This window comes from Thunnus maccoyii, chromosome 11 (genome assembly GCF_910596095.1).
Source record: "Thunnus maccoyii chromosome 11, fThuMac1.1, whole genome shotgun sequence".
Classification (NCBI taxonomy): domain Eukaryota; kingdom Metazoa; phylum Chordata; class Actinopteri; order Scombriformes; family Scombridae; genus Thunnus; species Thunnus maccoyii.
This window is the reverse complement of record NC_056543.1, coordinates 25,338,316-25,595,310: the sequence shown is the minus strand read 5'-3', so window position 1 is coordinate 25,595,310 and position 256,995 is coordinate 25,338,316. Positions and strand designations below refer to the sequence as shown.

Below are 256,995 nucleotides of genomic sequence, written 5' to 3'. Positions count from 1 at the left end.
GATGGTTAAGTCATTTTAAATAGGGAAATTCTGAAGCTCAAAGTATTTACAAATTCAGTCAAGTCATTCTGTTTTAAGACATGAGCTGAGATTGGTAACAGAGAGGAGAAGTCCCCCCCCTTCTGATGGAACACCATGGGGCCATATTTCTGAAAAATAGTACGGAAAAAAGTGAACAAACTACTTAATTGGTGACTACAAATCTTTGAAATTAACTGAACAAAGTCATTTGAATAAGTAAAGTGAAATGTGATTTCCACCTCTAAGCTGAGCCAGGCTGGTAAGCAAAACTAATTGTTCCCTGCCGTGGATTCATATTTAATGGGCAATTATGACAGAAGTATCAATCTTCTCATCTAAGTCTTGACAAAAGAAATAAACATATTTCCCAAAATGCCAAACCATTCTTGAGAACGTCCGCCATCACCTCAATACAATAGAAGTAAACTGAATTTAATTTGTGGTGCACACAGCATTTAAAAATGACATTTGAAAAAATCAACAGCAATGTGTCTTCCCAGAAACAATGTATAATCCACAGACCTCACTGGGCAGTGTGCACTGGGACTATTTCTTCAGTAGAAAGTATTTCCAATGAAAATGTTGAAAATGTTCACAGTGAGGTCTGTGGACTATCCAGAGCAACCAAGACATTCTTTCTAGAAATAGATGTTCCTGTTAAGTTTTTCAATTGTAATTTTTCAACACATTGAACACCACAAACAGTTCCAGTCACCTCCGTTGTACTGAGGTGGTGACAGAAATCTCATACAGAGATATTTCAAAACTTTAGCACATACAGCCAAAAAATATCTGCATGGTTAAGATACCACAAGGGGTAAGTGAGAAAATATGTTTTGTGTGATTTCAGTTAACTGATCCTTTAAATTATTTCCATGATGTGACGCTTTAAGATTGTAGATGGCTGACTTTGGCCTAACATGCACACAGCATAAGACTATTTCCACACCGAGGGGACAAGTCCTACGCAATGCTGTCTGGGTGCGTTTTGGTTTTGATAGCACCCTGTGTCCTCCTCTTAGACTTTACATATTGGGCGTAGCAGTGTGATGTCTGTACCAACTGTCATAAAACATTTCCTACTGTGAGGAATGGGAGGTGCATTTCAAGACACCGGTAAACCTCAGCCTGACCTGAGAAGGCCTGCCAGTCCTGGGACGCAATGACCTAAAAATGCTTATACGCATACACACATTCAAATGGACATACACAAGAACGTAAGCATAAGAATTGCATTCACAGACACTCCTGCTTTTACTTTGTACCCCCACCCCCCTCGCTAGCTCTCTCTCTCACACACACACACACACACACACACACACACACACACACACACACACACACACACACACCACATGCACTCACAAACAATGTCAAACCACAACTGAGTCACTTTGCTTCCTGAGGGAAAATTGGCTCCACAAGGAGGGCAGTGAAGGCACTCCTCAAGAGTTGGCCGATAGCGCTGACAGCAGTGCTTTACACACTGTACGTTCTCACACACGCTCTGCTCACACTCGTTTGCTGGCATGCATTCACACACTCCAAAAAAAGAAAAAAAAATCCATAAATTGTCAGCGGAAGCAACATAACCAGGTAAACATTCACACACATGAGCCTGATAAGACAAAAAGAATCTAAATGAACTGTAAACACACCAAAAAAAAGATAAGGAGGTCATGTTTGGTGTTGGGACGGATACAGAGAGATCCTGATGCAAAGGTATGCAGAGTTTTTGGCTCCTCATCCTCAATAGTTTCCTGTGTGGTCCACATTTTGTATCTAGTATTACACAGGCCTTGTTTCATCCAGCATCAATTACATAGACAAAGCCAGGGTCAAAGCATAGATATTACCCTGTAATGATGATTTATGGGCTAATTCGTTATTGTGTGACATCCTAGAAAATGCAGAGCAGTAAGATAATATACGCTCATCTGTTTTAGCTGAATCCCCTGGCTTTTGGATGCACCTCTCTCACCCTCACTCCATCCAAGTCCATGACACAGTTTTACAGCTTGACTGCCTTTTCACTTCCACTACAAATCCATATGAAACAAAATGTGACCAAAGGGAATAAAACACGATCTTTGCTCTAATTGCAATGTAATCAAAGCCATAGAAATATCAATCAGAGTTACCAAAGTGCCCACAAACGGCAGATGACGGCTGCGCATGGATCAAGATAAATACAGCCTATGACAGGGGAGTTGGTCTGTCAACTGGTGTTTTTTAATCGTCAATGCCCTGACCTCAGACTGATCTGTACATCCATTCAGTTCTAATGAACATGACTCACCATGTTTATAATGGCAGACTCTAGCTAATCTTCAGTATTATAGCAGGTCACAAGTTCAGCTGTTTAAAAGATGCAGATACTGGGGTGAAGATGAGGTGAAAGGCTGCTGGGTTCAGAGCAGACACCAAGATGACATACCGAACACGCTGATATGCACACACAGACGTGCTGCAACAAAGTTTTGAACACACACACAGGTTGTAACGTTCTGCTGATATTGGAATGACACGTGTACGGGTAATTTACCCTCATGCAAAAAGCCAAAATAACAGCTTTACAGCTTAGCAACTGTCAACAATGTGACCAAAGGCAATGTCATCATCGGATTGGTTCTAAGTTTCCTCCGCCCACAGAACGGTTTGCCCGGTGCCTCATTTCTATTTTATTGCTTATACTCAGGCACAAACAAACACATATGCAGTGGGATGAAAATGACTCGAACCACTAATCATTTCAGGGCCACTGTGTCGATTCCCACTCATCTTTAGACCGAGAAAGACAAAGAGCTAAATAGAGAGAGAGTGTTGTTTGCTCTGTTTAACCAGGTTTCAGCTTTATATCTTTAGCACAGACCCCAGACCCAAACACAGGAGCAGTGGTCGTATTTGTCTCTTCGTATGTCATCAGCTTGTTGAGTAGGGTGTTAATCTGTGTTGTGGCTGCTTCTATACAGTATTCTGAGTGCAGGTTTGGGAATTGAGAGACACGTACACACACACACACACACACACACACACACAGAAGAGAGACAGACCGGGAGCGAGATGACTGCTTGTGGATGCGGACCTACAGTGCAGTGTGGCTGGTTAGCGCAGCGTACAGTATGTGGTCCAGTGGGAGTTGACTGGGAGTATAATTAGAGGCTTGATTCAAGTGGAACAGACCTTACAGTAACAAGGCTGTGATGGTGACAGATTGATGGCGTGTAATGGGAGGTTAGGACAACACTGGAGGTCCTCCACATGAATGGATGGGCATTTTACCTACTGTACTGCAGCATGTAATGTACACGAGCTGTCCCTGTGTCTGGGAAAGAACTTCGGGAAAATCCCACGGGGCCAGAAATGTGCACATGAAGCATACAGCTGGTTGTTGTACTGACACATTGTGTATTTATAAAGATAACAGCATTCAGCACTTGTTAGTCCAAATTATGTAATTTAACTCAAATATTACTAAAAAATGTAAGTAAAAAATTCAATTAAAACACAGGGAAATGACAAATAACCTTCCTGTCGTCTCCTGTGTTGATATGAAACAAATTTCTCCCTGTGTAACAGTGGTGTGGCACAGCAGAAACATTCCATATCAAGCTGCAAATTATGAAGGATTAATGGAATATGAAAAACCTCTGTGGGAAACAATTTGCCCAGTTTCTGTGGTAAAATCGAAATGATTCAGGAAGATTTAAAACTGTACAAACGCTCTTGTACAGAAGCCTGATAACATTTCCAAACATCCAAATTGCTCACGTTGAAATCAAAATGATTTGCGAGACTGCAGCAGTCCAGAAAAAAGCTTGATTCAGGAGCAACCGAAAGAATAACACAAACAACTTACAGTACACTGAACTCAAAAACACGGGTCAGCTCCTTTCCCTAAAAACATTCCCTGAAACAAACTCAGTGACTTAATATAGCCATTCCCTTCGGACCCTGCCCTGACCCAAGCTTGACCATGTCCTGACCAAACCTGTGGTCGCTTGCTGTCTCACTAGGATCCTCACTGATGACTCTGAACTCTCAGCAACGCTTTGGCTCAGTGGACCCACTTCATCAAGTCAGGGGATTGCAGAACAATACACACACACACGTGCACAGTCACGCATGCATGTACAGAAACACCCAAACACACACACATTTGCACACTATAATGCTTTCTCAGCATACTGTAGCAGGCTACATTTGCGCAAGGGCCAATTCAAAGCAATTATGGTCTTCCTACCAAAACAGGTCTCCTAAGACTCCGTCTGTCCAACTGCTCTGCACAAAGAGCTTTATTTCACTGGACCCATCTCATACAATAAATCACTGATGTTACAGCGTAATTATGATGTATATTTTCTTGTGGTCACAGCTCACCATAGTAGATTGGATACTTTATGCAAATATTTTCTGTCAAGAATGTTGATGAACTTTGAGATTGTGTTCACTGTCTGCCCTCCCTTGTGTCTCTTTGTTGTGTTTACGCTGTGGTTATTGTTTTCTACATCAGATATTTAGGATAACAGACTGTCGTCTCTGTGCGACTGTATTTGTGTGTGCACGCGAAGGAGAAAGGAAGACACTCGTGCAGACTGTATGAGTATATGGGTACAGAGCATTCTCTATAGTCTGTCAAACAAACAATCCCCTGTGGAGCAGTTTCTGGTTTTCAAGAGGGTCGCCCCAACAATCCCATTAGGTTATGAGAACTTTGAAATGTTCTGACAATGTTTTTTGTGTGGGGAGACTCTTGTTCTTTTCTGAGTTTTGAGAATGTTATTGTTGAATACTATGAAACAAGACTGTTCTGCTCCATAAAGAACATTATATCATCTGTGCTGGAGAGAAAGTCCTCAGAGACTTTTGAGTATATTACAGTCATAATATCTACCTCTATTAACACAACACTGCAGAGAAGAGGAGAAGGTGAAAATGGTTAGTGGGAACATGTGCTTTTACATGTGCTGTCCTGTAAATAGATAATGAATGCAAGTAATATTATATTTTCTTCACACAGGAAATTACTGGTAGTTGTTCATAAAGCAAGTGGAGTTGTATAAATATTATCCTACACAAGAAAACTGTAGGGAAAGTCCTTTGCAAGTCCCTCTGTGCATTTCTTGGCAGAGTTTGTAACAAGCCTTTGGAAATTTGGAAAGATGCACCTTAAAGTGTCTGTTTACATTGAGGAGATGTAAACTGCTGATTTCTAGCGAACCCTGAGTGGTATACAAAGTAGAAGCCAGAAGAACAAGGAGCAACTCAGTGTTTGTTTTAATTACTCTATGCTACTCAGAACTTATATGGTAAGGATTCTGGTGTTTAGAAAAATAACATAGTACATCTAACATTAAACCATCCTATCAAGCATTTAATTTGCTATCTGACTGTCCAAATTACTCTCCAAGTTCTAGTCACAGTTAATTTTGATCACAGGTTTAAATATAGTCTGGGCTATGCTTTTAAAAAGACATGAAAGTGACACACATCACTAGGTTTTACTCAATAATCTCATAAATGCATAATTAGCTACCATAATAGCTATATTAGCCTACTCTCACCATAAAAATGTTGTCACTAATTAAAATACTCAAAATATCAAATACTCAAAATTGCTTCATATTTTTGAACTAATATTACATCAAATTTGTGACTGAGTTTACTAACCAACAAGAAAAAAAAATCACTTCTTAGTGGAACACCTCTGGAGAAATCATCACCCTACATACCTCCTTCCTCTGTCGAAACACTATCTTTTGAAGTTTTCTGCTTTGTTCTGGAAGAACACTGGGTGCTCCAGGTGTCAAATCTATTTATTGCTTTTAAAGCTTTCAATACTCTCCACAAAAAACACACGTATCTTTTTTAAGTGCTGTGATAAAATTGAATTAAAGATATATGTCTTTATATTTTAAGTTTGGCATGAATTCAGTTTGGCAGGATTTGAAGCTGACTCACGCTGAGATTACACCAACATCCCTCACTTTACAGCCAGGTCGTGGATGGAAACATCAATCAGGCACCAAGAAGATTAACGGGCACATACTGCATGTAAAGGGGAAGAAAAACTAAGGAAAAATATCCTGGCACCAGACAATAAAGGCAGTATAAGCAGATGTTGTGAAAGGGAACCACTATAGCAGCATTTTGAAGTCTGTGAAACGAAAACAAAAACACCCATGGGGCCCACCCATAAAGGGTCCCACGACTGGGTTGGGACCCGTAGGTTGAGAAAGAAGAGGATCATCATTGTAACCACTGCAGCATGTATACATTCTATTTTTGGCGCGATTTAATTAAATGTCAATGGGGTTTATGAATCAGAGATGTTGAGGTGCTGTTTTGGCCACACCTTGGAAAAGTAGAGCTGTGAAATGTATCATGATGGATGCTTTTTTCCTGTCTCTCAACATCCCTCTATCTTTTTTCATTGTGTGTATGTGGATATAAATACATATCTGCGACAGAAACACAAAGGGAAAAAAGTAACACCCGCAAAGGAGATTATTGTCCAAAGTTGTTCTCAGAAGTGAGATCTATACCACAACCACACTGCCAAACCCTGTAACACACACACGCACACACAGACAGACAAATGACGGCTGTATGAGCGAGTGTTTCCTGGCCTTTTGCTCTTTTGTAAGGGAGTCTTACCAACAAAGTGTCTATCCAAGATCCACCAAATCTGTCTGAGGTTGGAGACGTAACACCTAGCTTGACTCCGCCATCATTTCCTACAGTAAATGTCTCGTCCTTCCTCAACTCTGTCCGCACTGCAGTCCCACGAGCAGTCAGCCATGACCAGAAATGGGTGGACAGGCTTAACTAATGCTGTGTAATTGTTGCAATTATTGGGAAGACAAATCAAATCATAAGGATTTAGCTTGTCTTGAAAAGCCAGATATGTGGGTACCAGTCCACTGCCTGTTGACATGTAGAGCTGTGACAACCACTTGCGCAAGGCTCGTCAGTGCCTTAGTTGAGAAATAGATTTTGACTCAGCGAGTTGATTTGCATTTGGGGTATTTGGGGTCATTATCCAGTTGCCTGTGCCGAGTGTAGCCAGTTTGTGAGAGCAGAAAAATGAAACATACTGTAGTTCTTGGACTGAGGATTAGCACAAAGACAGATTTCAAAACCATTTGTGTTTGAAAAGTGTCTTACTGTACATACTTTCTCCTGATTGTCCCTCTTATCTTGATGGAAAATCCATCCTTGGATACTCTTTGAATGTCAAGTTGTGATGTTGTTGCTTTCCAGGAAATATTCAGCTGTCAGGCCTTTTTTAATTTACTCCTCCTTTGGTGTACCCATTTTCACTTCTCCACTTCTTCAGTTAATGATTTCCTGTGTTCCAAAGGGTGATTTTCAACAAGTTCAAGACAGATGGAAACTTGTAGCATTCAGAAAGCGCGATGGTGGTGGTGACAGCTGAGAGATTCGATCTCCTGATTTAAAATGTTTTGCGGTTGTATTGCATTCTGGTCTGCTTAGGCAACTGTCAGTAGAAGATTTGGCCTCTTTGAGAATGAATTCCTCCATGTGTGATTATTGTAAGCACATAATAGTGGCAGTGGACACCAACACCACATCTGCTATTTTGCTATTGTTCTCTGCAAAGAACCCCTTTTTTCCTCCAGATTTATCTCAAAATCACGGCGCATTGTCTATGCTAAGTCTGTGATATAGATAAGAAGAAAAAGCAGACTTTACCTCACGTCACTGCAGACCTTATGCTCAAGACAAAATTAGTAGATAGTAGAAAATAAGAATCGTAGCATTAGTTCTTGCCACACAATCTGTTGTGTGTGGTGGAGTTTACATGACATTTTTAGGTCACTCAAATTTGCAGTAAATTTATGCAACAACTCTCTCGCTTTCACTTAGTGTCAAAACCACATGTAACACAGGAAGCAGGAGAGGAAATGCCAGGACACTACTTGGTTATTCGTGGGAGGTTTAAGCCTCATGACCTTTCTAAATGAGGCTGATCACAGCTGAGGTTTCACTTACAATGTTTTTCAGTTATGCCTGACACAGATTTTTATCACTCCTCTGTAATCTGCAGATACACTACATGCAAACAACTTTGCAGTCTTGAGGAACACTTCAGCTCTGACACACTGTCTCCACCTCAATAAGATTTAGGACAATAAATCTAGGGAAAATTGAATATTTTCTGGGTTTGGAGGTCATGGAGTCTGCACTTCATGCAACTTTTTGGTACCAAGTGAAGTGAAGTCACCTTGGAGAGCAGTGACGTCTGCAGCTACATTCCAGCTCAAGTGGTGCTCACTTATGAGCAGGGTAACAGAGGATCCTTGTGGCTGTTTGTTTGATTGAACGCAAACCTTCAATGGACTTTGTGGTTAATAATAAAACTAATGCACCATGCTCTGTGGGAATTGTCAACCCATTTTCAATAAACATCCAGCCAGTATAGATCGCTGTCTGGTCAGCGTCAACAGGCCGAGACAAGGAGGCTTAGCAATGGAAGTGACACAAACCATGGCCAGGACATCTGAACTTTTCCCCCTCTGGCAGTATTAATCTGCACATTGTTTAAACTAATTGAGATCGAGATAAATCTGTCAGTTTCCTCCTGCCTGCGGTTGGTGAAGCGAGGTAGGAGTGTTAATGTCTTTGGAACACGCCGGTAGAGGATTCCCTTAAATTCACAGTTAAGAGGAATAACAGTTGTGTGGTGCAAGGGTGTGCGTAAGGTTTAATATGGCACTGTATGTGTGTGTGCGTGTGTGTGTGTGTGTTGGCTGGAGGGAATACAGTGACTGTGAAACCAAAGAGAGCCCAGCCCACTCCCACAGTGGAAAGAATGATGTGTTATTCTGTAAATGACACTATTGACCAAACAGATGCTTGCCTGAGGTGAGACACTGGGCATTGTGTGTGTGTGTGTGCCTGTGTAGGAGAGAGACAGCAAATGAATACGTGTGTGAATCAACTTGCGTGCAGCAGTTAGCTATCAAAATATTTCCTCTAAATGCTTTAGCTATGTGTGTTTGTGTGTGTTCATGAATTAGTGCTCCTCCAGATAGCACTGGACACCATCAGTGCAGCCTCCTGTGGAGTGTTTGGACTGTAAAGACTCCATCGTCTGTTGTGGTTCCAGAGTGTGTGTGTGTGTGTATGTGTGTGTGTGTGTGTGTGTGTGTGTGTGTGTGTGCGTGCGTGCAGTATGGTGAGGGGGCCAGCCCCCTTGTTGTACTCTCTCAGGGTGCTTTCTAATCAAATTGACCGCAGAGGAAGTTGTTTATGATGTGTAGGTGTGTGTCCATGTGAGCAGCCGGTGGGTCCGTACCGTGAGATTGCAGGTGTGGATGCATGCTGTATTTTGGTTTATGAGCATGTAAGTGAGTGAGTAAGTATAGTGTGTGAGAGTGCCTGAGCGAGTGTTTTGCGTGAGAGTCTATCTCCCTTCATGTGGTCACTGGATCTTGCCACAGTTAGCATAATTGTGTTTACAGTAAAGCTACTGCCTACTTTTGACTGGCTGTGGAACAAACACTTACTGGATCAGAATCAAACCAGAGGCCAAGTTCAGGAGTGTGGGATTTAAGTACAGTGTGCTTTCAGGTATCAAGAAAACACAAAGGACCATTTCTACATTAATCCCTGTAATGCTGTCAAACTGAAATCTCATTTGTTTGTGTGAAATGAGTAAATCAGCCCCAACATGAGTAGCCGCAATGTTTTTCCACAGTATCAAGGCCCATGCTCTCACTAATGCATAGAAATGTGAAAAGGCACTTTTATCTCAATTTTGGCCTCTTCTCTACAACAAATATTTTTCCAAAAATGCTCTCCAAAGTGGATACATTATAAAGGTGCACGCACAAAGCTCTTTACTATGGTTTGTCCCAGTGGCTGCCCAAGCCTCTATCAAAGTGTTTGAGAAAACCTGCTGCTCTCTCTCTCTCTATGTTTACCAGATTAAGATTCCAGTCATCTGTTTTGCGAACCAAGATGGTTTACACTCCTTCGAGTTCATCATGAATATTTTTTTCCTTTCTTCGAGTTTCTGACCTATCATGCATACAGCACAACAGGAGAAATCAGGAAATAAACATGATAATTTCACTCAAATGAAATTAGCTTTGATCAAAAAAATTCTCACCCATTTTGGAGAGTAATGATTTACTGTGATTGGTTAACTGGCCTAAAAATGGAAACTTTCAACATATAACCTGCATTTTCAGGTGTATTTACAGTGGTTAGTGCATCTTCTTTTTTCAGTCTGAAAGTTAAAGGTTGGTTATGGGATCAGTGTAACTGCAGCAAGGGTCGTCTCAAGCCAATCATTCCAAAAGCAAACAAACAAGGTAGAGGGGGAGTGTAAATACTTTAATTTCTTATCAATAACTTTTTGTATCCAGAGTAACTGTGACTGATGAAATTGCTTAGAAACCACAATCACAGGTATCACCAGCTAACCCAGCTAACTATGTACAGTATGTAGGTTATGAATCAAACTTTACTCCTTGACTTATCCCCAACCTGCTCATCAGTTAAAAGTTCCTTTTGTATTTTAATATAAACAGTGATGTAGCCCTGAAACTCCCCCAATCGCTAACAAAATAACATGCAACATAAAGAACTTGCATAAAAGCCAATCTGTAAAGACTGTGCAGGTTCTATTGTTAGTTGGGGTCTTTGATCAACAACCTGTCTCACTGTTTTAAGCATGGTAAATGTCAGTTTCTCTGCCTGGTCATTCAATGCATCCATTCAGTCCTAATTTCCCCAAACTAAACATGCTCTCCTTCGGCCGCCTGCTGTTTCAAGTGACCATCACACAGTCACTGGGTGGGCCAATGGGCTGATGTCAGCTTTGCTGCCAGATGTGTCATTCTGAAGCATGTCTCAGGTTTTTCCATCATTCTCTCCAAAAGAATATGATGAGTGATGTCAGTCCATCCAATACAATGACTGGGGATGAGAGTGCCAAAGCAGTAGGTGTTGAGTTTGAGCAAAGTTTTACATTCAGGGATGTCGGAAAGCTCTGGTGGTGGATGGAACACTGACTGAGATTGATTGATACCCCAAACCACATTCCCTGCTGAGACTTAATCTTTCCTGTAAGTTGGTCTGATTTTGTTGATTTTGAAATTTGAAGATTGCCCCTAGGGGTGGATTTGGAGAAATAGATACCTGTTTGTTAGATTATGGTCTTAACAGTGCGCCAGCAGTCGACTCTCCACATGTAGACATCAAAGAGAGATTACAAGAAATCTATGAATATTATGTGTTTTCCCACGTCCTCATCTGTCTTTGAATGTTGCATGAGTCGCAGTACTGTCAGTGAGTTCATCACCCTGGCTATGTAATTCTAAACAGCTGTTTGTGTGTGTAGGTGCTTGTCGGTTTAAATGTGTCTATGCATGCATATAATCCTGTGTATATCTAAGTGTGTGTGTGTGTTTGTGTGTGATCTCCTCCCAGACTGACATTAGCCCCAGCGAGACAGATGGTTGTTGATTCCTGGATTCTTCTCTCTAATCTGCTACCGCTGCCGTGGTTTACAGCAGACAAACTGATGGATTGCTGCAGGGAAATGGCTCAACATGATATGTTTGTTTCCAATCAGTGGAAGTATTAACTGAGAATAAATAAGGTCTTCCTTCTCAGGTGATACATTTCTGGCATCATACATATTTCACCTCCAGATCATAAATACGGTCTTGCTGCTGGTTAATCCAGCAATAAGTAGGGTATTTAAGTTTGATCCCATCCCAAGGTCAGCTGGATTCTGGTAAAAGGATGTTTGGCAGAGGTGCGCAATCTCATGTCAATAACACTGTGGGTGGAAGTTTTTATTTGCTCTGTGTGCGTCCTGTTGTAGAAGTATGTGTGTGCATAATGCTTGTGTTTCCTTCTTTGAACATCTTGCTCTTTTGTTCAAATGTCATGACTGCTCTCACTAGAGAGTCGGGGCCATTTGTTTATCTGCACAGTTTCACAAACACTTAAATCATCAAGGGTCATCGTAGGATCAGAGTGTAAAAATCAGTGATTGTTGGAAGGAGGAGTTTGGAAGGAGAAACAAAGCTTGAGGAGAGAATGAAAGGAAGAACCGAAGAAACTTTGAATGAGAGGAGAAACAGAATCATAAAGAATTTCATAAGGAATGATGAAGGAGGTATTGTGGAGCATTCAGTGATAATCACATCATACCGCTGTGATCAAAGTGACATGCCACAAATGTCAACTTTATAATTTTAGACAGCTCTTAACTGCTGCACCTAATCACCTGTAATCAACTACAGACTTGCTTATGAATGCCATGCGTGACAGTGAATGTAATCAGATAACTATGATTCAAGGCAAAGGAAAACACACAGTAATGAAAATGACAGTCTCCATTCTGTCAATTTTGTGAAGGCAATGGATATACAATAGTGTTTTCATAGAAAGCAGAACAGAGTGTTATTCCATTGTTTATGACATACTGGAATAATCTGCCACTCAAGGACAAGTGTGGGTTGCGAGGCTGGCCTCTGCAAATGGATGACAGACACACACAGGATCTTTCCCATATCACAGGAAGTGAACAGGCTGGTCTGGGCTAATGAGGCTGCCCCAAACAAACCATTAAATGTACTCCACATCATTATGGAAGCTGTTGTTCCTGACAATTACTCTACAACAAGAAAAGCTTATTATCAGAATTTGGGTCAGTGAATCATTTTTTATAGCATGTAAGATGGCATTAAACAAGACGGTAAAACTTCTGAAATAAGAAATAATCATTTTTCTGTTACAAATGAAGAGTTGAATTCTTGAGGCAATGGTTTGATATTTTGGAAGATATACTTTCTTGCAGGGATTAAGATGAAAAGATTGACACCACTCGCACATTTGCACGGTAAGTACCAAGACTATATTGGCCCAAAAATAGTCCAGCATTTAAACGTTGTGTCATTTTACACTTTGTTTTTTGCACAGATTAAAGGATATAGCTGGCATTTTCTATGTTTTTCTTATTGTCAACAAATGACATGTGCAGCAGAGCCAGCCAACAATGAATTGATCCTGTTTACAAGTATTGTATGTGTATCCAAAGCTTGTTGCCCAAAAACTCAACAAGCTAAAAAAAACACATCAGTGAGTCACATGGTTGCACTGGGTGACATGGTCCTTCGCCACAAAGATTTATGGTCACGTTAGTTATTTATGTTATTTATGTTTGAATGTTATTCATGAATCTTTTGTGTGTACATTATATGTCTCCAAACAATCGTCACAGTTCTGATCTATTCTGTTATATTTAAATTATATTTAAACCAGTTCTATATTGTCCATTTATGAGTGTGAGTTTTGCATGTGTTTTTATCCTTTAGCCTTATCCTTTAAAGAGACCAGATATAACATGTTAATTAGTCAGATTAATAGGTGGTGGTAGGAGGACTGTGTTGCCTTTGGACAGAGCCAGGCTAGCTGTTTCCCTGTTTCCTGTCTTTACACTAAGCTAATCAATTGCTTGTAGTAGCTTCATGTTATAATACCTCCATGGTCCTGACTGGAGTGAGTGGAATGAGACCTCAAGAAGTATTCATGTGACCATGTGCAGGGTTTCTGTCAGAAAAGTGGGGTGGTTGAGGGGGGTGGGGGGTGCTGAGCAAAACATGTGCTGTGTGTAAAGGTGTTACCAGTGTTACACAGTGCTCGGGCATACATCGATTACATTACTTGCCCACTGCCTCCCCACGATTCATCAAATAAAAAACCTCTAATTTGTAAAATACTAAGCGTGTTATCAATACTTAGTCTGACGATGGAGCGGAGTGAGACATCTGCCCTCCCTCCTGCTCTCTGCTGTAAACACACGTAGCTGTTAGCGAGCAGCTGCTCTCATGTCTCCCCGGGTCTTGGTGCTTGTTTTTGGCAGAAACTTTCCCACTCTCTGCCTGCTCAACCTGCTCTCAGATGGTAGGCGGGTTACTCCGGTAGCTGCAGCCTCACCGTCACACACATGCTCTCTCTCTCTCTCTCTCTCTCTCTCTTTCACTCAACCACACATTTGCTACACACTGAGCCATGCCTTAAAGGAGCTACCCTACTTGTATAACACATTTTAGTTTAGAAAACATCTTAAAATACTTAAAAAAAAAAAAAGTAAAAGCAGAGGGTGAACTCAAGCCCGGTGGGCCGCTGGCTTGCAATATACTGGCGCAAACCCTGATGTGTGCGTTTACTACATGTCTTACTTTGGTGACCAGTTTTTTAAATCTGTGACATGTTAAAATAAATTGTGACTAGGGATGTCAGTTTCAATTAATTTTGCTCTCAACACACTGAAAAAAAAGAAGAAAAGTTGTGATGTTGTTTTCATTTGTGAGAGCTGTTCAGCTGTCGGTGGTCAGAGCTAGCTTGTCTGCCCTGGTTAGCTTGACATTTAGCACATCCTACTTCACCTCAAATTGTTTTCAATGTGTTTAGTCACAGTAGCTCTCGATGGCATAACATACACGGGCTTGCAGTACCAAACTAGCTCTTTCGGCACACCAACTGGGTGATGGCCTGGGTGAACACCTATGTTGTTATTACAGATAAACCATAGGATTAGCATGCTAGGCTAACAGTCTGTCAGCTGTGTGATTTTATATCTGCACTGTCACCACCAAGTCTTTCAGAGCACACAAACACCGTAAACACACCTGTCACCTGCCCAGCACAATGCTGTTAAACCGGAGACACGGCTACACGTTATTTTTATAAGTCTATGGGCTACACACAGCATGGCACGGCTATGCTAGCCATGTTAACTAGCTGCTGGCTGCTGCGCAGGTTGGTAAAATGGATCCGTCACATCTCTTTGTATCAGTGAGTTGGTGCTCCTGTCAGTGTCAGAGCCTCCGTGTGAGACGCTTCAGTCGGTAAATGTGTGTTTTTAAAACTTATTTCGGGGCTGCGCTCACTCTCAGTGCCGCAAGGTACTGAAATTTGGTACCGATTGATCTAAATTGAATAATAATTTCTTCAGTACGCAACCCTAGCATGCAAATTAACCTATAGTCCAACATGCGTAGCCAGTCAAAAATATATTGACATCCCTAAGCATACACAAGAATATCAAGCTATCGAGTTTGCTAAAATTAGTTTACATTGGCCAGCATAAGCTACTGGTCATACTAGAGTGTGTTGAACTGAGCTAGGACGTGTCTTATTGCTTAAAAGAATGGTTTAACATTTTGGGAAATAAGCTTATATGCACAGTTAGGTGCAGGTGTGCACTCTCATGGTCTGGGTGTGTAATGATGATGTTTTTAAAGCAACTAGAGAATCTTTGAAAATGAAGAGAAATTGTGACATGATCTAGTCGCCACTGGTGGCCACAGTGGCTGCTGTTCAATTAAAATTACATAGTTCCACTTTCAGTACTGATAAAATTGCACAATTAATGAGTCAGACAAGATTTCACTTACTGAATTGGTATGCATGAAATAAAATAATGTAGAACTAGTATATAGTATAGTATGGTTAAGCGTGTTCCCGGACTGCCTTGCATATGTTTTAAACATTAATTTTGTGGCATTTTAAAACAAGCCAGAAACCCACAATGATGCATTTACAGGCAGCCAGAAGTTGACCTTTAAGAGGATCTTGCCTCATAGTCTGCAGGAAACTGAGCATGGCATTCCTTTCCATGTATCTGAAGGGGACAAAAGGACTGAGAAGCAACACACGTGGGTTGTGTGCAGCTAAAGAGGTAAGATCCTAACTGCTCTGAGTTTCTCCTTGAAGTTTTACAGCTTAAGATTCAGCACAGTGCTATAGTGTATTTGTAACAGTCATCCCAAATCTCTTAAGTAATATTTACTTTCAGATGATAAAAATGTAAGATAGAGGTCATCTCCACTTATCACAGAAGTAAACAAATATCATTTGTAGATAATTCACCAATTTCAGTTTACGAAGTGCAGGTCTGTTTCCAGGAAAATGACCTGAAGTAACAGCATAGCAATGTGTAGCACACTATGCTTTTCATGCCTTTCTAGGCAGTTGAGTTCCCTTTAATTTACGCTTAAAGCTTATTTGATGACGTGAACTATTTGAACTCTGTATATATTGGTCTTCTCTGTACATTTAGCACTTCCTTTTTAGCACATCACTCTTAGCAGCAATATTTGTTCATTATTATTAGAACATGAACAGAGCTATTGATCTCTGTTATATTAATTGTCACAATAATTATTTGACTACTTTCTGTTTCTTCACTGATTGAATTTGATTTTATTTTTTATTTTAGTCTATTTTGAGAGGCCCTCACAATAATAAATGTTTTTGTTGTTAAAAAGATCATCACTTTAAAGAATTTCACCTCTCTGCATGCACTGCCAGGACTGAAAAAAGACTCTGTGACAGGTTTATCAGGTTTATTTCAGAACAAAATAATTATTAACAAGGACTTTAACATAAGGTACAACTGCGCCAAGACAAGCATTGCTTTAGTAGCTGAATGCAATGAATCTTGGCTTGTTTAGTTGGAGTTTGTGTAACAGTGCTGCAGTCTTTGCCGCCTAATGTTTCCTGATGGCTCATCATTCCTGATCTTGTTCCAAGACCATTTCCAACCGCAGGTTTCTCTTTTATAAACCTGATTAACCTGTTATGTTCCCTGCGCTTTCAAGAAAATGAAATTCTATGCCAAAGGTGACAACTCACATACAAGCTTTAAGTGTCTAACAAAAGTTTGACTTATATTTCTGGTCTCTTTCAACCTTAAGTATAATTATTGGACCTAAATGGTTTGTCAAGCTATTACCATACATTGCTCCACCATCACACCGTATTTGTGAGGAAGAGCCTACCACGCCACAGACAGATCTTTGGCTGAATGTCCCTTCTCATTGTCCACAATGTAATAAGAGAATTCATCTCCTGATGTGCCCAAACAGCCGACAGTCCAAATATTCGCTGACAGGCTATGAGTTCACAGTGCTGCACAGGGGGAAAACCAGTGGGAGCAGTTTTAATGACATGAGATTATAGATACAGTATAAAGCCATGTGGATCTGACAGACAGAGAATGTGGCTGAGGCTGAGGGCCTTCCTGGTAGTGCTACATCTCGGTGGTTAGGCTGTGCTGTGTGGTCGCATCAAGGCCATCCTGATACAAAACTGCTGCTCTAATCAGAATATGTGTTTTGTAGAATCGAGATAAAGATAAAGATCAAATCTTATGCAATGTAATGCAGCTGACATTGGCCTAGTTTGACAAAGAGTAAGAGAAAGATCACCAACCATGATATTGACTTCCATTTCAGTGTAAAGGGGAAATTTTGTCAGTTGTGTTATGGAAAGTGAAACATGTTGCTTAGTTGCCTGTGGTCACAATTTAAAACACTGTCTTCCACCTAACTTGTTTTGCTCCTCTGTGTTTACACTCGGTTTTAAAATGCATCTTGGGCAATCGGATCATAAGTGGACAGTGCTAAAGGATCACCAAGATGCATTATGATCCAATCATTCAAACCACTTGCCGAGGTGGTCTAGGAGGCATTTGACCACATATCTTTTGCAGTGCAAATGCTAATGCGTCCTGATGCATCCCTGACAAGTACGTAACAGGAAAATATGTCAACAATGCAGGACATGGTGGTTGTTTTGATGACAGCTACAATGCCAAATGACTTTGTCCTGCCAATCTCAACAGTTGGAATACCCTGTACATGTATATAGAGTTCTTGAAACATTTTTGTTTTCTTAGCTAGCCTGTGTGAAACAAATCTGGCACTTGTTTAGCGACAGACTGACGTAATAACTGTGTATAAGCTGTGAGGAAATCTGAACACAAGTGATCAGCTGGACACCTTGCAGACACATGTTCAGATCTCCGGAACGCATTTTTAAACCAAATATAAACAGCCTCTGAGATACTGTAGGAGATAATCCTCATTTACTGTTTGGCTCCAAGCGACTACTCACTCTTTTAAATACAGTCCTAAAGAAAGCATGACGCATGTAACTACTGAAATCTCCTTCATGAATTACAATCTTGTTGTCTCCATAGCCAGTTGGAGGATAGCCATGACCATTTCACCACAGCCCACTGGCCAATCAAGCAATCAGCCAACCAGTCACATAAACAATGATCCAAAGGACTAATCAGTGAACTGAAGCCAGTCAGTGAGCTAATGAGCCTATTATCAACAAATCAGTCAAACAAATTACTGACACACTGATGAAACTGCCAAAAGCCACGCTTCAACAATTACTTGAGGAATTCAAGTAATAGAAGTAATAAAAATTCTTGAATCAAAAGCCTGGAAGCTTTGTTTCATCATCGAATACAGTGGACCACTGCACAGAAAATATTTAGTGTAGCACTAAGAGCTGAGCCCTTTTCCCTGTATTTACTGCAGGAGTTAAAGGAATAAAATTAAAAGTAAACAGAAAACAGGGAAGAGTTCAAAGATGCTAGAAACTATCAAAGGTTTGGGCTCATTTAAATTTGGCCGTGCCACTAAATTAGCATTGGCTAGTATTTAGCTATGGCTAGCTTAGCTGTATTTGAGATCTCAACACAATTATGTTACTACATAATTCAGAATGGGCCCGTTGACCGTCATTTTTGCTTTGCTGTTTTGGTGGACTTGGTAATTTAGTTTTTTAAATCAATTATAAAACACTGAGTGAAAAGATTTTTTAAAAGTGCTTAATTTTATAATTAATGTAGTTTGATGTCAATGAGAAGGTTACAATATGCAGAATACATTGGATCTGTGTCCTGTTTAGAATTAGTGCCAGCAGGATTCACCATGAAACCAAATCCCTTAATTTTTTACCTTAAAATTCTGTTAATTTACCCATTACTAATTATGGAATTAATGTATTTTTAAAGAGATTTAAGAGGATAATTAATCAATAATTACACAGTTTAAAGGGCTTATAAGGGAGAGTGGGGGTGCTTAAAATGGACCAAAAACCATGTAAAAACCTCTTTTATTAAGGTGAAAATACAGAGATGGTTTTGGAGGTTCTAGGTCAGTTTTAAGTTTTTTTAGATAAGTTTTTTCTCCCTTTAGAAACCACTTAAACTGTGCAAATAATCCATTGAAAATTCCTTCATTTATTTCAGTCCAATTCATCTTTTAATTTTCCACATGTTTTTGGTGTGAATTCCTGAATTTGCACCTGCATTTAAAAAGTTAAGGTCCTTTTTAAGGTACAAATTAAGGGGTACATGTAATGTTATTTTCTATGTTTTTACCCCTTGAACTGTGCATTTAATCCATTAAAAATACCTTAATATAATGAAATCCATTTACCCATTAATTAATTTACCCATTAATATATCCCAAATTTGAGGCATAAATACATGAATATTGTTTGGAATACAAATCTCTTAAAATATCTTTCTGTTCCTACATTATAGTATGTAGGAATGTGGAAAAAAAATCATCACATACACAGGAAGATTAATGACACTAGAAAAATCAAATACACAAACAAGTCAAATTTATCATAACTCACTGATGATTGCTTGGAGCTTAATTCATCAAGCTGACACCTGTGCTGCTTTGCTTTGGATCCAATTTTCCTTTTAGTAAAAATCGATTTAAAAAAAACTTTCAATATGTCTAACTTAAGACAAATAGACAACCGCGCAACTAAAACATACCAGAAAGCTTACCTGTTTACTATTCTAACATTATCCACTTAGCTAACATAGCATTATCAACTTCGTCTTGGCTCAGTAACTCAGACCCAGTTGATGGTGTTAGCTAAGTTAGCATTATGGTTAATTGATGTGTCCATTATTTAGGATGAATCATGGATGTATTAAGGTACTAACACATGAATTTATACTTGTTGTTGGGAGCTGTAAATGTTTGTTATGCTAACTTAGGCATGCTAATTATACAATTTATAGCAATAGCTTACCTTAACTGCTATCTTTTAGTTACCATGAACTGTAAATCTGTACTTACCAGATTTCAATTTCACAGCAAACTCCCCCACAGTGGAAATTATTTCCACCATATACACATCTAGGTCAAGTTTCTATCACTTTGGTTTGTAGGATGTTGTATTTCCCCTTTGTAATTCCCCCACACCCTTTAGCAAATGAGAACTGGTGCATGCTTTCCTTGGTACTGAAGTGATGTTCATGCCGTTAGACAGATTACTATGTGGATTATTGCCTTGCATGGCCTCTAATTTCACAGTGGTAAACTAGTTGTAAAGGCCAGAAACACCAAGCTGGGTGTGGTGATCCCAATGTGGGTGTCCACAAAGAAAGCTCTGCCCCCCCCCCCCCCCCAAAATTCTGTCAGTGGGCCTGTCAGAGTGTTTAGGTCACAAATGGGTATCTCAGTTTGGCTAACACAAAGTTACTAGGTCAAGTTTCTATCACTTTGGTTTGTACGATGTTGTATTTCCCCTTGGTATTTCCACCACACCCTTTAGCAACTGAGAACTGGTGAGGAAACACAATGTGATGATATCTGACAATAGCTCACAAAGTCACTAGCAGCAGTCTGAAAGACGGGAGCTGCTATGGAGATACGATCTAGTCATTTATATAGCCGTTATCAATGAGAGAAGAAAACCAAAACCCCAGTCTATGATTGGTGTATCAACTTGTCTGCTCTCTTAAATTAAGGAAAAGTCATGTACCCCTTAAAAGCTACTTAATTTGATAATTAAGGGGTGTAGTTTTTGCCTTTTAAGAACCCCTTAATAACTACTTAAAATGATAACCCCTTAATACTTTTTAGTTAATTAAGGGCTTTTCAAATAATGAGTTTGGGTTTTCCTCCTTTTCAAGTTAATGGACAAATTAAGGGATCTCTGGCTACCATACTAAACACCTAAGATTAAGGAGTTTAGTAGGCTAAGTTTTGAGGGCTAAATTAATACGGGGGTCGGTTTTTCTGTCTAATTTTTCGGCATCACTGGCAGTTTTGCCAGTGATGCCGAAAACATCTACGACTGGACATTAAGTTGTAGTTTGTTGTTTGGAGTAAATTACCTTGGAGAACCATCACTGAGAAACACAAAGCTAGGTAAGTTAAAATGGATAAATTTGTGTAGATTTGTGGCTGCGAACTGTGACACTAATCTTACCTTTAAGGATAAACTGGCAATATTGCTGATGTTATTCATTCTGAAGTCCATTTGTTGACCATGAGGATATTTTTTGTAGCTGGTTGTACAAAGTAAAATCCTGTTTACTGATAAATTCAGTTACATGGTGCATGCTTTCCTTGGTACTGAATTGATATTCATGCCGTTAGACAGAACACTATGTTGTTGTAAAGTTGTAAAGGCCAGTAACACCAAGCTGGGTGTGGTGATCCCAATGTGAGTGTCCACAAAGAAAGCTCTGCCCCCCACCCCCCTCCAAATTCTGTCAGTGGGTGTTTAGATCACAAATGGGTATCTCAGTTTGGCTAACACAAAGTTAGTTATTACTCATAGTCTAAGTAACAGCTGCTTAAACAGCTGCATGCCAATACTTACAACAATATCCACATCTAGGTCAAGTTTTTAAGCTTGTGCAATTGTGAATGAATAAATTATGTTTCATACATTGCATTATTTTATTCTTATCAGATTACTCGATCAATCACTAGATAAATCGGTAAAATACTTGGTTATGAAAATATTTGACAGCTGCTGCCAATGACTTGTCAGAAAGTCAACTAACACTGACCATCTGACAAGCCAACGAGCCCCTGACAAGCAGCCCATCAACCAGCCATTGAGTCAACAAGTCAGCCAGCCAACCAACAACAACCAATCTATTTCATAGACATAGGATGGAAAAACTACTGGAGGAAGGGAGAGAGGGATGAAATGAGGACCATATGAATGACATTCCAGCTAGTCTCGATTCTGGGTGTGTTGCTTGTTGTTGCTGGTGGTTTGGGAAGTCTGGGAGCCTCTGCTGATTTAGTTCTCATATGTTGACATTGCCCTGGCACAAACCCTTTGTCTGAGTAATGCCCCTGCCGTCACTGCATTACAGATCAGACCCACTGACTGATAGACAGATAGAACATACACATACAATAGTTAGCAATATACTCATTTTAAGAATATCTAAAGAATATAGTCTGTTAACTCTACTGAGAGCTTTGAGTTGCAGGTGTCCTCATGGGGATTAGTGCATTAGTCAGTGTTACCTATGACTCTGTCCAGGTGTCACCACATCTTAAGGGGAGCTACGTGATCCATCTGGCATGCTTTATCCGAGGCTTACACTGAGGATTGCTGCTGCATGATCATGAATGACTCGGCTGGGGATTCCCTCTGTGCATGTGTGTGTGTGTGTGTGCATGAGGCACTGGACATGTACTTGAGTGCGGTTACACGGATGCATGCATCTGTATGTCTGCCTGTGCCTGTGTTGTCTGTGTCTATTAGCGTAGGTTTAACCACAGTCTTTCCTGTTTTTAACTTTATTAACAGTCCCTCCTCCTCTGGGTGTAAATCTTTGGGCTAACCAGAGTCCTAAATACTGCAGTTTTAGTGAAAGCATTGGGAATTTGTAGGCATACGATCAAAATTGAAAGAAAAACATTGTATTACATAAAACTTTGATAATCCCCATGAGGAAAATTAGTAAATGCAAAATGAGTGGAATGGAGAATATGTTTCAATTTTTAATACATAAATAAACAACAAAATCATCTGAATATACAAAGATCATACTGACAAATGCACATCTCTCTGCTTTTTCGTCTGTCTGTTTCTAATTTTCACTTACTTACCCACATATGCATACTCACACACACAATTGAGTATTGTGGGCTTTGGATGGTTTGGTTTATTGACAACCTATAATATATGAATTACAACATGCCAGACTTTGTCAGGGATAGAACAATAAAGTCCTGGACTTATTTCCATTATTGTCTCTTGGATTGCCGTGACATATTTATACAGACATTCATGGTCCCCAGATGATTTCTACTGACATTAGTGATTCCTTGACTTTTCCTCTGGTGCCATCAGCATGTCAAGGTTTTCACTTTTCCAGTGAAATGTCTCAACAACTATTGGATGGATCGCCATATAAATTGGTGCACACATTAATGTTCGCCCCGGGAAAAACTGTAATACATTTGGCAATCCCTTCACTTAGTAGTACTTTAATAGTTTGCTAAGATGTTAATTGGTGGATCCTAGGAATAACCTGCCTGAGAGTCGTCCACAGAAACAAAGTAAAACATTTGCATTTTAACAATTTGCAATTATTTGTTTTGTATACCAAAAAATGGTGATTTGGAACCATTCTTCAAAATTGACAATTGTTTGTTGGCCAAAATTACAAGATAGCACAAATAACCATTAGTTGATTTGTATTAATTGTGTTCATCAACAGATCCACAATTGACATTTTTTTAAATATTGGTTTGAGTCAATATGGGTCTGACAATAAAATCCCCATCAATTGATATTTTTGACATTAACATTGAATCTAATCACTGTAGCACTGAGAATTAACACCCATCTCTGCAGCTTTTAGTCAGTTTTAGCCTTTGGCAGGGCAGTGTTTTCTACAGACCACATATTTGCATGTCTATGCAAATACATGTATGGTTGCCTCCAAATGGGGGATTTTGTCTTCCAAAGCAGGGTCATGACAGAAAATGTTTGAAAACTACTGGTTTTAAGCAAATTTAAATAACATTATGATCAGCTATGGTATAATTTTCTTCACTTTCCTTGAAATATTCCTAAATCTTCCTGAAGAGACATATTTCTTTTGGTTTCAGCACTGATGGCCAGCTGTTGGCTCATCACTCAGCTGGCTTTCCTGGGTCATCTAGTGTGCCAAAAGTGGAGTGACTATTGTGTATTTCTTAACATTATGATGTGTTTGTTTATGAGAAGCAATGTAATAATGTGCTTTTTTCAGCACTTAAGGTTGATGAATGTTGCTGCTAATCACGGCTCATTATAACAACTAATATGGGGACACACATTTTTACAAATTCTTTTGACTGACCCTTCCAAACAGTTAGCAACAAATATTCCCAGCTGGAAGTTTTCCATTATGACCACAGTCTAATCTGTTGGCCACAGAGCAGCTCACTGGAACAGATGGGACAATCAGTGGACTGTGGAACCTAGTTCCAGTCCACATAAACCCGACAAAAATGTAAGCGTGCTACAGGGTATATTTGCTACAATGGTTGAAAATGTTCATTATTTCATTTTGAGCTGAAAAGTATCACATTCTCAGGCCATTTTGGGTGTATTTCAGAATGTTTTAATCTTGAATAACCGGTAACGTTCGAGATTGCCGTAAAATAAATTACCCTAAAAAAGATTGTGAAGTACTTCTCTTCTTCATCGTGAAATACTTTTTAGGCATTGAAAATCGCATTCGAGATGTGCTCTCCATGGTGCTGGAGGCAGGTCAAAAGGGGACAAGGTCAAAGGAGTCACTATGATGTTCAAAGCTGGATAAATCATTCATGTAAATCTTTATTTGTATTTTGCTTCACTGATATTTGATAGATGGGAGACAAAGAAAAGACGAGACAGAGAGATATGGGTTTGGTTACATTACATGTACCTACACCAACTGACCCTTTAGGATATCTTGAAGTTGACTTATTAATTTTCCAATGTGTTTGATTCAATAACCTCTTGATAGCTGACAACCTACACACTTTCACACAGACATAGACAGTCTGGCACACACTCTTTGCCGACAGCTCATGCATGAGATGACAAGGCCTGGTTACAGTAATAACCCTCCTGCTATCTCACGCCCATGTGTCTGCAGCGTAGCCTGTAAATCTCACTCTGTTATTGTTTTAATAACACTAATGTTAGCATTAGCCAAGTGGTAAAAACGTCAGACATCAAAAGCCTGAAACATCTGAGCTATATTGGGGTGAAGACAAAGGGCGAGGGCCCAGCTTGTGAAAATAGCTGGCCACGCTGACTCAGCACAGGAGTGTGTGTATGCACGTTGGCTAGGATGGTTGTGTATGCATGTGAGTTTGTTGGTGTGTGTGGGCACAAATTTATACATTGATAGCACGAGTGTGTAAGCGTGCGAAACACTAAGCAACCTGACTGCAAATAACAAAGCCCTCCAGCTGCTTGGTAAAACTGACTCCTCAGAGCTCCATTTCCTCCAAACCACAAAGCCTCATAAAGCTAAGCACCCACAGTTTGCTAATGGCATTAACTTCTATATTGATGCCTCTGGTGCTGCTTATTGGGGGAAAACACCCTGATATATTTTCCAACACATGACTTTTTGTTTCAATAGCGTCTTCGCTGAGCCACAGGGAGCGGACTCTGAAATAATGTCTGAATGAGATGCAGCACCATAAAACCAATCTTGAATAAGTAGAAGACATGAGTAAAGTTGCACATATGTTCCACTGGAGCTCGTCTGCAACAGATCATCATGGAACATCTGAGGACCTGTAGGCAGGAGTAAAAATACAAGTCAGCAATCTATTTTATATCCTGTAGTATAAAATCCATGCCTGCTTTGACGGACTGGACCACTGCTTTTCATTGCCATGGCCTTGTGTTTTTACATATGTGAGTAGTAAAATAAGTCAGTAAGTTCTCCACTTTTGCCAAATGGGCCTATTTTATGTACCACAGAGTGTAGCAAGCAAGTGAAACTTGATGAATGTGATTGTACTGTATGTGTTGAGTGTGTGTACGTTGTTCAGGGTGGGTGTACAGTGGATGCCAAGCTTTCCATAGTTTACTGACACAACACATTTTAATGGTTTCTGATCAGTGCCAAGAATTGAGAAATCAGGTCACTTCAAAAAGGGTGGCACACTACGGAAGTCCATTGTTTAATCTTATGGCTTCAGCTATTTATATCTGAAACACAGTGGCCCTATGGACACCACAGCTTGACTGTTCTGTAGTTTTGTTTGTGAGTTATGTTTATGTTTTGCATAAGTTGAGCTATAAAAAGCTTTCTTTTAGGCACCAGTGTTTTGTCAGAAGTGAACACTTCCCCTTTAAAAATGATGACTCTTCGGAAGACATTTCATTAAAGTCAATTACATATAAATTTTTGCAGTCGGCTCCATCAGTGCTGTACACTACAGAAAATCTGGCACAGGGAATCATGTCAAAACTCGAAAACTAATCCACACCAAATGCACCTCAGCCAAGTATTTCTTCTCAAACCCCAGATTTTATTTCAAACTCTCAGTAACGTTTAAACAATGAGCTGAAAGCCGTGTGAGGTCCCAGCGTACAGCACAAACGTGTGAACCCCAGCCATTCTCTGGCCATATGCTGGTGAACGCCCAAGTACAGACAATAGAGGAATTGTTTGGCTGCGGGTCTAACATTGAAACAGTTTCTCGCACACGCCGTGGGGCTTCATGGGAGACCCATCACCACAATGATCAAAATTTCTTACACACATAACAGTTAAGTAATGAAATTCTCGTCGTTATTCCCACCCCATGCAGTCTGTTTCTTGTTTATTCTGTAGGTCGCTCTGTGCTGTGGTCCAAGTATCTGCTGTGAGTTAGCAGCTCTGCAGCAACAGTGGGCGGTTTCTCTATACAACCTACAGTATCTCTGTAATAAGTTGGTGGGCTGTTCTGACGAGGGTTGCAGCGGGATAAAGAATGACGTGACTTCACTCTTTGGCCATAACGGTGTTGAATTTTACAAAGATTGTACAGATTATCAAATTGCACATCACAATAATATTACAGTCAGGGTGGCCTGCTCATCAGGTTACCATGCTAGGTGGCTGTGACCTAATCCTGTGAGGTTTAATGCTCCTCACTGCAATCAACAGTATCAGGTAATGTCAATACACATGAAACACTGTTACAAAAGTAGTTTTTTTTATTAAAACATACACAAACATAAATAAAAAAGAACACTGAATGGGAAAAAAATCTATCAGATGAAATCAGACGAAGATTTTACAGGTATGCTACAATCTTGAAGAAGAAACAATATATCCATATTGCTTTTGGCTAGGCAAGTGCACACAGAATTGTCAAAATCAAGATACATAAATATGGAATTTAAAATGAAGCCCCTGTGTTTTAATAACAAAAGCGTGTCTACTATTTCCTCTAAGTGCTGCATAATGAATGTCATACAGACATAAAATATAAATGATTTTTACAGTCGAAAGGTCACTTTAACAATGACCTGTCTCTGTACTTCTATAACTAATAAATAAATATTTAGTGCATATTCCCATTTACCTCACTGAAGAGCCAAATGAAAAACAAAGTTTAAGTTAAAGATGAACCAAACTCAATTTGGCTCCTCTAGTTAAAGAAGACAAGAGTCTTTTCATGTCATTAAAGGTCAGACAGTCCAGCTATCTGCACTGCATGTTGATTGTCATAAACATAACAAACAGATGTCATTTCCTCCTTAATTTAAAATGACATTGTCGTGTAAATGCCTTCAATGAAGCAGGCCACTCAAGACAGAAAACTGGATAACAAATGAGTTTTTGGAACATACACGTGACCTTCTTTTTTTAAACTGGCTATGTTGCTTGAAAAAACAATGTCAGAGTCAAAGTGAATCTTTCATATTAAGTTTCAATGGTCCCTTAGAGATTTTGAGGGTGAAATAAATCACAATTTAACTGCTTATTTCGAATTATACTGATGAGTTACTTACTGCTAGAATGCCTCATTGCCTGCCTTGTTCACACTTACAAAACCTTTCAAGAAAACATTTATGCATTCGCTGTCGTGGTTCAGAGGAAGGCCTGGGAGTCTTGTTATTTTTATGCTGTGATTATCTGCTAAGTACAATCAGATGCTCTATCAACTGCAATGTTCTTTGTGGACATTTACACAAATCTTTTCTCACTAAACTTTTTGCCAACAGACTTACCCCCTTAGTTGCTCCCTTGTGGTTAGTTTAATTAGTGCATACACACATTTCTATGCTTTAGTCTAAACTGTTGCAATCTGTATTCAATATTTCAAATATAAACCACAATACCTAAAAAGAAATCCAGTGCTATTTTGGATAAAGTTGAGAGCTGTGTGTGGTTTTGTTGGACTGAATGGCAAGACATGTTTTTCTCATAAATGACTCCAAGGCTATTTGGTGAAGAGCAATTAACAAAACAACACATGTACAATAAAAAAAAACCTTTGTTGACAAATAACAATTATAAATCACTATCAGTGGTTCTTTGGCATTAATGTTCAGTAGCATGTCCGCTCCCCACATATTAAAATTTCAGTTACCCAACTTTATGGCCCCAAAATACGTCCCTTCTCCCTCTGGGTCCAGCATCCAAGCATTGGACACATTGACAAACAAGTAGTCTCCATCATCCAGCCGCACCCCTCGGCCCTGCTGGGCGCAGTACATGTTATAGCTTGTGATGTTCCAGCGCATGGTGCTGCCCGTCTTCATCAGCACTGCAGCTTTGCTGTTCTGTTTGATGCTCTCATGGTAGACGTACTGGATGAGCTGGGTGTTGCTAACATCCACTGGTGGGACCCCGGTCTGACTGCTGTCCTCTGATACGTACTTGTAGTAGCGGAAGCAGGTCTTAGCATAAATATAGTAGAAACCAGACTCCATCACCTGCAGTTTTCCCTTCTGGTAGCGCAACTTGTGGAGGTATCCGTGCAACTCGTCCCAGTCAATGGTGATGGGTTTCGGCTCACCCTCTGCGTGGCGAAAAGAGCAGCATAAAATAGCAGAAGTTTTGGTTCATCCACTCATTTTCTTTGGTTTATAGTAAACCAAACCAAACTAAAAAAATGGAGTCCAGTATTGGATTGCATGAGCTATTCATTACTTTGTGCTTAAAGTACTTCCTAAGTTCTCAGTAACTACTATCTAGTTTAAAACCAGTGACTTACTAAATTGGATTGTGCCATTTAAAAGTAAGAAATATTTCTTAGACAGTAAAGACTTAAGTTATGTGCAAATTGGTTGCTAGGAAACATCTGTAGCGCTGTCCAATCAAAAGAATCAACAATGTAAACAGGAAATAACTGTAGCATCACAAGCTGTCGCATTTCCAAAAATGGTCAAATGATATATTACATTTGACTGCTAATCTTTTGTAAATGTTTTACTTTGTTTTGCTTGTAAGTACAAAAATGGAGAAATGTGTGTTTTTCAGAGTTAGTGTTTGTGCAGTTTAGAATAACTAGGAAATATCTGATTGGCTAGCAGATTGTTCGGTTAGGTTATTTTTGTGAAATGTAATTTCAAATCTTCCCAGTTTACATTATTATTATTAAACAGCATTTTATCAAATGTCAGCTCAGATATGTTGATCATATGACCTCAGGTCATATACTTTATTAGCAAGCTAACATTAGTTTTGTCTGATAGTTCAGTTAGCTGCGCATCAGTTACACCTGGCAGTTACTGGCTGTGAATATTAAGTGACAACTAAACTGCATGTATGAACTGGTTTATGTGATGCAACTAATTTTAATTTACTGATGTGTCACTCTACACTTAGTCAACACTTACATCATAACTAGTCTAAGTTTAAACATACAAAGAGCTGGTGCAACTGGCTCCTGATAATGTTAATACAATACAATACATATAGCTAAATAATAAATGTAATAAAGCCAGAATGACAGATCTGTTTTACTAGTGCAAAAATAATAGGACATTAATTCGACTGGACTCACTCTTATAGTACTCTTGATGCGCTCTGATTGGTAGATGAGCGGATGGCAGACTCTCTTTTGGAGTTTTGCATCGTCCTTTTTTCCTCGTGTCTCTCAGAGCGTTCAGCACCGGCTCCGTCTGCACCTCCTGTAGAGAACAGGAAAAGCTAATTTAGCAAGTACTGATTGATGATGAAAGCTTGTGTGTGTGTGTACGTGATATCCTACTCTGAGAAATTACTCAATTTTAAACTTGCACCCACATCAGTACCTCAGTATCAGTGCCCCCACAAACTTTTCCTTACAGCAACAATACCATTTTGACATATTTCGCCACAACTGTGTTCTGCTGTCTCTTTAAATAACTGTCTACTTGTATGAAATTGTGTGTGTGTGTGTGTATCTAAAGCTGTAAGTGTATGAGGTGAACAGACTGCATGTCTGTGTGTGTTATCCATCCTTTTTGGCTAGCCTTATAACTTCTTATTAAAGCTGCGGTTGTACTTGGGGCCAGAGGCTGTGACAGGGAGGCCTCCTGGTGAGTGTAACCTTTCAGACAGATTGCACTTCTCACGGATTTGGCACAAATAGTATTTGGACTGAATTCAACCCAGAGTGCTGATTCTATTTCAAGGTTGATGATGTCGCCATCCACAGTCTAAGATGGGCTGTCCTCTGTCAGGCAAGACAGAGCATATACACTGAAGGAAAACATGGTTTCCAAGCAAGTAAACAGTTACTGCACCGGAGATGCCAACTGTCTTACACATCTGGCACGAGATGAAAATATCTGCCTCTGCATCTACCTACAATCACACAATCATCACAATGTGGTATTTTAGCAAAGGCATAAATTTGGATGAAACTGTTTATGAAATTAGTACAACATGAGCCCGTGTTAAATTGTGCATTTATTCATTTGTGCAATAGATACATACAAATATGTCAGTGAATAAATCATATAGACTCAACTGATGAAGTGTCGTGTCCTGAAGGGGTTTTAACTTGTTTTATCATATCAGCGTAATTTCCTTTTATTCAGTAATCGGAGGTATGTTGGCAATATCATCTCATCCTACCTCCGAGCCAAAAACTAAAAAAAAAAAACGGGGAAATTGAAAGTGTTGTAATGGATAGAATTTTTAAACATACCAACTTAAAAACCACACACAGCGGCTCTTAGAGCAAACACTGCTGCACAATCCAAATAAACCGGTCCCACCAACACCATTAACACGATTTTGCAACACTGCACCTGTGCTGTATTAATATTACTGTGAAGTATTTATTCTCAACCCAAGTCCAGACAAATTTGCACAGCTCTTAAACTAAGATTAGCACTGTCTGTCCTCGGGAAAACAATTTGCTGCACAAACATGTTTTTAGCGCACTGTCTTGGAATGAGACAGGGGTAAACAATGTCTTGCCAAGGCTACAAAGTAATTGTGAACGCGCTCCCAATTGGCTCTACATTGTGGGATCTATCTTGATTTGTGGTGAGACCACGTCATACCTCTTTAACCAGAAAGTGGCAGCACTCTGGCAGCTTTCTGATCTGCCGTGTGATCTAGAATTAAAGTGCGGCACGGTGTCAACCACGCTGCACCAGGAGTTGCTACATGAAGGAGAAATGTCTGCCTTGAAATATCCAGCTAGGGCGGGCATGTTTGGCCCTGCAATACCACAGTGCATGCAGGCTTCACTTCAGGCTTTTAACTACGCACCGCATACTGTACATCATTCAACGTCTCTATTATGGTGATGAGTGGTTTCTGAGACACTACACTGAAACAAAAGTCCTCTCACTCAAAGCCCGGCCACCAAAGTAGATTGTCTTCTTGTGTTTCATACTGCATCGGTCAGATCTCCCTCTTACACAGTTGTACAGATCTCCACAGACTGTAAACATTCAAATCATGAACCGTGTCTGATTCATGTGTTCTCACCACACCCGTGATCGCACTGACCACAGCCCCATCCCGGTGTAGGCCAGGCCTGCACATCCTGTCTCACATCAAAGAGTACAAAGCAAAGTCGAAGCACGGAGCTGACAGCTGTCCACAGAGACTTGCTCTCGAATAAATCCCCTGGACTGTCAGCAGAGAGCACCAGCAGTATCAGGGCTGACCCTAACAAAACACAGCGTGGGCCAAGTGGACCTGTCACCCTGACACCTCATAAAGCTCCCAGCACGTCTCCCTGCACTCCATGGGAAACAGCCGACGGCTAACGACACAATGGGCTACTCAGTCCAAGACAGGCTGGGTGGTTTGTGTAAGTACTCCACCAGGGATACCCAGGGCAAACACAAATACATAATTTCAAAGGAAATTTAAGCATTATGGGAAACCAAACACTAGTGAAGCAAAGCAGCCCTTTTAGTCTGTGTTGTTTTACTTCCTGGATGGTTTTTGCTTTCACTCAGCGAAACCTGTGCCAAAAAACGGGCGGTGACTTCCAAAGAGGGATTAGAAAAAAAATATGACTTCAACAATTAAGAATTCCCATTTTATAACTCTCTCATGCTACTGCTGTTCATCAGAGGGACACTCTGCAACCACTGACGCCAATGAATGACTCACTAATAGCTTGTGTAGTAAACTAGTCCACTCCACTCTCTGTGCACAGAGTTAGTAAGTGATTAATCAAACTTGTGGAAAAATCCTACATGACAAGCTTTTTTGACCCTATATCAAGGGCAGAAAGGTCTTTTTCCCACTGTGGTCTGACCTCTCATCAGCCTCTGTGACCACCTATAGTACTGTATGGTTTGGTACTGGCTTTACAAAAGCTGTGGTATGCACTGAAAACACACCCATGGGGAAGTCGTGACTACTGTCAGTACAAAACTGTAGATAATTATCTTATTTATTTTTTGCCGCTTTTAAAAACATAACCACGTTATTACAAGTACAATACTCCCGCCTTGACACCATCAACAGAAAATACCTGATACGCTTTGAAACATTCTTAAAGACATTATCTTTAGCCCTGTTATCTCTGATTTTGTTTCCCCAGAATTTTCCTTTAGTGACAACATGTCAACATCTGATAAGAGCAACTTCATTTAAATCTTTAATCTGCAATCATCCCTGATGATTATTAATCAATAACAGGAGTAGTCTGGCTATGATGATACTAAAGACCACAGGGATGAATAGCAGGAAGGAAAGCTGTTATAATGCAATGTGTCTGAGTGGACTGTGCTCCAGGCAGAGGGTGTGTTGTGTTGTTGTCTTGTCTGAGGTCAGCCAGGGGTCAAACTCACCTCTATGGGCCGATGTGGGGCTGTGGACAAATCTACCTGGAGACAGAAACAGACAGAGGTGCAGAGGTTAGAGGGGTCATGAAAAAATAAATACATCGCACAGTTACGCCATCTCTGACAAGCACTATGTGTAATGATGCCCTGACAGGTGTGTGTGTGGGAGGAGTATTTTACAAAACTTACAGGAAGACAAGCAGCATTTCACTTTGGATGTTTTTATGAGTGTGTGTGTATGCGTGTGTGTGTGTGTGTGTGGGAGCGGTGGTTGAGTTATTTTCCGCATGTCATTGCATTCCACCGCAGCAGGCGAAAGTCAAAGTGATTTGGACACTGCAGGGCTGTTGTCTCCGCATGTGTTTATGCATTAAAAATTTGCCACAAGGCTTTCATGCATGCACGCAGCTCGGCACACAAAAAAACACAACAACAACAATAAAACCGTAGCCCTGATGTTTGAATCACAACAGCGTTTTTAAACCTGCACCCATCAGCACATTCCTACGTAGGCACGACACTGTGCAGATTCCAGCTCTCCTCTCCATCTCCAGGAAGTCATACAGGTGTTGAGGGCAGATGATGGTCCGTTGCCAGACTCCAGTCGGCACACAACCAATGACTCACGCTAAAAGTGTAACCGTATGCAGCTGTCATCCACTTCGGAATAGGCTGCGTGTTAATCCAAAAACCCACAGCTTTAATTCTGACCAACCAAAAGACATCTCATGGTGCTGGGCACTCGAGGAACGCTTTATTCACTTCTTAAGATCCGTCCCTGCATCCCTATCATCACATCATCAGCTCAACCCCAAATACACAAATATTATAACAGCCATGAAATCAAAAATTGTCTCTTTCTGGTCTGATCTTCTGTCTGGTGTTTTTACTCCTTTGCCTCCCTCCTTTTCATTTTCTTTTTTCTCCTGGCTCACATCCAGCACATAGCTACTACCGCACTGTGATGTGTTTATGCCAAAGACAAGCCAAAGAAATTTAACACACAAACACAGAGAAAAAGACGGAGGCAAAGAGAAAAAGAGCGAGACAGATGCTCTCCAGGTGAACTTAAAGCATCCTGACAGAGCGAAGATGTGGTCTGCTCTCTTGGCTTGTTGAAACATGACAATTATTCGACTCCAAAACCGCCACAAAGTAACAAAAACAATAGTGGCAGAGTGACATGTTATTTTACAAGAACACAGACAGGCAGGCTACAAGACGGCGAAGACGACGTGAGAAAAAGCAGTGGCCCATGTGAAGATATACAGTATGTATTTTGATAGTATCTCTGACTTGTCAATGTCTTATCTCAGACTGTCAGCCCAGCAGCAAGTTAGAACATCCAAAGTCTTCCTTGAACTTTACCAGACTTTCTCTCTCCTCCAATGTCCTTGAAAAACGTTCTGCTTATGCTCAAAAGTTTATAGCTCATGACACATATAAATTACAAATATAGCCCCCACATGGCATGTAAACAAGCGCATGAAAAATTGCAGCCACGGAGTCTCAAGTGAAAACATCTGTATTTTGCAAACAAGACATCTTGCAAAACTGACGTTTGTATTTGCAGCGGAGCCTCTACCATAAGATGTTATCACTTCAAAACGGATTCACGCTTTGAATCGAGCTGGAAAATATCTCGCTGAAACAACTGATCTCCGTGGAAAATTTAAGCAGGGGTTCTTGAGATGCTATCTATCAGTCAGACTGTTTTAACAGCGAGGGAAAGAAGTGTTTTAACTGCCTGCCGCCGAGGCGCAGCGCTTTCAAAGAGAAGCCAAGAGTGCCTTTGCGCGCAAAAACTGCAGAACTGGCTAAATGTTGAGGCTTTTTTCTCTTCTTTTTTTGTAACTTCTGAAGGTTACACCTACTTCACTTCTAAGAGCACAAAAGCTGCCAATTTTATATAGAGCTGGAAAACTTTTCTGGCATTTTATGGCATTATTAAATTACGCAAATACTGACGCTCTGTGTTAACTCGCTTGCCTAGTAGGGAATTGTCGACAATATTTGTAGATAAATATTTGCACAATGAACCAAGGCTTGAGTAAACCAACGTACATACTGACGGCGCTGAATGACTTTGCAAAGCGTTCTCACTGCGCACTGGCAATCAGAAACCACACCAAACCAGATCACGCAGTGTCGTATTGAGCCTACCTCTTGCAGGTAACCTGTGAGGTGTAATAAGATCGCCACGCTGGAAGCCACCTGAAGCAATCCCATAACAGCGAGGGTCCCGAATAGGAGCGGCCGGTAAGTGGGCTCCGAGTGCTGCACCTGGTGGAAGCGGTGCTGCCCTGCCTCCATGTCGACGGTGTTCCGCAGGTAGCCTCTGTAGTCGCTGTGGGTAGCTGCCATGATGCGCGCTCTGTGTGTGCCGTTCAGACCCGGGGCCAGGTCCCAGACTCAATGCAAGGAAGGAAACTGAGTCTGCAAGAGTCCCTATAATCAGCGGTGGGTGGGCTGACGGAGCTGGTTTCCCTCTGTAGCCAATCAGAGTGTTCGCCCGGCGCGCAAATAGATCGAAGGAAAAGACTTCGACAAGACTGGCAACCAGTTCGGCCTGAGCGCACGACAGGTAAAGCGAGCCCTTTATGGCTCCAGAGGCTCTTTAGAGAAACACATTAACACGTGATCCACCCCTTCTGCGCGTCCACACCCCCTCTCACACGCTGCACTGAGGCTGAATGTTCAACACAGCAGGGATGGAGTGAAGTATGGGAATAAAGTCAGTCATTAGTTTACACACCTATGAACACACACAAAAATTATTTAGGTCAGTAAAAAAAACACTTTATTATACAAAAAATTAGACAAAATAAATGATTTCATTCACTAAATTAGTTTAAAATCAGAATTTTAATGAATAAATTGGAAACAGTTATTTTCATGAACAAAATAAATTTCATATTAATGAAACTCATCTATGTTATTTATATGGCAATTTACATTCACATTTTACTTAATGAATGAATAATCAGGCACATAAAGACATAAAAATACTCTGCTTTTTGTTATAATTTGAAAATGTGATTTTTCCCACAAAAGTTCAATTTTTGTGTGAACCACATACAAATTATTAAAAGCACATCTACTCTTTCTCCCTCATTGGAAATAAATCCAGAGTCGATGAATATGCAAATATTCTTCGTTTCAAAAGTTCAACGACTGGACACAAGATGTCTCCTACTTCACTGAGGTAGGGGTGAACTAGAGGTTTCAAGTGCTCACATCACACTGGAGTCAGTTGCATATTGGTTCATTGATTTTGACTGACTTCTGATACGTTTTGTGACATCAAAACTAACCGTGATGTCTCAAAATCTTATGTACATGTCTTAAACTCTGATTTAGGGTAAATACTTTTAGGTAGAAACTTCCCTTTCAACAGATTAATGTGAAAACAGCCTTTTAGTGTCAAACTCTGTACACACATCAGTGTGCACAATGAAATATTAACAGTAAGCAAGACACATTTTTGAGTGCAGGGAGACTTTAAACCTTTGTGATGTGAAGTCATGCATATTACAGTATGTAATAAGACTATAGGTCAATATGCTGACAATTTGAAATATAATTATTTACTCCTTTTGTTTACCACTAATAACTCAATATTCCTGGTGGCAGCTTAGGCACATTAGAACTCCATAGTCAATGGAACTTTGAGTCCTGTTTGGACATTAGTCTGTAATTCACTAATTATAGGCCAACTTGATGCATTAGTCTGTAATATCGTCATGCAATGTAGCAATGTCGTGTTGCTGAAGTTGCACCCAGGACCTGCGTGACTGATGACCTCTAATTTCTTTCAACGCATGAAATCCGTTACATGGAAGCGTTTATTCATGCATTTATCACATCCCTTTGTAATGTTGTGGATATGACAAAAAGTCCCTGGCAGTCCTCCAGTTCGTTGAGACTGCAACAGCTGGACGGTTAACTGATGAAGAAAAGAAGAAGTATATCAACCCACCCTTGCATTCACTTCTTGTGAAGTTTAGTATGGCATTTTCTAGAGTATTTGGTGGTTTTGTGGCACATCTGAGTTTGGCTCATGGATAAACATTGTTACATTGTCTTTACAAGCCATCATGCCACCAAAATTGTGCCACCATCCTTAAATGATGCAATCAATGGTTGTTGCTGACTGGAAGTTAGGGACTAATTTCAAGTCATGTTTATTTCAACCCTGTTTCCTATGAAAGGATCAAAAAATCCTGCACACTGTCAATTACTTGTACTCACTTTTGGTCCTCAAACTTTCATCAGGAGCAAAACAAAGCACCGGTGCATATTTCCCAAAATATTAAATGTTCCTTTAATATATATAATTCAAATTCATACTCATCTAGAATATTCATTTCAACCCATTGTTTTGTTATTAACCTCACTTAAATATCACCCAGATAGAGATAGTATGACTTGTAGGGAAAATTACTCAATTAAAAATATAAATATAAAATCTGATATAAAAAAAACACCTTTGAGGTTTTTCCCCTGAAACCATCTGTTTACCTACAGTTACCATCACAGGGCCAATCTGACATTTTGTAATAAGAGCACATCCTTCCAGCCAGTCTATTTGGACATCAGTGGTGCTCTCCAAAGAGGAAATCATCTCTCTCAGTGATTTGCTCACAACAAAGAAGACATTCTTTCAAACAGGTATTCCTTTGTTTTTTCCAAAAGTCTATGCAGTTAGAAAAGAATTGCTACATTTACTGTGTTAATCTTCAGCAAAAAAAACCCACATGTAACCTGGATTTCCACTATTACAGCAAGCAAAGAAACCAATGCAAAACTGAAAAAACATCATTATGAGTCATATAACGTGTGTGTTTGTCTAGCCACAAACTTAATTAACAGGCCTTCCTACAAGAACAGACAGATGTCATTTCCTCTCATCTTCATTTAAGGTTATTTTCATGAGTCAGAGTCAAGAAGCCAAATCTCACCACAGTCTTACGAAGGGATGAAATATCAGCCCATTGTTTTGCAAAGTTACACCTTTTAGTTGAGTTATTAATAACCAAGATTACCTGAAGTGTTGAACAATAAACAAAAACTTTCTTCTAGCGTGATGAGACATCTCGGCGTTGTGATGACGTAGATTAAGCGAAGTATTGTGTTTTTTCGCTGTAAATGAAAAGTCATAACAGTGAATTCTGTGTTCACCCACGTACATGATGAAGTCCTTGAGTATACACACACATACACACGCTAGCTGCCAGGTTTACAGTATAATTTATGTAACTTTTTATTTCTTCTATCTCCCTTTTGTTCTCAACCTTTCTTTCTCTTTTTTTTCTTTAAAGCAGTACTAATTAATTTTTTTCTACTTAGGGGCAGCGGAACAAACTGTAAACACAACATTGACACATACTCAGTCACCACATAAAGATGATGGCAAATGTGTTGGCAATCAGTTGCTAGTTGACACATCCATAAATCTGTCAGCAGCCAGAGAACAACATTCTCACTCATTTGGAGACATGGTTTTGGCAACCAAACAAATATTCTTTCTCCTTCAAGCTCTGTTTTGGTCTCCGCTAATTTCTGAGGGAAACAACTGGTTCGGTTCTTTAACTGTTTGCCATCTAGTTCTAACTTTTTCTACCTGTAGTTTGGTAGTGGGCTGACACAGTATGTCATTCTAACTGAGCTTTTTCGCTAAAAACGGCTGCCTGCTGCAGCTAGAAACGAGAAACTTTATAAGAGCGGTGAGAAAGAACCAAAAAAGTAAAGTTGAAAGCCGTAAAATCAAAACAATGAGCTGAAAGATGCTAAAGCGCTCTGTGGAACTGAGGGGAACTGCAGAGTCAGGTGATAATTATATGTGGGTTTGTCACCTTTCACATTACACGCAGTCATTTGATCCATCGTTAACTGATAAATGAAGGTTTAAGTGACCGAGAAAACTAATGCAAGAATTCCAGTGTGTTTGTTTTCTGTACCTGTGCAAATGGCAAATAAAGTGAACTTGAACTCTGGGTCACAGCATCGGCTTCGTGCTATAAAAAAAAAGTGAAAAGCAAACACAAGTTGATACTATTAATTCCCTCTCATCTCCTATTATAATCCGCTTACATGTGCACTCTCCAAAAACATGCACAATAAGGTATTGTCACATGGTAGTACTGGACCACCTCATTAAGGCTGAGTGTCCACAGACGGTCCAGCGGTCCCACATCGCGGCTGTTGCAGCATCTAAACATGGCAGCGGCTCCTGTTAGCCCAGAGAGTGACCTCCCTAACCTCTCCTGTTTTCCCACTGCCAGCAGAACAACAGCGTAGTATTTGAAAACCCAGCAGAAAATGAACCTCCTTCAGGAACAGGAGTTATTTTAGGCAGAAGCAGTGACAATGGAAAGGAGGGGTGGTTGTAGTAGGTTGGGTGAGCTTGCGAAATCCAAGCAAATTTCTGGGTGCCAGAGGAGTTCATGGGAGAAAGCTGGCTTTTTATATGCGCCCGCCCCCCCTCAAACCATCAAACCTCATGGCGCTACAATCATTTAATACTCCATCATTATGGGCTTTCTAACTTCATAAAACCACACACATGATTTTGGTTATGTTGTAGTGTGACCACATTCCCTCTTTACTATTACTCTCATTTTTACCACGCTTGTATAGAACTGCCTCTGTTGATATTTTGCTTCTGAAACACAAGGACTGGAGTCTCTGCTCAGACAGACGTGTCTCCTGACCTTCGTTTCTGAGAGCGCCCAGCGAGGATGTAGACCTTATCTTTCCCTTCCATTTTTCCATTTTGAGCTCATGTCACGGCTCCGGCAACCTCCTGTGCTTGGCTAGCCATGGCCTGGTCTTGACGTTGGATGTGGTGCTATGAAGTGCTCTTCTCTCAGTCAGGGGTCGTTGAGACACCGTGAGAACCTGTGTTTAGCCGTGGGTTTCCTGTGCCCTCAGCTATTTCCTCCAGGAGTCAGGAGCTCTGTGCTGCGGCAGAGAGGAGCGGAGGCAACGTTTGGGCGGTATTCAGGTTAACGTGTGTTTGTTTGGGTTGTATCACACTTTTATTCACGTTGGGTGGATCCTCAAGCGTGCATGTGCGTGCATAGATGTGTGTGTATGAGAGAGAGAAAGAGTGTTTGGATGGTTTCCATGCCCCAGTGTTTAGCTACGTGCTGCCTGCCAGAGAGTGGAACCTGATGCTCCTTCAGATGATGACAGACAGCCAAAAGCCCTGTAGCTGAAGAAAGGGGAAAAAGAGGGAAAAAAGAGGCGAAGCATGAATGAGAGAGAACGGGTGAAGAGAGGGAAAGTAGAAGAGAGAGAGAGAGAGAAATACAAAAGTGCCCATATAGCTGCATGCGAAGATTAAACTTGAGACAGGGTGTTTACCTTTGCCACTGGCCAACTCTTGCTTTGTTATGAGCAACTGATTATCTTTGGTTTTTAAGAGCATTCCTTGTTAACCATGCCCTCGCACTCACCCCGACCCTAAACTCTGCAACCTCACACTTGTCCATGAACTATGACGTCAGCACTTTATCCAGTCTGAGGTATCGGGTCAGGGGTGAAGGTTCAAGGTTCAGAGACAGACTGTGGAGTCACAGTGAGCAGCGTTTGGTCAGTCTGGTTCTGCCCATGGCTATTTCAGCTTCAAAGCAACCAGCATGATTCCACTGGATTCAGCCTGTTTTGAAACCAGAAGGGTAGAGATGCATAAATTAGAGAAGCCAAATATGAGGAAATGGTTGTGCTTCTTCCTGGCATAAATGTACAATGGCACGGACTCTGGGCACAGCTGTTATATTAGTGTTTGATTAACCGAGCACTTTGAAATGATAACACGCCTTCTCAAGCTTCCTCACGCACAGAAAGGCCATCGTACACCAAAGGTATTACAAGGCTGGATTTTTCCACTGTTATTGGTCTCTTTTATCTGATTGAGAGGCTGCTTTAAAGCCTCACAGCATGAAGAGTAACGAATTGTCGTTCTCCCCTCAGTCCCACATCCTCTGTGGTAAGAGGGTCACTCCAAGTCTTCCATAAAACACACACTCTGCCTTCCTGACTGTCTTTCTTCTCGCACAAAACTTCTTACACTGCCGCCTCCATAGCAACCCCAATGTTTACGCCCCACTGCCCTCCTCCTCCTCCACCTCTCCCGTCACATCACACCGGCCTGCGGTTTTATCAAAACTTCACATTTGAAAAGAAAATTGGAGTGATGATCAGCCCAAACAGGGATATTCCAGACCATTAGGCAGATCCTATTTCAGCTGATGTGTGTGGATTGGAGAGTGTGGGAGAGTTGGGGTGAACACTGAGCAGACTATCAAAGCAGGCACTTCTGGACTGTGTGGAGGGAAACACAGTGAAACGACAAGTGACACCACCACAGTTGGCACGCATCGCCATGTATTATTTATATGTAAGTAATTATCTGACTGTTACGGTATTAAAGGTGCTTCTCGGATTTCCTCGGGAGCGGTGGCTGCGGCTGCAAAAAGAGGAAGAAGATGCCCGTCTGAGCAGCAGCCCCTGTTGGAGAAAGAAGACCACTTGCAGCAAATGCAGAGCCTCCTGAGAAAGTTTTTTTTTGATAATATACTTAATACGAATAGGCAGTTTCAAAGAAATGATGTTAAAAGAATAAAAAAGTACAGCAGTACACAAGACACGTTTATTTAAGATATTAAAGAAAAACAAAAAAGGAAATACAGACTATGACAAACACTTGCCTGCATAGTAAATAAAGCCAGACTTTGTACTGTACACACTTGGCTGGACTCACACAGCTGCAGAAAACATGGACTTTTGCTCCGTCATTGGGAGCCAAGCTTTCCTTGTGAACACACATGTCGCTCCCCCACTCAGAGTTCAATACGCTCGGCAAAAGTTAAACGCTCAGTCTGTCAGCACTCCCCCGGTGCTCCTACATCCTCTCGCCCCCGGCTCCTTCCTCTTTGCTCCCCTGCGTCCCTTCTTCCTCTCATCTCTCCGTCTTACATCACATTGTAGACAGTGTTCTCTGTCAATACAAAAAACAGATTCATCCTTACATATCGTGGTAACAGTGGGAATTAAAAGGTTTGCCAGTGATGATGTAACAAAGTAGCTAAAGTAAACCCACGCTATATGTTCCACATCATGGCTAGCCTCTAATTGCGTCAGGTACAGTTACCTGGACCGGGTTTGATTACAGACTTTTAATGGGATTGTATGATAGATGTCAGCCTACTGTTTGAAGATCAAAGAAGCAGGGTGGGGTTTTGGCTGGTGAGGCGCACATGAGCAAATCAGTGAAGCATGCTCTGTAGTTTAGATGTCTTGGAAAGGGTTGGGAACGGAAAACCGGTTCCAAATTAGAACCAAATCCGAAATGCCAAGAACTGGGTACCCGTTAAAGAATTTGAATTTCGGTTCTGTTTATCGGCTCCTAAACACTATAACCCTTTATTATTACAAACAAAGGCTACATATCTGCAAGGACGTGGCTATCTGCCAGGATCTGTCTAGGTTATGCATCAACGCAACAGCATGTTGATTTGTTTACATACGAGCATGCATGGCTAACATCACAACAGTAGTGACAGATGGACCGTGGTAAAAGCTCAGAAGTGTGGCTTCACTTTATTAAAGAAAACGACAAGGCATGCATGTGAGAAGTTCATTAGCTGCGAGTCAAGTTGCACTTCAAATGTGACCAAACATTTAAGGCAGCACAGTGTCAATCTGAAAGAATGTGAAGTGTTTGATGTCTTGCTCGTCAGTCTTCTAATCCAAGTGTGTCGTTAACCAGCGCTAGCACCTCCAAGCCGCGACACACCTTTCTCTTTGGCAATAAAGGGAAAGATGACCAAAGAGAAAACTGGTGAGTAACAAATACCACAGCATCCACAAGAAAATATATGTTCTGGATCATACGTTTTTATTGTATGTATTTACTTTGTGAACGTTCAGTTAAAAGACTTTGACTTATTTTAATGAAACAATAAAAGTCAAAGTAAACTTAACGTTTAAAAGGATAAAGATATTTTGTCATCTAAACATTTAACCACTTTTTTTTTTTACCATATTAGAACTGAAACTGGGAATCAATAAGCAAAATCAGAATCAGAATTGGTAAAATTCAAACGATACCCAACACTAGTCTTGGATGACCTCTTGTGCTTCATTAATTTCCAAACCACATCTCTCTTGTGAAGCATTTATTCCTACAAAAGGAAATCCATTGCCAGTTTGACTGCCATCGAACCGGGCTGGGAAGAGAAGGAGGTGGAGGAAAAGGAAAAACACCAGGGCAGGACCGGCCATGACATCAGCAGGAGACGACTCCACTTTAGACGGTCATGTCAGGATCTCCCAGACTTGACCTCCGCTTCCTCTCTGTGGTTACATCAAAGTAGCTAAGCCCGAGCCTGAAGACACAGACCACACTGTCATCGTCAAGGTGGGTGTGGATGTGGAGGAAGTGCCCTGAGGTCATTGATTTGTCAAGATGTTTCCTCATTCAAGTGCTATCTATCAAACCCAAACGCACAAGCCAGAGTCAATAGAGAAGTAGGTGTAAGCAGACAAAAGATGAGCAGAGACACAACAGAGGGTGAAGCAACCTTGTCTTAAATTAAACAGTGAAAGCCTAACTCTGTTTTCTGTTCCTCCAGGGTGGGAACAACGGTGTGTTGTACGCATTAGCTGAGGGATGCTTGTTGTTTTTGTGAGTCACAGGATCACTACCCATGTTCACAGATAATACCTAATATTATTTACCACGTTACCAGGTCCACACCAGGCTCCGACGGCTGTTTTCAATCACCAAAGAGTCAAAACAGAACTGTTGGTTTGGGAAACACGAGCAGCCCCTCTTGACTAAGATATTTCCCCTCCACCCAAGGTCCACTCATTCTGCACTCCTCCAATCATTTTCAGATAAACACTCAAAATTTCGAAATGACTCAGCTGTTCTCTCGGACACAAACTCTTATCTCTTGTTACTTCCCCTCTCTCTCCATCATCATTGTCTCCATCCCTTCGCTCCCACGCTGATAAATTTCATTGTGCCAGGGTCTGAGTTAATTGTCCCGGGAGTTGAGGTGTTACTGTCCATGCCTGCTGCTCGACTTTCACACACACATACGCACACACTCACTCACAGTTACAGTATCAATGTGGTCACTCCTAGAAACAAACAGACAATAGCAGGGACATGTCATGGGCAGTGTTCTGCTCACGTTTTGAAAGACGAGTGTTTCTAACTCCGGTGGTGACTCCGTGGAATCTTTCTTTTGTCCCGACCTCACTCATAAAGTCAACAGGATTAAGAAAGTCCACCACAACTTCTGTTACCATGACATCAGCGAAAACATGACGGGATATCTAATATGTTTCAACAGCAGTGATTCCCAACCCGTGGTACTTCCCCAGCGTTGCCAGGGTGTATGTGGTAAGACTGACAGCTTAACTGATTTGAAAACATAGAAATTATGATTTTTTAAAAATCAACATAAGGTGAATTAGAGTAATGTGGGACAATTTTTGCAATCGGCACTTCAGCAATATGTTTCGATTTGAAGCCAATACATAATATCTGCACCCAATACCCTTCTGAAATCCCCAAAGTGTTTACTATTCATATCAGAAAAGAGAATGCAGATATCACACTCAGAGAAGAAATGGCAAATATAAAATTGTTCCTTGTGCCAAACTGTCCCAGATTATGTGTCTTTCCTAATGTGGGACAGTTCAGGCTGAAATCTGGGACCCTCAATGAAAAGTCTAAATCACCTTAATTCATACAATAAAAAACTCTGATCAGAAACACTTAAGGCCAAAGTGCATGCCCATGTTTGGTCATTTCAGATTTTTACTGTTACAAATAGTATAGTAATGTATTATAGTATGTAATATGTATTAATATTAGTAATTATATAATTTGTATGTGCTTAAATGCATATTTCACCAATTTAAGAATGTATACGACTGGTCCACGCTAGTTAAACCATGCTGTCCCAAATTTCAAACCACATTTTCTAAAGTGGGATGATGAAAAATTGACTGAAATAAAAAAATATGACACATGTTTTCACCATAATAGAGCATATTTCGATACATCAATATATTATAAACACAATCTGACAGCAATCGGAAACATTGCTTTATTTATGACAGATTTATATCCCATTAGTCTAAATCCTTTGCCACTAACCTTTGACTTCACAGAAAGAACTTCCTGTTGGAAGCTTCCCCGCCCCAAAGTATGACATCACATGTGTGATTCAATTTCCTGACCAGGTTTATCTTGACAGCAGTCCCATTCATTAGCATTTGTTACAAGAAGAGATACTTGAGCTGCCCCACATTTGACCGTGTCCTACATTACACTAAGTCACCCTATAAACAGTAGTTCTCAAACTTTTTTTTATGTCAAGGACCCCTAAACTGACACAGATTTGACTACAGACCCCATTTGATGAGATTTTCTCCCAGGGTCCCCCATCTGATAAGATTTTTGCTTTTAGATGTTTTATTACAGAAATTGTATGAAACCCATGACCAAAACAGCCATACATTCTGTCATTGTGTTACTTATAGATGGAATAATAGTGAAAATAAACAATTCCCTTTTTGCTGGGGACCCCCTGGAACACCCTCAAGGATCTCTGAGGGTTCCTAGAACCCACTTTGAGAACCACTGCTATAGAGAGCATAAAAAATAGTTAGCAAGCAATCAGAGAAGTCTAAACAGTACTTACGTATGTACTTACTTACTTACTTCAATTAATGGATAAACAGTTGAAACAGTTAAAAGTAGTGGATAAATGACTGAAATAGACAACAGAATGTAATTACAGTAATAATGGATAGACAGTTAACAGTAATGGATAAATGAGTCTTATAGATAGCTTAACCTTGAATGGCTAAACAGTTGAAATAGCAACTAGATAGTTCGTAGTAAGTAATGAACAAATAGTTTCAATAGTTAACACTAGTTAAAAGTAAGGGCTACAGCTAAAATAGACAGTTACGTACTGAGAAATAGTTAATATAAAGCTAGCTTCAACAAAAAGTAATGGATAAAGGATTGAAAAGAACAGCTGAAAGTAATAAATAAATATAATAGATAATAGATAAATAGTCAGTTAACAGTATTGATAAAGGGTTACTAAAACAGCTGAAATAGTTAGCAATCAGTAGTAAGATGGTCAAAACAGTTACAGTAATCATGGATAAACAGTTGAAATAGTTAGCTAATAGTAATATATAAAAGTTGAAATGGTTAGCTAATGGATAAATGGTTGTAATGATTTGCTAAGAGCAATGTATAACTGGTTAAAACACAGACACTTCAATTGTGCGAAAAATAGTTACTTTTATATAATTAGTGTTAAATATCATGCAGTTTAAAATCATTTCAAATGAACTCATTTAGGAGGATGACAGCTGGTGATGAATCCAATGAAGGGAACCTGAGCTCATATGACAGGGCTGTGGGGTTGCGTAAAACAAAACATGTCGGCAACCACTGTCCTAGACATAAAAGGGTGACATATAAGTTGCTCATAAAGTTGCTCAGCGTCAACAAATTTATGAACTAAGAGTCAATCATTTCAAATCCCTTATAAGGTGCAGGTGGTGGAATTGAGTAAATGTAAAATGACTCGAGCAATCCCTCAAGCACTTCCTTCTTTCTTAAATCCGGAGGGAGAGGAAAGTTGGACCCAAAGCAAAAAGTAAAAAAAAAAAAAAACTCTCAGTTTTCCAACTTGCTAAAACACTTGAATGATTAGATTTTCCACTCCATAAACCTTTCAGTATTACAGTTGGATCGTGAGGTTTTTGGACTGCAGGATCACAACCTCCGCCTAAAAACAACTGATCACAACTTCCAGAGGAAAATTAATTTTTGTATTAGTTTTTATGTCAGAAACTGTAGAAGTGCCTCATTGCATTGCATGCTAGAGCACAGCAGGTCATCCAGCATGACCTCAGACCCACCTCTGTGATTCAGCCCCTCGGCTCATTAACTGCTCACACCTATTAGCCTGTGGTGACGAAAGAAAGAGCAGATGCATCAGGAGGAGAAGAACAAAAAAACAAAACAAAGGAGATTTTCTGCAGGCGGGAGTAAACAAAAGCCTAGTGGGGATGATGTAGCTGGTTTTCCCCTTTCCGACACAAAGCACTGTACAGTATATCATGGATTCCATGGACCTGACTCAAACAACCTCCTCCTCTCCCCCCATCCAGTGGACTCTCCCAACAACCCAGCCGTTTGTTGCTGTTGGGAGGGAAGTGATGTCAGTGACTCACAAGTCGACACGGTCGGGGGAGGCAGCGGGGGATGCACCAAGCCAGGACCCTGCCTATCTGATGTCAGAGCGTGTGTGTGTGTGTGTGTGTGTGTGTGTGTGTGTGTATGTGTGTGTGTGTGGGAGAGACATCATCCCACACTACTTTGGAGCAGACTGAGGGTGGTATGCTATTGGGCTCCTGTCTGTCTGTCTATATTGCTGACTGATGATTTTCTGCACAATAACTGCTATACATTGCTTGACGGGACAATGTGTGTGAGCGTGCGCGCATGTGTGTGTCCGTGTGTGTGTGTGTGTGTGTGTGTGTCTGTGGGTATGTGCGTATGTGCGTGTGTTCATATGCATGTTAGAACAGATTAATAAAAGCATCTATATGCTGTTGTGTCTGAGTGACATTCCTGTGGCCTCACTTCTGTGAAGCTGTTGCAATCTTCAATTAGGGTTTCCGTGGTCATGTTTTAGCAAGAATCTCATCCTGGCTACTCACTCTGCTGTGGCCATCTAAAGTATCAATTGACGCACTCTAAATAACGGTTGGTCTGTGTCACTCAACCACTCAATCGTGGTAATGCTTTCTCACAATATACTGGACATGCACTGATAACATTTTCTTGAGTACTACCGCTTCTAAGAAGAAAAGGAAATAACTTCACATAATGATAGGAAACAATCGTAATGATGTTTTGAAGCAATAGGATAATAGGATAATATTTATTGCCGGATTGAGAGGTCTGTGTTCAACCCTAACCCCTATCCCGCTTACAAAATTGCAAGCTGCTGAATTTGTCAACCTAAATTTGTAATAATATGAGTTTTTGTTTTGTAAAATTGAAGAAATCTCTTAAAAATATTATGTCCTGTTACCGTATATGTTGCCGTTATATGGTTGTAGTGTATGACGTTCTGTTTGAGTTAGTGTACGATTGGTTGTTTTTTGGTAGACTTACAGGGCCTCAACCTGTAATAGAGCCTTGGCGCTGTCTATTATTGGTTTCTTTTTTTGTGTGGGACAGTCAAAAACTCTGTCGGTGGACCGTGTGTTGGAATGGTTTTGTAAAACTACTACTTCCAATGTCAAGAATGAACTTTCATGTCTCACTTTTGAGCCAACATAGACGAAAAAATCCTTTAAATGTTATGGATGAAACCATAACAGCTACTGAGCTTGAATATGAACAGATCAATCATCATGACAACTTAGCAAACTCCATCAGCTTATAAAGCCCGTGTGATGTGGTTGAAAGGGAGAAGACCTTGCGGTGGGATTCTTTTTTTCCTCTTCACAACCTATAAAACTTCCATATAGTCCACAAGAAGAGGAAATATGATTTTAAGGATTTATCACCAGGTAATTTAACTTTTTTATGGAAAAAACAGTATTTTTTGAATTTCTTGTAGATGAAGGGAGCAAAACATTTATGTCTGTGAAATAACTTCATGAGACAATCAATAAACCAATCACAGCTCATTTCATCAGCATCATTTTTTTTCACCTATTTTTTCACTTCATTCAGTAAACAGAAAACATGTACATGCTGAAATGTTGTTTGGTTTGTGCCCACAGTAGTTAGTAATGGGACTTTCCCAATGTATTTTTATTTTTTATTTTTTGCACATACAGGCCCCACTGGCATGCTAGACCCCTGGGTGTGCACATACTGATTATACTGAACCAGCCCTGATAATAATCCCTGGCATGACTGAAAATGTGATAAACTGGAAAGGAATGAGATACCTAATAATACGTGTCATTACGCTGCTTTTTTTCTTCCAGGGCTCCTCAGGTTGTTTGATTAAAACTCTGAGGTGGCCAAGTCAACTTTGAATCTTTGAACTAAGGAACAAATGTTCCAGGTTGAGTACAGGATCAAGATTTGTCATGTCTCTCAGGAACAGGAAGCAGGAAATCTCAACTTTGCCATTTTGCAGTAGGCCCACTCTTCTTTCCTTCTCACAAAGAGGGGACAATAATCTGCGTAGATTTAGATCTCCACACACCCCCGCATATCCCCTAATTTGAAGCCTGCTGGAAATGACGTCACTCAGTCAGGTCACCCACAAGCTGAGCCAACCATATCCTTGTATGGCTGGTCTGGGAGCCTCTTGTTGTCTGTCAGCAGGCCTCCAGCCGCTCAAAAGATCAGAGATGTGCTTGTCAGGCACATTCCTTGCCTCCTGTATCACTATACAGCCTGCAATTAGGTATTCCCACCTTCCCTCCTCCCTCTCTCTTTCTTCTTTTCTCTTCCTCCACGTCAGACAGACACCTCCATTCATTCGCCGCACAGAACATTGTATGCTGACAGGTACTGGCCATTGTAGCGAAACATTACCTAATTATATATTTGAGCATGTGTGGCACGGTCTAATCACACAGCAACAATGGCTGTTTTGTGCAGCTGTATTGAGCCTTAACTGAGGACTGTAGCACTGTTGTTGAGACCATCTTTGATACACATCCCTTCTGTTTCCTTTGGCACCTGCAGCACAGGTAACAGTGGAGAGGCGGGCCAGCCAAGGCTAGTAAAGTGACAGCATTTTAATAGGTTTGGAGGAATCTCTGTAGTTAACAGCAGGCTGTTATCACTGGGAAATCCACCATAAATCAGGATTTACAAGTAGAAAAGAGAGAGAGGGCGTTCATCAAAGAGCAAAATCCTCAAGGTATTTTACTGACAGTAAGACTGACTTTGATGTGTAGTTTATGTTGCAGTGAGGTAAACACTGGTTGTTGCTAAGGATTACTTTCATTACTGATCTAAGACAATTATTTTTTATTACTGTCAGTGAAGTGTATGGATATAAGTGCTGAGAGAAGTACTTGAATTCTTTGTGAAGTAGTAACACCACAGTGTAAAAATACTCCATTATAAGTTAAAGTCCTGCAAGTATTATCTGCAAAATATAATATTCATTATCAGCCTGTTCAGAGTGTTATGTTATTATTTTTGATGTATTAACATTTATGCTTAAATGTTGTCTTGAATGTTGCAGCTGGTTGAGGTGGATCTCAGTTTAACAACTCAGTTTAATATATAATGTAAAATCTTAACCTGCAAAGTAACCAGTTTGACTCTGAAGTGTAGTGCAGCTGATAAAGTATGGCGTAAAATAGAAATATTCCAAGAAAGTACAAGTACCTCATAACTGTTAATTGGACAGTACTTGAGTAAATGTACTTGTTACTTTCCACCACTGAAGAATATACTGCAAAATGTCCAAAAATATCCAATATAGAAAATGAGAAAAGCTGCACATCTTTAAAAGACAGGACCAGTGGGTGTTTGACATCTTTGCTTGATAAGACTTAAATGATTAAAGATTCCCTCCAGACATATTTTAAGATATATTCTGCTTTGAATAATGTGTCTTTGATGTTTTTCCACATAAGTTCAATTACCTCATTAGAATCCTTAAAATGACTACTCCATCTTCCTCCTTGAAAAATCCTTAATCTTTGAATATGCAAATATTTTTCATTTCAAACTGTTGGACACAAGATGTCTCCTACTTCACTGTAAAGTCCATTCTCAGTGTTTGTGCACTGGAGGCTTCAGGTTTCCACATCACACGTGTGTGAGCTGCATACTGGACCACAACTGGCTCTAAATTAATTGTGATGTCACAAATCCTGCTCCAAGGCCACGTCTTAAACTGAGATTTAAGGTGAGCACAGAGAAACTTTCCTCCTTCAACGAATTAACATGTAAAAAGCCTTTTAGTGTCACACTCTGCAGTCAAGCTCAAAGTTAACTAACAATAAATAACACATATTGAGTGGAGGGGGACTTTAATATGTTATTTTCAATTATATTTTCTGTTAATATATTAATCTATTTATCGATCTTAACCCTTTAAGCAGCTATTTTTGAATACAAAATGTAAAATATTCAGCAAAGCCAGTCATTTTTTTTGTATTGAGCAAAAGGTAAAAGGAAAACTAAGTTGATTTCTGTGAAATTGAGTCTTTATAATTCCACACCTTGACAAAGTAAAACAATATTTAGCATGGTACAAGAGTGTGATTTCTTGATTTAAAGCAGACAAAAATATAAGAGCACATGAAAAAGCTTTATTGTCACACCAAGCTTCAACATAAACAAATTTAGAGTTTTGACCTCAAGCTTAGACTGTGTAAACTATTCAGCAATGCCACTAGGGAGAACAAGTAGTGAACTCACTATTATATAACTTACATGTACATTATTTATTAAATATCTTTATTTGGCAGGATTTTACAAGGAAGCAGGAAAAAATACAGAAGTGAGTGGATGTGAGGTACATCTTCTTTTTTTTTTTCTTTTCTTTTTTTTTCTTCTCCTGGCTGTGGTCAGAGAGAGTCAGAAAGTAACACTGGGAACAACAGTAGCAAAACAAATCTGCTTCTAAATGGAGTCGAGTCTTTGCAGGTACACATCCAGCTTTCACAAACACAACAATATAGGTCATCTGGGATGCACAGGAATGTAAAGTAGATAAAGAAAGTAAATGAGAGGTATGGGCACTGGGGGGGAGGGGGAAAGTCCTACTTCAACGACTAAAACATTCACACTGGGAGAGAATTTGTACACTGCGATGCGCTCTCTTCATGTGTCAAGCCTGTGACTCTTAATACATTCCTTTAATGTAAACCAGGATATAAACTCTCCCTCACTTCTCAGGTTAATACTTCACTTTCTTCTTTTCTACTATTATTCTCAATAGTAGGCATAACATGGGTATCACTTCTTTTTTTTTTTTAAGAGTGGATTTTGTGATATATTCATTTTTGCATGTAAACAAATCAAACAGGACAAACACCTTTAAGATTATATGACCATTTGGCAGCCTAGAGATTTAAGCAGGAACAGACAAGGCATCTGCAGAGGCCTATAGCATACTGTTAGGCAGTGTGGACACAGACGAATCACTGCAGCTCAATTAGTGTAGGCCGGTACATTAAGAAGAAGAATGTTGAGCTTAAAAAAGTCAATGAAGATTCAGCCATGCAGGTGAACACCACCGCAACTTACTTTATAGCTACAGATGCAAGGCTGTGGTTACAGTGTTTCAAACTCAAGAAGGAAAGTCCTGATAGGAAATTTGAGGACCGCGCAGCATCATCTCATCCTTTAGGTCCCTCATTAAAACAAGAATAATAAATAAATACAAACATCAAAATGTATCCCAATAATCTTTCTTTGGGGGAGGGGCATGGGGGGTTTTGGGTGTTGTGCATGTACGTTAACTCGCTGCAGTTGAACTCGACTGGCAGCAGAGCAGGCCGTCCATGATGGGCATAAATTCACAAAGGCGACCAGGAGAGGTCTGAGGGCAGGGCTGGAAATGCCCAAATTCTCCTGTGCCAAATCAAAAAAAAAAAAAAAAAAAAAGTGCATCTCAGCAAGTAGCTGGTAGTGCTGTGCGTGTAGACGTACACATGGGGCTGGTGAGTAACGAGGGCGTGTGTGAGAGGAGGGGGGCGAATTTTGTGGAAGTTGTGGTATTCAGACTCCTTCACTCCACAAGGTGACTGTGGAGCGTGGGTGACAGAATGTGTGATTCCAGGGTTGAGCTATGCAGTTGCTGTTAAGCTTGTGGTTTTGGAGATGCAGACCTCCAATTACTATTACTAACAGATCCACGATCTGCGTCACTGGATCTTCCACGAGCTGGACAAAGGCCACTGACACAGACAGAACACATACTACTGACTGCAGGGGAGGAGAGTCATCGTATGAGCAATGTTTGGCAACATGAAGCCAAGATCATGGCTTCTTTCATAGCTTTGAGCAGCATTTCATGTCTGATTAGACATACTCTATCTTCAAAAAATATACTTTTTCTCAATATCGACCACCCTAGTAAACATCATCCACTCTAGGTATTTTACTAAGTTTGATAACCATGGAGATTGTTGCTAGGCAAGCATTGTTACAGTATTAGATAAAACAGGAATACCAATACTGGCAAGAGGCAACTTCATCGAGCACTATTCATCACTCTATTGCCAAACAAATGGCCTGTTTGATCATCAACACTAAATTACAGTGTAGTATGATTTACTAAAATATATAGATATGGGTTTTACAACTTTAATAGTGTTTTGTCAGTCTCTGTATGGCAGCATATCTGTCAAATATAATAAGTCATTACAACAGCATTTAACTCATTTAGTGCTCCAGAGAAACACTTCACTGGAGCAAACTGAATAGCTAGTACAGTAATTCGGAGTGATTTAATACAATAATAGAACACTATGGGGACTAACTGGTTTGTGTCAGTGCATCATAGATTCCTTCTAGCACTGATAATGCAAGGTGTGGTGTGTTGTGTATGCGTGCGCACAGTTGCTTTCTTAATATGTGGAAACACCACCACAGAGGTGAGCTGTGGGTTTGATGACATCATCCGCCCAGCAGCTATGGGGATTCCCTAACAAAAAACACATTCTCTTTCTCTCAACTCGCTGCTTTTCTGTCTCTGCCTGCAACACATGGGGTGGGTCACTCTCTCTCTCTCTCTCTCTCTTTCTCTCTCTGGTCCTTTTCTTTCTGTAGCTCAAGCACAATGGTATCAAGGTGTTCAGAAGTGAAGGTGGACGAAGGAGACAGCTCACTAAATCAACATGTGATATATGCAGCCCGATAAATCATAAAACTGCAACAATAAAACAGAAGGTGGAAAGAAAAACAAAATACAACAGAAGTACTCTTGATTGCAGCATGCAATGCAAAACACACACCGCCCACATTCATGAGTGTAAGTAAGATCAGCTGATTTGTATGGCGCCCTCTATGGGACGTGGAGTTTGCAAGCCCTGTTTGGAGGGGAGGAGAGGGGAGGAGAGGAGAGGAGAGGAGAGGAGAACAGAGGAGAGGAGAGGAGAAAAGAGGAGAGGAGAAAAGAGGAGAGGAGAGGACAGGAGAGGACAGGAGAGGAGAGGAGAGGGCCTAGGCGTGCTCCAGGAGCCACTGGAAGAGGGGGATGCGGTGACATTCTCTATCCGCCTGGAGTGCCTCCTCTCTGGGCTGAGAGTGACTATGTGACTGACTCTCTTCACAGTAACGCAGCAGGATGTGCAGCAGCTCTCCCACCCTCCACTTCCTCTCCCGAAGCCTTTGGACCACTGCTGGGAGCTGAAATGGCACATAGTTATAATTCACTACAGCATTTTCACCAAACTGATATCTTATGATAGCTTATCAACTTAGCATGAAAATTAAAGAGCAATTTTTCTAGCAGGGAAACCAGGATTAATCTATTCATTGTACAGGAAAACAAAAAAATATCAGGACATTTTACAAATGGGTCGCTATAACTATTATACAACTTTTTTAACTTGATATTTGCAACAGCTGGTGGTGTCCAGCTGTTTGTCTCCACAGCAAAGTAGGGTTGGGAAAATGCCAAGTGCTGCGTACCCGTTAAAGAATTTGAATTTCAGTTCTGCTTATCGTTTCCTAAACGTGTTAATCCTTTATTATTGCAAACAAAGGCTACATATCTGCGAGGACGTGGCTATCTGCCAGGATCTGTCTAGGTCATGCATCAATGCAAGTGTGTTGATTTGTTTACATATGAGCAGGCATGGCCAACGTCACAACAGTAGTGAAAGATGGACTGCGGTAAACACTCAAAAGTGTGGCTTCACTTTATTAATGAAAATGACATGGCAAAGTGCAATGCGTGTCAGAAGGTGATTAGCTGTAAATCAGGTTGCACATCAAATTTGACCAAATATTTAAGGTAGCACGGCGTCGATCTCAGAGAATGTTAAGTGTTTGATGTCTTACAGTGTCCTAGCCCATGTGTCATTGGCAATAAAGGGAAAGATGACTAAAGAGAAAACTAAGGAGTATCAAATACCACAGCATCCACAAGAAAATGTATGTTCTGACTGGATCATGCGTTTTTATTGTATGTATTTACTTTGTGAATGTTCAATTAAAAAGACTTTGAATTGACTTATTTTAATGAAACAATAAAAGTCAAAGTAAATGGTTAAAAGAATAAAGATATTTTTGTTATCTAAACAAGTGATCTCTTTTTTTTTTACCATATTGGAACTGAAACTGGGAATCAATAACAACTGCAATCGATAAGCAGAATCAAAACGATACCCAACCCTACAGCAAAGCCAACTTCATCCAACATCAACAACCATGGAAAGAATGACTTCTTTCATTGAAACAATCTGGCTTAGTTTAGGCAGGTCTTATATTAAATAACAAAAAAACACAATATAACCTTTGTTTGAGGAGGTGGTTAATGAATACATTCATGATCACCTGCTGGAGCTCTCTGTCAGGACTCAGTTGGATCTGAGGGATGTCGGCCATGGAGGCTGCCACCCACTGCAGCATGCTCCTGAGCTGAGGGTCGAGGGTCACATATTGGGGGCCATGCCAGAGGTCCCTGACATCTGAGTTCACTATGACCAGTGCAGTCCTGGAGGCCTGTACCTGAGTCCTGTCTACACAGAGAGTCCCTGCACCATAGAGAAACGTAGTTAATTCATGATTAATCATTAGTCATTAATCTTGCATAGATTTCTACTGACTGCTTCCAGCTGTTTTTCCTTTTTTACAGACGTCATTCTGGCGCTTCTCAACATTGATAAGATGCGTAAGTTGCACATTAGTGTTTCTCCTCTTCTCCAGTTAAATGTTCTCATGTGAAATATGGAATCCCCCAGGGATCTGTTCTTAGTCCACTGCTTTTCTCTCGTTATATTTCAACTCTTGGCCTAATTAAATGCAGTGACTCAGGTCCTACCAGTTTGGTGGCATCTGGAAGTTTTTCAACTTCCTCCTGAATGCACATTCTTATTTGTGAGATTACAATATATCTATAATATTGTCATCCAGATTTTCCATATTGTAACTTTGCTATTTTGGCTTATTCTGTACAAACATCGACTGTATTCCTGTTTGTCCTGAATGGAGATCCCTCCTCCTTACTCTTCCTGAGGTTTCTTTCGTTTTTGTTTTTGTTTTGTTTTTACAGTTTTTATTTTTTGAGGAGTTTCTTCTTATCTGAATTGAGGGTGTAAGGATAGGGCGTGTCAAATGCTGTACAGATTGTAAAGCCTCTTGAGGTAAATTTGTGATTTTTGATATTGGGCAATATGAATAAAATTGCATTGCAGTCATTTGCTCCCCCAGCCCTGTTCTGCTCATTCCTGGGTTCCCACACTCCAACAGACCTAGGAGGAGCACCCCCCCCCCCCCCCCCCCCCCCCCCAGTGGGGGCTGCTCTGGTCTGACACACACACACACACACACACACACACACACACAAACACACACACACACGCACATAAGGCAGAATGAGTGTCTGTGGAGGGAGTGGAGAGGATGAATGAGCATTAGTGTGGCAGAATATGGGGGTGGTAAAATCCCCGGCTACGACACACTCAGACAGTCTCTCTCTCACACACACACACACACACACACACACACAGCCAGAATCAAGACCAACTGTTCTGAATCTCAAGGAGTGGAGAGAGCAAGACCTCAAATTAGGAGAGGGCTCTGTCTTTTCCCCATTTCCCTTTGCTGCCAAAAGTGTGTTAAGTTAAACTGTCTGCTTTGGATTTTTTTTTTTGTTTTGTTTTGCCAAAATCGGTCATTTTAAGATCTTTTTGTTCACAATAGCTGTTATTGAATAAGAAAAACCCAGCATTACCACTAACCTATTAAAAGGTAAAATTGCAGAGAGTAAAAGATTCTTACCACTGGATTCCTCTTTGACCTCAGTCTCCTTGTCCTCTGTATTGTCACTGTTGGATGAGAAATAACACGCAGGTTAGTGAGAAGGGAGAAATAGCGAGGCAGATGAGACTGCATTAAAGTAAATACAAATCACAATAAGCATGCAAAAGCTAACGGCATGCATACAGACAGACTTTGAAATAAGCATAGCAGGATATCACAAGCCACAAGCACTGCAATCAAAGCAATCCTGACATCTTAGACAGATTGAGGAAACTATGCTGCATATTTCCAGTCAATGTTTTTATATATTCCAGTAAATTTACTTGTCTGCTTAATGTATTTTGTCAGTTAAGACACAATGACTAAGAGTACATCTTGATCAGTGTGAAAGTTGATTTTTCCATCCTGAAAATCTGCTCAATATCCATTATGTCAACTGTGCAAATATTTGCTGTGTGACGTGCCAACAGGTAAACAGTCATTTCTCCATTTTATAAGATTGTTAATCACAGTCTTGTTGACACAGCCCACGGCTACAGACACTAAGACTCTGCTCAATATGATATAAGGATATCATTTTCTTTGCAGCAGGAGGATGTCTAGGGAAAGCTTCTCACATTCAGTGTTTTTATGAATAGGATCATGAAGCAGCAATGACTTTGTCATGAGGAGGACTAAGAACTAAGAGAGACAGGACAGCCACAACTACAAACTCATGCATTACAGACAATACAAGTATACATTTAGTTTTAACTATCATCTACTGCTGTTAATATCTGTGCTAGAAGAGTACGAACCCACCAGTGGACAACATTAGCCAGCAGCTTATAGCAAGTTTGCCTCGGTAGTATATTTTATCAAAAATGTTTTAAACCCATCTGACATACTGTAGCCTTGACTAATGCAGCCTATTTGACTGTATATGGAGCCACTTTGGTTGTTTTCCCCTATTTCTAATTGTCATGTTTAGAAGAAACTAAACCACAAAACTTAAATCTGTGAGAAACCTGCCACCTAATGGCGAGCACTGAGCTGGTCATCTGCTATTAGCTCATCCTCTGTGTCAGGTGATGTCACCCTGTGAGTGATGTGTAGACATGCCCCATCACTGTCTATGTGATTTTATATAGCAATATGAGATCCTGTAGCAGGGCCCTGCTAATGGTTCCAAAATATCACTTTGTCACTAAGAGTGACAAGACTTCCTGCTTTAGGGTCCCTGTCTGTTTTAGTTTTTATTTACTTTTTAGTTTTTACTGTAGAGCACTTGTAACTTTATTTTTGAGTAGTGCTATATACATAGTTATTATCATATTGATTTATATCATGATAAAATGCATTTTCTGCAAAAAACAGACAGAAATTTCCTTTTTTGTCTAATATAGTGAATAAAAGACCAGAGAAATCAAGGTACTTCATCACTCTGATGGAAAACCATAAAAATCCAATATTGCTGTCTAGCTGACTGACTTGCAACATTGCCTACAATGGCCTGATACACTGAGATATTAAACAGATAGCTACCACTGTATAAACACAGTATAAACATTGCAAAAATATGACAAATTCATGTAGTCTCATAGTATGTCTTTTGTTATATATACCACAAGACCATGGTATACCATTTATATGTCATATAGTCCAATCATACTGTGTTGTACTATATGTTGAGCAACACTACAGATAAGCTAATAGCAGATCACCAGTCCTGTACACTGCTTCACACAGATGTGGATTTGGGTTTATGTTACTGTTCAGTGTAGACATTTTTTTTTCTCTTTCTGTACAGTGGCATTTCTCTTTGGACAGTAAAAGGTTAACACAAAAGGACCATATCAGTAGTTTTGCAAGCTCTAGCCCTTTTCCGAGAACTTTGTAACAGTTTTGCTACGTTCTAGGGAACTGCTGTTTTCAGTTGTTAGACCAGTATCGATATCATTGCTTGAGATTTCATCTCCACTACAAAAGCATATTTTGTTTGTATTTTGTCAGTGCTGATCATGCTGTGAGTTGTCCTGCTGGTCCATTCAGATTTCTGTGGGAAGCTTTGACTTCTGAGAACTGGGGGTCAGCTGACAAACAGCACTGAATTCATGTGCCATGTTGATTTTGCATTTTTGATTATTTTTAGGGGTCCAAGCAGCAAAGCTGCTGGAACCCTATTATGTTTGTTGGGATTCTTCGTCTTCTTCTTGTGCCCTAAAAGTATGGGTATCAGAAACCGTAACATCTACAGTTCCCAAACTTGGCAGATAAATTGGAAATCTCACCCACAACTCAGACAAAAAAATTATACCGATTGGCCCAATGGTGGCACTATAACAACAAATATTACTTTTTTGCCTATAACTTTTGAATCGTAAGTCTCAGAAACAATTTTTATCTATTTATTTATTTTAGTTTTTCTTTATATATCCATATAAGCCACGCCTATTTGCATTTAGATTTTCTGCCATTTTGAATTTTGTGCAAATTATCAAACTTGGTACACAGCATATCTGGACTGAGCCAGAAAAAAGTAGTTTTTCAAATTTTTCAAAAACTGTTTTGAAATTATACATTTTTAAACCTGTGACTTTGCATTCAATTTTACATTAACACTCATAAATCAAAAGTGGCTTAAGCGATTGTAACCAAACTTGGTGCATCATAGGATGCTAGTTCTGAGCTCTGCTACGGAGTCATAGGATATTCTGACACTAGGGGGCACCACAAATGTGAAAGTTTATATCTCGTAATAGGCTGCATTGATTCGTACGAAATTTGGTTTGCACAATCTAAGCTGATGACTCAAGTCTATGCATAAAATTTGGTAATGATGATTTGATTGATTGATTTGGTAATAATTTTCAAAATATGCAAAATCAATTAACATCTATATCTCCACAAGTCTTCATTTATATGCTACCAAAATTGAAATAGATAATCTCTAGATGGTAGATATCAAGTGTTTCAAAAGATGTTCAGATCAGTCAAACGGTGAGTCCACAGTGATATTCAATATCTTGCTGTAACTTGTAACTGTAACAGATTTTTAATTTCATCTAATTTTTAAATAAATTTCACCAAAATATCTGACAATACACCCAAAACCAGCAGAATGGTGTGTGATTTTTTCAGAATTTGCTCACCAACATTTTGACTACTGCAAGCGTTTTAAGTTTAAACAGACAAAAGTACCCCAGTCTGGCACATGTGATGTCATTCCCTCAAGTTGTAAGAAGGTGTGTGGAAACCATGTCTCCCCAGTGGCGCAGTCAGAAAGTCACCTTGTCTGGGGATGCAAAGGTTCAAATCCCCAGATGGCCAATTCAAACTTTCCAATTATGCGTGTGGCATGTTTTCATATTCTTCTGAAGGTCATATTACGTCGAAGACTGCCCTTTGTGCTTGGCCTCCGTCCACTGCCACTTCTGGCTATATTTGCATTTAAGATTTTTTTCCCCCCTTGGGGATACATTTATTTAATCTGTCTGTAAACAAGGTGATAAATGAATTTCTGGCATATCCTGATTTTAGGTATCTAAAATCCGATGCATTAAAGAGACTGAAGTTAAAGATCACTGTACAATAGCTGAGTCTAAACCTGAGAAGATATTGAAGTTTCCTATGAGTGAATGTTGATTAACATGTTGATTAATAACACTATATTGAAACAAGTGGCTGCTTGGATGGAAAAAATGCATATATATTCACCAGCCCAAGAAAACAATGGTATGTTTATAAATGGCTGACAGTACAGATTAAATTTGTCAATGCTGCAGTGCTTCTTTTTTTTTTAACAAATGAGGGCCTTTAATGTCAAACCTGAAAGACTGAAGGCAGTAGCAGTTTATCTGGACCTACTGGAGGGTTTACACTGTTCAATAGCATTAATGCAAAGAGGACAAGAACCCCTAAAATATGGTAACACTACAAATTATCCTGTTAAGCAACTAAATTAATTACATGCAAGTAAGGCAGACCCAGTAAAACTTAGCAATACATTGCATGCTGACATTAGCATCTAGAAGCATATGCCATGTCAAGCCTATTTACAGTAGGGCCCAAAAGTCTAAGATTACTGTATATTTAGAGCTGGTGGTTCCTAGTATGAGACAAAGTATAAATCAAAATACCATTGAACAATGTTGTAAATCACTTTCATATGATGAAGCAATTCTCTGATTCCAATTCAGTGCCGAGATTTTCCATTGATGGATCTGTAACACGCTTCCTTACTTCATTTTGGCTTCATAGTAAAATCTACAACTATTTCTTTGTTCCATTCTAGATGAACCTCCAGGTCTTACGGGGCATTTCAGAATCTTAGCCATGTGAACCAGTTGCTGACCGACCTGTCAGAGGGGGAGAATGACATGCGCTCCTCACACGCCTCCCCCTCCAGACCCAGACTGCTCCAGCTACTGCTGTTCCCATTGCTGCTGGAGAGAGAAGGCAGGTAACACACCACTATAATACTGACAGTGGCTATCTGCTAAGAAGGACATTTTCTCATGAGAGCTAAGCAAAGATCAGGATATAATAAACAGTTTCATCACATCCGCCATATTGACTGCAGTTATCACGTGGCTTCAAAAAAAACAAACAAAGAAAACAGTATAAAACTCAGACTGATGAATATTTCTGGCATTTGGACTCATCCTTTAAGGCCACATTCACACCAAATCCAGCAATGCAGGAAAAAACGGCAGCCCTCCCATTAATTTGAATGGGGGTAGTGTGTTTAGGCTGCGGTAGTGGGGACCGCATGGGGTTCAGCAAAAAACCACAGCGGTCGTCCGGCAAGAAGTTGAACCAGAATGAACTTTTGCAATCCAACTCCGTCCAACGCAATCCAACATCACACTGCACAGCCGTGGCCAATCACGAAAGCCGGGCGATCGGGCCGAAGACGCCCACGGGAAGAAGAACCTTGTTTACTTGTTGACTTTTCTGTCAGCTTTCTGACTCATTTTTAAAAAGACAAGAGAAAAAGAGGGAGAGAGCGTGAGCGGGCTGAGGGCATGAGCGAGAGAGAGCGCAGCGTCGGTGGAGCGAGCTAGAGAGTGAATGAAGAGAGGGAGCGGCGGTAGCAAGAACAAAGCAGTGAATCAGCGAAATAAAACATTTTCTGATTGTTTCATAGTGGTTACATTCTAAAGCACAAATAAACACACCCACACCTCCGCACAACCTGTGAATGCAGCCTAAATGTCAGATGAGGTTCAAAACAGAGGAGGATTCTCCAAATGATGCAGATTTTTCCATCATAAATCCCACTCAATCATCTGTAATGTTGATCGAGACAATTTGTTGCTAAAGGCCTAAGATGTGAGATCATTACATTCTTGTCCTCGCATAAGCCCGTTAATCCTGTGGGTTCCACCAGGACAACCAGCTGGCAACAGAAGCACAACAACACACTCTCTTTGTAATTAGTCAATGATTAGCCTGCTGGCTGGAACCTGTACAGTGTGGCGTGCAGCACCCACAGTGAGGCTGAAGGCAAGAACATTTCTCATATCTAAAAATAACTCCATTAATCTGCATTACCTAAGGTAAAGCTTTCTCCCTGTGGTTTGAGTGGATGACACATGGTGAGAGCTTGTTCATTTAATCAATCAACATGCTCAGTGTCTCGATAAGCTTTTGAAGGTGTTTTGTTTTCTTCCGTTATTTCATCTGCTGAGCGGATATGACTGCAGCAGCTTTTTGAAGAGAGTCGAATGAATTACACATGGCAGACTTTGTTCCTGTAGAAACAGACCCTGAAGTGTAGAGAGCACTCAAAGACACACCTTTAGAAAATATTATGATACATTAACTTGGCCCTGATGGCCAAAATAACTAGCTGCTAACACTGTGTTCTTTCAGTATCTTGGGAAAGAATCTAAAATGTTGTCAGTTTTGCTTCCATAGAGATAGTAACCTTTGCCAGAAATGTCAACAGCATATTTCCCAGAGACCGGAGACTTGTGTGGGACCATGTCATTGAGAGGGCTGATACTCAGACTCACTCACTCGTTCCCACTCTCACTCTCTCTCTCTCTCTCTGTCTCTGTCTGCATACACATACGCAGTGGTCATGTCCATCTGAGTGGACAAGGCCAAATCTGTCACAACTACTACTTGGTCCTCATCCTTGTGGTGTATTTCACAAACTTTGTCCGAAGCACTTGGCTGCACAGACTGCTACACAAAGTCTTTAACAACATATCCATTAGACAGTTCAAATATAACGCAATATTTGGGAAAATCAGAGAAAATTGCTTCTTGGCGGTGAAGTCTAAGTGAGACTCCCAAACCATACACTGTGCCATGTGCTGACCTTGGGAAACCTGCCATCTAGACTCAACCATCGGAGACTCCTGCGAAAAAACAGACTCAACACCAGCAATGAAAGAGTGTTTCTGCACTAATCTGCATGTTAGATCCTAACATGTGCCGCTGTCTAAATTCAATTTTAATTTTCGCTTATATCCTATGTTTTCTTGAAAAGTATTTTATAAACCTGAAATTAGTTTGTTCAAATGTAAAGAAAACACCAAATATAGCAACACAGTGCGATATGTGGCTGAGACAGTAGCATTTGCCACCTGTTGTTGCTATTCTGTTGGAAAACCCTGACTCCTGTGAGATGACGGCAACAGCAGCTGTCATCAAATCAAAACACTTCTGTTTCTGGGAAACACTGGGAAAACACAAAAAGCACAGGCTTGAAAAATTCTTCCTACTTTTGATTGATTACACGCCTACACCAATATATCTATATTCATCAGATAAGTTAGTTACATGTCTGATAATGTGCAATGGTGTTTATTACTTATTACTTCAGCACAATATTGGGACTAAAGATAAGAGCATCAGTGTATTCTACAAGTTACTGGATATTTGGTATGCGATATACTGTTTGGGTGAAGATAGGTAGTGGTTGTATACCTGTCACTGAGGTGGAGGAAGCTGCTGTTGTCATCTAGATGCTCATCCTCAAAGCTCAGGTTAGACCAGCTGCCCAGACTGTCATCTCCCACACTCAACTGCTGGGACACGGTGGACTCAGTGGCTTCCCTGCCTGGAGAGCTACATGCACAAGGAGATGGAAGGACATAAACAGGTGAGAGTTTCAGAATTTATGCAAATTTTCCAGATTAAATTAATGATGACAATCTTCTCTTTGTAATAAAATGGTAAAGTTTAGGCGAGAAGCAAATGTAAAATTCTAGCAGCTTTAAAAAGGACCAGTTTTTCATTTGATTGACCAATCAATAAAAAGGCAATCAAATAGAGATGCACCGATCGATCAGCCACTGATCGAAAACAGATGTTTTCAGCTGATCGGCCACGACTGGTGACCAGCCGCGATCAGTCTCATATATCAGATTTTTTTTTTTGCAAATTTACGCACGTGCCGCAAGATGGTTCACGTCATGCACACAGTGGCACAGACGGTAATGTCACAGCCACACACAAACACACACCCTAAAACCAAATGATATGAACTGCAGCAGAGACTCACTGTCGACTGGAAATGTTACAGGATGTCTGCTGCAGTTTTACTTTGTTTGATTTACCCATTTTATCATCACAACCACCTGAACACAGGCTACACCCGGACCATCCTGGGTCTGTTCAAGATGGGATAGATGGTGAGTCGGTCTATATAGATATAGATATAGATATGGAGTTTACACGCCGGGACGTGTTCAGCTGTTTACACACATTTTATCTGAAACCAGGTGATTTTACCTTTTAAAGAAAAGTCTGATATTAATGTTTTATTCAAAATCAACTGAAGTGTGGCTCTGCTGTTAATACTGCTGCCGTTTTTGTTTATATTATATTTAGTTTAACCTATTTCTCATTATTTGACATTGACATGAATCCTGCTGTGTGTTTCAATCTGTAGGGGAAAATATAAAATAGTAAATTTGAATTAATACAGCTGATAAATATTAATATAGATATGATGACCAAATAAGTAGAGCAGAGTGAAAAACCTGTACACCATAACATGAGAGTTGATATTTGCTATATAAGTAAAGTCCTTTTTGATTACACTAAAAGAAATAATTTTTAGGTAATTACAAAATATTATAGGTGAAAAACAGGGTGGGAAGGTACTTTGTGGTATCCAACAGGGTTCATCTATACCACTGACAAATATTTTATCAGTATTTTACTTTGAGTTGACTTCAACAAACTTAGTTAGAAAACCAAATACTGTGTTCATGTTTTATGTTTTATATGAACAATGTTTTATTATGAACATACAATTGAATTTGCCATTCAAGAAAAGTTACAAAAATGTTTGTGTATGCTGTCAATTATAGTTCTTAAAAAGAAACAAAAACAGAATCGGCCAAGGAAATTGGAATCGGTTGAGAAAGTTGCAATCGGTGCATCTCTACAATTAAACAAACCTGATTTAATGCTAAGTTTGCTTTGTCACAATGATGAGAGGGACATATTGACAGTCAGAATGTGAATAAAAAGCTACCGCTGGTGTGAATTTTGGTGTGTGTACCTGATGTTGGCAGCCTGGCAGATGTTGGACAGGGCTGAGGTCATGATCTCAGCAGTTAGGCTCTCTGCGTAGCTGGTTCCATCATGGCCGATGCCACTGTCGGCATTAAGGCTGGTGTTGCTTAGCTCACGTTTAGCTGTCTCCATTGCCATTGAGACCATCTCCTCCGCGAACGCTGCCCTGTGGTCCAGGTCAATATGGATCTTGGGGATCTCTAGGCCAGAGAGCCGCTCAGCCCTTGTCTGACATTCCTGCCCCCTTTTCCTCCTCTGTAATACAGGCTGGTGGTGGTGCCTGCTAAGTTTGGTGCAGTAGGGGCACTCCTGGACCTGACAGTAACGGCACGTCCTCTCCCCTAGGGCTTGACTCAGTGCTGTTCCCTCAGACAACCTCTGGGTGTGAGAGTGTCTGTCCTGGCCTTGGGCCCTCTGGTGGTCCCGGGTTGAATGTCCAACTGAAGCCAGGCTCATCTTCAGAGTGTCATCAACTATTTTCCTGGCATAATGCTCGATGACCTGCATCACCCTACTGCTGTAGCCTCCATCATACAGGCTTCCAGTGCTGTGGTAATGCCTGCTCTTACCCTCCTTGGACAACAGAGGGCAGGAGAAGGAGTTCCTGATGAGATTCTCTGCCATGTTTTCAAGTTTGGATTTCTTGTAAAGACATGGGTCAGTGAGAGACTTCGGCAGTCGCACAGAGGAAAGATGAAGCTTGCGTGTGACATCACAGGTGATGTTGTATGCTAAGGACTCTGCAAAGTTGACCAGATCCATATACTCCCTCTGGCCCTGCTCTTCAGAGTCCTTGCAACAACACTGAGCATCATCACTTGGGGGACAAGCCACTGATTCTGCTCTGTCCTTGGGTGATGAGGCCTCACTACTGGAAGCCTTCCATTCATCTGGCAGGGACTTTGAGGAGTGAAGGCGGGTGCTCGAGGATTTCTGTTTGATCTTGCGACTGGCATGAGCCAAGCCTTGTTTTATGGAGCGGTAGGCCAGACGGCTGGCATACTGATCTAGGACCAACTCCCTACTGCCTCCCTCCTTTTTTAGCACCCTGATGAGGTAGCCAGCATATTCATCTGTCACACTCTCACAGCTGGGATACTCCGAGGACAGACCAGAGCTGGAGCTGGAGATGGTGCTTGAAGTGGAGGTGGGAGACCGCAAGACAGAGGCAATCAGGTCGTTAGACCACTGCTCAGCCAGTCTCCCTACTCTCCAGTCTCTGTTCTGGTCTGTACTGGTTTGAGACTGGTGCTGGTGGTGGTAATGCAAACATTCAGAGATAGACCTGTCCAAGCTTCTTCTTCTGAGAGCCCTGTGATATGGACACTGCTGTGCAGAGCTCACCATTCTCTTCACGTCATTGATGACCTCTCCTGCCACCTCCCCCGCATACACCCATAAGGTGTTCAGGGTTTGCTCTGAGAACTGAGCCACGCTGTCTCTCCTCCTCTCGCTGCCCTTGCTCATCTCTCCCTCCTCCTCTGCTACTCCCAGGGTGTCCATCTCTGTTGCCATGGAGACAATGTGACAAGCCAACCGCTCAGCATAATGGAGAGCTTCCTTGTTAGACATTCTGCGAGCGGACATCTGGTTCAATTCATGCCGGCCACCTCCTGTCTCTAAACATCTGTTAGTGCCACCAACACCACCCTCTTCTGCCAATTCTTCCTCCTCTTCATCCTCATTGCCATCTGCCTCCTCAGAAAGAGACCTCATCAGTTTGAGCATGAACTCAGCCTTGTCTGCCTCAGGGCTGATGTCTTTTGGCCCTGGGCCTGGCTCGGGCTGATCGTGAGGGGTTGGAGGCGGGGTAGCAGGGGAAAACTCCTTGGCCAGCTTGCTTTTCAGCTTCTTTGAGAACTGCTTTATCTGTTTCTCTTTAGACACCTCACTGGGCTGCTGAGGGGTGGAAGGAGGGGTGCCAGGAGTCCCACCGGATTTTTGCCCGGAGCTTGGAGCCGAGTCATCCCCAGGAACAGATATCCTCCTTTGTCCACCCATCTCTGTACTTGGCACATCAAGAGTATCCATTATCACAGGATGTGTTTCAGCCACACCTCGGGTCCGGGGCTCCAACTCACAGCTGGTTCTCCCTTGGCTTTGAGAGCCTGTCTGAAAGGAAATGTGAGGGATGCTGAGATCTGTTACTTGCTCAACAAAGACGCCCTTCCTATCATACCCAGAATCTCTACAGTCATATCTGAAACTCTCTCTATCAGCTCCCTGCTTTGAAGGGGAATCTGGAGCCTCATAATCAACCGTATCCTGCTTAGAAGAAGAGCCCCTTTGACTTCCGATCGTCTTCGTAAGGAAACCAGCACATTCACCAAAACTCTTCTTCATCTTAGAAGCGGTTATTAGCTCACAAGCCTCAGTTACGATCATATCCACCATGTTGCCAGAGAAGTTTTGGAATGATGACTTTCCTTGGGAGGAGTCTTCTCCTATGGGGGTCTGAGTTCCATGGCTGTAAAGGTGAGGTTGTGTAGATGTGGTGTTATCGGAGGAAGATACTGCTGCTCTTTTGGAGCTGACCTGTGAGGTATCTGGCAAGCTAGACTTATTCTGGCAGGTCTCCTCAGGATCCTGGACGTGGGAGAGGGCTTGTCCTGCTTGGGGCACAGGAATACAGCTGGCCATGCCTGATACAGTAAACAGAGCTTTCTTCACCGTGCAGGTAGCATCCTCTCCTGAGGGCCCTGGGACCACTGCAGCTGAGCTGGCACTGAAAATCTGCTGGTTAGCAAAGGTACTGCAGGTGTGAGTGCTGGTGTTCTCTGCACTGACATAACAGATGTTGTCCAGAGACACACTGATAGCCGCTTGGCTAGTGAAGGCAACATCAGCCTGAGAGAGCTCTATGAAGGCCTCCTGGATAACGGACTCAGACAAGTCTGAAGCATAGGAGGAAACAACCTCCTCTTCTTCCTCTTCCTCATGGCCAAAGGACCAATCACTAGGGGTGCGAGGGGTTGAGGGGTGGGAGAACTGACACACTTCCATTATGCCTTCAAACACCAGCTCTTCAGCCAGATCAGCCGCAAAACGTGTCACTGTGTTGTGGAAAATCTGTTTCTTCACTGTCAGGAACTCTTTCAGCGCCCCAGACACAGCCTCCCCGACTAGGAAGCCCGCTAACCCATTGATTGCTCGTTCCTTCAACACATAGGCATGGCGCATGCCAATCTCATGGAAGGCCATCTGAAACACTGAAGAGGTGAGCCTGGCAGCTAGGTGACAGAGGGTAGTGGTACAGGAGGATACACCTTTTTGGAGGTCTCGCAAAGCGCTGCCCAGACTCATTTCCACAAGGTCGGTGGCAAACCTCTGAATGCCATCTTTCAGAGACTGGGACTTCTTCTGCAGCTTGGCCACTGTTACAGTCTCTTGGATTTCTGAGAGCTTCATCAGGTAGCCCGACGGGTTCTTGAATTCTTTGTGGCAGACACAGCTAAGATTCTTGTTGTCACTAATGTCAACGGCAGACTGGTAGCCACACACAGACCCCAGAATTTCTTTCGACAGGCTGCTGGCAAAGTCTGAATAAGTCTTATATAAAGAACAGAGATCTTGAGGTTTACGTAGCTCTGAGCTGTCCTGTCCATCCTCATCTTTCTTCCAGAAGTATTCCAGTGTTCCACTAGAGTCCACCAGGGGGCTGAAGGCCGAGGAGCTGATGGGACTGAAGAGTGGGCCACCATTGTCCTCAGAGGGGGTCTGCACTGGCCGAGGGGAGTCAGGCACCTCTGAGTGGAGTGAGTAGGGAGAACCTGGTTTTAGAGGAGTGGGTTTTTTCACATTGGCTGGGAGAGTGGGCTGGTCAAAGCGGTGAGGATTCATACCCTTTGTCGAGCAGCCTCTAGAAACATATTTGGATGCTGACCCACTGGTGCTAGACTCAGCGGACTTCTTCTGTGTGATTGGGGCACTGATGGCGTCCAGAGGCAGTGTGAGAGTGCAGCTCTCTGAGCTCAGCTCCTCCAGGTCATCAAACTGGTCAAAACTGTCAAAGAATTCACTGACTTCAGAGTCTGAATCTTCAACTCGCTCTCTGGGGCCCCCAGGCACCTGGGGGATGTCCAGCTTAGCCAGCAGGCTCTTCTGGTAGCCCACCTCATCCAGGAAAATGATTGGGCTGGGGCTGGAGCAGTCGGACTCCTCAGATTCACTGACATGAATCGAAGGTGAGGGGAGACGGGCGCCGGGACTGCAGTAGGTCCACTGGGTTTCCATGCCTGATGATCTCTGCACTGTCACAGATACATCTGGACCTGACCTATGCTTGGCCGAATACTTCTTCGAAGACGAGCTTATGATAATGCGGGAGCCTGATAATTCCTTCCGTCTCTTGTGGGCTGGGACTGTCTGTGATGCCACATCACGTTTTTTAAAATGGCGATAGGAAGCTGTGGACGTAGAGAGATGGGAGAAAACCGATTATGTAAAATACATACAAAGAGGGGATAAAAGATAAACATGGCAAAAAGTTATCCAAAAAGAAATCTGGCTGCAAACAAATCAGTTCATCCATTTTGCCATAATTATACAAAAGGTAGAGGAAAAAGCGTAACCCAACTAGAACATAACTTATTATTGCCATCTAATGGTGAGCTCATATTAAATTCCTGCCACTTTTATTTAATTAATAATGCATAAATTATGACTGTATAAAAACAAAGGCCTTTAGATACATGTCTACATTTTGTATTTTTCAAAAATATCTCTATTGAACTGATGGGGTCACAAGACTCTCTCTCTCTCTCTCTCTGCATAAGAGCCTAGAAGCTACTAAATGCCACTACACATTACATGTTAAACCTACAGGAATTGTCTCCTGTGTCGTCCTCCTCAAGATGCTCCAGGGCTGTGACAAAGTCATCCTCGATTGATGAGACAGACTGGTTGGTGTCATCTTCCTCTGGCTGGCTGGACTCAGCTGTTCCCCTCTGAAGAGCCTGTAGCTCCAAAGCATAGCGGACTCCTGCCACGTAGCACCCAAGCAAGCCCACTAATGATGCTACAGTGGCCTGAGGGTAGACGCTAGTGCTGGGGTTGTGCCTCAGCACACACACAGCCTTTAACCAACACTGCAGGCAGAGGGAAACAGCATAGTAAGACAGAAAGTGAGAAAAATAAAAAGGAAGGAAGAGAAGGCAAATAGGAATACAGACTGGTAGAAGTCTGGTTAACTGGCGACTTATTCTGCACGTTTAGAGAAGAAACACAGCGACAGGCAAGCAGAGTCTATACAACTGTCAAAGTGACAATGTCCTGCATCACTTGGAAACAAGCCCAGCTGATAATTTCAAAGATCATGGCTTTTGAAAATAAAAATAATTCACATGGGAAATTTTCTTATTCTGATCTTACAGGAGGGAGGAAAGAGGGTCGGAAGTGGGTTGTTATGTCTGCACTTTGACTGCAAGTTGATATGTTGCATATGCAGAATGCAAAATCACTTGGCACTCTGTAATGTAGAGAGGTGGGAGGTCTCACCGTCTGCAGTGGACAACAAAACCACAGAGTGAGCTGCGAGGCCTGTGAACCCACAGGACCAGGAAGGACAAGGTTACAGTCGTGGGCTGAAAAGACAACAACTTGGTCTATCTATCCCACCTGTGATTCTTCTAAAGCGTGAGAAAGACTCAGTGCGTATAGTTTACATGCAGGGACAGACAAGGCCATGAGATGGGAAAACAATTTTATCAACAGCAACAAGAATTTTAGGAACGCGTAACAAAAATGTCACACTTAAAAAGTAATTTACATTTTATATCTATATCAAATATAACAGTATGTAATTAAAGTATTCAGTTGTGTATGTTTCTGGTGTAAAGTATCTTATTTAAAAGACTCTCCAAAACTGTCCTAGCTTCAAGATAAAGATAGCCTTTCCAGGAAAATTACTGCGACAGAATGTTATGGAAAAAAGCTTTATCTTAAGTACTTCTTTCAAGCCACTTGTGCATTTTTCTCTCTCTTTTTTTTTTTAAAGGAACCAACTGCAGTGCACAGAAAAACTACTTCCTCTTATTCACCCCGCTCACTTCCCTGCTTTCTGCCCACTTTTTGCTTTACTCAACATGATGATCAAACACATTCCTTCAATATGAAAGGTCTGACACCCACCTGAGGCCCGGCGTCCTTGTGATCTGCCAGCCTGCGGGTGTCTCTGAGCAGCAGAACTTCGTCATTCTTGAGGCCGTGAACGTGGAGGGACCTGAGTAGCTCACACAGCCCAGCTGGAAGGGATGACAAAGCCTGAGGAGGAAGATGACGCATGTTAGCTTTGAGCTCAACTGGTTAACTACAAGAACTACCAAGATATCAAAGGCAAATTATTCTATGTTACCACTCCTAACCGGAGTGTCCATCACTTCCAAATCAAGACTGGATTTGTATTCTTTCAGTGTTTTATCTTTACCCATAATGCAATTATGAAAACATACCTGTTGAGCGACATCTTCCCCTTCACACTGACCAGGCAGACACACAAAATGAATCTGAAAGAGCACAATCAACGGTCAATATTAATATCTCTTGATTTGGCATTAATTAAGCTTTGGATATGTTTGCGCTGATGTCAGTGTGTGACAAACCTCTGTCAGTCTCGTGGTGTCTCTGGCTGGGAGCTCTAGGCCAATGCTGCATAGCTCCTTTTTGTTCCTAAAGAGGTTCTTCACACACTGCGCCCCGCTGTCACGCACAGTCTGCAAACACACACGCAGGGTATTTTTCACTAAGCATATGTTCACCCAACAAACCTAATGAGAAACCAATGCGTATGCGCTTGTCCTTCACCGTAGCGTGCATGAAAGATAACTGAGGAAAAGAACTGTATTTAGTGCTTCTGCCTGCCTTTACACATGACCTTCACATGGATTGTGGGTAATCCGATTATATTCAGTCTGATATTCAAAAACAAACTGAAGATCTTAACTGGCCTCACCACATTAGAAACTGAAGTAACAGCAACAACAAGCACATGATCAAAGAGTTCATATAAATACTGTATATTATACTTAATGAATACCGGACAAACAGGCAAGACGAGATCTTTTGCTTTTTAACATAACATCAACATAATATGCGGAAGGAAAATGCAGAAGTCATTGCTTTGTGCAAGCTAAATCTGATTTCACTTTGTCTTTCAAAAAAATTGCTTTTTGATATCAGGTGCAATAGTCCAAGTAATAAATAAATGTCAGATGTGATGGCAGGCATAAAGAATCCCTGCAGACAGACCTCTTTCCGGACTGAGGCCCTGGACCTTAGTGGGGCTCCTCTAATACGGGCACAGGCATCCATTGCAACAGAGAGCTGGCTGGCTGACTGGCCGTTCACCTGTAAATAGAAAGGTGCCGGGGGAGAAGGAAAAATAGAGGTTGACAAAGTGCGTGGCGTGGCAAAGACATTCAGAGAGTAAGGTTTAACTGCTTAAATGAGCAAACTAAGAAGAGGACAGAAATTCACAGTTACATCATCCCTTTCAGACCCGTGTCTGATCCTTTTTTTTGAGATTCTCTCTTTAATTCCGTCAACAGTCTTCAGCAAGTAAAAGTGTTGTTAATGTGAGACTGTATTCGCTCTTATGTGCTACTCAGCTGCCTCACCCTCAACCACAGCAACAATCACATGACAAAGCAGTGACACTATCAGGGCTATTAGTAAACAAAGACATATCACACCATGTCTCTATCTACCATTACACACCTACTTGCCAAAACAGGATTACTTGAGCCATAACGTTATCGATTCAGACACAGACTCAAACCAGTGACGCATATTAGAGACATTTTAATACAGACGTAATGACAGGTAATACAATTAATGTTCTGGTTTGTGCACTACAATTTTAAGACTGTACAACCATACCAAAGCTTTCTTTAAACCCGTGTGAATCAAGCTCTTAAAAGTAGGCCTGGACTTGTCCTGCTGGTGAGGTTAAGCTATAGTAGGCCATCCTTCTTTGATATTCTTTTAAACAGCCAGGCCTGCATCAAAGATCAAACAGCAAGGCAAGAGAGCAGGGGTGTGTGCTCTGAGCAGGGGAAACACACTTAGTAAGCAGCATGAGAGAGCGGGTAAAGGAGGCAAAATATTTACAGTGTACAAGAAGGAAAAGTTTCCCAAGAAATCCAAGCCTCTCCTTTGAGGTATCGTCCAAAGCAGCTAGTTGAGTCTAGACGCAAGCAGGCGGTCCTATTGATCAGCCCATCTTGCATCCTGAGAACCAGAGGGGTAGAGTACATGCCACTGGCTTCCTCTGGTGATCCAGGACCTCCTGGCTTCTCACGGGTGCTTTGGTGGGCTGTACAAAAACAACACAGCCAGCCACTGCTGCCTAACCACAACTATGCAGTGCATCCCAATTCACTCACAAGGGATGCAGGCACAATGACGTCTATTATAGCTGTGACTATCTCAAACAGAGATGAACAACATGAGATAGATGGCAAAGTCTGTTTTTTAAGCCTGGGATGTTTCATGTTTATTTCACTGCTTTAGCAGTGAGTGTTACAGCATGAGATAATCGACGTAATAGGCTTACATCACCACTTTATGCTAATAATGTGGCCACATAATTCCATATGTATTTAGTATTACTCATGTCAGGGAAAAACTGCAATTAAGTGTAACTACGTTTTGGCTTAAACAAATCCTCATGGGCTGAATCATAAAACTAATTATCACCGTTCACACAGAAAATGTGCTGGAGCTAAGCAGATCCAATCAAAGGATTCTGGGGAGTGTTTGTGATCATCTTAGGAGGGAGACAGCAAAACAACCTGTCAAGGGCAGAAACTGTGTAGACTAAAATCTTATTTGGTTGGGAGCTGCTGTGGGCCAATTTCTGAGCATTTCTGAGTGTGGGTGGCCGGAAGGATAGATAAACACAGACTGAGAGAGAGAGAGAGAGAGAGAGAGGCACAAAAAGAACATGAGAAAAACTCACATTCTCTAATGAGGCACAGGTGACTTTGGGTCAAGTGATATCAGTGGGGCAGACAAGTGAAAATAACATTAATGGGAATATGCAATCTAAAACAGAATTTATTTCTATAATGTCTTAAGCTGACAACAAACTAGAAAATGAAATCTCAGAGCTGGAGATGCTCCACAGTAGAAATGATTAGTCGATAAAGTGATTAGCTGATAAACAGACAAGAATATTCTGCAACTATGTTGATAATCGATTAATCATTCAAGTAATTTTTCAAGCAAAGATTCCCTGGTTCCAGCTTCTCAACAAGCCTTTTTCACAGCAGACATTCTGACTTCACTTGTCATAGTAGGAAAAGCACAGGTGTTATTTATAACATTAACAATGGTTAACGACTTTAGCTTTTCAAGTGTCCCATTTAGTTACAGTGAAGGAGCTAAATGTGATTCAACCGTCATTTATTATTTACACCTGTGCATTTCCTATTGTGAGAATTTGCTGATTTCCTGTCCTCTGTGATAGCAAATTAAATATCTAAATATTTTTGACTGCTGGTCACAAAACAATTTGATGACATCACCTTGCACTTCAGGAAATTGTGATGGGTTTCACTATTTACAACATTTCACAGACCAAACGATTAATCTATAATGCCCTACTTCACAGAGAATTACAGAACAAATTATTGTCTTGAAATAAAAGTCACTACAATAAACTGACTGTCAGTGAACCATCAACAAAATATGTCACCCAATGATGTCATACATTTGAGCCTCTGACTTTGAGCAGTGTTTGTAGATACTGACTTTGCTGTTCAACAAACAACTACTGGAACAGCATGATGTAAATTCATTTTTAGGGTGGACTTTCCCTTTAAATGCCACCACTGTGGTGGTCACTCTGACCACAGCTGAAACACTCAAAGAAAAAGAGCAAAAGCTAGCATTGTCTGCAACCAAACAGTCAAATATGTTGTCTGTTGCATCATGACTGGTACTGGAAACAGCAACATCAAAACACATCTGACTTGTTGACGTTGACAACTTCTAAATAACAATGAATGGTTTACGCATTTGCTAGCTACAAATAATATGCGCTAAAGATGTCAACTGCCTGTCAACATTACCAAAGGCTGTTTGGAGGAAGAATAGCTGGCTAATGTTAACACAGCTTGTGGGCTGCTCGCAGGCCACACTGTGGATGCTGATGTTGGTTCACGGTCACTCAGCTCTCTGCTGCAGTCGTTACCAAAATTAACAAGCGGTTGCTAATTAGTTGGCTTGCCGCCTCAAATTCTCCAGACATGTACGTTGCTAATAAAACCCATCGGAAGAGATAAGACGACTGTCGTCCAAAATGAAATAAGCCACCTTGCTAGTTGACAGGCTGTCAATCACCGGGCTAGCAGCAGAACCAGGCCGCGGTCGGCTCGGTCTGTGATGTCACCTCAGTGTCGTTAGCTAGCACCTAGCCACCAAGCTAACGGTAACGTAGATTCAAATACCAAACCAACAGCACTCTGATGTCATTTGCAGGGTTATTCTAAACATCGTTATTTGCTTTTATCAAGTCGTTTTTACCTCACCGCTCAGTGACGGACTCCAGCAGCGCTGACGGTAGCCGCTGTGTTTGAATGCGCGACTCGTGGACGATTCGCCCGTTTCGAACTCTTCTTGCTGACGTTAAAGTTGCTTTCTCATCTCCTGAGAAACATTGTGGACAGCACTGTCAGATGATTTAAGTTAATTTGCAATATTGTTTATTCACCCTCTTAATGTCCGTATTATTTATATTCTTACATCTATAACTTTATTTCTGCTTGTGTTTTTGTGATTTTTTTCTCCAATACTCCCTGTACTATTATTTGTATTGTATTACTGTGTTGTTAATGAAGTTTAAAAAAAAGAGATGTTAATGTTGCTGAAGGGAATCATTGATTCACCCATCTGGGTCTCCTATCTCCTATTCTTGATTACTCCATTTTTACAACTAAATGTGGAGAGGATCTATGGCTGCTAAACCTAATAAATGCTGTACCAGACCCTGACCAGAAAATGGCAACATGTACAGTGTTCATCACAGATAATAATAATAACTTTACTTGTATAGTACTTTTCTTAAAACAAAGTTTACAAAGTGCTTTATATAGCCTACAATAAAAACCAAGGAGACAGTGATGTAAAATTATCACAATAAAATAAATAATAGAGCTGTATAATAGAGAATGAAAACAATTATAATATTAATAAAAATAGGAATAAAAGGTCATACAAGAAAAAAAAACAAATAAATAATTAAAAACAGATAGAACAGGAAAAACACAAAGACCCCTCAGTGGCACCACACTCCATCAGTTTAAAAGATTAAACTGATCGAGACAGGATAGTTTGTTCAAGCTATTTTCAGAGCTTGGGACTGTGGCAGTTAACTTGATTCTTCTCAAGACTAAGCCCCGCCCTGAATGTACACTTGACGAAATCATGAAGGTAGATTCACTTTACCGTCTTACGATCGATTTTACCGATTCCCAAAAATGAATCTAACTCCCATTTCCTCAGCTTTACCGTTCTTCCCATGAAAACAAGAGTGTTTGAGGCATCACCAATCAAACTCCGAGAAAGCAATATGTGTCGCACTCGCACTGTCGAAGACAGAACAATCAAACTGCAGGCACATTAACAAACTGATGTCATGCCAACACATTCAGTTAAAACCGCCTCTCAAGAAATGAAAAGAAACCTCATGTGTCATAAATTAATTCAACTCTTGCTATAGAAATAAGGTGAAAATAGACAACCGGAAAGAGGAAAGCGCTTGCATTTGTATGTGTAGAGAAAATGGAAAGTAAACTCACTTTTATTTTCTATAAAACTATTAACGCTACAATAAGAATCATCATTCCCATTGAGCAATTTTTGTTTGATTGATTGCTCTTTTACTGCTTTGCTCAACTATTTGGTTGACCACATTTTGAGTTGTAATGCTGTTTTAATTTTTGTGTTACTTAACACAACCTGACTGAGCCACACACTTACAGCAGTTAATTGACGTATAGTATGTCAGGCCAAAAAAAAAAAGATGGTACTGAAAAAAAAACAAACTTTTTTTTTAAACCACCATTTGGTAAAGACTCATAATTAAAAACTGTGGGGCCAATTGTTGTTATTGCCCAAAGCTAATGAGAAATGAGAGCATTAAAGGGTTAATAAGTCAAGCCAAAGACTAAAAATCAAAATGGTTTTAATTTGGGATCCCTTAGTGCAGGTTCTTAAAAGAGAAGAAATAGAAGTTACGTTGGCAGAAATGGATCATTCGTATCCCTAAGAAGGAAATTTTATGTATAGAGACGTAAGTGCCCACTGTCGAGATTTTTTTTTTCATGTTTCCATTTTAGTTGATCATGTTTTGATATGAACTGTCAGTATGAATTGTTAATGTGCTATGAATTCTTACTATTTGTTACCAGTAGTTTGTATTGTTTTGCCCAGAGGAGCCTGAGAGGAGGGTTGGTGTGGGTGGGGTTAATGGGATGATATTATATAGTTTATAGGCTGTATTATATTTGTTTTACTTTTATGATTTTTTGTCCCTTGTCTCTTGTTGTTTAAAAAATAATTTAAAAAATTCTCTCGAAAAAATGTTGAAATGGTTTCCCATACAGTGTTTTGTCATTTCCTCAACATTGCTGATGTTCCCAGTTCAGATTGCTTGTCTTGACCAATGCATTTCAAAATAATTCAAGTCTGCTCTATTCATTTGAACATAAAATTATTTGCTAATCCTGGAAACTTTAGCCAACTGTGGGCACATCAACAGCCACGATATATGTAACTTAGATGTATTCCATGTGATTCATCATTGGGTTTTTGCTTCTCAGGGACATTTAGGAGACTCCCAACAGCTTATGAATCAGAGGTGAAAGAGGTGAAAGAGAGCAGTCCAATAAAACAAAAAGAAAAAGAACATGTTACCGTAGATTGAATATGATGACGAAAAAAACATTGACGAGAAAGCACTTGAAGTACGGGGAGTTAGCTTATGGTAAAAGGGCTATGGCGAGACTAGAATGAAAGTGGATGAGAGATTTTCGTCAGAAGAGAGGATGTGGAGAGAAATTCTCCTTAGGGATTTGAATGTTCCAGTAAAACTTCAAATGTCACAGATGGCCCACAGTCTTGAGTCACAATGTAGTTATTCAACTTTTGGTTGTGAAACTTTGAAATGCCACACATAATTTGTTTGCCCAAAGTGATTTATCTTATGGCACATTAGGAAAGCTAAATATATATATATATATATCTATGTATACATAATCAACTGGAACACATTTTATTCCCTGAAGCTATTTTAAATTTCATAGCACAGCATTAAAGCAAAATGAGGCACAAACACACTGCATATGTATTTGGTTTTATTGAAGAAGAGAGATATGAATAGGTAGCCTGTTTTAAGGCACCTTAAAAATGTACAACAAAAGCTGAACCATTTATTTATTCAGAATACAAAAATACACATCTTGGTGACTCCAAATTGTAATAAATAGTTAACCATGCATTCTAACCATAAAAAGGCACAGAAAACAGTCACTTAGTAGTCATAAAAATTATCAACTACTTTACCAAAATCATCCAGATAGTAATACAGGTGACGACTGTAACATTATATTCAAAATGTGAAAACACAATACACATCATATCATTTAACCTTAGGCAATAAATATGCAAATATTGTTTATACCTACATATATATTCTTAAAAATTAAAACTGTGCCATTGTAAACATAATGTAAACAAATGAAACTCACTTTACTCCCATCACTTTAGGAACCATGTCAAAGACTATATGTTATCCTGTCTTTTAGAGATCCTTGCATGGGTTTCGTTGGTTTTTGAAAACCAGGCAGTTTGCAGCATTATTTACAGACCACTGGAAAACACGGCAAGGGAGAAAGGTGGCAACTTCCACTTTGCATGGAAAGATCAAGCATTCTCTTGCCTTGAAGTCTGGGGCCAAAACACTTGAGACTGACAGAACCTGGCAGACACTTTGGACACACAGATAGCATAAACACAGACAGACACAGCTCAAGAACTGCAACAGTGTCAGTGAATTCAGTTCGGTGACTGGCGTGATGGGGATCAAACGGACGTGAGGCTAATCTTGACTGCAAAACAAGGCAGTGTGCAGTTCTATTAAACTGCTCCAATTAAAGCACATACTCATAAAAAAGGCTTCAACTTAGACAAAACCTGCAGTAGACCCAGATTTTCTGGCTAGCCAAAGGTCAACTGTCATCAAAGTGATGATGTGGATCTACTACATGAATACAAGGCATTGTTCTGTCCATGAGACTAAATAATCTTCAGGGTGCAATAAAATGGGGGAAAATCTCTGATGTTTACACATCTGTGGTTTATAGTGACTAACACTTATCTTTGGCTATCAGTTGCAGGATTAACAATATGCGATAAAAGTTTTATCTTGCATGCCAATGTGCAACACTATTCTGTGTAAAATAGTCTGACACAGGTGATTGTCGGCATAAACAATTGTAAAATAATGCTGTTTCACATCGTGACTCAGGGATGGTAGAGATGTGAGATGTGATGGATCACCCTCTGGTGGTATGTTAGGGACAATACATGACTAACCTGTACTGAGTCCCTGAAATCACTTACATTGTACTATAACTTGGGATACTAGGATGAAAGGTGACGGATGAAAACTTGTAAAGTGTAAATTTTAGTGCTCAATATTCAGTAAAACAAAAAGCTTTTAAACTGAAGGCAAAGGACTCTCAGGGGGTAAAAAGCAGAATTAAAACCAACACACAAGCAATAAATTATTCTCAACAGGGGAAAAACTAAATTATCAGATTGGAAATTACATGGTCAATTTAGTTGGCAATGGTAATGATAAGGTACAATATGCCACTGTTGTAGTACACACACCCAAACGCGCGCACACACACAAATACATTGTGAAACATGTTACATATTAACATAACAGTCATGTCTGCCCATTCTACTCATTCATTTACACAATCCTAACTTTAGTGTATCATCTTGGAAGCACAGAGGAGCAAAAACTACAAACTAGTGAACCGCTGGAAGATATTTTGTAGTCCGTAAGAAAAAGCAGTCTGTCTATGGGTCTAATTTCTAAAATCTGATCCTCAAACCTTGAAGAGGAGTACATGTACAAAAAAAAAAAAATCTTTCAAGGTTTTTTTTTTTCCCCACTGAAAAACATCATGTCAGAAAGCTGCAGAGACTGTATCAAAACAAGAGATAAAATATTGCACCATCATTAGAATACAACAGCATTATCATGTACAAGAGATTAGAACCAAATCAACAATACACAATTGTTATGGTGTAATATACACAATCAAATGTGTTAGCTGTTGACAATGCATGCCATGTCAGCAATCTACAAATGCATTAGACTACAACACTTACAAACATTGTTTGCATACAATGGTATACTGTATATACAGTGCATATATATATACAAACTTAGCATCACATATAGAAATATACCCTGTAATGCCACCAGTTTTAAAGAAACTAACAAGAAAAAGTAGTGTTCTATCAACATCTCACTTGTAATTTGAAGGGGAAAGAAAGCTGCACTTCAACAATGCTATGCAGGCTGCAGATCAACTGCTCTATTACATATTCAAAACCGATATCTAGCCTATTCTCGTTAGTGTTAAATACTGTGTTAAATTGCCAAAAGTTAAAAAGTTGAGGTGAACCGTTAATTCTATGTAATGATATGAGGATTTGCACTTGCAAAAAGCAAGAAGTAAAAAGTGCCTTTTACTGTAAGTATTCCTTAAAAAAGACGACCCTACAGTATATGTGGTTGGCTTTAGACCAACAATTTAACTCTCTTCCTGACTAATACTAATCTTTCTCCCATGTTTAATGGAATTCAAACCTAAGACCTACTGGCTTACTAAATAAAGAGTTGTCATCAAATGATCACGTTTTCTTAGACATTCACTTTGGTACGGATATTAATTCCATATAGTCATACCTCATCAACAATTTTTAAAACAATTCTTATGATGTCTACCAATAAAGCACATTTTACGCTAAATGACTAAAGATATGGCACTTGACACAGATCTTTGACACGTCATTATCATGCAAACAAAATAAGTTAAAGCTAGAAAAAGAGTTTGATTTAAACCAAAAAGGATGCTTTCAGTAGTAACAAATGGCATCATAATACTTAAGTCATGTAAAACTTGTTCAAGTGTTATTTTGCACACACACACACACACACCAAAAAAAAAAAAAATCAAGACACTAATCATGCAATTAAACATATCTAAAGTTGAGCAAGCATAGCATGCGACAGTATCCCACTGTTTTCAAACACCACACCTTCCATATCACCACCTAAACTGTGATGTTACAAGTTTATCTTTTCTGTCTCCACTGAACAGCAGCGCTACTGAAACCTGGAGGCTGCTTTAGCTCTGTAATGTGAGGCAGAGATCCAGCAAACATCTCATTTTTTCACACTACTGAACTGAACTGAGACTAAATCCCTAAGGGGACACTCATGGAAGTCCTGGTTTTGCTACTAGTTTGTTATGACAAGTCAGACAGCCAGTCAACTGTCAACCGTATGGTTAGTTGCATACCTGATTGTGTGCTATGAATGGATATTAACTAAGAAATGGCTTTTTGTGAAGATCCATGACTTCCTTTTGTACTTTCATCAGCTTTCTTGACTGTCATTTTGGCACCAAAGCACAAACAAACACGCTAATTGTATCTTGTTCACTACACCACAAAGGCTTTCTCAGCCAAGCGATATACTCCAACTCTCCTTGAATACCTATCTTCTCCTTCACTGCCTATGGTGCTCTCAAACTCCTCCACCGATGTGAGGGGAATGTTTGTTTCCCCTCTCAAGAAGCATCTGCTTCTGGGTTAAAGGTCAACCATGGAGGCCTTGGCCAGATCTTTAGTTCCCTGGAGAATTCTCTTCATATGACCCACTTTCGATATCCCCAGATCCTGAAGAGGGACAAGAAGACAAACACATTAAAAACATAGTGACAGTCAGCTGCAAGTAAAACATTATAACCAAAAATTGGTCTTTAGGGCAATTTTGAATTGTATCAACCATTCTAAAAACTGCAGTTATTCATCAAGACTACACCATTTGGTCATCTTACATCATGATGTGCTTTTTGATTTCCATTTACTGTTGCTGCTGTCGTCTTCTAATCCATAAAGTTGAACAGTGACTGTATGTTTCCAGTGTGTAAAACCAGTGTGTGTATGTGTGTGTAATAGCCATAATACATTCACAAGGCTCTATTTATCTCTGTTTTGATTTAAGAATATAAAATTAAGTCCAGTTTCCTTTGGCTTGCTTGCCTTTTTGCTGACCTCTAGTGGTTTAACTTCTCACCTTTCTGCAGTAATGTAGAAGTGTACTACAGGCTGTGTCAGTACACCGTGACATCACTGTTGAGGTTGTTTACAGGTATAACACCTTCTGACCACACCCGTCAGTAATGCTGGGTGTAATCTTTTAACCAGAGATGGCAGTAAAACACTGCTTTTCAGCCTGGCGTAATGTTTCTCTTTAAAGGGACGTATCACGCACATTTCCAGGTCTATATTTTATAGGGCTCTACCCGAATATCTTATTATGATTTAGAGTTTAAAAAACTCCTTATTTAACTCATACTGACCCTTTACACAGTCCCTCAGTTCAGCCTCTGTCTGAAATAGGCTGTTTTTGTTCCTCTCTTTAAGGCCCCCCTCCTGATGAGCCCCATGTGCGACACGGCCGACTTCCAGCCACTCAGGAGGCCACATCAGCAAACTATGAAACAAACTCTAGTAGTAGGATTTAACTACTTTCTCCTCATTCTTTACTCAAAATGTGAACTTCTCAAATACATTTGTACATGTTCAAGCCGGGCGGCTGTTTAATTGACATGCAAGACGAGCCAACATCAGCTTGTCAGCAAGGTAGAAAAAAATGTCGCAAACGAAGAGACTTGCGGGAAGTATTTCTACATACGTTAACCTCAAGACATCTTGTGTCCAGTGATTAAACTTAAGAAATAAAAATATTTGCATATTCATAGACTCTTTCAATGAGGGAGAAGGGGAAAATATAATTTTAAGAATTTATAATGTGGTAATTGAACTTTTTAACACTGAATATAACACAAATAATTACTCAGAGAGTCTTTTTATGTCTTAAAACATGTCTGGAGGGGATCTTTAAGATTTCATGAAGTTAGATTTGACTGTGTTTACATGCAACAATGACAACCTGATAAACTGAGAATGAAACAGTTGCCTGTTTAAAATCCTTTCAAATAGGCAATTACTTTTGTTTAGGATGCACAAATAATTATTTTTCTTGTTTCCACTCAAATCACAACAAAACACAAATTGTTACATGATTCTGCTCCACCACATTATGTTTGTGATCACAGCCACAACCCTTCCTCTATTTTACAAGAAACGTGACGCCACACTACTTTTGCCGGACTCATTGAAAAAAAGATGACACGTGCAGTTGCTCTGGTAACCCAGTGCTTCCAGTAAAAAGATATCTGTGCTAATAGAGAAACTGATTGGAGAAATTTCAGTTTCCTTATGACTTTTCATGGAACTCTCAACTATTTCCAATACGTCACCACCTTCAATGCTGCTGTGCAACACTCACGACTCATAAACTTGTGTAATAAAACCGCTAATCTGATGACAGTCTGCTCAATACCACAACTCAATACCACAACTTTTGTGGACAGTTTTATGTAGGACTGCAACTAATGATTATTTTCATTATCAATTGAAGCATAGGTTCGCAGTTTTATTTTATTTATTTATTTTATCAAAACTGATTTGATTTTGAGTCAATCAACTAATCAATTAATCGACTAATTGTTTCGGCTGAATTTTTAACCATTATAATAAAACCAACACAGCTAATTGGACAAATGAGGCAAAGTCTAAGACAATGACATGAGTTGTCAGTTGTCATTACACAAAGGCATCCTGTTTGTTGTGCAGTGATGTTTGTAAGAAAAAGACTTCTTTAACCGACCAAAATGCTGGGTATTAGCTAATATTAGCTCTTTACAGATATATCATATCAGCACATCCTGCATGTCTACCAACAAGAAATTGCAGTACAGAAACAGTGTCTCCATTACATAGATTGTCCACCAGAGAGCACTGACAAGTACAAACATTTTTGTGACCAATATGCTTTTTGAACTCTCAAATACTTATATATTATATACTAATATTACCAGCCTCTAAAATGCAGCATCAGTCAGGCTCTGATTTCTGAATTTCATAGCAATGCTGCTTTTTCATCGACTGATGGATTTGTAATTTGTAGGGATGTGTAAACTGTATTTACACCACAATTTGCATACACATTGTTTTGTGATCCATGTAGTGCACTTTCATGGACTCTTGAAGTGGTTCACTGAAAATTTGGGTAACGAAAATTGTTTTTCGAACCCAGTTGCGAACTTGCCCTTTGTCCACCTGAACGAGGCGGCCTGAGGTCAGCGCCAGTGGAACAGTCTGTGTTGAATTCTGAATGCAATCTGTACTCAAACAAGATTTGCACGTCTTGATGAAATCATTAATGAAATTCTTGCATTTTTAGCAAGAGAACAGGAGATGAAATTCCTCACAGCAGTGATCCTTTTATTTACTAGGAGGGATGCTCGTTTTACTTCTTTGCAGCCTTTCATGCTCTCTTCAGTTGTGCTCATGCTCATGTTTTTCTCTCTATTTTCCTTTTGCACATCAGAAAGGGTGGCAACGTCATTTCCACAGCAACGATGGTACTGTATGCAACTTTTGATAATGAAGGAATGAAATGTCCCACACTTCAGAGCGAAATAAAATAAACAGGTGTGGAAGTGTGATCTGTGCATTTTTGTACATTTGTGTAAAAACACCTGACACCAACTCATGTCAGTTTGCTGTAAACAATAATATCAGATTCATACAACCTGAGCTGAGCCAGTTTAAATATGACACTTAAACTCACTGCCTGATTTTTCACTACCACTCAAACCAGCCCAGCTCAGTTTGCTCAATCACGTCCCAGCCCATCGCTACCCTGTAGGCTTTCCCTCTCAGCAGATACAGTGTTAGTGGGTTACAGCAAGTCTTTTTCACCAAGCAACGATCAGATAGTAAAAGCCAAGCAGAGCGATGCAGCGCAGCACGAGAGGTGGCAAAACAGGGAGACATCTAACAGGTTGAAGAACATAAGAAATAGAACAGAGAAAGAGTTGATTGCGGGTCAGAGGAGATGGTTCACACAGATTCATTGAGAGATCGAGGTGTGGTAACAGGTGCGAGTGTGTGTACCTTCAGGTCCCTCCTCTCCAGGTGCAGCAGCTCGGAGCCTCGGATGTCGTGTCGGATGAAGGTGTCTCTGTACTCCCCTAGACTCAGCTGTTCCAGCCAGATTCCCACCTCCTCTGTGCCCCATCTCTCGACTACACACACACACACACACGCGCGCACACACAGAGCAGAGCAGAGAGAGGCTCAGAGTGCCTCACAGGTACGCACATACACCACAAACTGTCACTCTCACACTTCAATCAACTGCTTGTCCTCGCTCTCTCTCACAGCACACAGATGTGAATATGTCATCACACACTCAACCTCACAACGGAGCACAAATTGTGGTAAACCATTGAAGGAAAAGATGTAAAAAAAAAAAAAAAAAAAAGGGAATGAGCATCAGAGAGGAGAGGAAGGGAAGAAGGAGAGCGATGGCGGCAGCTAGCAGAGGAGGGAGAAGTTTGACAAAGGCCAAAGGTTGGTTGGAACAAGGCGGTGGCCAATGGTGTACCAGGAAGGCTGGGGGCATGCATACCGTTAACCAGATCAGAAAACACAGAAGCTGAAGAAGGTAAAGGGAGGCAGAAGCCTGTGCAGTCTGCAGGAAATACAGCCCAGATAATCAGGAACCAGCCCTCAGTGAGAGGAAAGGCTTACACTTTCGCACCTGATCGGACTGTTAAAGACTTTCTTAATATTCCTATTAATTATTCCTATCAATAATCTACTGAGTGAGCAACATCATATTAGAAATCTGATATAGATTTTTTATTTTTTATTTGGTGCCTGCAACCTTTTCCTTGGTGCAGCCTTGTTCTCCTCCTGACTTTGTGCCTTCTGAAGCCATGTTGACAGCTGGATGAGAGCATGAATGGAGGGGAGGGGGTGCCAGTTGATGGTTAGGGTCAGACTGAGGGATGTCACACCTCAAACACACACCCATTCTTTGGGTTTCAACAAGGAGATGAGAATGCAGTAACCCCTTTATGCATATTGTGACATGATGGTATCGAGAGGCATGGTGACAGGTAACCATGGTGACTGTTGGCAGAACCAAGTTTGTATATTTTGCATGTGTGTGTCTGGGAGAGACTGTGCGTACATGTGCTCACAAATGTCTTCATCTCTTTTTCTCCCTTGAAGGAGAACTTCACTGTTGTGCAGATGTGAAAAAAAAGTTGTATAAAGCCTTCTGTGGCTCCAGAGGAAGCTGTGTAAATCCTGACAAATTCTCTCAATTGATGTCACTTGTAGCAGCGTCAGTTGGGGCTGAAGACTACAAGTTTGAAAATGTAAAAAAAAAAAAAAAAAATCTTGAAGCATGGAATTAGCAATAAGTGAGGTTACCAGATCTCTGTAGCCTGCTTGACGTTCGAGGCAACAAACCTAAATCTTGGACCGAACTGTCAGCAGACGAGTTGCACTGTGGGTAATGTAGGCATCAGGTTTTGACAAGGACAATGCATGGATTAAAAAAAGACGATATCTCTGGTTCTGCTGCATCAATCCTTTTTCTTAAACTGAGCCTGACAATGTTGCAGGAGATGGTGTGTAGAGTTTAAACACTGTGGTCAGATATACAGTATCGATGAATGAAAAAAGGATGGTAGCACTTCACACAAATCATCCCGACTGCCTGTGGTGGAAGTGTTCTGAGTATGTGATCAAATGTATTTGAAGAAAGAAGAAATGTATCTAATGTAACTACTTTTGCCTGAGAAGTCAAAAGTTAGCAAGCTCTTGTTTAAACCTAAAATGTAAGCTAAGAGAAAGAAAACACATTCACACTGTTTCAACTTAAATGTTACATCATGATTCACAAATCAAATCTCTCTTAGCCTCTACTAACACAGAAATGTTTGAGCTCTCAGCTCATGCTTTCACTTTGGAGATCAAAAGGTTTCAATTGTGTAGTGTAACTACATTTCAGACAGAGCTGGCAGTGTAAATGATTCCCTGTTAAATCCCCATGGCAGACAGGAAAGACCTGGACTGATTCCCCATCCTGTGCAGATTTAATCAGTCTGTCCACTGTTTTCACTACTGAGGGAAAACTGGGCAAAAACCTACCTGACTGAGGGCTCGTCTTCTTGGCGGCCTTCTCCTTCTTGAACTTGGGCACTATGCGAAACATGCCGCTGCGACTGTTCCTCTTGCCGTAACCCAGAGAGTGGTCCTGGTACATAAGCACAGTCAACCTATAGCCTTTCATTTAGCTACTCAGCTCTCCCGTTACCTGGAGCCATGTTTCACCAAAGACATACTGTATATGTGTGCAGATAGCCTTTAATAAGTAAAGAATGTTGGTAATGTTATCTACTTTATAGACGTATCACACACAAAGTGGTGTGTCTATATGTGTGTGCACATATCCATGTGTGTGCCAGAGGTTGTCCTAGATGCTTACCTCTTCATCGTTGGGTTGCAGTATATGGTAGAGCCAGGGGATCTCTCCCAGTTTGCCCAGTTCCATCTCAACACTCTGCAGAGCGTTGGACAGCTGCTCCTCCTCTGGTGGGTCCAGTTGCTACAACGAGGAGAACACAAACCAAAATCATAATGCAACATAATGAATAAGATTGATAATTATCCTTTAAGACTACAAAATGGTTTAAACAATGATTAATAGAGTAAAAGGTATTAGACAGACATTTATATAATGATAAAGTCCCTGTTAAAGCCATGATAACTCACCAGAGAGACTCGGCCCACCAGAAGAGACTCAGTCTCATAGTACAGAGCCTTGACAGTGCTGGCCACCTCTATAGCTGTGATCCTAGTCAGACTCTGGAGATAAGACACATTTAGAAAAGACAAATTCATTTAGGAAACCTTACAAATCTTACATCATCGTACAACAGCGTTTGTTTGTTTTTTTCTCAATTAGCATTTGACTAGCTTAGCTTCAGTTTTACAACCAGTTCAGTTAAACTAGTGTTGCTTTCAGGGAAGGACTTTTCTGTCAAAACAAGTTGAACTGCAGCTAGCAGCTAGCATGTTTTGACACGCTAACATCAACACAAAGGTGATTCACAGGACGGCAGAATGACATCACACATCTAATAATGGCCTTTGTTGTAAATTCAATTTCTTCACTTTCTTTAGAAAATCAATTGAAAATATTGTCCTTAGTTTTTAATTCTTGAATTTATAGTACATGGATTATATAATATTATCTTTCTATAAACAACACTTGGTGGTTTTAACACAATGTGTTAACATATACATTTTGTATTTGAACATTTTGTTGTGACTATTGCTTATAGCTGTGAGTGTGATTGAATGTTTGCATGAGTTCACATAGGGGTTACCCGCCTACTTTACTGACAGCTTTATGAACACAATCTTTACATACATAGGCCTATATTTATGGTGCTGCTTCAACTAGTACATGGCGGCTATAAATCGACATTTTCAGTTTGTTGGGTAATCGCAGGCTCCCTCTGCCTTTGACAGTTAAACATGATCTACTTATTTTATCATAGTTTTGAGAAATAGTAAGGTTTTGAGATATATAAGTGTTAGCTGTTTGCAGTGTCGGTCTGTACACTTCACACTGTGAAGTACACTTTTGATAAAAACCATGTGTACATCAGGTTTAATGTAAACTGCTGTTATAGTGACTTCTACTGTAATCTTTAATCTTTTGTTTTACAAGATAAAACAAATTGGTTTAAACTAAAATGGCAGCTCCTGTGGACTCAGAAATGAGGTGTGTGGGTGTTTCTTCAGACAACATGAGTCAAGCAAATGACAGAGAAACACACCCCTGATGTTGATCAGTGTGTTGTGTGACTCGTTGCTCACCTCTGGGAACTTCGGGTGTGTTTTGTTGATGGCGTGAGATGCGGCATTGACAGCATGAGCCAACTCCTGCTCTAAAAGCCCATTGGTCTTTGCAGCCTCACATATCCTGTGATTAGACAGAGCACATCAGAGGGCACGATTCTGTATATCTAACAGCCTGTTCACCCAGAGAGTGGGGCATGATATTCATGTATGTTTACCTTGTAATAAGCTCCTCTGCAGCACGGGCGCACATCTGCACCAGGGTGGCCTCTTCCTCTGTTGCCAGATCCACAGACTGCTGCGGGTAAAGGTGAGGCCGCAATGGAGGCTTATCATACTTCAGCTTGTCCTCCCATGACTTCAACGTGTTCTCAAACGCCTGCAGGGAAAATAAAAGGAGACAAAGGATAACTATATATCCCGTAAAGCAATTCTTGCAAAGCTTTATCCATCTACAAGCACAACTCTCACCCAAAGCTTAACCTCTCCTCTCATGTTCCTTTTATTCTCCAGACTTTCCAGACACCTACTGCTCTTCACTGAGCCTCCACTTCACCTCCCCCCCCTCCTCTTTTTATGTATCTCACCCTGTCTCTGGTGAGCATCTGAGCTCTGTTCTTGTGCTGGATCTTGATGACTCCAGGCGGTTGGATCCAGGCCTCACCATCCACCTGAATGGGAACGCCCTCGTCACCCAGGATAGTGATCTTCACAGTTCGACACTGATTCGGGCAAAGAGGCATAGATTAGATATATATGTTTTTATATGTATGTGTATTGTTTCCCCTCATACTGTATTGTTTGTAGTGTGTGTTCTCACCTGTGCTATGCGGTGGTGCTGCAGTTTGATGACTCGAGACACAGCCATCTGCATGCTTCCAAACACAGCCACGACTTCCAGGATCTTATCATCAAATGATGGTGCACAGAAGATCTGTGGGACAAGATAATGACATCTTACTGTCAACAAAAGCCATGAAAAGATTAAAGCCAACAATATATTAGTCTGTCTCAAAGCTAGTAAAACCTAAAAATCTTTAAAAAAAGCAACATAAATATACATTTCCTTTTTTTAAAAGGGTAATGTGGATTTTTAGCAAACACTCGAACAGGAATAAATAGTCTCTTGGGGACAATTTTCAGCTGTAGATTAACAAACATTTGGTGCTCTAGTGAGTATTTACAGCAGCAGGATGGTGTGTTTGGGATTGAATCAAAATAAACTAAAGGGCACATGTTCATCATAATGTACAGTAGGAACTTGTCACCCAGTGCAACACTGTGGCTAATTTATGTGTTTTAATAGTTTTTGGACAACAGTGAAGGTCTATGGCACCGAGGAATAAGATAATACTTTTCATGACATTTGTTGACAATAAGATCAACATAGAATAACCATAACTTTATCTTTTAATGTAGCTGTGACAAGGAGAATTTGAAAATCCATGTCTCTATTTGTGAAAACCTTAAAGGAAAACAGGTTGCTCTGTCAGCTCAGTTTAGCTCAAGCAAGATTGAGAGATGATTTGTTCAGAAAGAAGAGGCTCCCAACAGGTTTGACATTGATCTCTGCCAGCAAACTGCCCATGAAAAGGTCAAAGCCATGAGGAGTCAGCATCTGCCCAAGTACATAGAGAGAGGCAGAAAAATTGCTGGATAGCTGACAGACGACTCGGAGATGAAATAATCAATGAACATGATCAGAGGCGTTGTCGTGCGAGGCCTCGGCCACTAGATGGAAACCAAAACACATTCAGAAAGGAGTATTGCATTGCATTTGAGTCTAAAGTCAAGGTGGTAACGTGTTGATTGTCACACAAGCAATATGACTTAATCGTCAGTTTTTGATATAAATAATGCAAATTTCAAGTATGTTTTCAAACAAATCCATCAAATGTATGATTAGACCACAAAACTGGGAGATCTTTCCAATACAAAGAGAAACTATGATTGTGATGTATGGCTGTGTTTCTGAGTGTGTCCCCGATGACTAAGTTTAACTAAATCTCCTCTCTCTGTTTCTGTTTCCTCCTCTCCAGCAAAACAGTTACATAACATCCAATGCACATACTGTATGTGTGTGTCCAAGGATAACCTCTGCAGGGGCTCACTAAGGGGGTGTGTGTGCGTGTGTTTGTGTATGCGTGTGCAAACTGACACTCTAATCCCTCAGCAGCCTTTGTGCTCTGAGCCTTAAACAAACAAGCACAAATATCTCTCTAACTGTCCCTCCCCCTGCACCTCCAGGCTATCAGGGTCATGTTAAACCAGGATCCAGGCTGTCTTTCCATAGTTAACAGCAGAGGAAAAAAAAAAAGGGAGAGAAAGGGTGAGACACAGAAAGAGAGAGGTGGAGCCCTGTTCCAGGAGTCTGGCCAAGTTCTGACACTGGGCCCGAGGAGGAAAACACCCCTTTTCCTCTCCAAAGGTGACCTGAGTTGCTCGTTTCTACTGAGGGCACGTCCAGCAGGATGGAACATTACACAGTGTTCAATGTGAACATCTAGTGTACTATGCATGTACTCACATCGTCCTCCTTGGTGCCTCCCCAGAAGTTGGTCCCGCCTGCATAGCTAGGAATGTTTAACACCGCAATCCCCTGAAGGCTGGGCAGGGGGATGTACTGGCCGTCACACTGGGAATACACATAAAAACACAAGCAGAGCTCAGCTGGACCAGTAAGAAACTGGAAGAGTATATGTGTCTATAGGAGGGATATAGAGTGTCTGCAGGTTTCATGAACCATAAAGAACCATGAAGCTGTCAATCAAATAATCAAGTACAAGTGGGACACTGTGACAGATAATCTTCAATGTCAAACGAGGTGTTTTGCTTTGCTAAAACTACACAATTCCTGGTATTTGACTTATTTTATCGACCTTAATTTACTATGCCTTTACTTAAAATCAACATGTAAATGTTCAATATTACTTCATTTTATTATAGCTGCCTGAAAATGAAACTCCGTATTGAAAATCTTGTTCAATACGGTGAAAAAAGTCTGTCCAATATGGTTTTTCAGTGTAATTTGTACAGGGTTTATAATTAAATTTCCTCACAAAGCCAGCAGACAATTTCACTCCTCACACTGAGGTTTCAAGCTGAGTGAAAATTGAACAATTGGCAGACAGCCTTCCTACACCTGACCACACGAATACACCATCTGCTGGGATGTAAGTGGTTTTTATGCCTCCATGCCGGCGACAGCCGTGGCCAGAGGCATTATGATTTCAGGTTGTCTGTCCGTACGTTTTCCATTATGTCCGTACATACGTCCATCTGTCCGTCCCATTCTCCTGAACGTGATATCTCAGGAACGCCTTGAGGAAATTTCTTCAAATTTGGCACAAATGTCCACTTGGACTCAGGGATGAATTGATTAGATTTTGTTGGTAAAAGGTCAAAGGTCACTGTGACCTTACAACACATTTTTAGCCATAACTCAACAATTCATATGCTAATTATGACACACAAATTGCTAGTGGGATAAAATGATGAAGTGATGACATTTTATATCTGAAAGGTCAAAGGTCAACTTCACTGTGACATCATAATGTTCTACAAAAATTATTTTCTGGCAATTATTCAACGCCATAACTCAAGTACAGATGGTGAGCTTGTGACCATGTTTCACATTTGCTCGGATACTGATTCACTGATATGGATACTTCACTTTGTAACTGTGGTGATTGTGTAAATCTTCTGTGTGTGAAGCATCCCTGTTTTAGAATCTGTAGCTTCTTTGCAGCAACATCCATATCTGAAGCTTTGTCTACTGTCATGGCTACACTTTTGTGTTCTGTCAGAATCAGTTTTATTGGCCAAACGTGAACACTTACAAGGAAAATACACTTAATACCTTTTATTAAGTTCCCTCAAAGTCTTCACTACAAATATTATGAGTCTGGACAGACATGGATGTTGACTTGTGGACTTGACTGGTTGGGGGAGGCATACAGCCATGAGGTGTTATTTTTAGTTATTTATGATTTTCAAAATGGAGAAGTGTCCTGGAAACGTTGTATCTCTTGAGCAGTCCAAATCAGTTTCTGAATAAATTTGAGGTGAGAAATTGGCCGGGCAGCTGCAGAATCATGCTTCATCTTACATCTACAACACTTAGTTTAAATACTGTTTCAAGAGGTTCAAGGGTGTTGAGAAAAGGGGAGTCACGTCCTCATCTAAATCACTACCTGCCGCTTGGTGATTGTTTTCCTGCTTCCAGCTACCGGGCTCGATAGATTTCTGGTAGATGTTTTTTGGACTAAAGTCTAATAGTGAAATTTGCGAATGTAAGATGCAGTTTGGTTTGTGAGTTATACATACAGCACAGCTTATGCCCTGCTGTTCTTCCCTGTCTCACCTCTAGCTGGACCTTCTGCTCCAAGTTCTTGTAGGTTCTCTGCAGAAGCTCCTTCGTGCCCAAAACACCATACCACATCATGTTCTTGGTGCGACTCCTGGGTATGAAGGGACAGACAGTGAGATAAACAGTGTGGTGAAAAAGGACAGGGTTGCGACATTAACTGAAAAGACTGGAAATGGGTACAAGAACATCTGGGAGGAGTGCAGGCTGTCAGAAACAAGTATTGGATGGTTGGTTAACAGAGGACAGATGGATGGACTGAATGCAGCCAAAACCTGCCAGACACTAGTGTTTCTCACTTAATAGAACATTGTAGTCTGCAGTGATTGTATTTCTTTTTTAAGACTTAGAACACCAGAAAATAAGCAATATTAGCTTTTCTAATGAATGTGGTCCTCACCCAACTAAATATCAGTGATTTCTGAATTTGGACACTTCCCACTGTAAGTAATACAATGTAAAATACCAATGAGGAAAAACTGAGCAGTTTTCAGTCATTTCAAAGAAAGTGTTGTGTGTTACTTTTGCTTGATAGTTGCAGAGATGGGGATAAAAGGAGCGTGTCTCACCTGCATTTCTCTGGATGCTCCTCTCGCTTGTTATTGAACTCCAGGGAGATCTTGGCATCAAGGCCAATTCCGAAGTAGTTGTTCATCACACACTTCTCCATGTAGCCCTCTCTGGGTGGAGGAACAGCCAAACAAACAGTCAGTCAGTAAGCTCAAACGGACACACACACACACACATAAAGTATATCAAGGACATATATATAGATTTGTACATAAATGGACAGAGACTGTGAAAGAGTAGGAAAAGATTTTCAAACAGACAAACAGTGACAAAGATGGAAGCAGGTTCTTACAGTGAGTCAAGGTCGGGGTCGATGAAGGAAGTGGCACCAAAAGGGTCGATGTTAGCCAGCAGCATCTTGCTAATGATAGAGCTGCCAGCTATAGAGGCCGCCAGACCTGCCCGCAAGCCTACGCACACACACACACACACAAAATATACACACATCTGTCAAGGCTGAGTTCAAATGTCTGAATGATCCCGTCCTTGTGTGTTTTTCTTTAAGGTCAGGTGACAGCAAATTAGTTGTTGCATGCTTTGCAATGTGATAAGTTCAGTTACTGTCCTGTGTGTGTTTACCAGGGCAGATGATGCGTGTGTTAAGTACGGGGAGGTTCTCCTTGCTGGTGGTGAAGGGGGTGATGGTGAAGGAGCCATAGGACTGGGTGCTGCGGCTCACCCTCCTCTCCGTAGGAGAACAGGGACTCTTTACAGCTAGACACACAGAGAAGAAACCTAATATTACTTTTTAGGCCTTTTCTCTACTCAAAATTGTTTGACATTTTTGGTTCATATTCACAATGACGTCAGGGAGTACAGCTGCTATGAGTGGGGCAGCTGCGATATTGTGAGGGGAACAAAAAAGTAGAAGCTAAGAAGTGGACAGTCAGCGGTCTGTTGTTTTGAAACATAGCCAGACAAAGAGTTTTGTGATATTTGTATGAAGTCTGACACTGTGGAACAAACATTACACTGAACAGATATCTGAATAGATTTATGTAGATTAGTTAGCCAGTTAGTTTACATCGACAGTTTACATGTGTGAAGAAGACACTTTTTAGTTTAAGCAGGATTTGTCAGCCTAATCAAATCATGAGGACTTATAATATACTCTGGTTGTCTGTGGACAGGTTTGGAAACTATTTTAAATTCATTACATGTCTTGTTTGGAAATCCTCTCAGTAAGAATCACTTCAGGTTGCTTCTCTTCTTTTTAGCTTCCAGCAGTTAAACATTTTTCCATGTGAGTGCATGATGACAGCTTCTGAACGTTGCGTGTTTCACACCCAGGGGGAGTGACCATAACAACTTTGCTCACACTGACATCATGTAAATCATCTATGAGGAAACAAACACAGGCGAGATGGGCAGACTGGGAAGCTGACATTTATTTAAAAGACCAATTTGGACCAAACCACTGATAACAATCCCTTCTGTTCACATCCCCTACTTACTCAATGTGTTTTTTGATTTGTGTCCAGGTCAGGAAGGAGTAAGGAGGCAATCAGAGGAAACAAGGAGAGGATACAAGGCAGAGGGTTTGACTGATACCTCCTAGTCTTCCAATGGCTGGAAAATGTGTGGAAGGAAGGAAGCAGCCCCATGATAAACAGGAAGAACTTCTGCCCCTAAGACAATAACACATCCTGTGGCCAATACACAGACGCACACACACTCACACAGAGGCACACCAGACATTTACACACACAACATGCATGTGCTTCCACATATAAAGGCTGCACACATAACACGCATTCAGACACATATAAACACAGACACAGACTTTATAGTGGCCCTGCCACCAGTTTCGACAGGCACCATAATTTATTATTAAAGGAGTTCTCCATTGCTGCAGACTTCAATGGAGACTGAAGATAGAGAGATAAACAGCTTAGCCTGGTGCAGGAGGTAGAATATCACAGGAGAACAGGCTTCTCCATGCACTTTTAGCACTAATCCTTGAGTTTATTTATGACAGGAAACATGATTTGCGTCAGCAGCACTTTTTTTTCCATTAGCTATGAGTCTGGTTCACTGTGGTGCAGGGAATTCAATATCCACAAGGTGGCAACATTTAAATCCTGTGTGATTTCCTATTGGCATCCATTCCTTTGAAAAGTCTTTAAGTTTTTACAACTTTAACCTCAACATATAATGATAATCATGAACATTATTCTTCAACATTATTCTTTTATTTACCATTAAAAGGAGAACACAACTAGTTTTTATATCTTCCTAATGTTTGCATAAATTATGTGAATTGCAATGTTTTCTCTCTCAACAGAGAAAAGAGGGAAGGAATGTGTTGTAACACATCCACTAGGTGAGGCATAGTCAGATTCTAGAGATCTTTTTCTCAACCTCTAATTAAACAAAATTACTCTTAAGTGGATGGTGTAACAGCCACTGACAACAATGCCAGCTGGCAAAGTGGAAGACTCGGAGATCAAACAGGCAAGGCTGGACAGGTTAAGTGTTTTGGAAATGGCCCATGACGTAAATGAGTCAGGGCCAAGAGGGTAAAAGGTTTTCAAGCAGGTCACGGATTTTGAAGGGGACCAGACCACACAGTGTTAAACTCACATGAGACTGCTTCCAGTTCCCTGGTGTCCTCATCCTTCTCACTGTCTCTGTTCTCCTCCTCGCTGTCCTTCCTGAACTCTAGGGGAGATGGCAGGTCCGTCTCCTCTGTATTGGTGTTCTGCTCATCCACCACTGAATAGAGGAAACACAGGAGCGATGAAGACAATACAGGATGCTACAGTATAGTCTACCAGTTTCTCTTTCTGTTTGTTGCATCTCATAAATAGTGATGAATTGATAAATAAGGGCTTGGGGCATTTATAAAAGCACTGATTTCTGCATTTTTCATCATGATACCACTCCTCATATAATTTCAATAGTTCAGTTTTATACTATTACTATGATGTATACAATAAATAACACATACAAACTTGGGTAAAATGGTTGATCCTGCATAACAGCGCAGTGTGTATGTACCTCTCTCAGCCTGTTCTATAATCTGCCGCACAGCTTTCTTCAGACTGTTGGCCCTGAGCATCAGCTGCTCCCTGCTTCTGAACAGCTGGTGTGGGGATCCACCTCCTCCTTTCTCCGTCTCCTCCTCCTCCAGCTTTTCCTTAAGCTCCGTTAGGCTCTCCTCGCTGGCCTCTTCCTCCTCCTCCTCCTCCTCCTGCTCCTCCTCTACAATAGGGGGAGTAGAGTGGGGAAGCAGAGGTAGAGCCTGGCACTCTGTGTTGAGGGTCTGGAGGAGGGAGTCCAGTTTCTCATTTAGGATGGCACACTGGTGGGCACAGAGGAGAAGAGACACAAACAAAGGCTAGATGTAGTGCTGTGGCAGCGAACTAGTAGAAATTCAATATATGCGGAGTCGCCTTTCAGCGCAGGCTGATGAATGTTAAAGGCTTTGTTCTCGTGGCTTACTTTGAGAGACATAGTGTCACACTCGTCGACGTTCTCTGTGCTTTTTTCATAGGCTTTCCCCACTTTGGCAACAAAATCCTTCACTGTTTCGCACAAGATCCTAAGAAACAGGAAGAAAGAAATTGTGTATTAAAATATAATGTTTAACAATGAAAACATGAGATGAACCACAGCACTGATCTGTAGAGATCATTCTGATTTCACTGTTTTGGGCTGTCTTTTCAAATTTTTCATTTTTACTTACTATATCATTATTTAATGTTAAAAATAAACTTGATAACATACAGTATCTTACAGTATGCTTTGAAAAAGGCCAAAAAAATAAATTTTGCACCATTTCAACATTCAGAGCTGTGCTCCTTATAATAAGCTTGTGCTCTACAATACATCATGTCATTTTAATACACCAATATGTCATTATAAGCAGGTGCATTCTGAATACTTTCATTGAGTTACTGAAATGTACTGTTGTACACATCTGCAATATCCCCAGTAAAACCACAGACATGTTCAAAATAACAGATTCATTTTTTTGTCTGCTATTTGTGCTCTTGCTGCTACATTAGAGTCACTCACTTGGCAGAGGAGATGACCACAGAGTGCTGCTCAGAGTTGAGGATCTTTGTGAGGTGAGCGGCTACTGAATCTTCATAAGCTGAAATGTGAAACTGGAAAGAAAACATAGAAAACACATTAAGAGTTTGCATGACTGTTTGTTAGTACCAAGAAAATAATACATGAACAAGTAACTCTTCTCCCATCTCTCTCATTAGTACTTGAAAGATTGAGAAACTACCGCCCACTCTCATCTGTCTGTCTGGAAACCCTGCTGGGTTCAGTGGTGTCTACTGATGCATGTGAATATCTGTCAGCTCTTGTGAGTACCTGGCAGTCGTCGGCTCCCTCAGGCGTGGTGGGGCAGCTGTGTTTGGGTGGGATCTTAATCTCGTAGGTCATGATGCTCCAGCGGTCCAGCATCTTGGTGCTGGCTCTCTCCAGCTTCTCCAGGATCTGAGGCAGCTGGGTGTCGTCGTCACATGACGGGCCCCAGCCCAGCACCCGTGCCAGATCGTTGCCCGTGCCCAAGGGCAAAACCCCCAGCTGGCACTGCAACACATGCAAAGGGTTTTATTTGGCATCAAGGTATACATGCCTGCTGCATTCTGAATGAAGTCTGTGCCTGCCTGCCTGCCTGTGTGTGCATAATGTGTGCGTGTCTTTATGCAAGCTGGCCAGGAGCAAAGGCAAAGAGCTGAAATGGCACGCTGACCAAAGACACATCATTTTTATCGACTTAATCTCTTCTAGCAATTTCTGCATTTGAATGTACAGACTAATGTGGATAATATGTTTCTGACAGTAATGTGTTTCTAAAACAGGATTAAGTAAAAGTGATGTGCACTGCCATTGTTGTTGCCATCACAGTGTACCCACAGTGCTGTGTATTACCTGTTTGTGTAGATTGAGCTTGTCAATCTCTGAGAGGACCCAGCCCACACTGCCATCACCTCCACACACCAAAATCCGGAAGTTGTCGAACTTCTGAAACAGGCGCAAACTGACAAAGACACACACACACTTATTTGGTTATTCTGTCGGCTCATGAAGCGCAGTGCATGCATATATTTATTTTATGTTTTATGTGTATGATTGCGCCAGTACACATCAGAATTTGTTTGAATTTGTTTTCCTCACCCAAGGTGCGGCCCGCCGTTGACCAGGTCAAAGACTTGAGCTGGGTTGAGGAGCTGCTTGAAGCGTCGTAGGAATTTCACACCCTGGTTGTCTCCACTTTTGGAGTTGACAAAGACCAGGAGGGGGCTGGCACATGATGGGGGACAAGTGGCCTTCCAGAAGCCTGAAGAGAAATGGAAAAAGAAAAGGAGAAAGGAAACACGTGTTTAATGCTTTGAGCCCTGTAAACATAATTCTATACAGCTACATTTTATTGGAGTGGCAGCAAAAGTCTCTGCAGTGTAATTCACAGTGAATAAAAGCAAACAACCTGCACAGCTGGATATCATTAAAGGTACATAGAAAAAAAAAAAAATTGTCTGTTTTGGGTGAACTAACCCTTTAACGCTCTACAACCAGTAACCGGGGTACAGCTCAAACTAGAGCAGCAGCGGCTGGCGTGGAACAACTCTGTCATCGTTTAACAACCTCATCAAAGTCTCAGTGCGTGTGTGAGACTGAGCGTAATAATACATGGCACATGCTTGGTAATAGAGCGCCAACACACACACAAACACACACACACATGCGTGCACATATACACTAATCGGTGGGGAGGTAACGCAGCAAGAGGTTTCAGTGCTTACAGCATAATCTGTACACCCCCACTGTGTTGACAGCTTCGTGCATATTAGCTTGAGTGCGTGACACTGCTATCTACTCATGGCACTCCCTCTTTTCCTTTTCCCCTTTGCATCCTTCTTCACATCTTCCTTCTTGCTCTCTAATCTCTCTTTCTACCCTCTTTGATTTTTTCCCTCTCTCTCTCATCTTGTCTGTGAAGGATGGATTGAGAGGAAGAAAAGGAGAGAGAAAGGGAGGGAAGGGGGGAGTCACGACGCTCCAGCACGTGCTACAGTCTGCCCCCCAGCCAATTACAACCAAACTCCCCCTCTTCCCAGCCTGCATTTGGGCAGACGGTATCCTGGCACGTGAGGAGATGCAGAGAGAGTGAAGGACGGATAGAAAGACAAAGAATGTATCTCCTTTTTCCATTTGCCCATCTTCCTTTTTTTTGTTTGCTCTTGTCTTATCCTCCTCCCTTTCATCTGGATTCCCCAACCTCCGCCTCTCTGCCTCTCTTTTATCCATCTACCAATTAGTCGATGCCAGCTTTATACAGACTCAGTGGTCTGTGTGTGTACTCTGTGTGTGTGTGTGTGTGTGTGTGTGTGAGGCTGAGTTCGGCAACAGTAATCCAATCACACATGCTTATCTGAGTCTGTCTTGCAGGTGCTGATTTCCATCTAGAATGGGTTTAATGTGGGCTCTGGCGCACGCACATACACACATGTGTAGAGACAGACTTAAATACAGAGACAGAGTCGTCGTATATGAACAAAGACACACAGACAACACACATACACACACGCACATTATTGCCCTCCTCTTGTTGTACACAGAGCCTGAAGGGAGCCTCAAGGTGCTTTGCAGCCATCTGCAGAGCTCTTCTTGTGTGATGTCTGTCTGCTTGTGTTCTTTCATGTTGAGTAAGTGTGTCTATTTTCACTGCAAGTTGGGAGGCATCTTATCATAATTCTTCTCACACAAATTCTTTTCACAGATCTATTTTAAGCACTCATAAAGGTGTGTGTAGACATGTCAGATATGGCTATTTTTATCCATCTCGCTATACAAGAAACAGGCAGTTTCCTGGAACACATGCCAGTGCCCTGTCCCTCTGTCTAATACCAGTTATGACAAGCAGGAAGCTAATAAGAAAGCATGGATTTGATGCTGAGAACAATTACTTGACGGGGAAATATTAATGTTGTCTTTCCATTTCTAGCACATCCAAGTCAAGTGGGTAGTGAGAAAAGGTGTGTGTGTGTGTGTGTGTGTGGGTGTGTGTGGGTGTGAATTATTGTGTGCCTGAATGGATGTTGATCACACCAGAGTGAATCATCACGCTCCTCTTCCCTGCCACCATCCTTCCATGTGACAGAGTAGAAGATCAAAGTTCAGCGAGAAGACATCAGCCGACCAAATGGGATGAAATCTCATTTATTTACCTCTGAAATGTAATGATTGCTCATAGGTGCTGTCTGGCATCAACCTTTGACCCTTTGAGTGAGTCAGCATGATTGCATAGGTGTGTGTGCGTGTGTGTGTGTGTGTGCGTGTGTGTGTGTGTGGTGCCTACCGTCTGAGTCGATGCTGTTGAGCGCCGTAGGGGGAATGATGGAGACTTTGCACTGACCAAGAGGACACTTGCGAGGGTACAGGTCCATACAGGCTGTGTGCACCTAGAAGAACGACAGCAAATATGATGGAAACATTTATGCAACATTCAAGACTTTGTTATTATTTCTCTCATATAGATGTACAACAGCAATGACCAAAAATCCCCCTCAAATATGGTGATTTAAAAGGAGCGGACGATGCCTTATACAGGTCTGCTTCATTGTTACTTGGATAATACATGGATAATTCAACTATTGCCTAACATTGGCACATTTACAGTAATGTTGGTAAATGTACATTATCTCTGTGAGTAAAGTAAAAAATGAAATAAAATTTTAAAAAAGGTTTAATGATATTGATATTGCAAATATAAAATGGCATAAAATCTATACATCCAAACACATACTGTACTCATGTGCACACATTTCCACATATAAACACCATAAAATATGGCCCAAAACAATACAAAATACAATAGTCATGTGCAATTGAGTGAGTTGAGTTTTTAGGTCATCCATTGGGATCAATTAGTCAATAGGAAATATGGAAGGACGCTGACAGAAAGTATGCAGGTGAAGGATTGTTCCAGTACCATACACCCATTTTTTGCTGATTATCAGGGTCTGGTTCATGGTGGCAGTAGGCTAGAAAGGTAGTCTAGATTACTTTCTCCCAGAGTCAGAGCTGGAAGAAGTGTCTCAATAAGTAGCAAAAATAAATGGATGGATGGATCTTGGCTAAGTGAAAACACTACCACAGCATTCTGGTCCTTCCCTCAGTTAAGATCAATCCGTCAGGAACATATAACCAGCATGTGTTTATGTTAACTGTGTAATTGCAAAAAAAAAAAACACAGTTCAGTCATGTTAAAATAAAAGATGATCAGGCTGCATTCAATGCTGAGATTATGCTTTTTGTTGTTTAAATGTCCTGATTCAAATCATCAGCTGCTTGTATAATTTTCATCATGTTTAAATGCCAATGTAATTTCACAAGGGGCAAATTAAGCATTTTCATTACGTTTATGCGTATGTGACAGATGTCTCACCATAGCTTTGCACCAGAGGCAGCGCCAGTCCTGCAGTCTCAGTACGCTGCCACATGTCTTATCACACACGGCACACTTGGCACTGACAGGCAGGTTTCCTTCCAACCACTGGTGAGGCATAGCAATCTGTAGGTTCCACACACGCAAAGTTCAAGAAATGGGAAACACTTTGAGCTATCTACTTTTATCTGTAATGTCTAATGGGAATAATTTTCTCTATTCCCACTGGTTCCAAATTTCTCCCCTTTCTCCGCTGATAAATCCATGCGTATGAAAAAGCCATGTCGAAGCACACACGCTTAAACACAACGGGATTCAGCAGCTGGTGGCTGCAGTTCTGTATCAATATTCAATATCTTTAATTAAAACAAGCCTTTTGTTTTGGGCAAACAATACAAGTATTGTGATTCAGTATTTCCTGTTTCTTTGCTTGAGGAAAAGCCTTGAAAACATAATTTTAACCATCAAAGGTAACAAACAAGAAAACAAGACTAACAAAGTTCTTACACTAGTCAGCAGTTCCTAAAGGCATAGTGACATAATGTGTAACAGTGGGGGGAAACTCTGACACACATGAATGCCTTTTAATAAAGAAGTTATTTTCAGAAGAATAAATAAACAACTGAATTATTTCACACACACAAACTTACCCCATCCTCATCTTCAATAATATCTTTCCCTATGGAAGCCAGGGTCGTCCATTTACAGTTGTTAGTGGCTCTGACAGCGCAGCGTTTGTGGGCTTTGAATTTGCACACTGAAAAACACAAACAGACACACATCTGTCAGTCTGACAATGTTTTCCAACCTTTTACAGCCGCACTCAGCAGCTTCATATTTTAGTGCTGCATTAGATGGATACAGCTGAAGAATGATGAGAATAAAACATTAATCGTATTACAGTAAATGGTTATGAACTTGTTCTATTTTCTTTTGAACTGAACAGAATAGTGTTTCATTTTAAAATAAATAAAATGTTAATTGTATGAGGGACAGAAATAACAGAGACAATAATAATAGGGGTAATTAAGAGGTCCATGTTAGAAGTTCTCAGGCTAACTGTGCTCGAAATGCAAAATGTCATTTCTATAGATTTTTTTTCCACACTGGACACTGATGCATGATTCAGAAACAGACACACCCCGCAAAGTACAGTGTTCTAATGAATCAAGCCCTAATGAGATGTCAGTAGGTGTAATTACTAACCTCCCTAAGCCTGTTCTGCACTTATGTATCTGACAGATAAAAGGAAGGCGTGAGGACTAAGCTCCACATCACAAGTCTCAATCTATTTATCTCAATCCAGCAGCAGCAGGAAGTCAGGCTAAGAAAGACCTGAGCACCACACAGGACTGGTTGATCCGGCTCTATGTTACAAGATACCTGCTGTACTGTCTGATAATATGACACAATACCCCTCTCATATCTGTTGTTAAAATATGGAACTGGAGCAGGAGACGGTGAGCTAGCATAAAAAATGGGAGCAGAGGGAAACATCTGGCCTGGTTGTGTCCAAAGGTATAAAAAAAAAATACATATGGCACCTCTTGTTATTGTCATTTGTTCAGTTTTTGTACAGGTTAAAGAAATGAGATACAACATTAGTGAGCTTTAGTGGTGCAAGCTGTTTCCCTTCCAGTCCTTGTGTTAAGCTTGAACGTCTAACTAACTGACAAATGGCTAAAGTAGCAATTAATATTTCTCTTAAACAAAGACAAGAAAAGGCTCCTGCTGAACCTCAGTTGAAGTGACTTTTAAAACTTTAATGCTGTATCTTGTCGAGGAGTATGCGCTCCAGGAGAAGCAGTTACACATTCGACTTTAATGTACTTGATGTAGGTTGCTCTGAATAAGAAGCACAAGTAAAATGTAAATACACTGTAGCATTAATATTTCCAATGAAGATGTATAGGCAGAGAGAGATTGCTCTCGCCTTCTCCATTAGGGATAAAGCACTTAGCAGACTCATGAATAATGTCTGTACTCCAGGGAACTTTGCTTCCAGCCACCCCACCCTTGCTCATACACAACACTGACACACACACACACACACACACATCTTGTCATTAATCTACAGATATACAAACTCAGTCAAAGTCATATCCGGGAGCAACAATCGATGTTTCAATCTAGTCTACCGCTAAATGCTGTTAGAGAGCATTAGCAGAACATTAAGAGAATACAGAGGACATGATACCACTGCCTGTTAATGGCCAGACCATACCCTGAGCATTCACAAACCAGACTGGAACAAAACATTGTGTGTATGTGTTTCATGAAATAGAGACAGAAAGGCAGAGGAGTTTGTCTGTGTGTGTGTGTGTGTGTGTGTGTGTGTGTGTGTGTGTGTGTGTGTGTGTGTGTGTGTTTGTGGCTAGGTAGCACAAATCAATCCCCACCGACTGTCCTGCGCAGGAAATCGAAGGGAAATTTAAGCTGAGCTGATTGCAGTGAAACTGTTTGGCTGCCTGCTCTCGACGTTTAATAGACACTCACTTCCTGTCTTCTGTTTTCTGTTTTTCTTTTTTCTTCCTCTTTCTTTCTCTCCCTCTTTCTACCATTATCACGTAGCCTACTGTTTCTGTGACTCTCATGGGTGATCCTCCCCTTCTCACTGTCTGTCATTTGCCTGTAGTCATCTATCAGTTCCTATGAGATTGAACAACTTCTGTGCTCAATGTGGATCTATAACTTAATCCGAGTGCTAAATTATTAACAGTGAAAAAAATTAATCTACGTTGAAAAGAAAGTTTGAGTGAACGGCTATGAAACCAATACGGAGCTCAATTAACTACCTTGTGTCCACTGTAAACTCTGACTCCCATGTTTTGATGAAGCTCTGCGACCTCAATTGCATTTCCTATTGGTTAAAAGTGTGTGTGTGTGTATGTGTGTGTGTGTGTGTGTGTGTGTGTGTGTGGATGGGAATAAGTTGATTTAGATCAGAGGAGTTAGATGCTGCTCTAATGAGTTGGTCTTTTCTCTCTCTCTCTGCATCTCTCTATGGCTCTTTCTTTTGCTTTCTGATCTGGATATGAGAGGGCCTCATTGTAGTGGATAATGAGCACTGAGTGGAGAGGCTCTTACTGCCCTCACACAGACACACACACACACACACACACACAGCTAAACTAGCACACACGTATCCACACACGTGGGCTAAGACGTGCGCACACATACAGTACGTACGCTCACACTCGCAAATTAGAACGGGACGATATGCAGATGGTGCTCATTAAGACCTGCTATCTGTCGCTGACACTTCACACAAGCTAAAGGAAAGCAAAAAATAGTGTCAACCTCCCATGGCCCCTTCCCCTTAACACCCCACTTCACTGTTCCTTCACAGATGGGGTGAGGAGATGTGGTGTCATTCACACGAACAATTTCTTTCATGATGGGTGAATGGAGAGACGTTCTGATAACTTGAGTCAGTATGACATAAACAACATATTTCACATTTCAAAGACTCATGCTGGCTCCAGCATATCCAACCTGCTCCACTTGGACATTCAAACAAAGAATTTTCTCACTTCAGCGACTCACAGGTCCTTACACAACATAGTCATATACCTCACTGAAGGAACTATAGATATGTCGATTAACAGGGTTGTACATGATTTGTTGCAATGCTACAGTATACTGAGAGTAGGAAGTTCATCTGCATGCCGGTAATGAGATGTAGAAATGAGTATGGGCTGCTTTAAAAGGCCACAGATTAAAGGGTGTTATGTAAGAAAAAAAGTGTGTGTATACTGACAGTAAGCATATGTCACGCTTGTGTCTGTGTGTACTTACCTTCACAGGAGAGGCCGTGAGACGTGACCCCAGACAAGCTATCTTTACAGACGTTGCAAAAGGTGGGCCGTGCATGGGAGCAGGCGTACCAGTTGTGCATCCCTGAGAAATGTTCCACATTAAACTGTGCCGTCTGGCAAAGGAGAGGTTAAAACAGGTTGGCAGCACTGGGATGACAGTCACAGAAAGGCAAGCACAGTGCACTACATCATCATAATGATAACAAAGTATACAGTGTCGTATCTACTGTAGGTTTTATTACAAATGAGACTAATTACTGCATATTACTCTTAATGGCTGTTGTTTCTCTCAAGTCTTTACTCAGTTTAACGTCATGAAAGATAAAAACAGAACACGCAGCACATGTCTACCTGTTTCTAGCAGCAGACACAAATCAACACATTTTCAGTCTCAGTTCATTCATTCCTTGTTTATAAGTTCTCCCTTATAATAAGAATAATTCACCTTCTTTTAACGTCTGGTCTTACTGCTATATAAGAGCTTCACAGTTTATACTGTGAACATTTACACATTCCCAGTCAACATCTTATGCATTATAACTCTACAGCTCTCTTCACATAAAACTTTTTTTTTTTTTTTTTACTTATTCTTTATCATGAAATTTTTTTTTATATATTTATACCACCTGTCTTTTGTGGTAGTTGTATTTTTATCACTTTTTATAGATACTTGTTTTTTTTCTCTTCTCTTCTATTTTTTGATTGTAATGCACCATTACACCAAGACAAATTCCTTGTATGTGAAAACTTACTTAATAATAAATCTCATTCTGTTTCTCATGATGACACTACCTGGGAAACTGCCTGACTTAAGGAAAGAATACAGCTCCAAAGGGGAAACCCTCCACTGGCTCCACCAGTCATTAGTGTGACTCTGCTGCTCCACGACTTTACAAAAGTGACACCTGGTCAGGAAAATTGGATGCTTCTATACACATAAGTGTATGGAGAGCCACCGTGGAGTGCAAGCTAATGTGAGTAGTGTACTGTACAAGTGTGGGCGTTGCGTCTGCAGTAGTTGGCGCAGCCCTGGATACAGCTCGTGTTTCATAAGTAGACTTGTAACAGGTGCTTATAAACACTCAGATTCTTAGCGTGATACATAACAGAGCACAGTAATTAAATGCTCTTGTACTGACATCTTGGCAGGGTTGTGTGCGCATTCACGTGTACATATGTGTGTATCCTGTGGTGAGTGAGCTCTGGGGGTGCTACTGCATTGCAGTGCAGTAAGGGGGTGAGGGATGGGGTCTTATATAAGATTTCCCTCCCAAATCAAAGCTATTAACATGCAGTACTGCTTTCCTCCTGCACTCCCCTTCTCCCTGCGCTCGCCACAACCTGTCACTGTCAACACATAGCCCAGATTTAGACTCTTCTCACATCTTTCGTGGAATATTCTAAACATTTACGGGTCTATTTTGTGTAAAAAAAATGTCACAGTTGCACATATATTGTCATCGCCATAAATGTTTTCCAGATTCCAGAAGAACAAAGACAAGAATCAAAAGGGTGTTGTGGTAACTGACTGGACAGCGGACACCATCGCTCCCTGTTGTTATCTAGTGAGTCATTAGAGTCGCCAAAATCAAACTAAATCAAACATGCTTTATGACAGTCAGCATGAGTGTGAGTTGTGTTTAAACTGTGTGCATGTCTTCTCGACTGTGTGTGTATCTCTGACTGTAGAGTCGAGCACCTGTGACTGTATTTGTGCATCCATGCGTGCTTGTGCCTGTGTGCTGGTGCTCTGGAGCTCTGAATCTGAAGTTAATGGCTTCTATTATTGTACATCATGCTACACAACATGCAAATCTTATTCCCACTATACACACCCATCTGGTCTCACCACAAGACTAGATACACTGCTAGTGAAACCTTTTGTAACTATACTACACTATCACTGTATAAGAACATCCTCTTGTAGGACTATTTGGGAGAAAAAGCAACATTTCTATTTTCAAAAAAGGATACGCCTAATCATAGATCTATTGTTCCTGCTGCACTATCTCTTATCACTCTCCATCTCTGTCTGGTTATGCTCTCCACACACATATAAACACACACACACACACACACACACACACACACACACACACACACACACATATAAACACACACACATACACACACACACACACACACAAACTTGCATGGATCTGTCTATCTTTTAATTTGCAAAAGGGCTCTTACCTCGTAATGCTCTCTGGACTGGACGGACTTAAGCGAACTGATCCAGTCCTCCATCTCTTTCCTGTTCTCGGCACAGAGGATGAGCCTACGGAACGGAGTGATCACCTGTAGGGAGAGTGAGGGATATGTGCACGGGTGAGAGAGTGAGACAGATACTGTAGCTAGAGAGAGAGAGAGACAGAGAGAGTGAGAGATGAAGGTTTCCAGTGCTTTCCTCCTCAGCCTGCGGTGCCACTGAGAGGAGAGAGCAATCGGCTCTGTCTTTAAGGAAGAGAAATGATGAGAAGCCCCCTCCCTCTCTCTTCCTCTCTCTCTCTCTCTCTCTCTCTCATTAACTCTCACTCACTCATCCCCTAACACCTTCTTCAGTTAGTCTTTTCCTTCACTCCACCATTTGTTTCCCTCTCAACCCTCTCTTTCTCTCGCTCTTAGCTTTTCATGCTGCTTTGAGGCAGATATGTGCTGACAGGCGAAGCGCCTCAGTAAAGGCTAAGAGCTTCTCTCCCCCATCGCCTCCCCCTCTCTTGTCCTCTGTGTATGTGTGTGTGTGTGTGTGCGTGTGTGTGTATGTGTGTTTAAAGGACAGTCTCCCTGTAGATAACCCTACAGACATACAGCACCCTTTCAACACCCCATCACTTATTCATGCTCCCTCATCTCTTCTTTCTCTCCATCTCTTTCTAACTCACCGTGTCCTTATGTTATCTCTCTTCATCTTAGTAACAGAAGTGAATAGAGACACACAGACACACACACACACAGATGGAAATATCACACTAATCATTATTCATGTATTAGCAGTGATGCTGATGCTCCTTTTCCTCTGTGAGAAAAGCTATTCATGATTAATTAAACTCTTCCACAGGTTACCAAACATGTTAACACAGATTCATGCAACACGATGAAAATGTTTTTTAAATGTTCTCTGAATTTGCTTGTTGACATGATTTGTTTGAACCGCCAATGACATTACTGTGAAAATATTGCGTGCTTAATCGAGTTCAACACTTTGAGGGATATTTAATAAGCCTGTCACAAATAACTGTCAGGGTAAAGTTTTTTGTAAGTACATTTTTACATGATGTAGATGTACATGTAGATGTAGAGGAGAGATTCAATGCTGGGCTGTTTAGAATACGATTTGCACAAGCCTGCTGAAGACACTTGACTGCACAAGACACTTTTTGAACTGCGGCCTTTCTTCAACAGGAACAAAAAAACATGGAGGAAATATTAGTTAAATAACATTATCAGCGCAACAAAAAGGCCTCCGAGAGGCATAAAACAAATCAAGTTAGATTATTGCAGTACAGTAATAAAACAGGTCTCTTTAATATGTATTTAATTGACTGCTTCAATCACATCACACTCGACTGGACTGAGCTGTTAAAAGTACACTATAAAAATACATATTCAAGCAGAAGGCAAAGGAAACACAAATGAACACATAAAAATGTGTTGAATATAAAAGGCTGCTGCACTGTTGGTCTTCTGTCTACTGTTATGGTGTGAACAGAGAGTTTTTCTAAAGTCTTTTATATTTTGCTGCAATATTGTTTACAGCTGTTGCTGAAGTATTTTCCTAATATGAACTATTTGTGAGTACAGACAAAGTCGTCTGGCAACAGTTTGTGACTGCCTTAGATTTTACACCTGCTTTTCCCGGATGTTACATTTCAGATGCATTTTCCTTAGCAATGATAAATCAGAAGCTGTGGCTACTTGTTTAAATTTGATCTCAATGTGGCAAAAGCTGTTTGATTAATTAGCACCTCATGAGGGGACAGTAGAGTAGTAGACTGGTAGTAATAAATATCTCCTTTTATATGCAGGTATTACTGAATTTTGCATTCATTTTTGTGAATGAAGATGTGAAAAGCTTGAACTATGATGAACTTCCCTTTATACGGTCTGTTTCACTGAGTGCTGCACACCATTTGTTGTGTTCTTTATTTATTTCATTCTGTTCTTGAATTACGCCCATTTTGGCAATAATTGGATGAATGAGTAACTGCCCAGTTTACACATCCTGTACACTAAACACACAGTTATCAGTCAAAGAAATGTGGAGTGAAACGGTGAAAAAAACTGTATTTTCCTTTTCCTGAATGATTTAGTGGTGAAGTAAGTCAGTTTTTCAAAGGATTATTTCATTCTCCTCCACATCAGTCCCTCTTTCTGTTCAGCACAGAGGCCTGTTCAGACTAGCAGCACCTGAGGCTTTTATAAGGTGTGGAAAACAGCAGGTGCAAAACACACACCAACATTACTGTGCATGGGTGTGTGTGTGTGTGTGTGTGTGTGTGTGTGTGTGTGTATGTGTGTGTGTGTGTGTGTGTTGGGGTGTTTAAGATACATCTGCTGTAACACAGCTTACTACTGTAGCTAGCTAACCATCTGGTATTTAGGCACATGTTACCAACAAACAAAGCTCTGGTAGAACATGACATATGTGCATTATTAAACAGATAAATGATTGCCTCCAAATTCAAACGGTGGGGTCAGCTTTAGGGAAGTAGTTTTATTCTACCTCTTCTGACATGTTCCCTTTGAATATGATAAGGATAATACACACATACAGTATATAATATAGTATAGGCTACATAGTTATACAGCTGGCTTGACTCCTGTCCTCTCACCTCACATATGCAGCCATAAAGAGACAAGGAGCAGCAGGATGTAAGTAATTTTCAATGGGAGTCTGTTACATAAGAAGGCACCAGTGTTAGAGGTGTGAAAATGCAAAGCGGCAACAGGCTGAGAGTTGTGAAAACTGGGCATCAACTTAGATGAAACAATATTCTCCCAAAGAGAACAAATACACAGCAGATGACAGTTCAGTCGCCCCAGCAGAGCTAAAAATGTAAATAATGTGTTCGGTGCACACAAGGGTGCAATTATGCATCTGGTTATATGGTTACTTTTTTTTTTATATAAATAATTAAATATGTGACAACAAAAAGCAGTATTTACAGCATCTTTTACTATTTCAAAAGCTAGGAAATTATGCAGAAAACATGCCATTTTAACATCAGAGTCTGGTAACATGCTGCCTCCCTTCAAAGATGGACATTTTAAATTATTTTCTGACATTTTATACTTTTACTCAATGATTGATTGAAAAAAGTATTTGACAGTTTAAGCAATGATGAAAATAATTGTTAGTTGCAGATTTAAGTGAGATGAAACTGGGGAGTGGAAGCTGATCTGTTTGATGTATAGCATCTCTCCATTTTAACATCTGGACAACGAATTAAACAAATAAATTCAATGGATTAAACTCTCATTTATAGTTCTTTCTTTCCGGGTATCAATCAGCATTGTCCCCACCCCCTATCAAATAAACACATATAAAAAATTACAAAAAAAAAACAGTTTCCTGATCAATCACTCTTGTAATCAATCCATGCCAAGACCTCTAATCAATATCAGGTTACTCCTGAGTCCTAAGAACAACATGCCAAGAAAAAACATGTCATGTCCCTGTGAACTCTGCTTGTGCGTATGACGAGTGTGTGGGTGTTGTTTTGTGTGTGATATTTGTCCTTTCCTTGCCCTCGCTTGATATTAAAGCTAATCACATCAGCATTCTTCCTCCTTTATTATATAAGTGGAGACAACGACTCCCAAATTAGTGAGGGTGTGTGTGAGAGAGAGTTTATTCAGCTGCTTGTATGTTGTGGGTTTCCTGTACATATTGAAGTCTCAACCAATCAACCATTACTGTAACAATCTTTCACCTTGTAACCCAACAGCAAGTCTGTTGTCTTCCTCTCTGCTCTTGCTTACTCTCTCTTCAGAGAATTGTATGTTTTTCTCAACCGTAAATCACAATACAGGCTTCTACCAGGAACTGCGAGGATTAGTGTGCATGCGCATGTGTGTGCGCGTGTGTGCGTGTGTGTGTGTGTGTGTGTGTGTGTGTGTGTGTGCATACATGCATGCACATGGGCAAATTGATCCCTTTGGACATAGATCATCCTGTCTTTCTGCTTGTGTCCTATGTCTACATGTCTTTGTAACGGGGTAGTAATAAGATTGGTTGCCAGGGGAAACAGGGACAGCCGTTTCCAAAAATGGCTCTAGGCATCCCTCAAGTATGGAAAACCTCTCTCGATGACTGACCTTCAGATCTGTATATATCAGATGAGTGTGTGTGACAAATGACGACAAGTTACTCAGCACCTACATCTGAAAGTTATGGGAACATGTAATCGGAAGTCTCATTAGTTGTGATTTTTTTGGAGAGAGGAAACCATCAACAACTAACTGGTAATGAGGGACACCTGTCACTGTTTTTACACATAAATACACACACACACACACACAAGCAAAGGCACATGATTGGCTACAGCGGTACAGCACAGGTACTCTATCCACTGGGACCTGCAGCACAACAGCAGAGGAGGTGGAATGGAACAGTCACATCTGCTCGGTCCCTATAACACACACACACATACACACACTCACGCACACAGTAATTGTCTGCAGCTTCACATTAACACTTATTAACTACACAACAAATCAGAGCACTGATGTACCACTGATACAAGTGCACAATTCAAAGCTGAACTGAATTTCCTTCAGATTCATTTCATGGATTTAAAGTGAGCAGTAATAACCGAGCCAATCCAATAAGCGTGAGTGAGTCAGTGAGAGAGGCGGTGCGTCCCTGCTGAATTTGTAATGATTTCTGGGTTCGGGGTGGGCTGAGCTCTCCCTCACGTGGACTTCAAGGTGCTCCCGCTCCGCTCTACAGCGACACTGCCTCATCCTATATTCACACGGGCTCCTTTCCTATGCGAGAGCGAAACAATGGCTCAAACAACAACAAAGATGTGAGCAATGAATGGATCCATTGATCACATATATGTACGACTACATATACATACACAAATGTACACACACATAACAATTTCACACCAATATAACTAATCAAAACTGCTTTTTATACATTACAGCTGTTGCATTTCTTTTTTCTATGTGACGGTGTGTATTTGTATTGTACCTGTTACATAAACAAATAATAACATGATGCCACATATACCTTGTTAAGTGACAAGGACCGAAAAAGCAGTAAGAGTGAGATAATGAAAGTCTAATTCAAGTCTAGTGGCATTAAAGTATTCCCTATGTTGCTGGTAGGTCCCATTCTTTCTAAAGGAGAAAACACATGCATGCACGCTAACCACTCAGGGCAGACATCTGCAGAGCTCCGAACACAAATGAGCATGCATCGCTATGCATCTTAGTCCTGGCATGAGCTCGTTCAAAGCATCATATCACTCAAAGTAGCACCAACCTGCATAGAGGACACCAGCAGCATCACTCATCCTCAGAGGACCGACCAACAAACAGACACACAGAAAGACCCAGCAGGACAGACAGACACACAGACAGAGACTGGAAAATACTCCGCAGAGTGGGAGCAAAGCTCTGCAATGCCTCCACTGCAGTGATCTTTCTCTCTCCCTCTTTCTCTCCCTCTGTTTCACCCCCCTCTCCTCTCCCTCTCTCTCTCTCGCTCATGATCACATAACCTGTCTGATGAAGCCTGGTCTCCCCCTGTCGGTGTGCGTGACTGTGTCTGGGTTGATGCACATTCCAAAGATTTGCATGTGTGTGTGTAGCTGCTGCAGGTGAATTACCATTCAGCAGGTCGCATTACCTTTGGTTTTATGTTTCACCGCTCCTTCCCGCTCAGTCCCATCTGTCTTGTCTTTGTTTCCTCTCCACTCTCCCTCTTTTCATGTGCATCCGTCTTTCCTCTCCCGACTCTCAATGCTCGCTTGTGCTTCAATCTCGCTCTGCCCCTCTCCTTCTCTTTTCCCCCCGGGAGTATGTTTGCAAGTGCAGTCAGTGACGGTGTGACATCACTCCAGGATTTCCTCTAGTGCGGTACCTTGCTGTGTCTTTTTCCTTTGTCATTTTAAACTGTTCTGCTGTCATTCCCCATCAATCATTAATGTAATCTGCTGTATTCCTGTCATTCCTTTTATTTCACCTCCATCTGAGTATACATGTCTCAACTGTTTGTATCTCCTTTGCTCATCCTCTCCCTCACTCCCTCCTGTCTTTCCTCTTTCATCATCATCTCCTCTCCTTCACCTTCCTCTCACCATCTCTGTGACATGCTGATGCTCATAAGGACATGTTGAGCTCCAGACCTTTATAACTCAGCTTGTTTATTAACTCTGCATCAAACATACGCATACAGTCACAACTGTACACACACGCAACAGGCACATTTAATCTTATTTATGAATCTGGCAGACGTTAAGCCATCCCAGGCAGTCAGTGAAGCATTTCAAGGCATTGCTAAAAATAGCTGCATGCTCTCCTCTGGGCACTGTTCTCCTGCCTACCTCCTCCTCCCCCTTGTTTCTTATTATAGAAACACCCAGGGAGAGGAGAGACATTTATAGAAAGGACAGGGCACTACTAGCTCTTTCACTGTCTGTTTGCATCCTCGCTGCTCGTAATACTCATGTTCATTTGCCTCCACCTCCCACACACTCATCCAGCTCAGCTGCTCATTCTTTTCCTGAACAAGCATCCATTCATAGTAACATCACTCATTCTCTCCCGGTAGATGTGCTATGCGCAGCATGTGAAAAAAAACATACAGTGCATGCTGGGAAATGTATTAAAACATCTTAATATAATTAGGACTGATATTTTTAGGTGTACAATATGCTAGGTGAATCATTATCCTTGAAGGGCGAATCCTGTTTCTTGTAAGCCCTGATGGATCTCCAGCTGCATGCGTAATGGCTGTGAGTGCCATCCACTGTGACTGAATGCAGACTACTGTTCATTAAGAAACATAAGTATCTGCTGTCAATACGTAATTAATAGGAACTCCATGGAATAAGGATGACATTTTAAAAAAAACATGCATAAACCAGCTTAGATCATCCCTGGGACTTGATTTAGTGCTAAAATTAGGACACGATGTCAATCAGAGGGCTGCAGAAACACTGAATCAACTTTGGACGTACATTTTGCTTTCCAATAGGGGCAGTAAAAATGTAAGTATCACAAAAATGGAGTGACACTCAGATTTCGATGCTGTTCATTAAAGCTACTATATGCAAGTTCTGGAAACCAAGCTAGTGCTAGCATGAGACCAAGCAGCAACTACCACGGCTTGAGGATGAAGCCAATGCTGAAGTACCAGAAAATCCCATGTACCAGTTGAATCCAATTCAAAAAGTGACAACTTCTCTCTAGAAATACTAAGTCAATCATTTTTTCAGCGAGTCATTATGGTCTCTAATAAGTGTGCTGGTGGTCATTTTGGAAATTATTGTTCTGTTTATAGGATTTGAAGAATCCTATAATATATATAACTGTTACCACAATTTAGCTAAAGTAGCTATCATTAGCCAAAGTTGAAAGGCAACACCCCACACTCCTCATTTGCAAAGTCCTGGCTCCAAGCAGAAAAGATGGCCATAAGCTGCAACTCTGGGCTTCAAACCAGCTCCAGCGCAAACCAACGGGTGACGTCACACCTTGCTTCATTCATCTTTATATGAGACTCAAGAGCAAACCACTCCGCTCCTCCCTCCTCTCCCTCTCACTACTCCATTGCCACCCGCCCAGCCCTCCACCTACATCCTTGTGATCGCACACACCTGATGTGTTGCTTTCTCTATGGGGACTGGAAGTAAAGGAGCGCTTCCATTCGACTAAAGCAGATACTGGGAGCCAGTGTGTAAGCCGTAGTGATGTCTTCCAGCAGGTAATGCTAGCTTAGAGCTTCAGTATGAGAGGAGTAGTAGACAAGAAGTGCATTGTTGTATTGATTGATACCTGTGAGCTCCCTCCCTTGACTTTGGCCTTCTCTGATTGGTTAGAGAGGCGAGGCTAACTTAAAAAATTGAGAAGGGAATATCTCTGTATTGCTGCCAGGCTGTTCAATGAACCTGTGTTACATAAGCCTTTGACAACAACTATCCACATTAAGATATGCTTTGGCGCATAGTTTATAGTTCAACTAAATATATGAGAAAATGTACATACTGTAGCTTTAAATCAACTGTAATCAGAAAACAAAGCCATGAATTCAACTGACAACTCACAATGACTTTAGTAAATCAAGATGGCATCTATTGGTCAGTCATCCAACCTAAAACTGACCAAAAGATGCAATCATGACAGAAATAAATTCTAATTTCCATGATGATCCAGGATCTGAATGTATTTCAGTTATCATAAAATTACACTATCACTATGGCAATATGGGGATCTAGACTGCATACATAATGTTACTCACCAAAGACATGCTGTGACAAACACAGTCTCATTGCTTAACACGTGCCTCTGCCTGTGATCCCCCCCCCCCCCACCCTCTCCTCCACCCCCACCCGCCACCCAGTGTGTTTGTGTGTGGGTGTTAAGACAGCAAGATGCACTCACTGTGAAGCTGTTGTTGACATTCTTTGTGCTGGACTCTGCAACGCTGGCATCTGATAGGTCCACCTCGTCAAAGATAAGGGACTGCAGAAAAGAGGAGGTGAGAGAAAAGAGGAAAGTCCACAAAAAGGTGGACAGAAAGACAGAGGGCACAAAAGAGAACAAGAGAATGAGACTTTGGACAATATTTGCAACGTAGGGTTGTACTTAACTTATTGTAACTTGTTTATTAATGAAGAGAACGGTGACTGGATGTGAGAGAAATGTCTTGTCATGGCCACAGCAAAGCAGACCTAGAATGGGCAGATGAAACCTCTCAGTAATAAATGGAAGCTAAGGCAAGAGTCGTGAAAGACATGAAAGGGCAGTAATTAAACCCCATCTAAACAAAAATGTACATATTTCATATTAAAATCGTAACCCACACTATTTTTTTGCAGTTACATACATTTTTGGAGCTTCAGATAATGCAAGACTTCCAAAATACTTCTTAAGACTGGAAAATGGCACTAAATGAGTATGATTTATATCCTATAATTTACTGAAAATGAGACAATGTAAAAGGAAGCTGGAGGAATTGCAGGGTTTAGGAAAAATAAAGGAAACAACAGATGTGCTCTCAGCTTTTGCTGAGGTTCTGACCCACGCATGTCATGGAGGGCGTTACGTTATGGATAAACAGATCTAAATTTAGCAGTCCGTTTAGAGGTTTATTTTTGATGAGGATGAGGAAATAAACTCCCTTCATAAAGAGCATTGTCATTCTGAAAGAGACTGTCATTATTAACCTCTTCAGACCAATTACTTTCCACTCATGCATGCATGAGTCTGAATCAACATGTCAGCTCATGTCTTCATTAAGTTTTTTTTATGTCTACTACAATGGACACCAAAACTGAGACAGTTTGAAAATTATTGAAAAGTTACTGTGGATTTTTCTAGTATTTGGTTGTTTTAATGCAGTACTCAGTTTCTTTAAGATCGTCTTTTACGACAAATTAAACTCCTCTCACTGTATTCTCTAAAATTGAAATATTATGGCATTAGTTTAATAAAACATCAAATTAATATTGTCACCAGTCCTCTGTTTATGTTGTTCTAGATGTGATGTCCATTGAGATTGAGAAAAAACTCTTAAAATGAACTTTGAACATGGTAAATTTAGGACAGAAATATTACATCTACTACAAAGAAACAAAAGAAACAAGGTCTACATTGATATAAATTTATGTTTAAAAGCTGCAAATGTTTCTCACTCCATGTCCTGTTTTGTCTACCATCTTTGTCTTATGTCATGCCTTAATCTGTTAGCTCATACAATGAGTCAGAACTTGACATTTAACGCTTAGTTGAGTCTACTTAGTCACTTGAAGGCAGTCAAATTTTTAAAAAATGTATTTTTATTGGCTGAGCCCCATAAATATTTGATGTCCATTACAATGGATGTGTCTGGAGGGGTTAAGACAGTGTAGATGGGAAACTGATTGCTCAGAAATGTTCAGATCAAGAACAATGAGTCCAATTTGTCTGCTCCTCTTGAGGATAACTCAGTTTGTTCCATCTGCCAGGAAATGCACTTCACCACAACACAACAGCACTACAAATCTACGCTGTGGCTTTCCCTCTGTATTTCCTTTGTTTTGATTCCTAAATGAGAATAGTGCGAAAACAACATGACAGTGAATGCTAATATGTTTTATTGAATTTCTATGTGGCGGTAGAGCTGGAGCCATCTCTATCCAATGGAGCCAGCAGACAGACAGAAAGGAGAGCCAGAGTCTACAAACAGGAACATGATATCCTAACAGAGCTGTGATGCGTAAGGCACACAGCTGAGCTCTTAAAGAGCCGCAGGCCAAAAGCTGATGCCGTCAAAGGAATGCCCTCTGACTGTGTGTGTGTATGTGTGTGTGTGTGTGTGTGTGTGTGTGTGTGTGTGTGTGTGTGTGTGTGTGTGTGTGTGTGTGTGTGTGTGTGTGTGTGTGTGTGTGTGTGGTGTGTGTGTGTGGGAAGAGAGGGCTTCTGCAGCTGTCAGAGGGAATGCCCAGTTAACGATGCTTTCCCTAAGCCTGGCTGGAGAGGGACACCAGCCAACGCTTACTCTGTGTGTGTGTGTGTGTGTGTGTGTGTGTGTGTGTGTGTGTGCCCATGCGCATATGTGTGTGTGGTGGGAGCATGTGTCTCGGCATTTCCACATATGCCTACAAGTGTGTGTGAATGTGTGTATGGAGTGTCTGCCAAGAGGGCCTAAGTATGAATGGCATGCCAACACAAATACTGCCCCCTTGTTACAGCACTCTTGGCTACTATACCATTGCATCACGTGTGTGTGCTATATGTGTGTGATTGCTTTCGTTCTTTTGAACCACTCCTCCTCCATCGCTCACTCACCACACCACCATTCCAACACACACACACACACAAACTTGAGTACATGTGGGCACAACTGTCTTGAGGGAAGCTGTAATGAAAGCCGACAGTGAATGGTGGACAAAGACAAGCGTCCAGACCCTCTGTTACCCATAGATCCAGAGCTTAGCTCAGCGGCTGCATCTCAGCAACCTCAACAAGCCTCCTTTCTACTACCTACACATCTCTCCTCCTCTCTCTCTCCTTTCACCCTTTCTTTCTTTTAACACCGGACCGTGTGGTTATTGCATGCTGTTATGTTGTAAATTACTATCTTTAACTGTTTTGTGTCCTTAAATCAGGACAAAGAGGAGAAGAGAGCAGCTACTAGGACAAAGTGCAATGCTGAGATGTAGCCTCCGTGATGGATCAATGAGGAGGTCAGGCTTCTTAAGCACAGGGCAGCACAGCCAGCCAGGCCACCTTGGAGACACCAGAGTGGATGGACAAGTGAGGAATGGGAACTTATACTGTATGTATATAAAGAGAAGCTAACGTCACTTTCTGGCCAGGACAGAATTACACTTATAATGTTCCAATTATACAGTAAATGACTAATCCTTACCATAACACACAACCAAGACGACAAAGTATTTATGTCTCTTAGTTTATTTATTTTTTTCTTATTCTTCCAGCGTGGCCATATAGAGACAGTAAGCTGCAGGAAGGACAAGCAAGACACAGTGTAAAACAATGAAAGCCACAAGCCTCACTGAGGAAAATAAGATAAATTGATGCAGAGATGACCTTACAGTCACAGTGACACATGTGTTTTGCTGCCCAACCCGGGATTATACTTATATAATATGTAATGCATTCATGTCATATGGTAATAAATAAGTTCTGGACTTATTTAGTAGAGGCAGTGAACCAAAGCTAACCTCCTCTACTGAGAAGCACTTGTCAATGGAAAGCATGGACTTTGTTGAAAGAGCTTCATTTCCTTTACCTTTAATGATGAATAATAATTTGAAACCATGAGATTTAGATTCAGATTAGAGGACACTGAACCTGTCGTGACCCAGTAGCACCTTATGGCATGAATGCAGCACTAACATGTACAGGTGAGTGGGTAAGGGGCGAATGGTTGGGCTGTTGTGGTGGTCTGGCCCCCTGGCTGTGCTGTGCTGACCCGGATTCTCACTAGGCCTTCCTCAGATCCGCTGGCACCCAGAGGTGGGGGGGAGCGCTGTGCGCCCGTCCAGCACACGGACAGAACTCGCCAGCACACGCGACTCCTGGACACTCTGCGCAGCGCCCGCTCCTGCCAGCGTGCCAGGGCACTGCCAGACTAGTGCGTGTGCAGACACACACACACACACACACACACACACATGTTACAGACCAGGGAGGTTAGAAGCAAAGGGTAAAGAGATGTCAACAACAGTGAGAAGTTAAAAGGTAGTAAAAGAGATGTACATAAAAAGAAACAGAGGTGAAAGTAAAGCCTTTGTTGAAGGGAAAAGAAATTAAGATGATGGTAAATCAATTTAAATGATTAAGGACATAAAAATAAAGTATATAAATATCAAACTAGATTTGATGGGTTAGTAAAATCAGTATATGAAAGTATCAGGCTTTAAGAGTGAGCTGCTGTGCAGAAGATGGATTGTCTCTAGACACTAAAGCAATTCATTTGTGGGATTACAGGGCAGAAATTGAGGATCATGGCAGTTTGGCAACTTGAGCTTTTCCATCTAAATCAGTTTATAGACTTTAACCTGGCATACACTGCGATACACTCTGTAGGCGTACCTTGGCATCTTTGGCGTAGTAGAGAGTTCGGCCTCTCAGTTTGAAGTAGCGCTTTTTCCACCTCTGGAACGAGCTGGTCTGTTTCAGCAACAATCCTTCCTTTATACTCGTCTGGAGGGAGAAAACAAAAATAAAAAAAATAAAAAAAACAGTTTTATGGAGCCTCATATCAGTGAAAGGTTCCGTCATAAAATAACACAAAGCTTCAATCTCGAGCTCATACGCTGCATCTCGCCCTCAGATGCAGAACACCCTCTTGTATTTATCTACAGGAAACTGTCAAGATAAAAAGTGTGCGCTGTTTATGCGTGTGTGAATCTGAGCACCAATTTTACGCATGGGAGACAAGGAATTGGCCAAAAAGTGGAGAAGAAAGGAAACCCATTACACACACACACACAACCCCTCATTTCTCTGAAGAGCTATAAACACATTGCTCTCACTCAACCTCATCCTTTGAGCCAGAGAAAAAAGAACGAGGGATGTAGAAGGAGAGAAAGAAAGAAAAGTGAAAGAAGGGAAAAAAAAAAAAGGGCAGGGACGACATCTCATTGACTGCTTGTGCTGCCTTTTGGCCATCTGCTGATCTTAAAGAAACTCAGCTAAACACAGATATGTCTTCCACTGTACAAGTTTGAGAAGCTTAAAAGAAACTCACATCACCGCATTCTTACTCCACACACCGGGAACATTTCATTGTGGTTTCGAGAGCACGGCAACATGAGGAGGTGGAGAGGAAAAAAGTGGTATACCATAGGGTGAGAGACAGGGATGATAAGGCTAAGATGGAACAGATGGGAGGGTGAAAATGGATTGGAACATTTAAGAAACTCCACGATGGAAAGATAGAAAGACAGCGAGAAATTAGATCTTCCTGTCTCCTATAGAACCAGTGTGTGTGTGTGTGCATGTGTGTGTGTGTGTGTGTCACATCAAATCAAACCATCTCTCCGTGTGCCACACAGTACACACACTCATCATCATTATGACCGCCATCATCTTGTACACATTAACACACACAAACGCGGAGTGGACATACAGAGCAAATACAGTGAGACATGGAACAGTGGACATGGAAAAGATAAAACACACACTAACGCACACAGATGGAAATGCTGTGTGGACGAACATCATTCACTCTGGGCACACGGAGGTGAGGTGGGGCACACACACACACACACACACACACACACACACACACACACACACACACACATGCAGAGGCTATTTATAGCAAAGGAAGGCTGCTCTCTAAGGGGAGAATTACAAACAGAGACAGAGGCCTGAAGCTGACATCCTGCCCACCAGCTGTGTCAACTTAAACACAGAAAACACTGCTGTAGACTACAGGCTCACTGTGGATACACACACACACACACACACACACACATACACACACACACATACACTGGCATGTTGCACTGGATGAAGGAGGCACATATAAAACCATAATGGGAGATCATTATATTGTTATATATGATCAAGAGAGCTGTATTTGTTGGGACTGAGAGGAGTGGTTCATTCACTTTACCTCTAGTGGTGTCAAGACATTCAGACATGGCAGATTTACTTTTAGGCTATTTGTCAAGGTTTTAGACAACAGTTAGCCAAATGAATGGATTAGTTGATATATTTGATAATTGATTAATCATTTTAGTCATGTATTAAGCAAAAATGCCAAACATTTTCTGCTTCCAGCTTCTAAAATGTGAGGATTTGCTGATTTCTTTTGTTATATGTGAAACTAAGTATCTTTACATTTTGGACTGTTGGTTGAGTGTAACAAGGAAGTTGAAGACATCACTTCGGGCTCTGGGAAATGGTCATGGGAATTTTTCACTATTTCCTGTGAGTGATTAATCAAGAAAACAATTAACAGAAGAATCAAACTTGTTGGTCACAGCTCTAGTCTACATATTTCTATTTCTTCTGCAAATAGTTGTTCCTAAGAAACCTGTTCACATTGAGATCTGAGTCTTGACATTGTTTCTAAAGAGACATGTTGCAGTGAATCTTTATATCTCATTGTTCAGTGCTGTGAGCAACAAAACCGAATTTACTGATCCATCCGTTGGGGCAGTGGTGAAACTCTCAGGGTCAGACCTCAAATCTGAAACCAAAATGAAAGCAAAATCTATCTGCGTGGCTACCACTAAATCTAAGTACGGAATGTGTTATTTTAGCAACAAAGCTGAAAAAGAGCACTCCAGCGAAGCACTTTCACAAAGTTGGGGGATTTACGAGAGATATATTTTTTGAAAAACAAAAAAAAAAAGCCCATACAAAAGCCACAGAGACTGAAGTATCCTGACTTGTAGTCTCCAGTATGAGTCAAGCACCAAAAACACTGTGTTCTACACTTTCCACTGTGCAACTTGATAGCACCTTTCATTAGATCCTTCCACCCTGGTAAATGCTCACATCTTTCAAACTCTATTACCCTAGTTTGAAGCTCAGGCGATATGTTGAAAATGTGTAGTTTCCAAGCCTATGTCAGGGTTACACAAGTGATGTCACTTCAGTAATTTTATCAGATTTTAGAGAGCTCTGTCCACAACAAGAGAAAATGTTATACAGGAACTGTTGTAACAATCTGAGTGGTACTCCCAGTTACCAGTATTTTTAAAAGTGACATACAGATGGGTCCTGGAGGGGATTTAAAAGTAATTCAAAAGTAAGGACTTGTTTAAACTCACTATAACTGAAGGAATTACAAGTTAAAAGCCCAGTATGAACACAAATCTTCTTGTAAAGTTCCGTGGTGTTGTGTGTTTGTCAGAAAAGATGACAGCGGGGACGAAAACACAACAGGAAGAGGACACTCTGAAACAGCTGTCTACCTATGTTAATTCCCTACTTCCCCTTCCATAAGTACGACTGAATTCCTGCGGTGGATTAAGGTGAAATACCTCAATGCTGACTTCCCTATAAGGCCTTAGCTGCTCGCCTTCGACTACGATCAAAGTGGGACTGAAACACGGGTATGGCAGATGAAGTCATCTCCTCATTTAGAGTCCTTGGGCTACCGAAGAATCCCGAAGGTGAAGAGGTGCATTCAGCAGTTTCTCATTTGAACAGGATCTCGTTGTTTTGAGGAAACACAAGGCGAAGTGTTGTTCATGGCTTTTCCTCGCAATACCACTCTTGACATGCAAACTCCTGCACACTCATGTAAGCATACACACATGATAGGCTACCCAATCAGCTACTTGGATGGCTAATCCAGCCAGAAGAGGGAGAGCTCATTGATGACTGAGAAGCTTAATGAACATCTCATGACTGATTGAGACAAACACACAGAGATACACAGAGTGGCAAACAGTGCTGTGTACTAAGCTGGAGAGCTGAGTCATTACACGGCACCATATGAGCAGTATTAGTATACTAACAACCACATAGTCTCAATATATATTCCTATCTTCACCATCTATAGTGTGCAGTGTTGGCTTCGGTGCAATCTGTTGTGTTTGACTGAATCTTGAGCAAACTCCTCACAACTTTGTTTGGAAGGACAACTACTACATCTTAAAGCAGTCAAGCTTTTAGAGAAGTTTTGTCTTGCATTTAAATGTCAGACTAGAAAACTTTCAGACTCAAAGTCAAAAAGTGGAACTTTAATTATCTCTGCCCAGCCGGAGCAGCAGAAGTGACTTTGCTCTAGTAGTTGGATGTTCTATTTTCTATTTTGTCCCTCCTTGGCCTCCATAGTTCCTTTCCTTGTCTTCATCTCCTTCCTGTTGCCAAGTAGGCCAGAAGTGATCTATAAATAGTCCTGCTGCTTGCCTCTGTGCACGGCTCCTCTCTTCTGCTAAATTGTGAGACAGAGAGCAAGTCCTGTGCCAGAGAGGAATGAGTAACCTGAGCGCCATATAGCACCCACACTCTGACTGGCCACCGACAGGGTGACACACACAGACTCTGAACAGCACACACACGCACACACACACACACGCTTATACAATGGACAAAGGCACAGGCAGTTCAAATGAATCCAGCAGCTGTGGTTGGTGGATAAGAGCAAGAGCTCCCTGAAAGGCTAAATGAAGTGAGCGGAGCAGGCCTACGTCCTGCCTTTGACGATACCCAGACAAACAGTCAGTCAAACAGCTTACTCACATAGCTGGTTCATGCAGGACCTGACCATCTATGAACCTAAGCTTGGCCTAACCAGAGTCAACAATAGACTCCTTTTACTGATGGTATAGCCCCTCTCTCTTACCTTAAAGCTCTAGAGCACTGTGTTCTAAAACGATTACTAGTCCCTTTAGGGGACTCACTTAGGTTACTATCTAATTAATCTTATTAAAAAAAGCTTGACTTTCCTCCTCTTTCTCCAGATAGTGTAATTGTTTTAAACGTGTTTTAATGCAAAGAGCAAAGGTTAAATATTCTTAAAATGGCAAGTATACGAGACGTACAGGGCTGTTGATACCAGTCCTAAACACATCAACATCACCTTCCGAGGCTTTTACTCCAGAGTCTTCTTAGAGTGACAGTTTCTAATTCTGTTGCTCCAGATCAGAGCTTCAGAAACAGGGAAGTGAAGACGCCAATGTACTTGAACAAAAGTGCCTGTCAGACGGTCGAACGGCGTTTCATACTCCCTCCCCCTACACCTTTCCAATGTCGGAACTGGGGAGGCTGCGTCCGACAATTTCTGTAACTTTCTGAAATCAACAATTTGACATTCGCGCTCACTTCACTCAGCGATCGACCAGGTGTGTGGAGGGGAGAGAGTAAACAGGATTTGAAACTTACACAACAATTTCTGGCACTTTTTGTGCATATAAACCAGTGTAACACTATGAATGCCTACAAGGAGAGAGGCCTCCAGTGACACCGCTGCTGAGGGAATGTGCGTGTGTGAGTCTTTCTTTCACTAGGCCTCAGAGAAAGATCTCATCTCTGATCTCTTTCTGTGTCCTGCCAATATTGCGAGTTCTTTTTAAAACAGAGTCTTGCAGGAGTCTTGGATAACACACACATACGCATGTTTTTGCACCTATATAAACACACATTCACGCACACATTCACAGTACACAAAGAAGGACATCTCAGCCCGACCGAAGACAACCTAACCCTGTCTGAATATTTAAACTCATGACCAATAAGACTAAACTGCTTCAGCTGTAATTGGTCAGCCCATAAAGAAGACTGCTTACTTATCTGTCCTTCGTTTTAGCAGATGCTGACTGGCTGCTGAGAGAAAACTACTGTCTGAGGAATCATTCCTTGCAGTTAGGCTCTGTTATACCTCCATTACCGACTCATTTGTCATTCCTGAGTAAGACTGCAGTGCCTGTGGAGCCAGAACAATCGAGTCTTTTAGAGACCAGTGCTGAATTTCTCCATTTCTGACTTTTCTCTCTCCATTCCTTCCTCAGTTCCTCCACCATCTCCTGTAGCTGTCTTCACATATTGTCCTCTCTGTTGGGTGTAATTGTAACTCTCTACCCTTCCTCCTCCTACTCCCACCACATGCTAAAGTTTCACCATGGTGATGGGAAAATTACAATCCAGTAGCGGGGAAGGGGTAATTCCCTTGTCTGTGATCTCCTTTGTGCAACCGGACCACATATATGGGTAGTTATACATGTGTCAAGTGGGTACAGGGGATGTTAAGTGATGATGTTGAGGCCAGCAATTTACACACAATTACTTCAATTAGATTCAGCTACAGCTTTGGACAACTTCACATTGCTTCAGTGCTACATTGGATTATGGTACATAATGTACAGTTACTATTTCTGTAAGTGAGAGCATGAGCTACAGACCAACTGGCACATTAATAGGTGAGACCATTTCAACACAATTAGAAGTGGGGATTCCTTTATCTAGAGAATTATCTCGTGTAAAGCTATCATCATCACATCATTAAAACCGAAATGTAACTTTTAACTGTAAAGGTGAGTGGCAAAATCACAAAATCGCAACACTTGGAAGAAGCTTTAGGTACATGTTCTCCCATTTATGCTGGTCCATTTGGGAGTCCTGCATATGGATATTTTAACAAAGAGCAAGATAATTTAAAAAGACAAAAATCAGTGAGTGGATATCCAACAACTCTGTCCAGATCTGATCCTAATTGTATTTATTCTAAAGCTCTAAAGATTACTTCCCAAAAAAATTAAATCTCAGTGTGCCTCCTTTTCCCAACATATGGAAACACTGAAGATGAATATTCTCTATAATGCCTCATCCCAAACCCCGCCGAACTCAGTTTTCTATCTGATCTGGATTATTCTATGTCAGGTTTGTGGAGCAATCCCAGTCCCCTTTACAGCAGCAGCAGCTGCAGCTGCAGCAGGCTCTGGCATGCCATTAGCTCTGCTTTCAATCACACAGCTACAGTATTAGTCACAATTTTATAAGCTCTCTTCAGCTGCAACAGAACACCCTGAAAAGAAAGAGAGGTGGGCTGGGAGTGGAGATGACAGGACACAAGAGAGGCTAGACTATGAAAAAAACTCACAATTTTGAGAAATATGTAGTCTGACTCCATCAGATATGTTTTGTGTTTATTGCAATTAACTCGTTTAATGGCTACAAATGCATTTACAACAATATAAGTAGCTGCATTCACTACATAAGAAAGGAAGAGAACATTAATGCCCATATGATGGAGTATCAAATTCCCTCAATGTGCGGTCAAATCCCATTACTTTATGGCTGACAGGAGAGCTCTCAGAACAGCAGGCAGGGAAAAATGATACCCAACACTTCATCACTGCAGCAGCAGACCGTTCAACAACAACAACAACAACTATTCACAGCTGCCAATATATTGATTTTCCATGATGGGTTTATAAGTGGCTATCAGAAATAGTTGACATCAAGAGGATAAACGGAGCAGTTAGCTACAAATGGAAGTAATCATTCAGTTGCCTCATGTAATGTATCTGCCAGAGTCAAGACAATCAATGCAATCAATACCCATGTTAACAAATGACAGAGTTTCAAAATCTAATTTGTTTTTTGTTTTTTTTGCAAAGAAGATATTTCAAGAATTTGATGAGATGTTGTGAAATCATCGTCTCAACTCATAAAGTAGCATCCCTAATTCTGCTCAATTTCAAGATAATTATCCATACAGACATTTACAACAACCAGCCCCCATTGGCAGTTTTTATTTAGTTTCTTCCATGGAAAAAAAGCTTTTTTAAAGGTTCCGTGCTTTATTAAATTAGTTGTTAAGTTGAACATCTGCAAAACAATCTGCGGATTTGCATGCTTGTCCTTGTCTGTTTTGATTTACTGATGTTTTTCTAGTAATTCAACCAAAATCTAAACCAAATGAAAACACAGAGAGGACATATCTGAGAGGATAGTGGATGAAACCTACTGTGGCATATGTGCCCCTTCAACCAAACCAGCTGTCTTACAGGCAGCATTGCCATGGAGTCAGCCAATAAGGGACGAAAGATGTGGTTGTCTGTGGCAACCAAAGAACCAGAGAGATAGTGGACGAAGAGGGATGGACACAGACAATGTGATGGGCAAGTGTACACATGCATGTGCACCAACACGCATGCACACACAGTCCAGAGCTGAGCAAACAACCCAGTGGAACAACACTCAGTGAGTCAGTGCCTGCATGATCCATTAGTAACTCTCAGCATGCACACACACACACACACACACTCACAGAGAGAAAACCCACTGACCCACACGACAACAACTCGGAGACCTTTGTTAGCACAATGTCAACATGCTAAGCACACCGATACAATTACAGTATATGCTTTAAACCATTGTTATAGCAGGAAGAACTGACTCTCTAGTGTGACATGTAGCCTGCCGTATATAGCACGGCAGAACAGATTGGGTTAACTGTATCTGGGCTCTCTGCCTGCCAATGCAATTAACATCCCCTCAGTGTGCATTACTGAAGTCATTGTGTACATCATGACTCACATCAACTTGACTTTCACCCACTTTTAAAACTCCTGCTTCAACTTCAGAGGCAACAGGTGAGTAAAGAGTAACTGTGTGCATGGAAAAATCCACTTATGATGAACAGTCCTTCAGGAAATCTCAACAAACATCAGCTGATGAGGGACAGTCATCAGCTGGATCTGTGTTTACACTTATACTGTCTATTTTTATCACCCTTTGGACTGGGTGTTGATTGAGTACAACATAATCATGTTGTAATTACTAGTTAACAGACAGTAAATAAATCTATCACAAGTTTGATAAATTGTTTATTATGTATCAAATTAAAGACCTAAACATGTGTCAGTTTCAGCTTTTCAAATCCTCAGATGTGAAGATTTGCTTGCTTTTTTTGACTGCTGATCGGACAAAATATGCAATTAATTATTTTTTTTTAAGTCATGCATTTTTGACATTTTCTAGACACTCAATTAAAAAAGTTACTAATTAATTAAATGAATATAATGTTTGTTGCAGCCCTGCAACATGTCCTCCAGGTAGCACCACACTCACCGGTGGGTGAATTTGCATAAGAAAGGTATGGAGAGACATTCCTGTGCCCCGCATCTTTAAATACATCCCAATGCTGAATAATGTAGGTGGGGTGGAGTGGAGCAGTCAATAATTAAGTGGATTCATTGGTGTGGGAGGACAGCACTCATTTACAGTGTAAAAGATAAGAGGGCCAGGAAAGCTAAGGTGTCAGAGGAAAGAATTAGCACAGCATCCACTTACTTCCTAGTAAAACACAGCGGTGCAGCGATGGTTATTTTATTTATGGAACCCAGTTTATTTTCTAAGCTGATATCCCCTGTATATAGCATGTAAATTACATCTTGTCATGTCTAAACTGACATTACAATTAAGTTATATAAAAACAAAATCAAATTGGGATTATTGTGATGGAGAGAATGAAATTTAAGACAAAACAATGTTGTGTCTTGCAGGAAATAATGAATGAAAGCTGATACAAACACCTGTTGAACCATAAAGCTGTTAGTTTGATCACAGATACACTTGACAAATAAAATAAATAAATTGAGGTGCACCTTTAGCTCAAAGCTCAACAGATTTCAGCAAATTGTGTGAAATGATTTTCATACAATTTCAAACTTGTGCAGAAGAGTTTTGTTTTTATGTAGCTCCGAGCAACAGGTAAAAATATAATAGATTCGCGGGAAATATACCAGTCTGCAAGAGCCCTGAATTCACAGTCTTGTACTGCATATAGACATTCAGTGCAAAGTCAGTGTGCTTCACTGGTACTTTGGATAAATAACATCCGGACCTATAACAGTCCATAATGCTCACAACACGCATCTCTTTTAAATTACCAGGCCAGCAGGCAGGTCAGATTGCAGGTTAGATACAAATCAGCAGTTTGAGGCTGCTTTAGTGAATCAATGCCTTGCTCAGAGACACCTCAGTAGCCCACTCAGCCCACTGATAATCAAGTCGAAAGAGTGTCCTCATCAACAAGCCACCCAGCTACCCGACAGTCTAATCCCAGTCAACACATGAACAACATCTAACCGTCAAAATCAAGATATCCAAGTCACACAAAGACAAAGAGACAGGGGTGTCTTACCTTGCTCCTGATCTGCCCTGAGGTGGACACTTTCCGGATGAGTTTCTGGGGGCCTTCCTGCTCTGCTTCGCTGTCAGAGGACTCGTCCGCAGCGCCGGAGCCGGCGACAGCACCCACCACATGGGCATGGATCCCCGCCGCGGACGCCGGTCCTTTCTCCGGCTCCTGTCGAGGGGAGGGATAAAACCAGTCGGGGTTAGCCTTCGCCCGGTCCGCCGCTCCCTTCCTCTCCTGGAGGCGAGAGCTGCACAGCGGCTGGGAAGCGTCTCTCCTCGCTGTCATCTCACACTCTCTATGATAAAGACGGCTGCGTTTTCTGGAGTATGTGTGGGCTGGTAAACGCATAGGGGATGTAGCATGTCGCGGCACAGTGGGGATGGGCTCCACAGCGTATAAAACCCCCCTCCCCAGTCCCTGCTTGGCTGATGGATATGGCTCCAGCCTGCACTGCCAGTCCAGACTGAGGCTAGAGACCGCCTCATCCACTCCGCAAACCGGTGGACATGTCCGTGGCATGGCAGACCCTAGCGGCTGTTTCACACAAGCACCTCCAATCGGTGCCACAAAAGTAAAAAAATAAGCCCAACCAAACTACTCTGGTCTCTGTTTTAGTCAAACCCGAACTTCTAGACAACAACCACTAGAATTAATATTACAATAAATCAATAAAGCTGCACTTTCAAAGGTCTCCAATTGAGTGGTTATAAGAACATAATGAAATATTGGGCACAATGGTTGTAATCCATAAAAAGGTTACATTACTACCTAGTCATAACCTATTCCCATGTTCACTGTAGGCTAGTGATAGGCCTATAATATATGGTAGCCTATATGTACGTGCATATAGAAATATTAGGAATACAAGGTGCTGTGCAGGGCAAGACGGTTGGATTGTTGGATTTTGTTTCACCAAAAACATGAAAAATGTTATTTCGACAAGATTTCCTTCCAGTCCTAATATGAACTGAACGAGAAGAAGAGAAGAGAAGAGAAGAGAAGAGAAGAGAAGAGAAGAGAAGAGAAGAGAAGAGAAGTACTCTCTCATGTGAGAATAAATGCAACCACGAAGAAGGCTATTGTCCACAACATTTAAGAAAACGGAAGAGGCTAATTTAGACTTATTAATGTATCATACTTAAACATTGTCAGTGCCTTTGGGCTTGTTTTTAGAAGAAGAAAAACATAACTCAAAAAATGTAAGAGGACCCACCATGAAACCTTGACGGCAGTCTTTATAAATCACGGCAAACGCTTACATAGTCTATATGATAGGAAATAACAGGCTATAGAAGATGAAACGCCGCCAAAGTGAGAGAGACAAGATCAGTATAAACTCGCAATGAGCACGAGAAACGAAGTGTTTAAAAAAAAAGAAAGTCTCCTGTGTAGAATTTTACTAACCAGTTCCTCCCAGGCAGGGCTGCGGGTGTAATGGTAGACATCCTCCATAGTCCCAGACCTCTCTGTCCGCTCCGGGGAGAAAAGAAACGAGTCGGGGTAAGGTGGAGGAACTCGCTCGCTGCCCTCACACCACTCATACGCGCATTGAACAGAAGTGATTTAACTCGCCGTGTCCTCCCTCCACTTCCACCGCTCTCCTCCTGCTCTTCTCGCCCCGTTTTACGACGCTTTAACGGCGCTCCACGTGATAAATGTCAAACGCGCGTGGCTCGGCACGGTTTGTCACGGTGCGACGGGAGGGCACGCGCACAACTCCAGCGTGTGTGTTAGCTATATGTATGCATATATATGTATGTGCACGTGCGCGTGAGGAATGTGTGTGTGTGTGTTTAATGTAAATGACGTCATTCATCTTGGTATTCAGGGGCGGATTTAATGATTTGGGTGCCCCCGACAAACTCAGGGTGCCTCCCTGCCTGGTCCCTTATCTCCACCCTTTGTCTAGTTGAGGATGTATTGCTAGTGGTAGAACAGGTACTAAAAACCTTTACTAAAGTGAAACTATTAATTTCACACAACACTCAAGATCCCTACATCCAAATTTGTGCATTAAGTAAAAATATTAGCAGTAATTTGTAGGCCTGGAGCTCATTTCAACAGCTTTATATACTGCTGCAGCCTATAGTTTAATCTACAATGATTCATCATAATGTGTTTGTTGATCATATGTTTTTCCTATGTAAAATCTGAATCTCTGAAGTAACTAACACACTGTTTGATGAATGTAGTAGAATGATAAGTACAATGTTTCCATTTGAAATAGAAGAGACTGAATCCCTCCAAGTGCAAGAAGTGGAATGGAGTGGTAATATAGTGGCAAATAAAGTACAAGTACCTTATAATTGTAAACATAATATTTGAGAATATTTTGAGATAAATGTATAGTATTATAGATTATAGTATTAAATACTAAGAGAAGGGTAAAAGAAGTAAACAGAAGGTTTATATATATATATATATATATATATATATATATATATATATATATATATATATGTTTTTTCTGTAACATAAAAGAAATACAAACAAAAAATGAACAATACAAAACAAAAATCCCAAATGAACTGTATTTATTGTGTTTTAATTGATTGTAATTGTTGTCTCTCTATAAAGAACCTTTGTTCAACCGTTGTTTTTCTCTACAGCCTAAATAAATTGACAACTTGACTTGATTTTTTCATTGGGTATGTCAATTTAGAAAATTGTGACTTAAGCTTTGTATCATGAAGAGGTCCAATTCTAATAATTAATAAATTAATATGTATACCGTACAGGTCAAAACTTTAGTGTGTCCAAACCTTTGACTGGTATTGTGCATTTAATTCTTTTGTACAATTTTAGAAATGATTAGATTAATAAAGATTATGTTTGTGTTTTGGCTTCAGACCATATTTAAAGCATAATTGATGCACTGAGCGAAGGTGGGGACAGACAGAAACAGATAGGTGAGCCATGGCAATACAATAAAACAATTTAAGTCACAATTTAAATGTACAATTTAAAACATATAAATATTAACACCATCTTGGAGAGAAAACCAAGTGTTTGTGAAAGACACCTGAAAATACACATAGGCCTACATACTACACAAACACAGAGAAAAATACAAATGCAAACATACACTGACACATTATGAACAAAAATATGTTCTTCTTAGTATTCTTAACTAATAGCCTTCTGTGTGAACATTATTCCTGAACTTACAGGCTTTTGAAGCCAAAAAGTTATGATTAACAAAATCACATATCAAATGGCTAAATAATATGGCTACTGTTAACAGTCATTGGAGAATTTTTTTGCCTGGTGAAAGTGGCGCTACTACTGATATACAAATATTCGCATTATTAATGCTATAAAATAATATGTCGGAACTGTCGGAGTACGTGTCAACAAACATGATACCTCTACGGAAGACTTTAGCTCCGGACCAGTTTGTCCCTCTTTTATTATCTTCCGGCTACCACAAAATGAGCTGACATATTATGAAATGGGGATAAGATAGGTCATTGACATAGCTTGCTAAGAAGCCTGTGAACTTTTAATTTACAATAGTGTTACGTTTTGGATGGCATAGTTTAAGTATGCACTCTCAGATATTATGTAGCGGCACAGCAGCAGCTGTCGCTGCGAGAAGGGTGCGGAATATTCTGGGTGCTGTTCTGGGAAGAGACGGCTGGATGTGGAGAACACATGAGGTCAAACTTCTCAACACGTCCTCAGGTAAATAACGATTTAAGAAATAGGTCTGTGCATTTTCGGTGGCAATAGCTAGCTAGATAAATAATTAGCCATTAATATCAGTCGTTTTAATATCTTTTGGACACTAGTGAATATGCGTGGTTGCTATGTGATCAACATTCCAACAGGTGTTGTGTTTACGGCTGTGACCCCTTCGAATAATGTTCCCCTCCTATTAAAATAGATTTTCCCGTGGGTGGTGGTGTACTAGACTAAATTATTTTGATTGGTGTTCATAATATTTTGTCCACTCCATTAACATACATGGGGGGCAAAATATTAGGAACACTTTGCAATTTGATGCAATATAATGCATTAGATTGCACAGGTGTACCTAATGAAGTGGCCGGAGAGTGTATATACATATAATACAATATTTTGTGTTTTTTTGTTTTTCTTTCTTGCAATTAACACTTGAAATGATGAAGGCACTTGCTAATGACGGGGTAATAGAAAATGTAAACTATACTTTGGTGTTTCATTTTACTTCTTTAGGATTTCATTAAACACGTGTTATAATGTTTGTTTGTTTGTTTGTTTTTTTTACAAAATGATCCAAAACATCAGCAAAGAGGAAGATCTTGGGTAGATAATAGAGTGAATAAATATGAAACAAAAATTAAATGATTCAAACCTTTCTTAATTAAACGTTACATTCTGGCCATTCATCTTTATTCATATTAATAATGCTTATAATGTTTTTTCATATTTTCTTGGGTCACATAAAAAGAGCAAGCATGTGTTACTTACACGTCACAGCTTAGCAGACAGTTTGACTTGTCATGGTAGGAAAAGCACAGGTGACATTAACATAGGCTGCGTTGTATCCCAGTACTGTGCTTATGTCCTAAGCCATGACAGTGTGACAGTCAACCAGCATGCACAATACCAGAAACCTGATTAAAATTAAATCATTAATTTAAATTTTTACACCTGTGCTTTTCCTACTGTGACATGTCAAAATGTCTGCTGTGAAAAAGGCCTACAGATGTGGTTGCCCCTAAGGACAAAAAACATACAAAAGCAGCAGCACAAACATTAAGGAAATGTAATGCAAATCCAAAAAAACAATACAAACTTTAAAACACATAAAAGTGAAAACACAAACATTAAAAGAAATGCAACAAATACTAAAACACATATAAAAGTGGAAACAAAATGCATTTGTAGCATTTTTGGATTTGAAGCTCATTTTCCCTTAGAAACCACCGTCTATTGACCCTCTTCATGACACGCATTTTGACTTGTCAAAGCAGGAAAAGCACAGCTATAAATAATTACATTAACAATGCCTCCATTCATTTAATTGTCTCAGTAAGTCATGTCAGTGAGTGAGCATGCACAATACCAGAGCCCTGGAACTGGTTCACCTAAATGGGTGCAGCCATTACTAATTTTATTTATTCCACCTGTGTTTTTCATGCTTTGACAAGTCTAAATATCTTCTGTAAAATGGGTCTATTATAGAGTAGAATTAAAGGAATTTATAATCTTATTCAAAACAACATTATGTGTTGTCAAACAGCCTTCAGCGTTTTTCAAAGTTTAACTTGAACTGTCCTGCTTATTGCTGTCTGTGAAAGACCTGCTCATGTATTGTTTACCCTGTGTTTTTGCAGGTGACACAGTGAAGATTGGAGATATCTCATACAAACTCAAAACACCTCGGAATCCAGAACTTGTTCCTGTCAAACACAGTATGTAAATATTTCTTGGTGTCTGTCTGGACAATAATATGCATGTTTGCATGAAATAAGAGGAAGACAGGGACTATAGATGAAATAAAAGTGGGTAAAATGTCAGGTAGAAAACAAGTGGTAAAATTTTAGTTTAATCTTGTTTTGTTTGGGTGTCCTAGTTTCAGACTCCCTACCCCAGACTGTGGCCCAGCATCTACGATGGATTATGCAGAAAGACCTTTTGGGTCAGGATGTGTTTCTCATTGGTCCACCGGGACCCCTGAGACGATCCATAGCTATGCAGTACCTTGTGAGTACACTAATAACACACACACACAGGACAAAACTCCATAATGGCAGCATGTCAAAAAACTTGAATTTGAAAAAAAATGCATTGAAGCTTTAATTTATGTACTGACAAGTATCACTTATCAAATTAGGTCAATTCTTCAGATTTCCAACCAATCTCCGATATAAATGAAATAGTTTGTAACTGCAATATGTAGATGGAGTTGTATAAACATCAAATTGTACAAAAATGTATGCTGTGAATTGACAGTGACGCTGTTATAGAGATGGGCACTGGATTGTTTCATGAGACAAATTTACCTGAGCTGTTACCGGATAAAAATAATTAATATTTGAGAGTCAACATATGAACATAACTGGACGTCATATTATTGTTTTAGTTCATAAAATTGGTTTGAAAAATACTTGTAAAATTATTGTACAACTGAAACCTGAGAATGGTGCAGGGGCTTTTGAAGAGCTGTGTGAAACCATGTTTGTCCCTTGTTGTTGAACAGGAGTTGACCAAACGGGAAGTTGAGTATGTAGCTCTGTCCAGGGACACCACAGAGACTGACCTGAAACAGAGGAGAGAGATCCGCTCAGGGACGGCCTTCTACATAGACCAGGTAAATCCTCTCAGTGGATATAGTTTTTCTTGTTAATTATACTTTTTAACAAACCAGGTCAGTAATTAGCCCCATGTAGCGTAAAATATGTCTTTTCCAGACCAATCAGGTTACTTGGCACGCTAGTGAATCAATGTTCACATGAGTAAAATTGTTAAAAAAAAACCAAAACAAAACATAAAAATAGTACAATATAAGATACAATAAAAGAAACAAACAATAAAACATAAGCAACAACATAACTTAAAAACACAAAATACAAACATTAGGTACTATGAGGCGAGACTGCAGACTGTAAAAAAATGAAGGGACGTAGCCACTGTGACCTCACCCATTGGTTTGTGGACTCCCGTTTTGAAGCCTAGAGTTTGGTGATTTCTCTTGGACATCTTGGATTTGACCATCGCCATCTTTGATTTTTGGAACCAGAAGTGACCATATTTAGACGAGAGGGTGGAGCTGACCCTAGCGCTAGCTGCTAGCTTGATTAGAGCGGTGCATTTACAGTCTATGGTTAACTGTGATAATGCTAATGCTAATTTTCGCAAGCAAAAAACAGGCTATAACCATTAAAGCAAAATGCACTTACTGGAAAAACTGAACATCCGACTCCTTAGAAGGTCTTTCAGTACAACCAAACACTGAACAAGACTTTTTTGGGCGACTAAAATGTTACAATTAACCTTCATGAACTGAAAACACAGCGTGAAATAGCGGCTGCTATGCCTATACTCTGTGAATCTGGGGTTATGTCATGGTTACATTGCATAATCAACCTTGTCGCCGTGGTAGCAACTTGTCAATCACAAGGTAGCCACACCCTAAAGCATACCCTGCTTTATCGTTTATTTTACTCTAAATGGGACCATAATTTACAAAATGAAAGTCATGCTGTATTGAAGAAGACTTGAAACTAGTGTTTGAGAACAGGAAAGTGTTTACTGAGGTAATAAATGAAGTGAGAAGTAGGGTCATTTTCTCGTAGACTTCCATACAATCGGACCTCTTTTTGCAACCAGTAGAGTCGCCCCCTGCTGGCCATTTGAGAGAATGTAGGTTTAAGTCACTACTGCATTGGCTTCACAAAGGCCAGTTTGAATAAATGCAGGACAATAAGGAGAACTGGAGAAAGTAAGAACAAATCCCATTCAGTCCCACAACACGTGTGCAGATATTAGGTTTATGGCTAATTTCTAGTTGAATACAACAAACTGAAATCATTTTAACAGAGAGATTTTTCAAACTTTAGACTTGACATTGTGTTTGCACAGACAAATATTCAAGTAACACAACTCATTCAAGTACAAACATTCTAAATGGGTTCTCACTGAACCCCATTTAGCATTGTTTGTTTTATATTAAATAACATTAAAACACAAATTTAGAGTCACAATAATCTAGTTCTTGCTGATTGGCTCCATCACACTGCAAAACGGGCGGTGGTGCAATGCAAGCCTTAAGGACTCAGACAAGAGTAAGTAACTGAAGGAAGAAACCATCAAAGGCCGTGCTAACATAGACAAGACCCTACTTCCAGGGAAGTTGAAACTTCGGTGCCTGCAGTTTGGATTTTTCCATCACCAAAGTTGAGGAGCTAGAGACAACAGTCAGTGGAAACCGCTTATAGTGATCACGTCTCACCTGCTGAAATTGATCACTATAAGCAGATGATTATTATAACAGATTTTTTTTCTTTTTCTTTATTTCTCATGCAGATTGCCATCTTATTGACATTTGTATATTTATTACATGAATATAAAGTAATGAGATGGACAGCTTCGCTATTTACTGAATTTTATTGACAGTTTCAAAAGACAGTACGGTTCTCCGACTTCCGTTGCGCCAAATTGGACAGTGATCTGGTTTCTTGCCAAACTCTGATTATAATTCTTGATATTTTGAAAGTTTTCTCACCGAATATAGGAAATGAAGGTTGGTTTTTAATGACTTTTAAGTCTTTTAAACTGATCTACAGTTTTACCCCCTTGATAACGTGCTGGGCCTGATCCGGGCAGTTTGAGCTGCTGACAGCTGCCGTGTGGACACCACAGCATGGCTGGCAGAGCTTACAGCTAGCGGAGCTAGTGGCTAAATGGAGCTAACAGTTTACCTAATTGCTGGATTACAGCTGCTGGTTGTCAAAAATCCAAGGCAGTGTCTGAAAAGCAGTTGAGAGTTATCCACATGAGAGGCTGCGTTTTCCACAGCTAAGGTGATGGATCCTGAGCTATCTGGGCTCAGGGCAGAACTCCTAATCATTGAAAGCCTGATCAGCAAACTACTCAACTGGCAAGCTAAGCTGCACTCCTGCCTTGTCAAGCTGGAGACTGCTGGACAAGACCCAAAGGACTACTTGATTACTATAAGTAAATTATCTAAACAGCATTTGTATAGGAATGATTCTGTCCAAGTTTTTTGATCCATATAAACGGTTGATCACTGTAACCATGATCACTATAAGCGGTTTCCACTGTACATACATCAAGAAATGGCTTGGACTCCCGATGCCTCAGCAGTATCGGCTTGCATGAGTATGGGGCTCTGGAACTGTCTACTGTCACTAGCCTTACTGAAAAATGCAAATCCTCCGAGGTAAGGCTGGACATAACCATGACAGAAACTCAGGACACCACAATATGGGCAGCAGCTCCCAGAGTGGCAGCAGGCAGAAAGTGGAACTCATCTGAGGCGGTGCAGCAGGCATGGAGGTATTGTGGGCCAAGTGCAGCTTAGAAGAGGTGGTTTTGGGCTTGGCACAAGTAAAGCCACATGGCACAGAACAACACCTGCCCAGAAGAGAGGACTTGTGGTAAAAGAGTTATGGCAGCAGGAGGAAACAGAACAATGTGCTGTGAGATTCACAGGCATAACAGGGCCAATGGATGGGAAAACCTTGAACACCGGGAGCTTGCCTGGAAGAGTCACCTATGATGTTCTTCCCAGTCCCAAGAACTTGAACCAGTCGCCTTGGAGAATACCCATAATGTCCTCTTTGCCAAATACCAGCAACCCTATGGCACATACCCAACGGCTAGCCTCACACAAAGACGGTACACCTGGGGGCACAACCAGGTCCTTCACCAATTGGCACTAGTGTTGGAAGAAAGGAAGACTAACAACAACGCCCTCCCTCTCCCAACCCCTGACTTCTCAAATACAATGGCCTCTGTACTAGCAGGAAAGATACCAAAAAGGTCAACTGCAAGAAAATAATCAAGCCTACTAAATACAGCCCAGGATTGGAAGATGAAGGCTAATCTAGACCAGAAGCTCACCTTTCCATCAGAGATCATTACAACCAGTCTCAGTTGGTGAAGCGTATGAACGCAAAAAGCTGAAGTACACCAATCTAACAACTGAAGCAGAACAAAAGGGCTGGAGAACACTGATACTCACTGTGGAGGTCGGCCGCAGGTGTTTTGTGGCCATTTCAACACCAGGCTGGTGGGGATCTGAGGACAGGCTATCAAATCACTGGCAGAGGCTGCTTAGTGAAATAACTGGCTCTGGCTGAAAAGAAAGGACAAGAACTGGTCAGCAAGATGACCGCCAGCCAGTAGGAAGGGTAAAAGTGGAGGGGGTTGCACCTGGGATGCCACGTTTCGCCATTGAGCCCTCAGGAGGTGTTGTGGGCCTATCAATGAAACACCAAGGAAGGAAGGTGCCCACCTGATAACTACAGTGAAGCTTTTACCCCTACCCCCCTCTGCTGGTTATGATTTACAGTCTGCATAAACAGGACTGAATCATTGACAGAAGAAACCTGGACTCAGCTAATCCTCCTGAAGTTCTGTTGGGTGCTCACTAGAGGACTGCATTGTGATTTGGATCCCATGGATCCCACGGGACCTAATGCAAATCTTGCGGGAGTGGTTTTAATTTTGCTGTGCTCAGTCAGCGCTCCTCCTGGTGCTCCCTGACACCACTACCTGCTGCAGCTCACATACATACACACACACACTCATGAGTGCCCACACCTGCCAACTTCACCTGAATGAGCAAAGGAAAGAAACACCAAACAATGCATGCATATTAAGGGGCAGTGGTGGCCTAAAGGTTAGAGAAGCGAGCTTATGACCGGAGGGTCACCGGTTCAATCCCCTGGACTGGAAGGATAAATCTGGGTGGAGAAAGTGAAGAAGCAGCGCTTGCCTCATTACCCTCATTGCCCTCATTACCATCACTGAAGTGCCCTCGAGGCACCCCAACTGTTCCAGTGGAGCTGCTCAGTTGCTGGCAGATCAGACTGAGGTTGTACTGGGCAGCTTCCAGGTATGAATGTGTAACTGTGTGAATGTGATCAAGGCGTTCCTGAAAAAGAGAACATTGCTCTCATTGGGAATTCCCCTGAATAAATAAACAAAAAATATAAAAAAAATATTGCAATACTGCAGGTTATTACTACTTTTGTACTCATTTAGAAGGTAACAGAGGAGTTGTAAGCTTGCGTTAAGTTGCATTCCATCATCATTACGAGCGCTACTCCTGATCAGTGCGTTTAAAGACACAGGGAAACGAAACAGAATAAAACAACCACAGCCAACAACACATGTTCTAAAATAATAAGAAGGCTAAAATAAATAAATACAATTTAATTTTGCTATAGAACAGGCGTACTTATTGCACTAGAATAGCTGTAATTATTGCACTAGTATGATGTAATTATGCACTAGAACATAATTTTGCTATGTTATCACAGGTATACATCTCTTTATTAATACTACACAGTTAAATAACATGTCTTTCCTGCAGGATGAGAGAAGACACAAAATCAATGCAATGTTAATGGTTAGAATGTTTGCGGGTGGGAGTAGGCACACACATTGCAGGAGCGGGGAGTGATGGTCAGAAATCCAGCAGGAGCGGGCAGGAGCAGGATGAAGAAAACAGTTTCATGCAGGGCTCTAGTGCCCACCTGATGACCCCAGTGAAGAGTGTACCCCTACCCCCATTCAAGGAATGATTGCTGATTACAATACGGGATTGTAAAACCAAGTCCTATGAACTCAACAGCAAAGGTGGAACAATAAATTGTGCGCTCATTCTCGCTCTTCTGTCACTGAAGCACACAAACACAAATTGTAGAGTCACAGCAACACTTAAAATAGTGGTGCCCTCCCTTACCATTCCATTTTGTTCCTTTCCATGCCACTTTTTGATCATTCAAGCTTCATGAAATCGTACACACCCACACTATGTTGACTTTTTAAGTCAAGTAACCATGGAGACCAGCAGTTCCTCATTATCAAGGCTGGTTTATCTAACGAGAACTTTCTGTTTTCCATTCAGCTCCATTCATTTCTCAGGGGCACTGAAAAACGATTATGAAAAAAACAAAATCCACATAAGCCTGATCATTAGACCATGTCATTGGGCTTCAAGGAGCCAGCAGAGACAAATGATGATAAGCTGTGATAATTAACATTTACTCAATCATGTCATTATCCACAACTAATTAGCACATGGCTGCATCTGTGTAAAAAAATAAACCAGTTGCATAACAGTTCAAACATCAACTCCATGGAAACACGTTGAAGTTATTTTTAATGATTTATTCTCAGAACATTTATCCTCCACTCACAAATTTGGTCTTCTGGAACAGGAAAACTCACAGCTAATTAGTTTGAGTTTCTTATAATTAGACTGAATCTGGAAGGGAGTGTCACTCCTCTTTTTTTTTATTAGTACAGTGGTAACTGAAGAAGGCGTTACACTATCAATATGTTCTCTCATTGTCAGACTTTGTAAATGCAGCGGTGCTATTCTCTGCTCACTGAAAAAAAATGTGCCTGTACTGCATATACTTGCCTGTATCTTGCATTACACCACAGCCATCACTTTCTGAGTGGTTTTTATAGTTTAATCAAGAGTAAGGGGACCTATATTTGTGACAGTGCAATTGAAACCCTGCTGATGTAGCAGTTTTGTTTGGCTCTGGCAGATTTTTCTAATTTAATCACTCACTGTGATCTTTCTTCTACTGAAATGGATGGCAGAGTCCATTAGGGAGAAGCATTACTGAAAATCATATATCACAGTGCAATTTTATTATAAAGGCCAATGCCTCTGCCTTTATGAAGATGTCTAAAGACATAGACCTCCAGAATAACACAAATGCCTTTCATATTGATTATAATTGTCTGCATCATTATTCTCACACCACACATCACCTCTAAATGTGTGTCTTTGTCCTATTTAAGGACAACAGTCCTCAAAGTTGTGCATAAACCTGTGATTACATCAATACAATCGAGAGAGCATCACCAGCATAGGTAATGCTAAATTTATACAAAAGTGCACATTTGGCATGTGGACCAGAACAGTTACACAGAACACCTGGGATGGATGACTGCAGGTGACCCAAAAATCATGACGAACTTTCACTTTCATGAAGATCTCACCGTAGATATTAGCCATAAAAGTGGTTTGCAGCTTCCAATAACAAGATAATCGGGTTTTTGTGCACCTTAATTAGATGTTGTGTGGCTGGCAATGTGGTGCTTGGAAAAAAAATTACAGTGACAGCCTTCAAAAGAATGGAAACATGATTTATTTTACAGTACTATAAAGTTAGTTCTATCTGCACATGTGTCTGAGTCATTAGCGATGTCCCAGTACCATACTACACACCAATTCTTATCAGCATGTATTGTCTTAACACTTGAAACTTGACAAAACAAATGTTATGACTATCATGTCCCGCACGACCTGACTGAAGACAACTCTATTCACACCTTTAAGGCAGATGATCTGAGGTGACGTATGTGAGGCCCTGCCTGCACATATATACATCTGTCACCACAGTCATCCTTCAGTTCGATAGATGCTCTTCACTTGGCCAGCTGCATAGTGGGGCAACCTAGTGTTCACTCGGTACAACACGTATAGTATGGGACATGTATTCACGCACCACAGAGCAGCCACTGAACAGGAGTCAAACCTCCAGCACTCTACTGCTTCTTAGACCCAGCAGACAGGACAGAGTGAGCCACCAAAGGAGCTGTTATATCCAAAGATAAAACCAAACAAAAGTGTGCGGCGATGACCAACTGGCTGCAGCACAGATACCACTCACAGATACCCCTTTAATAAAACCCATGATGTCGCCATGCCCCTGGTCAAATGTGCCCCACACCATGAGGTAATGGAAGAACTCTGCTGTTGTAACCTATTGAGATAGCTTCTACAATCCAGTGAGAAAGCTGAAGTTTACACAGGGCTTTGCCCTTGGCCGGATTAGCAGAACAGACAAACAATTGGTCACATAAACACACACTCTGGGTGCGGCCTATGTAGGTGCGTAGCACATGCACAGGACACAGGGAATGCAACCTCCTCTGCTCCTCAGATGCTAAAGGAGGGGAACAAAAGCTCAAGAGCTCAAAAGCCATACAGCTATAGGCTGTAGGGATAATGTTAGGCAAATACACCGCATTTGGGTGCAATGTAACCTTGGAGCCATCCGAAATGAACTGGGTACAGGAGGGATGCACAGACAAAGCATGAATGTTGTCCACCTGCTTTGTGAAGGTCAAAGCAAGAAGCTGTGCAGTTATGTATGAGAGAAATTTCATATCTGCAGACTCAATGGGCTCAAATGGAGGCCCACAAAGAGCCTCAAGCACCAAAGCCAAATCCCAGGAGGGGATGCTGGATTTAACCTCAGGCTTGAGCCGGTGGACTACTTTTAAGAAATGCATGGTAAGAGGATGAGCGCCTGGCATTGCTCTATCAAAGCCAACATGACAGATATCGCTGCCAAATAGACCTTAATTGTGGAAAAGGAGAGACCCTTATCTAGTAGCTCCTGAAGGAATGTCAAAACATCCACAATAGAGCACTGAAATGGGAGTACATTGCAGTCCTGACACCACTGCTCGAGCGCCTGCCAAATATAGGCATATAGGCATTGCACTTTGGATCATCGCCACTGCACTTGGGGGCAGATCCTTAGCTATTAATTTGCACCTCTCAACAGGTAGGCATGCAGCCAGACATTTCTCTATTCTCTGTTAAGGAGCAGCTTAGATTGACACTAAAATGAGAATAGCTAGTCCACCTTAAAAGTCTGTCCGCCTTTAGTGAGCCTAGTCAGGTTAGGCTAACCCCCTTCACTTTTCCAGCAGTTGAGACTTTTCTTGGTCTTGAGAAGCTGCAGCATTTATCAACTGACACTGTCACCTGTACTGTACATTTACCGCCAGCTTGACAACTTACTGTTAACCTTTTCCTCTGCCCCACTCGCATTCACGTCACTTTTATGCCCCTCGCTATACACACACATTACACACTGCCCTATTCCTTAAAGCAGCTATGTACGCTACTCTTATAACAGTACCTTTCACGTAGATGTTCTTTGAAGGCTGAGGAGAGGGAGGATTCTGGGATTTGATGCACTAGTCAATGACTCAAAACAATTCCACAGTAACATAGGGTGTTCGTAGGGTGATCATTAGTAGCCCATTGATATTAATGATCGTGTGAAATTTTAGCAGTGGTGCTCATAATTCTGCCGTGGTGCACCAATATGGGGGAAACACTGGTACATGCTGTATACAATGAATATGTATTGTGGAATTGGGACACAGCAAGTGTCTTCTAACATGTTGTTTGTTGATTTGCATCATTGCATTGGGATAATGTGTGAATACTTCCAATTTGGAATAACAGGAGGTTTTCCCATTTTGCTGACATTGTGTGAATGTAATACAAACTCGATGCACAACTGGCCTTTTTCACAGAAGACATTTTGACATGTCAGAGTAGGAAAAGCACAGGTGTAAAAAATAAAATTACCCATGATTGAATTCAATTTAGCTGCTTCAGTTTCAGGGTCCTGGTATTGTGCATGCTGGTTCACTGTCACACTGTCATGGCTTACTGGGACGGTTGAATAGAACAGAGTCATCTTTAATGTTATTAGTAACACCTGTGCTTTTCCTACTCTGACATGTCAAGATGTCTGCTGTGAAAAAGACCTATTCACAGAACGCATTTTGAAGTGACATCAGCAGAAATCACCAGCAGACCCTTTTCAGGTGTCACACAGCTGCAACTAATAAAATGAATAAAGGTACGTTTGTTTAGGTTGGGACTCACAACAATATTTCCGTTGTCAATGCTTTCTATGATACCTTACATAACATAAGTTAATACTTAACATAACAACATAGGTCATTAGCTACAGCTGTGTTTTCCATGTTGTGACTCCTCTGTGAAGACTTCATACAGTTAATTATTTTTTATGATTCATTACACTATGACTTGCCTAACTCCAGAAAGCTGTTATGCGACCACATAATCAAGCGCTGTTTTGAAATTGTGTAGTCAACAGTATCCAAATGTTCATCGCAACAGCAACCAATACAATAGAAATTCATTATATACTGTTATAGGGAGTGATAATAAAACACACACATCATCAGTCGTCATGTGTGTGTTCATGCCTTGCGACAGGGCAATAATACTAGTTTTCTCTCGAGGGAAACCTCCGGTGCCTGATCTGATCGGCCAATACCGACCTTTTTTAACACGGTAATGTACAGTATCTACCAGGGCTGGGTGATGCATTCCCTGTTGCTGACAACAAGCAAAGCTAGTCAACCCCTTCAACTCCCCGAGGCTCATGTGCCTCCCACCTTCTCATCAAAATGAAAACAGGTGTGCATTGTTTCCATGGAAACAGCTGAATAGATACAGCATTATTTATGGTACTAATGGGTGTGAAGAGACTGCTTATTTCTGGTCTTCCTCAGATCTCATAGGATTTTGTGCTGTCTAGAGATGTGGGCAGGGCTCGTGTCTGTGTGCAAGGCATGTGCCGGTTTGTGAGTCGGTGTATTGGATAAAACTTCTAGGAGATGTTGATTTTTGCTTGTGTTAATATGTTCCTGTGGGTGTAATTAGTGGGTATATGTTCACATTACTGCATGTGACAATTATTTTGAGTTAGGGATTGAAGATGTGTGGGTGCAAATTAGCAAGCTTTTCTCGTTGAGAATAGTTTGGTATCGTAGGAGGTGTTTGTGTGTTAACTAGAACATCCAAGTATTCCTCAGGGCTCTGTGCTGATTTGGAGCCCTATATTCAGACTTATCGGGTCAGTCCCTGTGCTCACTCTCTCTTTTTCTCCCCCCTCCTTCGCTCTCTTTCTCTTTTTCCCTTCCTCCCTCAATCCAAGCCCCACCCCCAAGTTAATATTAAGGATGGAGTCACAAGGATGTAATCGCAGTATTGTTGTCTTTTTGACTTCTCCAATCATCACTCTCCAGTTAGCAGACTCTTATATAAGGCAGCTTAGCTCAAACCCACACTGCAAATAAGACTCTATTACAGCAATCTCTAAAACTGAGTTTGAACTGAAACCGATGCAAATCCAACTAATCATTCTTTTAAAGTTAAATACATAAATTGAATGTAATTTGCAGGTTATCCATGGTTAGCATGTATCAAGTAAACACACAAACTATGTAAGGACAAAGTACACTGTGCACAAAGCTGTGATTAAACATCAAAACAAACAAACAAGAAAGCATCACCAGCATAGGTAATGCTGAATTAACACAAAACTGCACATTGGGGATGTAAAAACAGAATCAGTGTGATTTCGAATTAGAAACAAAGAAAAAAGCTGTTGACTGTCTGCTGAGGTATTTAGACCAAGCCAGTGGAACAGAACAATTCTCCTGAACACCTGGGATAGATGACAGCAGGTGACCCAAAACTCATGGCGAAATTGCACTTTTGTGAAGAGGATGTAGATATCAGCCATAAAAGTGGGTTGAGTTTGTTCTTATATGTTATGCTAGATTATGCAGTTTTAAAAATGTTGATAATTTAAACTCTGTTTTATATCTTTCCTATGCCGGTTGTGTTTTATTTAATATTTCATGGCCCAGAACTCACCACAAAGCGTACAGTAGAAAGGATTTGTGTTTTGAGGTTCATTGGATGCAGAAGCATTTTGACTAGTACACACAGGGTGTGCATCGAGGAATGACAATTCAATGTTACATACAGCACAGAGATTGTGCAAGAGATTAAAAGCCTGTATGTACTGTAGACTGCAGACCTACAGTATGTGTTGGCTAAAATCTTCTCCATATCTGGTGGGATGTTGTTCTTTTTTAGTGTCAGAATGAACACAAGGCTTGTCTGTGCCTCCCCGTCTCTCTCGCCATCCTGCGTCACTCACATTTCTAACAATTATCTGATTACAGTGTTGGTGCCGAAAATGGATCAAGAGTTAAATATAGAGCATCTGGTCCTCACTATAGTTTTATGACTTTGCTTCCCACACAACCTGCCGCGTATTTACATGTTAACCTAATTATATGGCCACTCGCTCTGCGGTCCACCCAGACAGCTAAAGTTTCCTGCCTCTTGACGTCAGATGTGCTTTTTGATTTCTGCAGAAGTGTGCGTTTACACACACACACTTACATGCACACACAGGCATGTATGCACACACACACACATATGCTGTCAAGTAGAACTAAGTTTCATCCCACATTTGGTGGTAGAAAATAGGCCTTCCTAAAACAGCTGAGTGTTTTGAAGCTTGGTTCTGAGTAGTTCGGAGGATGCTCTGAACACAATAAGCTGAGGACATCCTCAGGAAAGGCTTTATGGCAAGCTTATATTGTCATTAGAGCATGGGCAGTAAGAACTGATGCTCTTTGTTTAAATGCTTGTAGTCATGGACTGGTCACATTTACACAGAGTCAGAGGTCGTACGGGACAATGGAGCAGCAGATCTGACCTGAGGTTGAACTAATTGTACTGGTAGGATTTAGCCCTGAAATGACCTATTTCCTGATACCAACGTCTTACCCCACATCCTTAATTACTTCTGAAGTATTGACTGAGTTCACTGATTTATCTCTGTTTGTCCTTAGTGTGCTGTAAGGGCGGCAACAGAAGGTCGAGTCCTGGTCCTGGAGGGTCTGGAGAAGGCGGAAAGAAATGTTCTACCTGTCCTTAACAACCTGCTGGAGAACAGAGAGATGCAACTGGAGGACGGACGCTTCCTGATGTCAGCCGAGCGTTACGACAAGCTGCTGCAGGTCAGAGCCATACATTCACTGAAATATGTTAAAGAAACTTGTAGGTTTGAAGGTCTCGAAGGCGTTCTCAATCAAAGTCTTCTGGTTTAGAAATCAAACATATTGATTAGTGGTTTTTCTTTCTGAAGACAACAACAGCTAATGGTGACAATCTTCACTCCTCTGTATCTGGGTCTCATCCAGTTAATATGGTTTACATTTAAGAAGATAATTCTTATTTCATGATCATGGCTGGTAATGGTTACCTTGCGAAGCAGCTGGATTCGCGAAATCACAAGATCACACGAGAATCCATCTTGTCAGGCTTCAAGTTATGCGCTCGTGTCAGTCAGCGTCGCAAATCCAGCTGCCTCACAAGATAAGACGGTGATGGACAGATGGTTCATCCAATCACCTGCCAAGTATTTTTTGAAAGTGCCTGCCCTTTCCAAACAGTTTCCACGGATGACTTCTCAGATCGTTCTGTGTAACAAACCATCTGGCGCGTCAGGTTATGTTAATGGGGCTGTTCCTGAATATCTGAATATTCACACTTAAGCAGTGAATTTTCACACTACTCCTACAGGGCTCCTCCTTTTGTGTTTAGATGAAGAAATCGCTGTTGCCATGAATGTACTCTGTGACATCTGAAGTCTGTATTTAATACATGTAAAGAGCTGTGTGCATGCAGCCGTTTACAGAAAAATGCATTTAATATAAAACAAGGATTTGCTTAGTTATAGTCAATAGAAAAAGACTGGAGTGTTTTATGTCTTGATGCTTTGCAGGAGCACACCAAAGAGGAGCTCGACAGCTGGAAGATTATCCGTGTAAGTGAGGACTTTCGGGTCATCGCTCTTGGTCTTCCTGTTCCCAAGTACAAAGGCAACCCATTGGATCCCCCTCTCCGCTCTCGCTTCCAGGCCAGAGACATCTATTACCTACCATTCAAGGTTAGTCCAGGAATTTCCAGATTATATAAGGCCAAAAATGTCCCACTAACAAAAGGTCTCAATAATGAGAGAGGGGGACTTGGCAAAAGGGGAGACCAGCTAACTTTTTTTCCCCTGATGATCCTATTTCTAAAATGTGGAAAAAAGCATTTATTGGAACTACTACTAATGTGTAAGATACATTTAATTAAGATTTCATATTTTTTGCAGTTGGTCTCATTTTCAGATTGCAACTACATTTTATGAACGTTAATTAGGGTACCACTCAAAACTGTTTCTCCGCTCTTAGTTAACAGATTTCAACATTAAATCTCAATGTTTCCGAACATAAATTATGGCTCTTATCTTTTTCTCTGTGTCCCTATTTTTTTCAAAACCTCTTTTTCAGGACCAGTTGGAGCTGTTGTACACAGCAGGACCAAATGTAGCTGCAGAAAGGTACCTAAGAAATACACACTTAATGAAGCTAAGCCGTTTTTAAATGACTTGTTTGACTTGTGAGTATCCTTTCTAGTCACGCTAAGTCTCATTTGGTTTTTAAGAGGCTATACTCTGTTGAATCCTGTGTGTCAGGGTGTCCCAGCTGCTGTCGCTCGCCACTACGCTGTGCTCCCAGGAATCATCCAACCTCGGCCTTCCTGACTTCCCTGTGGACAACCTGCTTCCTGCCCTCTATGTGCTGGTGAGAAGTCGGCACCAGCAGACGCATTAAAGCGAGAGAAAGAGAAATGACAGCCCAGAATTAAACAAAAAAAAGACCTTGGTGGGTCTCAATAGTGTCTAATACCTGTCTTCTGTGTTGTTTCAGAATGTTTTCCCCATGCTGTCCTCCCAGCAGCTAGTCCAGAGACTTTACCCCTACAACAATATCTTAGGCAAAGACGGGCGCAATGCTGTGGAGGGTGTACTCAGTGTAAGTCAGGAACCATCATAACGTCGTCTGGCATCTGTAAGCGGTGCCCTCTAATGTGCATGCTTGTTGTTTTATCAGTTTTGAGGCTTAACATTATCTTGCCTCACTTTGGTCTGAATCTGAGATAAGATACATCAATCAAACTCATTAACGCCCTTCACACACTCTGTACTTTCATAGAGATTTGAGCTTCTGGATGGTCGTCGTGAGTCAACTCCCAGCGCCGTCCTGGGTGTGTCTAAGACAAAGGATGTTGAGGGCCATGCAGATGTCACATTACGTATTGCGGACAAGGACATCACCTTTCAGGTACCAGTAGACTGACTGCATTCATGTAAAACTAAAGGCCCAATCTTGTAGTATGTGGACCAACTACAATCCTGTGTGAGGTGATGGTTGCTCTGTTTTGGTCATGGATTGGAGTTTTAAGGACATAAAGCACTCATGCCTGCTGAAAGCCACTGTTAAAAATGTCAAAGTTTTTAGTTCTGTGAAATAGATAAATAAAGGAAATAAATTACAGAGAAGTAAAGCAAGACAAAAATCACACCATTGCATTATTATTGTTTTTTTTTAATGAATTCTGATAATCTGACTTTCCGCATAAGATTGACCAGTCAGCATTGTCAATATCTTTGAAGCTGTTTTTTCTCATAATATTACAAGCTTATAATAAGCTGTGCCATGTGACTCATTAAGTTGTTGGAACATATATTTTGATCCAAGACGTGATCACATTGTGTCAATGAAGCTGATAAATCTTTGAATCTTGATTTTTGTTTTGTTTAAAGGAATATTATGCCACAACTTTTATATAACTATCTTATCTATCATGGAACTCCAGGTCCCAGCGGGCACCAAGGAGCCACGACCACCCAACAGTAGCCCCAACTTCATCAGTACCCCGAGCCACTCTAAGCTGATGGCTGAAATGATGCAGTCACACATGGTCAAGGACATATGTCTGATAGGAGCCAAGGTAGCTAACCCAAAATGTATACACACATGCAGTACATATCGTGAAAGTTATCTCTGGTTCTAATAACAATCATTTTGTATTTTACAGGGTTGTGGAAAGTCAGTGATTGCCAGAGAGTTTGCTGAGATGCTGGGTTACAGCACAGAGCCAGTCATGCTCTACCAGGTAAATAAAAGCTAGTGAAGAAAAGATTCCAAATGTTTTGAAATGGAGTGAAATGAACAGACAGAGGGTCTCGTTTGCTGTCAAAGCCCTAAAATAACTAGTGAGACTGTCCCTCTTTTGACCTACACAGTAACAAATACATTATCCTTTTTTCACTTCCAGTCACTACATTTGCAGTCCACGCTTCCTTAATGTGTTTTGCATTTATATGTGACCATCAAGAACAAGCACTCCAGCTCTGTGACTTAAAAAAAACGCATGTGTCAAATATGCCTTAATCATGTTAGGGGAAAAAATCACTGGCAGAGACTCACATATTTTGTGACCTCTGATGTCATAAAGGAGGTTTCAACCAACTCGACTGCACAGATTAGGGAAGGGTTATGTTTATGAAAGGAGACCTTCTTAAATCAAAACTGTTTCATTAGAGGAAAATGGTTCTCTTTTATCATGATTATCTTCACTCTTAGTCACACTTATCACTTTTTAACCACAAGGAGATTAAAATTATTGATTATAGAGTCGTGAAATCTGTGGTTCAAGACATTTTTACACTATCCCAATTCATCTTTCATCTTTCAATTCTAATTCTTGAGTTTATATAAGCAAACATCTCACAAATGTGAAAAAAAGACCCCCCCAAAAAAAGACCCAGCTCTTTCACAAACACCTCCACACTTGATGGACTGAAAAAAAAACACTGCTTCTATGCACTCTATGCACTGCCTGTTGGCACCTATGTCCTATCAGTCTCAAACTTTATGGCACATAGGCTACTTGCGTTGTTCTCTCCTGACTAGATCCTTGCTTGTGTTGTATCAACTCTCAGATGTATGTCGCTTTGGATAAAAGCTAAATGAATTGTAACATTGTAAATGTAATGCAAGGAAAGATATACAGTAGTTGGATAGATAAAGTTTATATAGAATTAGGGAAGCAATTTGGCTAAAAGACCCACATCTGGTTGCCATTACCTGCAATTCAGCCTACCACAAAATGACAGTGACTGGAAGATAGAGAGAAGACGTATATACGTGTTTATGAATGAAAAACTTTGTAAAAGCTCTCTGTGTGTGTTTGTGTGTGTGATTCTGTGTGTTGTAGTTAGCCGGGTGATGATTGTGCAGGAAACGGGTGTGCTGAAGTCTTATGTATTAATGCATCAATGTGCAGCTATTTTTAGCCGGCTGAGGTCAGGGGTGACTTGTGCTGCGGGAATTGCGGAATCTTTTGCCGGGCAATTCATCGTGTCAGCTCTGAAAATCCCATTTTTGGAAAACAAAGTGACATGTAAGGCTAGAGTGGAATCTAAATATAATATCTGATGGTGTATGCATGTGTGTGTGTGTCCTACAGTTGAAAAAAGTGAAATCCACTAAAAACAAAACAAGAAAAATGAGACATAATCAAGTTATTGATGTTCCACAGAAAATTAAATTTATTTCAGAATAGCAGTTTCCATTGTTAACTGAACACAGGGGACTAGAGGCTAAGGCAAACATAACATTGTATGCCTATAGTATTAGTAGTAGTATTATGTAGATATTTATCCAAGTATACGTGTACATATTCACACCTTTTACCTCTTGCTAGGTTTTCAACTAGTTGGAGCTAGAAATTAACAAATGATTGTCACATAATTGGCCAAAGGACGGGGTATGTTGGAGAGAATGCTTTCTCAACAGGAGGCATATAACCTCTAAAATAATTTGGAAAACAGAATCAAAACTTGTGTGCCATCGGCGGACATTGGAAGAGGCTAATTTTCTATTACTGTTTCACTGAAACAAGCAGGGGTCACTGGAGAGTTAGTTTGTAGTTAAGTCATAACCAGCCTGCCAATTTTTACATTTTAATTTAATTTTTAAAAAATTTTTTCAGAACTTTATTTTTATTCTCAGTGAAATCATATTATCCATAACAGTTCTGGAAGGAATAAGTGAAACATAAATCAATAAACAAATAAATAAATGAAATGGTAACATTAAGTTAAGATAAAAATAAATTTAAAAAAAAACCCACAAAGACACTAAACAATTGGATCCATAACAAATAAATAAGGATACATCTATATATCTATCTTCTAGTGGTTAGAGAGATAGATGAGTTGAGGTTCTCACTGCATTGATAAACTTATTATAGGACTCCATCTCTTATCAAACGTATTCTTTTGTAACGTTTGAGAGGAAGTTATCTGCTTCATCTCATAGATATCTCAGATCATTTGGGTCTACAAATTGTACATGCGTGGCTCAGGCTTTAACCATATTATAATATATTTCATTGCTGCCTCTAGTAAGATCTGCAGTAAGTAATTTGCAGCTCTTCCCTCTATGCCTTCAGGTTTTACTCCAGTAAAGCGATCCGTGGGTCTTGAGGGATGTCAGCGTGGAATACCTCTCTAAGAGCTCGATATACTTCTTCCCAGAATGGTCTTAGTTTAGAGCACGACCAGAATATTTGGATATGATTGCCTATTTGTGCTCCACAATATCTCCTGCATTTATTAGTGTCTGTCGGGCCCATCTTTGCCATTATCTGTGGTGTTCGAAAATATCTGGCAATAACTTTCCATTTCAATTCCCTCCATGTGTTTGAGCCGGTTACCAAGAGTGCTTCAGAGCATATTACCTTCCAATCCTCCCTTGATATCTCTTGCTGCATCTCAGCCTCCCATCTTTCTTTAATCTGTACTGAGTTCTTTGGGTTCATAAGTAAAAATTCCTGATATAAGCTAGAGATTACCTTTCCCTCATCATTCCCCAATTGGGAATTTATCAAGAATTTCTCTGTTCCTGTGATATTTACAATTTTGTCCCAGTCTTTGTGTTTTACTAGAAAATGACTCAATCGTAAATACCTAAAAAAGTCACTTTTAGGGAGGAGAAATCAGTTTCTTTCAAATCTTTCTTTCAAATCTTTTGAATCCTATATCTAATTGGGAAGGTGCAAAATTTCTAGTTAAGCCTATGCTTGTCAGAGGAGAAATTGAGCTAGATAGCCTAAATGAGGATTGCATTTCTCTCCATATTCTTAAGGTGAACATAGTCCACTCTCATTTCAGTCTTTTTCAGAGAACCATCTAGAAAGGGTAGCTCAAGTAAGCCTGCCAAATTTTTAAAAAAATCTGTTTGCATAGTGGAGGGGTAGTGGAGTCTGAAAAGCTTAATATACTGTAAGTGGGTAGAATGCAGCATGGAATAAATCATCTTATACCTACTGGTGAAAATCCAGGATGTGTAACTGGCACATCAGTTGCACAGTGTGTGGGCATATCGTTTCTTGCTGCTCTTCGCTGAGGTGACAAACTAAACATGTTTTTCTGATCAGGTCTACTTGCATTTGAAGGAGATAGACAGGCAGGCAGGCAAGCAGTCATGATGTTGGTAGGTTACCAGAAACAGGGAATGATTTGTCCCTGTGGCCGAGGAGACCAGGCGCTCTATCAGCAGTCACTCCATTAATGATGCTCAGAAATTATGAATGACGGAGGAGCGTGGACGAATGACTTCCTCTTAGCCTCTGCTGCTTCCTGGCCTCTTTGTTGTGACTAAAGAAGGCTGTCCATCTATCTATTACCTTAATTGATCATGCCTGCTGTTTGCTGGTATAATGGCACTTTGTTTTACACATAATTCATTATACTTCATAATAGAATATAATGGAAAATATAGAACCTGTCTTTGACTAATGCAGAATGTCTTCTTGCTGTGGAACAGTTAGCAGTTCAGTAGTCACTACCTGGAACAAATTGTGCAACTCCGCTTGTCTTCCTTCCTCTACCCTCTGTCTCTGCCATGACACGGTAGCGTGATAGTGGATATGACAGTCTTGCTCCACAGACGTTTTCCCTGGCACAGAAATATGCCAGTAACTGTTATCTGTAAAGCAAAGATATCAAATAAAGCAGCGAGGCCAGATCATGAATGGGGAGTGAGGATGTAGCCAAAGGAGGAGAAACTAGAAATCTAGTTTAGGATTGCAAGCAAATCTCTACTTGCTGTATACAGTTTCACTATGTGATGGTCAACCACTTCCTACATTTCTCTCAGTCACTTCACGTCCCCTAACTTTGTGCCTTATGTTCATTTGTTCCCCCCCCCCCCCCCCCCCCCCCCCACTCATACCTCATATCTTTTACTCTTTCCTCTTTGTCTTCATCCCACCCATCTCTCCCTCCACACCTTTCTCTTTCACTTCCAGGACATGACAGCCAGGGACCTTCTCCAGCAGAGGTACACTCTCCCTAACGGAGACACAGCATGGCGGCCGTCTCCACTGGTAACCGCTGCCATCGAGGGCAAGCTGCTGCTGCTGGACGGCATACACAGGGTCAACCTGGGAACCTTGGCTGTGCTCTCCAGGTACTTCAGATTCCTAAAATATACAGATTCCATTATTTACTTTATGTAATTCTGTACTGCTGCTCATTTAAGTGAATATAATTTACTTTTAAAGATTTCATACTGTTGCCTTTCAGGACTGAACTGAGCCAGTGTTGTAAATAAAAAATACAGACACACACACACATGCACGCACACACGCACTCGTCACACACATACATACACACTTCTCAGCTCTTTCCTCTGTGTTTTGTGTCCCAGGTTACTTCATGACAGGGAGCTGGATCTGTACGATGGCACCAGGTTGCTGAGGTGGGACAGATACCAGACACTGAAGGAACAGCTGCAGTTCAGTGATGAGCAACTGCAAGAGAGGTACGTACACACACACACACATACACACACACACACACACACAGGTCAGCACACAGGTAATTGTAGGTTAGGAAATATCAGGAGCATTTCTGAGGCAGAATTTGCATCAATTGTAAAAACACGACAGATGTGGTCCCCTGCTTTTCAAAGACAACAATAACTACATTCAGGATTAGCACCATGACAGGAAGAAAGACTCAAAGAAAGGGTGAGAGACAAATGGAGAGGGAGGCAGAGAGTAAAGAGGGAATTAAACCAAGATATGGCAAGAGAGTGACATTGATATTTGCGTAGCTGTCATCTTTTGAAGGCAAAGTGTCTCACTTGTACAGAGGACAGTAATGCCATTTACAACTCTCTCACACTTCAAAGTATCTAGAGGTAGAGAGAAAGACAGGTTAAGAAAATACAGTAAAGGCAAATAGTAATAAATGGAAAAGAGTAATGCTTATGTTTACACTGAATCTTATATCACCCTTCTTGGTCAGTATTCATATCATCCAACTTATTCTGAGCCTCCTGTCAGGCGTCAAAAAAATACACGAGTCTGCATTTGTTGGTAGGTTTGTCTCAATTTCAGAGACAGTTTGAGTAATAGAGCCATGTGTTTGAAGACGTATCAGACACCAAAAACACTGCTTCATGCTTTACAAAACTATGACACAGCCTTTTATCACTTGGTATTTATGTACTGTATGTGGAAAGCCGTTTTTGGTTTCGACCGTAACTGTCCCCCGTATTTTTTGGTAATGTATTGACTCATGAAGTGTGTGTGTGTGTCTGTGTCCATGCAGGTTTGTGTGCACATGTCTTAAAACCCACCTAACCTGGCAGGAAGGATGTTTGTGGTGGGGCGTCTGGGTTTAAATAAACCCACTTCCTCTTCCTCCACTCCTGTGGTTCAGACACAGTGTGTGTGTGTGTGCGTGTGTGTGTGTGCGCGCGTGTGCACATTTATGTGTGTGTGTTTATGTGTCCACCAGGTTTTTTATTGTGCATTACAGTACAGGTTTCAATTTCTCTGTCAATATCCAGTTCAAAATTTAATATTCCCAGTGAAGCAAACATAGGAATGACAAAGTCAGAAATGGAAAGGAAAGAACCAGCAAGTTGCTAGGCAACAGAATTTGTACCATATGTATATATATATACACACATATGCATATGAATGTGTGTTTGGGACCACATGTACTACCTCTTGTCTCTACTGGCTTGTGTGTTTGTGGGTTAAAGGTCCACACAGGACTGTAGTTTCTATCGCGCTCCTGTAGGATTTCCGACCATTTCTACTCACTGCCGGAGATGCATCATCCTGCTCCCGCTGAGATTCCGATCACTCCCGCCCGCAACAGTGTTTCCTATTGCAAATCATTCTTCCACATCCAGCATGACAAAAAAAGACATATTTATCCCAGTTTTGCTTTAGGCAGTAGATTAAAATGTTGTGGATTGTGTCCCTGGTCCCCTGATAGTTAATGTTGTTTCCCATAGCAACAGATAGAAATCACATGCATGAGTTGAGAACAGCAGTGAAATTGTTACCATTTACCAGATTTGGATAAGGGATGGCTATTTTGTTTAATGTTCTTGGTGTTCAAATTAAATTTACTACATTAGGAGGCTGAATATAGGGAGTAAAGGAGAGAGGAAGTGAGAGAGAGAGAGAGACAAACTAAACTCCAACGTACCTTTTATTTTGTAACACATTTGAATGTATAAGGGAATACAGCGCTTGGTTAAGTTAAATGTCTTCCCACACACTCATCTCTTGATGATGATGATGCTCAGCGCCCGCTTCCGCCCACGAAAGAGTAAATATATCCTGCTGCTGTGTGGGTGTCTCTGTGGGGTGATAGACACGGACTTTGCTGTCCTCTTGAATCAGAGGATTACACAGCCAGCTGTCAAAAGTCATGCTCTTGTCCCTGACATTGATTGGGTGGGACACACACACACACACACACACACACACACACGCACACGCACATCCGTGACAAACACCATGTGCACCTGCACTCCAACTCTGCTTGAACATGACTGAACAAATGTTCAACTGTGTGAATCTTATCCGGTATGTGTATGTGTGTGTGTGCGTGTGCGTGCGTGTGTGTGTGTATTTTCAGGTCAATCTTCCCCGTTCACCCATCTTTCAGAGTGCTGGCCCTTGCAGAGCCTCCCGTTGTAGGTGCCAACACAAGCAGCAGCAATAGCAGAGGTCAGCAGTGGTTGGGCCCAGAGTTGCTCACTATGTTCCTCTACCACTCTGTAACTCCGCTGGCTAAAGCAGAGGAGATCGGCCTCATACAGGGACTGGTGAGACACACAAACACACACTCACTCATATGTTGGTGCAGGTATCATTGCGATGAATTGCTCCAATCGAATGAAATACACTGAAATTGTATGTTTTACAACTTAGAGCTGTTTTCTATGCAGTACAGCTGATCATATTTGCTTTAGTTCTGTTTAAATGGATGCATTTATCTGAGATGGCACCATTATGTTATTATATACTGGAAACCCGGAAAGCAAATTCATTAATAAATATCTCAGTGCCATTAACAGTTATTTGCTTCCCCACTGTTTCTTTAATTTGATCATCTCTATTTCCTGATTCCTGCTGGTTTTGAAGTCGTTTTATCAGACATGAAAGCTTCCAAATACGGATAAAACCCAGTGTCGACTTTTATGTGTATGACTTTTATTTTGACTAGTTAGATCTGAGGGAACGTCTGTGTAGTGTTCAACAACGCGGGAGCTATTACAGGAGAATCGCGTTCATCTGGTACGTTTTTGCACAAAAGACATTCCAAGGAACTTAATACAAATGGGGAAGAAAAATGATATTTATATGCGGCGCTTGTTTGAGCCAGGACACAGTACAAAACAAACAGAGTTGACAAACAAGATTTAGTCCAGGACTCGTCAGCTTTTTTTGGAGCTCAGCAACAAGAAAGTTTTTCCAAACTATAATTGTGATTTGGCAGTGATGCTGCGTTCTGTGTTTCTCTGTTAGAGCAGTAACTTTGGACTGATGTGTCATGTTAAATAGCTTGTTGGCAACTCACAAACAAGTAAAGACAAAGTGAAATACAGACATTTCTCGGCCATTCATTGGGTCATTAAAGTGTCGTTATGTTACATGATTTGATGCCCTTGATGCGTTAGCTGGCGTCAGGTGTCAAGTACTCCGACAGCACAAACACACTTCTCCTTCAATTAGTTGTTGGGTTGAACGTAGTGAAGCTGCTCTGTTATATTTTCAGTTCTGGTCGTTAAAAGTTCATCTGGCTCAAAGATAGATTTGATTTCACTCAAGAAGGCTGTGGTGTTGATTTGTTGTTATTTCAGGTTTTGAAAAGAAGACATTTTTACCTTTAATTTGATAGTATGACAGTATAGAGACACAGAGACCACAGGGAGGAAGAGGAGGTGAATACTGCAGGAAAAGTTGCAGTTTTAGGATCTTAACCACCAAGACGACGTTGATTTGTTGTTTTATTTTATGTTTTGTAAAAGCTTTGCAAAAAAGATCACGTTTATGTATCAACTGGAAAAGAAGCCATTCTAGATAAAGGTTTCTGTAGTTCTAATCCATTTCTCTCCTTCTCTAAATACCATCATCTTCATCAGTTGTTTTTCTTTGTTTCTCTCTTTCCAGACTCCTAATGTGCCAAAGGAAGCAGCAGAGCAGCTATTGCACCTCACACACAGTCTCCGCAAGACAAACGACCCCACAGTAAGTGTGTGTGTGTGAGTGTGTGAGTGTGTGTGTGTGTGTGTGTGTGTGTGTGTGTGTGTGAGTGTGTGCTTTAACCAGTTTGTTTATGTGTGTCACTGCGATTTAAGAAATGTATTTGTGTACGGTGTGTGTCTCCAGGCACAGTCTCTGGCCTCTTCTCTCTCTACCAGACAGCTGTTGAGGATCTGTCGCCGTCTCTCTCAGTACCCCGAGGAGAGCATCGCTCACGCTGTCAATAAGGCTTGTCTCTCAAGGTACACACACACACACACACACACACACACACACACACAAACTCATACCCAAATTACTATACTCCTTTTTTATGTGTTGGATTCTTTAGCACTTTGTTCGTTTTTCATTTAAGTGCTATACCAAAAGGGAAGTTTTAAGCTACAGTATATCATTGTGTACACCAGTTATTAAGTGTGTGTGTGTGTGTGTGTGTGTGTGTGTTTTAGGTTCCTTCCCAGCCTGGCCCGCGCCTCTCTCCAGAAAAGCCTCGCCAACTGCTCCATACAAGACGCACCAGATCCTGCTGAACACACTAATGACTACAGCTGTGAGTTCCAGTCACTTAGCTAACATTTATTCAATTACTCAGTTTTTCTAATACATTTCATAGAGTAAACAGAGTTTTGCTGCTGTTTTGGCTCAGACAGAGGTTTCGATGATATCACCCACTGATTCAGTTTCAGTATTACAGTATAAACCTTGTGTTCAGTTATGAGTCAGAACTCAGGGTTTCTCACTTCTAGTAATTAAAAACGAAAACTAAAAATCTGCATAAAAGCGCTTTCATACATGAGTAAATATTTCTGGTAACTGTGGTCAACCAACCACTTTTCTTTACTGCAGGTGTCAATGTTTTTTTTTTACACGCCGGTTTGTTACTGTAGCTCTATTACACATATCGATTTTCCACCTCTGACTGTAAACAAATGCAGCACAGACAAATGTTTTGTCTAAAAGCTGCAGATGGAGAGTATGACTGAGCTGTCCTCGAAGAAAATAAATCATTCAGACCAACATAATTTCTGTCTCTGAAAAATAAAAATAACACAATCACCCTAGCCTTCGTCAGAAACAAGACTCTCATCTGAGTTATGCATGCAATCAGTATGATTACAGATAAAATGGATGTTTTCCAGAGAACCAGTAATGATTTTCAAATGATTATCACAATCAGTCAAGATCACTTTCAATATGTTAGAGTATGTCACTATTAGAATATGTAAAAATGTAAAAAAAAAAAAAATGCTGGAAAATCGTTGGATACACTGAACTGAAACATCTTTTAGTCATACAGTACATATTTAACAAACACATTCTGCTGTTGTTCCTTCTATTCGCAGTTTAATTATTTCTTTGGGGTTTTTTTTGTATTTCACTCCTTATTTTAACAGTGTTACAAAAGAATGCACATATACAAAGATAAATCATAACAAATTATATCTAACAAATTAAGAGAGAAACATTATTGACCGAAAAGGTCTATTATGCCTGCCCTTTTTACCACAAACGAAAAACAAATAATACAGAACAATAGTCCCAAAATACAAGATCAAACATGTCTTTCACCTTTATGTTCATACCTCAGTTTTATATTTGTTCACTATGTTATTTTTGAACATTTTTTTTTAATTATTTAATTTATTTACTAATTTTTTATATGTCTTATACTATATTCTTTTCTCTTGTGTCCTATACTTTATAAATTCCTTGTAGAGTGTATTTTCCTTTTTGAACGCATTTTGTAGCCCTTTAGTGATCCATGGCTTGTCCAGATATTTTTGTTTCCCACTGCACTCTATTAAATAGATGCGTTTATCTAATAGATGTGTTAATGTTGCCACAAACGCATGGTAAGCTCTATCAGGATCGTCAGTCTAAACCTCTCTCCAGTTTTGTTTCATCAGGTCGATCTTAAAAGCTGCAGTTTTATAAGGTGGTTGGCAGTGTCAGATATTGTGCTAAAGAATGAATGTACTGTAGATTAACTTATGAATGGGGACTCACACTTCCAGAGGTTAAAGAAGCAGGTAATTGTAGTAGGTCATTAGCTCAAATCTCAAGACTCTCAAGAACGGACAGCAGAGGATGTTCAAACCTACACACACACACACACACACACACACACACACACACACACAGTGACGACTGCCTTTCCTGTATTTCTCTAGGTATGGTAAAGGACGGTATATTGACTATTGGCAATGTGTCAGCTCCCATCTACAACCCCAACGAGAAAATGAAGGTTCCAGATGTGCTCTTCTATGATAATCCCCAGGTAATTAAACACTTACTTACAGTCAAATATACTTAGTGAGATACATGAAAACATTTTACCAAGGCCTTGTGCGATTGTAGTGGAGGGCCGGCAAAATGTTTATTTCCAGGACATGACCCGCATTTTAATCACATAAAGGCAAAAAGCTGGATTAGAAACAATAAAGAATAATCTCAGCTATTTTTTTTTCCTCTCAAACTGAGAAAGATCACTATGTATTCTTCACAACACAATATTCAGAGCATTGTTCATTCAAATCCGGTCATATTCCAATAAAAAGGCAACTCTGATCCTTTCTTTTTCCCTTTAGCGTCATCCCTCTTGTTGTTATTAATATCGCTCTGTCCTTGTTGTACTGTAAGACATTATTTCATTACGAAGGATTTTGCTTTTAGTTCTGGTATTAGCTGATATTACCCAAAGCCAAGCTCTTTATTGTTCCTGCTAGGCCCTTTTGAGATACACTGGAGTCTCAGAGATGCTAATCTCAGTCCTGGTCTGGCAGTGCAATCTGCCCCAGTACACTGTAACTGACCCCTGAATCCTGTTATTGATGGTTTGCAAACTCACTTTAATTCTCTTCGGTATTTTGTGTCTCGGTCCGTGCAGCAGGAAAAAAACTATCCTTGATTTATTTGGTAGATACAGTATATCTATAAAGTTGGATATGATGGGGTTTAACTTTCAGTCAACAAAAAGTCACAGCTGCTCTCTGCAGTGATTGTCCAGATGTGAATACTGTAGGCGTGAAATGGGCAGAACTCCAGGTTTCTTCAGTCTTCGCAGTCCTACTTCTGTCACTGTTGATGTGCACTGTTTAACTGCACCAACCGCCTCCGTGCTGGCAGAGATTACAGACAATTTGCTTTCATTAAAGAGACAGGAGGAGTGCGGCCGTAATCGGAATCAATTTCTCAACAGTAGCCGGGACAGATAAATGGACTCCTCTTTTATCTTCAAGTTCTGCAATCCAATATTTTGTTTTCTCTATCATGTTTTTTCATCTCTAGTATCAACATAATTCCTATCTGACTTTATGTACCAGCTTTGCGCCCCCCTTTCATTGACAGCCATATGTAAAAGAACTACCAGACTGAAGTCTTGGTAGTTATCAGTTACTGTTCTGCTCAGCTACATACATTTATTTTAGTTTAATTTAGTTGACAGCAGGTTTATAGAGTAGAGGTATATCTTAGATTTAACAGGTGAAACATATATAAACTTCGGAGTCACTGTCACATGTGTCTGATCCCCATCTTATTGACAGCTGTGTGTGACTTAACCACAGCGTGCCCAGAGAGGAACCAGCTAAATAAATGACACTGACATCCTCTGGCAATACTGATGACGCTATGTGACCCAGATTTATCTCTTTCCCACTCTCTATTCCTCTGTCCTCATTCTGCCCTTTTTTTCTCTGCCTGCTTGTTTTGGAGAATGGAATAAGAGTGGATGAGATAGGATGAGAGCAAGGAGGATGCCCTACTTTTGAATGACCTGTTTTCTGTCTTCAGAGTTGAAGCACAGTTGTAAAAAAGCAGAGGGGAGGAGAAAGCAAACCCGGAAATTTTTACACAAACACTTGTGTTTTTAAGCTGAATTTTATTTCCAAATGTATGGAGATACTTTTGTGTCGTTATTATGCAATCAAACAGAATAGGTCTGAAAGCAAAACTATTGACACTGCAATCAAAAAATGTTTTATTGCAAGTAAAATAAATTTGTGATTTAAAATGCAAATCCAAAAGTTTTGTTTGCAAATCTAGAAATTTTGTTTGTAAATCCAAAAGTTTTGTTTGCTGTTGAGCTGAGTCTCGTAGGCGGGACCTATGCTGAAAGATGGAAGACACATCTCTATTGGCCTCGATCGATTTGGACCTCAAAACTCCCTCTCTCGTTTACTAACTGTGGATGTTGCCAAGCTGTCACTCCGATTGTGACTGGCCAATAGAGACGTGTCTTACATCTTTCAGCATAGGTCCCGCCCACAAGATTCAGCTCAACAGCAAGCAAAACTTTTGGATTTGCAAACAAAAGTTTTTGATTTGCATTTTAATCACAAATTTATCTTACTCGCAGGAAAACATTTTTTGATTGCAGTGTCAATAGTCTTGCTCTCAAATCTATTTTTTGATTACAAACCTTTTCTGTTTGATTGCATAATATTGACACAAAAGTATCTCCATACAAACGGGGAACACATTACTTTTTTCAGAATGTTCGTATGGGAAAAGCAATTTAATACGATGCCCATCTGAGCTCAAAGTCTGTAAGTCCATAAACAACTTCTAACATATGAGTTACTTAATGTGAACGTTTGTCTGTTTAAATGTCTCTGCAGCATATGATGGTGATGGAGGACATGTTGAAAGACTTTCTATTAGGAGAGCACCTCCTCTTGGTGGGCAACCAGGTGAGTGAAATATCACTAGATTTTACTGTAATTTCTTGCTTTACTTAAACTTCTCCTGTTCTCAGGAAAGGCCCTTGTTGCGACCAATCACTGGGTCTAAAGAGACTTTTGTCCATAGGGGTCCAGTTATGATCCTGTAATATACTGTATGTCAAATTCTGGTGTCATATAAAATATAAAACAGAGGTGAGACTTGTGCTTGGACAGGTGGGTGTATAGTGTTTTTGCCACAGTGGAGAAGTAGTGAAGTAGACCAGACATGTCAGCCCTGCTTGAGCATGAAGGGATGAGTTATGAAACAGGCCTCCCTGAACCTTGATGTCACTCTCAGCTCGCTCTGAGCAAAAGGAAGCAAGGAGCACTTCCTTGGGGACGCTCTGTGCCCCCAGTCTGGTCGTAATGGGCAGGGTTAAATGGAGGAGGAAGGGGGAGGAGGGAGAGAAGTGGACATGGTGTACTGGCAGTCTGGAGGAGGTGGTATTTTTGCAATAATGTTTATGCGTGTGTGTGTGTGTGTGTGTGTGTGTGCTCGTGAGAGAGAGAGAAAGAGAGAGAGAGAGAGAGAGAGTGGGTGAATCTATTTGCAAATCTGAGTGCATGACCATGCATGGGTGAAGCTGAGACATTAGGAGCTGTCAGAGTGGCTTACTGGATGTCTGACAGACTGGCCGAGAGACTCACCAGTCATCCTGGAGAGTCAGGCACTGTGGGAAGCCAGTGGGAGTCCCAGAGAACAGCCCCTGTCAGAGCGTAGCACCATCAAAACTAGGGGACACACTCAGCTCTCCCTCTCAGCGCTGCCTCTCTGCAGATGGAATAGACACCTCTTCAATTCTCTTGACAGTCTATGTCAACTGAAACATGTTGATGTATTAGGTTGCATTTCATTTAATTGTGTAATTGTTTTATTTTCATATCCCTCTGTAGGGTGTGGGTAAGAATAAAATAGTGGACCGGTTCCTGCACCTTCTGAACCGGCCCAGAGAATACCTGCAACTCCACAGGTGAGGAGAAATGTGTTATGATTGTAGGTTCAAAGTGTAAACGTGTTTTGCCAAAATAAGTTTTTTCCCCACTATGAATTGAGGAACTAGAGAATTTAATCCACTGGCTTTTGAGCATGTATCTGTTTACTTTCCCTCTGCGCCTAGAGCCATGAAGAATAGGCAAATTAGGAAGAACTGTCAGTCAACTGTGGTCTTTATTGTCTTTTATGATCCTGTTTTGAGCTTCTGCAGGAACCCCTTAAGAGACAAGTATATGCCTAGCTCCACTAAACAATCTTTTGTTTAGTAGGCTTGTCCGACTTTTTCATTTCTCGGCCATCATCTCAAACCCTCTCTGAATATCTTTCTCTAAAAGAGCATAATAGGTTCTTTTCCATTCGCTATTTCGGTCACTCAGCTGCTTATATGCGTCCAATCAATGTATTCATGTCTATAGATAAGAAAGATAATTGGCAAGTAGTGATAGTAACAAGATTTTTTCTTTTTTTTAGCAGTAAAGTTTGACAGTGTGGGAGTCAATCCTTCACAGCATTTTAACACCGGATACTCGATCTGCTCCCTAAAAGGATATCTGCTTCTACATCAGTCACCTGTATCATCTATAAATTATGATGATTTTAGGGAGGAATAATCACATATGTTTCCCTATTAAAGGCAGCTATATTTCCATCTAAAGGTGTCAAAAAGTATTTTAGTCCCCTGTAAATTAGGCCGTCCTTCACCAGAACAAGGGCTTAACACGCCCCTATTAAAGAATAAGCAAGTGAAGAAGTCCTTGTTAACTCATTCACAGCTTCTATAAATACTCACGCACCTGAGGAAAATTAGGTCAGAGTTGCTCATCCATAGATCAATGCGTTGTGTCCCGTGAAATCAGCCCTGCTGTTGAGTGTAGTTTAGATCAATCTGAGGCCTTGTATTGATCTTGGCATTAATAACAGAGAAATGTTTTGCATGCCAATGACTATGTGATGGGATATAGTCAACAATATGCCAATAAATGTAATCACTGAAGTAACACAAGGAAGATAAAGTGAAACCATACATGAATGGCGGATTCAATCTCTTTGCAGTGGGTAATGAGACTTACAGCGCATCCACATGTAGGTACAACCTCTCGCTGTGTCCGTGTAGTTTGTCAAAGTCTTGTGAAAGTCGAAGTGGAGCTGAGCATCAGGGGTGGCCTGGTTAGCGACTGTAGCAGCAGCTAATATTAGACCAGGGCAGCGGCAGGAAGATCTGTGCATGTGGCTTTCGCGAGCCTGTGACTGAAAGCCTACAGAGATGTGGCTCAGAAAAGCAAGAGAGATGCAGCTATCCAGGAAGGAAACTAGGACAGCTCCTGGGTCAGACTGTGAGGTATCGAGGAGAGAGAGAGAGAGAGGGTGAGGGGCGGGGGAGGCTTGGTAGGTGCTGGAGGGGGGTGTTTGAAGTATGAAATGTTCAGAGAAAGAGGGAGGGATAATTTTGGAAAGTCCCTGGAGAGTCAAAGTTGTTGGGAGAAGATTCAATGTTATTTTTTAGTTGTTTGGCCTGTTTGACTCAAATACAGTGTTACTGACGCCCTTTTATACTGGTCTGCATCTCCGGTGATCAAATGGTATTCAGGTAAAGAACTACTGCACTAAAGACTTGTGAGACCATAACAACAAAGTACAAATAGAGCTAATTATTTTTAAAATCATCACTTATGGTTGTTTTAGATATAAACGGTTGAAAATCGTATTTTTATAGTTGAGTTATTATACTATTATAGCTATTTGGGAGTATTATAAACTATTTAAAGAGAAACACTGATGTCAGAGTTCATTAGAAAGAAATGTATGTTTTAACACTATATAAATGAAAGAAAAACTGCAATTTGATACGCTTTTATGTATGAATGTCTACAGTAATTTTGCCTGTGTGTGTGTTTGTGTGTAACCCTGTTTTCTGCTCCGCCAGGGATACAACAGTCCAGACTCTGACCTTGCAGCCCTCAGTCCGAGATGGCATCATCATGTACGAGGACTCACCTCTGGTCAGTTAGTAACACACACACTTCTTTTGTAGTCACTTGTACAGGATTATTGTCCTTACATACGGAGGATTAAAGGAGGAAACTGAGACTTTTCATATCAGTCACAGTCAGTCATAGTCCTGTCTGTATTCAGATGCCACTGTGGTCTTTCCATCGCCAGAGACTAATATTGCATTTACATTGTGTCCTAATTTTTTAATGTAAGTACATGTTCAGCCAGTTAGTTTTTTGTAAATGGACTTGGTGAGACATTCATGTATGAATGACAGGAGGCGCTTTGAAATTGTACTTCAGCAACCCACACTTCTGATCTCAGAATACCCACGTCTCCCTATCAGTGTTCACGTACTGTCAAATTTAAAAGGTTGAACTGTCTAGTACATGCAGGGTGATGAAATTTAACAATTTATTTTGGAGCAGATTTTAGTCAGAAGGCAATTTACAAATCCTGTGAATCTGTGGCCCATGCTGCTCGCTGTGAGTGTACAGAATATTCAACTGACTCCACAGCAGCCAGACTAAGACAGGCACACATGTAAACAGATTGGTTTCATTTGCTCCGGTCACTCGGGGGGCCAGATTTACTAAGAAAATGGCATTGGGCAAATGCGTGCAGTGGTTTTCATTGAGTCTTCATCGGCAATCTGCATGTATTCAGCGTCGATTTACTAAGACGGCAGCTCATCACGCAGGCAGTCAGCTCCTGGACCACAGGGACAGCCCTCCGAGGTGCATGTTACAAGTGAAGACCAGCTCATAGGGGTTTCGTCCTCGTCCACTATTTGCTTTACACTAATCAGATAATATGCTCCTTAAAAATATAATAATTGGTTTATTTTTCTTTCAAATGATCTTTTTTTAGTTATATACAAGTCTAGATTTTAATGCACGTTTCTTTTCCCACCACAGTTTTCCTTGTGGCTTTAGTAAATCCCATTTATGCTATGTTAAGCCTGGTCTTCAGAGACAAAGAATTTTCCATACAAAACTGACTGCTGCACACTGATTGACCGTAGTAAATCCAGTGGAATACATAATCTACCTCTGTTAACATGACTCCTCTTATTATTTGTACGATCCTCCCTTGAATGCATTTGCAACGAGGAAAGAGCTTTAGTAAATCTGGCCTTCGGTGTACTGTGTCTGGAATTTATTTACATAAGTTTGGCATCTGTAATAACGTTGTACTTACTTACTTAAGGGAATTGCTGAGATCTGAGAATGCGGCTTCATTATTGAAACAAAAAGCCAGATGGAGAGACAAGACAGGACAGGTTTCCAAAATGGCACAACAACTGTGACGGTCTTTAAAATGTGCATATTGTTTCCTCTTGTTAACTAATGGAGAGCCACCAAACATCATATCAATTGTTCTCTAAAATAGATTATAAGGGAGGAAAGTCTCATATGTAAGTTCAGTTATTGGTTAGTGCCTGTACTGGCAGAGTTAATCAGTTTTCTCATTGTTCAGTCAAAATAATCAACATGTCCGCTGAGTTTTGTATCAGTGAAATGAATTAGCACCTCGGTCACGGCAGAAAAATAAGATGTTACTGTGTCGATGTGTGTGTGCAGGTGAAGGCAGTGAAGATGGGACACATATTAGTGATCGACGAGGCCGACAAAGCTCCCACTAACGTCACCTGCATCCTCAAAACCCTCGTGGAGAGCGGAGAGATGATTCTGGCGGACGGACGCCGAATCATCTCAGGTACAAACACACACACACATTTACACGTACATGCAGTCATGCAGGGTTGAACACATTGACATGTCCCAGATACGGTGTGCTGACAGAAGCAGGACCATTCATGGACTAGTTGAGGATTGGATGTCCTAAAAGACAAACATATGTAAGACAATAGATGCAGGCCACTAAATGAGGCTTATGATAAAAGCCTTTATGGACAGGAACCAGTAGAATTTGGAGCACGCTGGACCGTAAATGTGTCGTTTTTCCGTGTAGTCTCAGGTACTGTAATCACACTAGTTGCCGGCAGCTTCTCCATTCCTGAGAGGCTCTTCCTCCCAGAGGAATGTAAACACAGTGCTGAGACTTCATAAACACAAACTTGAGACAGCCCCGATGCTTTCAGGACAGCAGAGATGTGTGTGAGGTGTGTGTCACTCACACAAATCAAATCAAAACATTACAAATTAAAAAGAAGGTAGAGGCAGAAACGGGAAGAACGAGTGCTTGTGTTGGTGTGTTTGTGTGCCACTATCTAACTAGAACTGTGTCTTTTCCAAAGATCCACTTGAAGCCGAGGGGAGGACGAACACCATTGTCATGCACCCAGACTTCAGAATGCTTGTTTTAGCTAACCGACCCGGCTTTCCCTTCCTCGGCAACGACTTTTTCGGAGCTCTAGGTACACACGCATGCACAACATCCACGTCCTACTACAGAGGACCATCAATTTTCTATTTTAATTAATGACAAAGTCCTTTTGTAAAGAGTATTACGACCATATAGAGAGAGAGAAGCCAATATTACGCTACTAAAGCTACAAGAAAGTGAGCATGTATCACTATAAGAAGGATGACTAGTTATTGTTGCATAGGTGACATCTTCAGCTGCCATGCGGTGGACAATCCAAAACCCCAGGCAGAGCTGGCTATGCTAAAGCAGTACGGCCCCGACGTCCCTGATGCTACTCTGCAGAAGCTCGTGGCCGCCTTCGGAGAGCTGAGATCCATGGCCGACCAGGGCACCATCACTTACCCCTATTCCACCCGAGAGGTGGTCAACATAGTCAAACACCTCCAAGTAAGAATACAACAGCACACACATACGATACTCTGCTGTACAACCGATAAACACTTCTTTTGCTTTTTTATTTCTTGGGGTTTTGTCTGAGACTATTTCTTATCAATAATTCATAAAGACACCGTGACCTTAATCCTGCACTGCTAGAAGCTTAAATAATGCAAGAAGGTGTCCTCATAACACAGCTGTGACAGAGAGGGGAGACGGTGCTCCCTCCTCAGCCTGGACCGACAAGATACACACACACATGAACACACATAATCGCACAATATTGGCCACAGTTATCTTAAATGAAAGGTCTGTGACTTAAAGAGAGAGAGGTTGAGAGATGGATGCAGAGAGAGACATTGAGCAATAGAAAAACAATTCATCTAGGGTCATGATAGAAACAGAAAAACACATCATTTGTCATACATCACATTATCTGTGCTCCCAAAGAATTTCTTGCTGTGTGCCATTTGGGTTACAAAGTACCCCCTCATCTGCTTCATCTCTGCTTTTCTCTCCCTCCACCCACCCATTTCACCATTTATCCAGCCACTTCCCTCATTATTCAGAACCCACAGATGTGTACCACAAAACATCCATAGCAGATAGCTGAGAGTAATTATGGTCATGTTTCACATCCGTGTTGTTTGGGAGTCTTTACATCATCAAAGCAACATATCTCATGCTGAATGTGATTCTCATACTCCTTACTCGGTATGAAATTATCCATCAACTATAATAACTCCTTATTTTCATTAGTTAGATACACATGATACCATGGTTCCCATAATTTTAATGCAATTTTATCGTTTTGCCACTGTAGTTGTGTCTACTCACTTCTCCATCTCCTGCCTGCTAGGAGAAATGTGGAGGTTACTCAGACTTCATTTCACCTTCCTCTCCTTCTCTTTCATAATCACCTGTAGGCTGCTGTTTACACTTGCTCTGCCATCACCAGGGAAAGAAAAAAACAATTTTGTTTGTGTGAACGGCCGCATGCCGCAGTACACACACACGCTTATTTTGTCTGCATTTTATGTCACGTCCCCCCCTCTCTCCTTGTGCTTTGAGTTCTTTAGAAATGTACACATTATTTAGTCCTGAGTGAAGGGCAGGAAAAACATGGGAGACCAGAAGAACAGGTCTTAGAGAGGAGGGAAATTGGGATCAATAATTCAGTGCACAGGGACAAGCCCTTATGGTTGATTTCCCCACTGGCCAGCCTGTTCTGTCATCAATCACCACCACTATTGACATCTGCAGGAGTGGGACAGATACAGGATCATTTCATGGAAGTCTAAATTGCTTGTTTTGAGGCAGTAGCCGATGTTGGTTCTAATTACCAGTTCACGTTTGGTCATAATTGCACCTTTGTGTTAGCCAGGAATCCATTCCAATACAGTCTGATGCTCCTTCAATCTATGTTTTAGTTGTAACCAGTTGGGATTATTGATTGTACAGCAATTTATAGGCCTAACAGTGTAAATACATTGTAATATGTAGGTCTGAGAGTGCAATTATGGTCCAGATAATACCCCAGGGCTGTTAAGTCATTGAAATTATTGTGTCTTTTTAAAAAGTGTATACATTCATACGCCATAAATTGCATTTATGGCCGCACCTATTATGTACATTAATTTTTTTCAATTAATCAGCAGCAGGGCAGGGTGTCAAACCTCAGTGCTCTTTTGATAGTGAGCAAGTTGTGTCCATAGCCCTGAGTATCAATAACAGTCTGGTCAGATTCATAATGTTTACTTCTTTGATCAGATAGTTCTTTAAATCACTCAAAGTGAGGTATCTAAAAATATATCAGTACTGTAACTCAGGTATCTTGTATACACAAACAACACCCAGTTTATACTTGTGACAAAATTGTCAAAAATAATAAATGTTTGTTCTAAGTAAAAGCCCAGATTAGTGTCTTGAAATAACCTGGACCTCATTTCTCAAAAGCATTTTTAGGCTAAGATGATTGTAAATCCATTTTACCAACCTTCTTAAACTTAAAGGTAGAGTCAGCGATTCTAATCCAATACATCTTTTGTCAAGTTCAGCGAATATCTCCTCCTGGTCTGCTAGCTGTCCCTGCTGTGTGTGTGCTGGAAAACAACCTGGTGTTCATGCACGGAGCGCGGAGCACGGAGCGAGCCACACAACACTACTCTAGCCAATCAGCAGCAGGGGGCGTTTGTGCACAGGACAGCAGGAAGTCATCAGAGCAGCTGTCTCTGTGAGGACATGACAGTCTGCCGACTCCAGCACCAGTTGAATGGTGGGGGAGGGCTGGCGAACTGGAGAGAGAGAAGCTGTGGCCAATCCACATAGAAAGTGCTTTCTCATAGTACAGATACGCTTCCATTTTATTTAATGTATCAATCCACACTGAATCGGACAGACAGTCTCAAGGAAACCCTTCACATTGTTTTATGCTCTAAGTCTGTTTCTGTCACGTTTAGTGAAGCGTAACCTGAGCAGGCAGCTGTTTAAATCACACAAATATCCTGCTGTATATGCGTTTTCAACTTATTAACCATATCAGTGAATCAATAAATACAAACACTGTCAATTTCTTCCTGTGGAGCCAACATGTAAACTATTTTGGGGTGTATTTGTTTGGGTGTTTAGTTCAAATATTTACAATCTTTCTCCAGAATGACTGACTCTACCTTTTTAATAGGTGTTTTTCCCAAAAGCATCATCAACTGAAGACACTATTAGACATGATCATAGATTAACAGGTGACTCCTAAACACTCAGAGGCTAAGAGCATTTTAAGAACCTCGGCAACTTGCATGAGGAACCAAAAACTCTGATGCCTCTGCCTCAGCTTTTGCTTACAGTATCTCCCTGTATCACCATAGTTACACACAATTCAGAAAATTTATTGAGGCAATATAACTTGTATCTGTCTGTAATTATATCACAAACACAGTGTGTGATATAAAAAGCCTGAGCGAGAGAGAGAGAGAGAGAGAGAGAGAGAGAGAGAATCTCTTGTTTGCACCCATCTGTCAGTGTTGTGGTTGGAGTCTAGAGATAAATCACCTTTCAGATAGCGTGTCTTATTCTAGACTGTGTGTCCTTGCATTGACCCCTGAAGAATTGTAAATTATATTAACTTTCTCTCATTCTCTGACCCTCTTCACTCCATCTTCTCTGCTTTTTCCTATTCTTCTTCCTACTTGCCATCCTCCCTGCTCTTTTATCCCTTTTGCTCATCTCCCTTTCATTCCTCTCGCTATTCCCCCGTCTCTCTCCTCTGTCTCATCTCTCTTTTCCATCACCCCCCCTCCCCCATTTTTCCTTGCTGTCTTTTTCTTTCTTCTTTTTTCCAATGACCCTTTGCTTCTTTCATCAACCCCCCCCGCCCCTTCCTCCCTCTCTCTATCTCCTACTACACTTTACCTTCCAACAGAAATTCCCTGACGAGGGTTTGGCCAACGTGGTGCGAAATGTCTTCGACTTCGACTCTTACAACAAAGACATGCGAGAGGTTCTGATCGAAGCGCTGCACAAGCACGGGATTCCCATTGGAGCCAAGCCCAGCTCTGTCACACTGGCTAAGGAGTAAGGCATCAGGAGCACAAGTCGCTAGGATCACACACACACACACACACACACACACACACACACACACACACACACACATACACCACAGGCACCTACCATACCTGACACACCGTTCACTTCACTCGGGTCTCTTGTCAGACTGTCATGTAGTTAAAGAAGCCAGTCAGAAAGCAGTTAGACTAGTGCGACGGACACTAGATGACATGGGCATTACTTGACAGCCTACCTCTCCAGTCACCTCTCCACCACAGCTGAGCAAAGGGGCCTCCAGTCCATTTTACTACTGATATTGACAGGATGAACCGAAATTCAGTAAAGGCTTTTATTCAGTTGTAGTAAACTGAATATCTTTGGGTTTTGGAATGTTGGTCGGACAAAACAAGACATTTGAAGAGTCATCTTTCACTCTTTAAAATTATAAGGGTAATTTTTCACTAATTTCCGACATTTTATAGACAAATTGATTAATTGGAAAAATAATCAACAGATTAATCGATAATGGGAATAATCGTTAGTTGCAGTCCTACTTAAAATTCATCAAAATCTACAGATAGAAGATCTTTGGGTTTTCAGCATCATTTTAGATACTGCACAACAAACCATGTGTCATTTTTAACTCATTTTTTGAAAATATTTGCACAAGTAACCGAACAATAAAATATAATATATTAATGGACAGTATGAATTAATTTTAAGAAAGCATTTAGCAGCAGTTAGATTTTAAAAAACAAAAAACAGCTTAAACACTTAATTTAAACTGCATAAACAGAAAAAATTGTTTTAGTTGAGTTTCAGTTTTATTTACAAAGCCTTGTTTTTTCTCATGCCATTATGATGTTCCTGTTAGAATAAAATGATAAAATGAAGGTTAAGACATTTTTTAAATTAAAGTTAACAAAATGCATAACTTGGATCAGTATTTTCACCTTCCAAAGTTTTCCAAAACTGTTCTTCTGAAGTGGCTTCATTCTGATGAAAGGTTCTTGATATGACGATTAAAACTGACTTTCAAAGAACCTCCAGCAGAAAGTGGTCTCTCTGAGATCAGTGGTTCCTTCTGCCTGAGAATGTACCTCATGACACCATTCACTGATTTTAGTGTATGTGTAACTTTTAGAAATGAAATCTTGAAATGCTTGAGATGATAATACTTGAGGCCTATGATTGATTTCAGACTGGTATAAACTTTGAGGCCTCCATGAAGTCGCCTCACCGCTTCCTAAAGTGTGAAATTAACGGCTGTCCAGATCATTTACGTACGTCGCCTTTCCTACAAAGGAAAGATGATATCCACTACATTGTCTCATTATGTACAGCTTTGTCTTTTAAATAAAGGAAAATATTTGTTTCTTCTGTCTCCTGTGGTTTTATTCTGATTTATTATATTCATAAATTCAGTTTCACAAATCTCTCAAGTCAAATCTTGAGAACCAAACGGGGAAGAAACAAGTATTTTCCTTGAACAATTACGTAACTGTAAAGATTGTCTGTTCCATTGTGTCTGTACATACATCATCCGAGGACAGTGAGTTTTTTTTAACAGTTTTGTATCTTCTGGGATCCATGCTTAAGTGATTTAACGCCCATCTTGAACAGATTATAAACAAGTAGTTGTTTTTTACCCACAACATCTTGTGTGCATAAAAGCAAATATTTTGTCTCTTGATTTCCAATTTTGGACATGGAAAACAGTTTCTTATGGGTCTTATTGCTTTTCCATTCATAGACATATTTATGGTTAGAGGACTGTCCATCCTCCAAAACTTCTATTTCCTTAGAATTTCTGTCTTTTGTGGTTGTGTTGCATCTTCACTCCACCTGCAGCCAATAAGACTGTGGCCATCATCCAGCTATGATTCATGGGAAGAGCAGTAAACATATGGTCAGACACAACAAGCCGAGCAGGGACACACACACACACACACACACACACAGACATATACCCACATACAATATATTGGCTCCACCCTCTCATGAGACATCGGGATCAAAGTAAAGCCTTTGTTTCCAAAGAATCCTCCTCACAACAGAATACAGCTTTCATCTGAAATAATTTTGTGGTGACTGTGTTCAGCCCTTCATAAAATGAGTTAATTGTAATTATACTGGGAATGTGAAATGGTGACAGTGTTTTCCATAATGAATCAGAATCATAATGAATCAGAAAACAGCAAGATGTGTCCAAGAACATGCGTCGTCAAAAACACACAGAACACACGCTCACAATCACAGCTCTGCAATTCACAGTTTGTCAGGTCTTAATGCAGTTGTCACAATGTGAACTTTAACCTTTAGGTTGCCCCTGCCAGAAGTCAAGATGACAGGGCACTGGACAATAAACCAAGGTGGGAACGCTCGCCGCAAACTGCTCTGTCCCACTGAGACTCACCCCATAGATATCAAGGTAAACACACAAGGGAAACACACTTTAAAGCTCACCAACACAGCAGATACAACAGTGTGTGTATGGGCTGAGGAACAGTAATTCAAACGTGAAACACTGTAGGTTTAAAAGGAGACTTTCCTAGAGAAGAGTTGCTGTGATCAGCTCCTGACCGTTTTTCACAGTGTATAAAAAATATCAAAACATCTCTAGAAACTTCCCAAACCTCTCCTGCACAAACCCACTTCTCTGTTGTCCATTCATGCCGATATACCCATCATATTACAACCAATCAAACAAAGCAGTGATTTTGCTAAAATACAATGCTTCCTTGTTATCCGGTTATGCTGCTTTAAGCGCAGAAGCTCCACCAAAATTTATGCATTTGCCATATTGTTGCAAAACTAGAAACTACGCCTGCACGATATATACAGTGCTGATCATATGGATGCACTTGTGAGAAGTGCAGTATGCTTTAGAAGTTTGAGACTTCTATGGGCTTTTTGATTCTTTGTGTCTGTCGTGGGAGCTTTTCATCTTCGCAATCCATCGTAACTGACATGAATTCAAACTGACCACAGCTGCTGTTCTGTACAAAGAAGCAATCAATCAGCCATCTCTCAAGTTCAGAAGTGCATTCATTCATGTTTGACACTCAAGACATTTCTTTGAGTGTAACTTTTGTGACATTTTTTGCCTTTATTTGACAGTCTAAAGTGCAGAGAGACATGAAAGATGGTAGAGAGAGTGTTATATGCAACAAGGGTCTGTGCATATTGCGGTTATGTGGTATATGCCTTAACCAGTAGACTATGGGGGTGGCCCCAAGTATCACTTTAAAGCCATGTTAGGAGTTTTATGTGTAGTGTCAGTTGGCATAACTGCATCTTGTGTACCTTCAGTAGTTGGGGGGAAAAAATAGAACATTAACAAACAGCCTTGTGACCCTGTGTAACACAGTTACACAGAACCTGAGCCATAAACATTAAACAACAGTGTTGTGCACAAGCTTTGCGAGTGTGTGTATGGTTTCAGTTTGTTGTGTCTTCCCAGGGCCCTGTGTTTCTGCGTGTTCAGAGTTACCCTTGCAATAGACAGGAAAGCAGGGCTTTGAGTTTCAGCGAAGAGAAAGCCCACTGGCAGATTCCCATGAATGAAGTCAACATCATCTGCGATGTCATCACCAGAGACGGTACACACACACACACACACACACACACACACCACCATCACTGTCACACAATAAATTCTGAGGTCTCTGGTCTCACGTTTTTGTGGTCATTTAGGGACATATTAGAGGATCCAATGGATGAAGTCTGTAACAATGGAATGATCTAAGATCCAAGGATGAGATAGACAGGAGGAATATTAAAACAGACATTTCGTTCACATGAAATCTTCTGGCCTCGTGTAGGTGCACGGCTTTGCAGCAAATTAAACACACTTCCAGTAAAGGTTAAAGAAAGGGAATTACTCTTTGAAGTTTTTACTGGAAAATGACGTGGAACTGCGAAAACTATGTGTGTTGGATTAATCACAACAAATTCAATGATAGAGACTACAAACCAGAAAAAGATGAGATACCATAAACAAGAGTTAGAACAAAGGTAAATGTTAATTAGTTGAGTAGCAAGAAAACTGGATTCACACAATTTTTAGAGTAACTGTCGAATTTGTTATTCATCCCCATACCAGAGAGAAACAAAGTACAACATTATGTCTGTTGCATACAGTGTGTGCAACAGACTTAATTAAATACACAGTAATTAATCTAGTATAACACTACATATAAATACAGTAGAGTCCACATGAGTAACAGCAAGCGTGATCAGAACTAAACTGATCACAGAAAATAATTAATTTCATATCTCAAATTTTCACAAAATAGTTACAAGAAATTAAATATATACACACAATGCTCCAACAAGGGCATTTGGAGAGTAGATACAAGATACCTGTTGATATTGGCATGGACACAGATCTGATATAACAGCGGGCAAACAGCTATGATGTAACTGTGCCAGTGGTGGTTGCTACTAGTAACAATGTCCTGGAATATGTATTATTAATACACAGTAACAGCTGGATATGTAGACAGACGTGCATCACAGAATGAATTACAGTACTACATAACATCTGTTTTTATCTTGCAGATGTGTTATACGTGGCCACGTGCAACCCAGTGTCCCTGTACTCTATGAAGGAGCGCGGGGAGACAATCCAGTGCATGGAGCTTTACGACGTCTTCCCCAGGACCATCAGTGGCGTCTGGCAGCCCTTTGTCACCATTGCTCCCCTTGGAAGTCCCCTGGATGGACAAGTGGTGCTACATGAGGAGCAGGTTGGCGCATGCACGCACACACACACACACAGTTGTGTTTACATCACTTCAGAGGACGTTACATTGACTTACATTCATTTAACGTTAACTATAACCGCCACATGCCTAACCCTAACCCTAACCTTAACATAACCCTAAATTTACATTTAAACCAAGTCTTCACCCTAAAATTAATGATTTATGTTAAAGGGAATTGCTTTTTGTTCCCATAAGGTGATTTTCTCACAACATGACTATGTCCCCACAACATAAGGAATACCTGCACCACACATACACACACACACACACACGAGACGAGCTTTTATGACTACATGATCACACTGATTAGATTCATTGATGTTTTTATGAATCCCCATGGAAAAATGTGGTGTGTATTCTGAGTAAGGAAACTGCCTATTTAAAACTCAAGTGGGGTGGATAAGCAGTGTCATGGTGCAATGATATCTTAGTAGCACCCCCACACAGAGCGGAATCTGGCTTACATTAGTTGTGGACATTAATATTTTTTGCACACTTAAGTCAGGCTACTTCTCTTCCCTATGACATCATCAAACGGGATGGAGTCAGCTTTGCAGCAGCGGTTAAAGTTCCAAACCAGGAGAGGGTGTCTAGCTCCTGTTTTAACCCCAAAAATATCATTTAGAGTTTTTATCTTTCCATCTTCACACTACTGATAGAATTTTCCAGATTCAGTGTATATTAATGCTTTAACAGCTTTGAAAAAATAGTACAGAACAGAGAGGCAAACAACATAATAGACTCTATTTTCGTGGAGGCACAACAATCAGTGCAAGCAGCACTCTGACTGTTTGGTATTTTCCTGACCTTGAAACTGTGCCCATCTGTGTGGTATTTTGGTGACCAGCGCATGGTGCACAGATGGGAGGAGAGGTGCAAACTGGTGGGAGGTTCATTCAAATGAAGCAGCGCAAAGCGAATTGATGTATTTTGGTTGAAATTTGGTCCTAGACGTTGCGCTGAAAACAGATGTCTCAGAACCACGTCTGTTTCTGGTGCAACGTCGGTCTGCTGCTGCTTTTTGTGATTTTATCAACAAAGGCAAACTAAAGACTTGCTGTAAACATGGTGAAATAACGGATTAATACTTGAAATATAAAAAAGTTATTACAATTTAACACTCTCAAACCAAAATCTACACAGAAGATAATGTCTAATGTGGTTAAAGCAGGAACATCAGTAAATCAGTCTGCATTGATCTAAACGAATGTGGGTGATTCTTACAGTATCTGTTGTCCACAGCTGTTTATACTGTATGAAAAGCTTATCCTCCAGTTCATTAAATCACTGCAACATCTGAAGACAGCAGGACTGATATGTTGGTAAATCTGCAGCCTCCGATTACAGAAGTGTCGCTCCAGAGCGCAGTGCTGTGACACATGGCTGTTTACTGTGTTTACCTTCATTAAATCGTCTGAAAACGATACCAGGCTGCTACAGTATTACTACACACACCTCTACACACATCACACATCATCCAACTTTCTTTTTAGCAAAAGTAACGTCTCATGTTTTACTCTTGAAATACGTTGCAGTGCAAACGCTGTTGTGTAACGTTAATTACTAAACTATGTGACCAGGTGAAATACATTGGAATTATGGCTAATTAGCTGCAGATTTGTGATAATGTATGTTCATGCTATGGTGCTCTGAACCATCCAGACATTTGTTGAGCTGTTATCATGCTGAACTGTGATTGGCTCAGCTGTTTCAGAGCTATGAGAGCAGTGATGTGACTGGCTGAGAGAGTATTTAATAATCACCACACACGCTGATCTATATTCACCTTCATCCAGCTCCTTTGCACTTTGCACTGCTGTACATACATGAACCAAAATAGCAGGTGCGCATGGATACGCCCACACCGTCTGTGCGCCCAAGAACTACCACACTGTGCTTGTCGTTACACTTGCACGATTAAAATAGGGCTCAATAAGTCATTCATTAAAACATTGCTCTACAGCGCCACAGGTGGTCAAAAACAGCACAGGGTAACTTTATTACAGCGGAGAGAACTCAGGATAAAACAAGTAATCACACTCTGCAAAATGAACTGAAAAGAAAACAAACACTCGCAGATTTATTGTTGAGAGGAATGTGATAATGGCCGTTATTATCTTTTCGTAAGCATGAACATGATATACACAAACAATGTGGTACCGCAAAATGTAAGAGGTGGGAGTATGACATACTAAACACACCTTACACTCACACACTGTCAACATTCAGAAATAAATCAAAATCTATTTCCAGATAGTTTCATGTCTCTGCTGTCGTTGCTGACTGACCACTATGACATATAACGTTCAACACTGGCATTTAAGCTTTTTTTCTGAGGACAACCACAGATTCCTCACAGTTTTAAAATAACCGTGCTTCAAGTCTGTTAGAGTGTCTTAAAATGGTTGGTGGTTAGTCGTTGTTTGCTGTTGAATCTCTCTTACCCCATAAGACCCTGGCCTACGACAGGAGCGCGTAAGACAAGAACAATGCATGTTAGCTATTTCTCCAGCTGGTGCATATTAGGCAAGAGGAGGACTTCTAAAAATACCACTGTGATGGATCATGTTACGTCTAAAAATGAAGAGGTCCAGACAACTTAAAGTTCACTCACAGGTCACTGGCCTTGCAGGGAAATCAGGAAAACCAGCACACGTACATACACATGTGCACACACGAGTGCAGGTTCTTGCAAGAATTCACACAGATACATGCACACATAGATCTAATAATACAAAATACTAAGAGAAACTCAAAGACATCATTACATAAACATCACACTCCTTGACACATAGAAAACCTGAGTGAAACACTCTGGCCTGTCAAAAGACAAATCCACATGCAGAAAATACACATGTGCTCACACATGTACATGCTCTCCAAAGGCAGTTGTATGTTTAGAATCAGGAAATGGGGTTTGCCTTCTCTGAATAGCTCAACCAGTCTACAGTACAGTAGTGTGTATGTCAGGAATGGGAGGCCATAAGGAAACCATTAGTGTGAAGCAGGGCTGCCGGGGCCGAGGCCAGCTCCCCTGTGGCTCCTTCTCATAAAACTCAATTGAAGATGAAGCCTGGTGCGTCACAAATAAAAGCCTTTGCACAGTTCACCCAACACACACTGTATATACACACACACACACTGATATCTTACTGCTTATCTGATATGAATAAAGGAAGCACACAAATGCATAAGCATATACAGTCAATATGTCTATCTAAATTGAATCAAATTAACTTGCAGTGAAGTGGACGGTTAGCAGAGACACTGCTCAGAGTAGTAACAGCTAACAGGACATCAGTACTAAGATCCAGAGTTTCACCTGGAGAAGAGCACCCTCTGTTGGGTGCATAAAGTTATTATGATTATAAGATTTATTATTCTCGCTCAGAAACCATAAAACCTGTGCTAATTGTCACTCCTCCTCTCACAACTCCTGACTCCCTCTGCTGTTGACTGTTGTTAAAGGCATAAGAGGCTGTTAAGATAACTCACCTTTTCCAAATTCACTATGACACACTGATCACCAGCACAATATTTCTTGCAATATTGCAATTGCTGTCAACAACAGCTGTGTTGTCCTGATGGTCTAGTGGCCTAGACACATGCCCTGTGACTGTGAGGTCACCTGTTCGAATCCAGGTTGGCAACCTTGGTGTATTCATCCTCCTGTTTCTGCCGGCTGTCTGTTGTGAACTTTGTTCACACACACATACGCACACACACACGTTGGTTCTTGTGGATCTTTAAAAGATGTACAATACATGTATTTAAAATTATGTGCTTCTCACCGCTTGTGGCTATATTTCAAGTTATTGAGTTATGATTCTTTTTTATTTAACCTTTATTTTACCAGGCAAGACATTAAGAACAGATTCTTATTTACAATAATGGCCGGTCTTAATACAAGTCCTTATTCTTTGTGTACATAAACAACATTTTGACACTTGCCATACTCAAGCTTGAGTCCAAATTATTATAGTATATAAATTATTATTCAGCGATAGAGATATGTGCCAAAATATAGATTCGGCTTTCTGGTTCTGCTAAAAGAAATGCCCATTTGCAAACTAAGGAGAGGTGGGTGAAGACGTGGTAACAAGACGAGCAATAAGGATATTTCTGCGAGCATGAGAAATGTCTGAGAAAGCATCCCAGCTCTGACACAGACTGCTCTAGCACTGATGTAAAAAAAGAAAAATCCAGAGAACAAAGCCTGCGTTGTTGACTAGTCACTGTCCATACAATAAAAAAAGTCAAATGTATGTGAACAGCATATCTGTGTCTGTGATTTTGATACTAGTAACTGGAGGGTATTCTTATTCTGTAAATCTCATTCTCTCTCTTTTTCGGTCTGTCTCTCTGCCAGAGTAACACGGTGCTCCATTTGGACATGGTCACAGGCGCTGTGCGGAGGCTCATGTTGTCTCAGGACAGCGATCAGCCTTCCACCAGGGCCTCGAACTGGTGGGGCAGTAAGGAACAACAGGTCAGAGGTCTCAAAGTCTCCAGAGAGGAATGTGAATTGGCTTGTGGCTCCCGAATGCTCAGGGATCATCTCCACTCTTAATTCAAGACATAGACTAGACATGTTATTTCTTTCCTAACTAATAAACATTTGTTTTTGGAGATGAACTAGAACTAGTGTAACATTTTGTCTGAAGTTAATGTGTGGTGCATATTGATTGTTTTTTGTAGGGAGGGTATAAAATGTGCCGTGACTTCTCCCACAAAAACTGGCTCCTCTTCTATAAGGAGGATGGGTAAGATACCCTAAACTAGATTATCCACAACACTGCTAAACAGCATAATCTCAGTGTTATGGTGGTATTAATCGCTGAGCCGTGTGCTTGTGTTTGTGTTTGTTTACGACTGCAGCAACCAGCTGGAGGTGCTGGATGTACTCGAGGGCCGCGTTCACTCCATCTCCCTCCCCATCAACCTGAAATCTGTCTTCCTTGTAGCGGAGGATCGTTGGCTCCTGCTGGAGAGCAACACCAACAAGTACGTGGCAGATTTCAAGTCTCTCTCAGGGTCTAAATCTTTGATTTCAGTGGTAACGAGACATACTCTATATGTCATTGAATAGGAAGTTCCTGCTGACCAAACCCATGCACATGGCAGCTGAAGACTCTGGAGTGTGTCAGCTCCACAGCATCAGTGAGGACTCCGTCAGCTCAGGGCATGGAGTCAGCTCAGGTATATATAACAGTAAGGATATCTCACAGCTGTAAACAAAGGTTAATAGCGCTATTATGTTCTATCCTGCTGCTCTGCATTACTTACTACAGACATTATGTCAACCCCATTAACAAAATCAAGTAGACACACATATAGACAAAAAGGCCGGGGCCCTCAGCCAACTGTATGTCTGCCTTGACAAGACCTCTTAGCTAATGTGTGAACCAGTCATGTCTCAATCAATATTAAACATTCATGCCACTCCTCAACACCATTAGTGACAACGAAATGTGAAGTCATGAGTAATGTCCACTATCTAGACTGAAGCAGTCACCGAAAAGTAATAACTCAGTGGACCTCTGGTTTTCTAACTGGGCACCGTGGACTGTTCTCTAACTAATATACTGTATAAAAAATATATTGCACTTATGGAAAGAGCTCCAAATTGTATTGTAGAGGTGTACTTCATGTGAGAGATTCAGCTAGTGTAGTCACATGAAGTACACCTCTATAATACACTTTGAAACTCTTTCCACAAGTGCAAATTTTGGTACGTTAACAGAAGAGTTTCAATCCCTTTCATCTCCTTTTTTTTTTTTTTTTCTTTTTGTCTATTCTGTCATGCCCTTGTCGGCTACCAGCCGAACTGTCCATCCCCCAGATGCTGTCATGTGACCAGCTTCCCAATGAGAACCTGAGTGCCGCTCTTGACCAGAAGATCGTTTCCCCTAATCGTATAATGGCAGATCCCAGCTGCTTCGCACAAGTCATTGTAGGATTCCCAGACCTCATGGTGAGTGAAAAGAAGACATTGTGAACATTGTTGGTTAATGTGTGTAAATTGTTTTTTAAATATGTTATTATCATGTGACGCTAAAGTTGCACTGGACAACATTTTCATGTAAATGTGTCTGATATTTCCACTAATGTAGTTTCTTCTCAGTTAGGTAAAATATGAGGAGTTTGCAGCTCAGTGGTATCATATAAAATGTTTTCAGTGTTACCGAATGTTATTTTCCACTTTGACTTCACCAAATTACATAGTGCAGGTTTAAGGAAGCTGTACTTGCAGGATGGCGAGGTGATTTAGTGTTGCAACCCTGTTGCTGTGTAGCATAAAGGAATATAATTTATGCTTTTTGTTATGGAGTTTGGCTGTTCTCCCTTTATCTATTTTACTGTACCAACAATGCAAGTCAGGTGGATCAAAGACTCTATATGAGCATACATATGAGTGTGAGGGTCCATATATCTGGGTTAACCATGCATTGGAGTGGCAACCCATTCAGCATGTCCCTGCCCTCAGCTTAATGTATGCGTGGAAAAAATTAAATGGGAGGAAATGAACGAATGCATGAGAGGTTAGTTGAACGAGTTACTGTAGTGTGGGTGTTAGAGCTGAACTGATAGAATATTAATGTACGCACAACTTGATTATACAACTATGTGCTTGATGCTGTATGTAAGCAGTGATATTTTCCTTGATTTCTTTTCTTGTCTAGTCTCCTAATGAGGTGTACAGCTTTAAAAGGCCTGTTGACTTATCAGTGATGAAGAGTGGTGAGAGTGGGGCTCAGACATTCTTCAGAAGTGGGCTTCGGTCCACCACGCCCAAACGAGATAATTGTGTCAGTCTGCTCTCAGCCAATCAGGTGGTCCGGGCCCTTCCACCCAACAAGGTGCCCCTGAAGGAGGTCTATCCCAAAGGTCAGAGATCAAATCACATATGTCTTGTTTAGAACATAGAAAATCTCTTTTTTGTTCCACTTGTGTGTGAATCAGAGAATTTATTCATTGTGGCCCCACTGTAAAGAAGTTTTCTTGTTCGTCACTCAGATGTCACACCTCCAATGACAGCAGCTTACCTGGAAGTGACTGATCTGAACTCTAAAAAAGTCAAATATGTTCCTGTTCCAAGGTAAACACAACAAACATGTTTCTTACCATCTCTCTCTGCAATACTTTGAGAACAATAACTGGATTTTTGCATGCTCTAGCACCAGCTAGTGGTCAGAAACAGCTTTGAGCCAAATGGAAACAAGTAATTAATGGTCTTTATATGTTTGACCAATATCCTTTTAAACTTGCATACTTCTTTAAAACTATTCTTTGTTTTGGTCTTATTTTATTCTTATGTGTCACCAAACAATGAAATGTGTATAATTCAGCCTTTACACTTATCCTACATGCAGTAGTTCTCACAATTCATAAATAATTCATAATTATTGTGCGTGCAGAAAATATAAATTTCATGTTCCTGCTTGTATTGTTAAAAAAAAAGCAGCATTTTGTTTCCCGTCCTGTGCTTTGTGTCTTGTCTTTGATGATTTTTGCCTTTTTTTAAAATTCTTCTTACATCTTTCTGCCGCCTGAGTCTTTTTTTGACCACTTAAGCCAAGATTTTAAAAAAAGAACAGTTTGCTGACACACACATTTAAGGTCAAAACCCTCTGACATAAGATGACATCTGATTTTGATTTTGATTTACACAAAGATAATTTAAATGTTACACCCAGCGAAAGTACTGATGCCCTTTTGATGATTTCTGTATATGACTGTGTCTTGACTCTCTCCATTGTCGTACCTGGCAGGTCAATGACTGTGTCGCCTTACACCAACTGGTTATCTAAGGTGTCAGAGTCTGACGTGCTAATGGCTCCTCTCGGGTCTGGAGGTGTGGTCACGGTGGATATGGGTGGGTACGTCCGGCTCTGGGAGACAGGATTGGACGCTCTGCAGCGATCGCTGATGGAATGGAGGAATATGATTGGGTCGGAAGATGGCAGACCCTTACAGGTAATATCACAACTCAACTGACTTGGTAATTAAGATGTTTTGTCTTAAAATTTTAATTGGATCATAGATTGTTATCTCTCTTGGGTGCCTAAATGTTGTATCACAAAGATGACTGGAAAATGAGTACGATCCTTGCAGCCTGCAGTTTCTCTAAACACCACTGAGTGGCAGCGCTACTTCAAAAATAATTAGTGTGAACATTACTCAACTGAACATCACACTGCATACTTGCCTCACTCTGGCAGAAAACATTGACGGCGGAAACATTCCTTATTTTATGCGAACCGGAACATTTCCAGAACTGAAATTTATGACCTGGCTGTACCCAGAGTGGGCGTGAATGAATGGACGGGTATTGTGTATGATGATGTAATAAGTTTGACCCTTGCTTTAGGTCAAAACATTCAGACCAGCACACTGGGTACTGAGACAGCATTGTTAAGATGCCCACATACACAACGCAGACAGACAAATTCTTTAGATAATGTAGCCTTCCAGATGTACGGCGCACTATCTGTGGATCTGTGGATTGTGCACAAGCAACTGAGAGACAGAAGACTTATCATGTACTAAAATGTGGCTATCAAAGAGACATAGCATCATAGCATTGACTCATGTAGATAAGTGATTGTTGTCCTCGTTAGCATCCAGAGAGTATTTCTGGAATCTGAAAAAAAGATGATTCATAGAATCTTAAATAAGTAATAAAACAAATTGATTAATAAGTTCCAAGTCAATAAGATAAGCGTCTTTTATGTGATGTACAAGGAGCAGGCTGCATTCTTCACTTTTTAAATGTACTCCCATGAGAAGGAATCATAATGTTTTGGGATGCTATGAATTCAGTGATATAAATCTCTTGCAAGAGATTGCTGAGGTTTAGGGCTACAGAGCGAAATATTTCAGACTGCGTTGGAATGAGTCTGTATTTAATGTCCACACACTCCCACAAACTTGCACACCTGCAGTGCACACACGGGACCTCTTCTTGGGCTAGATTCCTCAGTAGCCAGGTCTTCTTTGATGGGGCACCTTGAGTCCACTGTAGGTCAGACTTAGACAGACGCTCCCTGTGCTCCATGTTAGCCCTTTGCAAACAACAGTAGCGCTACTGTATTTAAACATACCTGCCTGAAAGGCCCTCTCTATCTGCTCAGATGTGCTACTTTACCAAACTGTTTACACACCTCACCTCCATATGAGCCTACCTGTTTGCATGCTCGCCAAATGTCTTATTTTTGTGACATGCTATAAGAGTGTAACAGTCAGGCTTTTGACCAATGTATGAAATGGAAAAAGAAGGAAGTCTTCATGCTCTAAGAAGATTTAGTTTTAATTGGCAAAGACTTGTCTTATTGTCTTCATAATACTGGAGCGCCATCCACAAATGTTATTCAGTCACAATCATCACACCGAGCTGTGTTAGTGTTTTTCTTCTGTCATCTCTCTTTGGCTTCAGTCTGACTTTGCTCCATTACCGCATCGGTGACATCATCGATACAGACATTCACAAATGCACAGGAGACATCAGTCATCACCTATCTGCACACACAATACATTTTCTTTGTTTAACTAGTGATTCTGGTGCCAGGTAGGTGTCTGCAGGTATTCACATTCATACCAATTCACCTTTATATAACCAGTCACTCATCCTTTATTTGTACAATATGGTTGTTTTTGTACCCGTATGTCAATGTCTGAGTTTTGTTTTCCTCTACTGTTCTGGCTGGACACCTGCCACTGCTTTCCCTCCTTGCCCTTGCCCCGTTGAAACTAGCTTATCAGTCACGCTCATACCCACATATACACATGCTTGCTTCTTCTTCCTTGCAGACTTGCGCCACAATCTGCAAACAGTTGTCATTAACAGCAAGCAAATAACTGCATGTATTAAAAGGCTTGCTACCACATCACACATTGTGTACCATAATTCAAGTACAAATGACTAAATTATAGTTTTTACACACATGCACATACAAACAGCACATATTGGATTCATAAACTCTATAAATAAAGACCATTTTGCACAAATCACACATAGATACACTCACACATGTTCACAGGTTCATGTACAAACATGCCTTTATACACACACACATACGCATCCCATGCACCCGAGTTCACACAGGGGCACACATTCACTCACAAAAATCAATCACTAGTGGGCTCATACGATTACACACACACACAGAGGCCATCTCTCCTAAATCTCTCTGTGTGCAGGCGTCTAAAGGGAGAATCAGAAATTTATGAGGCTATTAATCCTACAAGACGAGGCGTGGACCACAGATGACGGTGAGACGCTGGGTGAAGAAAACAGAGAGGATGGAAAAACTCATTGAGAGAGAAGGCAGAGACATTGATTCCCACAGTCATAAAAATGAAGTTTTCTCCACTAATGCCCCCAACCCCTCCTCCCTTGCCTCCTTCTATTTCTTTTGGTTCTTCTGTCTCAGGATAAGGGTGCCGTCTTTAACTTACCGCTCATCACTGGGACCAGTAGCAACAACAACATCCTGGGTTTACATAATGTTTTCTCATGCTTCAATCACAGACTGTAGAAATATAGAGACATAAATAACAATAGTGTCTGTAACGTCACCCATTAGTTTCTAAAGGTTTGTTTTAAAGCTTGAAACCACAATGTTTCAGTCTCCTCACATTTGTTTGGAGACACAAAATCCACATTTCAGCAACAGGATGGAGTCAGGTCGAGCTTGTTCAAATATGCAGCATTGTGCACTGCGAGACCTGGCAATCAAACAAACAGAAAAAACCCAAACACACCCAGATTTAAGCCTGTGGAGAAAAAAAACAAAATTCCCATCAATTATATCTATACCTAACATCTTGTGGAAAAAAACTAAGATTGTATTTCAAGAGAAAGGCTATGAGTTATCCCTATTCTTCAGTACTCCCATCTTAAGCATCTAAACTGCTACTCAACTCACTGCTGTGTAGACAATATGCATCCCTGTTGTTCTCTGAGTGGCAGCTGGTTTCAGCTTGACATTCTGTTGCTATAACAACCACTACTGTCAAAGTTTCATAGCAGTTGAACTGATACTGTTACTTCCTCTGTTTCGTCAGATATGTAACCAAGTAAATATTGACAGATATCTTTTATCTACGTTCCAAATGCCCTTGTTTCATCATTAGTTGTTGGATTGACTGTTATGTACTTTAACTCATGTGTTTACACATGTGTATATGTCTACTGGATTAATTACTGTGTTGTTCCCCCTATGGGGACAAAATGTTGCTTGTTCACTGGTGATACATTGCTTCTTTTCTTTTGGCATTTTTTTTGCCTTTATTGAACAGTAGACAGTGAAGTGAAACAAGGGGAGCGCATGCATAGTTACCATTCAGCTACGGGGGGCAGTCCCAGTTTGACTAATTTGACAGTTTTGTGAATCCAGTTTTTTAGCCACGCTGGCAGTGTAGTTCTAGGGATGGTAATGTCATGGGGTCTGTCAGTCAGTCTACCGCTTTGGTCAAGACTGATATAGCTCAACAACTACTTTATTGGATGGATTCCCATGAAATTTCATACAAACATAGACAGACCCCAGTGGATGAATCCCATTTACTTTGGTTGTATCCTTTCCTCTAGTGCAGTCTTTGAGTCAGAATTTTAATTTGTCCAATATTTTGATTATGGTTTATTTTTCTATGAGTTTGGTTCTTTACAATCTTATCTTTTTCTGATTTGTAATTACCAAAGTGTGACAAATGTGTCAAAGACCTAAGTTGAAACTCTTCAAGAAGAAATTCAAGAAGAATCCCGGAAAAAATATAAATAATTATACAAGCCCTGCCAAAAATATACTGGATGAGAACTTTAAGAAATATAATTGAGCCCTTATCGTTGCACATTACAGACTCAGGCAGGGGAGGTTTGAAGTAGAAAGACAGATGCTACTGTAGCTGATTATATTAGAAGGAATGTGAATTTTCTCCTATCTGACAGTGTTCATCTAGTTAGTGAAACTGATCATCCTGCTACCAGGACCCTGGCTGGGACACCGAAATGTGACACACCCTCATGCATCATCCTGTAAGCAGCACAGTCCAAATGAGTCATGTCTCTGACACAACCAGAGTAGGAACCTGAACCGCTTTAAAAGCCATTCAGAACCCAAAACGGACACATGTTGTAAAGCATCACTCATCCTTTTTCTAAACCCAAAAGTAGAGCATTAGTCACCCATTTACTGGTTGTAACTGAGCCAGGATGAAGAGTTTTATCTATATACAGTGTGATGACAAGGCTGGATTACTGAAACAACTGAAACTGGAACCCTGGTATCTCAACGTCCTCTTTAATGGACATATTTCGCACTTAAAATTAGCATCAAAACCCAGCAGATAACTGGCCTGACGGAGGTGGCGCTGGGAGGGGGAGAAGAGCGTGTGTGGCATTTATCAAATGATCGTAACCGCAGTCATAAACACTCAGTGAAAAGATATGTTGCAGCTAAGCCTTTGAAGCCACATTCCCGTGCATCAGGTGCACACTCTCTTTCGCCTGCATGGGGAAGGCATGTGTCCAGCAAAGCTCATGTTCTGCTGCTGTTTTTTTTTTTCTGTATGTGGTGCATGACTCACACATACACAGACTCTTATGCATTAGTGTGTAATCAGAGAGCAGTCACATAGCGGAGGTGTGATCCTGAAGGTGAGCTGTGGTGACGCGAGTGGCTTAAACCTCTGACCCTTTACCTCACCACAGACCTATGGCGCCGAGCTCTCTCTGGTTACTGAGGTTAACGATGGTTCACCTCCAAGCACGCACACGCATACACACACCTCATGTAGATCCTCAGTAACGCTGGAGTAATGGAAAGCTCTTTTGATTCTCAGATTCTCTGTTGGTTTGCAGCTACATGACACAGTGAGGATGTTTGTCATTTTAAATTGCCAGTTTGAAACCCTGCTGATTATTCAAACAGCCCCTCCCCCATCCCTACTGTTATTGTCATGCAAGGACATGGCCAGTTAAGATTTGCACATGTAGATGTGTATTGTCAACAGTCAACACAGCTGAACTTTTTAGATGAAGGGATCATGGTACGTCTGCATGTCTGTGTCTCTATGTTAGATTTCCTTCACTGGCTGCATTTTATTTCAATGCCAATATCAATATTTGACAGTAAAAAAAAAAATCTAATATATTGTGAAATATTCTTTATTTTAACACATTTTTTTCAATACGTCTAATGAATTATCAGCCACACTGATATGTCAGTCAGACGGTACATTTTTATTTATTTTTACTCATATTTTTCTGAATTTGTAATTTTATGTTTGGTTTATATTTTTGTTTTATTGTTTATTGATGTTTGTTTAAATAGATTTTTGGTTAAGTTTTCAAAATTTAACTGTATTGTATATACCTATACATATACGCTAAAACCTATAAGTCTCATTGTTGATAGTAAAATTTATAGTTCAATATTAAAATCCTGCCTCAACTCCTAGTCACAAAATTATTGGTTTATTGCCAATAATTTTTATTTATGTGAAATGGTTTTGTTCAAAATTAATACATTTATAGTTGTTGGTTTTTTTGGGGTTTTTTTTACATTTGAACACTAATATTAGCCGAACTAGAGAGGTTAAAGATGTCAGCTCATTCCTGGAAGATTGCCGGTTTGAATGTCATCTGCTTCATGTGTGAATGCAGAGATGGAAAATAGCAGAAACCAATACATTTAGTGAGAAACAGCAAGAGCAACCAAACAAAGCTTTTCATGACACCTGTGTCCACTGTATAATCTGGTTCCCACAGTGAGTGTTATCTTGTCTTTATAATCTGGCATGGTGTATATCAGACTGACCCTCCTAATCTGCACTAAATATAGAGAGCTCTGCTGATGCAGCACTACTCGGCTTCATGTAGGTGTGAGAACAGAGCCTGAGCTCTGAGCTCCACTGTGTGTCAGTTTGAGGTGTGGACAGTGGGTCAGCTTAGAAAGAGGAGGGGCACCTCTCAGCTGGAGTGCTGCTCTCTCGAGATAAGTCTCTCACCAACCGCTCACACCATGACAAACCAAGCAAAAATCAAATACAGTGAAGATAATAACTCACAGACAGCCACTCACAGTAAACAACAAAACCTCATTTTCCCCAAATACCATACAAATGCCTGTAGTATGTAAGAATGCAACTGAACTACAGGGGATACACTTAGTCTCCCACATAACTACCCCTTTCTCTCTCACTCCTTCATGCGTGCCAGACTCTGGCTGGTTGCCTTGCCTTCGTGTGAGAACCAGCATGCTGATTTTGGCTCTGATGTTGCTTTTAAGATGGACCTAAATGTCCAAAAGCCTTAACCTCTCTCTCTGTCTCTGCTTCTTCCCTCTCCATCACTCTCCTGCAGAGTTAGACAGAGCCTGTTCTGTCTGCTCTGCTGAAACCAAAAACCTGAGAGATAGAAAGTCCATTCTTTTATTGCTTCAACTGTGTGGTGGGTAGCTGACCGTTTTGAGGGGTTGGATGGCTGTCACATATTAATTCAGTACATCAAGAGGTGAACACAAAGAAAATGTGTCCAGTAGGGTTGTGTGAGCTTGGGAAAGAAAAAAGTACAAGCTCAAATATCTCTATTTGTGGCAAAGTGTGATTACCACTATAACTACAACCAAAGGTGTTTTCTTTGACACTCTCTTAGGGAATGTTTTAACATGGTTTGGAATTTATTTCAGTAACTGCTTCACCAGTCATCATGTTTTTCCTCCTCTATGACAGCCTCTGAAAGGGAGACCACTAGTCTTTAATGCAATCTTGTGAATGGTATAAGGGTACAACAGTCTCTTAGCCATTTTAGACCTAAAAATACTTAATAATAGGAACTTTCTTTGATAAAAAGTAGTTCCAAAGAAAACTGTTCACAATGAGGTTTGTGAATCATCCTGAATAGCCGGGACATTGTTTCTGGAAAGACATGCTGCTGTGAGTTTTTCAAATGTGGTTTAACAGTGGTTTGAGCACCACATCGATTGGGGTGGCAGCAGAAATCTAACACGGATATGTAAAAACCTGGAGTTTTTCTCTGAATGTTTAAAACTGACCTACGTGGCATCTCTCATTCCTTTCCTTCCAGATTACCATCCAGAGGGAAAGTGGCTTGGATGTCACAGCCCCAAAACACGGCAAGATCGACCCCAACAATGATCCTCATGTTGGGGGAAACCAGTGGGCAGGAGGCACAGGTAACAGGTTTCTTACTGGGTCAACAATACTCACAAATTCCATCTATTGACAAAATGAAGATTGAAGTCCGTAATGACATTTGAACACACACATTACTGTGAAAGGGGTTGTGTAGGGTGAGATATGTTTGAGATGGCAGTGGTGTGCTCCCTTCTCTCAGCAACTGCTTCATTGCTGCTCCTCCAGCAACTGCTGCTCCGACAATGACCTGATGGCTTGCCGTAGGGCCTGGTGGTTAATTAGGCCATAAAATCTCTGCAGCCCACCTCCGCTGGGAGCACTTGTGCTCTCCAGCCCCACTGCACTGCTTCAGCTGCTGTGAGCTCACTTCAGCTACACTTTACCCACTGCAGCCTCCCAAGGCACAGTTAGCTCCACGATGCTCTGTGAGGTAAACCACAAGACCAGGTCCGGCCTGAGATTTGTTGTCATGATCTGTGGTGGAAAGATGAGCTTCTGGTCTTGATCGACCTGGATCTTCCAGTCATGGGGTGTGTCCAACAGGCTTGATTCTCTCCTTGTAGTTGGAAGCATCGGGAGTTTTCCTGCTGGTACGAATGCAGTGGTGTGAGAGAAGCCAGTTGTTTGGGGATGGTGTTGGCAACGGTTCTCCTCTGCTCCAGGATACTTGCCAGTAGTCAGAGAACCTGGTTGTGTCTCCAGGTATAGTGGCCTTGGGAAAAACTGGTTTTGCAGCTGGTAAGGATGTGCCTTAGAGTTGCTGGTTTTTGGCAGAGCGGACATGATGGATCTTCTCCAATCCACTGGTTTAAGTTCTTCGGAGAAGGAAGCACATCATAGGTGGCTCTGATGATAAAACTAATTCTGCCTCCTTGCATCTCACGAAGATCTCTCCAGGTGAGTCTGAGGTGCTCCAGGTTTTCCCATGTTGTCCATTGGCCCTGTTTGACCTGTGAGACTGCCCTTGCACCTCGCATTTCCTCCTCTTGCTACCGGACCTCAGTAACTACTACCTTTCACCTCTTGGCTGATGTTGCTTTGCGCCAAGTGGGACGACTTGTCATGAGACCAAAACCACCTTTCCCGTACTGCACCTGACCTACAATGTCTCCATGCCCGAGAGCAGATTTAGCTTAGTCTACAGCCTCAGACAGGGTCCACTTCCTCCCAGTTGTCAGCCTGGGAGCAGTTGCTCGTACCCCAACGTCTTGAGACTCAGCCAGGGTCATGCTCCGCCACACCTTTGTGCTCTTGTATTCTTCAGCAAGGCTAAAGACAGGCGGTTCCAGTGCACCATTCCCATACAAGCCAATCCTGCTGAGGCAACATGGAAGTCCAAGCCACTTCTTTATGCAGGAGCTGAATGTTCTTTCCAGCTTCTTGAGTTTGGTGATGGGAATCTCGTAGATTGTCAGAGGCCACATCAGACATGGAAGCAATCCAAACTGCAGGCATCACAGTTTCAGCTTGCCAGGGAGTAAGTTCTTGTCTATGCAGACCAGGCCATTTATGATTTTTTCTGTAATTTGGACACTCTGTTCTGTGTCTTTGAGGCTAGCGTTGTATTTATGTATTTATTTATTTTATTTTATTTTTATTTAATCAGGTAGTCTCATTGAGATTAAGATGTCATTTCTAAGAGAGACCTGATAACAAGAACACAAACAGCAGACAGAAACAACACAACTACACAATAAACAAGTTCAAGTCAGTGATTGGTTATCTGAAGTGGCTCCACAAGCACTGATTGGTGTATCCCTAACAAGATGTTTCTCTGCAGGCGGCAGAGACACAGCAGGGCTGGGTGGTAAAGGGGGTCCCTATCGCCTGGATGCAGGACACAAGGTCTACCAGGTTTCCCAGGCCGAGAAGGATGCAGTTCCAGAAGAGATCCGCAAAGCAGCCCGCGAAATGGGTGAAAAAGCCTTCAAAGAAAGGTAGGTCATATTAAATACAGAAAATAGTCATCAAGTAATGATCCACTTTCTCAAGTTGCCTCCCTCTTTTTTCCATAGCTCAACTGACTTAGCTCTACAGGTGGGAAACAATACTCATAAACCTCTTTGTGTTGTTGCTGTGTGGAGGTGCACAGATGTTTTGGACTCACTGTCTTTTTCCACTTTGGAAACCATCCAGATCTAAAGTGTGTAATGTGGAACAGGTGTGTGTGTGTATATTTGTGTGTGGCCTTTTTATTTAGCCATCTGCAGGGTTCCCTGGTCAGTCAGCCATCCCAGGTATGGTGCTCCATCCTGGGCAAATAACCAAAGGCTGCACTGCCCCGGCCGAATGGATGAGCGATAGAACAGTGGATCCCACTGGGCAGTGTGTGTGTGTGTTAGTGTGTGTGTGTGTGTGTGTGTCTGTATTTTGCTTCAGAGTGGAAGGTTGAGAGGGCACCTCTTTCACCAGCTCAACCATGAAGGCCTTCTCTGTTCTCTCCTGCTTCAAACAGCCTCGTTCTCTTCACTTTCTTTGCTCCCCCATCCCCCTCATCCCCCCCGTCCTGCCTCCCCCTTTCCTTCATGGCTCTTCTCATACACTGACTGCTTTCACACCAAGAGGACAGCCTCTTGGACTCCTCTTCTCTTCTTCCCTCTGTCTCAACCCATTTCACCACCCTTGCTTCCATTTTCCAATTTCTTCCTTGAGACCTTTTCCCTACTTCCCTCTGTCTCCCCTCCCTGCACGCCTTCTGCCTGTCTATCAGTGTCCCACTAAGCCCAGAGAAAATCTTGTAGCTACATGCTAATACTCTGCTTCCAAGTAGATGTCACTGTACTTGTTTTTGAACACAGCAGGTTTTTTTCATATCTAACGTCAACCCTGTCAGGCTTTTTCCATACATTCTCATCCACTGATGTGTGCGTACAATCCTTTGTTTATTTAGCTTTATGTTAAGCATCAAACTGTAATCCTTCCATAAATCCTTGAGTACCTGACACGCACAAGCAAAAACAGGCTTAGGTATGCCTAAAACATGAAAGACACACACACACACACACACACACACACACACACACACACACTTTGACTATCTTTCTGACTGTGTCTACATACCTTACAAACCATCCTGTATTTTGCAGGTTTTTACCAGTTTTGAAAGTCAAAAATTAATTAGTTGATTTAAAAAATAATTTTTGTGTGTTTTACAGGTAGACAAAGTTACAGAATAGGTTAAGTTGTCTTTTTAATGTAACCTGAAAACTAGTGGACATTGGTTTGCTGGCTACAAGTCATAGGGTGAAAGGAACCATTATGAATAAAACATATGGTTGTAGGAAGTTTGTCCTCTTGTAGTAAATGTTACATTGTAGTCACGACACCTTTTACATTAATTTCATCCTTGTTGCATCATTGCTTTGTTATATTCTAGTTTCATGGTGGCATACATATAGCAGGGTAATGATGGTCAAATAAGTGAAAAAAATCTGTATTGTTACCTGTATTGTGGAATCTCTAAGTTGGTACGTATGTGTTTCTACAATTTTAAAAAAAACAACAATAAAATGCAGTAAATGAGAGCGAGGAGAATTCCCATCAGCTGAGAATCCATAAGTGTCGAAATACTACACCTACAAAAATGGAAAGAGTTGTTCAAGAGTTGACATTAAAACATGTTGGACACGTTGCTAAGTGTTAAACATATTTCATATGTTTATCGCCAATGGAAATATTTTAACACACCAATGAATAGCAAGGCAACCACAACGTGCAGTAAGTGTGAACATATGTGGGAGGTTGTGATGAGAAGATGTTTGACAGAACCAAAAAGCAAAAGCGAAAAAGTAACTGTTAAAACAAAACCAGTATTTTGTTTAACCATTCTGCTCCTCCAATCCAATGCCTCATAATTTGCAGAGTAAAATTAGAACAAAGTATTTGAAAACTAGTTTCTTCATCATTGTCTATAGCCTGGGAGACGGACGTGTTGTGCATGAAAAGCTACTGTTTGTCTGTTTAGTTTCAGGGAGTGTCAGCCTTGTTTTTGTGGTTGTTGTGTGTGAAATTTCAGTGCGCTGTCTCCACCTTCAGCCAAAACACTCTCTCTCTTTCTCTGTAATTCGCTCCCTTTCGTTCTCCTGTTTAAGTTTAAGTCAAGGTTCAGGAATTTGGAGGAAATAGCAGCGGCCACTGGCCAGAGTGTCTGCCCACCATATAAACTCTCACGCATCCACACACACACACACACACACACCCATATATGCACACATAGGAATGTGTGGAGGAAGCCACTGTGCCATGTCTCGCTGTATGGGCTGTCATGATGTGGTGTGAATGCAGAGGACCAGACAGCCAAAAATACTGTAACTACAAATGAATGGAATACCTTGAAACAAACATGTTAAATGTTAATCAGAGGACGTCTTTTACATCATTATCAGCTACCAGTCACATGTCAAAAATCTTAACCAGATATATTTATATTTCTTCTTCTTGATCATTTAACTTTTTTTTTATTATTGTTTGTTTCAGAATCATACATAACTAGGGGTGTCACAATATACCATTAACAATAACTGCGATATTTGAATAATGAAATATTGATATCACGTTAATAATACACGTGATAATATTGTGTAAATAATCCAGCGCCTCTTAAATCATTTCCATTTCTTTCCGTTCTCGTTTTGTCTCCCTCCTCCAACGCCACACACACACACACACACACACACACACACAAACACACACCTTGTTGATCTTTTTTTATCAGTTCATCTGGTTGCCTTTTCACTATCCATTATGTGGAATTGTTCTTTTTGTACGCTTTTGTATAGTTATGGTAACAGACTCTCTCTCTACTTCCCTACACTCGTATTCTGAGTGTAATTCATTTTCCAGAAAAGAGACAAAACACGCAATAAACAAAGTTAAGATGATTTGACTGATAGCATTTTTTTTTTTAAATTTTCCATAGATAATATTGTTATTGTGAATTCTTTTGGCCATGGGAGGTGGAGAGGTCATTGATGATGTACTTTATCTTAATTCAGACACCTGTTGCAGACATCATGCTGACAGATATCCTCTGAGTGTGTGTGTGTGTGTGTGTGTGTGTGTGTGTATGGTCTTTTTGATTGCATGGCTGATGCCATCACAGACGACACAATATACTGTGTCTGTCTGACTCTGCTCTCATGCAACCAGTCACACACACACACACACACAGACACACAGGTTTCTTGCAAGCTGTGACACATAAAGTCAGAACCTCTCCACCATCCTACAAACCCTGCCTGCTTTTTGAAGTCGCTGCTCTGTATCTCTGCGGTGGTCACGGTCTGGTTGTCATCACAAGTTTCAAACACCTGGGAGAGATTTCACCCACCTCCTTCTGTCTCTGTCCAACACACACACACTTACACACATCAGTTTGTGCTCACATGGTGGAGGTAAGACCCTTACCTGTCTGTGTGTGTCAGCGATCCTAAAGTACCTGCACAGTGTGATAATACTGATAAGCTCGGCTTTGGGGTCACAGCCCACCTGTCTTGTCCACAGGTGTGTTTTAAAGAAAATACACACGCACACAAAGCGCTACATATTTAACGACACTGACCCCTGTGTCAGTTTATCCGCAGGTGTGCTGTGTTAGTGAAAAGATTTAACTGTGTATTTGCACAAGCAGTGGCTTCAAATGTATTCCAAAGTTGCAGGTGTGATTTCGCTCTGCTGCATCATCGTGGTTGCATTCATAGACTTGTCTGTCTTTTAAATGAAAAATGCAATTCTTTCAGAAAAAGCAAGGAAAGAAGAGGTAGCACCCTCAGCTTTTCTAATGAATGTGTAAAGTGGTGGTATGTGAGGATGGATAGTCCTCATAGGTGTCTTCTTATCCATGCTGGTGTACATTTGATGATTTGTTCTTTATGAACTTGGAACCTTTATGGAAAGTTTAGTTGTAACTAACCAGTTATCTCAGTGGATGTTCATGTTAACATTTTGCAACAGCCTTGAGATAGTGTCTGCAGATTAAATGGTTGGCCTGTGAGATTTAAAGGTATCCTGAGGAGTCTTAGAGCACTGTAGAGCTGTGTTTTTATGAGCTGGTCTTTGTATTGTTTGCAATTTAACAGGACAGTGCCCGTTCAGGACAGGCCGATTTCTCAATACCTAGAGAGATGTGCCCATCCCCTAAAGGCCTCTCATGCAGACTGTCGGTAGACGCTATAATTTACCAGTGTTCCCTAAATGCTTCACACGCAGGCTATAAGTAGACGCTATAGTTTACCCATGTCTCATAAATGCCCCACATGCAGGCTATCAGTAGATGCTACAATTTACCGATGCTCCCTAAACGCCTCACACGCAGAATATCTGGAGACTACAATTTTGAGTTGAGCTGATGTTGATTGGATGAACTGTAGAGCCCGTTCAAAACGTGCCTGAGACATCCTGCACTATGTCTTGAACATACATACAAAGTTCCCACACGTGAGGAACGGGAATAGAACTTAACTCTCTAAACTTTTTCAATTCATTCTCTATGGTAGTTCTCATCACTACAGATGTAATCCCACCTCCGACCAATGTTATTTATGAGGTATTTTCATATATTTCTCGAGAACCGCTTGTCCGAACAACTTCACACATCGACATTGCACTTCCACGTTTCCCCAGTAATTCATCTGCCAGGTATGAAGTAGATCAGATGAGTGGTTCTTGAGATAAGCAAAGGACAAACCCACATACATACAGATAGACAGAGATTCATTTCTTTATATAGTGAGAAGAGAGATGGTGGACCAGTACATACAGTACAAGGGGACATGGTGATCGAGATGTCTACAGATGCAAGTTTGTGTTTAAACCAAAAGAGTTCCGGTGTCGCTTAATTTGTATTGATAATATCTTGAATGCTTCCTGCCCAAGTGATACTGCCACAGAATTACTGAACGGATGCAGGTGGGAAGAAATTTGCTTGTGGCCAATGAAACTGCCTGTCACCTGCTTTGCACCATTATGAAAACAGAGGCCTAGAAACCGTCAAAGAAGAGTTATGTAAAAAAAAAAAAACATACTGTATGCTTGAATAGAACAAATGCTTATCATTTTTAATGTAAAATCAATCAGTCTCTTCTCTCACTCTCTCTGTTTTTCTGTCCTTTCATCTCAGGTTGAAGGAGATTGATATGAGCGAGTATGATGCTGCCACCTACGAGCGTTTCTCCAACGCTGTCAGGAGACAAGTTCAGTCTCTACGCATCATCCTGGACAGTTTACAGGTTAGCTTCACTCCACTTTGCATCACACTTAGTTCTGACTAAAGCCAGTCACTGAAGTTTTGAAAAATCAAAACATCGTTATGCATGATTTTTGACAGATGGACAAATTAACAAATTAACATGACTGTAATGTTACATCTCTAGCCTTTCCTTTTGTAGTGATAATCAGAACATGATATGACAAATTAATAATTAAATTCATTTTAATGCAATGAAAAGCTTCAATGACTCATTTTGTTAGTTAATAATTACAATTTGCCTAGAATCATTCATTTGGACAAAATAACGTTGTAAATAGAGAACACAATATGATAATATAATCAAATTCAGTCAAATTCAATAAACAAAAATATTTAAATATTGTTCCATCCTGTTATTATCAGAAATGTTCTCACCAAAAAAACATTTTGTTATGTCTGCGCTGTTCATTAAATGCAAATCCTGCATGTGTTGTCTATCAGGTTGAGGACATTTCCTTGTAAATTCAGCCTGATGTTTGTAATTTTTGGAAACACTGATGTTAACTGGAATTTCAGTATGAATTGGTTTGTACAGTTCTTTGTAATGACAGTCGCACAGCAAGGACTGCGGTCCAGTTGACAGAGGTCAGTCAGAAAACAAAAGTAGGTAGATGACAATTGGTTGACCTCATACAATCTCAAACGTGGTGTTGAGGCGGGATGGAGGGGGCGCTGTTTCCCACAAGCACCCTGATTGGTTGAATGAATCGAAAGCCAGAGTTTAGGGAGGGGAGGATGCGATATTTTGTCTCAGTTTCATTATTTTGGTTCCTACTTTCCTCTCTTTGTTTGAGTGTCTTTGGGTAAATGTGTGTGTGTATGCATTCAAGTTTGGTTTGTGTGTGTGTGTGTGTGTTTGTGTGTGCGCATGTGACGAGAGGAAAATCATGCAGCATGCGACAATGATTACAGAGCAGCAACACTAAGCCTTGCTCTATTATTCTCCTGTCCAGGTGTGAAGCTCTATTTGTGTATTTGTGGTGGGTGGGTGTATTTGTGTGTGTGTGTGTGTTTGTGTTTTCCATCCAGGTGTTTGCTGCCATGCCAGCGCTGGCTTTGAACATGAACGTCGGTTATTGTTTGTGTTTGTCCTTGTAGCCCCGAGCTTTTTTCCCGCTGTAAAGACGACTGAGATTATACAAATCACAGCAGGCATGACGCTGTGAGGTCATGTTATTTTTATCATACCTGCAGAGTGATTGATGGGATCTCACACACACACACACACACACACACATTTAACCATAGCTGGCAAGTTTTCAAAAAACTGATAGTGTATTGTTTCCATCCGCTTCAATCTCCCCTGGGAGAAACCCCTCTCTATTTATCTCTCAACAATGGACTGGCTTGCCAGATATAAACACCTGGGCTTGTATTCATCAAGCTTCTCAGAGGAGGAAATCAGTTCTAACTGGCCAGAAGTCAGAGCGATGCATATTTGCTCCTACTTTTAGTAGTAGGAGTAAAAGCATTTTATCAAGTTGCCTTAACCTAGGCAGTTACCCCTGTGCCAATATTTAGAAGAGCTCCAAGCTTCAAGTTCTCAGGAGATGACAGTCATACAGAGACATCCCATGGGAGGAGGGATGTTTTGGAAAAGCTTGATCACAATGAGCTAATCAAAAGAAAATCATTTTTGTGACTGACCTTGTGCGAACTACAATCACTCATCAAGAAGAACACATGCTGGCTCCACAGAAACCAGGTCCTGAGCTATTGTTTCCATTAACATCTGCAAATTGTTTTCTCAATTAATCCTTTTTTTCCTTTAAAATGTCAGAAATGAGACGTAAATAAGTAGTAGTACTAGTAAATGACCATGATACTTCTCTAAAGCCCAGGGTGATGCCATCAAATTGTTTTTGTTCACCCGAAGAACCAAATATATTCAGTTTACTCTCATATAAGACAAATTCAAATCAACTAATTGATAAATTGACCAATAGTTTTATCCAAATTGGATAGCTTGTCACTGTTTACTTACAGCATAGTATGCAAATGATTATTAATAAAGATTCAAAGTCCAACTTAAATTAAATTGCATGTATTTCTTGTCTACAGTATACATACATATCTGCTCTGAAAATCACTTGTCCTGTGTTCTTCCTTTGAGAAACAAAATCAGAAATTAAAAGGGAGAAATTTCTATTCAATATTTTTTAGTTTCATGATGGCACCCCCTCGTTTTGCATTAATTTAAGGAATACCATTCTGTTATCTGTTCATGTAGACGGAGACAGTGTTTCCATGCAGCCAATTAAATCTTTGCATGAAGCAGTAACGTCAGCGTTCGATCATAGACGGTCACACCGAGCCTGATAGCGTCCTGCTACACAAGAGCCACAGACTCCGAACAACAACCCACATTAGCTTTCCTGCAAAAGTCTCCTTCTTATCTAACTTACAAACAAGAACACACGTCATGCCCTGCAGCTTAGCTTGTTGAACGAGCCACCAAACAAACATTCAACGGGGAAAAGTGCAACGCTAATGTCAGTTAGCAGGCTAGATAGCTAATTATATGCTGCAGCACATTAAACAGCATGGAAATGTATGTGGAAATGTCACTTTGGTCCTTGCTATTTAAAACTGCTAACAACATTGTCTGCCCATGACTTGTAGCTGCAGCGCAAGTTTGCTTTGTTGCCCTGCCAGTGTTAGGCTGCCAGCACGTTTAACTTAGATTGTAACTCAGTTATTCAGGTTTGTCTATAAATATAAAGCGCACACCTCTCCAGGGTTGGTATTATAAGGTTTATTTAATACATGCATTCCTTCTTCTTTTGTACATTTTGTTCATACATACAAAGTTATGTGTACATTGTGTTCACTAACACACACCCATTTAACTACAAATGACGACTATTGTTGTGTATGTCAATGCTTATCAGTGACATAATGTCATGAGACCTGTGCTGTGTGTGAACTGACGGCTAATCTATGTTCTTTGGTGTGTACACACGTCATATATAAGTAAGGAAAACACACTTGAAACTAAATATGATCACTGTTTGTAAAGGCCATGTGTGTGACCCAAAGTGGGTAGGGAGGGGGGCGGATTGTGTTCCTCCTTTTGTTAGCAGTATTTTCTGTAGAGGAGATCTGCTTCCTCAGGGAGCAAACCGAAGATAGGAGAAAGTGATGTTGCTCTTCCTCTCTCCTTCTTTCGTCCAAGTGACCACAGCAAAAAGAGGAGTATTATAACATGTTGGTAACATATCTTGACATGCTAAGAAACAGGGTCAGACCTTCAGAGCGAGCCTCCTGCCTCCTTTGTTCTGTGGGTGTGGATGTGAGGAAAGGTGGTAGATGGATTTGTGGGAGTGACAAATGTATTATTAGTTTACTTACATTGTATGTATTGTAAACCTCTCCTTTAGTCTGTGAGAGTGTCTGTGTGTGAATGACACTCTCTTGTTTCACAATCTCTGAAAGCTCCACCAAATCATCTTCCCCAGACAGATTTTGAAATGTGTTTATGTATTTGGTTGATTGGTACATAATGTGTTTTCCAGCCCTTGTTGGGTTTGAAACTTTGGCTCCAACTGTGTGTGTGTGTGTCTCTGCATGTGTGTGTGTTTATGTGTTTGTGTGTTTGTTTCAGGCCAAAGGGAAGGAGCGACAGTGGCTGAAGAACCAGGCTCTGGGAGAACTGGATGATGCTAAAATCATTGATGGACTAACTGGAGAGAAGGCTATATATAAACGCAGGGGAGAACTGGATCCAGAGGTGTGTGTGTGTGTGTGTGTGTGTGTGGGTGTGTGTTTCTGTAGATACTTAAACCATGCTCATACTGTGTATCTTTTTTTTTTCTTCTGCACCACACCTTCAAACACACACTCACACATAATTTTGACCTTTATCTGTCAGACGGCACATTCCAGCGGTGTGTGAGAGATTATTATTACACCCTGTGTTTCTTCTCGAGCTCTCACACAGTTTCTAGTAATTTCCTCCACCGTCATGTGTGCCCGAGGAAGCACACACATTGCACAGAGATAGTTCCCACACTAATCATACAAACATACGCTAACCATAATATGCACGCCATGTTTTTCTACCTTATTTAGCTCTAAGACTTGCATATTTTTGGTCTGGCATGAAGGTCTACTATGAAATAATTGCAAGTTGTTTTGAAATCCTGGCCTTGTGTTGAATGTTATGTTAAGTAAGCTACACCAAATTCAACAAAACACTGTCCAAAGTAGGTAGTTTTCTTTCATTTCACTTAATCATTAGTCACAGCTGAATCTTTTCGAAATTTTTATGTTTTTTTAATGTTACCCTGTGCGTTTACAGCTGGGCAGTCCTCAGCAGAAGCCCAAACGTTTACGTGTGCTAGCGGACGTGTCAGGCAGCATGTACCGCTTCAACGGCGTGGACGGCAGGCTGGAGCGCTCCATGGAGGCCGTGTGTATGGTCATGGAGGCTCTGGAGAACTACGAGCACAAGTTCAAGGTGAGACCGTCACACCAAACATCTGAGGATACAATTTATTGTATGACCTCAACCCAACACTATCATCTATGTTACTTTTCCTCACTGTATCTAGTGATGGATGGCCCTTGAACAAAGTGCAAATCTTCCACTTTCCCCCTGGTGGTCTCATAAATCAAAACTCATGAAGATAGTAGTGTTAACAAGCAGGTGACTGATGGTTTCATGTTAAAATGTTGTTGTATTGTAACCTCAATGGCATGCTTAATGACAGCCACACTTGCTTGGCTTTGTCCTCACTGTCATTAAGTGTAAATGACACACAGTGTGAAGGACACAGCTGATCGTCTCTGCCTGCCTATTCCTGTCTTATTTAATGCACTAGTGGTGCTCTTTCGTCAAACATTTGACCACATTTGATTGTGCAAAGAAAGCTTTCAGAGCGAACCGCAATTAACACGTTTCACAGGTGGAAAAGAAGTGCACCGTACCCGGATCGTACAATCATTGAAAAGAGTGAGGAAGCAAAATATAGATGGATAGAGAGAAGAAGAGAAGGGGAGAAAGAGAGGGAGGCATGAGTGCGGGCAAAAAAGTTGAAGGGAGACAGACTTCTTGGCCCCTAAGTGACACTCAACCCAACCAAAGACTGATCACATATCAGTGTCACACACACAAACACTCACACACACACACACACACACACACACACAATGTAAGACACAAACATCCACTGATGGTCAAACATAGAAACACTGAATTATCCTTGAATAGAGATGACATGTTGCAACATTAGTCTAGAAGCATTAGAAAATGTCACTTTAAACCTCCATTAACAAGCCAGAAATGGAACAGCGTACTTAGATATATATATATATATATGAGTATTTTTGAATGAAAACCTCTTAACTCTCATTTTAGTGGCTTTATTTATATTTATATTTTGAATTGAATGGAGCGATTATTTCCCTCAGGCTCATGAAAAACATTGCTTGAACTAAAATTGTTTTACTAAAAACAACTCAGTTTTTTCTGATCTGAAAAGATAACATTTGGAAAAAGCACAATTTCCTACCCAGCAACAGCGATATGAGCGGATGAGACACATAGTCGCATACCTTCGACCACCACAGTCATAAGTGCCCTCATTAGAAAATAGCTCATACACATAATATCTGCATCCTGAAATAGCTGAGTGGAGCCCACAGTGCCAGTGTGACCTGCTCTTATGTAAGTCAGTTGTGATGGATGGTCAATGGGAAGCATGTACACATATGACAGCATTAACATACTGTTACATACGGAGCCAAGATAGCCTAGTGTAAGTTACAGCCTGACGTTTGTGCACCACCATACCTGTGTCTTTGCATTTCATTCCAAGCACTATTCTCGGTCCTGTATGAGGATGACACAACATGGAATTACACAAAAGTCTTTGTTATGTAACAATAAGAATATTGTCATTGTTGCCCATTTATACTCTTGTGATATGATACATCTGATCTGTGTACCAACTTTATCAATTTCTCTCTTTCTCTTACTGTTTCTTCTGTGCAGTACGATATCGTGGGTCACTCGGGAGACGGCTACGACATCGAGCTGGTCAGAGCGGACAAAGTCCCCAAGAATAACAAACAGAGACTCAAAGTTCTTAAGGTATAGAATCATAATCAAATCCAAGTGTCGTTACTATTGTTGTGTTTATTTATTTATTACAAACGTATGTGTTGAAATGCATTGAGATGTAAACATTCATTGTAAACTAACTGGATTTCTCTAGTGGTGTGTAGCCATGCAGATAGTTTTGTACGTGTCCCAGTGAGAAAATAGGTATTTGTAATTTAGGTGAACTGACCCTTTAATATACAATGTCAAGTTAGAGTTTAATCCTCAGAGCTGTTTGCAGCTACCCATCCCCCACCTCCCCCTGCATCAAACACCACAAACAAATTCTCCATCTGTGGGATACACTGGATGTTGTGTACCAGGGGCGACGTCCGATCACCTCCTCCTTCTCATTCTCTTCTCTCCTGTTGCTCCTCTTCCCCTCCTTTACTCTGTCCGTCATACAACTGATTTTTAAAATACCGCTGTTGGTTTATAAAGCACTGAATGGTTTAGGGCCAAAATACATTTCTGATCTGCAATCCAGACCTCACAGGTTGTCTGGGGACAGGTCTGCTTCCTGTCCCCAGAGTTAAAACTAAACAATCTGGAACAAACTCCCTGCTGCAACTCTCAGCTCTTTTAAATCACGGCTGAAGACTTTTCTGTTTGCCGCTGCCTTTTATTAAATCAAATAATTATTTGTTTCTTACACCGCACTGTAACTTTTATTCTTGTATTTTATACAATTATCTTATTCTGTTTTAGCTTGTTTATATTTTCTATTCTCTTGGCTCTTTAATGACTGTTTTAATTGTATTTAAGTGTCCTTTTATGGTGCGTTTCTTTTGCACTTCATCTCAATACTTTAAATATTTTATGTAAAGCACCTTGAATTGCCTTATTGCTGAAATGTGCTATTATAAATAAACTTGCCTTGCCTTGTAGAACATGCACGCCCACGCTCAGTTCTGCATGAGTGGCGACTTCACCCTGGAGGGCACAGAGGCCAGTATCAAGGAGCTGGCGCGAGAGGAGGCCGACGAGCTTTTTGTGGTGGTGCTGAGCGACGCCAACCTGGAACGCTATGGCATCCGGCCTGAGCGCTTCGCCAACGTCCTGACGTCTGACCCTCAGGTCAACGCCTTCGCCATCTTCATCGGCTCCCTTGGCGATCAGGCTGAAAGGTGAGGGGGAGGAGGGAGAGGTGGGAGTGAAGGCATCTTTTAGGAGTTATGTAGGAGTTTGCTAAGGAGGGTGAACGAAAGAGGAAATGGGAGGAATAGATGAAGGGAGAGAGGAAAAAAAAAAAGAGCATAAGCCAAAGAGGGATACGGATGCCAGAAAGTATGTGAAGAAAGATGAGGGAAAGTAAGTGTGGATGCCAGAGAGAGGAGGGAAAAGGTGGAGGAGAAGTGGAGATGAAGGAGGAGCAGAAGATTACAAGAATAACAACAGCTAGACTTCAAAGTTAAATAGAACAATGACCATCCAATTTAGTCTAGCTGAGGCCTACTCATGTTCCTGCCGCTGACCTTTGTTGTCACATCCCGGATTAAGTCAAGAGCTTTGCAGCCTGGACAAAAAGAGGGATAAATGCACTCTTCACTTTGCTCCTCCTTCCTCTTGCCATTCTGCTCCAGACTCCTTCTGTAGCTCCCGGTCAGATATACATCTCTCCGCTGAAGCTCATGGGCCTCGCATGAGCCTTTGAAGAGCAGCTGGCTTCATGGTTAGAATCTAGTTATCCGAGCTGAAGGGCCCTCAGAATGCCAATGACCTGTTTTACACTCCGCTCATGACTCTGTGAAGACGAAGAAGCTAAGAGAGTCAGACTTGTGACCCCTGAAAGCAGCTAGAAGGAATTACTCTTTAACTCCAGAAGCCAAGGTCAGGTAGAAATTAACTCTAAATGCAAAGACAGTTCATGTCAGAGTGTGGAGGTAGAGGAATGAGAACAATATATTAACATGTCATAGAAGCATGCGAGCACATGAAGTTAGTTATGGGAGGCCGTGCAGTTATGTAATTTTACATTACAACTTTTTGAGAGTACTTTTTATATCCCTGTTGACTGTCCATGCTTGCGTGCGTCCTTATTTAGAGGACAAACAACTAGTTGAAAAAGAAGAATTCTGAAGCAAATGGAAGAAAGAAAGAGAGAGTGCCTTTAGAGGGAGTGGGTTTATGCAAAGGACCGACACTCAGTTGATTTGGCTGTGTCGTCTTCTTCTTAAGCTCCACCATGTGAATGACAGCTCTTTCGTTCAGATACACTGAAATGTCTGGTACCAGTTCACACAAACAAGCACTCGTCTGTCTTTTTATTTTGGGAAACGGATTCTGTCACTAAAGTTCAGCCCCTCTTTTTAACCCCAAACTTCTTTTTTTATCTTTGTTTCAGACTCCAAAAGACTCTTCCAGCTGGCAGATCCTTTGTTGCCATGGACACCAAGCAGATCCCCCAAATACTGCAGCAGATCTTCACATCCACGATGCTGTCCAGTGCCTGAGACTGACACACACACAAGCACACAAAAACACACACACTCGCTTCTTATCTGACACACACAAAACTTCCTCGTCCTGACTTGTCAGACGGTGGATCAGTGACCTATCACAATGTGTCCTTAACCTATTTTCGGTATCAGATGATATAACTTTATCTGAGCTGTATCAGGTCTGGATGCTCGTCTTTGTACAGGCCTAAAGGGAAAAGACAGTTATATTAATTATTTTACAGAAGCCTGCAGCCTGTGACGTGATGTGAGTTAGCGTGACAGAGTTAAATAATGTTTAGCTGATTTTTAGGATCCCTCGAGGAAGAGGTACTGTACAATGTGGTCTGCAAAAAGCATGTGATCCTGTGCAGTATGACTGCGCTCTACTGTGAAATGGTGCCCACTGCGGTGGTAACTACAGTGATATTATGACTGCTTGGAGCCTGCCTCAGGCCCCATGTGGGGATCAAACACACAGCCTAACCTGTTGTTGTTTTTAATCATGTTTGTAGCCGACAGCGCCCTGACGCACACACACCCTCGTGTTTGTCCTGTTTTTGGGGCTGGAGCAGCTTTACTCGGAAAGGTCGTGAACTTGAAACAGCCGCACTTATTTAGATTTCCTCCTCATTTATCGTCTGTCAGAGACAGAGACACAGACACACGCAGGAAAGGCGAAGCTAACGCGCCACCTGACTGACAGTTGGATGTGATGAGCGGCAATAACCTGGCTCCTTTGGAATGCCGGGACTGTGACCAGGGAATTTCCCACCTGACTGCACACGCTCTTGAAAGGCAGCCGCTGTTGCACAACCCCCTGCCGTGTGTGTGTTCTCCTACAGCATCTATGTCAACATGCACAGCCCTTTCCTTCCTGGCTTGTGGACCTTGTGACGCCCCGAGTCCGTCTCAGTCGTGCAAGGAATCTGAGATCGCCTTTCATTGCCAGACCTCCCACCCCTCTCTCCTTCGCAAACACACACACACACAAACACCTCTGCCATTGTGGTAGAAAAACTCCATGACTTATCGTGTCAGCGTGTGCTCTGTTGTGCCGGCTAAAAGATCACACATCATCATCTTTATTGTATGTACTCCTGCTCTAATTAAATCCTCTTGTCTGTGCCAACTTGCAGCCAAGTGCATCCAATACTTACCAGTCTCCCCCTTGGTTGTCATACTTAGTGCTCATGCCTCACTATGTTGGACTGATTGGATCAATAGAACAGCCTGTCTAATCAGTCTCGATTGATCCCTCTCTGATGGAGGGTGTCCCTGTTTGTATTCACCTACTTTAATCTCCCTCTGAGCATCTCTCTTGCTCTCTCTCTCTGTTTCTCACTCTGCTGATGGGGTGGAAGGAGATTTCAGTGTTGATTTCTAACAGAAGTGACTTCATAGGGAAAACAGGACTAGTTTCTGTGTGGGTTTTCTGCCTAGAAACTTCATGTTTGTGTGGAGGCATACAAAGATGATCATAGTAACATTAAAATCATGTATCTCTAGGATGTCTTTAGTCATATTTAATTGTACATATTAACTTATGTAAGTATAAATTGTAAAAGTAATGTACTGAATTTTAATAAATCTGTTGATTCTCCCCCAGTTTTTGTCTTGTTGTTGACTGAAACATATTTCTACTGCTGCTTGATTATTAAATAATTAATCACATACTGTCCAGCACCTGTGACTCTAACCTATTAGTCCCCTTTTGTCACTGCCCAAAAAACCATCTCCAAATTTGGTCATTTATAATTTTTTTTAGAAAAACTGAAGAACTGAAGTATTTTTTAATGGCCTGAAACAATTTTCTGACTTCTTAAGCTAAATAAACCATTTAAAAACCCACCAGATTACCTGAAAAATGTGTATCCACAAAGCTGTTTTCACAGGACATGCTGGACTGCACACTTTCAATTATTAAAAAGAGTAGGGGAGTGTAACAACACGTTCTTAATTAGTATTAGAAGTATGCAGTAGTATTTGTAAATAAAAAATTCTATTCTTAAGTAATAGATTCAGTGTGTTCAATGTATTATGAGTGTGTCATTGTATTGTACATTATTCTGCAGGAGGTCTTAATTCTTAGAAACAAATGGACTTCTTAGAATCAAAGACCACTCACCTCCCCTCTCATTTCCTCCATGGTCACTTTTTCCATGTGTTGTAATGATCCATTCACTCAACCACAACCAGCCAGCCTCCCTCATTCCTTTGACTAGCCAAAACAACTCAACACATACTGTGCAATCCTTCACCGTTAGGATTTCACACTGTCTTGTCATGTACCGCCCTCTGTTCTCCTGAAAATTAGGTATTTACAGAAAATCCCTCTTGTGTCTATAATTCAACACCTTTCAGTATTACTCACACAACAGCCTCCACTTTGCCGCTGTCTGTCTATGGAAATAGTGCTGCGGTGGTAATTACACACTGCTGTACTGCTTTCTTCCCTTCTTCCTGTACTACACCACTTTATTGACACACTGTTTATCACCCTGGATTTGCAATGACAAACACCCTCTTAGAACGACTTTAGGCACACACACTTACTTGTAATGCACACCTGGTCTGCCTACTCTAAAAAAATCCCTGTCTTATTACAATAGAGAGATAAGATGTCTAGACCAGCGGGGTTTTACATGCATTAGTCAGTGTTTAGTGTGTGTTTGTTTTCTGTGTCTCCCTTTTTACACACTCAGATACTATATGAGTCAGTCAGTGACATCAGCTGGTGATTCAATAATGTGCAAAACTTGAAGCAAACTATTTTAGGCATTTTTGACTGTTTTATTCACTTATTTCACTCTTGAGCCTGTGTTTGACAAAGCAGATAATTCTCACTCACACTGTACATACTGTGTACAAGTGCGACCGTCTCGTGTGATGACTGGGGGCTAAAATGCAGCTTGATTGATCCCTACAGACAGACCACAGAGGGACACCACAGCGGGAAACTGATTGATAACTGATTGATTGCTGATCTCGTGATAATGTAGCAGGACATTTGTGTTTGTGTTCATTTTACTTTCGCTGGGTCAGTGATGCCAGCCGGTCAGTGTGTTAGATTGTGTAAACAGTGCAGGAATGTTACCTGTTAGGCATATTTCACATGATGATGTCAGTAGATGTGAAAATTTCTCAAACATGTGTATGACGTGTGGTTTTATGAGTTACCATGTGTGAGTGTTTTCTGGTAATGAGCAATAGTGAAATAAGGGGGGTCGGGAAGCTTTAAATAGGGGGGTTTATTATGTCAGCCCAATAACATACACCAAGATACAGCACAGACATGGTGGGAAGCACACAGTTATGTCTACGGGTATTTAAGAGCAACTATACACAAAAGCTTCAATCCCCTCTGGGGGAATAGACAGACAGCAGGCTGCAGTCTCAGAGCTTTATGGCAGATTCATAAGGTAGTAATTATAGTACAAAGTCAATAGTGCTCACTAATCACCATGTGGTTATTGTGTGCATATTTATGTGTGTGTGTGTGTGTGTGTGTGTGTGTGTGGCTGGCTGGTTGTTATCAGTTTGTGCATGAGTCCTTGGAGAGAAAGTGTGTGTGTAGTTAAAAGAGATAAAGAGACAGACGTTGGTTTCATTGGGCCAAAAGAGATCCCTCTTTGGTTTGGTAGACAACCACACCTAAAACAAACATGCAAACACACACACACACACACACACACACACTGAGTGACCACCTGACACCTGCCCCTGTCAAGTCCTAACTAATTGAGTTGTACATTAAATCTTGAGAGGAGTCTTATGAGCCGGGCTGCTGACAGATCCAAAGACAGAGTGGTGGAGCACCTGACACACAGAAATGCTAATACGCAGATGTGCAGGCAGCCAGTCAGGCCGTTAGAGGAGTGATGAAAAACAAACCGCAGTAAAGAGAGGATTACAAGACTATATTTCAGCACATCATCCAAGTTCACCTAGAATTGAAAATACAGTTTTGCCAAAAACACGTTTATAGAAGGATTAGGGATAAAATGAAGGCAAAGCCACAAACTATCTTGTTTGGACAACATCTTATCAATGTGTTATATGTCAAAATGAATGCCAAATAATGTATTGGCATTCATTTTGACATATGCTGCACTTTTTGCAGCATTATCTGAATAAAACATTTTCTCGATTGATCCCAGTAAATCCATCTTACTCAAAGATTTTACCCAAAATGTGTTGCTTGTGGTATGTCCAAGGGGGGTGGAGGGACCCTTGGAGCTGTGTTGTCAGGGGCAGCAGCTTTTCTTACGGTCTTCCAAGGTAATTTGGTCCAAGGCAAGGGGCCAGACTTATGATTCAAGGACCTCTATGGATCAGTGTCTTCAGGAAAGAGCAACTTCTTCCAAAACAGGGAAACAAAGGCCCCCTCCTGGAGCCAGAACTGGGAAGGGATCTCGCTGCCAATTGGGTGTTAGTGGAAGGAGGGAGTACCAAGTAGATATACTTGGGCTCACTTCTGGGAACTGAGGTTGGACTCTCTTTTTCCAGACATACCCATGGAGAGAGGCACCGCATGGAGCATACTCAGGAGCCCATGACTGCGCACTACATGTCACAGAGAGGAGGGGTCAGGCTGTTGTTTGTGCTTATGTGCTGAACAGCAGTTTGGTGTATCTTTTTCAAGTTCTGATAGTGTTCCAAGCTGGGATCTGCAAAGATCTGCTCCCCTGCTGTCCTCAGTCAAGATCAGAACTGCTGGGATTTGAGAACTAAACCTGACACACTCGCTCTTTGTAGAGGCAGTAGAGTCAGAGGATTCAAGGAAGCCTTACCTATCTCCTCACTGAAGGTCATTGAGGTAGTCATAATCATTTTCTTCTGTTGACCTCATTGGACCATGACTATAGTGGGACAGTTAATAGCTGAGTGTGAAGCAGATGGGTTGAGAGTCAGCACCTCTCAGTCTAGTGCCGTTGTACTATGCCAGGAAAATGATCGCCACCTTTGAATGTGGTGAGAGTTTCCCTTGCAGAGTGCCTGGGTTCACCCTTAGGGACAGGAGCTCAGACATCTGGAGCTCGGTGTCAAAAGGAACCAGATGAGTGAGTTCCGGCTTCTGATCAGGTTTCCTCTTGGAGGTCTCTCTTTGGAGGTATTTCGGACTGACCAAGTGGGAGGAAGCCACAGAGCAGAGCCTGAAGATGCTGGAGGGATCACATATCCCACCTGTCCTGAAATGAAAATGAGCATGAACTAAAATATCTGCCAAGAATTCAAGAAAAAAAGCTAAAAAGCTTTGGACAATGGACACCAGTAATGTAATTAGATAGTTGAATTTTACTACCATGTGTTGTTTTAAAAGTATACTTTGGCATAATGTTTGAAAGTAAATGACATGTACCAACAGTCTGTTTGTTTCTCAGTTAAAGTTTCAACAGATTAACAGATACACAGCCTCACTGGAAAAGTCATTTTGTCAACTGAAACCATGTGCTTGGTTGTTGAATAACTGCCTAGTCGGGCCAAAGTGGAACATTTGTAACGATAAGAGCCAATCCAGATGGCTTATTCAGATCGTGATAACTAGATACTTGAATGTGGACGCATGTGATATCAGGCTAATGAAAACTGAGATAAAAGAATGGCAAACCTCTCCATTTGGTTTTGCTATCAACAGTTTTCTCACCATTTACATCCGTCTCCCTCACAGATATGGTCACTGGTATTTTGATTTCACATGAATTAACAATGCCATGCACCAAACAAATGAAGAAAGTGAAAAGTCTGAAATGACTTATTTGATCAATTACAGCCACAGTACAAAATAAATGAGGTAAACATTGACTAAAGGTTATTATTTCACACACAAAAAAGGATCTGACTTTCCTTTGATGATGAATGTCATTTTATCTTAAGCCAAACAGTTCTGCTTAGTGTTTCTTCCATCACACATAATATCCACCATTACATTATGAAATCAGACTTCAGAGACAGTGAATGCGCCATTACTAATGCTTCCCATTCAAATAGTTACAGTCCTGTGATGAGTCTTACATCATGCAGAGGATGTGGTTTTGGTAGTTTTACTGTTTCAGAACAGATATGATAATGCTGTGGCCCTTGACTACTGATAAACAATGTTTTGTTTGTGTACTCATGACTGTTTAGTCGTTAGTTACGTCAGCTATTTTTTGCAAAGACATTTGATATGGAGATTTTTTTTCTCTGAGATTCAGTGATTTCTCAGAATCTAATTTGTTGAGTATTCTTGGCAAAAGGTTTGAATGAGAGATCGTTAGAGATAGAGAGTTGAATATCAAGAAAATATTCTCCATTCGAAAACGTATCTAGCTCAAAAGACAGCTCTTCAGTCACTGATGCTCAAAATTTGTCTAATTTAGGGTGGTGATGCATTTTTGTAGTAAATCTAAGTAGTATTTTCAACACTTGGATATGTATGTGTGTGTGTGTGTGTGTGTTTTCACCTTGATATATGAGGCAGGCAGGGTCCCCTCTGACAGGGCCAAGTGTTTGTCAAGCAGACGAACAGAGAGGACACGCCTGGAGCTAATATTGTTTCTGACCTCCTCTGCACTGCTGACGTTGTCTTTTTTCCTCGGCTTCGGACCCTGTTTGCTGTTAAACCAAAGTAAAATTAAGTCAATATCATTCATATAGCCCAAAATCACAAATCACAAATTTGACCTTTGCAGAGGCCTTTAGACTTTGAGACCCCACTACAATCATGATTATTCCCCTCTTGCTTATTGAAGCTGTGCTTGTTGATGAAATCAGAGAACTTTGGGTTGAAATCCGTGTTCGCTGTTTTCCTTAAATACACAGGAGTACTCGACTAGTGATGTAACCAACAGGCCAGCTCATAGTCACATGAGAACATATCGCATACTTGCTGACTGTGCACTCATGCCGGCATGGGACATCTGGCCAGAGACCTGTTGTCATGGCTACAGGCTGCGACTGACAGCCCTTTTCGTTGTCATCCTTCTTGTAAGTCGTTCCGCTCCCTGCGTGCTGATTCGACTGTGTATTGTTGTGTATTTGAGTCTGTGTGTTAACAACAGACGCTTCACTGATTTGTTTTGCAGATTCCACCCTTCTGTTTTTCTTGCCTCCCTCTTTCTCTTGTTCTTCCACTCTCTCATTCTTTCCTCCCTGCTTCTTCCTCTCACACCACCACGTCAAACCAAGCTGGTCTGGCAAGGCCTTCAAACACCCCCCATTGCTCTTTCTCTCTCTTTGTCTCCATCTAGCTCTCTCTCTCTCTCCTCCAGCAGTCCATGTCAGAGATGGCGATGAGATAATGCAGCTGTTTCAGAGTCATGGAAATGAATGCCCGCTTCTGAATCACTGTCTTGATGAATAACAGAGAGAGGAATGATGCTACTAGCGACACATCCTTTCTCACTCAATCTTAATGCGTGTTTGTAATTGTGTTTCATCTGTCTTACTTATGTCTTCTCCCCACAAGCACAAAACAAGGGTGGAGCTGCTGACCTCAGAACTGTTTAGCGTCCTGCAGACAGTGTGTAAGCCAGAGCTTATCGCCAACAACAGCCCTGAGGAGAAAGGCAGTAATGACCGTAATGATGATGAATGGTGCAGTGTCATGGTGACAGGTAAAAAGGGATTTTGCATGAGTGACGGAGGCTTGAATGGTCCAGTTTTTCTCAATTTGCAATTATCTATGAATCTTTATCCTGATGTACGGCTCAAAAAAAAGCAACATACAACTTACCCCACACCCATACCCACACACATGCATTCCTCCCAAGACTATACCTCCTGAAGACAACACCGCAACAGTAGAGGATTGTGTGTGTGTGTGTGTGTGTGTGTGTGTGTGTGTGTGTGTGTGTGTGTGTCTTTCCTGACCTTTACTCCACTGAGGGCAGGAAGTTCACTAGAGGCCAGGAGTCAGACCTGTTTTGGAATAACAAGGGATGGTATTTTTTCTCCCGCTCTGTTCCCTCCCTGAACGTCATTACCCAAATGATTGCTACTGATGATTTCCTCTCATCTAATAATAGCCACTAATATTATTTTGCTGCCTAATGGGCTGCGAGATTATAAATATTGGAGTAACACTAATATGGTTTTCCTGTTCGCTCCTTCACTGAATAAATGCAGGCGACTTGCAATTCTTCAAAAAGAGAGAGAGCGGGGGAAAAAAGCGCTAACTGGTCTAATTAGCGTGGCCACAGTTAGATTTGATTATTCCTGTGTGTCTGGGGCTTGACGGGCCTAATTACTTCAACAGTCAGGAAATGCCTCTGTGAATGAGCAGAGTTTCCTCCTCTGCCAGCTGACACAGCCTGTGCAAAGCTTCTGTTTTTTCACTCCTACATGTCACTACTACCTCAACACAAGTCCAAGCACTCTGCAGGCTTATTTGTGGATGTGACACAGGTTGGAAGGCAATGATGTGCAAAATACTGTATGTATGTGTTTTTCCATTAAACATTTTGAGTCTGTGCAATCCTAATGCAATGTGCTGGCAGTGGCTACAGCAACCTGATACCATATCCAAGTTCTGCACTACAGGCAACAAACATTCTGCTATCTAGTGAAATTAAGAAGCCTATTAGTAAGCAATAGACATTCTTGAAACTAGCTCAAAAATGTAGCCACCTTCAAACTAGTTTAAAAAAAAAAAAGCTATTTCAAACCTTTATCTTGGTATAACCCATGAAACCAGAAAATCCTGTTAAAAGTGCTTAAAACTACTGTGCTCATTGTTTAATTCAGCTCCGTTTGGGAGGTGAAGAAAGACTAGCAAGAAGGATCTGAAAACCTTGAAATTAGACGTAAATCCCCACATTTCTTATCATGTTCACACTATCTCCCCTGATCTCATCCCCCTTCCCACATGTGGCCTGAAACTCTACAGTCTAAAAATGACTCTAGAAGAAACTTTAGACGTGACATTTTTTGTGAAACTAGAGCAGTGATCTGCCTTTTTTGGTTTTATTTCAAGAAACAAACCCTCTTGTTGAAACATTGATTTGATGGTACATTGTCGATTTGTGTTGTAAATCAATTAAAATAGTCTTACAGTACTAGTTAAAATAAGACTAAATTCCTAATCAAGAAAAGTAATATTTACTTGAATTGAGTCACATGTTTTACCAAAATACTTTGATATATATAGTTTTTGCAAAAAGTTTTACACAGAATTTGTTTACTAATTCATTGATTCTGTGTGGAAAGTCTTTTCTAACTAGTTAATTTCAACAGATGTACACATTTTTCACTTGTTGCATTGCTCAGCTGAAAGAAAGCGTTAAACATAATGATAAATGCCTCGATTTGTGGTAGCTAAGCCATATATGCCATCAGGGATCTATAACTTCCGCTAGCCAGCTGACACACAAGTTTCTCAGTTAAACTCCACAACATAATTCAGCGTTCATGACAAATATGTTCAGTGTGGGTTCAGAGAGGATGGGAAGCATGCAGCGTCTTGTTGAGGCCTCCTCTGCAACTTTCCCTGTGTGTTTATTTGTGGTGTGGGAGGACGGGATGATTGGCTGATAGAGCTCTCAGCCGTGGCAAGAGAGATGATTAAATGTCATAATCTGGCAGTCATTTCTTATCATTCCACTCACAACACTCTGCAGATTTAGAGACAAATCTCGGTTTCTAGTCTTTGTCTTAATCAGGGGTGTGTGTGTGATTTATGAATTGCTTAAAGGCTTTGGGTCACACACCTACACACACAGAATAACCCATATTTACTGGTTTGAACACAGGTTCATGCACTTTTGAAAAGTCCATCCCACTCTTTATTTATTGTCTGAGAAAACGAAAACACTAAAAACAACATAAATCAGGGCATGAATGGACAGAGCAGTGGAGGAAAACATAAAACAGTCTGTCACTGTTTCGTACTTTCTCTCAAACACACACACACACACACACACACACACACTAGGCAGGGGGCTAAAACAAAGGACTTTAAACACCCCTGTCCTTTGTAAGAAAGAGGACAGTGTTTGACTTGTTCTCATTGCCTGTATTGGGCGGTAATTATGTGGGGTGATTTCACAGATGCCCTACAGACTACTGAAGATTAAATGGACTCCTAAAATGGGAGGCTTTGCCCTGAGGTGGCAGTGGGAGCAGTGACTCTCTGTAAATGAGTGTTGACACAAGCTGCTCACCTTTCTGTTGAAATTACTGCGGTCATACACAACTGTGTGTCACAATGTAGTTTGTTAAGAAAAGTTCAGCATTGTTAAAGCTCCACTTATTATTTTTATACCACCAACTAATCAAATGTAATGTGAAAGCAGTTATTAACAGTTATGGACATATGTATTCTGACAAATCTGCATCTCTGGGGTGCTTTTTAGCCTCTTTTAAAACTAGTTTTGGTTTTACAGCACACTTATGCTATTGTTCACTTTCACTGCTCTCATCAATCCTGTTTCCAGCAGAAACAATGAACTGACTGGTGCAATCATTGTGGTTTGCTATACAAATACATGGTAATTTTACTGCACTCCATAGTGGAGAGAAGTTGAGCCCACAGTGTTTGTTAGAGGACTCTGCTAACGTGAAATTCAACCTCAGTATTTGCTTTCTGCTGCCACTTTTTTGGCTGATTTTATGATTTACTGATGACAGCATGGATATTCTTCTACTACATTGTTAAGTATGTATACATTATGGATATATAGTATGTATTTAATCTCATTCCAGTGGTAATACCCAAATGTTCCAATGTGCATGTACATGATCCCAAACACATATTTAGATACAAGGCAATTTCATGTGTGTTAAACGATGAAGCTGAGAAGACACTATAGACTACAGTCTAGAAGAAAGTTCTCACCATCAGTCAGGTGAGGTTTTCCCCCTCAGGGTGCAGTTTCCATGAAAAGACTTGTCACACATAAAGTCAGCATTAATGACAGGGTGCTGCTGCTGTCCTAAAGCTAAACCCTGACCCACCTTTCTAACCTGGCCACGGGGCAGGGAAAACAGAAGGAGGGGGGAACAAACAGATAGACAGGGTGTAAGAGAATTGCGATGGGGAAACTGTAGAAAAAGTCAACCCGCCCTTTCTTGGAAATGCCAGAGGTTGTATTGAAGGTGAAAGGCAGGGGTGTAGACACGAGAGATGGATAAAAGACAATAGACAGAGACAAGTTTAGTTGTGAAAAGGAGACGTGGAAGAAGGAGGAGGGCGGAGAAGAAGAGAAGCTTATCAGGCTGGAGGAGGGGATGAAAGACAAGGAGGGAGGGAAAGGTAAAACAGGAGGATGGGAGGGGAAGTGAAAGCAGCAGGAGGGATTAGAGAAGTCAGCATCTGTTGGAACTTAATTATTAACAATGGTCTTTGTCTGCTAAAATAATGTTTACTCACTGCAGATTTATTAAGATTTACACACCATCTGCCCATTCATACTTGAAGATGATGCACTTGGACACTTGAACACTTGAACACTGAAACATTTATGGTTTTGCAAATTTTTCCCGCAGATGTTCAGCATATTTTAAGGCTTTAGATTGATTCCATCTCCCAAACAGACACTGTTTCTTAATGTCAATGCAGTTTTTGACATTAAACTTGCCAAGACCTGAGATTTGCATGAGCAATAAATCCATCACACTGATCATTTCGTCGATCATCAGTTTGATAAAAAACTTATGTTATGTTGGCATGGTAATACAACTGCTGGCAGGAAGTGTAGATAAGATACAGTGGATACAGTATTGGAAAAACGACACCCATGTTTTCTTATCATATGTCTTCCACATGACAATATACAATTGAATAACAGAAAAATGAAAGTTCTTAATAATCTCTATGATGGTTTACCTATTTCAAACAAGTTTCAAATATCTGCAAGCGGATTTGTACACAGATTTTCATACCAGCATGAGCAGCAGCCAGTAGCTGCCTGGAAAGTAGGAAATCTATCCAAAGACTCATTGGATTATTAGGAAAATGGTCAGCAGTGATTTGAAATGTATGTAAACTGTAGTCATGCAAAACTCTGTGTTTTAAACTTTTAAAGCTTCATGCAGTATGACTCTGCATTACACTCACATCAGACTCCCCTTGGTCATTTTTCCCCTCTCTTCTTAGACCCATCAATACCCCTGACTCAACACTGTCTGCTGAATATTATTTTGTATTTTGGTCAATCTGCTGTCATTTTATAGGTCCCCATCCTTGCTGGATAATCTTCACACATTCTCAGCCTCTGTAGCTCGCTCTCTGTCCTCCTTTGCGCTCTCTCTCTCTCTCTCTCTCTCTCTCTCTCTGTGTGTAATCCGCCTGTTGGCACCACAGGAACAGATAAGTGTGCACCACAGAGAGGTCTATTAAGAGAAGAGAGAGCTCATTGTGGCTGCAATGGGGGCCATTTAAGAATTAAGAAGGAACAAATTGCATCAGTGGATAACGTTTCTTGGGAAAGACTCTCCACATAGACGGTAACACTTAATGATAAGCTGTAGACCATTTAGACTTTATCAAGTACATTAAGATAGTGGAAACTGTCCACTGTCAGTTATTTTCATGTCTGTCTATCAGAGATGAAGATAATGACTCTTATTGAGTTTACTCTTCCACCATGTCTCCCTTCCTTAAAGGATCATTCTTACAGATAATTATTATGAATTGGATCTTACTTTCATAGCTTTGGCCATCATTTCTAGCAGTTATGATAATGTTATACTCACCGAGTAAACGGCTGAGATGTGGGAACATGGTCCAATGGGGCAAGAAACACAAGTATTCAGAAGATCAGACAGGTTGCAAACAGTTTAGCCAGTTTATCTAAAGCCCTGTATTTGGAGGAAAAGTGAAAGCAGCTGTGCCTGTAATTTTGGGTATAATCCCTGATTGTACAGGAAAACTACTGTGCGAGCACTCAACTAAACTAAACTGTGATGGATGTTTACAACAGTTTGGGTAATAATTTTATGTTTGTCTAACTTGGGGGTTTATCTAATACCTGTCCGATCATCTTGCTGCTCGTTTTTCTTGCCCCACCAGACCTTTCCTCCTAGTGATAAAGTCAGTGATAATGTTATCGTAACAGATGATGATGGTCCTGTGCATATTTATAAGCTCATCCATCTTCCAGGGTGTTGAACAGGAGCAGGAATGTATGCATAGAAATTCCAGTGCACACAAGGAATATCTAGATTGTTATATGTATTACTTCAGTTGTACATTATTATGAAGCTGTGAGCTGGAATTTCTATGTTTATATTGTAATTAATTGGGATGATCATTTAAAATAACACCAGAGATTCAGCTGCAGTGCTATAGCTCACCTATTCAACCAACGTCCTTAACTGTCATCGCCATTCTTATCCATGTAAAGTGCCGACTCGCAGCTCCTGGACAGATATTCTAACAAGCCTTCAGTGATTCAACCTGAAGGAGCTGCCCAGGGATAATCATGTAGGTACATTTTAAACAGTGAACCCTCGTGTTAACCAACACTGGGATCAAATGCTGCCACCTTAAACAGACAGTTCACCCTCCTTTTAAATAAAGAGATATGAAGGATAAGAGGAAGTGGGAGGGAAAGGTGCAGAGATGGAGGGTTTGGATAAAGATATTATGTAATGTACTGTTCATAAGCAGCTACTGTATTAAGATGCAGGGAGGCAGAGGGATAAATGTAAAAGGTCAGAGAGAGCAACAGATGGCAGCCAGACAGCCCGGACTGACAATAGGAAGGAGGGCTGTGACAGCGCAGGGACATCTGGGATCTGCCTGGTGCTGTGTATGCACACACACACACACAGACACACACACACACACATACATAGGTTTACTTAAGTCACTTTTGGGGTATTTACATAGATTTACATTCATTTCCTGGAGACTTACCTTAACCCTAACTGGTCTTAAGTGTGGTGTGTGTCCCTGAAAGTGACTTAAGTCATATCCACACACACACACACACACACACACACACTTTCTTTTACATTTCCTGTTTGAATAGGGGATTAGACTGTGTGTCCTGAGGTTCCTCACACATCACACTATCACGTATAGAGGAAGTTATTTGTAGCACTAATCAGGATGTTACACGCGTTCACTTTCATAATGTCTGTTTTTTTTTTTTTAGAAACGATCCCAGCGAAAAATGCACGTGTTACAAAAATCCCAAAATAATTTTGCCAAGTTGACAGATAAATTGAATATTGTCACCACATTGTCTATGTTGGGGTTACCACATCCATCATATGTGCATCCAGTGACTCATGCATTTGGAAATATAGGGTCATGCTCACTTCATGCTAATGGGCCGGACACTATGAGTCAGAGTCTGTCTGAGAACTGGTCACTCTACTCGCCACGTAGACCTCCAGCATGATTCATGAGCAATAAGACTATCTGCTTTGGATCTGTGAAAGCTAACAGTGACTTTACACTGTACATGATCAGACTACTCCTAATGCAAATAGAGTAGTTCCACATTTTAAACTGTCTTTTCTTTGTTATCTGTGGTCAAATATTTATATGACACACAAATAATACAACACAATGTACTGTATCCTCCAGATGTTTCGCTTTCTACTGTCAACTGTCCAACAAAGCAGAAATGCCAAAAAATGTTGACAGAAACTTGTACTACAACGCCAGTGTCCCAGTTTTCACTTTGTCAAACCTCTCCAATTTGACTCAGCCAAGCTCAGAGGAAGTGCAGGCTGAGTTAAGACTGGCCAAGGGAAACAGCTGTGCCTAAATGTTGGCTGAGAATTCAGCAGGCCCAGAGCCTAGTGATATCACCACCTCATCTCATGCCCCACCTGTCATGCTTTGCTACAGCCACGTGGAAAAACTGCATTGAAGAGCAAGATAACAACTATGTACGGTATGTGCCAGTAATTTAGTTAGTAGATATAACCAGGCTTTGCTTAAATTATTTGCGATTGTTGCAGTGTCCAACTCAATCCATGAAAACCCTCAGCTGTAAAGAGCTGAGGTCACTCTTCTGGCACTGAAATGTGTCTTCTCATGGAGGGGTTTGCTCCTCAGTCTTTCTGAAAAGTTGAAATATGACACTGAGTTGTTTGACTGTATTTTAAGCTAAACAGGTATCAACCACTGCAAAGGATAGTAGCATTAGAGTGTCCTATTGTTTTGTCAATGACAAAAAAGTTATCATTTGTTAGCATTTAAAAACTACAGATCGGTTCTGAAAATAATAGTGGTTATTTTTTGGGGGGGTTAAAATTATGAAGTTACATTAATTTGAGAGATTTCTATCCAAAGATTGTGTACACCTTGATTTTCCACTATGTATATGAAAAAGAGTGTGTAGCCTCATGTGAAGCAGAATCCTCAACAAGTCAAAGATCTCTGTGTGCACAGTTACAGTATGTTCAGGTGCATTACCATCATCTACAGAAACAGGCAGGTTTACTGTTCTCCCTGAAGAGAAAATGCTCTGTTTGCTGTGTGATTTAGGTGAGACTGAAGACGAAGTCCATTATATGTTTTATTGGTCATTATATGAGGATTTAAGGGCTACGCTATTTAGTAAAATGTCATCCATCTCTGATGAGTCTGGATGAATGATTATGAGAAACATTAGCTGTGTTTCAGGAGTTTGTGGCTGATTTCATTTGTGGACATTGGTACAGAAAACAAAGTTCTTTGTTTGCAATGTAATGTAAGAAGTTTCTTTTCGTGTCTGTTTGACAAATGTTTCACTACTGCAACTGTGGTGTCTTGTCTTTGGTGTCTTGTAAGTCCATGTAGGCTGGCCACTTGTATGTGTATGACACAATAACTTACTATACTATATAACTATACACATCAGCAGCAATTTGGGTGTCAATTTGGTGTCTTGTTTAAGCACATTTCAACAAGTGGAGCTAGGGATCAAGCCAACAACCCTACAATTTATGGCTGATCCACTCGACCACTTGGGTTACTGCCACCCAAATTTCTCTCCCCAGTATGAGATACTCATTTATCCTAGAATAAGGACAAAGAACTCCAGGATTATATTTCAGTATTTCACAAAGATAGATGAAAAAATGTTAGTACCCACTGAGCTAAAAATGCTTGTGCAACAAAGGAACAGGGACAGGACTTCAAATTACCCAATGATTAAATCTATTACATAACTGTCAGACTTACTTCTGTTGTCATAACACTTTGTGTTGTGTTTTGTCCAGTTTTGAAAAGTTAATCCTTTTTTTCAGGATACACACACTGTGACATTGTTTCTTGGTGACCAAACAAGCCCAGAAGTCACTTCACAGTTTCTTGTTCCATGAAGGAATGAGTCTTTAGAAAGCCATCTAGCACCTGCTACTGAGTTTGCTATTCAGCTGCATGAGGGTCCACAACAGTAAATTCACTGCTCTGTCAGCTCCAACACACCCACATATTGTTCAGACTTCCCAGTGGCCATAGTCACTGGACTGCATGTGTGTCTGAAACATCTGCCTGCTAAGAAGAGTGTGACCTAATTTCCAAGGTGGAGATGAGGCAAAATTTACCATTCAAATGAGCTGTGTCCTTATTACACAAGCATTCATCGTCTAATGCTTTCAACATAGATCAAGACACTGCTGCTGCTTCAATACTGAATCACTTTGGAGAAGTCACAAATGCTGTCTGTCAGGTCATAGATAGGTCAGTGTGATAGTGATGACGGAGATCATAATGGATGTGCAATTAAAGGGAGTGCATGATGTCAGGGAGAGGCAGTATTATAATGACATCCATGACAGCCTGTCACTCCTGATGTCAGCGAGTCTGGATTCTCTCATAATGGTGAAAGCTTTTCATTGCCAGGGAAAGACTTCAGGGGTCCTCAGTGCAGTCTGCTGTTTGTGTGCATTTGTTTGTTATTAATAAGTTGCTTTACATTGTGGTTACTACTCAGAAATTGAACTTTATATAATGTTAGACCATCTCTCATCATCATTTAATATTTGTTAGTTTGTCATGCTTTGCTACTTCTACCACTTCACAGCAATGCTTCACATTTCTTGCATTAAAGGCACACGAGAGCAAATTAAAATCTCCACTTTACTTGACTTTCCTATCTTTGGACTATTCGAGGAAATCACAACACCTGAAGAAAAGCCTCATGAACATGAGAAGAACAAGCAAAGGCCACACAGACAGAGTTGCAACAAACTTCTGACCTTCCCTCTGTAAGGCAATAGTTCAAACAACAAGGTGAACAGAAAGGCAAGGACACAGATGCACACACACATGAACCTGTCCATACTCACATTTAAACATGACAAACAGGCACACACATGCTCACTTACAAATGCATCTACCCACGCACACACCACTCTATATGTCCCGGTACGCGGTTACTGATAATGTGCAAACAAAATAGCATCAGAGAGATCAACATGAACACACACACGTTGAAGTTCCCCTCTCCTCACGCGGCGCCAGCAGGGACATCTGGACACCAGTGATGTGAAGACCCAGTGGAAAGCTGAACCTGATATTTGGCTCTGTGTATTTCTGTCTCTTTATGATGTGGACACACACATCTGTGTGTCTCTGCCCAGCCTATTCATAGCACGACCGCTTCGGCAGTCTTGAGGGGCCTCCCATAGGAATCCACTGTGATGTATAGATGGACACATGGTTGCAGGATTTAATGTGTTTGTCTTTCTCTGTCAGTTTCTCCACATGTCCACCCTTTTCTTCATTCACCTTTCTATCTTTAAATGCTTCCAGTCCCTTCTCCTTACTGTTTTCCTGCATCTCCATCCCTTCATTTCGTCCTGCTCTCCTTTCCTGAGTCTTCCTGACTTTCCCACACTTCCAGCCCTGCACATATACAGACAGTCTGCTGCCAAGGCCAACACTTCTACGGGACTGACCCATGCTGCCAAAAAGATGCCCACTGCTGCCAAGCGGGAAGGTTGTTTTAGAAAAAAAGAACAACTCCCACCGTGCCCTCAGAGGATCATGTATTGTGTCAACATGCTCTCTCAGATCAGTGCCAGCTGCCCGGCTTCGAGCAGGAACCCTCCAAACATTGCACCATCGTCCAGAACAGCGCAGATACGTGGACACGCTATGGCATAATGCCCACAGCTCCCCTCTGCCAACTGTGCTGAAGAAACAACGTGGAGACGGGTATATTCATGCCAACTTCCTGCCATCAGATTAACACAGACTGGTATGCACTGATAGTGGGCTGGCCACGTCCACAGACTGTGAGCAGCCGCCGTACACAGCTGTGAGGGATTCTCAGCTCGTGGGCTCATTTGAACACTTCAAAACATCAAGACTTGTGTGAAATGAAATCAAAGGCACAGATGCAGTAAGTGGCTGAAGGAAAGGAGGGGCATAATATCTTCCTTTACATAAGAGCGGACATAGAACCACATTAAAGAACAAATACTTGAACTGAACTAATTTAATTGTGGTCCCTGGTCTGTCTGCACCTGCTGCGCTGCCACTATGGAGCCAGTATAGAAGCGTAAATCTCCTCATACTTAGTGACCTTTGGCCCCTGGTGGTCAGCAGACGGAGGGGTGCCTCTGACATAAGATTACTTCAGCCACACCTGCTGCTGGGCCAGGGAGGGGTCAAACCCTCCTGTGTCCCTCCACCTCTGGAAATAGACCCTGTTGCTACAGAAGTTACATAAGTCCCTGCTTTGTTGACTGACTGATTAATGAGCACAGAGGGTAAGAGACTTGTAATATCTATTTCAGTGTGTGTGTGTGTGTGTGTGTCTGTTGTTGCACGTATGAGTTTACATTCTTGGGAGGAAGTTAACATCCCACTTCTTCTTATGATATTGCATACGGTCTGTTTTGGGAAGTCTTTCTGAGAAAAGGGACGGAGTGTTAGAGATCAGAAAGTCATTGAAATAGGGACTGACGGGGAAGCAGTGATGGTGGGCTAATAAAGTGCTGAGATGGTGAGGCGCCACAGTAGCTGTCAATCAAAGATTCCCGCTGTTACTGCTGCAATTCAGCCACTCAGCAGCTCTGCACCTACTGTGCTCCATGGCCTCTTAAAGAAATCAATACATACTTGTCTGATGTGATTTTAACCCCATTAAGAGATCCCTTCGAAATGGGTTTTCAATCTAAGTGATGGGTACCAAAATCCACATGTATTTAAAAGTGTATTTGAAGTCGAATCAAATCAATATCTTTCAAGGTCACTGTGTAAATTGCCAAATTTCCTCTTTTTGTTGCAATCCTTTCACTGCAGCTGAACAGGAAAACACAATCTGTCAAGACACAAAGAGGGTTTGTTTTACTAAAAGACTGTAACTTTATGTGACTAACTCAGACAGCTGAGGTCTCAGATTATCTTCAGCTAAACTTTAAATATATTTTTTCCCAAACGAGGACTGTGGATTTTTTTTTTCATCACTTGCATTATAATTACATTTGGAGGGGATCTTCTAATGGTCAGTATGAACAGGAGGAATGATTACAGCAAGAAAAACCTGTTTCAATGTTCACTTGGGCATCTGATTTATGTTTTAACACAGACTTGAAAAGCTGTGAACCGATCCTTTAAGGACTGCACGACACACACTGAAAAAGGGCTAATGCATTATTTTTAAATTATTCTGTAATGTAAATAGCTGAATGTATAGTACAAAAGCACGCTGTGATGATTAGAGAGAGAGAGAAACACACATGCACATTAAATTCAGATCTGTTACATTACAGAAAAAACTTCACTGAAGCCAAGAGAAGCAGAAAATTCACATCAACAATAAAGAGAGGAGGCATGTCTTACTAAAAGAACAATATTTCACTTTAATATTACCTCTGGCAGGCATTAGCTGTATTAAATACATATATTGCTTTCCAGTTTTTTTCCCAGAGTGGATTAAGTTCACATTCGTATTAAGCACGTCACCAACTTTATTCCAGTCAACGAGTGTCAAACCTTAATCTGACTGTCCGTTTAATATCAAGGCAAATAAAATTTGAAACAATTATTATTTACATGAGATACAAAAATATATTTCACAAAAACGACTAATAAATTTACAATAAGAAGCTCTATAAAATTACAAATATATTTCTATTATAAAAAGCCATTTTAAATACTCTTTCAGCTCAGGTTTTTGGATGAGGGAGTGTGACCTGGTGTGTGTGGTGGGGGTGATTTGTGGCTCTGACAATAAATGTTCCAGTAACTCTGTATGGCATATGTTCAATGTTTTAGAGTCCAATACCTCACGGCTGCTTAGTATTCATGTCCTTGTTTTCCCTACAATGCTAATTTTGATCCTTCTTGCACTCCTTACAGCCCAGTAGCCAAGTGGTCTGGAGTTAGTTGAGCACTGCTGGGTTAACTTTAGCAGAGCGCTGGCTAGACCTGTTGCCGAGGTGGAGCCACTTGGCAGTTGCTGGGCCATCCAGCTGTATCCTGTTGGGGGGGTGGGGGGTGGAGAAGTTTCAGTGTGGGAGCAGGTGCGTGTTGGCTGCTCAAGGGGGGTCCAGGCATCCACTCCCTCCCTCTGTCATGGCTACACTCCAAGATGACTGTGATCCTCCGTGTCACATGCCTAAGAACAGACAGACAGACCTGATTAGAACAGGACTCCTTGGCTCCTTGGTCGCCCGCTCTATTCTCAGCGGACGTTCGGTTTTACGGGCTGGTCATCGTAAATACTGGTGGCCCTAATAAACACGCCATTCTCCAGGGCTAACAGGGGGGCTGGCTGACTGCCCGACTGACTGATTGAATGTTCCAGCTTTACAGAGCTACTGGACGCCGGCGAGCTATGAAAGACGGACATTCAGCGGCTGAGACACAGAACAGAGCAGGGAGGTGGAGGAAAAAAAAAACACAAAAATACGGAGAGCATTTCAACTCCCACTTCTGTTTCATTCCACTCCTGACATTTACAGTTGGAATTCCAGCCCAGGTTTGCAACAGCACACATTCCTAATACTCTGATGCAAGTTCAAACACTCACAAGCCCTGTAGTAACGAAGAGGTTAGCCATTTATACCAGTGACGTTCCATAAGAGACTACACTACACCTTCTTGCCTTCTCGGATTACAGCTTCATGCATGTACATACACACAGCTCTGTGTATGTGTTGTGCTATATTTACATGAAAAAGGGATAAGGGGAGAAAGGGATGGGATGAAATAGAAAACCTTGTGCACAGTGCTATGTGGCAGCACTTTTCTTCAAAACAGATGTAAATGGACACGATGCCTTTTTCTCCAGTGTAACACCAGAGGCCCTTATGGTCCATGCAACATGCCTCCTTCATAGTCCTGACACATCACTGTTTCTTAGAAACCTATAGGGGGAGTGACTCCTGTGTCATTTTAGGAGTGGTCATTAGCATTACTGACATAAGGAACAAATGCTCCTGTTAATCCAGAGTAGCAAGAGGCGCCAGTGCACAGGCTAATTCATCAGGGGTTCTGACAGCCAGGTTGCATTAGCACTTACTCTCTAATGTCCTGTCAAGGTCGGCGATGAAGTCCTCCAGTTCTTTAGTGTCGCCGAGTTTGGCTGCAAGGGAGACAGAGATATTTAATCACAGATTATAAAACAACAAATAGGAAGGTTGTTCTTTTCTTTCACTATGTGATTTATACTTTATTAATCTGTCTGCAGCCTAGCCATGTGCCAAAGTAAGTCAAAGCTGGATTTTCTTTTCTTTTTTTTTTTCATTATGAAAAGTCACAATTTCAACTCACGTTTTGGTGACATAAGAGGAGGTGAGGTGGTGGTAGGGGAGTTCAGCCTCTCATCGCTGAAGCTGAAGCTGTTTCTGTTGAGCGACTCTGCACCTGATGGAAAAAGAGAGACAGACAAATTAGATTAAATAAATGTTCCCTTTTCAGTGTACTCACACAAACACACAGAAAATGCCCATTTTTGATCTGTCAGTGGAACGACTTCAGCTTGTAATCACTGCATTCTCCTCTAATGATACCCTTCCACTATGGGCTGTCACACACATGCATGTGCTTGTATTTGCACAAACTGACATTTGTATACACACAAACACATGTCACGCTCACAGCATAAGTTTCTGGAGTTAAAAACTATACTCCAACTCCAACGCTGACACCTTGTCTGCATTTCCAGCAGCTTCTGCTTTGCTTCACCGGACGACTCAAGAGCAAAAAATACCACATGTAACCATAACTAAGCTGCTAAACCTCCATTGTGGCAGCTAGTCACAGCAGTATAACAGGTTGGCCTGGGCAGAGATGTCTCTGGAGTCAACTCTTAAACAAGATTTACCTCCAATGTGTTTAAAGCCTGATACAAGTGCAGGGGTAATGTTTCTGCCTCCCATGTGCCATTTGTTTGTCTGGTAAAGAAATGTAAAGAAGAAAGAGATTTCCAGTACTACAAGATAGTATTTGACTTGTCTGTCTGCCTTAATTTGTTAAAAGCAGCGTTTTTTGTCATTGACATACTTAACCAGCTTGGTGGAAATGTCAATCTTCCTGATAATGATATCTGAGTATGCAGTGAGTACGTGTGAGAAAAGGAATATTGTGCAGCACTTACATCTATTTCACTCCACTCTGTAGAGCTCCAGCGGCCCTTAACAGCGTCTCAGATGTCAACCACTTATTTACTCCCCCCTCTCTGACCCGTACAACTCCCACCACTCAGCACTGAACACACAGCGTGAGATAGGAGACGCCACACACAACGGGGAGCACCCAGGCACACATTTGCAGCATTTGATTTGGACATGAAACCTCCTCATTTCTCTCAGCTTTCTTTTTCTGCTCTCCAAAATGTAACTCTCCCTCACTCACACACGCACGCTCCGTAGGGTGCATCTCTCAGACTCTGCACAGTTTCCGTCATTTATCTGTGCCTTCAACAGTCCATCCATCCATCAGGCTGCAACACAATGGGTCGTCCCTGCGTGGGACAGGTCCCTCTTCATTAGACTGCCATGGAGAGGACAGAGCTCATGCAGGAATCTGATCCCGTCAGCAAATCAACAAGCTCAGTACCGCAGACACAGGTCAAACACCTTCCTGCTGTTTTCATCACTGGGGGTGCTTGCTGCAAGACCCTTAGTGGTGATGTGGTAATAATTACAAAAATTCCAGCTGAACTGGTCAAATTGAAGATATGCTGACAAAACAACTGGAGCCTCAGTTATTATGCAATTACCAAACTTTGATCACAAAGAAAAAAAAAACATGAAATTTTAGAAAGCACTAGCGCCTGATAATCTTTCTCTGGAATCTATCATGCATGCAGCAGGGAGGTCTTGTTAATTGGACATCCTCTTTCTGCTCTTAAATGGTTTCACAGACAGCCTTTCCAGAAAACCCAAGACTATAAAGACATTAGCACATCTTCCCATGGAAGTCCCAACCCACTGACATGTGTTTGGGAAACTATCTTAGCTCATGGGGACCTGAAGCATACTTTTCCCTAAATGTCAGCTATATGAGGCTATCCCATTTGGGTGAGAGCCAGCCTCAGGCCAGCTCCGCAGCTGGGGAAGCAGACCTCTATAGCACTGTATGGTAGAGTAATATAGTAATGAATGGCAGTAAAACTTGAGAGGAGAAGCCACAATATGGGGGCAGGTGTGCCAAAATATGCAGCAGTAGCTTAATCTAACCTCAGAGCCTCTGCACCATGATTAAAAATTTCTCTGTCTCTCTCTTTATCTCTCTCATCATGTGTAATTGTGCGTGTGAGCGTACAAGCATGTGTGCCAGTCACTCCAGCTGCCCTCTTGATTGCAGATGATAAGATACTAAACAAGAGGCAAGACTAATGTGGGAAACAGACTATCACAACTGAAGCAAAGTTAACAAGTTCCTGATAAAAAGGGCACTGATATGACTGACTACTTAGGACTTTTCCTTAAAGTAAAGTGGGCAGATCATCATCAGTTAGAGATGACTGAGAAGTATAGTTGCGGAGAAAAAAAATAACTACTGTATTTAATTACCATAGTGCCTGATCTCCATTCTGGAGTCTCAGGTGTCAGTTCAAGGTTTTCACAAATTGAGGACCTTTTATTGCGCTACTGTCTGATTTATATGATATAATTGTAGTGACTATGTGGTCCACATTATTTTATCAAGATATAGATTATAACAAGTTGTAAATAGTCCAAAGAGAAAAGTTGCCAATATTTTGGTTGTCACATTTGTAAATCATCATATAGCAAACCTACAGGACAGAGCTCCCCAAAGCTGCTGAATATACAGTTAATAATTAATCTCCAACTAAGTCCTAACTTACTCTCTGAGTCGCTGATGCCGCTGTCGCTGACGCTGGCGCAGCTCCTCCTCTTCATGGTCTGCAGGTGCTCGTCGTACCTGAAGTGCCGCTTCTCTACCGGGGACGTGAAGTCTTCGATCACCGCGTCGAACTCGCACAGCACGTCGTTCAGGTCCTCCTCTTTGGTGAACTTCGCTGCAGGAAAAACAAACAAACACACAAACATGAAGTACAGGGTCATAATAAAGTCACTGTAATAGTTCCTATTAGAATTTGAATATAATTTTATTGTAGTGTCCCTATCGAAATGTGATGGGAATATGAACCTATAGTGATAAACCATAAACAGCCTACAAACAAACAAATAAGACATGATGGAAAAACATCTCACATTTACCTTGAGGTGCGAGTTTTGGAGACTTCATGATTCCAGTAATCGGGTTAGAGATTATCCAGAAGCTACTGTCCTGAAAAGTCTGTTATATATAAATATGTCCCTCAGTGTAAAGTCCCACTCTGTCCTCCTGTATGCTGAACTGCTGCAGGTCTTGCACTCATCCCTCCAGCCCGAGGACTGCCGCCTTTTAACCAGCCCTGCTGTGGGGGCGGTGACGAGAGAGGCAAGGGAGGAGAGGGCAGGGTGTGTGTGTGTGTGTGTGTGTGTGTGTGTGTGTGTGTGTGTGCTGTCAGTGACCAATAAAGCTTTTCCCGGTTGAAGTTGCACACCCCTGACGTCTCCCTCATAAAAGTATGTTTGTAAACAACTTATGTGTCACTTGCCAGGCAGAGGGGTGTAATCCAAAGATATTTATAATCATGACCCAGTGCTTTTCATATTTTGTCACCGGGCAGATCATGACAGAACGAGGCCAAACTGTAATTAATATCAGGAAGAGCCTATCAGTTTCTTTATTTGATTGTCTCAATGATAGAAACTTTAACTGAAAGTCATTTATAGCTACAATATGTATGGAAAGTAACTAAGTTGCCAGCATCTACTCAAGTACTGTACTCAAGTACTTTTACTATTATATTTATGATATATCGGAGTAGTACTACAACCATTTTATGCTATACAGTATACTTCACTACATTTCAGAGCTAAATATTGTACTTTTTACTCCACAGTATTTACTCAGCAGCCTGTAGTCCTATTAGTTACTTTACACATTAATATTCTTCACATGCAAAGTGGATGATCAGCCAATAAAATCCAAAACATTGTTACAAATTTACCCAACAGTATGTTTAATAGAAATTAAGCTGCAGCTTGGGTATATACAACATCAACATGCTGCTAACATGTTGATAATAACATAATACATAACACTAACAGAAGCCATTCTGCCTTTATAATGAATGCTTTTACTTATGATACTTTAAGTATATTTTACTGGTAATACTTCTTTTCTTTTTCTGTACTTCTAATGGAGTATTTTTACATTGTTAAATTACTTAAGTAAACAGTTTGAAAATTTCATCCACCATGATATATAACATTTGTAGTATGGATAACATGGGCCAGCCTTAGTGAATGAGGGATACGTCTGGTGTACATACATCAGTTGTGTGTTTTTCTATGAGGGTTGCGCACAGAGGGCTCAGAGAACCACCACAGGGCTGTGAAACTGTCAGCAGAATGAGGAATAATTTAATATTATTTAATTTGAAGAGAGCACACATACTGTATACTGTAAATAGGAAAGAGCACAGGAATGAGAATTCAATCTGATATTATTCACTAAGAGGCTTCTATCATCAAGTTGTGAACTTTTTGTCAAAAAATAGAGTTCTCTGAATATCCATGACTGTTTGAATATGGGATTATGCTTGAAGTTTGTTTTAAAGATTTAAAAAGAATCTTTTTAGACTTATGTCACACTGGATGTCTTGATCACCTGGTTTTGTACCACATGATATCTAGTGATCTTATCAGGTGGAGGTCTATCAGACAAAATCTGGTATGAAAATATTTCGTCTAGGCCTGATCTTCAGCCAAAGTGAACATGGAGCGACACCTGGTGGTGCATCATGACAACTGCATCTGATTTTGAATCAGTCACACTATTGCTCTCTTTTAAAAAACCTTTCTGCATAACAAACAGCTAAGCTTTGCTATTCTTTTAACTCTTGTTAATTCTTGACCTTGGAAACAGAAGTTGACAAAACAGTCTCAACTCAAGTTACAGTCATTCACTTGTCTCAGAGCTTTCACTGTATCACACAGTCTTCATCAGCAGATGAAGTTAACTGAAAGTTTGAACCTCTACAGTTCCCCGACAACTGATAAAACTTCATCTGCTGATGAAGCCTGTGTGATACAATTGAAAGGTCTGGAACAGTAAGAGGACCTTGAGTTTGAGACTTTGTCTTTTGTCTTCATGTGCAAGTTTGGCAAAAAGATTTTTCAACTGTCAGGAATTCTTTGTAGCATATATTTTTAACCCCCCAATCAGGTACTTGTTGTACTCTCAGTGTACTCTTACTACATCCTTAACAAGTCTAAAAACCCCACTCCCACTCTGCAAATACTGTACAAGCCACTGAGAACTTTACCTCACCAGACTTTCTGTAAATTTAGCTTTTGTATAGTCTGTCTTTTGTTTAATTATTAAGCTTCAAGACCTAGTAACCTTACCTTAGTAGGTCTTGTGTATAATAGCAATGATTTAAGTTGTAAGTTATAATAATGGCATTATTGGTTACATTACATTACTTGCTATGATGCTCGCAGCTGTAGAGGCTTGGTGTCACTTATTTTTTTTAACATGAAGCAAGATTTTGTAAAGAATTTCTGGTCTGATGAGCAGCTAAATTGCCTTCATATTTATATGGATGATCTCTTAGTAAAATTCTCATATTAAACTTCTTCAACAAGGGAATCTCCAAAAATTAAAGTGTCACATTAGTATTATTATGTGGAGTATTGCCACAGTCAAACAGCTGGTTCTCATCAGTACTCCCAACCTCTCAGACAGCCAGTTGTCCGATAAAGCTATCTGTAAGTTAATTTGTCTTCACAGATCAGTAGTATGTAGGACCGCCATGCTGAGACTTTCACACCTCCAGCGCCCAGTTTAACATGATCAGCAAATGGACAAACATGCCATGTGTTTGCAGCTGCACGTGTCTGTTGACTCTGGAGGCCCTTGGGTGCTACTTAACGACGGCCTGGCCTCAGCAGAGGTGCTAAAAGTGACACCCTCAAGACACCATGAGAAGATATCGGTGTTCACATACTCACACTCTGGATACCAAAGCTCTCTATTTGCATCCTTTCATTTATGTACTCATACATCACTGAGCTGGACACTGAATAGCAAGAATAGTAATAATATTTATTAACAAATAAATTACATGATCTCTACTTACATATTTACATTTTCATTTATATTAATTTTTGATGGACAAATGATGCATCATATCAGCTTAGAAAATGCTACTACTGCTATTTCAAAAACACATACACCTAATGTATGAAGACTATTACTCATACCTACTGAACTTATTAACTCATTTCATCATCAGTTTATAGGGATTTATGCTTATAATAACAACACCTTACAATGTATAAATTTGTAAAAGGCCACATTACTTTTTTTGCATTCATATTGGTTGCAAATCCAAATATCCCAGTGGCAGGAATCATCTGCATGATGACTTTAACAAATGGCCTTACATACATATGTATGTCTTTGTTTTGTTTTTTGTCTGCACATAAAGGCTGTGATTTCAATGCATTATCCTCTGTACCTGATCACATGTACATATGTCTGTGTGTAGATTACATGTGTTTTTAAGTTTGCATGTGTGTTTATTTGCATTGGTGGAATGTAACTAAGTACATTTACTCAAGTACTGTACTTAAGTAGTTTTGAGGAACTTTTACTTTATTTCAGTATTTCCATTTTACATGACTTGATACTTCCAGTCCACTACATTAATTTAATACTAGTTACTTTTCAGATCAATATTTCACATGAAAAACAGATTATGTTTTTATATTTGTAATTAATGTAGATCACTTAGTAGAGATCTGTTTTCACATTGACATTAAAGGGTCTTTTTTCTGTTGATCAGTGTCAAAAAATTTGCATTAAATCCTGTTTGATTCCATGTTAAAGACAACAAAACATGACAAATTCCCAGTGAGTGGTGAATACTTTTTTACAGGCACTGTATATCTGAATACATTATATATAATAAATATAACACTGAGTGGGGATATTTTGCATAATGAGTACTTTTACTTTTAATACTTAAAGTAAATTTTGAAACTAATACTTTTATGCATTTACTTAAGTAATATTACTTGTAAAGGAGTATTTATAGGCTGTGGTATTGCTACTTTTAATTCAATACCACCACTGTTGGTTTTATTTTGGTATATGTGTGTGTGTACCTGCCCTGGTTTGTATGTGTGTTTGTATCACTCAAAGTCACAGCCTAGTAGCTCTATTCTCATGGTGATGGAGCCCATCCAGCTTTTAGGGATGATTCGGATGAAACGAGAGAAAATGGGAGGGTAGATGTAGTTCTTCACATGCTCGTTGTTGTCTGTATTCCCAATGAATGTCTAGATTTGATGAGAGAAAGAGTGAAGGAAATAGTTTAGAATCACTTCTCAACTACTGTCAAAGAAATTCCACTTCAGAGGTCACTGGTACATGAAAATATTTACCTTGGATTCAATGCACTCATCATCTGTGTACTTGTTCCAGTGTGTCCCATCATTGCTGTACTCCAGAGTGTAGGAGATGACATACATCTCTCTCCCCAGAGACTTGGCTCCCTGTGTTACGATACCTGTGATCTTTTTTATTTGGGGCAACTCCACCTGAAGCCACTGGTTCATGTCATTATACTGCAGAAAAGAGAGCAGAGTGAGAGAAATAACTGGTTTGTACGCATTTATATGAACTACTAAAGGAATTAGGGTGCTTTATTTTAAATTGTTATTTATCTTAAAATTTTATTTATTTACTCTTATTTTCTCTTATTTACATTTGAATGGATTAATTTTCACCTGTGATATCAATCAGTCAGTATAAGTACCTTAGCTTGCCATGCGTTGATAGTGCCTTGTTTATTGAGGCGTGCAAGGGAGGGTTTCCAGGGTCCCGAATACCAGCTGGTGGCTGTGGAGCTGGCAGTGATGCGTTTGTCTTCTATCAGTCTGCCCTCCATCCCCAGAGGCACTGAGCAACCTGAGGCAGGAGATTAGAAATGTAACATTTACAGGAACTCCAGTCTCCAGCTTTCTTTGACTTACATTCTGTCTTGTACATATCCACACATGTAACGTCTTACCATCGAGCTCACAGCCGTAGAACTCCATGCGGACTGTGGCCGCACTGTACCAGTTGAGTGGGTGGAGCCTAATAAACCGTGCAATCACAGGAGGAAAGAAGGTGTTTCTCCTTGTCTCATAGGCTTCCTGGTTCCCATCAAACACCTGGTGAAACAGCAAGGGATGCAGACAGAGAGAAATAAAGAGGTGAGCGAACGCCTCTAAATTAGATTGTAGCTGTTTGCATTGTCTCTTTAAGTGATCAAATTTCCCGTACCTTCCTGGGGTGCCTGCTGTTGCCCTTGTAGAAGATCCATTTCCGGCGGTCGTTGCTGTAGGAGATATGGTAATTGACCACATACTGGGAATAGAATAGCTGCTTGGCTCCCTGGGTGGCCACCTGACTGATCACAACTGGCCGCTGAAAGTCCACCTGTACCGGGGGGATTCCACAGGTAGCAGATTGCATTCTCATAAAAAGGAAATGCACATGTACACACACACATACACACACTTATCACACCTCTTGCACATACCTGAATCCAACTGTCGTTCTGCTCTGTGCTCCATGCGTTGTATTTACCTTGACTGTGCAATCTGGCAAGGTGGGGCTCCCAGAATCCTTCAAAGATGGAAAAACTGTCATTATTCTGGTGACATCTTTGTTTATAGAGCTTTACTGCAAATATGATGCAATAATTTCACAAGTCATTGTGATTGCAGTAGGACCACAGTGTATCTGTTGCCAAAACAGATGGATGCACACAGGAGGAGGTATGGCTACCTCTAGTGTTGATTGCTGTGATCTGGTCGTCTTTCACACTGCCTGATTGTAGACCCAGTGGGCGGTAGCACTCTTGAAGAACACATACAAGCAATGTCTCAGTATGAAAACACAACATAACAGCATGTCAGTATAGTTACAAAGTCGTTCTCTAAATGGTGCAATCTGTTTTTTCAACTAGTTTGTACCATCATCTACAACCAGGAAGAGGGTCTGCATGCCCTTCTGTTGGTTGAAACCAACTTCTGTCTCCAGCTGCCACAGCCCAGGCTTGGACGGATACATCTCAAGAGTAGCAAAGCTTCCTGCAAAAGCAATTTGGTACAGTAAGAAATACTTGCTCCATTAAGTTGTTGGCATTGGATACAGTTAGTATCTCTAAATCTCCAAGATGTTGTTCTGGACGTATTTAACAGACATTATGTTGCTTACCAGGCAGCAGTGGATAGACGGCATGTCTGTAGCTGGTGGACTTCTTGTGGAGGAACGTCTGTCCGTGGAAGTGGACACTCTGAAAGTCTCTGGGAGAACCCATGTTGATCAGGTGCCAGGACACAAGTTGTTTAGTGTACATCCTCAGGCCCTTTAGGTTATGTATAATGCCATTGATGGCTGTGGAAACATCAGACAAAAAGACATCTTTATCAGCATTTCAAGTGACTTTTTGTTCTGTAACTGAATAAGTCTTGAATTCATGGAGAAAAAGATATTACAACTGATTGAATTCTACAGAAACATCTTTGCAACAATGTGATATTACCAACAATGGATTTATTTAAATTAGCATTTTATATAATTCTTCCGTATCATATTCAATAGAAGATTTTGGATGGAGGATCACTTTAACCAGAATAGATTAAGGTGTGTGATGCATTACAATGGAACTTGAGGTTCTCCTTTAAGTTGGAGTTCGAAACTCTCCATCTGCTTTTCCTCTGGATCATCTCACGGTTCGTCTCGTAGTACCAGCTCTGCGACTCATCAAAGGTCATGAAAAGCAGTGTGAACTCTCTCGTGTCAGGCAACTCCTTGTCCAAAGTGCCCTCTCGACACACCAGTAAAGGACCAATCAAGCCTGAGTGGATATCCCTTTCCTAAGACAGTAGATTCTAGGTTCAATATTAGTTCTTAAAAATGTGAATACATCCTGTGTTGCTCACTCCAACTAAATAGTTCATGTTAATTGATTTAACAGAATTTGATCGATTATATGTGTAAAAGCATCTTTCAAATTATTATTATTATGGCATAAGAAACATGGAGAAAATGAGTGCCGTCTGTGTGTTTTTTTTCAATCCATACATCTGTGTCCCACTGTGTCTTTTTGATGCTCAAACGTTGGGGCACCACAGTCAGAAATTCAAGTCTACATCAAGCGGCTTTAATTTACATTCATAAATAGCATTTCTACAATACCTGTCATACTAAATTATATTTAGTTCATAATTTTCTTAAATTTAACTAATTTCACATTTACAAAGTACTCACGGGATTAACACCTGAATAGTAGGCCCAGGTCCGACAGTCAGACTCATCTGACATTGGCCCAACCACTGAATGGACCTTCCAGATATATGTGAAGGTGGTATTAGGTTGAATCTCATTGTCATATTTGTACCAATGCTTGGAGTCATCCTCATAGGACAGACCTTCTGTCAGCTTGGTATAGGAAACCCCATTTGGATGTAAGGAGTACGGACGGTTGGCATTGTTCCTGAACACCACCTACAAGATAGAAAGAGATTTTCTGTGGTTATGTGGCTTTAAAGGAATAGTTTGACAATTTAGGAAATATGCTTATTCGTTTTCTTGTCAAGAGTTAGATGAGAAGACAGTAAATTTGAAGCAAGCTTGTAGTTCCGTTTCTGAAAAATGAAGCCAATGTAGAAGTAACTTAAACCTGCATTCTCTCCAATGGCCAGCAGTGAGCAACACCACTGGCTCCAAAAAGAAGTCTGATTATATGGAAGTCCATGAGAAAATGACTACTTCTCACTTGATTATTTACCTCAGTAAACAGTTTCCTAATGAGTTTATAGTCTCAATTGCTAGTTTCAAGTCTTCTTCAGTACAGTGTGATGTTCATTTTGTAAATTATGCATTTATCCCATTTAGAGTAAAATAGATGATAAAGCAGGATATGGATGTTAGAGCGTGGCTATTAGAGTGTGTTTTTGGTTCATGAAAGTTAATTGTAAAATTTTGATTTGAAAATTTTGCCTAAAAAGCATTTGGTTATACTAAAAGACCCTCTAAGGAATCGGATGTTAAGTTTTTCGGGTAAGTACATTTTGTTTTAATGGTTTTATACATGTTTTTTGCAGTGAAAACTAGCATTATCACAGTTAACCATAGACTGTAAATGCACTGTGCTAACCAAGCTAGCAATTAGCAGTTAGTGTTAGGGTCAGCTCCACCCTCTCATCCAAATATGGTCACTTCTGGCTCCAAAAATCCAATATGGCAACAGTCAAAATGCAAACCATGGATGTATTATAAGCACACATCCATGATAAGAGCTGGGTAGAGCTACACTGCTCAGCCTTGCAGCCAATTTTTCCTAGTGGCTCATTCTCGTATTGCAGTGAAAAATCCCCCTGTGGCCCAAAAACCATTTTCCCCATAGACCACCATTGTAAAAGAGACATCTGTAAAACTGTTGACAGGACATTTCTAACTGCAAACAAGGTCAATCATGACTCTTTCTATTATGGTGATGAGAAAAGAGATCTAAAATCTGTGACATCATCACAATGTAAAGTCTATGGGCCGAGCGGGAACTCGCGGGAGGGGCCAGTGGGGGAAACACTACTGCACATATTCAGTGGGCCACACAATGCGGAAGCAAACCTGGAAGCTATAAACTTTTTTTGGTGTATGCACCAGCCAAGCAATTCTTATTGAACTGAATGGGCGCCATTTTCGGTCCATTATCTAGCTCTTATAATACATCCATGATGTAAACTCGAGGCTTCAAAACAGTCCACCATAGTCCAAACCAATGGTGATGTCAAGGTGGCTACATCCATTATTTTTTACAGTCTATGATTTGATTTGAATCACTTCCAGCTGGTTAGCTCACTTTTATTTATGTACAGATTAAACAACCCAAATGTAAAATGTTAATTAGTGAGCTTTAGAGGAGCTGGTAGACAGATTTTGTTACTTCTGGACAGATCCAGGCTAGATGTTTTCCCCTGTTTCCAGCCTTTGTACTAAGCTAAGCTAACTCATTGCTGGCTGTAATCTTATATTTACTATAGAGACATGTGAATATCAGCCTTCACCTTTAAAGCTCACCAATAATGCTTTTCACACTATTACTGTAATGTGTTGTTTATATAAGGCAACAATCAGACTGTAGATGTAAATGCTACAATTCATGTAAAACATCTAAAAATGAGCACAGATCAGAAAAGGTAAAATTCCAGAAGAGCAAGACAGATTATGGCTTTTAACAGGTGCTGGCAGTCTTACCATGATGGTTTGCCCAACTTCTGCCTTGATGACAGGCCCCAGGATGCCTAGATGCTCATCCATCTCACCTCGGATATCAGGTGTTCTGAAGTGACCATCCATGTAACTTCGGAAAACCGCCTTGGTGAACTTGGTTTTTCTGCTGTTTGGTTCTGACTTGTCTTGCCTCCTTTGGTGACAGCAGAGGACCTACTTTCAGCTTTGCATATGTTCGGATGTGCGCTTGCTAGACAATTTTCCAGTTATTCTGAATAGTTACATCATGTCATGTCATACAAGCTTATCTTACTGCTATCTCTGAGCTTACCTCTGTCCGTAGCCAGCGTAGTCCCACTCAACCTCCTCTGCAGAGATAAAGTAAATCTTGACATCGGGGCCTGAGTGGAAGTCCAAGTAGTATTTGGTGGTGTCATCCAGACTGAGATTCTTGATGTCTTCATGACTGCTGTAGGGGTCTTTGTAGCTCACATACTCATATTCATTTGCTCTCACATGTTGCTCATCCACATCTAGATGATCTGGCTCAGCGCCAGGAACATACAGCTCATAGTCACTGAAATCAGGCCGGGGCACACCGATGACCACGGGCATGTTAATGAGCTCCTCCTCATCAGTGACAGGTTGCGGTGAATTGGGTCGTGTCCCACGTGGGGTCATGCCTGGATTTAATCCACGAGGAGAGAATGGTAAACCACTCCTGGCCTGAGGCTTGTATTCCTTCCTCTTCCTTGTTTTCATGCCTTGGCCCTTCTGGGGCCTGTGTCGTTGGTTCACCTTCCTAACCTTAGGTCCTTCAGGCGCTGGGGCCTCCTTCCCTAAGTACTTTAAGATGTGGTCAGGGATCTCCATCGGTACCGTTTGGTGAGTTATCTCATAAGTCCAGTTGTGGCCCTGTTTTTTGAGGGAGGTGGTTTTAATCACCTCTGTATTGTTTTCTTTAAGGTAGATAAACACTTCTTCACTGCTGTCTGAGGCACTTAGCTCCTCAGAGCTGCTTTCGTTAACTGGATGACCGGAGAGCGACAGGTTACCTGAAACCATAGTCTCATTGGAGAAACTTTCTTCAGAGGATATGCGGTCAAGAAGAGCAGTGACATTCTCCCAACTCTCAGAACTTGATTTGGATATATTCATTGGGACATTTTGTGAGTGCACAGTTTTATGCAAAATATGTGTCACATTTTCAAGGCTGGAATTCACAATTTCAGAGGAATTCATTTGATGTCCATAGTTCACCTCTGTTGTGGTGATCAGTGTGTCATTGACACTGGTTGTGTTACCTGTCGAATTGCTTCTGTCTAAGCTGCTGATGTTCACCTCTTCAGCCATTGGAATCTTCATTGATTGTTTTTTTCCATCTGCTGACATGTTAAGATGGTTTGCTGCTGTGTCATTCACATCTTCCTTTTTTGTACTGCTTGACAGAGAAGCGACATATTCCTCTGTTGTATTGTTGAGATTGTCAGTGCTGGAGGGTGATAGAGGTACAGAGTAGGAGAACACATCTCCTCTGTTGAGTCTCTCCTCAAATTCTTCCACTGAGTTCGTGCCCACCGAAGTCTGGTTATCACCACCCAAGATGGAAGTTAAATTTCCTGGTAATGTTACATTAAGATTGGTCGTCTCTGTGGATACATTTCCAACCATTAATGGTGCCTTATCATTGTGAAGTGTGGTGTTCTCTGTCTCAGATGCTTTGACATTATCAAGATTTGAAACAACAGTTATATTGTTATTCTTTAGTAATACATCAGGGCTATAATTGGTTGTGTTCTCTAATTTAGACACAAAAGAATTGTCAAAGAATGATGTTGTATTCTTGGTGAAATTAAGGGTGATATTCGTATCTCCGTCAAGCTCATCAACAAAATCATAGTCCAGGAAAGACAGGTCCAGCAGCTCCACACCTGAGCTGCTAGACTGGTTCTTCAGAGTCCTGAGACCTAATTCGTCTGCATACGCATACGTGTCATGATCCGCCACCGCTGCTGTTATCATGGGTGCCGGCTTCTCCTCTTCCTTCTTGATATCATCCAAGCTTGGAGCATCCCACACAGTGAATTCTTTGTGTACTGCTGAGCTTGATCTTTCATAGTCACTGTACTCATATTCATAGTCACGAAAGCACTCAACATCCTGAAACTTTAAGCGCATTCCTTTGGTCGTCTCGTGGGAATTCAGGGAAGCCAGGAGCCAGACACCTGTTTCAAGAGAGACACAAAAATCAAAAAGACTCTTGGAAACTAAGCAGCTATCACTTTCTCATTTGCAAAAGTTTGAGATTTTGGTATTACCTATTGATAGTCACCCTACAAATTGAATATATGGATATACAATAAACATTATGACATAAAAAAGGTATTGTCAGCCCTGACTGACCAATGTTGTCCATGTACATTGTGATGGTCTCTCCAGTCATGGGGTAGAGGCTGAGAAAGTCTTCTGTCCGCCCATTCAGGTCAAATGTGTGGCCATAGAATGTAGATGTCTGGATGTAGTCCTGTGCTCCAATGCTGGACACATGCCATGTTGCAACCTCACCATTGCAGAAGCCCAGGCGCGGGCCACTCTCAAACGCATAACCGTTTATTGCTGTTAGGACATTTACATGAATAGTAGTCATTTCATCTGAGAGGCAGTCATGCAGGCAATTAATTAATATTATGAACATATAATAGATTGAAGATATTATATATTTTAGGAAGAGGTGTTTTTATCAGCCTCAATTCAATTTGTGCAACTTACTGTGCATGACATTGTACTTGTAAAAGTCAGGGTCTGCCTTGTTGATTTTGGATTGATCACAAAACTGCCGAATGTTGTCATCCAGGTACCAGCTCTTGTTTTCATCGAACACAGCAAACATGGCATGCTGCTCCTTGTCTGCTTTCAGCTGTAGAAACGAACAGAGATCTGCATTCAGTTTTAAATCTACAACATAAATTTACAATGTTTTTGATTGTTAAAATTTAACTAAGACTAAGAAAAACAGTAGGAAAGTATCAAATTGTACAAATGTAATACAAAATAAATGTCATTACAGTAGTTGGTTAACTTTTATTTTCTTTTATTGTATTGTATTGTTTCAACATTTTGGTCATCTCACATAGTGTTACACAACCATTACAGGTCGACCATAAAAAAATACAAGAAATCTTTCAGTAACACATACTCAAAAAAAAAATCTATTATAACACTAAATGTTAATCTATAAGATGCAACAAAATATATTTTAGAATGTTCCTCACATTAACTTCAAGCCACAAAAAGAAAGGAAAAAACAATTTTGCTACAAACATTAAATTCACCATTTTTTTTCCTTTTTCTCCAAATTCTCTCAAGTAGCTATTTAACAATGTATGTAACCAACTCACTCTGCATTATTCATTCTGAAAATGTGTCTTATTAACTAAAGAAAATGATGTAGAATCTTTTACCTGCACATTCCTGACATTGAGAGACTGACTCTTGCAGATGAGGATTGGTCCAATCAGTCCTGAGGCGATGTCACGCGCTGTGTCCACTGCACTGTGATACATTCGCGTGAGACATCGGGAATCCCCATCCAAAGGCTCATCCTCCTCAACCACTCTCCACACATACGTGTATGTCTCACCTGGTTTAACACTATGGGATTGATTGCCTGGCAACCACATTGAGAAATTCTTCATTTATTTTATTGTAGTTATTTTATATAATAAAACCAGAGTGGGCAGTCCACCACCTTCAAAGTGTTCAATTTGTTTGTGAAGAGAGACACAGTACCTCCTGCTGGGTAGCTGGCCCCCTCCTCTGACTTTTCTATTGTCATTCCATGTGGATAGATGCTGTAGGGCCTGGAGGCCATGTTCTTAAAAACAACCTATGAAAGGGCAGGTTGGTGAGGGCACACAGTGTCTAAACAATGTTAAATGATTGTACAAAACCTACAGTCCAGTGTGAAAGTGTTATAGTGACACAATCACAGTCATTGATTTGAAGTAAAACTGACACAAAGTGCTGACAGCTTTAATTTAATTGTGTTTGTATCTGCAGCAAATGAACACAGTAGGAACTCTAGTCATTTTTATAAATAGAAATCCAAAAATGTAATAATGAATGCACAAACTTAAATTAAGTCAGACACTTTTAACTTTCAGTCTTGTTCTTTAGCAAGGAACACACGTGTTCAGTTGGATTGAGATCTGGTGTCTGACGTTTCAAGTCAAAAATATTTCACTATTTGGTCATAAAGACCTCTGGTTGACTTTGTCATATGTTTAGGATCATTGTCCCGCAGGATTGCTCTAAAATTGGGGAACTATGTATGAAAAGGGAAACAATGTTCACCCAGTATACATTAGCTAGCAACAATACCTACAACGAACAAGCTTTTAGAGTCTGTAGTCTTGTCGGTCAGCAGAATCGATCCACAGTTTTAAAACGAACCTTAAGACAAACTCTTTTAGCTTAACATTTACAGAGCAAAGCTTTTTGGCTTTTTCTCTTACTGTATTCTGCTTTCTTTGTTCTTGTGTTTCTATAACCAATAGATTGTGTTACGTGAAGAACTTTGAATAACAATTTTGCTCACAAGGTGCTATATAATATGATTTGATGTGAATATGGTCTTACCTTGATAACATCTCTGATTTGCGCTCTGATCACTGGACCCAAGATACCAAGCTCATGTCTCCTTTGCTTAGTCTCTGACAATTCAGTGAATGACTCGTTTTTGTACAGTCTGTACACTGCTTTCTTGTACTTCCCACCTATGCGTCTTGATGACTGTTTCAGGTAAAGGAGCTTGTAGTCCCTACACAAAAAGATCAGAGGTTTTATTTAAAAGCGTTAATGCAATTCATATTCATTTTGAGACATTGGTATATAACTCCCATAAACAAACAAGACCATTTAAAACACTGGCACCACACAGCCTCAACACTGCACTTCAAGCTGTGTGGCACTGGTGTTTTTAAACACTGCTAAAAATGTTTCTGTAAATTTTGCTTACTCGTCTATGTGTTCATGCGTGTTGGGTGCATAGTCCCAAAGAATTTCCTGAGCAGCTATGTAGTATGTCCACACCCTGCTTTCACGTTGTTGCGCAATCGTCATCGTTCGCCGGGGTGCTGTGAAGGCATCACACTTCTTCACATCCACGAAGCCATGCATGCCAGCTGAAAAGGTGGAAAGACATTTTTTTTCTTGTAAATTTAGCTATGTTGGTAAAAACTATCTGTGTATGGTGGATGGTGGATATAATTAATCTCAATGAGTAGAGACACACTTACCTTCTATGTGCTTGGTGATGTGTGAGGACAACAGCCAGCGGCCTGCGTGGAGAGCTACCATGCTGGCAGTGGTGGAGGAACCACTGATCAGACCCACTGATGAAATTTTATGCCCCATCTGCTGCAGCACCTGCCCATTCATATGCACTGAGAACACCTCAGGCTCTGAGCTCATACCCACTAGATGCAGGCTCACAGAGGAATGAGCACACACACTGACATCTGTAAAGAAAAGACCACACTGTTGGGCACCTTGAGTATTTTACATTTGCATTGTTTTGTGTATGCAGAACTGACTGTACTGTATACACCATGGAGTGTACCACTCACCATATATGTGTATAACAGTGATGATGTAACCATATCATTTATATAATTGAAAGTAGCATACCACAACGGGAAAATGCTCCATTAGTAGAAGTCTTGTGTTCCAAAGTAAAAGTATGGAAGTACTGTCATTATATAAAGTATCAATAGTAAGATCTTATTATGAAGAATGGCCCTGTTAAATTGTTGAAACATTAAGCTATAATGAGGTGTCCTCAAACCCAGAACATAATGGACAAGTTGGAGGCAAAGATTGCTGTTATTTCTCACATCAGGACACTTCAATAAGTGTGCACTTCCCTTGCACTGACACAATTAGTTGATAAGTTACTCAATCAACAGAAAAGTAATTTGTGAATTTTGCTTTTTTGAAAATGCCAAACATTTGCTGGCTGCAAGTCAAAAAAGTGTGTTTTTTCTGCTTTTTGGGTTATATAATTTTAAATGTAATATCTTTGAGATTTATACTGTCCATCTGACAACAAGCTATTTGAAAATGTCACGTTGGGCTTTTTCTCTATTTTCTGACAATTTACAGATTAAATGATTAATCAAAGTAAATTCAAGAGATTATTTAAAAATATTTGTTCATTTCAGCCATATATTTTCCAATCAAAAATAAACTGGGCTGAACCTCAGTCATCGTCCATTTTGTGTGTTTGTTTAAAGTGTGTTTGTAGTCAGTTTATCCAGTGGTAGTGTGAAGCATCAGCGTTGTTGCCATGGTTACTTGCAACTTTACATAGAACAGTGGTTAACCTATTAACCAGAACTAAGTCTGAGATGCCCTAATATACTGTTTTAATTAGGGCTTAAATGATTAGTACATTAATTGATTTGTCAATCAACAGAAAACCAAAAATATTCATTATCTTTCCACTGCCATAAAATAAGGTCCAGATAATGCTATAGGAAATTTAACAACTCTACTCTTTTGGTTAGTTTAATCTGTAGGAATCCATCAAATTTTTATCATCTCATGTTTTATATATTTATATGTAAACTCTTTATCTGCAAAGCACTTATTAAATACAACTGTCATATTAATGTAGTATAAACAACAATATTTCTCTCTGAAATACAGCCGAGTAAAAATTGCAGAAAATGGAAATAGTTAAGTAATGTATAAGAACCTAAAAATTATACTTCTGTACACACTTGAGTAAATGTAAGAGCTTATTTTTCAAAACATCTGAGGGTATCTGATCAACTGACTGGCTGATTGGCTGATTGTCTGACTCACATTGAGTGACAAAATGATTGACTAACCAGGTAGTGATCCCTTTGTGTATCCGTTAATGGTGTACTTTACATGGTTCTCTATGTCATGGTCCTTTGGTGTATATTTGCTCTCTTTTTCGTCAAAAACCCCAAAGAGGAACACTAACTCCTGGTGGAAGTCAGCCTGCTTCCCTGACTCATCCAGAGTGCCTGCAAAGAGAGAGAGACAGAGAGAGCAATCAAAAGTAATGACCAGTTAATTTCAGAGCAGCAGCAAGTGATATTTTGTGCTTTTCCCCATCAACACGTTACAAGCAAAACTGGAAACACAGGCAGATTTTACCGCTTACCATCCTTGCAGATGAGCAAAGTACCGATGAGGCCTGAGTTGTAGTCCTCAACCACATTTTGGTGGGAGACATAGGTGTAGGTGAGGCAATTCGGGTCATCAGGCTGTGGAGATACATCTTCTGTCACCTCCCAGTAGTAAACATGTTCACTGTTAGGCTGCACAACATCATCCTCTTTCTCTTTCTGCGATGTGTTGTCGAAGTAGTTGGCTCCTGAAAAAAAAGGAAATTACTTTGAATAGGAAAAAAATTGTCTCACATACAGTACATACTGTACATAATTGCATTATGGATGAATAAAGAATGGTTAAAGCAACAATTTGGTTAAATTAATTAAATATTGTTGCTGTGTAGCGGTCTGAGTGATGACATTCCTCTGAAGTCCCCAAAATAATGAAGATGTAATGAAGAGTTTCCTGCAAGCTGTTCTTTAATTTTCCAATTCCTCTGCACTCTGACTTACGAATTTAGTGCAAATTAAGGAGTGCTTAATCTCAATTTCCTCAATTTGTTACTTCTTTATATATAGAGGAACACAGACAGTGATTTCCTAAGGTTTAGCAATGCTTCCTGTTGGACTTTAGTACCGTCTAGTTTGATAATCTGCCTGTCCTAGTTAATATTTTAGAAAAAAACAAACAGAGTTGTTTGTTTTGTCGGCCAATCTTGTGTAATTATTAGAATGAGTAACATCATGACTGCCAGCTGTGACCCTAACAGACAGACTGTGTTACTGGTGTCTTCAGGTTTGCAACAGCTGTCAGATTCATCTGCAGCTGGATTAACAGGAACCCACCCTCTGACTGTTTCCCGTAAGCGATCCCATGTGGGTGGATGCTATACGGTCCGTTCGCCATGTTTCTGAAAGTGACGACAATCGTCTCCCCCTGCTCAGCCCTCAGCGTGGGTCCGAGTAGACCTGCAGAGAAAGAAAGGCTTGTGTGGAATATATAGCACTGTTGTGTGTTGGTACATCATCATCATGGGAGAAGTAACATAAACTGTCTTTCTGTGTTATTTTAGTTGATTCACTGACTGTCATTGACCAGGATATATAATTTCACCATTAGCACATACAGTATAGTGTAATGTACACCAATGCAGTAAACATGACATTTAGCCTTTCTGGTGTTGTAATTTATTTCCTAATACCTTCCTAGAAAGAAATTAATATATAACAGAGGTAGACAGTATAGTACAGAAGTACCTGTGGATTTATTAGAGTTTGTAAGAATGAAACAGTTTTACGTCATTGAAAGAAAAAATTTGACTGACATTCCTATTACGACCTGACTCAAAAGTAATAGACCAAATAACATTATATGGTGGTGAAGTATGGGGTCCATTAACCAGTCAAGACCCTCCAAAATGGGAAAAACATCCGCTGGAAGCCCTGCATGCAGAATTGTAGAGTTCACAGACAGACAGCCGATAATGCATGCAGGGCAGAACTTGGCCAATACCCTTTAATAATTAAAATTCAAAAGCAAGCCATCAAATTTTATAAACATCTCCAATCTAGCAACCCCCAATCCTAACAGTACAAAGCCCTTCAGTGCCAAAAGTTGGACAAAGGTAAGAGTCCCCTCTGCCAGCTGGTCTTGAAGCTCTGCCCACACACACACCATGGTTTCAGGATAGACATTAAATAATTTGGGCCAATCAAATCATCTCAAAACAAAAAGAAAATTATGTAAAATATTGGAATAAAACCACAAAATCACAAAGTAAATTAGAATTCTATTTAACCGTAAACAGAGAGTACATGGTGGCAGAGTACCTGACACCATGATGTTGATATTCAGTGCCTTTTATTATATTGTATTTGATATGATTGTTGATATTTGCATTGCTAATCATCTTTCAATGATAATAATTTTCTGTACTTCTTTGGCAATATAGGATACTGATCTGACGTGCCAATAAATCTTATTTGAATTTGAACAGGGAGCAAAACTGTAGTTATAACATGTGAGAGAGTTTTTCAAGTTTTACAGTTGTTTACAGTTATCTACCTAAAGTAAATACAAAAAGAATGCAGCGGTTAAGTGCATCCGTTTCCTGATGAAAGTCCTGTGAGGTCAAAACAGGTAACCGTTATAACCAACATACAATCTAAATAAAAGCTTTAAATGCACATTCTCTCCTTGCTTCAATATTCCGTAGCATAACACCACTCATCCAAAAGATATTCCCTCATCTGGTGTTTTGATGATGTTGGAGAGTGCTGCTGCCCTGATTGAAAGCATTTTTATTGATTATTTTTCTTCTCTTTTATTCAAGTTTTTCCTTTAATTTATATGTCTGTATATTCTGTGTAGTTACTTAATCAGTTTTATTTATTTATAATTCAGCAGGCACTTCCTATGTGTATCAGTTGAACACACCTACATTTTTCCTGTTATTAGCACCAAATTACATAATCCCTTTCAGGAAACCTACTCAGAAACAACAGTTCAATTCCTTCCAAAAGGTAGGTTTCTATATCTGGGTGGGTACTGAACTGGATTTAGCAAATGTGTTTCTTAATCAGAGCCAGACAGACTGTGTGTTGATGTAAACTGTATGCAACATTTACCTAACCAGGAGGGATGAGTCTTAGCCTGTCTGAAGCCTTTCTCATACTCCCGAAAGACCACTTTCTTATAGGTGGGACCAGGCCTGAGGGATGGCGGAAAAACACAAAACATGAATCAGCGCACAGGAAGACACCATGCCCTACAGACAGAACTTCATATCAAAAAGATATGGACTTAAAGATATGAAGACACAAGTTTTCTCATATGACGCAACTACTGTGAGTATCCAGTGTGTGTCTGAGTGTGTGTGTGTGTCATGGCAATATTGATATTATCATAGGATGACGAACAGGCTGCCAGAGAAATAAAACCAGAACAGACTGGACTGTTTTTACAAGGTACAAACAACTTCAATATCAGAATGTTAGACAAGAATTTTACATGACAAAATGTAACAAAAATAAAGAGAGAAAAATGTGACACAAAACAGTAAAATTGTCAATTATTCCAGAACTGCCAAAAAATAACTAATAAACCAATAATGAGTTGAAAGATATTATTTAACACTATCTAATTCTTGTCCTTTAATATCATAAATACTCCAACCAGTATCCTACCTTTGTATGTCATTGCCAGAGTAGTTCCAGTCTATCTCGACAGCAGCGATGTAATAGTGTCTCTCCCTCGGTTGAGGCTCATCTGCTTTGACATGGCGGGCAGTCAGAAGAACCAGGATGAGCAGGAGACTCTGAGCTCCAGCCCAGACGCAAAGCCCCATATCTGGGTTTGATCCACCAGGTGAAACCGGTCTATTCTACAAGGCAAGAAGCTGTGATCTGACACAGAAGTCTGCTCTGTACTTTATCTGTCGCTGACACACACACACACACACACACGCACACACACGCGTTTAAACATTATGTCCCAGGGCAATGAACTGTGTTTTGGCATATTTTTTTCCCCTTTGTAATTGAAGCGTCATGTGTTTTGCTGTGAGTCACCCCTAGGGGTGTGCTTATTCCCATCATGTCTGAAAAAGCATAGTGGGGATGACTTTTTTTTTTAACCTCAAAATGTCCCAGAATAATTATCTCATAAAACATGTCATAATTAAAGAGAAAAACATTACTGTTTGTGAAATAGGAGGAGGCAACACCCATCCTAAACTTGGTTTATTCATACTTGTGGAATATACAAATTTTTAAATGTGATGTAAACATTTAGGTTATCTACGTGAATGTCATTCGTGAGCACCTATCAAACTGGTGCAAGTTAAATTGTATGGAGATAGATCTTTTTCATGATGATAATTATAATGACAGCACTTGCCCAAAACAACCACTTTTAACCTTGCAACAATTGCAACATTTAAGCATACCTTTCCTTCAAGAATTTGGAGTCCATAGTACATAGTTTATCACTTCTCGTCTCTGTTATTGCAGTTCCCTTTATGTAGGAGTCAGCTGTCAGACCTATCTCACCTGCAGCTTACCCAACATGCAGCAGAAGGACTCCTGACTGGTAGACATCTTCCCTGTTACCACTGAAATACCAAAATGTATTTTGTTTTTAAAGCACTGCACCAGTTTGTATATATAATTTCCTCAGCCCTTTATTTGTATTATATAAATGTATTTTTTGATTGATGGATTAACATGCTTTTTCAATGTTGTAGCTGTTGTTTATGTGAAGCCGATTTTAACTACTTTCACATAATACAGGGTAGTTTGTAGCATGGTATCAATGTAACTAATAACTACGGCTGTCAAATCAATGTGTTTCTCTCTGAATTACAGTTTAGTGGAGAAGAAGGAGAAAGTAGCAGAGAGAACGAAAGCAACAGCAATCAATAGATAAATTGACTTGACCCATTCTGCCTTGCGTTTCATGCTTATTCTGTTACGTGTGGGATGGAGCAGGTGAACCCAAGTGCAGACTGTTGAGACAGGCAGGTGAAATGAGAAGATCATTTAATGAAAAACTCAAAACAACACAGGCTTACATGAAGCAGTCCAAAACAGGTTAACCAGTACAAAGGGGCTAGGCAGGCAGGCTGATAACAAACAGGCAAAAAGGTTGAAACTACAGTAATGGCAGGAACAGGTAAAGCACAGGATCAAGAACAGACAGGATCAGGATGGCTAGAATGCAAGTGTCCTATGAAACAGCTCCAACAAACTGACAGGGAATGAATGTCTGAGACCATAGATTGTATATAAATAATCTTTATATACAGTCTATGTCTGAGACCAGTATAACTGAGGAGCTGATGAAGGAATGGGCAGCAGATGCAGACAGTTACTGAGTGGAAACAAGTGTGCAGATTTGGGAAAAGAGGGAAAGTCCGAGGGCATCTGGTGGACAGCTTGAGAATGGCAGGTCCGGGGAGTTGGGGGAAAGCCCATGACCAGGGCGAAGTAAAACAGAGCGCTGGGGAAGAGAGTGTGGCCGCAGAGATGGACTAAGGAGCAGATTGTGACATATTCAGGAGTAACAGACATAATAATTCATTATTATTTTAAAAACAAGAACAAAGATACTGTAATTTCTCTGATATTAAACTTCTGATTTTCACTCGTATGCCCACATACCTGTATTAGTATGGCAGTCCAGAGATGTTAAACAAACATAAAAACATACCAACATTTCATAAAACATAAACACTTGTCAGAAACATTACAGAGAATACCATGACATTTCAGGAAACACAACTGTGTTATCCACCTACCTAAAAAATCTGTATTTATAAAGTTACATTAACTGATTCGTTGGCCACTTGAAGGCAGTGGAGAAATCTGTAAACATGAATGTGATAGCAAACAGCTGCCTATTCACACATTGAGCAGGCATGGAACAAATGAGATCATTTTGAGTCTTGTTTCTGCCCAAATGACGAATGTAACTTGTCATAACATTCACTCTCCTTTAAGCTATGTTTAGGACTCCACTTACTTTTTTCCACTGAAAACCAGCTGCAGCTGAAAATGAAGCTGATAAGAGCGAAGACAGAGAACCAGAAAAGTAAAGTTCTGGGCTGTAAAGCCAAAAA

At 40.8% G+C, this 256,995-nt stretch overlaps 6 protein-coding genes across 20 annotated transcripts; 1 reads left to right on the top strand and 5 right to left on the bottom strand.

Moving 5' to 3' along the window:
- Positions 1-26,833: 26,833 nt before the first annotated feature.
- tnfsf11 (TNF superfamily member 11) lies at positions 26,834-35,647 on the bottom strand. 2 transcript variants are annotated; one of them, XM_042427172.1, is made up of 4 exons: positions 35,062-35,644; positions 32,905-32,940; positions 29,658-29,784; positions 26,834-28,670 (listed from the first exon to the last, which is right to left on the bottom strand). In XM_042427172.1, exons 1-4 carry the CDS (start codon positions 35,260-35,262, stop codon positions 28,231-28,233), a joined length of 804 nt encoding a protein of 267 aa, XP_042283106.1. In that variant the 5' UTR covers positions 35,263-35,644; the 3' UTR covers positions 26,834-28,230. The 2 variants fall into 2 exon arrangements, with proteins under 2 accessions (XP_042283106.1, XP_042283107.1); XM_042427173.1 differs by lacking the exon at positions 32,905-32,940 and having other exon boundaries at positions 35,062-35,647.
- Positions 35,648-51,238: 15,591 nt separating this feature from the next.
- akap11 (A kinase (PRKA) anchor protein 11) lies at positions 51,239-76,046 on the bottom strand. Of its 6 annotated transcripts, none has more exons than XM_042427166.1 (12): positions 75,929-76,046; positions 72,650-72,748; positions 72,004-72,114; positions 71,854-71,907; positions 71,534-71,665; positions 70,227-70,491; positions 65,391-69,810; positions 63,806-63,946; positions 61,222-61,308; positions 56,903-56,949; positions 55,457-55,656; positions 51,239-54,304 (listed from the first exon to the last, which is right to left on the bottom strand). In XM_042427166.1, the coding sequence occupies exons 2-12, from the start codon at positions 72,710-72,712 to the stop codon at positions 54,119-54,121; spliced, it is 5,706 nt and encodes a 1,901-aa protein (XP_042283100.1). In that variant the 5' UTR covers positions 72,713-72,748; positions 75,929-76,046; the 3' UTR covers positions 51,239-54,118. The 6 variants fall into 6 exon arrangements, with proteins under 6 accessions (XP_042283100.1, XP_042283101.1, XP_042283104.1 ...); XM_042427167.1 differs by having other exon boundaries at positions 75,934-76,046; XM_042427170.1 differs by having other exon boundaries at positions 61,222-61,305; positions 75,929-76,044.
- Positions 76,047-78,753: 2,707 nt separating this feature from the next.
- dgkh (diacylglycerol kinase, eta) lies at positions 78,754-132,767 on the bottom strand. 8 transcript variants are annotated; one of them, XM_042426825.1, is made up of 30 exons: positions 132,376-132,767; positions 130,975-131,139; positions 121,452-121,562; positions 117,291-117,371; positions 108,867-108,971; positions 106,654-106,786; positions 103,506-103,612; positions 102,856-102,981; positions 101,767-101,869; positions 99,585-99,747; positions 99,339-99,447; positions 98,775-98,996; positions 98,466-98,557; positions 97,890-97,989; positions 97,446-97,749; positions 97,029-97,160; positions 95,025-95,159; positions 94,738-94,855; positions 94,445-94,555; positions 93,873-93,969; positions 92,037-92,144; positions 90,330-90,443; positions 90,097-90,231; positions 89,728-89,888; positions 89,528-89,633; positions 88,415-88,507; positions 88,128-88,247; positions 87,791-87,918; positions 85,739-85,869; positions 78,754-82,387 (listed from the first exon to the last, which is right to left on the bottom strand). In XM_042426825.1, exons 1-30 carry the CDS (start codon positions 132,421-132,423, stop codon positions 82,335-82,337), a joined length of 3,711 nt encoding a protein of 1,236 aa, XP_042282759.1. In that variant the 5' UTR covers positions 132,424-132,767; the 3' UTR covers positions 78,754-82,334. The 8 variants fall into 8 exon arrangements, with proteins under 8 accessions (XP_042282759.1, XP_042282766.1, XP_042282758.1 ...); XM_042426832.1 differs by having other exon boundaries at positions 85,739-85,864; positions 87,791-87,896; XM_042426824.1 differs by having other exon boundaries at positions 87,791-87,896; positions 132,376-132,766.
- A 1,604-nt stretch (positions 132,768-134,371) lies between these two features.
- Positions 134,372-212,131, top strand: vwa8 (von Willebrand factor A domain containing 8). Its single transcript, XM_042426284.1, has 45 exons — positions 134,372-134,655; positions 136,293-136,370; positions 136,532-136,662; positions 137,159-137,269; positions 149,167-149,334; positions 150,102-150,266; positions 150,655-150,704; positions 150,840-150,948; positions 151,075-151,179; positions 151,360-151,488; positions 152,024-152,158; positions 152,246-152,323; positions 156,527-156,687; positions 156,928-157,041; positions 159,165-159,354; positions 160,703-160,780; positions 160,922-161,037; positions 161,245-161,345; positions 162,967-163,073; positions 165,415-165,486; positions 166,414-166,490; positions 168,438-168,513; positions 170,089-170,224; positions 170,766-170,885; positions 171,078-171,283; positions 174,690-174,841; positions 177,140-177,248; positions 178,281-178,419; positions 179,381-179,568; positions 183,956-184,075; positions 184,285-184,349; positions 184,465-184,590; positions 184,676-184,785; positions 185,409-185,560; positions 186,270-186,474; positions 186,604-186,685; positions 187,359-187,563; positions 194,675-194,783; positions 196,526-196,682; positions 201,863-201,971; positions 205,596-205,721; positions 206,292-206,450; positions 207,987-208,085; positions 208,983-209,221; positions 210,439-212,131. The coding sequence occupies exons 1-45, from the start codon at positions 134,517-134,519 to the stop codon at positions 210,545-210,547; spliced, it is 5,712 nt and encodes a 1,903-aa protein (XP_042282218.1). The 5' UTR covers positions 134,372-134,516; the 3' UTR covers positions 210,548-212,131.
- Positions 212,132-230,245: 18,114 nt separating this feature from the next.
- rgcc (regulator of cell cycle) lies at positions 230,246-235,271 on the bottom strand. Of its 2 annotated transcripts, XM_042426707.1 has the most exons (5): positions 235,103-235,271; positions 234,727-234,900; positions 232,185-232,277; positions 231,934-231,996; positions 230,246-231,027 (listed from the first exon to the last, which is right to left on the bottom strand). In XM_042426707.1, exons 1-5 carry the CDS (start codon positions 235,128-235,130, stop codon positions 231,020-231,022), a joined length of 366 nt encoding a protein of 121 aa, XP_042282641.1. In that variant the 5' UTR covers positions 235,131-235,271; the 3' UTR covers positions 230,246-231,019. The 2 variants fall into 2 exon arrangements, with proteins under 2 accessions (XP_042282641.1, XP_042282640.1); XM_042426706.1 differs by lacking the exon at positions 230,246-231,027 and having other exon boundaries at positions 231,923-231,996.
- A 3,836-nt stretch (positions 235,272-239,107) lies between these two features.
- On the bottom strand, positions 239,108-254,860 carry f5 (coagulation factor V). Its single transcript, XM_042426643.1, has 25 exons — positions 254,564-254,860; positions 254,006-254,088; positions 252,224-252,346; positions 251,428-251,640; positions 251,126-251,287; positions 249,530-249,751; positions 249,250-249,415; positions 248,871-249,051; positions 248,022-248,118; positions 247,694-247,899; positions 247,002-247,149; positions 246,636-246,848; positions 244,564-246,457; positions 244,257-244,425; positions 242,268-242,504; positions 241,657-241,873; positions 241,212-241,391; positions 240,968-241,084; positions 240,780-240,851; positions 240,532-240,617; positions 240,273-240,428; positions 240,016-240,160; positions 239,761-239,912; positions 239,387-239,569; positions 239,108-239,281 (listed from the first exon to the last, which is right to left on the bottom strand). Exons 1-25 carry the CDS (start codon positions 254,722-254,724, stop codon positions 239,135-239,137), a joined length of 5,730 nt encoding a protein of 1,909 aa, XP_042282577.1. The 5' UTR covers positions 254,725-254,860; the 3' UTR covers positions 239,108-239,134.
- Between the last annotated feature and the right edge of the window lie 2,135 nt (positions 254,861-256,995).

What these genes read in the sequence shown, in the direction of transcription:
- tnfsf11 (XM_042427172.1), bottom strand. Translation starts at nt 35,262, where the DNA reads ATGGCAGCTACCCACAGCGACTACAGAGGCTACCTGCGGAACACCGTC. An exon ending in TCACAGGTTACCTGCAAGAG is followed by an intron (nt 32,941 to 35,061) that starts GTAGGCTCAATA and finishes TTCTGTCTCCAG; the next exon opens with GTAGATTTGTCCACAGCCCC. An exon ending in CCCCACATCGGCCCATAGAG is followed by an intron (nt 29,785 to 32,904) that starts GTGAGTTTGACC and finishes TGTTCTCTACAG; the next exon opens with GAGGTGCAGACGGAGCCGGT.
- vwa8 (XM_042426284.1), top strand. Translation starts at nt 134,517, where the DNA reads ATGCACTCTCAGATATTATGTAGCGGCACAGCAGCAGCTGTCGCTGCG. An exon ending in TCTATTACCTACCATTCAAG is followed by an intron (nt 150,267 to 150,654) that starts GTTAGTCCAGGA and finishes CCTCTTTTTCAG; the next exon opens with GACCAGTTGGAGCTGTTGTA. An exon ending in GGGGAGAACTGGATCCAGAG is followed by an intron (nt 205,722 to 206,291) that starts GTGTGTGTGTGT and finishes GTGCGTTTACAG; the next exon opens with CTGGGCAGTCCTCAGCAGAA.
- f5 (XM_042426643.1), bottom strand. Translation starts at nt 254,724, where the DNA reads ATGGGGCTTTGCGTCTGGGCTGGAGCTCAGAGTCTCCTGCTCATCCTG. An exon ending in GACTCATCCCTCCTGGTTAG is followed by an intron (nt 252,347 to 254,005) that starts GTAAATGTTGCA and finishes CTTTCTCTGCAG; the next exon opens with GTCTACTCGGACCCACGCTG. An exon ending in ATGAGTGCATTGAATCCAAG is followed by an intron (nt 239,282 to 239,386) that starts GTAAATATTTTC and finishes CATCAAATCTAG; the next exon opens with ACATTCATTGGGAATACAGA.
- dgkh (XM_042426831.1), bottom strand. Translation starts at nt 131,490, where the DNA reads ATGCCACGGACATGTCCACCGGTTTGCGGAGTGGATGAGGCGGTCTCT. An exon ending in CAGGGCAGATCAGGAGCAAG is followed by an intron (nt 121,563 to 130,974) that starts GTAAGACACCCC and finishes TTCTCCCTCCAG; the next exon opens with ACGAGTATAAAGGAAGGATT. An exon ending in GAGCATCCAGAGAAATGCAG is followed by an intron (nt 93,970 to 94,444) that starts GTGAGACACGCT and finishes CTTCATACCCAG; the next exon opens with GAGTCGCACCAAGAACATGA.
- akap11 (XM_042427166.1), bottom strand. Translation starts at nt 72,712, where the DNA reads ATGGATGCCTGTGCCCGTATTAGAGGAGCCCCACTAAGGTCCAGGGCC. An exon ending in GGGCCTCAGTCCGGAAAGAG is followed by an intron (nt 72,115 to 72,649) that starts GTCTGTCTGCAG and finishes GTGTGTTTGCAG; the next exon opens with ACTGTGCGTGACAGCGGGGC. An exon ending in GGGAAGATGTCGCTCAACAG is followed by an intron (nt 71,666 to 71,853) that starts GTATGTTTTCAT and finishes CTTCCTCCTCAG; the next exon opens with GCTTTGTCATCCCTTCCAGC.
- rgcc (XM_042426706.1), bottom strand. Translation starts at nt 235,130, where the DNA reads ATGAAGTCTCCAAAACTCGCACCTCAAG. An exon ending in CGGCATCAGCGACTCAGAGA is followed by an intron (nt 232,278 to 234,726) that starts GTAAGTTAGGAC and finishes TTTTTCCATCAG; the next exon opens with GTGCAGAGTCGCTCAACAGA. An exon ending in TCCTCTTATGTCACCAAAAC is followed by an intron (nt 231,997 to 232,184) that starts GTGAGTTGAAAT and finishes TCTCCCTTGCAG; the next exon opens with CCAAACTCGGCGACACTAAA.